The sequence below is a fragment of the Grus americana genome, chromosome 15, assembly GCF_028858705.1.
Source record: "Grus americana isolate bGruAme1 chromosome 15, bGruAme1.mat, whole genome shotgun sequence".
In the NCBI taxonomy this organism is placed as follows: Eukaryota; Metazoa; Chordata; class Aves; order Gruiformes; family Gruidae; genus Grus; species Grus americana.
Window position 1 is genome coordinate 14,891,040 of NC_072866.1, and position 288,358 is coordinate 15,179,397.

At 39.6% G+C, this 288,358-nt stretch overlaps 2 protein-coding genes and 1 long non-coding RNA gene across 9 annotated transcripts; 1 reads left to right on the plus strand and 2 right to left on the minus strand.

The window, feature by feature from the left end:
- Window positions 1–113,648: 113,648 nt before the first annotated feature.
- Window positions 113,649–212,621, minus strand: TRRAP (transformation/transcription domain associated protein). Of its 7 annotated transcripts, none has more exons than XM_054843172.1 (72): window positions 212,571–212,621; window positions 211,039–211,132; window positions 210,168–210,318; window positions 209,769–209,818; window positions 205,612–205,722; window positions 204,929–205,033; window positions 204,625–204,708; window positions 203,866–203,922; window positions 203,078–203,203; window positions 202,660–202,737; window positions 202,345–202,433; window positions 201,336–201,432; window positions 200,839–200,977; window positions 198,536–198,614; window positions 197,269–197,503; window positions 195,019–195,346; window positions 194,799–194,896; window positions 194,191–194,385; window positions 193,479–193,670; window positions 191,581–191,746; window positions 190,120–190,376; window positions 189,044–189,244; window positions 186,908–187,059; window positions 185,591–185,790; window positions 184,620–184,837; window positions 184,297–184,494; window positions 183,383–183,643; window positions 182,224–182,385; window positions 180,925–181,021; window positions 180,357–180,478; window positions 178,783–178,953; window positions 177,972–178,040; window positions 173,994–174,113; window positions 173,545–173,664; window positions 173,011–173,175; window positions 172,421–172,602; window positions 171,938–172,136; window positions 171,388–171,516; window positions 169,428–169,694; window positions 168,664–168,870; window positions 167,609–167,767; window positions 167,391–167,525; window positions 167,081–167,191; window positions 165,649–165,795; window positions 163,397–163,610; window positions 162,590–162,715; window positions 161,071–161,217; window positions 159,735–159,949; window positions 158,927–159,048; window positions 157,827–158,040; window positions 156,671–156,850; window positions 156,199–156,345; window positions 155,375–155,494; window positions 154,789–155,076; window positions 153,229–153,366; window positions 152,726–152,838; window positions 152,088–152,223; window positions 146,793–146,984; window positions 142,258–142,486; window positions 141,769–142,034; window positions 140,982–141,082; window positions 137,963–138,164; window positions 136,790–136,954; window positions 134,445–134,535; window positions 132,631–132,830; window positions 131,606–131,867; window positions 123,729–123,954; window positions 122,944–123,161; window positions 120,087–120,271; window positions 118,176–118,379; window positions 117,005–117,199; window positions 113,649–114,863 (listed from the first exon to the last, which is right to left on the minus strand). In XM_054843172.1, the coding sequence occupies exons 3-72, from the start codon at window positions 210,265–210,267 to the stop codon at window positions 114,579–114,581; spliced, it is 11,559 nt and encodes a 3,852-aa protein (XP_054699147.1). In that variant the 5' UTR covers window positions 210,268–210,318; window positions 211,039–211,132; window positions 212,571–212,621; the 3' UTR covers window positions 113,649–114,578. The 7 variants fall into 7 exon arrangements, with proteins under 7 accessions (XP_054699147.1, XP_054699146.1, XP_054699151.1 ...); XM_054843171.1 differs by lacking the exon at window positions 212,571–212,621 and adding an exon at window positions 211,396–211,427; XM_054843176.1 differs by lacking the exon at window positions 212,571–212,621 and adding an exon at window positions 211,396–211,426 and having other exon boundaries at window positions 159,747–159,949.
- TMEM130 (transmembrane protein 130) lies at window positions 212,161–223,585 on the plus strand. Its single transcript, XM_054843183.1, has 8 exons — window positions 212,161–212,611; window positions 214,750–215,040; window positions 216,876–217,044; window positions 218,109–218,278; window positions 218,846–218,930; window positions 220,845–221,047; window positions 222,099–222,211; window positions 222,952–223,585. Exons 1-8 carry the CDS (start codon window positions 212,536–212,538, stop codon window positions 223,126–223,128), a joined length of 1,284 nt encoding a protein of 427 aa, XP_054699158.1. The 5' UTR covers window positions 212,161–212,535; the 3' UTR covers window positions 223,129–223,585.
- Window positions 223,586–223,925: 340 nt separating this feature from the next.
- LOC129213328 (uncharacterized) lies at window positions 223,926–242,926 on the minus strand. The gene is made up of 3 exons (XR_008579420.1): window positions 242,857–242,926; window positions 227,674–227,854; window positions 223,926–224,311 (listed from the first exon to the last, which is right to left on the minus strand). It is a non-coding gene; the product is annotated as an uncharacterized LOC129213328 (long non-coding RNA).
- Window positions 242,927–288,358: the final 45,432 nt, after the last annotated feature.

Consider the following 288,358-nt stretch of genomic DNA (forward strand, 5'->3'; position numbering starts at 1 on the left):
GTGCTTTTTATGATAGATTTCTGAGGAATACAGGAAAGCTTTGCAATTTTTCTAGATGTTAAATTTGGAAAAAATGTTGAAAATAGTACGTGCTGTGCTTTTCCCCTTTATTTTTCCCTTAAAGTGTTAGAATTCCAAGCACAGTTTTGTTTTTTTCTGTTTTTTTCCTGCAACTACTTAATATGCAGGATAGCTGCATTAATTACAGAATATTGTATGCCTCCTCGTCAGGAACATCAATTTCCTTTACCTCAGTCTTGCTATTAAATGCCAGAGATGGATGGAAAAGTATCTTGAGAAAGGAACTGGGATGCTGAAATCAGAGTTATGTCTGAATAATCTGCCACTTCTACTGTTGTATCCACCCTGATTACCTTCCTTCCTATTTCCTACCTGTCTGGCACAGCCAATCCCCGTACAATGTCTGTAGGCCAACAGAACTTTCTTGGGGACCAGATTTCTAACTGAACTTTCTCAGAAGCTAAGAGTCTTCATCAATTTCTCCAACTGCAAAACACACCTTCAGCCTGCTCATAGGAGGACAAAGCAACATGTATACAAAATGCTGCTCCAACAACATGACCACCATAAGGCAGTCATAATTTGCTTCCTAAAGAAAGGATGAAAAAGCACCTGACAGGTGATAGTTGCATTGCCTAAATGCACTATTGGAAGGCATCTGATTCTGCAGTACAATATCCTATATAGAAATAGCGTAGAAAAGTCAATGGAAACCTTTCATTAACCTTAGTGAACTCTGAATAAAGCTTTAAATGTTTTCTTCTGGGAACAGTAGTTCTGTTCCAACATAAAAGCTGGTTTTCTCTCTGCTCAGAGACCTGAACAGTGTTTCAACTCTCAGTGTCTGTATTTGCATTCCCTGACTACGTAGGTATAATCCATTGGAGGTCCAAAGAGCAAGATGTTATTTCCAAAGCAGAAGACACCCAACTTAGCTGATTTATACCTTTCCCAGCTGCAATGCATGGGCTGGTAGCTCATCACAGTTAAAGGATTTAAAGGATTTTGAGTGCTGAAGACTCAAGTCCTCATCAATAACAGAGAAGCAGCAGTTCAGATAAGCTGAATTTCACACTTTGCCCCAAATAATTTCATGAATTATCATTTCTTCCTTGTCACCTTTTCTATTGCTGCCAGCAAGCACAACCAATTAGTAAGTAAGTAAGGAAGGTGTTCCTGTATTAGGAGATGAAGTGAGAAGTCCATACTGGTAGGTCATAGTATAGCAAGCTGGAGGAATTTCTTTGGTCACTACACAACAAGCCTGGCAATCTGGGTACAGAAGATCGTGTATTCCTCCAACAGCACCTTGGGTTTCTTAGGATCTCAAGCCTTGCGGATTGATACAACAGCACTGATGACATGGTGCTGGACTGGTTTCTTTTCACTGAAGGCCTGGCTCTTAGGCTCCAAATAATGACACTTTTATCAGCTGAAATGCAAAATGCCCTGATTTTACTGGAGAGAGGTATACTTATTAAAATTCTACATAATTTTAACAAATTTGGCCCTCCTCACATAAAATTTCTGTGGTTCAGTCATTGATAGTCCCCTCTGTACTGACATGCACCAAATCCCTCTGCGATTCATTTACCACTTTCCCAAAGCATGGCTGACACCCAGCTGTTCTCAAAGAACTGATGTCCTACAAGATTTTCATAAAGAATCTGAAGCAAATGGAACTATAAACTTCCTTCACCAAGATAAAAGAAACAGTTTTAACTTTCTGTGAAAAGCAACAGGTCTCATGTACTTGAAAAATTCTTGGGGTACGTAGCATGAATTCCAGCCAACATCACACAGCTGCTACAAAAATGTATTTCTATGACCAGCACTAAATGTATGATCCAGTAAAACATAAGGACATATTCTTAGGTTGAGGCACATTAAGTCACGATGAGTTTAATGAAACTGATATATACTTAACTTGAGCAACAATTCAAGTATTTTCTTCTAAGTCAGGATCTAATTCTCAGTGAGAGAGGTTTACAGTCCCCTTTGTGCCATTGGAATAGCACAAGGGCAACAACAAGAATCTCAATTCTTTTTAAGTTGCAATTTAAGCCATTTGAAATATAAACAGTTGAGTGCAAGTTTATGAATAAAACAATGTTGCAGGCCATAAGAATGAGGGCAATGGGTATGCTGGTAACCTCTAAGCTACATGACCATGCTGAATGCCAGGAGAGGTTCTTTAGGACAGCAGAACTTAACAAAATGTCTTTTGTTTTTCAAGCTGAGAACAAACAAACAAACAAAAATAAATTGACAAAGTGTATAAAATAAATTAATTGTGTACAATTTTTCAGGAAACAGCAAAACCTACAGATATACAGATTTATTCCAAACCTCATCAATCATCACAGCTTTGTGCCTCCATTCCTCTAAACAAGGCCACTGCCTGTAAATATAAAATTCTATGCATTCAGGAAAAGATCAACACAGGATGAAATATTTCCCAGCACATTTTGTTGTCCAAAGTCAAGACACAATTTTTAATGTTTACATGTTTGGTTAGCCTTACTGGAAAATATCCTGGTTTTCGAAGGTTTTGTTTCTTCTGTAACTGCAACATGTTCCTGTGAAATTTTTAGCAGAGTTTCTATGGTTGTATAATAGGAAAAAAAATTTAATTGCTTGGGAATTGTAGTTACTGAGCACAAGAAAAAAGAAATCACTTTCCAATAACAATTCCCACGTGTAAGTTCAGTATGAACTTTTCAATTAAAGAGGCGGAAATGTAATAAGAGAGCATTCCATGTTTACACAGCACACACAAGGGTAGAAAGTGAAATGAATTCCTGTATTGGGCTTCTCACAGACTGAAAAAAACTAGTTTCATTTTAGCATTTTACAACATATCTATTTCCAGAGCACACTAAACCCAAAGAGAAGGATAACTATCACATCATCATAGGTTTAAAGTGTGAATTTAGCTCTTTCAGGGGAAAACTCAGCAGGAACATACGAAGAACCTACAATCTGATGATAAGATTATACAGTAAAGGGCAGGGCTATACAGAGCTCGGCATTATGTTATGACAGTAACACAGTCCAACTGATATAACCTGCCTCTCAACATTGTACCATGGATACATACAGAAGTTGCATCTTCATAGTGTTTCACGGCACTGGGAGCTGTGAAGTCCCAGGTAGCCCAGCAGCTTTTTTGGTTTTTTACTTTTTGCTGAATGTTTAATACAGTTTTAAATCATTCACTTAGAGATTTTGCCATTGGTACAGCTGTAAAACCTCATATGTTTGGCCTTTCCACTGGTAGAAAAGAGAGGTAAGGTCAACCACTTCCATAAAAGATGGAAGTGCCACGTGTGCTTTTTGGTCTAGTTAATGCAGCACACTCGGTAGACTCAGCACACGTATACTATAAAGTCAGTGGGTGCATGTGCTGTGGAAGGAACAGAAGATCCCCAAACCATAACCTCTGCAGGTCAGGTTGAATTCAGATTCAGACACTGTATTATTTACAATGGGGTAGACAAGTACGTGTGGTGTCACAGAAAAGAGGACATACTGTAGGGAAGCCTGGATTGATATAGTCTATTTCTAACAGATGGTGCTTTATTTTCCTGTAGTATTCAATGAATTCTCAACAGTAATAGAGCAACAGTAATGAGGTAAACATTTCACAGCTCTTATTAAGAGCAAATCAGTGCTCTCAAAGCACTTTATGAACATTGCATCCCTTTTCTACCTTGATTTGGAAAAAAATAATCCCTTGTTTGTCAATTTGAAACACTAAAGCACTTACTTACCTGGCATTAAGCTTAACTGCTAGATATGGAACCACTGTTTCAGCAAGTGTGAGATTACATGTGTAGCACAAGGATAGCTGCTTTGAGAAATAGTCCACATTGCTTTGCTTTCATATAGCAAAGGTTTTGTGCATCTCCTTCACGATGTACACTAAAATATTTTATAAAAAACTTCCTGGAAAACACATAAAAGTCATTAACCATCAAATTGAATAAAAATATAATGAATTTCCAACCTAAAATCCTGCACAGAGGACTCACACACCATAAATCCTCATCAATGAATGACTATCATTTTCCATTCTCTCTAATGAAGTTCATATTAAAATCACAAGATTTTGCAACCTTAACGTAGCAAAGGTTGCACATCTGCCATAAGTCCATAGAGGGACAAGACTGAGATTTACAAGTAAAAGCAAAAATCAGGCTGAAATTCAGACTCAAATGAGCCTGGTCCTGTTATCAAAGAAATGGGACTGGAAGAGCTTGGGCTACATTAGAAAGTAAAATTTCTTAGAACCTCTTCCTAAATAATTTTCTCAATTGCTGTGAGGCCCTTGATCTAGTCCCATTGTTCCATTTTGGTGTTCATCACAAATTACTATAATAATTATAGCTAGGATTTTCAAAGGCATACAATGTTACAGTAAACACTGAAATCCATTGTTACTGAAGTCTATTTGTCTTACGCCAGATCTTAAGATCTTTGTCTATTTTTGACAGACAAGACTGGAATGATGCTGTGCAGAGGCAGAGCAGCTCCTATGATCAGAAGTACACAAGACAAGACAGAGGTAGGTCATTATTTAAGGAAAATGCAATGTCTTGCCTAAGCTCACATAAGCCTAGGTTATTAAGAAGAACTTGATACTCAGGTCTCTCGCATCCCAGTGTATTATCTTAACTATAAACTCTGTAACTTGTAAAAACTGGCAACTGTAATCTGTGAAAAACAGATAAATCTATATTATTTTGTTGTATCTGTATAGGAAAAAAGTGATCTATGGACTGTACTGCTAAGGAAAATAAATGAGTAACAAACCAGTATTAGCCCGGTCTGAAAAAACCAAACAAAACCAAAATAACTCCAAAGGTTTCTGGACACAAGATAAGGCATTGCTTTAAAAAGGAACCTTTGAGCCACTGTATTTGGCATTCAATAACACGATAATTGACGAATTTTCCTCCACTGAGGAATTCTAACAATAAAAAGCTGTATGTGATGAATTAGTGTGATATGGCTGCCAGCATGACTAGCAAGGTTAAGGGCTGAAGGAGTAAAGTTCTTTCTTGTTTTTCAGATGACAAGTGTGGTTAGGTAAGAAAAAACTGAAGGTGACAATGTACAGTGGAGGTATCCTTCAAGAAAATGCTGACAGCTAATAGCAGTGCCATGAAGAGACGTATGAATGGCTGTACTCATTGCTAGTGTCTTAATCCAATCTCAAAGATAAATATAGATAGGCTTTCTCTTTTAACATACTACTCCAGAAGCACAGTGATATTTACCATTGCTAGAGAAAGAATTCTGTTCTGTGCAACATTTAAGAATGCAAAATAAAAAGAGAAATAATCATTCAAGAGAAACTCAAATTTACTTTGGAAATAGACCATTTCATTATAAAACTGGACCTCAGAGAATCCACATGGTGCCAACAGTCCTGGGATGGCTAAGCTACGGTTTGGGGGTTTACCTCAGACCAAGGTAGGTGAGGACTAGAATCCCTGGATCTGGTGATCACTTGCTTGAGACTTGGTCTTCTGAATTCATTGTCCACGATGGGAAGTTTTATACACCTGACTGGACTCTGCCTGGCAAAGTTGCCCCAGAAGTAGAGCCCAACAGTCAGTAAACTCTCAGGAAATCAGGAAGCCTGCTAACTAAAAACTTTATGGGCTGGTCAGAAAGTGTTTGATGTTTGTTTTCATCAGAACAGAAGGAGCTCCATAAAACATTTTGATTTCCACATGACGGAGGAACAGAAAGCCCTCAAGGGAATCAAAATGGCTATGAGCCACTAAGTCGTGGCATCCCTGCCTCAAAGAAAAGACAAATTAAGGCCTAGGAAGAATTGACAAAGTAATTTACAGAAATTAGAGAGACATATTAACAGGGTTTATAAGACATTTTTGTAGCATTATTGGTAATACTGAGATACAGTTTTCTTCATTCTTGTTCCAGATAGCTGAGGACAAACTGGAGCTGGTGAAGGAATGGTCTGTAAGGATGATGGGAACACAGACCTCAAGCTTGTTTAGCTTAGCAGATGGAAGGCTGAGAGAGAATGTAATAATTGCCTTCCATAAATGTTCCCAGGGGAGTAAGCATTATGGAGGCAAAAGAATTATTTAAACTAAAGGACAATGTTGGCATAAGAACAAACTAGTATACTATTTAGGCTGAAAATTAAAGAGGAGTATCCAGAAGGAAGATTCAGAATAACCAGTACCAGCAATTGGAGGCAAGCAATCTCACTACAGACCTGTGTGAAAAAAAAAGTTTTAGACCTTTGTTTCAACAAATATTGCAATTTTAGCCATGTCTCAATAAGATGTTCATAGCTTCACAAAACTGAAGTGCTACTTTTAATGAAAAGCCTTAAAGCTTTTAAAACTGTTTTCCCCCATACAACTCAGTCAAAAGCATTTCTAAATAATTTTTTCCCCCAAGCTGCAGTTTTTGATGAATAAATAATAAAATACGAGGGAAAGGAACAGATATACCTATAAAGCAGGCATGTTAGCTTCAATGCAACTGAAAGATCTTTGTTCTTGGTGAATTCTCAAAAAAACTGTTACAGACAATAGCCTCTGTCTGGACTTCATGTGCAATACAAAGAGATAAAAATAAAAATTAAGGGGGGGTCAGAGGAGAGGGAAAAAAAATGACCACCCTGTCTATTTACAAAACTTGCATAACAATAAATTTACAAGCACTTGTTTAATAACATTACAAATTCCAGTTGAAAACACACATTTTATCAAATTTCTGAAGTACCGTCTTTTCAAATTATTCTTTTTTGTGTACGAGTTCTGTCCTTGGTGAGTGAAAATTGTTTCCTGCATCAAATACTGGCTAATGCCCTTACATTTCATGGTGAATGTGACCTATTTCAAAACTGTATTCATCTTGTCCTTTAACACAGAACTAAGTATGTGGTTTAACGGAAGAAAAGGCCTGACTGACTTAGATCTGAGTCCCTATAGTCTCCCAGTACGATTCAGAGCCATCCATCATCCAAGGGAGGCAGAGGAGAGAAGGGATTCCAGTTAATATTTAAATCCAAATCCTCTCCTTCCTTCCTCATGGCCTACATTTGAGATGAGGGGAAGTACATTCGGTCACCTCTGAATAGATAACTAAACAAATTGCTTATATTTTAGCCCTAGCTTGATCCAGGGTCCCCTTTTAAATTCAGGTAACCAACACTTTCAACACACTTTTTTAGACAATACGGTATCTGACACGATGACAGCATGTATCTGGCTGCAGGACTAGGCCTCAGCAGGTCATGCTTGGAGAAGACAGAGCAGGGAAATGCTTTAGGAAACAAGCTGCTAAGGGAATGACAGAAGACCTGCCTTTAAGGATTCTGAAGGTGGCTGCTGCTGGGGAAGAGCTGTCACCACTCTCCCTAGCAGTGCTCTCCAGAGCTCTTCCTCTGACAAAACGCTGACTCTCCTGAGCCGGGCTGTCCCATTTCTGGAGCCAGCCCAGCAACCACAGCAGTGGTAGCAAAGCTCTGATTTACACTCTGCTAAGAATCCCTAAAGAGGCTAGTCACTCCTACTATGAACTTTCCATAACATAAATAACTGGCCAAAGTGCAAGTTCTCTGTAGGATGACATGTAGGGCACATACCATTATATTTTAACATCCATCAAACTTTCAGAGAGTTATTTGCTTTCCACTTATTAATGTTAACATTGGTTTTATTTATTTAATCCCGAAAATGTTTACGCTCCTGTGAAAGCAAATTATACTATCATGAGGCCAGTACACAGAGTGACACACCTAGGGAAACAAAGCAGGCCCTGCTGAGCTCATTTTTGTTCTTGTGTTTTTGTTTCAGTTGTAATTCAGTGAATAAAATGTTGTAGGCCACATTGACTAATGCACAAAGAATATGTTAACCACCTCACCAATAATGAACAATTCACCTCCCAGCCTTTGCAAATGACCTTCATAATCTATCTTGAGAGGAGCCAACAGCCCACAGCTAGAACAGAAGTTGCAGCAAAGTCCCATGGCAGACAACATGGGATGAGATTGTTTCAGATCATACGAGATCAGCCCAAACTATTTGGCATTAATGACCAATGTGGCACCATTTCACTCACTACATGAACCTTACTGAACAGTTCTGGCCTCTGGAAAGCTTTAATGACCTTTTAAGAAAAAAGGCTTTGCTTTAAGGTTTATTGTCAGTGTACTGAACCTGAAGAATACATGAATATTGCACAGGCTGTGCCATGTGTATGTATATGAGACTGCTAAACTGTCAACAGGTGTATGTCCCTCAGAGCATTGAGCATAAGGACACAAGTAACAGTTCCAGTTCTCAAAAAATTGATATTAATATTTAAAAATTCACCTCTGTCATTTTAAAAAGTAGGTGTGTTTGGATCAACCTCTGATTTTGATTGATCACTTGTGGTCAAGCTAAAGAAGTGCAGGAAAGGCAAATTATCTCCCCAGCTCTTTCCCCTAACCAAAAAAAAACCAACCCACTGTGTGAATTTGGGCTATTTACCAAGAAGATAAGAAGTATACACGTGTAAGATACACAAGCAAGTATTTTCTGGGTGGCATTGTAATTACATGAGACAGACCTAGCTTTCAGAGGAATTTGATGCAGAGTTGTTTTGTATTCCAATTGCAATAGCTGAGTGCCATCCAAAACGCGACTAAGCTGAAAGAGGCAGAAAAACAAAAGCATCTCTTTTGTCTCCCAAATGAATTCAACTTCGTTAGTTTTGGCAGCTTTTCAAAGATCAGAAAAAAATATTTGTTTGATCTTTCCCTTCTTTCTACTTAAGGTCAATGATTAAAACAGGATCAGCTCAGTGACTACACCTCCAGTTCACAGTCTGTTGGATAAACCTACTAAGTACAATTTTGACAGCTGTGGAAAAAAAAAAGATACCAAGACTTTTTACAACAGCTTTACAGAATGGGGAAGATTGTTGCTTTCTCAGGTAGTTAAAAGCCCGGACCATGAGGAAGAACAATTCTGTTCTAATCTTCTCTCTGCAATAGACCTACTTGTTGTCACCCAGCAAGTCATTCACACTAGAAGTTTTAAAAATGTATGTCACAAGCTTGACACACAAACCAAATTCAGTCCCCAATAAGTAAAACCATCTGCAGAATAGCTTGGGATCAGTAGGTTTCCCTGGTGGCAGGAATGCATGGAAATATGAAAAAGGGGTTCTTCATGAAGTATGCAACCAGTCTCCTCTAAAAAGTCACATCTGACATGCCTTATCCTGCCATTACTTAAGGTGGGGATTTTCAAAGAGTCCAGATAGATACATCAATCCTTGAAATGCACTGGGTTTTGAATTTCTCTCTGCATACTGCTGCTAAAAACAAAAACCAAAAAACACTAAATCCTAAAAAAGACGTATGTTTAGATAATGTGAAGCTTGAAGAGAATATTCACCTGCTTCAAACCCTATTTGTATAATTCTCTAGAAACACTTAAGTAGGCAGCACTGGGGACTGGGAAAAACATCCTATTACCAACTTCAGAGATTTAAGGATTAGACTGAATCCTCTAAGACTATTTAAAAAAAACAAAAACAACTTTCCCTGTGCTTTTGTAATGGACTAATTCCATTTAGAAAATCTTCCTCAAAAGAAACATAATCTTTCTTTCAGGGGAAAAGAAAATAATTCATAACAAAGCAGGACAGCAATGGGAAATATGGTCCAGGAGGACCTTAGAGTGGTAATGTTTCACTGGGTTCCTTACAGAGCCTTTCAATGTTTCAGGGGGGAAAAAATACAGTCTCTTGTTCAAATATTGAACAATAATGAGCAATTCATTCAGTCTTATTAGGATTTCAAATACTCATCCCAGACCATCATCACCTGCTGATAGAGAACCAATGTCTGTTTAATAAAAGGCATTCTGCTGTCTGATAGAATTAAAAGCGCTGAATTTTCAGTTCCAGTCACAGAGTACACAGTAAAACTGCGAGTCTGTTGGACAAAGGTATTTCTAAGCCATTTTTATGTCTTCTCATTGTTAGGCTGTCTGAAAACCAAACTTTTTCCCCTAGGATAAGGTTGGAATAATTGGAGATATGCCTTAAAATGGTTCAATCCATTGAAAAGGTCCATGTGGAAACCTAACTCAGATATCTGCAATGTGGTGAAAGCACAATACTGCTCCATGTTCCTCCTTGTATCCACTACATGTTGTTATGAAGATCACCCAAACGAAACCCTAAAGATTATGGAACTTGGGCAGTCCTTTACCAATCATTATCCACACTTTCAGACTCTACCATGAACACACTTGCACATTAGTACTTGTCTGGATTAAGCTAGTTGTAGTTCACTAAGGATGAAACAAAGGATAACAGAGTTCATTGTCAAAGAGTTAATGAAAATATGGGACCATGAGTCTTATAACAAGGAAGAAATATACATTATATATGTGTATGTGTATATAAACAGACATATGATCATTACCATCTTGCAGCTTGGAACATGAATCTCTGTTCTGTAGCCTAGGAAACTTCAGCATCAAGAAGTCTCCCAAACTGTAGTATCGATGTTCATTCCCCAAAAATACAATTTTATCATCTCATGTGCTATGAAGATAGAAAGCTATAACTTTCACAGACACATATCCATAATTAAATATAAAAGGAGGAATTATAGCAAAGAGCTTTAAGACAGTGTTGTGGTTTAACCCAGCCAGTTTAACGTTGTTTGCTCAAATTGCTGATGACTACATGAACACTGACTTCAGCCTGCTGAAGCTAATGCTGGAGCATTTTGTTGAATTTTGCTTTAGTCACAGAGTGTGCTTTGAATCTAAACTGACCAACCATAAAAGTGCTGAACTTGATTTATTTAATCAGATTTCTCTTTTACTGATACAAAATTTGATGCCTGCTTTTAATCTGAACTGACAAATTTGAAGGGGAAAGACTGATTATTAAAACGAGTGGGGAGGTAAATCTAGGTGAACCTAGGGAGAATTGCTCCTTTCTGGCATGTCAGTTCTTCACTCCTGTTTTTGCCAAGTAAACTTTGGGAAGTTTTATGACTGTAAAGAAAAGAGCCAAATCAATTCTATTTTTCCCTTCTTTAAATAACAGAAAATAAACTTCCTCCCCTCCCAAGAAGCACGAAACAACAGAAGAGAATCCACCTGTTACACTGTGCATACAACAGAAAGAAGTAGCACAAATTACGGAAAGCTTGGAGAAAGAATGGCATGCTTGAGATTACTTTGTACAAAGACTTAAACCCACGAGAAATGCCCCTCTATAAAAATGCATTTTAAGAATTATAAAGAACAAAGCTCTAACACAAAGTTGAAAACATTTAATTAAAAATATTGCAATAACAATGTCAACCAAACAATTAGAATAACTTGTTGTACTCGCAGTTCCTCTGGATTAATTGTGTGCAAACTTACTATAAAAAACTCTAGCTATTAGTCCAATCCTATTCCCATTTAAAAGAATGGAAAAAAATGCTAAAAACTTTTTTTTTAATCAAAAGTCAGATCAAACACAAATAAAAATAACATGAAAATTATTACTGATGAGCTTAGTTCTTGGTGGGAAAAAACCTGCTGAATACCATGTTTTAGTTTTAGTTTGGCTTAGTTTAGGTGTTAGGATTCAGAATAAAGCCTGGTTTTTGAAGTCAGTTATACCTATCACAATATGTTAGATTGATCCCCATATGTTATTTGCACGTTTGCTTGATGACATTATAGATAATAACTTTCAAGCAGTTCGAGAATGTCAAATACGTATCCAAGAAACACACCATACATAGAACTTCATGTTCCTAGGTATTGCAAAGAGTCACTGGAACTTCTAAAAAAATCTTCTCCAGGAGAATAAAAAGAGGAAATAGTTCTTTTGATTCCAATAGACATTTTAGTAAATAAAGAAAAATGGGACAAAATATTAAAAGAAAAAAACCCCCAAATATTAGAGACACCAAAATATTAAGCTGCTATAAGTAAGTTCTTGAGAACCCAAGCTAAAAGAAGTTCTAATAATCAAAAGCAAGTCTGTTATAGCAAAAAGTGTTATGGTAGCAATAACTGTTAATGAACAACTTCAGCAGCTACTTGCAGAAAAAAAAATAATCATCTGTCACTTTCAGAGAACTGTGGTTCAAAGCTATCTGAAAAGTAGCGTAAGATTATAGGAAAGCTAACTGAATCGCTAACAAAACCTTGTCCACCAGCTTACTAATGGAATACTTTGAGGTAATCGGGGGTTCATTACCCAAAATAGGTCCCATGCTCATACTGGGTTTTGCAGTTGCTGACAAACATCATGGCTAGAGCATCGAATCTTGTTCACCAAATTAAGAGGAACAGCAACTCTAAAGTCAGCACATAAAAAAAGATATGTGGGATCTGGCCTCAAGAGAGGAACAGGATCTGACCTAATTAGTGCTTATCTAGGATAGATTTAGATTTAACTTGGTCAAAAATGGAGTCAGCTCATTTACTTCCAGCTGAAATTTACTTTCAACTCATTTTGTGTTAATACATTTATATTCTGCTAGCAGGACGTGCAAATAAAGTATTTTCTAAATACTAAAGCAGTAGAATATTGCCTGTGCAAAAGATAAAGCCCTGGCACAACCCTGCACCTCCCCCCCCCCCCATCACTCAGCTTTAGTACTGTGTCTTGCATTTTTGCTGTCCTTTCCCTACATTTGGAACAGCAAAAATCTCAAGGTCATCCTGGGGAAAGAGAGAGATGCACTTTCATAGGTCTTTCTAGTTTAGTGCTGACCTCCAGCCACCACTATTGCAAGCCTGTTGTTCGTATCTGAGTGGTCAGTACCTCTTCTTGCAGAGCATCTCTTTTGGAAGTGTGGCTATTCCTTCCAGTCCACAGGAGGTATCTTTGGTAACTCGGTCTCTTTACGCAAGTGGAAGTGGTGAGTTTAAGGGAGTGCTGTTGTAAAACTATTTCCCTGTGACCTATTTATGTAATCAAACCACTGCCAATAACAGTGAACATAACACTGAAGAGAGACAGTGGAAGAGAGAAAGAGTAGAAACACAAAGAGAACACTTTAGAAAAACATATCAAGAAAATATCCTAATTCCAACACACTTACAGTCTCACTGGGTCTTAGCAAGGAATTTTATAGCTATTACATTACATATAATTGAGAGTACTACAAAGCATTTGAAACAAAGTTCAAGTGTGGAAATATCTCCACAGAGGCAATGTTGCATTACACTTGTACAGAAATATGACTGGAAGAGACTTCTTGGATCACAAGGCCCATTTTGGACAACTGGTGGCAATCAAGTCTTTGGAAAGAAAATGCCAATTTTCTACAGTGAATTCCCTAACATAGCTCAAGTCTGGAATGTGTTCCTACACGACAGTGGTTATGGAGTTTTCCTTCCACTAAGAGACCAAGCTAATGCTGAAGGAGCCTGTAAAAGCATTCAACTGAGTCAGTGTTAATAATTTTTCTTTTGAGATCTGTCTATTTGTTACAACAGCAGGATTTCAGCAACATTCAACAACAACTAATTCAGCAAACCTGATGTTAAAGAGCTCCTCCAGGTAGAAAATGAAGAGGCTGCACCTGCAAGTCATTGTATTTTTTGCTCTTCAAGACTTCTGACCCAAGAAAAGCAGATTATTAGTCACTGGAAAATATCCAAGGATATGATATATCTCATTTTGTTTGGGTTCTGTTGGCTTTCATAGAATTCTCTGTTCAAACAGTCAGCTTATATTAATTTAAATGATCTGAAGTACTGACTGTAGATTTGAGAAAACAATGTCATAGCCTCAGAAGAGCTGTGTTATGTTTGATGCACAGCAGAACAGTAACCTTTTATATAGTTTTGCAAAAGTGAGAGTTAGAATGTATGAAGCATCAGTCCCATTTTCAAATTAGTGCCTCTAGCATGTAGTAAAGGTAGTTGAAATCTTTGGGGATATCTGGCAATGCTTCCAGAAATTGTTCCTGCTGTTTCTAATGCAGTGCCAATATGATGTAGCAGTTTTCTATTTTTCTCCTGTATTGAGTGCACTGTAGGACTTATTAGCATTACTGATACATTGTAAAAGAATTATTTGCCAATTAGCACTACATTATGAAAAAACTTTTTTTACATATCACAACAGTATCCCTTTCCTCGATCCCAAAGTTGTCTACTTTCTGAGCACAGGAAAATCCAGTTCATTCCCCGTCTACAAAGAACTCCATGGGTTGGATTTAATTTCAAAATGCAGGGAATTGGAATTTTCCATGGATTAATAGAGAAGAGCCAGAGGGTTGTCTCAGGTCAGTTTAAAACAATGAAGTTCTGCATTCTTACTGTATTTGCATACATTACAGTGATGCCTGGTTTTCACCAAGAACAGAGAGAATATGGAAGTCACAGTGGCATATCTGAGTTTGCCCCTCTCTATGAAGGACTAATGTGAAAACACAGATGTTTGTCCTACTAATTTAATAATGCTGACAGAAATAAACACCAACAAAAAACAGATACTCTCCAAAACAGATACTGTACTTAACCTTTTTGTTCAGAAGAGAAAATGGGGAAAAAAAAATCAATGTAGAGAGCCTTTAATTAATTTTTTCCTGTTCTTAGGAAAATAGAGGTTAACACAGTAGCCAAGCAGATCTCAAATTTCTAAGTACTTCTGTTTCCAAAGAGAAAATACAAACATTTATAAAGTAGCAATCTCAGTGAAAACCCTTACATTATTTGGAGGATTTTAGAAGAGTGCATTCTGCAGTATAATACAGACAGACAAATTAGTGAAAATATATGCAAATAATATTACTGTCCCCTGAAGATATTTTAAATTTTGGCATTGATTACATTTGTATATCTTTATGGCTTCTTATATACTATGCGATTTCACTGAGATAAAACTAATTTCCTATCCAACTGATTTTTTTAATCATAGGAAGTTATTAGTATTTGTAATTTTTAATCTTTATGGCTCACAATCTTTAAATGACCATTTTAAAATTGCTGATTAGATGAAGACTACAGAATCCATCATGATGTGTCAAGAAAATCTAATTGTTAAAAATAGATAAAATAACTCTCATTCTTTGTGACTAAGTATCCCATTTAGAGTATGAAAAGAATCTTTACTCTTCAGTTTAACAGCTACTAGAGCACAGGCTGAGAGATGAACTGTACATGAATTATATCCTTGACATGGCTGCTGTAGCCTTACTAGGCTTGCCTGAGCTCACCTAGATCAAAATCTTCAAGATTAGCCACAAATTTTGTCATTTATGCTTTCTTGAATGAAGACCAGTGGCAAGTTAACAAAGAAATAGTCAACAGCACTGCCCCACCTTTATATTAGTATAACGTCAGCTCTGCATGAATCAGTGAGATTACCAGTGAGCACTGTGATACAAACTGCAGGGCCACACTCAGATTTCATTAGTGTCTTGTTTCCATCACTGGAGTGGAACAAATACATATCCTTGGGCAAGCTTAGGTTTTATGTCCCTGAACAAAGTATTTGGTGGTATTGGAATAAAGGATGGCACAGGTAAGGAGAGACTCCAGTTTCATGCCCCTTCTATGTCCTTGGTTTATTGCACAATCGGTTGGAGATTGTAGGAGCTTTTCTTTTGCTGGATAAATGGAAGCTATTAACAAGGTCCTTGTAGTGGAACATTTAGGAAACATCGTGCACTCTTCATTAGCATAAATGCCAATATATAGCACAGTCACTAATGTAAAAGAGCCAAAAACTTTTAGTAAGAAGGATGGAGGGAAAGGAGAGAATCAATTTTTTTTTATTTCTGCTTCATTTAATTTAAATATTTTACATCTCTCATTTGTGAAGTGAATACTAAGTGAAAAACCTCAGCATTAAACTGTACACATAGATCAATCAAGTAAACTGCATGCTCATTTACACTTTGTTTATAAGTTCTTTCCTGAAGTCAGAACTACACAGATGTCTCTGAATAAGCCATTTGGGGTAAGCCTACACTCAGTCTACCCTAGCTGTGAATCACACACACAGTTTCTTCTTTCACCCACAGGAACGTAAATGCAGAGTAAAACTAGCAAGGTCAAAGAAAATTTTAGTCATAGTCTGCATATTTGGGTTCAGCTTTCTGATAGCTGGCACTACTGCAGGGCACAGCAGAAATTACTCAGGAATCAAGCAGTGCTTGTTAAGATTGACCAAATTCCCTCTTTTGTTCCCTCAATGAAAATTATGGATGGCAGAGAGCTTTTCATCTCATCTAAAGACACCATTACAGTGTCAAGCCCTTTGAGGGCAAAGCTAGCTAGAGAATATAGATGATGAACAAAGATTTAACATCTTCCCAGGTGCTGAACGTTCAAGGGGGCTTATACTTTGAGTTGGCCCCCTTGTGAGCAATACAGATCATTTTAATAAATACGTGGTGCCTATACAATTGAACTGCACTTGCCTTTTCATTTCTTCATCAGTCTTTTCTTGGAGGAAATTGCTTCCCAGATTTTTAACCTTGCAGGTTTCTTTGGGCCAAATTGTAGTCACATCAGTAACATGACCAGTATCATTCATGTCTTCTATAATCGAATTCTCCTGTTTGCAGACAGCTGGCAAAAGTCAAGACAACCCCTTGAGTTTAGTTAAGTAAAATATTTTTCTTAAACAGTTGTCTATTTTTCTTTATGCTGTATTTTAAATTGGGAGGGAGTGGGATTTGTATTTACCTAGGAACCACGTAGAAAATCTGAAAAATAGGGATATAAATTAAGTACTTTTCCCTAAGAAAAACAATATCCATGTAAAACATCCCTTATGTTCCCTTTTACTTGTCTTCCAGTGCAGCGGTTCAGCAAGTTTATTCCATGGCATGAATACAGAACTAATGCCAAAATATTTATATGGCCCATAACTCACAGACCCATTCAGCAGCTAATTGTAATCATTATTTTTGGATTGCTTTGACAACAAGTTTGACAACAGCACTGTGGAGCTTAAGAAAAAGAAATATTTTGCACATTCCTTGTTGGCTCAACTTCATTTTTCAAAAAACAAACAAATGAAAAATTTACATTGAGTGCTCTGTCCTGAATCTCTGTCCACATGACACTAGTTTTCCCCCTTTTGTTAAGAATGAGATTGGTGCTTTTAATCAGGGGAGAGTTTTAACATTGTAAGACATTGAAGAAAAAGTTGTATTAGGAAACAGTTAGAAAAACTGCTGCTTAGTTTGGAACACACAAACAAAGCCCAAGCAAGTATTAATTTTTGTAAACCAGAATTAGTAGACTGATTATTTTGTAGTTTTACTATTAATCTAGTTAAATACAGCAAAATACTAGAAACAATTCTAAAGAGCTGTAAATACCTCTAAAATTAATTTTGCTGTTATAATGTCACTTATTTTAATGTAACTTAAAGAAAAATCTGTGCAACTCCGAGCACAGCTGAACCTCTGAATTAGGACAAATATCACTACCCTCTTTTCACACCTCACATGATTCTAAGAAGTTACATGGGCCAACAAAAAAATCCTTTCCATTTAGAATTTTGAGTTTCAGTAATTTTGTTCTGTTGTAGAACTTTTTATGAAACAATTGAGAAATAACACAGAACTTCACCCATCATAAACAGAGGGACCCTCCATATAGCTAATAGACCAACATGCTCACTGGAACTGAAGACGACCCCAGGTTCAAATCTTTGTCTTGCTTCATTCTGACTTAGATCAGAGGCTTAGGTCTGTGCCATTCTGCTCCTCAGAATAGAGAGATTCCCTTCTAGCATTATCTGACTTTGTGAAATATTAACTGATTCAGCTCACTGGACTAATCCTAGTCCAGCAGTCAGGGAATTCCCATGGGACATAGGATACACAAAACAAGTGCAGCTCTGCCCTTTGCACTTTCTTTCCAGCAAATTCTCCAAAGTGCTTTTTGTTGTTGTTGCTGTTAGCTTGCTTTGGATTAGAACTTGATCCCACATACTGGGTGCCCTTAGAAGAGATTTCTGAAGATGAGGGAATATTTTGAGACCTTTCCCCAACCACTGAAAGACGTTGCCTAGAATGAGCATCTTGTTACTAGGAAACATTTAAAGAGACATTATCAAAGTTACAGGTCCTAACCTTAAGAGAAAGGAAACAAAGAAATGAGAGACATAGCTAAAGAAGATTTTCTTAACCTTGAAATTTCCCTCACCAAGCCATATGCTGCAGCTTCTCGAAGGGTATTGTTGCAGCATAGGGAGAACAATGAGTATTAGTTGAATAATCAGGATAGATTATCAAAATATATAAAATCAAAGTCTGTACCCTACAGCAAGTCACAAAAGAAAAGCAGCCATCTGGAGCTTAAGAAATGTTTCTAGCTTTGTGACTAAGACTTTATTATAAACACACAATATAGGCTGCTAATTAAAAAAGCTACAACTAAGCATTCCTCCCTCTCTCCAGGGATATATTTTTTTTTCCATACATGCTTTAACATTCAGAATTGTGATTTTCATAAAAAGATTTTTAAGCCTCTGGGGCTCCAGGAGACTGACTACAGGGTCTTTGATTTCCCTTATTCACATCCAGTATCTAGAACAAGTCGGACCAATAAGCACTAAAAAGTGTATCTGCAGTCCTTGCCCGGTTCTTGTTTTCTTGCTGATTTCAAGAACCTTCTATATGACATTATGAAAACTAACAAAGACAGAAAGTCAACTGGAACTTCTGACGAGGAGCATGACTGCAGGTTTTGGAACCACACGTGTTTTTGTGAGGTTCTCAATCCCTATGATTTCTAAGTAACGCAACAGCAAAAGCAAAGGAGCTCACTGATATCTACATAAAGGATAGCCAGAGAGAAAGGTACTGAAGGGAAAAAAATAATATAACATAACATAACATAAAAAATAAAATAAAATAAAATAAAATAAAATAAAATAAAATAAAATAAAATAAATCTGTCAAATTATTTTCCATTTTCATTTAGAAAGGAAGGAAAAAGGCATGCTTTTTTTACCTGAGTGGGAAATTTTGCTTCTGCTTTTACTGATGCTGCTGAAGCTTTACATTTAACTTCTGGTCAGGAATATACTTTCAAGAACCACATAATCCTGCATAATACATGCTTTTTGTGTTGCATTAAGACCTTTCAGTATGAGCAATCATCTTCATAAAAATGTACAGAAAGAATCAGGCTAGTAGCCTTGCTCTTGTGACTGATATTAAGCTTATGAGCACCTAGCATGCTCTTCCAGACAAGCTTCTTTTCATTACTTACCTAGACAAACGTTTTATTTCTTCACATAAAACTTCACATTAATGTTTGCTTTCCAGCCAGTTTCCTACTCTCCTTTACAAATGTATGTACCTCCAAGAGTCTCCAAGTTCTCTACTTCTTCAGCTGCAGCATTTTTAAAGCAGCTTGTGCTAGAATAACCATTTAGTCATGTCACAAAGCAGGCACTGGGTAAGCCAAGATCTGAACTCAAAAGGCCTGAATAATAAATCTGTATTTAGCCTGTGTCTTTCATCGGCAGGTTCTCCAGCCTGAAAAGATAATACAGGCGCAAGTAGTCATCCTGAAACTGACTGCACTGGAAGACCACAAATCTGTATTCCATACTGATATGGGAGATTATTACTGAAAATACAGTTCTTCAAAGTCACTGATTTTAAAAGCTAGCTTTTGTTTGCTTTCTCTTTCAAATATCAAAAGACACTCTTCCTAAACTCAATAGGAGTGGAAGAGATTTGATCATGGTAGCAAATTGGACTATATATTCTTTCTAAATTAAAAAATTGACAATGTTGCTGAAGGCATTTGAGTCTTTATTACTCCTTAGGCTCTGTTTATAGACACATGCTCAAGGAAACCTGCATGTACATCCCCCACACAGCTTGCATTCACATCACATTATTTTTCAGTGTAAAAGCACCCTGGAAGACATTACAGAGCAGTGTTGCTCTCCAAAGCCATGGTCCAGCTTTAAAAAGGACAAACCATGGTGAGATGAACATGGTGTGGACCCAGAGACACCTTTGTTCCCTCTTCTAGATGCAACAGATAGCATTATAAAAGAGGTAGTTGCAGCAGAGATGGATCTGGGATAGATCTTAAAGATGGCTTGCAGAGTTTTCCACCCCTTCTACCAAGAGAGTTCAGCAGTGGCCAGCAGAGGAATTTTGAAGGGCCAGACCCGTATTTCCCAGTGTGCACACAGAAGAGGAAGTACGTAATTGTATGCTACAGTCATATATTAATTTATCCATACATATGTATAGGTTGTTCTAACCCAGAAGGGGCACCCTCAATCCTCCTGTCTAGTATACCAGCCAGCCCCACCAGAACAAGACATAACACAAATAGTGGCCCTTCTCGCAGTTAGGTGTGGTAAACATTAGGTGCAATAAGAAGGGCTGCTCACACAGCTTTCTGCAGATAAAGGTTCTTCATGATGTAGTCAAGTTTCCAGTTCGGGCTCTAGTTTTAAAAGAAAAAAAAAAACAAACCTACTTTGTTTCACATGATGAAAGGTGCCCTACTTACTGAGAAGACAAGTTACTTTTTGCTCCTTTGATTTCCTGCTGGCCAGGATGTACAGATGGCTTTTTGAGAAAAAAAAGAAAAAAAAAGGAAAAAAAAAAAGAGATGACGCTGAAGTACAGAAGAGATTATCAGGGTCACTAGCTTGCACTCCTGGGGTCTGGTTGAAGGATTCCTGCTTCTTAAAACTGTGAGTAGCGAGAGATGACGGACTCATCACTCAATGAGAAGTGAGTTACGACTTTGCAGCATGAACTTACTTGGCTGCTTTCCATTGCCTTGGCTCGTCAGGATGTGAAGGCTCATGGGAAAGCGCTACTTTGATGTTTTGCTGAATTTTTCTGTGGAACATATTAGACATGAGGCATATCAGACACAAGTTCAAAGCATCTGGGTTAAATTCACAGTTGCTATTGATGATTTTCTGCACTGCTTCAGGTGGCATTTTAAGCAGGTTATTTAATGTGCTAATAAGCATATAACCAAGACTATCTAACTAGGAACAATAGGTCTTTTGTAAAAAGATGTAGAACATGGAGTCACACTAAACTTGACAGATATTAGGCTAAGATACACACAGAATTATCTAAGGACAGTTGAGTAGTGTGCTAGCATCTTCATTATGCCAAGAAGACGACAGAAGTTGTGCTAACAATACAGAAATGTAGCAAAAGCTGCCAAAACATGTGTCATGTGAGATGCAGGACATCTGACATCTGGCATGAAACTGGTTCTTGAACAGAGTAACTACAATGCAATGAGAAAAAACCCTTTACCAAACTGGCATGGAAAGGCACCACATTCATAGGAATGAATCCAGGCTGCCATCCATGTCGGGCTCTCCCCTGCCAACTGTTATGCAGGAACGCTCACAGAATCCTTTGCTTTGGACACAGGTACCTTGGATGGTTAAGACAGGAAAGAAGCATCCTGGTTTGGTTACAGTTGTTTGCAGTTTGGCTATTTGCTTTATGCTCTGTGCTATGCTGCTGCTGCTACCACAGAAACATGACCTTCGTCAATTAAACATTCTATATCTTAAAAATTGCCACCTTGCAGGAAAAGCCAATGAGAGTCAGTTAGTAAATCTGGTGAGAGATGAGCAAGGAAAGAAGAAACCGGACTGTTCTGAACTTTAATGGCTGCAAAGGGCTAAGAAGGTCAGGAGGAGTATGGTCTGAGCATTAAAATAATCCTGCCTGATTCCCAAAAAATAGCAAATCTGTTGAGTAAAGGAGCTATCATTTTTAACTCTAATTTCTCCTACCATAACCATATTTTAACAGCCAGCACAGCAGGCTTAACCATGAGGTCTGACAGAGATTTCCATTTTTTGAAATCACAAGTTCCATTTTTAAAGCTTATATGTTTCTTCACATTCAATGCCTGCTCTGAAAGTTCTATCACTGATATAGACGGCAGCTATATTGAATGGATTCAGGAGAGGTCTGTGATACTGGAAACAGCTCAGCCCCATCATGTTCTTTGGCATACCTGCTCTTCTGGGAGGAAAGCTCTGGAATATTTTGTGCGGTGTAGGTCTTCCAAAGTTTTTTGCTATCATTCCTTTTACTGAAGCTAGAGCATCAACTGCATGCACTGGAGCAAATTTGCTGGCTCCATTTCCACGGATTGCTGAGGGTTATTTTACTTCATTGGATACTAAGCCTTTCTACCACATGATTCATGTAATAAAAGAACATTGAAACACATCACAGTTTACAAAAGACAAAAAAAACCCTAGAAAATGAAGCAAATTTCTCTCCCATTCACTTCAAAATGAGAAAGACTGCTTTTAGGGGGTTGACACAGTTTGAAGCATACCTTATGACTGAGACTATACCCGGAAGGCTGTGGCAGTCACAGTCATGCAGTAGTAGTTAATATAGGCTAACACAGACAACTAAGACAAACTAAGTTGGTGCTTCAAACTGGCACATTTAGAGTGAAGTATTCTGTACTTCAAAGAATAAGTTAAAATGTCCATTTTGTGATCTCATTAACTTTGAAAATAAAAGCTAACTTTTTCAGAAGTGTATAAAAAGTATATTATTGTCTTTAGGGTCAGAAGTTCTCTTCTGAGCTGCACATAAACTCAGGGTAAATAGAAAGTCTCTGACTCACTCAGGTGATGGACAAGAACTTTGTCATGAGCATTAGCAAAACCAGCAAGAAACAAGCCATTGTCCTAGTAAGCAGTTGATGATCTCTGGCCCAAACATTGTAATTAAACATATGAGTATGTCTCATTTTGCTGATTTTGTTGTAAATTAATTCAATGGGACTCCACGGACCTGTCTATGTGAAGCCACCAACAAAATGAATGTCAGCACAGGTCATAAACACCTAGCACAAAATACCCCAAAATAGCCCAAAGAAACATATGAATTCAATGTCATTAAAAGACTGTATATCAAACACATCAGCAGGCATCCTGCTGCTGCAGCTTACCAACTAACCCTTCTCTTCTGAACTGTAGTTTCATTAAAATACATACTTCCTCATTTTTTTTTCTGTACCACGGAAACACGAGCCTGAAAGAGAACTTCATGTGGAACACTATGGGCCAAGTTCTGCTGACAGCGTCAAAGTCAGTGATAACCCTCCCTTTGGCTTAGAGATGGAGAATTAGAAGCCCTAAAATAATATGAAGTAGTAACAGATCTCTTTAAAAACAATAGTGTAACTTTCACTTGCAAAGCAGACAACTTCCAAGAGCTTGGTTGATGTTGAAGTCAGAATATAGCATTTAAACATTTCTCTGTGTAACTGAAGCCTTAGACAGAACTGCTACATCTCTCAAGAATGGGGGGTTATAGTTCTTCCTTCATCTGAAAGGTGATTTCATGTTTCAGGAAGTAAAGAAAGTTTGTGCATTGACAATATAAATGCAGATGCCTCCCATAATGATTGACACCAGAGGTCATGCAAGTGGAGCTTCATTTCTACTCCCAGTAGATCATGCAGCCAAGCGAATTAACGTCTCTTTAGGAATTAGAAAGTCAAAGTTTTGACAGCTCTGCCTTCCCCCCTTCAGTTCAGAAGGCCTCCTTGAGGTCTGATCCGCTCCTCACAATTATCTTTTTTAATAGACAATATGAAATCCAGTGACACTCAAAGTGTACTGTCATATAGAGGCAAATTTCCTTCTCTGCAAAGGACATAAGTGGCAATGAAAGAAACTGACTATTACGTACAGCAAGCAGCAAAACACTCTGTCATAAAGAAGTATTAATTTCATAGAGCTGTCAGAAAACTGTCTCTGTCCCAATCCTAAATGTACATCTCAAAATGAGAGACCTTTTCCAGCTTATATCTGGAAGAATAATGCTGTTCATGTAGAAGATAAGTAAAGTATATTCGTAACAAGTTGCTTTAGCAATTTGTGCTCTCTTACCAGAGAAGGAATTTTCCAGTACAATAGAAAAGCTATTGAGCTACAACCCAAATATTGTGACAAACGGTAAAAACTGCAGCTCAGCATTTTCCCCTGCTGTGTATATTCAGTTACCTAACTTCTTCTTGAATAAAGGTATACAAAATATGACACAGTATTGGAATATCAATAGGGTAACAATAATCCTTCTGTTCTTTTTTGCGTGATGGCAGGTTGATTTGGCCCTTGCAGTCAAGTCTGTAAAATTTGAAGTAGAACACCTTTATGCTCACTTCTAGCCACCCCACGCCCAGCTGTGTCTCTGCTAGAACACTACTCAGTCAAGCCCATTACTTGATCAATGGATTTTGTACCATAGCATATGCAGGTTCCAGTGTGAAGTCCCCACATATGTTCACTGACCTACCAGACAAATGGCTTAGTTTGCAAACCATTTTTTACAAAAGCCATCAGAGGCCCATTTGGCAGAATTCTCAGGAATCACTCTCTGCTACGCAAAATAGGAAAACTTTTCTTAAGGCACCACAATAAAACCTGATGCCTTTACTTGTTATTCATCTGCTTTCTTCAGTTCCTCAACTGTACAAATGCATTGCTTCTAACAAGGGGTGCCTTACCAGCTCTATGTTAAAGACAACACTTTGGTGCAACTGCTGCTGTACAAAACCAGAAGCATGTTCAACACAGCTATTTGATTTACCACTTTTCTAAACTGAGCACCTCTGTATCATGTAGGAACGATTTGTCTTTTCTTTTCTTCATTATAGTTCTTGTTTAAGTGAGAATGCAGACAAATCCATCCAATTTATAGCCTTTCTCTTCACTTTTTATTTGCACAGTCACAAACTTCTGTGCATTTTCCAACCCAGGGAATATCAATGATAAGTTTATGAAGTTATCACTGGTTAAATGATGGCAGTGCCTTAGTGTATATAACAGAAACTTATTCTTTGACAAGCAGCTGGTGATTGGGAAGAAAATATCAAAATAGTAATACCATCAACCAAGAAGAGTGTGGTATCTGGGAGAGAGACAGAGAAAGAAGGAATATCAACAGGAAGTCTAAAAGCCTATAGCTTTCTGGTTGACAACAGAGAAGTGGCAGCATACCATCCAAAAAAACTACAAGAAGAGCATAAGCATTCAGGCTTCAGTGCCAAATATTAACTGACATGAGCTAGAAAGCCTCCCTGTAAGGTTATTATAGTACTGTCCGTCTTCTCTGCAGCATCTGGTCCCTGGCACTATCAGAGACAAGATAGTAGACTTGCTGTTTCTCTGAGCTGATCTGGAATTTTGGTGCCTTTTTCCTATATTCCTCATTATTCAGCCAGCTTCATTAAAAAATAATAAAAAAAAATTACTTAACCTTGACCAACATGCGATGCTGGTTACAAAGAGAAAGTCTACACAGAGAAAAAGGAGAGTTACTTAGAAAGAGCATTCAAGTAACCAGACACTTAGCTAATACACAATCCCCCATCTTACTCCACAGCTTAATTCACTGCTACTTCCTGACTATCACTGTTCCGGAGCTATGCAATGCAAAACAGAAAACAAGATACGACTGAATTTTGCTTGTGTCTTTCTACATAATTTTCAGGATTATATATTACACCATGGCAGGTAATGCTGACTGCTTTCAAAGGTAATTTCTTGATGGTGACGTTTGAGGAAACTCAGACTTTGACAGCAGGAAACCACCACAGCAAATATACATAAAGTATTCTCCAGCAGAAATTGTAAGCATTTAGCATTGCTGACTTGCATAACTTCTTACCTAGTCTAATACTTGTTACGTCATCGGCTCCAAAGTATTTTAGCAAATAGGATTGAGACTCTTGCTACAGTTGAGCTGTAGTGACCTACCCCAGCTGAGGATCTGATCCTTTTTGCCTCTTGGACAGTGTCCAAGAGTTCCAGTAGCCTATCTGGGAACTATCCAAACATTTCTGTTCTTGGATAGAATATAAATAGACAAGAAGGAACATAAAAACATTCTCCCAAAGCCAATTTGGAAATACTTCTTAAGAAACTCTTGAAGCATTGATCATTGTCCAGCTGACCTAGACAACAGACTTCAAGGTTAACACTTCCCTTGACCTACTGTCATTCTCTCAAAGATAAAAATATCTTCAATTTCACACTGACCAGGACTCTTCGTTAGTGAGATGATAGATAATGATTTAACATATCTCTCTTTTTATTGCATCTCTTCCCTTCTCCTGTAACTTTTTCTCATGCTCTTTTTCAATCTGATGTTAGTTTAAGTCTGTATGTGCCACATTAAGTAGGACATCCATCTTTCAGCTGATGAAGAAGTGCATATGTTGAATGGAGCAGTGCTAGTCTGAGAATTCAACCAAATACCTGCAGAGGCAGTTCATGGGGGATAGAGCTTCTCTTCCAACTTCTCTGAACTTTTTAATGACCTCTCTTTGTAGCAGTGATTTTCCACATGAAAGGCACATTTGGTACTGTGTCCCTTGAAGCTTACCAAAGAAAACAAAATATTCACACAAACATCACACCTGAAAAAAGAAAAACAGGATTCCATAAAAATGAGCCATCCTGTTTTTCATGCCTCGTTACCTTTTCCTTCCATTCTTGAGTACAGCTTTGTTAAAGCATTTAAAAAATAATGAAGTCTGATAAATGGAGCTGTTGTTAGGATAGGACCACTGCAGCATCTTTTGATAGTAACAAGCTTTTAACACTTGTCAGAATATGTTACATTTAATTACTGTATACTTCAGACGGCTGAGCTCTAAATAGACCATAGGAGAATAGCAATACCATCAATACTATACTTGTACTGTAACTTAGACCAAAAAGGTTTCTATGACTAGGAATAACACAGTACAGTTCATCTTCCTCTCATTCCTTCACTTTCAAGGCAATAAAATTCATGAACTTCCAAACAGAACCGCTCTATCCTCACAAAGGCTCATATGAAACAACAAAGTCAGTCCTGTCTAGCTATGAGTATGTGAAATAAAGTTTAAAAACTCACTACATGACTAGGCAATCGCAGCAACAGAAGTCTCAGAGGTGTCTCCAATGCCCTAATATCATAAGCTGCAAGAATACAGTGAGAACGGGCTGAGATCAGTCATAGCTACAAGGATGATTAATACCAGGTCTCAGTAGTCGCCTGGAGTTCAGAGTGCTCCTGAGCACTCTCTGGGGTACAGCATGGACAGAGCCATCCAAAGAAACATGAGATTACAAGATTCCAAGTTGAGGAAATTGAGTGTGGAATCTGTTCTATACTTCAGACTCTCTAGATTTTATTTTTACTATTTCAACCTAACTAGAAAGTACAGAAAGTTTGGATGGTACATCACAAGCATCAAGTAGTGTATGTCCAGATAAATCCATTCATGTACACATTCCAGAATAAGACAATTACATAACTACACAGTACCACCACTAATGAAAAATACCACACTCCCTTTTCATATCTTTCTGGCCTCTTTCTTTTGATTCAAGGAAATAATACCATCATTGCACTGATGCTGTTAAAAAGATAAGTGAAAATATATTTGAAAACTGTGAAGGTTTGCATTTGATTCTGCTGTCAATAATTTGCTGCAACTTTTTGGGAGACAGCCTGGGCATGAAGTTCAGGCAAACTCTCTTTGCAGCCTTAGAAAGCCCAAAGCATTCCTACACTACAGCTGTAAAAATTTCCTTTAGCAAAAAGATGTTCACCAAGCCTTACAGGCTCAAGACTTTCAAATCAGAAATCAAACAATGTAGGTGTAAGCTATTTGGTACTTCTAGCACTGATCAAAGGAAATGACTTACAAACAGTCCAGGTACAGTACTTATAGCCATGGCTAAGGGAAGTATTTTCAGTAACACTGTGCAAGCCACAAAGAGCCAATCCAAAACCAGAGACAATCAGATCTTTATTCAGAGACCAATTGACAAGCCCTGCTCAGGTTCCCAGACTTTCACAACAGAATCCAAATTGGCTCTTTCTTTAGGGTATCAAATAGTTACTCAGGGCTTCTACTTACATAGACAAACGAAGAGATGTTGTATGTATATCTTCTACACTTTTGTGTTCAGGAAGGATGGTGGGGAATGAGAGGAACAAAGCACAAATACAAGGAAACAAAATGACTCTATAAAACATCTTACAGGGGGAAAAAAATAATCGACCGGGATTAACCTCACCAAATCATCAGCCTACATTGCGGCTGAAAACCCTGTGTCTGAACAATAAAAACAGTAAATATTATTTATGTGTACAATATTGATCCTTTCATCCTCTAAAATCCTAAAGCACCTCACAAGCACTAGGCACAGAAATTCATGGATCAAAACAGCCATTGAAACAAAGCAATAATTCTTAATAGCTTAAGGCATTACTAAAACAAGAAAATACCAAATTATCAATTTTAGGAAATTGACAAAAGCACCAAGAGAAGGATTTGGTAGAAATCAGCTAAAAACTTTATAACAGTGATAGCTTTTTTTTTTTTTTTTTTTCCTTCTTTCATGTTTCTCTTTTTTGTTACTCATTAATAGTCTTTGGTAAGATTGAAAATCAGACTCTGCTCCTTTGGTTTTCCCAGGGCACAAATAGAGAACATGATTGATGTCCTGATCATTTGCTTATAGCAAAATACTAACCTTCAGTATTGCTAATTTTGATCTGAGATGGAAAAGCTCAAAATTATTAACTCTTTCCTTTCCTTTTTCTTCTTGTCATATTAAAGATATCTCAGGATCCATGTCACAGGGAGGAAGAAAGGACACATGAAAGAGAGTAGTAGTTCATTAAAAAACCCTATCCTAAGGCATGTTCTTCCTATAGTTCAGGAAAGGTGAACTTCTGCCAATCACTAGAGGGAACTACAGGAGGGGAAAAAAAAAAAAAAAAGAAGAAAGAAAGAAAAACCCCAGAAGAGCTAGATATGAAGGAGTGCACCATAGTGTCATTCCTGTCAGTGCTCCCCTTTCCTTTCCTTTCCTTTCCTTTCCTTTCCTTTCCTTTCCTTTCCTTTCCTTTCCTTTCCTTTCCTTTCCTTTCCTTTCCTTTCCTTTCCTTTCCTTTCCTTTCCTTTCCTTTCCTTTCCTTTCCTTTCCTTTCCTTTCCTTTCCTTTCCTTTCCTTTCCTTTCCTTTCCTTTCCTTTCCTTCTACTTACTCTGTGTTTTACATTTTCATGGCAACCAGGAGGAAGGCAGGTCTTAAGGGGGCTGGTGGAGTAGTTCAGCAGACTGAAACAGAAACTCAGGTCCCTGCTGCCAGCTCCTACCCAAAACTGTATTTACCCCTGTGAGAAAAGATTCAGCAAAACAGGGAAGGAAAAAAGGATAATTAAAAATTTAAGTGATGCAACAAAACAAAAAGAAGAAACAGAGGTGGATCTTGCTCTTCCTCATACTAAAATGAGAAATACAGGTGTTCAAACAAGTTGGCCTTTCAAACCTTCTAAATAGCTTAAACTTGCAAGTTAGCTAGCTATTGTTAAAACCAGCAACAAGGTTGAGGAAAGGTGGTTCAACAGGTAATAGGGCTTCTGCAAAAAAGCCCACACCGACTGCAAAGTCTGAAGGGGCAATACCACGTTCACCAGGCTATCAGCTACCTAGCTTTGCACAGAAGCATTTAGGCAGGTCCTTCCAGGCAAAAACATCCTCCAGGTAATTGTACAGATTTCCTTCCTAACTCTGTAGAAGCCCCTCATTTGAAAATGAAAATGTTTTGGAGTTGTAAAATACTTTAAGCTTTGACAGGGAAAATCAGCCTAGAAGAGTATGCCAGCATCTGTCACTCATTCCGTGCCATAGGCTAAAGGAGGACAGCAAAGCTATAGATTCATGCAGGAGACATTAAGAAAAAAAGGAGCTCATGAGAGCAGGAACCTGTGTTGATAATTAGGTTGTCTCATTCCTGTGCTCAAAGGCATGGAAGACATTTTGTTTTTCTTGTAAGAGAAAAGTTGCATTTTCTGTACAATTTCTATACCCCAAAGCTTTCACAGCCTAGGGCAGATCAGGTTTAAGACACTGAAAATCCTGTTTTTCCAACAAGCCCATCATACATGAAAGACAAGACTCTGTACATATATGAGAGTTTAGACACAGAGGTCGACTCTTGACCCAGACTTACGCTGGGTTCAGGAAGACATATATTTAGTCAATTTACTTTCTGTGCTCTCATCTTGCACATACACAGAAATTAATTAATTCAGCAAGAAAATAGGTTTGGTAGTGGGTACTGTCCCAGTGCCTGTACATATCTGAACTACACTGAATCAGAGTGATTCAATGCATCTTCAGTCTTCCATATGCTAAGCAGTGAGCTTTACAATTAGGGTACTCTGGGAGGTAACTGTCTGTTCCTCCTGCTGGAGATGACCCAACATGGTACAGAATACAGAAACATTCACTCAGGCAGAGCACAAAATGTTTCTCCAGATGAGTAGATAGCCTGTGCTCCCAGGAGAGGAGAGACATACATTCAAGCCTCATAGACAAAAGAAAGGGGTTAAAATCTAAGGCCTGCATCAGAAAGTGCTATGACCCCTTAGCTAGAAAGGGGCTCCATTACCTTCTCTGAAAAACTACTGCAAATTTAGTTACAACATAATATATTTACTCCCTGATTACAGTGCTGGCTAGTGCGTAGCCTTGGGATGATCAAAATCACATCATCAACAAAGTCCAGGCCATTTTGCTTGTCTCTGTAATTGTCCACATTTGACAGGCATTCATTTTTCAATATGATGGGATTCTCCTCAAAGACTAAAGAAGTGAATGGAAGAAGAAAAACCCTTCCAACTGTTTAATCCTTCAATTTTATTTTCTTTTTTTTTTCTTTTTTTTCCCTCAAATAATCTTTAGGAAAGAGCACAGACTAAAGAGGAAAGCAGCAATAGCCACAGGCAAATACATGTCTCCATATTTTTGCAGGATGGAACATGATTAGGGGACTGTAGAAGTTAGATATGGAATATATCCACCTTCCAAAATCCAGGTCAACTCCTTCTCCCTGAATAGTTTTGCAGTCTGCACTTAGAAAGCTTTTAGCTGAGCTTCATTCATGTTTTGTGCATTTCCAACCTCACATACCCACCATCTGGAGAGGCAAGTCTAAGGGTGGGAATGCCATCACAAGAAACTAGTCCCTTTTTTTCTTTTATATGACTGAAATGCTGAGAATCTGAAACACGCTTTTATTGCAGCACAGTGAAACCTAGTGACAGATGGTAATAATCACTTAAAAATAAATCTCCTTTATGCAACCAGCTTTTACATTCATTGAACAAATCATTAAATCTACAATATATCTGTGTGTGTTGTGCATTGCAGAAGCAGCACTGCAGGGCATTTTTCTTAAAAAGCTAATGTTCACTTACCTATCATTACCACTAGATATAATGGGCAAAGTCTTAGTCCTTACAAAGTCAATGACAAAACTCCACTCCTTCTTCAGTGAGGACTGGGATTTCACCCAAAAAACCCACCCAGCTAGATAATATTAAATTAAATTAATATAGATGTTATATTAAAAGTATACATTAAAATACCTCAAACTGAAGAGGTGCAGCTCATGAACTAGTCGTTGTGACTACAGCTGTAAAATGGACCAACACAGACAAATGTAAACCTATTAAGTTATACTCTTTGTATCACCTGTGACTACCTATGATGTTGCATATGCATCTTAGTATGACAGGCCTTCTTGCAACATATTCAGCACAAGGTGGGTTGGGAGGAAGTCAGTGTATTTGAATTCATTTATCCAGTCCAGACTTGGGAATCAGCAATCTTAAGTGAAGAATCCTTATAGATGAATTAATGGAATAAGCCTGAAGATACACACACTTCTCTGGAAACTAGGTCTGGCTAAAATATAGCACATTTCATCAACCAATCATAAATCGCTCTACAAAGAGGGAATAATTTTCTTTATTTTGCAGGTGGCAACACTGGGTCTTACAAAGGCAGCTGCAGAGAAGCAATAGGGCAAACACCTTTTCTGACTCCCTCTCTGCTGGGCCAAATGATGTTTGATAATCATATAATTCTAGAAGTGGATATTTACAGCCCTTTGTCTCTGGCAGGACTGTCATGGACTGAGGCAATCTTCTCCTTCCTTTACACACAATAAAAACAAGTTAACAGGAGCAGAAATAGACTAAAGAAAAGGCATCTAATCAAGATGCTTCTGTAATTAATGTTTTTCATATCCTCCTCTCAGTCCCTACACAATTTCCTGGAGGTTAGGGAAAGTGACAGAGGTTAGAAAATGTTCCATCTTAAAATATTAGTAATTAAGGTCATTATTACCTCATTATTTAAAAACCAAGTTATACTGGGACTTCTTGAAGTAGAAAAGTTGCATGATCTTATCCTACAGAGGGAACCCTCACTTAAAGCTGAAAAAAATAGTACTATTATTACCACTGTTAATTTCCACCACAAATACTGACAGAGTCTGATATCATGAGGACTTACCTGATGATTCAGTTTCCTAAATAAGCTCCTGCTAAAGTTGTACTTTACTAGCCCACTCTCAGGAGCAAATACCTGTAACTAAGCACTGTAAAGATATCACTATGGGTAGTACTTCTGAGGCAAAGAGTAAAGTGTCTTTAGACTCCAAGTTTTTGGGACAAGGACTATCTTGTTTGTTTCAGTGTTCAATTCCTCAACAGGGAAGTCTGCTAGGTGCCTCTGTCAGTGTATAATGTCACAACAACAATCAATAAAGAAGCAAAAGGAGAAGATAATGAAATATTTCAATAAGTGCAAGAAAACCTTTGTGTAGTATGATCCCTTACATTGCTTTTTATCCTCTCAGAAGAAGAGATGAAAGGCCCAGTACCTGAGACATTTCAAGGTAGCCTACATAAAGCACGAGAAAGGTACAGGGCAGGGAACAAGTCAGTGTGGAAGGGATTTAGTCCACCCTGCTAGATACACATTTCTATTAATTCAAAGTTGCTATGATCATTATATATGTTAAAAAGTAAGAAATTAAAATAAGTAAAAAAATCCTGATTTCCAAATTATATTTTAGTTTTAACATTGGGCCCACCAGTACAGTACCTTTATTCTCCTTTCATCTGTGTTCAACACACAACTGCTAAGTATTCCTAAAAAGGGTGTACTGTGAAAACAGCCAAGAGGCTGTGGTTGACTGAAGAACCAGAACATAAGCATAACACTTGTGGGAGGGAAGAAGGGGGAAGAAAGCAAAATAACAAAATATAAAGCCTTGGTCTAGTTCATTTTGACAGAGTGTTGTGGTTTAACTCCAGCCAGCAACTAAGCATCACGCAGCCACTCACTCAGCCCCCACCGGTGGGATGGGGGAGAAAACCAGAAGGGTAAAAGTGAGAAAACTCATGGGTTGAGATAAAGACAATTTCACAGGTAAAGCAAAAGCCATGTGCACAAGCAAAGCAAACCAAGGAATTAATTCCCCACTTCCCATGGGCAGGCAGGTGTTCAGCCATCCCCAGGAAAGCAGGGCTCCAGCACGCATAATGGTAACTTGGGAAGATGAATGTTGTCACTCCAAACATCCTCCCCTTCCTTCTTCTTCCTCCAGCTTTCTATGCTGAGCGTGATGTCATATGGTATGGAATATCCCTTTGGTCCACTGGGGTCAGCTGTCCTGGCCGTGTCCCCTCCCAACTCCTTGTGCACCCCCAGTTACTCGCTGGTGGGGTGGGGTGAGGAGCAGCAAAGGCCTTGGCTCTGTGTAAGCACTGCTCAGCAGTTAGGAACACACCCCCGTGTTATCAGCACTGTTTCCAGCACGAATCCAAAACACAGCCCCATACCAGCTACTGTGGAGAAAACTAACTCTACCCCAGCCAAAACCAGCACATTGAGGTAAGGAATCAAAACAATAAAGACTTAATCCAAACCTCTTTAAACAAAAAACAGCATTGGAAATCCCTGTAAAAGTAATTTGAGTCAAATGAGTATTGCTTTAAAAATTCATTTCCTGCATCGTAAATCCTGCTAGAAGTAAAAGTGAATAGGTAATTCCAAATTTATTTTTAACGTCAGAAAGTTTCAGCTCATATCCATTTTGGAGACTGGAGACTCCAGTTTTACAACTAGAGTTGGATCTGTTTCTCATTTTGTCCTTCCCCACCCAAGCTCAACTATAACAAGAAATGTCCAGACCAGATCACGTCCCAGATTTTGTGCACATCTTCCACAGCAAAATGTTTTTCAAAGCAAAGCTTCCTCCTCATTCTGGAGGTACAATTAGATGTACAGCTCTGGAAGTATTGTGTTCACAAGGTCAGATGATGAGCACAAGACTGGAATGAAACTGTGATTACACTAAGCAACTCACTGCACATCAGAAGAGGAGGACAGCTATCCCCTGCCCACAGTGATTGCAAGTAAAGAGCTTTTGAAGGTAATTTTCCTTCTTATTAGCCACAAAACTGATACCAAGGCCACATATATGCTAACATAATCTTCAGAAACAGAATACAAACGTCATACCTCCTTATCCAAGATGATGGAAATGCTCATTTTCTCATGAATGAGACCTGTAAATTACCCTGATTGCTGGTACCACAGTCACTCCTGACAATATTTAAAAAAAAACCAAAGCAAACCAACCAACCAAAAAACAACAAAACAAAACAAAAAACCCCCACCCAAAGTCTAAGGAAAAGGTGAAAGTGAAAAGGAAACAGTCTGTTCCCACAGACCAGAGCCCAGCAAGAAGATGATGAAGCCAACTGAAACACACAAAGAAAATAAACTTAGCAAAACTGACGAAGCAAAAGCCAGGGTAAAGCAGTTTTTGTAACAACAAACAGTGTGTTCTCCTTCCCTCTGTGAAACTTAAAAGCCTGTCAATCTCTAATGATATACGTATGTGCAAGCATTTACGCACACTTCACATATTCCTACATGTATACAGCAACGATTGCAACACAAGCAACATGCATCTCAGACCACCAATGAACAACTAAAGGAAGATAGCACCAACCCTGGTGATACACGCAGGTTTTCTTCCCTTCCTGAAGCCTTCCTTCCCCTTTGCTTTTGCTAACCCTGCTGTGGTGTACGTCACTCATTTAATCAGGCAATAGGGCTCAAATGTATAGGGCAATGTACCTTTACCATCAAAACAGGTGAAGAAAACAAAAGGTATAATATTCTGGAAGAAAAATCTCCAAACACTGTTCCTTTGAAAACAGAAGCAGGGGGAAAATATCTTTAAAAACATGGCAGATAAAATTGCTAGGTAGTAAGTTTCCCTTAATTCCTCACATCTATGGCTCTCTAGTACTGTGTTTGAAACAGTTCATTGGCAAGAGGGTCACAATACTCTGTCAAAGGTGACTCTCCCTTCACAAAGTTTCCTGCGTATTTTACAAAGAAGATATACGCTGCTGTTTCCAGGGGCCTGCAGGAACCTCGTAGTCGCTTCAAAAAATGTTTTGAAAACAATTATATCCTGTAAGCACCCAGTAGCTAAATTTCTAACTCAGCCTCCTGCCACTATTATGTACTATTGTGGGGTCTTTTTTAAAAAAACAAAAATAAAAAATCAGTAGGGCATATTCTAAGGAGGCACATATTCTGTTGCAAGATCGAGTTTATTTCAAAGTCTCCAGTATGAGATCAAAACAGCAAACAGTATATAAAAGAAAAAGAATGATAGATAGGGCTCTGGACTAGACCATGAGACTGTCAATTCTGCTGTCCCGCCTCTGGCATTAACCAACTCACAGTACTCCATATGGATCCACTCCGTATGGAAAAAATACCCAAACCACCTTGTAAAGCACCTATAGAATAGCATAATGAATGACGTGCAAAGAGGAAAAATTCTTTCTTTGCCTTTGCGGCAAGCAGCTTATATTCTCAACTATTACATTCGATAGACCTTTTTTAGCTTGCATAACCACAAATTGCATTGTTGTCCATAAAAGTATCCTGAATGTATAATGCAAAATCCTATAGCAATTCCTAAAATGATGGGGGTTCAGCAGAGGCTTAATGGTATTTCAAAAGCATTTCTATGTAAATAGAGATGAGATGAAAGTACGTTATATTTAACGAGCTTCCTGCACTGCTTGTTGGTTGTATTTTTTTCTTAATTAAAGGTACGATCCTGCTAAGTGCTACACACTGACCTCAGACTAGCAAAACCTGTTCAGCCCATTCTTAATCCTAGCTAGTTAACAAATTCTTATGTATGTTTAGTGCAGCCAGGCCAGAAGGATCAGCACCATGCAGGATTGAACCGTAAGAAACTGGATTGGCCTATTATGTTTGTTTCTGCACAGCTTAAAACAAAACCTTGCAAGAAAACACCCAATTCATAGGGGATAGACCAAATGCCTATGGAAATATAAATAAAAGGACAGGATCATGCCACGTTGGTGGCTTCTAAGTATATATCGCATCAAAAGGGATGATCTCCTCCAAAAATCCGTCAGACAAAATTGCCACAACTGAAGAAGGCTCACAAGAGTCTTTGAGGCAAGGAGTTCATCAGGGTGCACAAGAGCCTAAGGTACTGGTTAGCAGTTACTCAAATGTAGCTAATAAAAGATTAGGCATGTATATGAATTCAGCTACACTAAAGGTACCCTCGTCCAAATCTGTAGCATAAAACTCAGCCGAGCTGCTCCTTAAACCTGACAGCTATTCTTTCTTACTTCAGATCTGCCCAGATGGAGGTCAGCTTCCATGTAAGCAGAAAAGAGCACTTGAGTACCCATTATACAGATCACACCAGACAATCATCAGATGAACAGTTTGGAGACTACACCATAGGATTTCTTTTGCCCCCCTGAATACTTTTTAACTATGAAGCTACAGAAGCACATTCTCCTTTGTGCTTCTTCCTTTCCTACTGTTCTTCTTCATCTAGAGGGTGAAGAACACCTTTTTCCACCTCAGCAGAAAAAGCCTCATTTGAAGGAGCTTCCCTAAGGGTGAAAGAAGGGTTTAAGCTCTGCGAGGCTGTTATGGGCAGTAAGTATGGGTAGCTCTTTCCTTAAATTTACAGTGTGACAGCAATTGGGATTTAAAAGGCAAGAGTAAGTCCTGCTCAGTTGTCTGAAAGGTTTGTTCTTCAGACATGAGATAAAGAAAAGGTTTCAGATGACGAACCCCGGGTGGACAGCAATGCCATCCTGCAGAGCAAGGCTCACCAAGTACCGAGTACTCATCTTTAGGATGTCACAGGGAGGGTCTAATGTTCCTCGGCACCATGAAGGGAACCTCTAACATGTCCAAAGGTCAGGCACCTTGAGTGATCTGACTCAAAGGTAGGAACTTAAAGACTTCCTTTTTCTTCTTTAAATGCTAATTGTTGGGAACATTTACAGTGGGCTCTAACTAAGCACAGAAGGCAAATGGCATTGCAAGCTCTGTGTGTGTGTGTGTTTGCACTGCAGAGGAGCAATGAGCAGATTGGCAAGGTTTTCCTGTATGATCTTGAAATGGAGTAACATTGATGCCACATGCATTATGCAAAAGTGGAGGGATTGATTAGTGAGTCACACAATTCCAAAGACCTATTATACAGTTTCCTTTAAATAATTAAGCACAGGAAAATGTACTACTCCTGCAAAACTAACCAGGATCTTCTCACTACTTAGAAGATTCACTGTGTACTTCATTGCTAAAGAAAAAGCTAAGCAGGTTCTCACTGACTCGGGGCATTGCCCTGAGTTTCATGGGCACTGTCACATTCCTTCAGACACATCCTCACAGAGCATTGACAAACGCTGGCTTCCCAGTGCTGTGACTTTATTCACTAGGGCCCCTCTACTTTCTCACAGATTTGGCAGCTATTCATTTGCTAGTCTGAGCAGGGAGTGCAACTGATTTGTTTTTCTAAGCATTTCCCAAAGATTCAGGGTTAGGTTTTATGCTTTATTCTTGGCAATAGCACTCCACATCCAAAAAAAGCCAAACAATTGACATCAGAGACAATATTTCAGTTTGATATATTTTTTTTTAACCAGAACTGACCATCAAGCCATGAGGAGTTATGTTCAAATTCAGCTATTTAGATAGTGTCCTTTTCATATCAGGTTTGCTAGAAGGTTCAAGTGTTGCCAAGTTTTAAGAAGGGTACAGATTAACCCAAGGAATTGCATTATTTAAAGCTTAAAAGACAGAGCTATTAACCAGCACCTTTCTGATGCCAGAGGTTTAAGGAAGGCAGTACACATGAAAGAGTGACCCTGCTTGTCACTTCAGCAACATTTTTGTGAAGGCACAAAAATGAATGGCACATTCTGTATCTTCCTAAAAGCTATTTAGAGGTAGACTAAATGAGTATTGCCATTTTTAAAGATAATTCCTTTAGAAACACAGACTGTATTTTGAAAGAATTCATCTAGCTATAAAAGCACAAGAACAATGAATCACCTGCACTTCACTATCCAACAAGGCCTTTAACAATCTCAAAGTACAACAGAAAAAAAATTACATGGGTACACCTTACATCTAAAGTGACTAATGTGACCTCTGTTAGCTAACAAGATTTGGAGGGATTTAAAAGATTTTCTGTATTTTAGAAGATATATGTCAATGTTGAGAAGAGTTGGCTTCTGTCTTTCACTTTTGTGTCTCAATTAGCTTTTTTTTGAATTTATTGTATATAAATGTATTTCAGTTTCTCATCACCTCCTAATTAGATTGCTATCTTATCACCTGATACAGAAATAAAATACCAGGAGAAATCAATAGTCAGAGCAAAGGCTCAGGTAGGGGTCAGCCCTGGATAAGTGACAAGTCTGTCTTACTCATATCATGGCATGAGATCAACTTCAAGCAACGAATCTGAAGAGCCAAAAAATGGACTCATAAGGGAAAAAGGATTTGATTTAATTCATCCAAGCAAGTTGCATTAATTGCTTAAATAACTACAACTGGCTAAAGTTTGCAATTTCCCATCACTATTTTGAAATTCAAGGAAAAAAGGCCAAATAAATTGGTTTGATGGTTTTGGACAACATTCTATTTTTCATCCAGCTCTGCAGAACATAATATTTAAATGCCAGCTGCTCTTTTTCCTTTCTTCTAACAAACCAAGTGCAAAGATATACATGGCTGGAGTCTGTATGGGTCACCCTTTCCTCTGGGGATTTTTATAACCTTTTATTTAATAACCTGCAAGTAAACCATTTCCCGTGGTTGGGGAGCATACAAAGGATACTTCTAAGGTTTCACCCTTCCATCAGCATCTATTTTCATGAAGCATGTATGAACTTAAATACCTTGGACACATCCACCTCTCCATCAAATGTGGCTGAAATCAATCCCTAGGTTCAAAAGTTACGAGGCAAGGTGTTAGTCTCACGCATGCACTCAGAACGTGATGTAATCTCATTTCCTTAAGGATACACCAAAGACCGAACTTACATCCCATGTATAACACCTGTGTACATCAGCCCTAGGAGACTCCTGAGACTTGAAAGGCGTTTTCTGTAGCACATTGAAACAGCTTTTCCCAAACACAATGCATGTTCATTACTAACCCAGAGCACTCTGTTGTTAATATGCACTGCTGCAAGGAGACAACTTCCTAAGGGATTGAATTTAACTGTAACGGCAACACACCCGTGAGAGAGCAAGCTGAACGCTATCTCACAAGTTGCTTCACTGAATCATTTCCAGGATGCTTTTTTAATCCAGTTTTGGTGTCTTTTCTGAAGGAGAAAGCCCTTTTCAACACAAAGAATATAAATATAACCCCACCTCTCTGCCTTCTTGCTTTGCCTCACCAGTGACAACAAAACAGAGCAGCCACAGGCCATCACTGTGTTATATTTACTTTTACAGAACGACATCACTGCAAACTGTGGACACACAGCACTGAATCAATATCTCCTCTTTTCTTTTTTAAAATTTTGTCTCACATTTGCACACATATTACACCATCCACTTTACCAGATGTTTTGCTCCTGTAAGCCGTGTGAGTTCTCATTGTTCGGCAGGAGAACAAGAGACAGAGCACCCTCACCGTGTCACAGCGGGATCAGGTTCAGAGTGGAATTAAATTTGCCTGTTATCCTCCCGTTCCCTCCTGTGCTATGAGGCATGTGCTCATTTCCTCCATGCAAAAGGCAGTTCTCTCTGCATGACAATCAATTTGATTGTAGGACTTTACAGACCTGTGCTGGAGGACTTAAACTTTTTACAGATTTTTTTACTCCAGAAGCATGAGCCAAGTCAAAACTCCCTTCTGTTTCCCTTCTACTTAACCCTTGGTGTCTGCCGGCATACAGATGTGCCCATTTCCAGGTGAAGAAACTTCAGCTCAAGACTGCTCATGCTGCCAGAGGTTCAGTATGTGACAGCGATAATTCTGACATATTTGAAAGATTTTTTCATTTCAAAATGAATTTTTATTTAGAAAATTGTTAATTATAGGGAAAAAAAAAGAAAAAAATCAAGACTTAACAATAAAATCTTGGAATGGAAACAAAACATTCAGTTGACCAGAAGCAATTGCTTTATTACTATTTCCAGTTTAAGAACAACAACAACTAAACCTCCAGTTGTTTGGGGTTTTTTTTTGTCTGTTTACAGACAGAATTTTTTTCAGGATGCCAGCATTTTTCCTGGAACATGAAAATGGTTTCCCATCCTCTCTGAAACACCACCTCTCCTGTATGTTTAAAATTAAGCAGGTGCATAAAACTCATTGATTTCCACATGACCTGAGCAGAGGTAAAATGCCTTGATGAAATGCACCCAAAATGCTTTCTTACGAGAATCCCATGATTATGGAGTACACAGGCTAAATCACAATGAAACGACTGATGAACAAGTTAGCCACTAGCTTTACAAAGAAAAACAAAAGGTCAGTGTAAATTCCAGAGGTCTTTTATAAGCTGCAATTAATTATGTGTTATTTGATTCTGGTTACTTTCAGGAAACTGAAACCTTTTAATTAAACTGGTCCTCTTGCAAGGGTACTATTTTTTCTGCCGTCTGCTCTCAGCTTCTCTACTCTCAAACTGGCAGTCTCGTGTGTTGCTTTGTTCAGCTATACGTAGGGAAAAAGATGATGCCACTTTGCAAAGCATATTTGGTATTTTGACATTGGATAAAAACCCAGTGTTTGGAAACTCCGTCTCGGAGGGGAGTCCCGGGTGTGGACAACTTCAACTGAAGTTTTTCAGCCAATGCTAATATAAAATGCAGCTGGACTTCTCCTTTGCTGTCAGCAGGAAGTGATAAAATCTGAGCTGACAGAAACCTGTCAGGCAAATGAAAGAGAAAGGTGGGAAGTTTAAGCCCATTAACCTCAGTGGTTCATGGAATACATTTGGATAAGACAACACAACTAGCAACTTGTCGCGACTAGTCAGCTTTTGAAATCACTGTAGGCAGTCATATCCATAGCTGGTTCGCAGCCTAAAAACTCAAGCTCTCAGTAAGATATTGCTATCCTACTTTATCCATCACAATTGTTATTTGGGTTGCCAGCAATTGAAATGAGAGTGATTCAGCTCAACCATTGTGGTGTTTGTCATCAGACTATCATCTCAATGACACCAAATAACCTGATTTAAGAGTGCAAGTCTTTTCTTTCATTACATGTTTGAATAAAGAAAAGTCCCCACTGGAGAGCAGGAGGATGATGAAAATGTGGGAGAGTTGAATGATCGCTTATACATACAAAGAAGTGTTCAAAATCAAGGTGTTAGATATGGGAGGCTTGATTTTCATTTTATACTAGTAAAGGACATTGTTTCATGTTTTAAACAGCAGTGATCTTTAATATTAGCAGGGAGTTTCCAGGCAGATAACAGATGGAATAAATCTGTGCAGTGAGGTGCTACCTAGAATTTGGGGAGAGCGTGGCATGTCCAACAATCACCAAAATCCACATGCTTTATTTCCTGCTGCAAACTGGCCTCACAGGTGAACAGATCACTTTTCTCTGCAAGACCCCTTGGCAGCACCGATAGGTCATGTAGTGCTGAAGTCTGCGCAGCTCAGGCCTAGTTACAATTTTGAGACACTTTATTCAGCTGTGTCAAGTGCTCACGCTAGAGGAGAAAATCCACTTTGCTGATAGAGGCCCATTATAGTTAAGGAGAAAAATAGCATTGTGGGAACGGTGCCAGAAGAGGAGATTGGTGCTCATACAGATTTGGCCTGAGAATGTCAAGTAGCTTCTCTCACCTCCCCATCTATAATGCCAAAATAAGTGTTATCAGAATTAAAGGGATGCTGTGAAGCTAAATCCGCACAGGTTCTAAAGCACTTTGAGGACTTCAGCTGGAAGGCATGACAGAAATGAAACACTTTTTTATTATTTTTCTCACTCACTCAAAGAAATATCTGAGAGAAAAGTCAACATTTTATAGAACTTATAAAAATATGAGAAACCTGACTCATTTCCCATTCAGGTCAAAAGGAGTGTTTTCCACTGGCTGCCATGTGAGCAAGATTTGGACTAAAAGGCCTGTAACAATTCTTTATAAACAGGGTCCTTAAAGCAACTTACAAATAGATGGCTGCTATTTGCTTTGGCTTTCACCCATCGTTCACCATGGAGACAAGAAGAGGAAGAAGATAATGCATCTGTCCAGAGATAAATGTCTGCATACTAATTTATTTTCCTCTGTTAACACTGAGAGCAAGAACGATTGGTAATTTTGTGGACTGAATTTTGTGGGTTCCTCAAATAGAATCAGAAAGACAACACACAGAGGCCCATCTCTGTCTACAAAGAAGCTCCTCAGCTCCAGAGAGATGAACACTTCAAATCAATTCTCTACAGTATCTTCAAGTACCATACTTCCACCTCATGGTACTTACTTAATTGTTTTAACTCACTTTAGCTGATTTCAGAAATCTGGTGAACTAGAGGATATGTTTACATTTCAGATGCAAGTTTATTTCCCAAATATTGTTCTGCCAGCACTGGAAACAGAAGCCCGGCTTTCTGGAAGTAGGCCAGCCTCTCAGTGCTTGAACTCCATTCACAAAGTGCTAAAGGAAGTTCAGCCACTGCATATATTTGCTTTGAATAGCTTTGCTGCTGTTTCAGCTGGGAAACTCTACACGATTTGAGTGTATATCAAATTAACATACTCTGCATTGTCCTGAAAAGATAGCACTGCCCTGTCACACGCATTGTTCTGTTGCATTATCAAGGGAGTTTTTCTGCCTGAAGAAATATTTGTGCCTCCTACTTAACTTCTACTTTAGCTAAAGCTAAAAATACCACTAGTTGTTATAATGGTATTAATTATTCCTTCTTCGCCTCCATCATTCACCTACTAACACGACAAAGCAGCATCTCAGCATGGAACGCACATTGCCTATGCAGAATGGGATCCTCGAGGGTCCTCAAACACCTCCCAACATAAAAATGTCAGAACAGCTACCCTGGATCTCACCCAAAGCCCACCTGGCTCAGTTCCCCAAGTCAGTGTCAGGGAAAGGTGACAGGCAGCACTCAGGGAAGGCCCAGCCAGGGGCTACCGCCTGTCAGAAAAGCACTCACAGAGAATAGGCAGCTGGCACCAGTCATCTCTGGGAGAAGCAGCAAAGCCAAGGCTGGAGAGGGAGGGGAATGAGTTGGGACATTTACACGCTGCAGGACGAGGACCCCACACCAACATGCTGCCACTTAGTGGGAATAGTCTGGAGAAGTGCTCCTTGTCCCAAAAAACACCACCATCACTGGGATACTGACCCAGCAGGTACAGGCAACATGGCAGGGGAGAAGCACAGCTTCTACCTCCTGGGTGAAGACAAGCAGAACTAGCCCTCCACAGAAATCGTGGAGGTGATCAGGACTAGGGCCAGCTTATCAAACCCAAAGACTTTCCACCACTTTACCTCCCCTCCTTTCCTCTCCCTTTACCTTGCTTAGATGTAACCATATCACTCAGTGTTGCTCACATAATATTTTTGCTAAATAATCACAGTTTTTAAAAAAGTCACTAATAGCAGGCAGCTTAGAAAGACAATAACAACAGGGTGAACATGTGATGGTGTTTCCATGGAATACTGCCCAGCCTTGAATAAGCAGCAGCTCAGCAGCAGAATCTCTGAGCTTAGGAGCCCTTGATGGATATGCTTCCTTTCACGAATTTACCTAGTCTCTTCTCAGTCCCATGCGGGTATCTAAATACATTTTAGAATAAGTCTGTGTGACTAGTCATGATACATGGAGGCTAAGTAACAGGTTTTTTAAAAAAAAATTCCTCTCTGCACCCTGAACTAGGCAAAATGTCCCACTCAGGTCTCCCTTCATCAGAGTAAACCACATGGAGATCTCTACTATCAGAGCAGGCAGAGCAACTCACTGGGATATCACTACCCCACGCAATGTGGCTATACCCACAGGTTGGTTCCCTTCTCCAGCTTCTATGATCCTCTGCAGTAACCTAATTTTTACTTCAATTTGAGATAAGACATACGGGAATGCTTTCACTGTTAAGAAAAACGTGCTCTGAAACAAACCCAAAATATCTTATTAAAAATGTTTAAAGATTTCTGACCTGCATTCAGGTTTTCCTATACTTAGCTATAAATTAAGTCTGCCTGTGAATTTTGTTACTTTAATGATTCATGACTACAGAATGTGTGTCTTGAATGTAGGTGAGAGAAAAGGATTAGTGATGAAAAGGAAAAAACACATAACATTTTTCAGTGTCTTAAGTTTTAATCACCAGGAAACAAAAAATAAATGAGCTATGGGCATTGTATAATTGCAATAAATTTTGAGAAATGAGTAGTGTCCAGAGAAACCCAATTAAGTTTAATAATTTTGTGCATCAGAGACTGAGAAGATGGGGGGAGAGGAATAAAGCTAACAAGTTACTGATGAATATAAAGTTTTCAACTGCAGAAAGCCATGTTTAAATTAATATGACACACGGTGATACTTCTGGCTGCCTTTCTAATTGATTCTTCTTGTTAAATCAAGAGGAACTTGTGCACAATAAGCAGATTGCTGAGAGGCCATCCCCTACACAGAGATAACAGTTAACTTTAGCCAGGCACACAGTGGCTTATTCATAAAAGAACAGCCTCTTTTTTAATTTAGTGGGGCTTTGCTTGTGGGTTTTCTAGTTTAAGGCCCAAGGCAAGCACAGACCAAGGGATCACAGTACTCTCCAAAACTGAGAGAAAAAATTTAACCACTGTTTGGCTCACATGCATTACTTTTCCCTGTAAGTGAAGCCAGGAGCAACTGCAATAAAAGGAGAAAGTCAGGTACTTTTTTTCTATTTGCTGATTAATTCTTATACACATCACAGTAAGTATCAAGCCAACAAAAAGAGTGGCTTACATTAAAGCATTATCCAAGCCAAGGAATTCTTGAAATACCCATTGCCAAATGCGAAGCATTTTATTTCATTAGGTTCCACATCAGAGCCTTGATTTTCAAATCACTTCTGAACTCAAAACCCAACTAAGAAGGCATGAGAGGCGTCTAGATATATAAAACAATACGATTCCCCTCCACAGGGATAGATAAGGAACTTCTGGCCTCCATTCTACAAAACTTGTCTTTAGTATTAAAATGAGCAAATCCAGTTTGCTAATTCTTTTAGCTAGTCTCCTGGCTCCCCAGAGCTTAATTTTTAGTATTAAAAAAAAAGAGTAAATTTCTATCATTTGGAATTCCAATGAACGTAAACGAAAGCAGAGTGTAACAATTCAGAGGTGTCACGAACACATCTGGAATATCACTCAGAAACAAACGGCCCTGTTCAACTCAGTGAGGTATCCAATGATGATAAATTATATGTCAGCACCCGTGATCATTTCATCCTTTGTACAGCAAAGGGAAAGAAACTCAGATATCATGAGACCAGAACTGACAATCAGGAAATCTTGTCAAGTTTTATCATTCTAACTGCCCCATTTACTGTCCCTAGTAACACAAATTGGCACTGAATACAAAATGTAAGATCATTTGCTGTAACATTATTTGGGAAATTAACATCAACATTTAATGTTACCCTGATCAAGCTCAGGAGCTTGGCAGAGTTCAAGGATATGGCACCTTCACAGAAGAGAACCATGTTTGTGGGCACAGAAAACTACACAAAGATATTTTGAAGCTCTGTAGCATCCAGCAGGTGCTATGTCTCATTTCAGCAACTCAGGCAGAAATTCTTGGTGTAGGAGAATAAACCTTGAAAAGCATTCCTCTCCTCCCCTTGGTCAACTTGTAAAGAATTTCACATCTAGAGAATGCATTTGGTCCTTCTTGAATACTCAACTTTTTTCCTAACATGTTCGTTTGAAGATAACACCACATGCACTAGTGAATTATGATCAAAAGTATACAAAGTAAATTGGCTTTATTTTTCCCACTTTACAGAAGAAACAGCTGAGACCATCCTTTCAGGATATAGTGCAACACACTACTCACCTTGCAGCTTGTAGGACCTTGTATAGATCACTTTTTAGCAGAATTTCACCAATAAATCACTGCAAATCATTGAGTTAATTACTCTTCTAAAGAGAGATTAATGAGAAAGTTACTAGACCAAACCTGTAATTCAAACTGGCCTACTTCAAGAGTTATCAACAAGAGCAAAAAAACCCAACACACGTATGGCAATAAAGAGAAATCTAGAATTAAACAATTTCTGTCACAGTGAGAAATTGGAAAGCTGAAGGACCAGGAAGTAGAACTCTTTCTCAGTGGTAAACCATTACATTTGGGTGCATCCTAGAGGCCTCCCAAGCCACAGTCTCAGCCCACATTGAGTGTTCTCCCCTGACATCAGATTTGCAGAAGAAATGAGCTCAACGCTTCAAAACCTGGAAAGGTCGCTCTCTTAACAAAGCAAGAGAGGCTCATTCTTTTAGCCACGATTGTTCAAAGTTCCATCCCTGTCAACCCTGTAATAAACTGAATTTCATCAGTTCAGATCCTTGCATACTCCTACTGCTTCTTGATTCAAAAGCTTGTCAAAAGTTTTTGAAATTAATTTTTCTTGTAAAAACTGTTAAAAGGGGTGTAAGACAGGTTGTGAGAAGGTGCAGCTGCTCCAAGCACTGGAAAAGAGGTCACGAATTTTTCCTGATCTATGTGGGAAATATCTCTAGACCAGAAGGGTGACAGTAATTAAAATAGGACAGAGAATGTGTCTTTTAAAGATGAAGAGTCCTCTTCACATCTCAGAGAAAACAATGCTTTCTTTCTACTTACCTGTTTATGAAATGCTCCAGGCGAAGCAACTATCATTAAAAAAAAAATTAAAAATCAAAAAAAAAGTATGGTGATAGTGGTATGCAAACAAAACATTCATTAACTTAGAAGAAATAAACTAGAATCTTTCTTTACAAGAAAAATCAAGTGTTATTTTTATCCTTCCACTGAATTGCGCTTTACATGTAATGTTGGCAATGGAGTCCACATTACTCCTCTATATCAGGTCATGTCCTTTTTCCACATTTACATCAGAGAAACAAAAATTGTTAAGTGTCTTAGTAGCTAGGTATTCAAGATCTGTGAGTTCAGACTGCATTTAGGTGCTATTTTAAGCAAAATTGTATATTAGGAGCCTTTATACCATTACAGCTAATTAAAAATAAGATTTTTGAAAAACTATAGGGTTCTCTTCATGTGTGGGAGGGTCCAGACCTGAGAAGAAGGAGGATGTCTGGATGCTAACAATGGTAAGATGACACAAGAGGAGCCCATTTCTTCATGGTGGAGCATGGACAACGTATGCTGTATTTATTCTCAGCTAAAATTAGAGACATTACCTTAACTATTCTTTTCTTTACTTTTATGGTCTGTGGTAATTATTTAGCATATAGGACAAACTTCGTGTTTGCATGCAGGTTCAAACGCATGACAACAAGAGGAGAAGTTCCCCATTGTTCAGCAAATTCTCTGCTTCCTATTGTTGTTCAGTGCTGGATTTTAATTGTGCAAGTTGCAGTATATCTTAACCATTTTTCACTTCACCTTTTATTTTATAGCTTCTGTTATGTTTTAAGGAAAATGTTCCTTTCACTGAAGTAGCAGCATACCAGCAGCTCCTGAAACTGCAAGATAAGAATTCTCACCTGACTACTCATAACAAATGAGACATGCCTTGCAGAATTCACCCATTTTATTCCAGGAAGAGAAAATGTGTGCACTGGGAGACAGAAACACAAATGAATGCTGGGTGACCTTGGGCAAGTCACTTCACTTCTTTGTTTCTCTTTGCTAACTTTGGTCTGTCTTATGCAATTAAAGAAATCTGAAGCAGGAGTGCTCTTTGCATTGTCAGCATATCTAGCCAACAAGGTGCTGACCTCACTTGGATACAATAGTAATAAGTAATAACCATGACAACAATTTACAAGTGATGCCCTGCATTTCTAATACTCTAAGAAGCATTTCAATAACTTACTAAAGCACATGTGTAAGTTCACCTTTACAATGGGATGCTGCTCTTAACTCTTGTCAGCTTTAATAGAACTTAAAGACTTAGATTTTCACCCTGACGATTTCTCCTGGAAGGCTGTTACAGAAGTCTACTGCTCCACTGGTCTGAGAAAAACTTCTAATTACAAACCCAAATGCCCTCTTGGACAACTCTCACTCTCTGCTCTTACGCGAGCAAGTTCTCCGCTAGTGTTCGTGCCTGTGCTACGCTTAGAGAGACAAATCACAGCTCTTCCAGACCTATGTTCTACTAGGTGAGACAGGCCAAACTCTCCTCCGAGTTACATGTTAAGCCTCCATTAGAACCTCTGCTTTGAGCTCCAATCCATCACCCATGCAATCATTATAACCTAATTCTGGACTTAAGCTCCAATTAAACTAAGTCAAAAATCTTTCATTTTTCTACCACCAGACTGGCAGGGTGACCAGCCCCGGGTGTCCTTACACTTCTCCACAAAATAGAAGAAAGGGAACTGTGTCCTTGCTCCTGAAATCCATTGCTCAGTGCTGTCCTTACCTGCCAGCACTCAGCATCCAACCCAGGAAGGGAGGAGAGAGAACAAGCTCTCCTTTCAGGATATGCTCTCTTCCTTCCAGCCTGGGATTGTCTGCATATATCTGCACAACTATGTTTAACTGGGTCCAGGGTACAGAAGTTGTTGGGACTAATGACATTAAAAAAAAGTACAAAGAGCCAATTGGAAGGAAATGTATAATAAGATCTTTTCTTTCTCTATCCTTTCGATTGACAGCATATCACTTTCAAACATCCTAATTTTGCTGGGTGAAAATGTATGCCCTCTTTAATAGAGATAAGTCATTTGCCATACATCAGCCTTGTTAATTTAGGATTAACGTTGCTGAAGTAATTAAAGTGACCTTATGCAAAACACATGACTATAGCTTCGTACTGAAGTCCTACTGGTTATCTGTAGGGCTAACTTCAGTCCAGTAGTATTAACAGTTGGGTTGGCTTTAGCTTTACAGCTTCAGAGGTCTCCAAAACCCACTTTAAAATAAAAGTCTTCCGTTAAATCTTCCAAAGACAAATGAATGTCAGTCGGTTGTTCCCAGGCACTAACTGTGAGAAATGCAAACTCTTCAGTAAGGCTTGAAGAGTCAAAGATCACAGACAGAAACCAAGGATGCAGAAATCGTGGTATGTTCCCCTCTAATTTCAACAGCCACCAAAAAAAGGTAAACAGAAATGAGTCAGTGGGTGGAGGTGGCATTTAAATTGCTATCAGATAGGTATTGTCACATGCATTAACTTTGAATTTGGCGTTAACTTCTTTGTCTCTAAACAAAAGCTCAAAATAACTCTCCACTATACTGCAGAACAGCACTTTCAGTATGAGAGAGAATTGTTTAGCAAGCAACTGCTGCCAGATTAATAATTTATCAAGTACAAACAATGGTTATTTTCATACGGTTTCTCTAGTAAAAAAAAAAAAAATCTGCTGGAAAATGTACATAAAAAGAAACTTCTTAAGAACCCAAATGCTACTGTATGGGCAAGGATATAAAATATAAAAGGTTAGTTTGTTCCATAATACTTTGGGTTGGTGGTCATTTAAAATGCTTTTCATGCACACAGTCAAAGATCAAAGTATTAACAGAGACAATTACAGAGGACAACTTGAGAGCACCATAGCAATCAGTTGCTAAGGCTAGAAAGTTTACTGTAAAAGAGTGTTTACACCGATAAAGGCCTACTGATTTTCATATTGCAAATGATTTTGACCTCCCAGGATACTACCTAGGATTACTTTACCTTCCCCTAGGAACAGAATCACTGTTTCAAAGAATTTCCTCTTGAAGATACAAACATCAGCTTCGTCCACTTTTGCAGCTACATAAAGAAATTCATTCAATAAAATAGTTCTTTATTTGCATATGGGTTCCAAGGACTTTGTTCAAAAACAGCTCACAGTATAATAAGTGTCACCTCCTTCTCTCCTGTTCATTAAATCTGTATTCATTCACTGCATACAGCACCTTTGTTCACCTTCTTGATGTCAACAAAGGTAAAGAGGGATGGACCGACCTCAAAAGGAGGCTACATTATTATAAATTTCAAAGCAGGGGTATTTCAAAGACTATTGCCTAGGGTCACTTCTGATACAAATTCCAGACATTCGCGTTGAATTTTGTAAGACACTGTTATTCAGCCAAAGCCAAGTTCAAAAGAAGCATCCCGTTATGTGATATGTATGCTATTTCTGATACAGAAGTCATTATTAAAAGAAACGTACCCAGCAATGCACCACAGAACAAGAACCAGCATTGTATAGTTTTGCAATTAAAAGGAAAAGGGGTTTCATCTTTTCTAGCAGTTGCCTGTATAGATCAAGGGAAACAGGTATCTGAGTTATGGGATACTGAGTATCTAGCACCTGGCAGGCTGACTGGCTGCGGAAATGGAGATGAAACCAGAATAAATCCTAGCTGCACAGAGTTCACTGCTTAGAAGAATGACATCTGTGAAAAGCACATTTTTGAATATACACAATGCAGCGTCTATCAAACTAGTGCTGCTAAAGTAGAGATATCCTCTCGATGCACGCACACATACACCCTCCGCACAATCCAGAGCCCCTGCTTATGGCACTTAACCAACTGCTGCCCCAGGCCCAGAGCAAGACAAAACAACCTTGCTCCAGTGAGCCATTTCTGATCTGTACTTAAAATTCTCTGGCCAGGTTTTACAGCCATCCATTGCACTGCGCTAACACAATCCATGAGTAGATCCTTAAACTGTATCAATCATTCCTAGACACCTTCAAATTCTTTATTAATACGGACATAATTAAACTGCTATAACATAAAGACACAGGCTTCTTTCTCACTTACAAACTCCCCTGAAGTATCTTGCAAAAATTTGCTGCCCACAGAGAACACTACACTTGCTTTTCTTTTCTTTTTTGTTCTTCCCCTCCACCATCTCACTTTAACACACAGGACATGTAACAATGCCTGGGGCATCATCCCTGACTCCGGGAGTCTCCAGGCAATCTGCAGCCTCTGTGGTTGTGTTACAGGTGAGAGAGGAGCAATAATAAAGGAACATTACAGTGTAGAACCTATAGGGATTTTGCAAAGAGATCAAGTAAATAACTTTCTTCAGGAGCTTTAGAAGGAAAAAAAAAAACCAACACCTCCCTACTAAGCTTCATCTCGTCAGATTTCAGGCTTGAATAAAACGTTGATAGTGAAACCAAAGCCTCCCCAAAGCTCATCTGGGTTTGTAGTTTTGATAGAAAGTCCTAAGTCAGCCAAGACTGGTTGAAAGCCCAAAACATATTTGAAAACACTTGGACACACTTTCAAAGGATCCTGAGCTGATGGATGAGTTTGTGTCTAAATTTTGGTGAAACTTAGTTATGCATGGTTTCAACTGTTCAAAGATGGTAGTGAAATTACCTGATTTACACTTGCACATCACTGTACCAAATATATTTATACAGCTGTAAGGCTTAAAGGTGGATATTGCTGGTAACATGAGGGCAAATTCCTTGCAATGAATATTTCTTCATATTTTCCTGTTAAGCATATTATTTTTTTATCTCTATTGCGGTGTCATAGAAGATGTAACAGGTCAGGATGCCATTATTTTAGGCACTGCAAAAGCACCAATATGAGCTCCTGCCTCACATAATTTATAATTTAAGTTGTGGAAGAACAGGATGTCTTTTGGAATGAGTGATGCTGAATAAATGGGCATTTCAATAATTCTCCATTAGGTCAGAAACTGCTATTGCAAACCTGCTCAAAATGGATCAGTGTCTTATAAATGAGTGGTTTTTTAATTTGCATTGGAAAGGTTACAGTGTAAATAGATATCTTGGTATGTTTTGCTCTTTACTCCTTACAAAGCTTTGTTAAATATTGTTCTGATTGCCCAATGCAAAAAGAGTTTTTAAAATATGTAAATAAGTAGAATTCATTTTGAAAAAGAAGTAGGGAGTGTTTGGGGTTTTTTCCCCCCTGTTTTGCTTATCTGCCTTATGATTTTTAAGGAGTTTGATTTCAAACTTCAACATACCACATTGCCTGGTGAATACAGGCTCATCTTTCATGAGATGAATGTGCTGACAACAACATAACTTCCCTCGACAGAAATAGATGTGCAACAAATCCCTAGAAATCATACTGCAAATATATCCCTAAGAATCCTTCAGATTTCCTAAAGCAGAGTGGAAACTAGAGATATGCTTAAAATCCCAAAAGTAATGTGTCTTGTCAGCAAACAGGCTAAACTGCTGCTTCATAGGTAATACAGGTAAAGTGCCCTCAAAATGACTGCACCAGCAGCAAAAAAAAGTAGTAATTTTTATGACTTATGTCACATCACATCAAAACAGGTCAGATGATGCATTTTGTGGGGTTGTTTCACATATGACCCTAAAAAAAAAATCACTTGTCAAATGATGGATAAGATCATTTCTCAGGAAGCAGTATGCTCCAGGTAAAGCCAGGATTAAAGTGAAGGGCCATCTTCAACAAAGTAAGAAATATGTGACAGGATGAGATACCTTTTTCATTCCTCAGTCAAGCATGCCACTATGTCGATAAATGGTCAAAAATGATACAAAATAACAGGAGTAATCAGAAGAGTTATCAACACAGAAGATACCTGTCCTTTTTCCTCAGTTTGGCTTGTAGTGGAAACAAGACCAAACGAAAGAATATTTTGTCTAAATATTGCTGAGCCGTTGTAGGTTGTAGATGTAGATCTAGAACAGCCCATGTTTATACCCTTTACACCAAAGACAAACTGCAACAGGAGTAGGGCAAAGTTTGTAGGAAGTTGGTCCACTTTCATTACACAAATACAGTTTGTAAACAACAGACAAGTTCCAGGATACAAGCCTTCTCCAGTGATTCAGACCTCCACCCAACTTTCTCTCCCTTTTAGGCCCTAGAGCATCATGCCCTTCAAAAGTACACTGCAGACTGAGCCAGTAAAGTTGAGAGGCTTATAAAACCTTTAAGTTTAAGACACTGAACAAGACATGGTGACCTTTTTTTTTTTTCAGGCTTTGACCTAACAACAAACACCTGGGCTGTTTTAACTATCAAAGCCATGCAAATTAATTATTGTTCTAAAAATTAGCATCTCTCTCCATTTCAGCACACAAGGGTAATATCCTCTTCTAGTTCTGTGAACCAACAGCTAATTATCTCCCTGAAGTGGCAACAACAAACTGTTTTAGTTGGATAAAATTGTGTTTTCATACAAGGGAATGCAAGCATAAATCTAACGTCTGAGAAAAGCAGATTCAACCTAATAAAACAATGAAGGAACAAGGGCTGCAGTTTAAATCAGTGCTCCTCTCTCAGTCATTGCGATATACTCTGTCATCATTCACTCTAACACGATGATGTTGCCAAGATGAAGCACCATCTTACCAGCAATTACCTCAGTTATAGGGTCAAACCATTTAGAACTTCTTACAGTTTCTCATTTTTAAGGTACCACATTTTAAGATTAGATTCTTAACACGGATAACAGACCTGCAGAGGAGCCGAGAGCCTGAAATTCCTCCTTCACATCCCTTCCACGGGTCAGCAGCTGAGGAGGAGAAGTTGACAGAGGCAGGGGAAAGGCAGACCCTGGATTATATATATCCTTTCACTAGACATGAAGGGGCACATTCACATTTGGGGCTGTGACAGGACATTCATCATCCTGCTCCTTCTCCTGGAGAGAAAGGAGAGCCAATAATTGCAAGTAAAAGGGTAACTTAGAGCACAAGGAGCTACCGCTCAAGGTGCTGGTGACAGGTGTCCTCTTATTCAAGGCGTGATCTAACGCACAGTATTCACTCTCGTCCTATTTACCTTCCAGAATGACACAGGTGATTCTTGCCCAAGTTTGCAGAAAACTACATGCCATACCACCAATGCTAATGTTGGCAACGGTATCAGTTGAGGGATGCTTGTAAACACAACGCTGGTTATCAACTCAGAGTAAGCAAAAACAAATTAATCATACATAACACACACGCACACAGAGTCCTGTGATTACAATGACATACATGTTGGACAGATGTGTTTGTTTCCCCAAAGGAGACAGTAACCCAAGAAAATTATTAAAAACACAGAAGAGCCAATTATCTTTTTATTGCTTTCTATACTAAGGCCTTTTCCATTGTTCTGCCAGGTCTGTTTCATCTAAATGCACAAGGAAACTGAAAATACTTACCTGCTTCTCAATGCCAAAGTGAATTTAATCAGAAAACTAATTGCTTTCACTTTCCTGTTATAAACTCTTCAATTTGCTGTAGAGATTACCAGGGTGAAAATTTTCTGCCAGCAATGAAGTCCAAAAGGAAATGGTCTGTGTTGTTTCTTGGAAGAAAATTGCCTTTAGAAAAATCCCGTTTCTTTGCTAGAGTACCAAGGAGAGATGTGATTGAGGAAAGAGATGTATAGTTTTTGAGATTAATCATTATGATGAATGAAAGAAAAGCTGAAGGCTATAAAAAATCTCCACAGTCTATCACCACTTAGTATCCAATAATTACCCCAGTAGCTGCCATCTTCACTGTTTCTATGTAGATTCTCTCCCTGCCAACCTTGGCCCCCAAAGAACTGACATATAACCACCAGCTCTCTGCTCACAGGTCTTAAACTGCTGGTAGCTGCAAGAAACATGAATTACAACCAAAATACCATATTAAACTATTTTCAAACACCTTAGCCACCCATAGAATATTCACTGTTTAACAAATAAGTAAGAATTACTGAAAACAAATCTTTGAAGTGAAATACTGATTTTTTTTTTTTTTTTTAACCATAGAGTCAGCATTTGATACAGCCGTAGAAAAATGCACTCGTGTCATGGTATCTCATTATTTCTTTTGATGTGTTATCACATCTTTATGGAGTGGTGCTGGTTTCAGTCAAGAAATGCAGATTTGGAACAGTGTTGTGTCTGCTTAAATAGAAGCTAAGCATATATAGCACATATAAATAATTCTAGTGCTAGCACCTTGGGAAAGCATTTGAGATTATGTTTGAAGAAAAGCACAGAAGTCTATAATGCTGCATTCAAACATATGATTTTCACAGCTCTATAATTTTGCTGAAGTATTTTTTTCCTAAAATATTTTGTTACATACCATGTGGAAGATGGTGATCATTAAACTGTGTGTTAAGGAAACCCACACAGCTCACGGAGCCCGTCAACACACGTCTCTGGAAGTTAGGAGCCCCAGACGTCATGTCAGCAGTTTCACTAGGCGCTGAACAAGAGCATGTCTCACAGTGCATCTAGCATACCAGTGATTCAGGAGGAACAATCACACCACTTAGACCGACATTTCGTAAAACAAACAACACTGGACTTCACCCAGAGAAGCCACTGTTAAACCCCCTGATTCATGTTTAGTTTCTGGGAGGAGGATTCCCATCACCTTCTGCAGCAGCACGCTCTAATGGTTAATCACTTTCGCTGTTAAATAAAACCTGTATCTTGTTTGTAACAAATCTGGACTTAACATCAGTTCAAAGAAAGGGAAATGGGAGACAGTGCCAAGATACCTGTGAGGAAAGCAAACAAGCAAGAGGCACTCTGGCTGCCTCAGCAGAATCTAATTTTCTTATATTAAAAACAGAGAATTAGAGGTAATTCAGCTGCAGCATTATCTAACTGCAACAGCAAGATGAGGATGGTTTACGAACATCGGTTGTACCAGATCTAAGTGGTCATGCTGTTCAAGGAGAAATGAAAATGTGAATTGAGTAGGGTCCAGGAAGTCAAGTGCAGGAGTAAGTAGAACTGAGAGTTAATTTAATGCAAGCTCCAATCTAATGAAAAGACAGATAATTGGAGGGAATGAAGAGCCTATCAGCAGTAGGAACAGAAGGTTACAGGCACGTAAAAGCACTGCTTGTGTACTTTGTTGAATGAGGGTTCCATGGTGCTCAAAAACACTGGCAGCAACAAGGTAAATCACAACCTGACGCCCAAGGAGCTCCCAGACCTGTACGTCACGCACACTGACTGTCACACACAGATTTTAAATGGCTCCAGCTGACTTGCAGAAAAAGCAACAATGAAAGCAGCAACAGCACATTGTCAACAGACTGCAGGAGGACTATTTTTGGTATCAGTAATCCCTACTGACCACCGGCCTACACGTTGTCAGCTCACAATGTTCCCTTGCCTCCACAGAAGCAGAGTGTCCTGCAGGGAGAAGAGAGAAACAAATACTGGGAACGAATAAACAAACAAACAGACAGATAGGAAAGCTGATAAAACACAGAAACAGCATGCATGCATGCAACAGACAAGGAAGAGAAAACATGAACAGAGGAAAGAATTAATGCAGAAGCATTTTCCAGCACAGAGAAAGCAAAATCAGCCAGAAAGACAGAAACAATGTTGCAAAAGCAGAAAAACCAGAAGTTATAAATGATGCCAAAGTAGAGGCTCTGTTAAAGCCAAAGTGGAGCTGTTAAACGAACAGTCTCTACCTACATCCTTGCACAGCGATAGCCACTGACCAAGCTGTGAGCAGCAAAGGGTTTCAGGACCCTTGAAATAGTTCTACAAGGATAAAGCCTCCTATAATCCTGAAAGAAGTGGAATTATCCATTCCGTTTGTTGACAGAAGAAAAGGAGTTCTCTAACAATGAGAGGGGCTTAGGAGATGCATCATGGAACCACCTGGAAACTCAAAGGAAAGCTTGTTTTGTTACCAAAATAGAGACCTCATTGCCATCTCATCTGAGGAAATTACTGTGAATGACAGGCTAGAGGGTCACATATAAAGACATCTTTTAGTTACAAAGGGCTTATGAGACTATATTTAGACCCCAATTTTAAGCATCTCCCAGAAAGCTACTGTTAGAAATGGTCTCGTTATGCCACTGCCAAACAGGAGCACAATAGGAGAGTTACTACCCAGAGTCTAAAACTTAGAGAGGTGCAGAAGACAGCAGGTCTTCAGAGAACAGATGGGGGCAAAATGACAGGAACAGGAGCACAATTTAGAGTTTAAGTCCCTGTGAAGCTAAGAGAAAGACTATTCATTTATTTCAATGGACTTGGGATCAGGCCCCTCACTTCTGAAGAGCTTTGAAGTTGAAAAGCGTTAGATGAGCACTCAAAATTCTTATCAACAGGAAAATGTGGCTAAAGAGATGTATATGAGTGTCTTTTTAATTTGCTTGAAAAGGTCAGAAGATCGAGAAGAATGTCAGCACATAGGAGGTAATTTAATGGGATTTGAGGGGAACACTTCAGACACAAAGTGTGGATAACACATGAAAAAGGACTTGAACATCTCTTAGAAGAGTTTGTGCACTATAGACTCAACAGGACTATCTAAGAACAGGTCAAAAAGCAGACAAAGTTAAATCCGGGTGTTTTTCTAACTTATGAATGCCCTGAATGTTTGCTACCTTACCATAAATCAGGGTAAAATACTTTATGTAATTTCTTTGGCAGAAATGCTGGTTTAACAAACTTTTACTACTGTATCTGCCCCAGCAGTTCCTTGATCAGCCCAACATCAGTCATATGCTATGCAAACAATTTTTTCCCATGTGGGGTAGAAGCTACTGCCTGAGGTTTACAGCCATTAATATCAGGAAGGTCTCCCTGTAATCCTTTAGCACCATCCTTCATGCCTTACGACGAGTGGAATAATGTACACTCCAATTAGGTTAGTTATTAAAGAAATACAACAACAGAATTTGCAGCTGAAGAGTAGATTAGCATCTTTCAAACTGTAGATGCAGTAGGAAGAAGTAGGTATAAATAAATGCAGATATCTAAATAGCGAACAGCAGTGAACATCTCATGCTATGGAAAATATATTTCTCACCTCAGTGAAAGGATATTTATACTTTTATTCTCCAGGAAAACTTTAGTCATACCTCTATTATACCTATGCTACCTTTAAAAAAGTAAATAAAAATCACCAAGTCTCTGGATTAAATAAACCAAATTAGAACAGAAGGTCACTCCTACTATCTCACCTACCCCAAACTGGTACCCTGTTGATGTCAGCTAATGCATCGTACTTCTCACTTTCAACCAGCAAGGACTTCAGACACAAGTCATGTCAGCTGGCAAGCAGTAACTTCTTGAGCTAAGGCAAGGCAATCACTTGTGACTGTGCATTCCCTTACAATAAGATGCATTTTACTATCATAGATAAACCTTCAAACACAGAAACACTATTCTCCAAATACGCCTATCTTTCAGCATTTATTATTCCTCTAAGGAATGCCGAAGCTTTCAAGAAATCTAGGATGTTTGCAAGAACTGGCGCACGGCTGTGTTTCAGTTATACCACAAATCATGCTGTAGGCAGACTGAAACTTAACAAAAGTTAACCAGGTAGGTCTTCTGACGTAGTAGCTGCATTATAACAGACTCCAGTGGGGAAAGGCAACTCAGTGTGGAGCTCACTTTATCTCCCCATTCCACAAAACTCAAATATTCAGCAAGGCAAATCAAGATGGGTAGAAGGCTAAATACATAGGAAGGTTTTCAGATTGAAATACAGCTCTACAGGCAAATCTAAGCATTACTGCCTGTCAAACCTTGCTCCATGGGTGAGCTGCTGCAAAAAGATGATGTTTACCTCTACACAAATCTCTGCTGAATGTTCCCATATGGTACATACTGAGTGAGAAGTGACAAAAGCAATGGGTAACTCACACAGCACCTTCTTCAAGGGTCTCTCTGCAGCCTGGAGCTAATTGCCTGTCCTGCAGATACACTTCATGGGTTTAGAACTTGTTTTTGCCTTGTTATTTTGAATAAAAAGAAAGCAATTAGGGCCGCAGTCACACTATGTTTTCATTTCAGCTAATTTATCTAAGTTAAATTAGCTGCTATGCAGTTGAATAAGAAATAACGTTGACACTGTAAAAAGTGCAAAATAACTGCAGAATGTGGGATGATAATGGTAGAAAGCAGTTTCTGTAGGTCTGGAATTTATAGTCACTAACACAGAGGGAAATGGCAACTGACTAACTAAAATCTGTCAGCAAATCACCGACTAGGTAACTTCCCATTGTTTTATTTACCATGTCCGAGTGGAATTTACTGTGGTGGCACTATTCATTTATAATCAGCATGCCATATTTATTATACCTACAGCTTTGCCAAACATTCTGCCTTGCAAAAGCAGAACAGTTGCTCTTTGAGGCAAAAAAAGAAAAGATAGGAAAACCAATCTTTTCCTAGAGATGACATGTGGTTAGCTGTGGGTCTGACATTACAGAATAAATATTTTTGATACGTGGGTTTTTTTTTAATATACTTATTTTAATACTCGTAGACACAGTATCCAGAAAGAGTTTAAGTTCAAACAGAGCTCTTAGCCTCAAAAAAACCCCCAACAACAAACAAAGAAACAAAAAAACCCCAAACCAAAACCCCAAACTCCATGAATACCATTCTGTCTCATTAGGCTGTAAATATAGCACAAGGTGCCAAGTACACTTGCAGAGTGCTAGAATAACTCTTGACAAACCACATTGCTGGGCCTCTTTGATGTCACCTTTCCAGAGATTTCTGCTCCTTCCAGTTTCTCCCTACTCTTCAGTGCTGTTTATCCTCCTCCTGGGCTCATGCTCCAACATATATTCAGCAGTCCTAGACAGATGGGGAGAATGACAGCCAGAAGTGCTATAAACCAGTTTCTCTTATAGCAAAGAAGCCAAGACAGTACAGATGAGCCAGTAATAGAGTATTTCTGTGCCTTATCATAATAAGAGACCTTACAAGATTTTAACTGTAGTCAAAGAAAGCTATAAAAGATGGAGGCTATCACACACCTTTGGAGGTAAATTTCTTGCTGTGGAGTTATTCTAACCACAACAGCACTTCCCTACATATCGGCAACTCTTTCCTCCCATGGTGTCTGGTCCCTTCAAGTGCTCTCTTGCAGCTTTCTCTGCTGACATGGGTGTAACTGAAGAAGCCAGTAGATGAACAAATTCTGCAGGTAGCATTATTCAATTACAAAAGGAGAGAACATGGCTTCCTCAAATAAGCAAGAATATGTCCAATAAGAAAACTTCATTTGCTGTGAAGGCTGACAACAGAGGAGAATACTGTTTAAGGAAAGGGAGAAAGGACCAAATCAGCTCTTGTGTAGTCAATTGTAAATCTCTCATTTGCACAGCCAAATCATTTCCATTGCAAAAAAAGATTTGTTTCAGGAAGACCAAACCTGGACATAGCACCATATTTGCAGTACCTTTTCTTGTGAGTGGGTGTAAGAGTGCCTGTAACATCTGTGCTTTTACTAGCATGTGAATAGGAGTGCTTTAGAGCAAGCGGACAATGGAGTTTGGCCACCAAACACCCATAAATATGTCAAACAACAGGATGAGACCTTGCTCGCCCTCTGCTTCTCAGTCAGAATTGGAGGGTGGACTGGCAGGAGCTGACTTCTTAAATTTTCAAAACAGTATCTCCATACTTCCTCCTACATTTGCTCCTGCTGGAAGTGCTCCCTGTAAGATGGTACCAGGCCTTCTCACTGATCTGAGTCTGATGAAGTGATTAGAATAGTCTCTTCAAACCTTTAATGGCAGGAAGGGAATGAATTCAAGAGATGCTCAGGTCCCTCATCAGCCCTCCCATGTGGATGCCAGATGCACATAAGGAAACTTCCAGGCATTGTGCAAAACTGAGGCTACGATGTCACAGCTGAAACAAAGCTGGTTTCCTTCATAATTGGCATATATTTTAAATAAATAGTGACTGCAGCCTAGAGGGAAGGTGGTAAATGGAAGACACTGGGAACTATTTACAACAGGCGTCCCCCACACAGCCCCATCTCCTGGAGCTGAGAGGGTAAGAAGTTCAGGCTCAATAACCAGGCTTTTCCAGCCCTCACTGCTGAGGGAGTCGACAAGGTTTCCTCCCGGTCAGTGCCAATGAGGGTTAGAGAACGTACACAGCTGAAATATTTCGAAATATTTCCCCTGCACATAAACTCAAAGCCACAAAAAAGTTTCTAAGCACACACCAGGGTGTTCATTCCTAATAGTACTTGCCTTCTGATAAACTAAATATCCTAACCACAGCACTGGGCCTTATCACATCCATGGTATATGGACGTGAGCTGGGGACCATATACCCTGTTCCAAGTTATTATCTCCTCACCTAAAAGTTGAAAACAAGCTAGAGAAATGCCTTTTACACCCCTAACCTCACCACAGCAGTGGACTCCCACTGTTTACTTCAGACAGAGTTTGGATGAGTCTCAGTGGGCTTACTGTTTACAGGGAAAATGGAAAAGTTCAGAAGGTTCCTCATCCCACACACACCTACAATTATCCTGTTTTCTGCAGTTTGGTCAGATGAGAGATGGATGTTAGTTCTTTCCAGTAGTTCTATTTTCATCCTAGCATCATTTTTTGGCAGTAAAAGATGTCAAAATTGGAAACCATCCTGTGTCAAATGACATCTAATTTGCCCTAAACAGAGGAGAAGAGAAGTCGTTCACCTTTCCCACTTGCTTCTGCACATCTTGTCCTTACAAAGGGTCAAGAGCACAGAGCTGTGCTCACTTGTATTAGCTGAGGATCCAGCCCAAAGATATACCTTGCTACCTCCCATTTCACCTGAGCATTCAGCCAAACCTGAGCTGTCACTCACATCTGAAAGAGAAACAGATGCTAGAGACAAGGCACTTTTTAATGCAATCCTGCCTTTTTTTTTATTTTTAATAAGGAAGGAATAACACCTCATTTTCTTGCAAGAAGAAAGTCTTCCATCTTATTTCTCAAAGGCATATTCCCAATGGTGGTAATGCTTGTTCTGACCATCTCCTCAGCCTTTCTGGTCCTGCTTCCTTCTCTCAAAATATGCTCCTCGTCTCCAGCACACCCAATCTCTCAGTTTGCTCTATTAATCCAAGGAAATGCTTCAATCCCACCAGAGTAACTTCTTTGCTGTGCTTTACCATTTTATGCTTTTGGCAGCAGCCTCTATTGTTTCAGCCCTCACTAAATAAAGATGTTTTTAACTGCTCCCTCATTTAGCTTGAATGGAATTTCAGTTGTTATGCCCACCAGTTTGAAAGAGGCTCACAGCAATATTCACATTTATTAGCTAGAACCAATAACAAACGAAACACTTGTCATTTTGCATTGCAGCTCTGATCCTATTTTCTTTCTTCCTCAAAGAAGCTATTAAAAAAAATAATCAGATGTTAGACAGAAAAGTTCAGTAATGGCTCATGAATAATGATGTTTTTATTATAGGAGAGGTTTGAGGTGTGTTTTTTGTTTTGTTCTTCCCCCTCCCCTTTTCTTATTGTCACTGAAATGGTTGACTGCTTTTTCCGTTGTATTAATTTATTTTTTATTCTCAGATGTCTATCAGAAGCTATCTGGGATGCTGCCAAACCACCAAAGAAAATTGGCCAAGAAAGAATAACAAGAAAAGAAGAGGAAAAAAAAAAAAAGGTAAGATCCCCAGAAAAGGCCACCAAATATTGGAGCTCACAAGATCCAAAACAATTCCCTACTCTACCACAGACCTCTTCATTGACTATGGGCAAGTCACATCAATCTACTAATTTCATCATTCCATGGATATCACTCATTCCGTTTTACCTCACAATTTGTCTTCCACAAGAAAGAAACCAAAATTCTTGGGGAAAGAAGAGTAAAGAGCTTACCCATAGCCAGGGTTCAGTAGGAAATACCATATATCTTTCTTGTGAGTCTGTCCCACAGATCACTACATCAAGATGGAAAAGTTTGGCATTTGTATGCTGATTTTGATAACTAATTTTGCCTTTCTATAATAATTCCATGCTGCTGGACAAGCAGAGGCAGGGTGAGAGGGGGAACACATCTTCCTGGAACTTCAAAACTGGAACTAGAACTCAAAGCAAAGTGAAAAACTCAAAATAACTAACGTAAAGGTGAATTTTTAAAATTCTTCATTGATCTCAGACATTCCAGCCAAAGTAGTTTTTCTTTACTTGACAGCATTTTCTTTCTTTCTTTTTTCTTTCTCTTTCTTTTCACCTATGAAGTTGGCAGAACTGGGAATACTTCTCCTGAATGACTGTCCAAATCTCTCCCAGAAGTATTTACAGCAAGAAATACTATACATTAATTAGTTTTGTTTAGTTAGGCATGAGAGGAATATTCCTAGTTTGACGTATTATATTTATTCTCAGTGGAAAAGAGGCTGCTCCTGGAAATGGTAAACAAAATGTTTGTTTTCTTAGGAACTAAAGCCACATATACCCCTACTAATCTGCTGGAAGTACATATTGTGCCCCAGCTGTTACTTGATGGCTCCTGAGGAAACAAGCAGCATACTAGGAAATGAAATAGCAGTCAAAATAAAAAATAAATGTTCTTCCTGAGGTATACAGTGCATTTAGGTAACATATGTAATTATACAAATGTGAAGATGGGGAAAGCCCAGGGATAAGAATAGGCCAACAGCACAGGATAATTCATAGGCAGTGGCCTGAGGGATGTGAGAGACATAGAAAAAGAGTTCAATAAAAATATGATTTACAGACCTCATCTTTCAAATGCTAGCATTCCCTTTTGACCATGAAAAGCTGTGCATGTACGCTCTCCCACACACGGAAAGAGCCTATGCTTGCACGTATTAGCATCTGTGCATGAACTAGCACTTGTTCCTTAAAATAGGATTAGACCTAGCGCCATCAGAATTTACAGGTCCCAACACATTGCTTTGATCCAAATCACATTCACATCACGCGTGCACAATAGACTGTGGAAAACAACTACTTTGTTCCAGCAAAGACAAGACAAAAATACAGGTTCTTCTGTAGGTATACCTATGTGGACTCTTACATAGAGCTTTAAAAGAGGGCTGGGTAAAAGTTTACCAGCAAATATGTGAAGTTATAACTTATTTAAGCATAAGCATTTTCAGTCCATGCTGAAAAATGACAATGGAAGTGTTAATACTACCCTGTCTATAGCTAAGTCTCACTGTCTTAGGTTTTTCTAAGGGACCTATTACACTGGTACCTAAGTACCAGCAATGAAAACACCATTCTCAAATAATTTGAACAATTCTAAAGCCAATTTTCTTGTCAGTTCTATACTGAATGACTGTTCTTGTATAGAGCCCATAGAAAAAGAAGGTTTTAAAAAAGCATGGAATTTATACTGTGCAAAAGAACTCTTACCTCCTGCACACAAAAGGAGGCCAGCTCATATCTCAATGGCCAGTAAGCAAGCCTAGAAGGAGAAAAAAAATGAAATTAAAAAAATCTCAATTCATATCTGCTGCATTTATGTAGAAGGTGAGGAATTTATCTCAAGTAATAGATAGTTCTGTCCACTGTCCTTGCCTGACTGACAAGAATAAGGTCCCAAATAGAAAGTACCACTAAAAGCACATGTTCCAGTCAACTCCCCAGTTCACCACATGTCAACAGAAGACATTCAGAGCATCTCTAAAAAGCCAGACTAAACCTGTAGCAAATTCTCTGTTGCTCCCTGAGGAAAACAACACAGTCCTTCAAGCAACACTATGTTCTGACCATCAGGTTACAGTACATAAATTGCTGCATTTATAAGATTACCACTCAAACATGTGGTCATTCCAAATTTCAACCCTGGACTGCCTTGCAAAGGATAAACTATTGGCCAGACATGAAGTGAAAGAAGAGGCAAGAGGTCCTCGCAGGAAAATACAGGCTCAAAAAACCTTATCAGAGTCAGGCTGAGCTGGCTCTCACATTAAAATTGCCAATTCTGCAACTTTCAAGCTTTACTTTGTCTCCAATAAAAACTGAACTGGATGTCTTTACAAGTAGTATTCACTTTGGTCCCCACTAGGGCATCTTGAGGACTTTTCTCTGATCGTTCCAACCGCAGTTCTCTCTAACCTGTCACAGATTTTAATTTAAAGGAATATATTTTGAACTCATCGTGTCTGGAAACATCTGACATAGATTAAGCCATAACACAGTCTGCCAGCTGGCTGGAAAAGATCAAACCGACCCGCTGCCTCAGCCACGGCTCCCGTGGATGACATGATCTTAGCACCTGTTGCCATGGGACTCCAGTCACAAAAAAGGATAAGAGACATCACTCAACATGCTTCATATCTCTGAACTGGCACTCTGGCAAGAGGCAGCTAAATCACATGCTGGGAATCTGATCAGTCACCCTCCAGACCCGGGCAGAGCCCCACAGAAGTCAGCAAGACACTGCTCAGGCCCTCAGGCCCTGCCTTTCAAACTGAACAGGCTGCAGGATGAAGGCAGGCATCCTACTGTTTACAATAATACCATCTAGGCTTCAAAAGAACGATGGTCTGACGTTAGCAGGTTCTGGAAACATGAACTCATCTATTATTACGGCCATTAGGCTGAAGACACCTGGCTGAGAGGCAGCGGGGGAAAGGAGGCAAACACAAAAAGAGGGAAAAAATTGCATGGAGATTATCATTAGTACACGGAGGAACCAATATTGTAAGGTGTTTTGTCATGTGTCTGAGGTATAGAACAGCTGCTTAGCTAATAGCATTATACAGGATCATGACAGAAAAGAGCATTAGCAATATTATAGTGTAGGAAAGAAAAGAATTATGGGCTGCATATTTTTTCCCAAAGACTAATATAATGAAAAGGGTTCTGCTGAAGCCACTAAGGCACCCTTCAAATCACATATATTATAAATCAGCAAAGCCCTGAGGCATCATGTTTATATAGACACTTAAATTTAAAATAAAAATACTCAATCTTCGTTTCTGAGTAGAGATTCAATTACTTTGAGCTTTAGAGTCTGAATAATATGAAGCATAAAACTAAGTTTTGTCCCCAAGGTATCTCTCACTTGTGCACCATTTAAATCACCTAGTTGCATGAAGCAGACAAAACAAATTAAGCCAAAAAAGCAACAAAATTAGTCTTTTATCTGTGAAATCTGATACAAACTGTGAAATAGAGAAACACGCAAAAAGCGCTTGGGGTATGAAGCATTGTGAAGCCCTCATCAGCTGTACTTCTACCTTTTCCCTAATTCTATAAAGCTCTCCACAGAAAGGCAGGAAATATTTTATTACTGCAACTATTTGACAAGCTAGTCTTAATAACCTCTCACTGTCTAGGTGAATAAGTGCCAGACCAGAGCATAATGAAATTTCAAACATAATGCAATAGAGGTTATTACGATGACAGCTAGAAAGTTCATTGAGACTGTTCTGTAACTGCAAGTTCTTTTTTTCCTTTTCTTTTTTTCTTCTTTTCCTTTTTTTAATCAAATTCGAAATTGGCCACTAAAGCCTTGATTCTATAGCTGAGAAGAGGAGCGCACAGTGCTCCTACTACCTCAGATTAGCTCAGCTGAGTTCAGCAGAGTCCAGCAAGAAAAGTGCTCCACCAGCAAGTTAAAGGACAGAAGCCACACAATCTGAACTTCCCTGAAAGTCTAGGTTTGCAGAGCTGAGGGTTCCTCCGGTCCCTGTCATATGCTGCTATATCAGCATGGTATAAATCCAATTGCTTCCTTACCCAGCTCTTTTACAGCAAATGTTTAACTACTGCACTAATTCTGCTACACTTGCATGAGTAACTTTTGTAGCTGTGATTGGAGGGAGAGGGAAATGATAGAATTTTTTTCATGAGTAACACTGAACCACACAAAATCCAGTACTTGGGCTCCTAAATTTCAACAAGGCTTGTACAAACATTAAAATAAAGACAGATCATCACAGGAGCAGCTGAAGTTAATGGGTTTGAAAGGGTTCTCAGACTGGTACCTGCCTGCTCTGCAACCAAATGCGGATTCACTTACCTGAGTACAACAGCATCCAATGTCACTTTACGCATCTCTGTCAACTACATTAGATCCCCCCCCAGATTGTTGAAGTCTTATTTTTCTTGGCCAGCCAATTCCCTTTCATTCTGCAACTACTTTTTAAAGCTTTTCTATTTCTACATTATCAAAATAACCTCCTCACTGGAACTTACAGAAATAAAAATCCTGAAAGCCTTTTCATCAAACCACACAAGACTGTTAATTGCAAAAGCCCAAGTTTCCAGCAAGATAGATATTCAACCCATAGAGGCTGCAGGGTTGAGCAATGCAGTTGTTCTGAGAACTACTCAAGTTTTGCAAGCATGGGGCAAACCTGTGTACAACATTACCTCTGCATGTCTGCACACCCATGTGCTCTTTCCAGAAACATTACAAAATCCAAGTCTGGTCTGGCATATGCTGAAGTCAAAAACCCACACCACCACCAGAGAATGCTGGACAGGGCCCAACACTTATAAACAAACATATTACCCTCTAGGTAAAATGAGCTCCTGGAGATTTAGGGTAGGGCAAAGTAATAAAAAGCAATGGACAGTTCAGCCAGGACAGACTTGCAGGCGCTGCCCAAGACTCAGGTCTGGTCATTCCAGGAGTTGGCAAGCAGGGCGCAGGCATGTTATACTTAGACCAAACTGCAACGTGTCCCTGTGATGTGGCCAGTACCCACTAGACTCAGATAAATCCACACAAATATTGATTGCCAGTGACCTGAAGCAGGAAATCAGCGCAAGACACTATTCTTAGGCATGTCAAGAGTTTTCCAACCAACTTTTTGCACTATACCAGTACACTGCAATGATTGGAGAGGAACTCTCTGTGCAGTGCTCTCAAGCTATAAAGGATTCTGCTAACAGTCCTCTAAGGCTAGCTGAATGTCACTTTATACTGCTTCAGAGGTGCAAAGCAGCCTTATCTAGACCAAAAGCATGGCCTTCAGGTCTCCAGAGATAAAAGGCCAGAGCACTAAACCTCTCTGTCTTCCCAGCGACTACGAAGAGTCATTTAATTTAACCAAACTCATTTAAAATAGAGCTTGATCAAGAACAGGACTGGATTATTTAATAACAAATATGAAACTATTCCTCTGGGTTGGATGACACACCAACATTCTTGCAAGAAAGAGTAAAATGTTTAATAAAATTTACAGCACTTCATTCAGATAAAAGTTAGAGGATGCTCAGTTTATGGGTGATGTTTGGCTCAGAGCAGCAATAAAAATCAGGTCAGTAAGTGATTTTTTTTCCTAACTTGAAAAAATATTCTGACTAAATGAAGAATCATATAGGCAGAAAAAGGAATTCCCTGAGAGAAAGGCACTCACTGAAAAAAATAGCAAAAGGTGGCTTTCTTTAGATAACTAGAAAATGTCAAAGTAAAGCAAATTACTTATGCGGTATCTGTAAATAAAATATTGTCTTGGAAAATATGAAGACTGAGTTGAAAATAAGTCAGGAAGTCATTCCCTGAAAAAGAAACTGGTCTTTTTAATTAAACACACTTAGCACTGTCATCAGCCAGCATGCAAGTCTAATTCGATTAAAGGGAATGAATGCTTCAAACTTAAGAAAATCCTGGAAGAAGGAAATAGCAAAAAAAGTAAAGGAGCTATAGAAAAGTGTTGAGAGTTTGTTGCAGAGTAGCCATGAAGATTTGTCTGTCTAATGGGGAAGAAAGGAGGTGTAGAGGGTTTTAATGCAGAACTCATCACTGGAGCATGCTCATCTTTTATGCTTCTCAAGCACTTTCTAACAAGGCACAGGAAAAGCCTAAGTGAACTGTAGTCAATACTTCAATTAATATGGAAGAAAAACTTCTGCAAACTTAAATAGCAGCAAAATGCACCCCAAGTCCTTTGGATTCTGTGTAATGGTTTGCTCTTTATCCTGCTAGCAGCAGATTACATTTAGGTCCCACACTGTATGAGGAACTGAACGTACCCACAGTAAGAAACAGTCCTCCGGCCTGCAGAGGTGACACACTAGAGCTAGAGGGGAAAAAGCTGTGTGAAAGATAGGATTTGCCCTATTTTACAACTGAAAACCATGGCACAAACAGATCAAATGAGTTGCCCAGGGTCACATGCAGTCTGTGGTATAGCCAGAAATGAAATCCCAGTCTCCTCAGTTTCATGCCAGTGCTTTAGCCTTAGACTATCATTTCACTGTTAAAAAATACAGAAGAATCAAGCCCTGTCATACCCCAGCAGTGAGCTAAAACATCCCATTCACGTGACAGACAAACTGAGGGAAAGGAGAATTAAAGGTAATGAAATCTGTCAGAGGCTCATTTGTTTTGAAAGGCAGGTCACTGATTTAAGTGCTCAACTCAGGAACTCACTCAAAAACTCTTAATCCCAGAACTCACTTTCATTGCACTCATTACTGCAGTGTTTTGCACTGCTGCTGTACAACCTCACTGTATTTTTTTTAATTACACCATCACTCTCTGCAGACATTCCCCTGGTTCCTAGGGTGGAATTACTTGAAACTTATTTAGTAAATACCCAATGCCAAGGAGTAATCTATTCCATTTGAGCTGGAAGCAGAATAGCCAAATAGGAACATGACTCAAGCCTCCTCTGACTAGAGAGAAAGAGAACAAGGAAATGGAGAAAACCACAAAGGGAAACCTTCTGGTTCACCTGTACCAAACACAAACTTATTTATGAAACAGGTTGTTTGTAAAGATTTCATGCCAAGTGCTGGCAGGCAGCTGCCTTGTATTAGTGTCCAACTGCAAGTGCAGTTATAATGAAGATAGGGAATGGTCCACACAAGCATTTAGATAGCTGGGAAGTTACTGCTTTCCCTTCTGCCTGGAACACAGATATAATTGTCCTGAAATGCACATGTGTGGAGGCACAGGTCCAAAGTCATGTGTTCTTCCTCCCTGAGGTCATAATCATGCCAGACACCACATCCCTTGAACTACTGCATTTATCAAAAACATTCTTCCATAACAAAAAAAGTCAGTTAAGTTTTTGGGCTTGGTTTTTTGGGGGTTTTTTTTGTTTTTTTTTTTTTTAAGCACCACAGAGTAAACAATAACAGGATTGAACAGAGTATAAACACTGAGGTGGACAGACCATTGCCTGGCAGTAATCACAGTATGGGAAGCCTCCCTGGCTCTCTGGGAACCACCCTGAGGTTTGTTTGTTGAATTTTTGTACACATGCTCCAAGTCCTGCAGTTCTCAAGGTAATTGCTGATAATTGCCAGTGATAATTGCTGATTTATGATCATAGCCTTTGCTGAACAGGTTCACTAGGCAAAGAAGATTTACTGTATGTTTCCCACTTAGGGTATTTTTATTTTTAAGAAATCAAAGTAAAAGGGGGATATGGATGGATTACGATCAGCCACCGTACAGAACAAAACCATTGTCTATCTGGTTTGCCTCATGCTGTTATCCATTGGACATCACAGCATACTGAACAGTCCCTCAATATCATTAGGGTAAGTTGTGGTAGAAATCGGATACTTAAAGCGTTAGCCTTCAACTTGCGCTGCACTTTGGCAGGTGAAATACTGAGATTCCTAAAGAAAACAATGCAGCAGAACTGGGACACTAAATACAAACTGCCATCTGAGGTACAGACAATGTAAAGTCTGCCAGTTACAGCCGAGACATAAGTTGCTTTATGAAAAGTCTGAACTCACATTGGTTTGTCTTAGGATGATGATGCGTGGGTTTTTATTTTAGTGATGCCATTAAATACAATACCAAAGCAACACACCAGAATACAGCAAGCAATCAGTTCACAGGTATCAGCTCTGTCTCTCTGTGTCCTAAAATGTCAGGAATCAAAAAAGGATATTAACTTTGGTTTAATCAGGATCCCAGACATGACACAGTGAAGCTGTTGCTTGCAGATGTGTTTTCTGAAGAGAAACAACAGAAAAGTTTTATATAAAACAACCCTATTCACTATTAATCCCCTTGCATTCACAAAATGAGGCTGAGTCTGCCAAAAACTGGAAGATGCCTCACTTAGCCTAAATTTGAACCTAAAGCAAGCAGGATGTTTCAACTCAATACAGCCACCACCTCTGAAAACTTTCCAACTCACCGATTACATTTGTACTCTGGGAACAGCAAAGGGACAAACAACAATAGGCAGCTAGGCTAGAGAAAAATTACCAGTGATAAAATAGGACAGGTGATCACTCTAATGGTCCAGGCTGTCTTGGCTACCACTTCTCTCTCATTGTTCAAAACCACAGGAAGATTTATTAAGGAGGAAAGGAAGCTGTAACACCAAGTCCTTGAAAGACCAAGATGAGCCAGTGGAAGAGATTTGGTGCAATAATCAAAAAGAACGGGAAACAAAAATATCTAGGTGGGGAAAAGAGAGCAATTTTCACTTGAGTATCAACTTTTTCATTTAACAACACTAGAATTTAGAGGTGCAAAAATCATTGATTTCTTAAAAATTGTCCACAGCTTGAGTGTCCCATGTCCAATGTAACAGTTGTTTCCTGCATAGAGAGTCTGTGACGGTGACATCACTCCATAGTTACTCCGAGTCAAGGTATCAGAGACTGCTGCTTTGTTCCATGCGTGTGCATTGTGCACTCTACAAACTGGCTCCAAATGGTTCAGACCTGAGTTAAATAAGAGACATTTCCCAAAAGTGGAAAAGAAAGAACCACTTCTATACACTCGACACCTAAATAACCTCAAGGTCAAGCAAACCATCTCATCTGGATTCAAGGACACTGGTTTAGAATGAAGCTTTCTACAGTCCTCATATTCTATTTATAAAGAAGGGAGCTTGTGAAGTTAGCTTTCACTGAGATATAGGTTAAGAGTTGAATATAAATTCAAAACTACTCATTTTTTTACTACCCTTTTTTGGTGCAAGGCTATCAAAGCATCTACACTTCAGTATTGAAAATCTGTTTAATTTTGATATAATTCAGTACAGATTCAGAAATCAATATTTAAGCATAGAGGTTAAACAACAAAAAATCACAAATTCAAAACTAGTTAAAATCAGTATTTCGATTAAAGCTATTTTATTTGAATTACTATTCTGGTACTGTCATAATAAGAAGTGGTAGAACTGATCTGACACTTATTTTTTTAATTTCCAAACAGCAGGAAGTGTTGATATTTCAGCTTTTCATTTCAGATTGGAATTTTTTTCTGAAATAACAGCAGTTCCAATAAAAGAGAAGCTCTTATTCCTGAATAGACTGGATTCACTTTTTCTTGGGTAAGCAACATGTGCATGACAATTACGTTGTTCTGCTTTTCCAAAGACCATTTCTAACATCAGGTGTACATTATTATACAGTCACCCTCAGGACTTTGTCCTGACACAGAGGGAACCCTGAGCTAACTCAATTAGCACAAACTTGTGAAAAAGTACTCAATACTTATAACAAGACTAATATAGGCAGCAGAACTTTGCAAACAGTCCTTACCCACCCTCAGACATGGAACAGACCAGAAATATCCATAATGAAAGAGAAGACACTGAGAATAAGGTTAGACTTGTATATACATGTGCCATTCTTGCATATAAGAGCTCCACTGTAAATACAGAACTCAAAGCTATGTAGGTGGTTAGTGTTTTTCTGGTAAGTTGACTCACTCTTGTGTCAACATTTCCAGAAAAGACCTCAACTCTAGCTCAATAAACCGCCACTGTCTATGAAGACATGCATTGCATCAATTCCACAAAAAGCTAATTTCATTAAAGAACACACTGAGACACAAATCTAAACGATCAAGCATTTTCTAGTAGTTATAACCCATAGAAAACATGTATCAGGTTTTATTATCTGGAGATTATTTATTTAATTTAGTCATTTGATGGCTGGATTTTCACTACCATCTATTATGTAGTATATTCCTTTGTGATAAGCTTCTAATAGGTTATTTACAGTCAGAAAAGAACTCGCAGCCCTGGAATTTCAGAAAGCTGTCTTGATCCTTTAATCCAGCTGACATCTCCATGTTGCAAAGTTCTCTGTACCAGATGGACTCTGACAACACTCCCTATGGATTTTATTTATTCCTTTCTGCTAGGGAAAGGGTGACCCAAGCAAGACCCTCCGCTTACTCCTCATGATGTACAGGGAAGAAGAGGAGGTTCTGGGATACCAGGGAATGCAATGGCCAAACCCCAGAGTAGGAGATTTCCACAAAGCTTTACAAAATACGTGACCAATGACTTTTCTTACCCTGCCGCTCTTACACACAACAAATAATACCTTATTGAGTAGTGCTATCTATTTCACGGTTCCACATGTAAAATAAAGCACTGTGCAGGCAGGTAGTGGCTCTTCAGCACAGAGCAACCTGACATTTTAGGAGCAGATTTCTAAAGAGAAGCAGAAAGATCAATCTCCAGAAGGCAACTCGTCTTTATGATTAAAACCAAACCTTGGTCAGTATTTGTGTCTATACTATATCAACTATAAGAATTGTGTCTGTGTCGAGAACTGCCTACAAGCGCTGCAGTTTAATCATCTCAAAAAAACCCACAGGTCAAAACATGCCTGGTTAAGTAAAGTGGGGTAAAACATCAAATATCCCTCACCCATTTCCTTTGGTCAGTCCCAGAAACAAACCAGCAGCAAGAGCTGTAACATCCACAGGCCACTTCCTCTCTCCCAGGTTTCACTGTTAGCTCCCCTGACCACACAAAGAGCCACCACATTATGTGCATACATCTACTTAAGTCTATCTTTGGAAATAATAAACTAGAAGTCAGTTGATTAGTTGGTTCCTCACAAACACCATAATTAGGTTAAGACATATTTCCTGGCTTTGACAGATGAACTACATGGCATGTCTGAAAGCAATAGCTACAAAACAATCATGGTCACAGTTTACAGGAAGTACCTTAGAGGAAAATGACATTGACGGCTACCAAATGAAAATGATACAGGCCTGATTTGTCTCTCAGCTGGAAACATTTAACAGGAGAAGTGAGTGGATTTTTAACTAGAGTCTCCATTTGTGGCAAACAGGAGGCAGAAGTGGGAATATAACACTAGTTCATGGAGACAACATACCAAAAGCTACAGAGATACAGTAACAAAAAACCAACCAAACAACAAAATCCAGAAGAGTAACAAGCAACCCCTCCCCACAGATGATACATTAAGAGTGTGATAGGTTTGAAGTTCCTTTATAGAATTTATAAAAATAAATCCTTTCAAGAAAACTTGCCCACCGTTTTCCATATTTCCATGAGGGAGTAGTCTCTTTGTGCATATGGGTTTGGAATGGAGACAGAATTACTTCATTACTTTGAGATTAAGAAAACAAAAGGGTCAATTTATAAATTTTGTGGAATAATTAAGAGAAGCTTGCTAAGTAGGTTTGTCTCATTGGAAATACTACTACCCAGTGATTTTTTCTCTCTAGTTTTGCCAAGACAGCACAAGAATATCTAGGAGTCAAATACTGAAGATTTCCACTGGAAGCCAGTGAGCCTTGGACCAGGTAACTCCATCACCCCCATGGGCAGACCTTGGCCCCATGCAGAGGGAGCAGAAGACAGCACTGCTGTGCTGTACCTACCCGACAAGGTACATACACGTCTCGCTCGGGACAAACACCAATGGCTCTACAGGAAAACATACATAGTAATGTGTGTTCAAAGAACAGCTTAAACGGATTATGGACTTCAGGACAAGAGTCTCATATTGACTTCTCTCTAACACAAAAGTGGTGCTTCTCTGCCCGATTGCTTTATCCTCTGGTGTTCACAGGATTGGTCCCTCTTTCTAGTGACTACACAGTTAGTAAGTCAATAGGCTGATGTGCTGAAGGGAAATTAAGTAAAGTAGCATAAGCAGGAATAATTTGGAAGGAAAAAAATTCATCTTCCAAAACAATGTCAGTGCTTCAGCTAACCATGTGAGATACGAATGACAAAGGGCAAAACCACCCAAAGAAAAGTTGTGCGTGCACAAGATGTCATTCTGCAGAACACCCACTCATCATTTTTATTTAAGAAGCTCAGAGAATCTATTGGTTATGTATGTATGAAAAGCATTTTCATTACATTCAAAAATCAAATGAAAATCAGGCCTAAAACACCAAGCCTTCCAGATTGCAGGCCGCCATTCTCACGCTCTTGCTTCCAAAGACCATTACTCTCAGCTAAATATTAAATTATTGGGATTTAAGTATAAAGCCAAGCCACAAAATATAAGTGCTAAAAGCAGTGAGCTGAAAGCCTCTTCTCTTCTCCTGAAGGATTAGAAAATGTTTTTGCATGCCATTTCAAGCCATTTCCCAGAGATGTGTCGTAATATTGTCCACTGGATCCCTTCTCTTCCACAACTTTTTCTCTTTCATACAACTGCTAAGCCTTCTAGCATGCTTTTTGACAGTACTTTTTTGTTATTTTTAAACACACATTTCATTTATCATCCTTAGTGTTATACCCTGCTTAGATGGGTAGACTTGTAAAACTTTCATAGGCATCAGAGCATGTGGCCTTGGCTCCCTTGGAAGCCTAGCTAAATTGAGCTAAGCCCCAGGGAATTTCAAGGAGTTCAAGGAAACACGGCTCTTAAGCAATTAAAATCTAGATTCACAAAGGTATTTAAGTGCATGCTAGAATTATTAAAAGCACCTTGTCTCCTATGTAAAGTTCAGTGACTGCTCGGACAGTTCTTGTTAATCATACAGCATACCTCAGTGAGGCAATTTCCTCCCTACAGGTCCAGAAGCAGAAAGCACCCTGGTGCCAAGCACAGCTATGCTGGAGTGAGGTTCAATGTCCAGCCAGACACATCTGTGAGAAATGCCCTTACTCACCTCGAGGAGTGATTGCTCATGGATACAGTCCTGGTGCCAGTACGTGAGCAAGATGCTTGACAGTGTAAGACATGCACAGCCTCGTGCCTGGCGCTGGCTGCAGAGCCCCGGGAGACTGGCTGAGGTCACCAGCACGTATGGAGTGTCAGACCAAGGTCAGCATTGCGGGAGACTTGACTCAGCCTTTGGTGAAAGAGCAGCCTGTTAATTCGTGTTGAAGGCTGCTAAAGGTCACCGACATAAGACTTCTGCTTTAAACATCTCACAGAGCAAAGGGTATCTTGTTCCCTCGCTCAGTGCCCACAAGGCCCAGGGATCACAGCGAACGAAGCCGACATGCAAACAAGCAGGCAGCTGGTTTCCACTTTACACTAACTGTGGGGACCATCACTAGCGATTAAATGGCATAGCTTCATTTCCTAGGATGACTAAGGGCTGGACACCAAATTTTTAGTTGGGAAACACTGACCAGTACTAAAGAAGTCTGAAAAAGAAGCATTTGCAATAACAAAAATGAGGCAAAGAGACAAGCATTCTCAACCTGGGAAGGCAGAGACTTTACCAATCTGACAGAAAAACACAGTCACTGCTTCCTTCTCTCAGTAGGAAAATAATATTCCTTTTGAATATGCCCCAGAATTGCTGCTCTAAAATCCTCAAATAACCATAGTTAAAATGTTCCTTTCCCCAGATCTGACACTGAGCAAGGCAAAATTGTTCTTGTTCAGGTTAGGAGAAAAGAAAAAAGAAAAAAAGAAAGAAAAAGAGAAATTGCCAAAAGAGGAAGTTAGCTTTTCAGATTAGATACAAATCTAGCCAAAAGCCCATTTATACCAGAGAGCAGATGTGTAGGGGGGAAAAGGTAAGCATGGAGTGAAGCAGCCCCACAGGAAAACCCTCACTCAACTTGCAGCCTGCACATAATACAGATAGAAATACAACCCTGGAAACATCTAGATATTTGCTTTTGCCATTAAGAAAATCTTATGGACCATTTTTTAGTCAGTCTACAGATATAAGGAGAACTCATAATACTGGTTATCTTCATATTACATATAATCTTTATTGTATATAAACATTTGATCAAAATCAGGAAGAAAAACAAACAGCAGAGCCAGGCAGTAACTGACAGCAATAGTATGTCAGCGCTGGCAGAGTCCCAAGCCTAGCCCACCTGACTCACATCTAAGCGATGTACCTGGGCAGTGCCAAACAGGCCTGGGATTTAGGATTGCTGCAGGTCTAGAAGGAAAGTGAGGAAAAAGGGAAGTGCAAGGAATGCTCCCAGACCACTAATATCCTGCATGAGATTTAACAGCAAATAGTAAGCCTTCATCTCAAGGGAAAAGCAACCAAACTTATGCTCCTGTCATCTTTCATGCACTCACATCATACAGACACATTTGTGAGACTGAGTCTGTAAGTTACACGGTAGCCAGGAGCATCCTTCCTATCTTCTTAAGGCTGGGCCACAAAAGAAAAGCTTGGCCTCAGAGCACCACCATTGACTGCAGTGCTTTGAAGAGAGGCCAGTCTGACAGTCAAGGGACTGACACTTCTGCTATGCACGTACTCCCCGAAATCACATTAAGTCAACTTCAGGTGTAGTGGTTTGCACCTTCGGAGACTGGAAAACTCTTAGAAATTCAGACTATCACCATTGCAATCTAAAGGCACAACCCATCACGCTTATTCACATAAGCAAACCCTTACACCCACAGCTTGCCCCAAAGGAGTAAAGGGAGCTGTATGACAGAAAATGACAGGCCCGAGACTTCCATCACGTACAGCCCTAGCTGAGACAGCTGTTAATTTCTCAAGTGTCACAAGGGTGAAAAGAAACATCCCTTTCATGCAGACAAGAAGCAGAAGGTTATAAACTGTTCTGTTATACAACTACAATCAACACGCATCAGATGTGTGAAGCAGAGTGGCACTTCTCATAACAATTAGCCCAATGGTGATTGCAAATACTGCGATTGCCAGAAACAGGAACAATAGTGAGTCAGAGCTTCTACTGGTGTGTACTGGCAGTTGGCACTCCCAGTGCAAACTGACAGACGTAATGACATGCTCTCAAACTTTTAGCTGTGTGTGGCAGTCACTCCTACCTCCTTTAGGGCTTTTACCTACTCAGGGCCGTGGAGTTGCTAGCTTGTCCATACACGTAGCACTAAGCTCTGCTGACAGACAGGAAGGATATCCAGGTACGTGATGCTACCTGGATCTCCCACAGGGCAAGCCAGAATCCCACCAGAGTGAATTTAAGAGTATAAGGACTGTTTTTAAGTGGGATGTGACTGCCGTAGGACAGACAAGAGAAACATGCTATGGAATAAATCCTGCCACTGTTCCTAGCACCAGCACTAAATACATGCTCCACTGGGGACACGGCTAACCTTCAGGCCTTTTTTAATCTCTTCCAGGTCTCTGCCTGCCAAAGAGGAAAATTCTCTCTCCTGCTAGGAGATTATATTCAGGAAAAGATTCCCTCTAGTATCTTCCTTTGCCCCCTGCACAACAGTGGGATGGAGAAGAAGGCTGAGGCAGAGATCAGGAACTCTTTGGTCTATTACTGCTTTCCATTTTATAAGTTCCTCCTGTTGCAGTTATTTTTCAGTTCTCTAAATTGGTGAATAGCCCCATATTAAGGCCTGGAATTTCAGAAGCGCTGAGCATCCACAACTTGGGTCAGATATTTGAAAACAATAGTTTTGATAGCCTTGTCAAAACATTGCAGCCCATTACCAAATTTCATTAATGAGCTAAGTCTGGAGGTTCTCACGTCTTACATTCTGCTTCAGTTGAACCAATGATTTTACCTCCCAAACAAAATTCCTCTTCCTCGTCCTACCCTCTCCATCTAAGAGATTCCCTACTGAAAGGAACTTTGAACATCAAGACTTCACACTAAGCCCTCAACCCGAATCTGCAGGTGAACTGTTTGGACCCAGACACTTTGCAGAATGGTATGGAAGTGGTCACCAAGAAACAGGTGGTGTTACCAAGAGAGTGCTGGCCCATTTGCTCCTTCTCATTCTTTCTACCCTTCAGCCTCAACATGAAATTTTTCATTTCTTTCCTCTCCTTCCACTTCCCCACATTAGCAGAGAACTACACATTTCAAGACCAGATGGGCATTTAGTGCAACCATTGATTTCAAAGAAGCTAGTGTGACTTGCTAGCTGCTACAACATGTTTTACACCTCTTTTTAAGTATCTAGCACACCAGGGAGTGCTCAGTGCTGGGAGTCTGATTCACTAAGACACTGCTTCTGATTTGAGAGAAAGGAACAATTACAACCTTGTGAGAAGATTTGGTTTCTTTATCTTCTATTTATGTGCTTTCCACAAAGGGAAGAGCCTTGCATTCTCAGACAGTACAAGGCTAATGACTGCTACTGCCTTGCATTATTCAACAGGAAGTACACAATTAGATTCATATGTTCAATTTGGTGTTTGCATTAGCATCAGTTTATCGTAAAATATAATTATGTGAAGTTGTAAATATGTGCTCATCTTTTCTGAAAACTGAGGGCAACACTAGCATTTCAGAAGAAGGGTCACAGCTCTCTAACAAAGCACAGCAAAAGAACTGCTTAAGCAAGTTCCCAGGGCATATTCCCATGTAGGGGGAGCTGAACAAATATCTGTAAAACCTGGTACAAAAGGACTGCGAAAGGCTACCTTTGAGCATTGAGGAACAGCAGAGTACCACACAATATGACAAACGTTGCAACAATACATCTGTATTACCGTTGTATTTCCTAGCAAGTGAGTGCGAGGACAAGAAGAGGAAGGAGCCTTTGCCTTTTATAGGCCACCCTGGGCCAGAGACAGGCATCCAGTGCCTTGTCACCCAGCTCCTCTCAGTAATCCTTGTCAGCTCACATCATAGTTTTGTAACGCAGGTTGTCCACCTGTGAAATGGGTGACACAGTGACACTGCTCCTGTTTGAATACACTGTGAATCTGACTACTGAAAAGTGAAGATGAGAGCGAAGATCATCACAGGTCTGGGTTTTATGGGCCTCCCTGCCCTCACGTACTACTCACATTGCATCTCCTTGCTGTATGCTATCCTCCCTGATATAAAGCAGCATCTACCTCCCCCTTGTGGTCCCCTGCAAAGAGCATCCCAGCAACACGGGTCACTTGGACAATCCGGTCCTCTTCAGTCTCATTCTTTACCAAAGGCCACCTAATCATATCAGCATTGCCATAAACTGGTTAGGCTCCAAAGAACTGTGCTCGCAAGAGTACATTTCCCTTTGGCTCACTGTCTCCTTGTCATGCGTTACCCTGCTGAAGTGGTATGAAGGGGCAGATATAGCTGTGCCATGTAATGTTGATGGCTTTAACACAGCATAGTCCTATGTTAATGACTTCCTATAGGTCTAATTCATTAAAATAAATTGGCACACGAAATCTTTAGTATGAAGCTCCTATCCCAGAATAAATGAAGTGAATTTCAAACTAAGAGAGTGGAGGTTCAGGGAGCAAGCCTCTCCACAGGGAAATCACACCCGAGGTCCAACAAGAGGCCCTACTGATTTTCTCAGAGTACTCAGGCAGTGACTGCAGACCCAGCCATCGGTGCAGACTGAATTGCTCATCATCCCAGCCTTCACATCAGGACACCCTGCAAAGCCTGCAGGAAGCTGTTGATTGCTATGAAACCATTGGGACTTTTGTCAATTTGCAGCAAAGCTTTCTGCTTATCGATTGCAGAAACAAGACAGGGACAAGAAGGGAAAGACAAGACGACTGGAGATGTGTTATGTCCTTCAACTCCATTGCTAGAAAATAGCCCTATTCAGGAATTATTAGAGGGACTATTACAGGACTGAGAGGGCTCATTAACCAAAGGTGCATAGGTCTGAGTCTCCTTTCTCCTCAGACCTCCTTTCCAAGTTATTCTGTTTGTCCGCTTGTTGAAAAGCAACACAGCTCTCTCTTCATCCCCTGCTAATGGTAGTGTCCACGTTCCCCTTAGAGACTGCCGTCACTCAAAAAGAAAAGGAAAAAGCTTCAGGAATGCTCCTGTCCGTATTCTAGTGCTGGCCTTATTGAATTAAAAATTAAGGGGTTTCCCCCACCTCCATCCCAAAGAGCCTTTTAAAGGTAGTCCCACAAAGGCAGATGGATAATGTGGAAGTGTATTTTCCTTTCTGTGCTGTCTGGAGCATTATGTTTCATAAAGTAGTAAAGAAAGGGTCTTTTTTTGAAGGACCGTAAAGAATTCTGTTGCTACTGTTTTACCTTGCTTTTCAGATGGCTTTTTAGCCTATAACTACCCCTGTACTGCTGGCACTATACTTTTCTAGATACGTAAGCTAGTTTAAAGGCAGCTTAGACAACATCTACACTACTGTAGCCATATTATTGCAAGACACAGAAGACATTTTTAAATTACCTCCATGTGTTCCCATACTAGGGCAGCTCTTTATAGACAGACCCTGAAATTAAATCAGTCCAAGGATCTCCCAAACAAAAGGCTTCAGAAAAGAAAGTAGCAGTAAATACATTTCCTCTTTTCAGTGCAAATGGCTGCTGTTATGGATAAAGCATCATCTCACACCCAGAACTACACTACAACTGTCCTTGCTTTCTTTCATTTACAGACGCAGATATTCTTGTAATACAAAGGTACAGATGCTCCTAGAAGCATGTGATCTTCATGCAGATGATGTCCCTCAAATAAACAAAGATGTCTTCTCCAAAAGACACCTGAAATAAAACCTAAGAGGAACGTATATTATATTGTAAATACATTTTGTTTTAGGTACACAATGGCTAAAGGCCTCCCAGAAGAGACCTGCATTTCATCTAGTCTGCCAGCCAACTTTTTACATCCAAGAACATGACTCCATATCTGGGACCAAACCATTTCCATTTTGGCTTTGATAAATTCCTTCTGCCTTTAACCAGGATGGAAATTAAGCACAGGAATAATTACAGCCACACATGATTATTCTCATAATTACTAACAAGTAGACAGTGAAACCAGCCCATGGTTTATTAAAGCCAAAGAAAAAAAAAAATCTGTGTTCATTTCAGTGAAATCAGAACTAGCTTTCAAATTTACGAGACAAAAAAACTGCTGCTTATTTTCTATCAGTTCCCAAATCATCTCCAATGTTAGTCTATGGACGGCAAATCAAAATAGATACTATGAAAGTTTACATTTTAAGTGCTTTTACAGAAGAGGCTGGAATCTTCCCTCTAATACATTCACAACAGATAGAACAGGTTTGTCCCTGCCCATGGCAGGGAGGTTGGAACTAGATGATCTCTGAGGTCCCTTCCAACCCAAACCACTCTATGATTCTAACAGTCACTGGTGTTCAGGGGCACATGGAAACACATCATCAGCTGCTCTGAGACCTAGAAAGGCTTAGCTCAGGGATACGACAAATCCTAGAGAGGGTCTTAAGGTTTATAAGCAATTTGTCCAACTTGCTATATTACATGCCAAGAACAGAAAGTAACAAAACATGGAATAGAAACACTGCCCCTTGGGATTCGGAACACATTTACCACAATTACTCCATGATTTTGAGATGTAAGCGAATGAGCACAGCTAATAAGAGAATATAAGCAAGGAATCTTCCTCTACATATGCATCATTTACGCAGCATGTTCCCACCAATGTGTCACTCTGCGGATTCTATACAGTCAGAGCTTGTAAGCATCTCCTCACGAAAGACTCCATCTCCTAATAATAACTAATAAAGCTCCTGAAGGCCATCTCCCATCACCAAATTCAAGCCTGCTAAATCCAAACCTGACTACAGCATTTAAGTGCTTTCCACCTGAATAGCAATAGCAGAGACCCAATGAGATGCATCTCCAGCCTTTCTTTTTTTTGAGGATAAAAACTTTGTGGGAATGAAATCTTAGCAAAACCTAGTACAAAATCCTGCCCCTAATGAGGCAATGGGAGTTTTGCCATCAGCTTGCACTGGAAAACTGCCAGGATCTCATTTCCACTGCCTGACTCCAAGCACACTGAAATCTGTGGGAGCCCTCCTGCTTATTCCAGTGTGTACAGCCTGAAGTCCCTAACAATTTGCTTTGTATTAATTGCCTTGTAGAGGCATGTTTGAGTTCACCTCTGAACAGCATGCAATAAATTGCAGAAGTCCCATTTTTCTAGCAAATTTCTCCAAGGCTATTTAAAGAATGTTCTCTGATTTTCTTTGTTGTTGCAAATTCCAGAAAAGAAGAGAACCTAATAAATACTATATTTTAAATCCATACTTGCTCTTCACTATAAGAAACACTGAAAAACAGTAAGAGTTCTTCAACATCTTTGGTTAAGAAAAATGAGACTTTTTTCCTTTTTACCCAGGTTATTAAAGTATATTAAACTGATTTTATTTGTTGGGACAAATTCCAGAAAGGACTTATTATTTAGGTTGTTTTAAAATCTTCTCAGGCTTTGAATATTTAATGTAGTTGAAAATACTATTTTTTGTGACCCATACTGCTCTCTTGCTGCTTTCAGTGTAAGTTTACTAATCATTTTATAACTAAGACATTAGGCATTTGTGGATTCTGCAAGCTTAATGCACCAAAGTCTTGATTCAGAAAATCTCTAAGTAAACAACTGCAAGCAAACCCTTATATTAAACTATACACTTACAGAGCATAGAGAAGAAAATTATTTTCTTACTTAGCTCTTCATGAGATGAAGCCTTGCTGTAGATAGCAACGGATATTTTGAGAACACTGCAGTAAGCATCCATCTTTCACTCACAGTGTTGGTATCTAAGTGAAAATTGAAAAAAAGTTGAGATAATAGTTAGGCAGAAGACTATTGACCACCTAGAACATTGCCTACAGACCCACTAACAGGAAGAAACCCCAGTAGTATTTTAATCAGTTATATGATTAAATATGCAAAGCAGACATTCTCATCAATTCAGTAATGAATAGCAAAATGGATTATAAGAGAGCATAGACACCAGCCTATTTTCCTATTACTCCAGCTTTTCTTTTTAAAACAGATAGGACAGACCAACTGATTAAAATCCCTTTAATTTCCTCTTCTTTTAATGTCAATTAAACTTCTCTAACATGAAGGGAACATAGGGAAAGGCACAAAGCAACAATGCAATACTAATTACCTAGCAAGGGAACAAGATGATAATGATTAACCATGAAATTTTTTATCTAGAATAAAAGGATTTTGAATGAAGGAGAATCTTGATTGGCCTCTGTGTGTGTGGCTTATTGATACAGACTGAAGGAGTCCTGCCCGAGCCACCCTGGGTGCAGAGATGCTGTCGTGGTACTGTTGCACAATTATAGCTTTTCACAAAACAGAATTCCTATTTTCTGGTTGGTTGTGCATTTGATCTGCATAATCGCCCCACAGCTATGCAAAGCTCCATGCTCTGAGCAGCTGACAGCAACATTTAATCCAAGGTCAGTGATTTCCTTTAATTATTGTAATTTTATTTTCTTTTTTTCAATCAGCCATACACTCTGTATGGTTCTCTGCTCTCCCTGCTGGAACAGATATGTTTCCCCAGCTTACTTAAAATCTAAAAACCCTACAACAGCCCTGGGCAAATACTCTTCAGCAAATGACCCTAACTGTTTAAAAGGTGCACAGGAGAAATAAATGCACATAGAAAGGAGAAGACTTTGGCCAAACAGTTTTCACATGATCATCCTTCCTGCCTGGCTACCAGCATCCCCCATTTACAGGCCTTATGCAGTTGACTCAGAGCACTGAGGGCCAGGCTGCCAGTGCTGTAGAAGTTGCTGAAACAAAGAAGAACCCTCTAAGGTTTCCCTCTCATTCTTCCCTCTAAAGCAGTCCTTAATGGAGAAAAGCACTTGAGTGTTGCTATTCTAGAAGCTCTGCTTCTCTTAAACTCACAGATTCTAGAGTTCTCCCTTGAAAGCCATTCTCCTCCCATAGCAGCCAGAAGCCTTCCCACAGCAAACAGAAAATCTCATCATACCTTCCCCATTGCTGTGGTATCATGCCCACTTTATCACGGGCAGGGTTCCCACCTGAGAGGTGACAGCAGATGGGACCTAAAGGGAGGTAAATGCATTTCCCAGCTCTACTGCCTCCCATGTAGGTTCCCATTTGGAGACCCAGCACAGCCGGAGATGGGTGCTGTGAGAAGCAGCTCCCTTGTGCTCTACTAGAAATCATCAGGGCTCCTGCGGAGGGGCACCATGCTGGGACAGGCAGAAGGAGAGAGTTCTCTCTCTTGGAGTTTATTCAACCCAGCATACACTTATTATTTCCTCAACAGGAAGCCCCTTCCAGTTATCATTATAATAATGCATGTCTCCATGGATACATAGTTTCCTTTATAATAATTCACGCATGAAAAGGCAAGAAAAACAGACAGTAGAGAAAGCCGAGCTCTCTCCTCTTATTTTTGTTTCAGTCTCAGTGAATAGGAATTCACTTCATGTTTTAGGAGTCATTAGGAGCCTAAAGACTGTAGCAGCTTTTAAAAAATTGGCCACTTAAATCTGAGTTGCAGTGACGTTACTGGTGAGACTGAGTAAAGATGGCCCTGCATAAGAATGAGCAAGTCCCTTCACAGAGTTAACCATGCAGCAAGCACAATGAGACAAACCAAAAAGGTCCACCATGCAATCATAGCTCATGGGGCAATGCACTCAGTCTGTCCACATACCCCCCCGTTTCTCCAGCTGGCAGAGATCCCAGTGCTGGAAGCAGATGGTGTTTCAGAACTCCACAGGGCAGCAAACGCATGTTCAGCTGAGACAGGTAGCTGAAGTGGCCTGGTGCCAATCTTCCTTCTTTCCCCCAAATCCAAAGCCAGAGAAGAAACAACCAAGTATAACAAACGAACTCAAAATCACTTAAATTTGCACTAGCTGCTACAGAGTCAGAAGGCTGACCAGCCAGTAAACCTGCTAGAGAAAGCAAGCCAATAGTCCAGGAGAATCCATGCCTCCAGGTGATGGATTTTTAAAATGCCTCCAGAACCCTCATTCCCTGACTCTGACCCTGCAATACACTCTAGATTTCTTGACTTGAGAGAGAAGATCCAATCCTTTTTTAAACTTTAATTAACCAAGCCCATATTCTAATGCACAAGAAATACTCTCTCACCGCAGCTCTTCTAACCAGATGTTACAGCACAAGCACTCTGAAGTGGGAACCCTGTGAAGAACTAAAGGAGCAGGATGTGAAATAACATTATTTTATGCGGGGCAGTAGTTTCACATACACTTTGGCTTAAGCTAGGACAGGCACCGGAAGAGGCAGTCCTGCCCTCCCCCCAGGTTCCAGTTGTTTGTTCCCAGCTCCACTCCTTCATCCCCGCTGACAAGTATCTGTGTGGCCATGTGAGGAAGTGGATCAGGGAACTTATCTGAATGAAAACAATGTAGTTCACTGAAGAGGGCAAGTCTGGAATGGGAAAATGTAGCCAGGGGCATAGGGAGGGTTGAACTGCTATTGGCAGTAATGTCTGCTTATGCTGGCTCAAAGTGCATGTGAAATTACACTATCATTTAGACAATTAATGGCATTGTTACAGAAATGCTAGCTCTTGGGCAAAACTCCTCTGTCCCACCGTTCCCCCATTGAATTAGTGCTATTCTGAAATATGCAGGTTCTTGAATGGTGCAAACCTTATGGTGAATTCAGGACGAGAAAGCAATGACAAGAAGGAAGGCACAGTATCATAAGGATAATTCTTTAATTAGGGTCAATAAAAAACTTCTAGCGGAAGGAGACAGACGAGCTTTGTTTCTACATGTGTATGTAGGACTGGGTGCAATCCATGCAGCTGGGTGGGCTGCAAAGTCCCTTCTGTGTCACAAGAGCAGGAATTAACATGGTGGTTACAGCCTCTCTGCTCAGCCTGTTTGCAAATTCACGTGATCTAGCTACACACTCCCACAGTGCTAAAGCAAAGATCTGTGCAAATGAAAGATCAGCTTCCAAGAAGAGCTTGGGCAGAGCTAATGAGGGCTTTGATCCTACAGTCGGATCCATGCAAACATGCTCCATCCATGCCCAGAGGCCTGTTCGGCACAAAAGCAGTTGGACTTTCACCACAGGCAACCACTACAAGAGCTTGGGCTCCGTCCAAATGGCCATCAGGAATATCCATGGGTGTATGCTAGGGAAAGAGTGTTTCTCATCTTAATTGATATATTAAGGTTAGTTTCTCAAACTGGGCAGACAAGGCAGGAATCAAAATACCAAGTTTTCCAATCCCAGTGAAGAAGGGAATGTGTATTACTGAAAACAACCTGCGCAGAACTGGACAAAGGAGACACGGCAAGGAGGGAGACTTGTTTTCTGTTGACGTGGCACAATTTTATTTTATTTAGCTAAATCAATATTGTGTTGTACAGTTGCTATCCATTCCCTTTGAATTTCAAATTCAAATATTTCCAGAAGTCAGGTTTAACAGATTTCAGAGGATCCTATTTGGATATGGACGTGTCAAATTAAACAAATTTAGAAAATAACTTTATCTGAATCTGTCTATCTTTGAACATGAAGACTAACTTTCAAAAAAAAAAAAATCACAGGACAGAGCTTTCTGGGGCTATATGCAGCTCAAACACACACAAGGCAGCAGTAGGAATGGATGGAAAAAATATCGATTGGGCAAGGAAAATTACTTAAGTACCACCTTTAAATTTCATGAGCATGAATGGTATGATGCCCACAAATAACATAGCTGGGTTTCTTTAATGCTACTTTGGACCTGTCTACAGTGTCTCTGGAATTTGAATGACATGATATAAGCAAAGCACTCCAATTTCTTCCTTGCTCAGTTGCTTTAGAACATGCAGGACATAAAATATTTACCTGCAAAATGGCCAAAGTAGACAGCTTGCTTAACTCAGCCTTGTTTATCTTTTAATTCATTCTGAGGAAAAATTGTTTGTTGGTTTTCATTTCAGTTATTAAGATTTTTATTGTCAAAAAGTTCTTTTATGAATATGCAAATATACCTGGACATTTTATCTAGTATATTGTTATAATATTCAAATTAATAATAAAGTAAACATTATAATAAAAGCAAGATAATTTAGTGCCTGGAAAATCTTATCCTTTGTTTTTGACAGAGTTTAAGCAGTGATAACAACTAACATTGTTTCTAATTCACCTGACAATATTTTGTATATTGTCAAAGACCTATAACAAGCCTAAGGAAAGGGAAGGAAAAATATGACCTGAATATACCCTCCATTTAAAAATGCAGATAAATAACTGGAAACTTAAATATATTTTTCTGAAGTAACAGACAAAATAAAACCCAGTTGTGCAGAGCACAACATTGCTTGTATTTAAAAAAACCCAAACCAAACAACAACAAATCACTCCAACTAAAACCAAAAAGCAGAAAAATCAGCCCTGTTTCAAGGAGACTGGCTACAGTTTACAGTTTGATGCCCAACATTTTATTTTGCCACTATTTCTTAGATTTAGGGATTGAAATACCTATTTTGCTGATCAAGTTTGTAAGACAACAAGCAAAAAACCATGGAGATTTTCACTTCCAAATCTCTGACCCGAATCACAGCCAGTTACAATGACAAATGGACACTTTCGAATATCTGTATAGAAACATCCATAAAATAAGCTAGCAGTTTTATTTCTGTTCCTCGTTTAGAAGTCTCCACATCATCAAAGCCATCCACTGTTACTGGCATTAATTGGCATCTGTCTCAACAGAGAAGATGAGGATTGAAGAGGTCCAAGACTGAACAGCCCTAACCGTTCTTTTGAGTTGATTTTACTGCTTCAGAGCCAAGGCACGTTGACAGCATCACCAGCACCATTACCTGCTGTACCACATTCTGTGGTTAAATGGAGGAGAACATAATTTTTCAGCTTGGTCCTCTTCATAACTCATAGCTAGAGAAGAAAAGGGAGAGGAAATACAAGAGAGAAAGAGCTTTTTCAAATCAAGTGACTCCTGAAATCGTGGTAGGCGGCTTGCTAACAACCAATGTTTCTGCGCTCAGTATCTCAACACTGGATGCTTTTTGCCCCTCTGATGGTCCTGCAGCAGCAATTAGCTAGCAAGCATTTCTGAGCAGTACCAGCATCACTGCTAAAAAATGTAAAAACAAAAGACTGGACAGAAAAAGCTACGTATGTTTTAAGTTCAGTTAGATATCTGAAGAAGGTCTTTACCAAAGAGCAAAATGTACTAGGAGAAACATTAATTTTAGGTGTATCAAAAGCATTTTATCAACTAAGGGAAGTTGGAAGTACATTCTAGTAACATGATACAGACATAGTATTTTACAGAGTGCTGTTTACCAAACACACTCTCTTATATAAGAGAGGCTGATACAGTCTGAGACTGCTACATGATAGAGTCTCTTATGCAAGATGCTGATGGTCTAAGTAAATTATTCAGGTTAGAAGCTAAACTCTGGAATCTAGCAAGGTATCTAAACAGCTACTGGCTCCCTGAGTGACTGGAACACTAATGGGAAAAAAAGAACAAAAAGTCAGGAACCTAAGAGAAATCAGTATCAACCAGGAGTGAAAAGCCAAAAAAAAGCCAAAAACCCACCCCAAAAAACTTATGGAACTCTGAAACCATCTCTCCCTCACAAAAAGAACCATTTCCCATGGACATCTTGTAACAGCCCTAATACAGTTGGAGATTATTGGCACCACAGTAATAACACTCTACCTACAGCTGCTATCCTTCATTCCCAACGACCTAAAGCAGCTTCATTTATTACAGAATTTTCACAGAAATAAGAATAGATCCAAGCCTGCTGCAATCAATGGAAATACTTCCAGGAGCTCGAGACGGCTTTGAATCAGGCTCATATTTCACAGTAAGTACAGGCCTTTGCTTTATCAGATTGACAAATACAGTTTCTGATTTACAAAACATTCCTCTAGAGCAAACCGAAACTCACCTAAATTAAAAGACAATGAAAACTCAGCAAATATGAAGTTGTTCTATTACTGTGTGCCATTTACCAAGGGAAATCACCACTGCAGGATGTAACTGGCTTTATACCTACTGCCCCAGGGAGAGACGGGGCAGGGGCACAGCACTCGCACGTGGGCTGGCACTGCTCTTGCACTTGCAGTCTCATGATTGGAGCATAAAGGTCTGGTGTCGGGGCTTCCCTTGGCCGTGCAGACACAGCCGCTGAGGTAAGAATTTATATTAAAGAGTTGAACTGCGTATAGTACTACTTTGAAAACCTCTTACACGGTTTATTGCCACACCAAATATTGGTCACTACAGAGCAACCTCCTGCAAAACCAACCAACACACACAAACAGCAGGCTCCTTTTGGTACACTGCAAACACAAATCTGTGCTTGGGTAACAGCAATTCTCATCCTTCTAAGGTCTGCACAGCTGTAGTTATTTTCACTGTTTTTCTCTGTCATATGAATTGTTTTTTCTTTTTTACAACATTAAAACATATTAGTCTTCCAACCCAAGAAACACAAGAATGAACACAACTCTTATTTCCAAAGACAGGAGGTTTCCAAAGTCAGCACCCTGGTTGTCATTTTGGGTGCTATCTTTTGCATTTCATAATTACACAGTAAACAAACTTCTGCTGAGCTTAAATGACCTGTTTTCAACCACTCCAATATGTAGGACAAAGGAGCATAATCTCTTATTACTATGCAGACATGTCCAATGCTTTTAAGAGAAAGATCCCTCTCATAAATTGAATTACAGCAAAATGTTTACGAAAAACAAAGTCATGGTATAGTTTAGCTATCAATATCTTTGCACTTAAGAAAAACAATCCTTTACAACATCAGTAATAAGCTCAAAGCTTCACTCTGCAGTGACCTTATTTCTTTCTAGTCAATACAATCAATGTAAAATTTTGTGTGCAAGAATAATGCAAGATGGGCAAGCATTTGAGCTCCAAAGTTGTATGTTCTGATAGCAAACCTACAGTTTGTTGGAAAAAATTCTGTGAACAACTGTGTTTTCCTCCTCATTACTCAAAAACTATGACACTTTCTTACACACTCTATATGCATGGATATACAGCATAGGTAGAGTGATCGTCTTACCCAAAGAACAGAAAAAGCTACAGGAAAGAAGAAATGCTATAATCTGCAACTAATCTGTAGTCTTTTCATAGGCCCAGTGCAAAACTTTGCTCGTAACCATTATTCACAATCTCTTCTGGAGGAGTGTATTCTTCCCTTTCCCTTATAAGTTGCATTACAAAGGAAATATAGTTCTTTGATGGCATTAATGATAACGAAATGCCAGCCTGATGTTATATACGGGGTGAAAAGAATAGGCCAGCTTTTGTGGGGGCTGACACAGTATTTGCGAATGTTTTTGGGCCACTTCAAAATGGGCCAGTTAGGGCCAACTTAAATGTATTCACAAAACAAAACTTTACTTTCAGTTTGTATCCTTTCCTCTCAAATGTCTTCATTCACTGCTTGGCTTGGAACACCAGCAATGCAGGGCAGGACTGCGTGAAAAACGCATTTATAAACCAAAACTTATTAGAAGTGATAACCAAGGGGTACAATTTTATGCTGGACAGGGCTGTGCAAACTGTATTATAAAGCACTGCTTTAAGAGGTAAGAGACAAGTCATGGCTGTCCCTCTCTTACTGCGTGGGCTGATGGCATCTGGAGACCACCACAGACTTTTAGATCCCTTTGGTTTATACACACCACTATTTTTTTTAATCAATCTTTAATATTTCTGAGAGCAAATAAGCTTTTTGCAACAGATCAAAATGTCTTGGTGCCTTCTAGAATCTGAAAGCATGGTGAAGAGCAAAGAGCTAGATGGAAACAGCAGGCAGGTGAAGAAACTAAGGGATTTCAGCTTTTCTGCACCCTAGAAACAAGTTCTATCATGCACAGCTCTTCCTAGTTCCCTGCTGCTCTGTGTGTTGTCTTCCTCCAAGAATGACAACCTTATAACCACACGAGCAGACAACACATGGCTTGTCCAGATAGGTTCTCATCTCTACTCACAGGAATTCCCCCAACATAGACTAAGGGTCATGTTCAACATTTATTCACATCAGTGAAACTCCATTGATTTTGGGTGAGTGGAGAAATTTGTTCATATAACAACTTTACACCCAAGATCAAGGCAACTATAAATAGACTGCCTGGCTATCTGATTAATGGTAGGCACCATCTGATCTTAATTAAGAGTCAATCTGTTAACTCTATGTATTGAGAGGCTTACCTCCTTCCCTTGGTTTGACATATGCACCATATGGTTCATTTTCCAACTGGGAAACCTGCTCTATAATCCAATAGCAGCTCTCCCCGGTGAAATGCTGTGTTTACAATTCTATGACATAACATTGCTAAATTACTTACATAATCAAAAACTGAATATGGAGAAAGCTTTCCATCTATTTTCAGGTAGACAACAGCCTATTTTATCAATTTTGCATTATCTTTTTCAGCAGGCATTTGAATCTGTTAACCAGCTGACCAATGTTCATCAGAGACAGAATGAGAAGTTTCCCCATGCCCTTCTTTTCTAAATACTAAAACACAGGTAAAAAAGCTCAGGATTGAATTAAGTCTTGAAAGTCATTGTATTGCAAAGTTTTCATTGCTGTAGATGTAAACAGAAGGTTTATGAAACATCCCCATCATTTTTCTTGCTGAATACAAAGCACTGTCTCATTTTAGGCATCCATATTTAGTCTCTCTATCAGCACAGGAGACAGGTTGTTTCCTCTAAAGAACAGCCTGGAACTAACCTCTATCCATTGACTTTACCGTACTCAAATTAAATGACTAAAGTTAGATTGCTACCTGAGTCACTCCTTCTCTCACCAAATAAATTACATCTGTGTGAACTCTCTGTATGTTTCTTTAATAACTGAACTTATTTAAAAGTACAAATGATTTTCAAAGGGATCAAGATCGCTGAAGTAGCTGTCCAGTGATTTAAAAAGTGTCAATGCCACTCCAAACATGAATGCAGCCTGGCTTTCTGGTTAGAGCTGCTCAATGTTTGAAATTCAAAATGTTAACACATTTTAAAAGTTTACAAAATGACAAAACTCTCTTACCATCCCCCCATTAAAAAAGTGTGTATTTGTGTATACATACACATATGAAAGAATGAACTTTAACATATTTCAACATTGTGAATTCTACACATTGAAAGGAGAAATGGAAACATTGCTTCCAGAACAATGTACTTGTCTGTCCTTCTGATCACTGCTACCATGATTCCTGCACTAGAAATATCCATTCTGGCTAAGACAGAAATAAGTTCTGTTTTCATCTCTATACTAGTACTGTTACTGAGACTGTTAATTAGTGATTAACTTGCAACATGGATGTTTCTCTCCAGAAACTGCATGGAAACAATAAAACATTTAATTCAAGCTAATGAGCACCTGTCAGAGTACAATAATTTTGGCTACTTACAGAAGTATTACTCCTTGATGTAAGGAAGAGCAGCGGGATCTCTCTCTAAAGCACCCATCCTTTCACATAGAGTGAAACGTTAAACCTCGAGGTGAATTTGTCAAACAGGCTAGAAGGGAGTAAAACTGGCATTCCTGGCTACCATATAGATATTTAGTATATTTAGGGATCTCCTATCTCAGGTGACAGAGACAAATGATCAGCACACTCCCCTCTCCCCTGTCTAACATGCGGGCAGAGAGACTGCAGCCAGCATTTGCCAGATGAACTGTGTTATTTTGCATTACTGAGGGGTTTTGTGTTCAAATGATAAACTGTGCTTAGTGACATTTTCTGTCATGGTCTTTTACACTAAACTGAGCTCTGAAGAAATCAGCTCAGCAGTAGAATTTGGAAGAGGGTAAGTTGCACAGAGAACGAAGACACAAATTACAGCTGAAAAGCTTTTATCTGTAAGTACCTGTCTATATCTGCAAAGCTGCAGAAAAGTTGACCAAGAGCAGCAAGAACTCTTTCACCAGCTGCCTGAAAAGAGGAGACACCAGGATGTCTCACCTATAAACCACAGTGTTATGGGGGTATGCAAATGAGGGAGTACTGAGAAGGAAAAAAATATTTTTAAAGTTCTGCCTCTCACACAAGCTTCCTGCACTACCTGTAGTTTCATCACGTGTGTTTTTCTAACCATCTTTTGGTGATATTCCTTAATTACACAGCACAGTAATGAAATACACTCAAAATCAGTCGGAAATCTGCAAAGCAAATAGACTGTGTACAGCACATGGGGAGAAGGGAATCGGCTCAGCTCGTGATATTCAAACAAAAAAACCATGCATTTCCAAGAGCTCTACCACTACCAGGCTGCAGCACGGCAAGGTTTTCAAGTTAAATCATTGCATAATATGATGGTAATGAGTTTCTCAGCAATCATTATGTCTCTGTCAGATGGTAATAAAATGGAGTATTTGTCTCTCTTCTTGGTGTGCTCAGAGAATATGCAGATATGCCAGTCCTCATTATATCTTGATAGAAACAAAACCCATTAGCACAGGTGCTATACGTTTTAATGAGGGAGACATGTAGAAACTAATCCAGGTCAATTATAATGAAATGGTTACACCTAGCTGAAACTGATAAAAATCTAATTATGTCCATATCAATGGACTGTTTCATAGATGCATGGTGTTGATCTACTCATGGTAGGAGTGTATAATCAGCTTTCAACTAAATGACTCCAGGTAATCCGTGGGTAAGCAATGATGTTTGTATGGTAGATGCTGTTTTTTAAGTGTATATCAATACATAATGGTAGATTAATCCTTTAGGAAAAAATATTTTTAAACGGTTTTGTTTCTTACAGTCAAAAAGGAGAGGCTTACAAGAAAAAGACAAATCTTATTCTGGTGGTAAGTTATAATGGAAACAGTTTGCAGCTTTATACAGAGCACTGATCCTAAAATGTAGGAGTCATAACTGAAATCATAATTACCATTTTCAGGACTAGATCAGAGAAACCCAGAGATACCCAGACTTCAACATACTCACTGTTTCCAGCTGTACTACAAACAATTTAGCAAGTGGCCACATTTGGCTCACTGTTTCAAACCATCCTGCCACACCAAGCTTACCCAGGGCTTGTCCATCCCAAGCCACATCTGGGACAGAGTGGAGGGTGGTTAGCTGTTAAATACAAGACAGGGAAAGCGTGCTCACCCCAGGCAGGGAGGATACAGGACAACAAGTTTCTAAACTAGCATCAACCCATGCATGACACTCTCCATGTGGTCAGGAAGCCCAAATTTAAACTTCAAGAAGAGATTCAGTCTGCCCTCAGTAGACGTCACTGTCATTAGCATGAGGCTTGCCTGGCTATATTTTCCTAGCTCTGTCTTAGCGGGCCCTGCAATCTGCTGAAGCCATCATCTGCTTAAGACTACAAGGCTGGGAAGATAAATGTCTCCAGGCTAAGCAATGGTCTGCTTGATGTTAGCCTCCATGAGCAGTAATCAGACTATGTTTTGTCTTGAATAGGCCATGTGGAGGGGTGAAATGCTGCCTAATTTTTTCTTTTTTTACGACTTATATCCTGAAAGGAAATACAAGCTCTATGAGACTGCTCCAAATGAACTCCAGATGAAATCTCCAAATGGCCCAAATTCCCACTGACTTCAGTGGATGCTTTGAATAGGCACAAAGAATGAGTCTGGTAGCTCAAAGCTTGAAAACGTATTCACATACATTCACATATGGCTGCCCCATTTGTTCCTAACTTACTGAAAGCAATGGAATTACTTCCATGTTATACATGTGTATAAGCGTTTTTCCAGATCACAGCCATGAAGAACTAGATAAAAATAGTTGTAGAGCCTCATATCTTTGACAGTTGCCTGCACTAGAAGATTCACAGGATTACTTTCCTCCAGTTAGCCATTTATGTACTTCTTTTACCTGCTTTAATCCTTCTTTCGTTCTGTTTTCCTAAAGAGAAGTTGCTTTAAATTTGTATTTTCAGCTCTTTTACCTGCTATGCTTCAGAGAGTTGCAATATTAAAAAAAATATGTACTCTTTCCATTTAGCCTACAAACCTATGCCTGATATGAAACGGCACCAGATTTATTTCTGCTGTTTATATAGCATCTAAATAGATCCCCTTTCCTTCTGCAGCATAACTGGCAGTTTACTAAGAGGGCCTTCAGGTTTCTCCAGGCATGCTATGTACTATTTCCCTAAAGGATAATGATGAGGAAAAGAATTGCAATCAAGTTTACATATTTCTTTGGAAATGGATTATTTAAAATTCAAATTCACATTAAATAATAATAATTGTTGAAGTAATAAAAATTCTCTTTTGCATAAGGGAATTTGCTAAACAGGAATTTAAAAGTCATTTTTCAAAGTGGCTACAAATAATAGTTTCAAGGAAGCATGTTTATTGTCTCATATACTTGGATTCACGTTTTCTCACACTGAAATCTTACAGCTTTTTATTGGAAAATCTGTCTTCATCTCAGAAGACCTGTCCTCTTTTCGCTCAGCAGGTGTGCCCACAACTTAGCATGGGACCAACTTATGGATCCCAAAGCAGCTGCACACCAGCTGTGCGTCCAAACAGAGCAGTGGGTCACAATTATCATGTCCAGAATAGGAAACAGCCTGGGCATGCTATGTTTAGCCCTTTCCATCATTATGAGTGCAAGTCTCGCTTCAGGTGGCTCTGCTGCTCTGAAGTCTAATTCATGGGATGACATGGTAATGCTGAATACGTGGTCTGCTTTATGGTCAAGGAGACACAAAGTTATCGGGGAGGCTATGGAGGCTTTAGCTGCACTCATTTCACAGCCCCCTGACACAGTCCCAGCAATTTGCACAGTCTCAGCAACTGAGTTGGCCTCAGCGTGTCAAATGTGAAAACTGCCGAGAAGCTGAGCTACTGCGGTGGGGAATCTACCCTGAGCCTTTTCACGTGATGCAACAAGAGACCAAGAACGAAGAAGTGGAAAGATTAAGAGGAATAACCACAGAGATGAAGACAAGTCCAACACTACTGAGTGATTCAATAGTAGAGCCAGCATTTAAAAGGTTGCTCTATTTGCAACCAAAGACAACACTCAGGCGTTCCTCAGACTGTGGGCAGTTCTAATCCCACTCTCATAGAAACCAACTGCTTGGCCAAGAACTTGTCATGTAACATCTCTGACCCATATTCTTCTTGCTTTCAAGTGTTATAGAGTGGCCATATTACAGGGGCAACAGGGTAATTAAATCTTAGTTGTGCTGAACATGAACAAGTTGCCATTTGTGTGTCCATCAAACCACCATCATATGTCAACGGAAAAGTAAGAAAATCACAACACACCTTAAACAAATTCCTCTCTCTCCCCTGTAATATTAACCTTCATTTGCTCAGCAGTAATCACAGTTGTAACAACCATCTTTCTGTGTCTCTGTCTTTCAATCTCCTAAAACTGCCAGAAGAAGACAAAAGCAGGCTTTTTGCATCAGTTGAACAGGTAGCCAAATTCCCACCACAATATGAACATGAAAAAAGTTACTGTGTAGGACTCCATGTTGTCTATAGCAGAGAGAGCTATAGGTGAGACAAAAGTGAAGCCATGTTTGCTGCTTATACGTGCTCTCATTTCCTGCTTATATATTCTCTCAAATTAACAAGAGATAATCTGTAGAGGGTCTACTGCCTATTATATTGGTTTGCAATTTAAAGTCAGATCTGGGGCTTTGCATGTCACTGACTGAAATTAGATCATGTCATTACCTAATATGTGATAGCCTTTGCAGAGCCAGACCTGTAGTGGCAAGCTTAGTGCAAAACTGATAAAAAAATCTTTTATAGATTTCAACAATCAGTAAATAGCCTTACAGATTTACTCAATACCTTATTTTCCCGTCAACCCATATATAAATTACGAGAGGCTCTTTGTCTTTTCAGTATTATTATTTATTTTAAAAGAGCTTATTTAGAAGTTATCAAGAATCCATACACACTTATTCACCAGTGTAATTGCCTGGAAACTTTTCAGCCTTTCTGGTGTGACATTTCTCACCTTGAAAGGGACATTTGCATTGAGAGTTGAAAACAATTTTAAAACTCAAGGCTGAGAACACCTAGGATTGCTATTACTCATCTTTACCAGGCACTGACAGTTTTAAACCTCCTGAGTACTGAGATAGCTGTGTAATTTCCTAAGGGAGTCAACTATTGTGCGACACCATTGTTTTCATGTGATAGCACTTTCAAATCATTAGTCCACAGAATTCTATACATATCTGTAAACAGGTATGATTTATAGCTTGTAGGATGGAAAAATCAGACTTAAAATATTACATTTTAACAAACAAACAAAAAAATTGTACTAAAAAGCCCCTCTGGATTTCTGAGGAAAATGCATCATCACTTTATTATTTATATTGGGATAGCACAGAGGAGGGATGAATAAAAAACCCATTGTGGTGGCCACTACATAAATACAGAAAACTACAGCTCTTTCACAAACATCCTAGGCTCTACACTTAAAAAATACCTATTTGGGACATCACAAGGGACTGATAATGCAAAAATGAAAGTATAATTAATAATTATATAAAAAATAAAATTGCATCCACAACCTTTTTTTTTTTTTTAAAGAAAAATAAATGGAAATAATCTGCTCTATCACATTTCAAGAAAAAGGATATTACAAACAACCTACAATTTAAATAAGCTTTCTGTAGCCACCAAGGCTGGATCCCTGTGTGATGTGGGATAATGTTTTCCAAACTTTGGAAAAGGACAACAAGTTTGGGTGCAAAACCCAGAAAGAAAGAAATCAGGCACAGACATTGGACAATAACATTTGTTTTAAGGGGCCCAATAGCCTTTCTAATAAAATAGGCTAAACCAAATAAACATGAGACTTCAGAACTGCATCACTGTAATTAATAAGGGATAACCAATAAACAGAAGTTCTTAAGGAGCCACACTGCAAACAAAAAACAGAGATGCCAAGAGGTAATTCTGAAGGACAAACTAAACTCAACACTCCCCACATCCTGCCAATATTTACTCAGGAGATGTTCAAAGGCCTGCCCCATTTAAATCTCAATTAATTTAACTAGATTATTATAATTCATCCTGCTTAAGTTCTCCTTCACTTTTAAGCCATCAGCTCTATCCCTAGAGTTCTCAAAGGCCCAATCCTGTATGGCACCCAGTGGAAGGCAGCTCTGCCGTACGAACTCCAAATAGTGTTACCATTGATGATCAACAGCAAGTACTAAGAAGCTTAGAATGAACCATCACAACTTTCCTCATCTCTTTCATCTTTATATATATGTACCACACAAATACTCCCACACAGTGTAGGAACACAACTAATTTAGTTAATGCTACTTTGTCTACTTCGCACTGCACTCAGTATGTGTAAGGACTCATCATTTCCTGGATGAATCTTTTCAAATTCTGTCTATCTGTCTTTGGTAAATGCATCTCAGTCCAAAAATATTTTATCTACAGCAAATTCATACTCTCAGAATAACTCGCTATCTTTAATTTTAACATCACTGTGATCTGCTCTCCCATCATTGTAGCAGAATCACAATTATTGGGTAGCTGCAAGGGAACGCAACTCCAAAGCATAACATAGTTCAGTGGCGTGCAGTAACAACTTGAGGTTCCTTAAGATACCATCTGCAAATCAGCTGCAACTATAAGCTATCAATAGCATAGTAAGAAAAAACAACTGTTCTCTGTGCTTGCTGTTTTCAAAAATAAAAATATATGGTTTGGTATTAGGCTGACATGAAACAAAACACTTGTAAAGTCAAGAACACCCCAACTGCACCCACCAAAAAAGTTGCAATTCACTTTGTTTCTGGTTGGATTAAAAAAAAACCAAAAACAAACCACCAAACCAAAAAAACAACCAACAACCAAAACAGTAAAATCATTTAGATTTTTACTGGTTTTAAAAGTTTAAAAATAAAATTTTCAAAATAAAAAGCCTTTCTGAATTAAAAAAATCAAAATGCATTTCATTTGAAAATGGTTTAAAAAGAGCAACCATTATATTATTTTCTGAAAACAAAACAATTTAATAAAATTTGAATGAACTAATGAAATGCCTTGATGTTGCTGGCGCTGTATGTCTCACCAGTTTCTGCTGACATTTTGACCTGTTTTTACCTTGCGTGGTAGAACTTTATGCCCACGTATTTTAACATTTACCATAAATACTTGGAGTGGGTGAACTCATACAGGGCACAGTGGTGTTGTGTTACCACATCTGAAGCCAGACTGAGACAAATACTTGAAACGTACACGATCATGACCTTAAAGTTATCAAGCGGACATCCACAGACCACTTTCAAGAGTAGAGCTTCAGAAAAATACTACATTATCCCATATCAGTAACAAAACTCTTCTAGAAGAATACTTATGATACTCAAGAGATCGGTGATAAGAAATTGAGCCATGGTGTAGTCTGCTAATAACACTGCCCTTATCCAAAGACAGTTTGTCTAAAGGACAAGAAGAGAGTATATTTCTAAGGCTTATTCTGTCAAACCTCCACCAGTCTTTTTCCTGTTTATCCTACATAATGCAACAGAAGAAAAAATATTCCCCTCTGCTTCTGTAATCAAACTGATTGTGTTTCACATCAAAACCATTTATTTATTGCATGGATTAAAGGATTAAATCATATAGGAGTACTTTGTCCACCGTTTTGTGTTTGTGCTAAAATTCAGTTGCCCTTAATCTCCATACCATTGACACAGAATATTGATAAAATGGTTTTCCCGTTATGCCTTGTTTGTTTGTGATGTATACAGAATTAAAGTAACAAAAATAAGATTCCTAGGTCTTTTTCTCCAATGAGGTTAACTCCTCAGCCAGCTGTATTAACATGCCATGTATCTTCTGCCCAAAAATTGCTCCTTTCTTGCAGGGAAGATAATGGGAATGTGTTCCTATCGAATGGGTATGTTTGTAGGACACTAAAAGGCGGTCATACAGAAGGGAGGAGCAAGGGCTATGCCTGTTCCCAGCTGTGGTACACTGAGTTGAAACAGTCATTAATGTCTTGACCAGCAATCTATAGTTAAATCAACTTCTGTATGTTTACTCTCTGCCCTTTTGAGACATCCAGCGAGACCTAGGGGTGCTTGCAGTGCACGGTGGAAACCCTCACCCACTAGCTGCATTCACACACCACAGGGAAGCTATGGCTGCGTTAACGCATCCACATATCTCGGAGCAGGGCAACATGGCAATACCAGCTTCAGTTCTGAAAGCATTATGGCCAAATTGCCCTGTTGCTCTGCCTTAGCCGATAAGCCCAACCCTTTGTCAGGATGAATTAGGTTGGGCAGATCATGCAGTTGACAATGTTACATTACTTCTGAGTCTGGAGGTGGCTCAGGGATCTCCTACTGTGTTGTTTAGGGCAAAACAGATGTGCTGTAGTTTATAGACAACAAGGTGGTTCATCCCAGTATGAATGGCAGTTATCTAGAAGTCCAGGGGAAAATGAGTAAACGGTCAAAATCACTGATGAACGAGCAAAAAGCCACTGGGAAAAAACTGCCATGACAAACCTCAAAATGTCTCCTTACCTAGCCTAGCAGCTACAGATTAAGATATACTGCTTCTAACCTCCTGCAAAAGACTCACTTTTCTGCCACACCTATTGACACACTAAATTTCTGCACTCCCATGGCTACACTTTTTTTTTTTCCCCTCCTGTATTTGGCTTCAAGGTAGTCCTGGCAGTCCGGCGAAGTTCCTGCCGACTGGAAGAGGGGAAACATAACCCCCATTTTTAAAAAGGGTAAAAAGGAAGACCCAGGGAACTACAGGCTGGTCAGTCTCACCTCCATGCCTGGCAAGATTATGGAGCAGACCCTCCTGGAGACTATGCTCAGGCACATGGAAAATAAGGACGTGACTGGTGACAGCCAACACGGCTTCACTAAGGGCAAATTGTGCCTGACAAATTTGGTGGCCTTCTACGATGGGGTTACAGTGTTGGTGGATAAGGGAAGGGCAACCGACATCATCTACCTGGACTTGTGCAAGGCATTTGACGCTGTCCCGCACAACATCCTTGTCTCTAAATTGGAGAGACATGGATTCGATGGATGGACCACTCGGTGGATAAAGAATTGGCTGGATGGTTGCACTCAAAGAGTTGTGGTCAACGGCTCAATGTTCAAGTGGAGAATGGTGACGAGTGGCGTTCCTCAGGGTTCGGTACTGGGACCGGCACTGTTCGACATCTTTGTCAGCGACATGGACAATGGGATCGAGTGCACCCTCAGCAAGTTTGCCGACAACACCAAGCTGTGTGGTGGTGTCGACACGCTGGAGGGAAGGGATGCCGTCCAGAGGGACCTTGACAGGCTGGAGAGGTGGGCCCATGCGAATCACATGAAGTTCAACAAGGCCAAGTGCAAGGTCCTGCACGTGGGTCAGCGCAATCCCAAGCACAACTATAGGCTGGGCGAGGACTGGATTGAAAGCAGCCCTGAGGAGAAGGACTTGGGGGTATTGATTGATGGGAAGCTCAACATGAGCTGGCAGTGTGTGCTTGCAGCTCAGAAAGCCAACTGTGTCCTGGGCTGCATCAAAAGAAGTGTGACCAGCAGGTCAAGGGAGGTGATCCTGCCCCTGTACTCCGCTCTCGTGAGACCCCACCTGCAGTACTGCGTCCAGCTCTGGGGGCCCCAGTACAGGAGAGACATGGAGCTGTCGGAGCGGGTCCAGAGGAGGCCACGAAGCTGATCGGAGGGATGGAGCACCTCTGCTATGAGGACAGGCTGAGAGAGTTGGGGTTGTTCAGCCTGGAGAAAAGCAGGCTCCGGGGAGATCTAATTGCGGCTTACCAGTACCTGAAGGGGCCTACAGGAAAGATGGAGAGGGACTGGTTATCAGGGAGTGTAGTGACAGGACAAGGGGGAATGGGTTCAAGCTGAAGGAGGGTCGATTTAGATTAGATGTTAGAAAGAAATTCTTTACTGTTAGGGTGGTGAGGCACTGGAACAGGTTGCCCAGAGAGGTTGTGGAAGCCCCATCCCTGGAAGTGTTTAAGACCAGGTTGGATGAGGCTTTGGGCAACGTGGTCTGGTGGAGGGTGTCCCTGCCCACAGCAGGGGGGTTGGAACTAGATGATCTTTATTGTCCCCTTCCAACCCAAGCCATTCTATGATTCTATGAATATACCTAAAAGGAAAAGGATTAGAGATAGCCACTTATAGGCAAGAATGAATTTAATTTTGATTGTTCATTGACTACAAAAATAAATTCTTCTGTCATGTTGTTCAGGAATCCATTTCTGAATGGAGCTTGAGTGAAATGAATCTACAATGGGAGTCAGTAAACTAGGTTCAGAGTACTTGTACTGATCAACAAGACTACTGTGACAATTTCCATGAGATCACAATACTTTCTAAGCTAAATGACCAAATGTTTTCCGTGCAACGGGATCCAGGCACATCCCATGCAATGACCTATTATTCCTGCAGCCCATCCTGTATTAAAAATAAAGGCAACTATAACCAAACATACTGTATGCTCTGTTAGTGAAAGTACTGCTCCTTTGTTGGAAAAAGTTTGTGCACAGCCATGACAGGGTTTAGAATAGAGTTTCCAAATTGAAGAAGGCTGAGCTGAGCTGCCCTTGAGGAAGGCACAAAATTCCACTACTGTTGTGGAACTTTTTTGTGCCCCATCTCCCATAACAAGCCCTGGGATACATTCCGTTTGTGGGAAATGCAAATAAGATTTTAATGCTATCGACCAGCCATTATCACTACACTCATTACCCCCAATACACACCCATACATCTGTGTTTACAACAAAATCTACAGCCTAGATAAACTGTCCATGGATGACAACAATTGAACGCATGACTCTTGCTCTTCTTTCATAAACAGGGACACAGTTCACAATGCTGACACCTAAAAATCCACGACTAACACTGGTGTTAGCGACTGCTACCACTTACAGAAGATGAAGCACTTTTCACCTCAGATCTATTATTTCAGGGTCTCTGCAAATTCAGGCAGACATCACTGCATCAGGTTATATCTATCACACAATGACAGTTCCCAAAGAAAATACAGATAAAAATCCCCCCCCTTTTGTTATCCTCTAATAAGAGGAGGTACATCCACATATGTCCTGTTCCCAATAACTTTCCAGTTCTCTGCAGCTTGTGCTTCAAGAATTGTTGACAGTGTGAGCAAATATGGTAAGCTAATTTATTATTATTGCCTAATGATCATGAAAGAGGAAAATAAATTAAGAAGTGTCCCCATCACTCTTTTATTAATCTTTTTATATTTTACAGGGCACGTGTTGGTGTGTTGCTGCTGTTTAGGATTATGATGCCTTTAAGGTTTATTTTGTATCTTCATGCTTCTGTTCTTTTGTGATTAAATGCATAAAAGCAAGTGGAATAATAATTATGTAATTTATGTTCATACGCTTCCTCCCACTGGCATGCTGCTTCTTGACTGAAATTGTATTTGATTCATGAACAGCTACCTATTAAAGATGGCGGGGACAGATACTGCAAATCCCTAAGAGCAATCATGAAATAATCTTTCAGCTACACCACTGATGTCAGGTCCATTTGCACATTTTTATCACTGATTCATGTTCTGTAATCTACCGCTTCAACTGACAGCGTTTATCCCTGCTACTTTTGAATAATATTAAAAGTATGTATAGAGGTGAATCATACAACTCTAAGTGTGCGGTTCTTACCATTGATTCAGGCAAAATAGGAATATAATTGTTAACCAAATCTACAAATACAGAGAGAAAAAATTTGCAAGTAAGACAATTAACTTGTGTGTTTGTGTTGTCTTCCACTCTAGAAAAAGCATTATAACTCAAAAGTGCTAAACTAACATGTATAAATTAAATGGGAAGAATTCTGCTAAAGGTAAAAGGGGCAACATTTCTATATCTGCATCTACCTCCTGGGTGATGAAACTAACCATAGCTGAATAGCAACATGTTATTTACAAAGCAAGGACACCTAAAGCCATGGTCCTGCGTTGGACCTCCCATCGTGCCAAGCACTGTTCAAGCTTTTCCCTTTATGGAAAAGGCAAAAGAGTAACAGGGAAATCAAAAGCAGACAGGAGTGAAGTAACTTGACCAACAAGACAAAGCGAGTCAATGGCAGGATAAGAAATAGAAACCAGATCTTGAAATTTTCCAGCCTGTGCCCTAGCTAGTGGGCATCAGAGTTTCTCTGAAGTCCTCAGATGTAGGCATTGTAAACTGAGTTACAATTCATTCAGCTGCATTCCTCCAGGAATGACCTGCAGTCGATGGATAATACCAATTCTTCATTTAGACCTAATTCTGCCTAAATTAAAGGGAGATTTTTAAGGCTGCAACCTGACAAAGCTACTTTGTTCTTTAGCAAATTCATGACAATTCTTTGACTAAATGACATTTCGCTCCAAATTAATGCTTATTTTCTTGCAAAGCTGTGAAAGGCTCAGGAAGACTGAGTCTTTCCAAAAATCACCAGATCAAAACCAGGTAGCAGATGGTCAGAGGAAGGGTCCCCACTACTTCAGTTCCCTAGTGTCTCTGTTTAATAAGTCTTTGATTTTAGATCTATTTCCAGAATACCAAAGATCACAACACCTATTTTGACAAGCCTATTAAGATGTTTCACTGAAAGAACTGAACTGTCACATCTGTGGAAGACTGGACTAGTCTACATGGTAACTCTTGTGCTATACTGTCTTTAATTCACAGGTTAAGGATTAAATTATTGTCCCACTGCAGTCAGTTAAGGACCTCTCATGAACAGTATGTAACGTCTTGAAGGTTTTCCATGTAGCATCTATAGCTACACTAAACAAGACTACATCTCTGCAGTAGGGTTGGGTTTAAGTTACCTATTGTCAGATTGGTTCCTCCAAAACTAGTCTAGTTTGTCTGAATGCCAGGTAATTCTGAAGCAGGGCTGTGGGATTCTGTGTGCGAGTGAAACTCTATGCCAACGGACACCCTAGAAATAGCTACCTTGAATTGAAAGTGCCACCACAAGAGGAAGGTGTGGTTCCTTAAAGGAGAATCCTGATTCTGGGCAACACTCAAATTCAAGTTAAAGAGCACTAAAGATAAGCTATTTGTATAGAGAAACAGGTAAATCCTTTACCAAGGTATCATTCATACATTTCTCTGTGCATTCTTGCCTATGGAGAAAACCACTGCAGTTACAAACCACACCCAGCAATATGCAGTAACTGCTTTCCAGACAGAATCCCATTCACCCACCCAACACTCCCACCAAGAGTTTATATGCAATACTAAAAGAAAAAAATACTATTTTCTCTCCAGAAGTTTCCAAAGGCTAAAGCAAGAGCAACGCCCCTCACACAGGATGCATCTAGCTCCACATCTGGAAACCAGATACAGCCTGCAAGGCAAATTCATCTGATCCCACTTTTTTTATTGTGATCTTGCCATCTCCTGTGTATCTGTGCACATCCATACATTCAGTCTCTGCTAGTTGTTGCCAAGCATGTGTAGCAAAAGGGACAAGAGGAGGGTAAAGGGGCTACAGGAGATCACAGAATTTTGGACACTGTCCCACAAAACTATCTCAAAACTCATTTAATTCCAACAAAATTAAATTTGGACCACCCAGATTGCAGTACCTTAACAAGAAAGATAAGAAGATTATTTTAACTGAGAGCAGCATTTTTCACCCACGGACTACAAAACAAATATGTTTTACAACACCCTCCCTTTAAGTAGCAAATCTTCATTTCCCCCCTGCTTACTTCATACTGGAGAGCGTGCATCACTCGCAGAGTTAGACAAGGAATCCTGAAGTCCTGACCCCCAGTCCTCTACAGAATCTCACAAAGATGGAGAGTTGTCCCTTCACATGCTCAAGCTTAAAAAAAAAAAAAAAAAAAAAAAAAAAAAAAAGACAGCATAGAGTTTATTCTATGAGATGTTAAAAAATAGCCTTTACAAAAATGCATGCACTTAATTTACAGAATTTTTAATATGGCATCTCTCTCTACTTGAAAATTGCTATTTTTTTATTACAGAAAGGAATGGGGACAGCTATTACACAATGAAACAACATTTCAGTGACACCACCAGACCTCAATTAAAAGTTCTGTGCCACTTGTATTGCTTCAAGGGATGGTTAAGCAATACTGACCCACTGTAAAGTGGTTTATGAATTGCTACTCATGAGAACTCTTGCTGAATAAGCAGAACAGATTCTTTAATGCCAATTTCTTACAAACAGCAGCAAGGAGTGGAGAGAGACAATAATTAATGTGTTAGTATCAAGAGAAACAAAGACCCTGCAGAGGTCTCTGTCCTTTCCCAGATAACAGACTGAGAAAGCTTCTTTAATATAGCTGGCACTGTAATGGTTCATGGAGGCTGGACTGAGGGTAAGCAGGGGTTGATTGATTAAGGTACAATCCTGACATCTTAGAGCCTGGATAAATAACCTTTCCTAAAAAAAAAATAAAAAGTGATGCTGCAGGCAGCAAGTGAGGCCTGGTATTAGGACATAGGGCACATGAATTTTAAAAGCCAAAGCTAATATCACTTCTAAATATAATAAATGTCTATATCATGTTCAGGAGCACAAGAATCAGGTGGATTGGAAAAGGGATATTATCGGCACTTCATTATGACAGCTGATTTCTGGGACAGTTAAGAGTTTTCTTCTGAGAAATACAACCGGCACTGATTACATGGCAAGATATGTATTCGTAGAAAGTGCTAAAGAGGTTCACACTGTTGAACACAAAAAGAAATAAACTACTTCTCCCCTTGTAAATCCAGAAGACTACCCTGTCAAAACACGGGATGGAAGAAAGCACCCACACCAGTTATTGCTTCTCCCTTGGAAACAGGGACATAGCAGAACACTGCAAACCACCTGAAACTTTGCCATGACAGAAGGGTTTGCACCTCATTTCTTATGAGAAGCACAATACAATCTTTCAGGACTAGACAAGATCAGTACAAGTTTTATAGCTCACTTAAAAAAAGATTTTTCCAAGAGCATATCAACCACATATAGTGTTTCAGTGGAGTCAGAGGGAAAAGCATCACCTAAGGAAAAAAAGTTAAAAAAAAAAAAATAATGAAGTAACTGCTTTTTGCAGCACCAAAATCTCCCTTAATGAGCTTCCATGACAATGTGTTCAAAGTCCTGGCTGCTGTACAAGATCCAGCTAAACAAAGTTACCACAGCTAAAAACATTTGCCAGGCTGCTTAGTGTCTTCAGCAGAACAGTCTGGAGTGGGGGAATTTCACTCAATTTAATTTACTGCCAATTAACATAAAACTTTAATTACTGACTCAGTTATTGAGGGGAAAAAAAAAAATCAAACAATGAAACAAACCCTTAGGGAAGCACCTTTCTTGCCGTTTCACCAGGCTCGGCTTCAGTCTGCCACCTCTTCTCCCACTTTTGCAGTGGATTTCACTCAGCCCCTGCCAGCCCCCAGGTCGGGCTGGGGGCAGCACAAAATGGCGCCTTTCAGCCACCCCTGCTCCTTTCCCTTCTCCTGCACAGGTCTTCACTTAGTACTGCTCCTTTCCCTGCTCCTGCACAGGTCGTCGCTTCGTACTGCTCCTCTGCCCTGCACGGATCGCCTGCGGCTGGGGTCCCTCCCAAGCACACTCCTCAAGTGGCTGAGCTTCCCACCAGCTTCCCCAACCGGCTGGGACCAGCTGGAACCGGCTGGAACCAGCTGTGACCAGCTGGAACCGGCTGTGACCAGCTGGAACCGGCACAGGGCGGTTTGCAGCCTCCTCCCCACAGGGCGCTGCTGCAGCCCCTGACATTTATGGCCAGTACACTCAAATACATGGTGTTTTCTGTGGGGCAACTGAAAGAAATAAATGATTTCTTCAAGAAAAACAGTAGATTATAACAGCGAAGGGAGAAGTTTGAAAGCAGAGAGGGGACGCAACATGGCCGACACAGAAACAGCATTTCCTCTGCTCTTTTCTTGAAACTCAGGGAAAGGCAACGCTAATTTAGAGTGAATGAAAAGGCCACAGTCAAGAGATTAAATTCTCGGTTAACAATTTTGCAAACTTTTTTTTTTTTGCCCCCTGCATTTCAGGAAATCTTCCTTTAAAAGAAATCCCATGCAGCACTACCATTTAATGCCCTCAAGTGCCAGCACACGTGGATGCCAAGGACCCTGACACGTCCAACGAACGATGTTTCACGTCTGCTCTCTTGAACCTCTTAAATGTGAAATGCACCCACACTGAGCTGATTAAAAGTTCCTGCGAGCATGAATTCTTCTCCCTGAATAGGTTTCTACACCACAAAAGAACATTTCATATATCGTATTTGAAACGGATCGGAGCCTTAAAAGCAACTTTATTCTACTGCTATTACAAAACAGAGCTTTCATTGTCTGCTGCTGAAATGCTTTGAGTCATCTTCTTCCAGTAATAACTAATCTCTCGCTTGCTCTCTTTGTATCTGACAATTCACGGACAGCCCAATTACAGGAGAGGAAAGTGGCATCCGAGTTTCAGAGGGTGGACTCAAACACCCAACTAACGTTAAATGGTTTTGTTTTAGAGTATAATTCACACAAGCAAATGAATTCTGATAATCTACTTTGAGAGCATACTGTAATAATAAATGGTTAAATTGCAGCAGCATCGTCTAATAAACACAGAGCCAAACATGATTACAAAAATCAGGAGATTGAAATAATACAGTATGATTTGAGAAACCTGACAACTATTTATTCTCCAAGTAAAATCCACAGCTCACATTTTTTTCTACAGTTTTTCATGCCAAATCTGCTTCTTAGTTACTAATATTTCTGTCACTCAAGCAGCCTACCATACAGCCCACTTCACACCAATACAGGTATGTATGCAAAAGTCTACCGACATGTATATCTCTATGCATTTCATACAGGCTTAAAATATGGCTGGCACAACTTTGGTGTCAAGGACTTGTCACCAGTTACCCTCATGAAGATCCAGCCAAATCTGTCCAAGATTCCTCTACAGGGGAAAAAAAACCAAAAACACAACAGGAGGAATTTTGAGAATGCATAAGGCCCATGCACACAATTTCAGAGACAATTTTGTTTGATCTCTCTTAATTCTCAAGCGTTTGATTTTACAGAGCTTTTTTTGGTGTAATATCTAATCTGAGGGAAGAAACCTTAAAGGGAATACTTAGAGTGAATTGACAATTAATGTATTTCACTTTCAAGTATCTGCTCAGCAAGATGCATATTGAGCATATATGTGAACTAATGAGACAGAGGGAACCCTTATCTGCCATCATAAAAAATTAAATGTAGCTAAAGATACATGCCGTGTGTTCTTGAAGATAATCAGGAACTTCACATACTGTACTGTGTCAAATCACTTACCTGCTAATGGACCGTTGCTGATCATACAAGATACTGCAGGAGATTTCCTCCAGACTCTGAAGAATGCTCATGTATAACTAAAATCTTTCAAGATTTACCACCTTGGAGCCAGTGGTAAAGCTCTGGAGTAAGACTGTGTAAGCTTTCTCACAAAGTAAGGTAAATCCATAGCATATATTCATGAAAGAAGGGAAACAAGTATTAACATTTGCACATTAACACCGTCAGAGACCTCATTAAAATAACTCTTTTCCCTATTAGCGCTGCTCCCTCACACCCTAAATTGTCTTTTAGGAGTATATTTGAATAAACAAGACAGATGTCATAAATCTAAAAACAACAAAGTTTTTGTCTCTTTTAACTTACATGCTCATTTCTCCATGATGATTTCTATCCTGAACAGAAAAGTGGCTGAATTATCTGATAGTTTCCTTTCAGGGAATGCTGTCATCTCTCAGAGTTGGACATATCTAAGACATGCAAATGATTAAGGAAAAAATACTGCAACTCCTGTGATGCAGAGCGTGCCATATTTCACAGCTACAAATGTTACAATCTTCAATAACAGGAAGCCAACAATTCCCTTCAAAGTCATGAAAGCACTAAGCTTAGTTGTGAATGACTGCCTATAGAGTATGTTGTGACACATGCAGGAAGTGTTATGTTTTATAAGAAGGTGGTTCAGATTCTTCTTGCCAACATGATTTGATAAGGAAGCAAGACTTTGCCAAGAAAAGATATGTTTGTTTTCCAAATCCTTATATAGTCTTTATCACTCATGTATTTGTGCTTCCACTTGTATATACTGGCATGCAGCATGACTCAATCTATCATCTTCTCTTCCCTATATAAGGAGCACACAAACCAAGCGTGGGAATAAAGGGGCCACGCTTTATTCCTCATACAAGGAAACAGAATAAGAATCTAAACCAAAAAGTATCCTGTGAGAAGTAATAAACTGTTCCTCCCAGCCAAATCCCACAGCAAATTATAGAATCATAGAATGGTTTGGGTTGGAAGGGACCTTAAAGATCATCTAGTTCCAACCCCCTGCTGCGGGGAGGGACACCCTCCACTAGACCACGTTGCCCAAAGCCTCATCCAACCTGGTCTTAAACACTTGCAGGGATGGGGCATGCAATCAAATCCTTTGATCCACCTAAGAACTATGTCAAGCAGAAAGGCTGATCCCCTTGATCTAAACGCCTGCACCTCAAGTCCACAATCTGACCAGCCTTACCTGTCATCACGTGGCTATGGTTCAGGTCAAGCATTCTTTTCTAAACTTTGGAGGGCTGAATGCTTACCATCTGTTTCTGCTGGACCTCACCTGCTACTGGCTCTTCTGGACACAGGGGAGAAGTAGACACCTCGGAAAGTCATGGCTTGCTTGGTGAGAGTCCCTTTGCTCTTGCTAAGGTCTTAAACCAACTAATGGGAAAGGCAGAAGTGATCCAGGTGGGAAAAGCTCTGGTCCATCTCACCTAAGAAAGAATTGAAAAGAAACTTGCATGGGAAATTCTCCAAGTGAAATAATTTCAGAGAAACATATAATGCATTACTGCAGTTGCAGTTTAAGCTAGCGAAAAAGTATTTCCAATTCACTTTTTATTCCAAAACTTCTAGGATTAGATTATTACAACTCCTACACAGAATAAGCTAAATTTATCACTGTTCCTTAATATTGTGTTGTATTTTACAACAAAAATGGAATGTTCATTTATTTTCCAGGCTTTTTTTCTAAAAATATGACATTTTTCCATAAATACATTACTGCAAATGTGCTTTTCATTTACAAGAGCTAAGGGTAAAGCTTTCCTTTTCATTTACAAGTCAATAATATCTTAATTTTTATTTTCAAAATCGCATTTTATTTTTCCTGCTATATTATAGGTATATCCCAAGGGGGGAGAAAAATGCATTTAAGTTGGAGTGCAAGGTATCTTCATTTCTAATACTAGATGTACTTATTACTGGTCAAAGAGCAGGTGCAAATTCATAAGTTAACCTAGCAAAACCAGACATTCCCCTATATACTATGTTTAATTGGCACACACTGTAACATTTATGCACTGCTAACATATAGCAAAATATTCTGTACTAACCCCCAAAGGCTTCATGCCCAGTACAACACTGGAATATCCCACCTGAAAGGTAATGAAGACTGAGCAAATTACCGATACCCGAGGTCTGACATGACAAAGCGATGCCTCCCAGCCAAACATACAGTAAAAACCTGTTTAACACTTAGACTGCAAATGGGTTTAAATTCATCAACTTAACTAAGCAATTTTGAGTTCATATTACAGTCATGGCTGCAAACTCTGTCTGTGTATTTCTATATACTTGTATATGCATACATACATAGCCCTTTCTGTCCATCAACATCGCTTCTCTCTATGCGAGGTTCAGTGCTGCTGGTGTTAGCAGAACTGCGGTAGAAGACGAACAGCCAAGAGGGACACGTACCCCTGCAGAATGCTGACACTCAAGTCCGTATCGATTGACTGGTCCCGCTAATGGCTGTGAAGATGAACGTAACAGGTCTTTTTGCAACTTTAAGAGACCTATGGAAAGCACACATTGCTTTGTTTTTAAATAATGACTCGACTACAGTCATACCTACCGCAAGCCTTGATCTGCAGGTAACCAATGAGTTGGGTTCATCTGTTAAGTTGCAGGTGAGCTCACCCACCCAGGAAAAGTCATCAGACTGGCTTTTAGAAACTCCCCCAGTCTCACAAACAGCACACTACTGAACGGTGCTGATTAACTTCAATTGTGCCTCTCACGTTATTCTGAAATCTCTAAAGAACCTTGTGACTGTTTATTTAAAAGAAAAAAAAAAAACAAAAACAAAACCAGACTGACTGACCGACCCATCCTTTTGCTATGGCAATCAAGATCATCTTTGTTTCTGTGGGAACAGCAGAAATCCCCTAATAGGGTTCATCTGCAGATAAAATCTTGGTCTCTGAACAATTATTTAAAAGGTGAATTTCTTGTAGACACAAAACAGACTATTCCATTTAAAGAAACATTTAGAAAACGGATGGTTAACACATTAATTGATTGGCTAGGAAGAACAACTGTACACCCCATGAAGATGTTCTTGTCATATACATACTTCCTATTTGCAGCTCTTCTGTAAACAAATTCAACACCATACATGAGAACATCACACCCACATCTCATTAATACAGCCCTCACCCTTAAACATACAGGCTGGCTTCATTTATTAAAGATTACACCTGCTTTTGTGTCTATTTAGTCCATAGTATTATATTAAAAATAGTCTAAATAAAATGAATACCACAGAGAATTTTACAAAATATTTATTTTGAAAAAAATCACTCTGTACAAATTTAACATTGTCAACACCGAAGTTTTATAAAAAAATGCTAACACAACAGAAGGATGATCTGATCAGATTAAACTGATCTTTTCTTAAATTACAAAGAAACAGATTCATTCTAAGAAGCTATTGTAATTCTAAACATTAAAAAAAAGAGAGAGAACTTTGTAAGATTTTACTTTTTTAATCTATTACAGCCAAATACATGTATCAAAGGATGACTTTTTCCATCCTTTTTATAAACTTCCCTCCCCCCGCCCCTCCCAACACTGTCCACAACTAAACCAAATAGCCTAAGTGGTTTACACTTTTACTGTACATAGCCTGTGCTCCAAGAAAAGCTAGCACAATTTGATCATCATTTTCTCAGTGCCTAACGAGAAGTCACCTCTATACATTTGGTACAAAATTCTCTGTACAAACCAACTTTATTCATGTAAATTTGAACCAAAGTTGAATGAGAAGTATTTATTTGTGCCTTCAATTTGGTATAGTGAAGGGACAGTGATTAAGTAAAATTCGGTAACTGGGAATACTGTCTTTTTTTTTTTAATTACTATTGTATAAAAAAATTAATATACTGCAGGTCATTAGGAATGGCAGACCCTAAATCTAACAGTGCTAGTTTTATAGTCCTCATCATAAAATAAGATTTTTCTGTACATTATTTAAGTTTCCTCTCTTCATTTTAAGCTATTTGTGAAAGCTGTTGTTGCATATTAAACAACCTTTTCTGAACAGGAGGAAATGTCCTCTCAAGAAATTAAAAACAGTAAAATTGTCCTATTCCTTTAAACACGATTAAAATGAAGACTGACAAAATGCAGTGTGACAGGTAAGTCATGGTCTGGAAAGCTTTTTTCACATTTTCTTAACACAATATATGGCTCACACCACAAACAGCAGCAGAAAAAGCTATTGAAAATTTCAAGTTACAGCCAGGGGTGCCAGGCAGGATCCATACGACAGAGATTATCCAAGCTATTTGCAGCTGCTACCAGAGTGTTGACTTTGCTTTCTCCTCCTTCAAACTGAGCAAGATTATGAAGTCGAGTCATGATAGCAGTAACAGCTTTTTGAACTAGGGAAACCAGCTGCTGGCTGTCCATATTTTCGGGTTGCCCAGCTGCTGAGAGTGGAGAGGAAGTATCCTCTTGCGTTTTTTTGTGCCATGCAATTATTTCATCCCGTAGCACAGTTTTTAGGATGCCATCAACCTATGTGAAGGAGAAAAATCAGACTATTATATTTAATCCAAAGAACCATCAGGGATTATAGAATTGTAACGAGACTTGTCAATGGCATTTTGACACTTTTGGTCCCGCTTTACAATCTCAGTCTTTTCAAGATGAGTGTGGCTTCCAACTGCCTTTACTATTTCCTCTCAAGGGTTTTCTTTTCATAAAAAGCTTTCATTATGAAAGCACAACACAGTGACTCCTACAGAAATGAAAAATCACATAAATTTTAACATATAGTAAGAGCTTCATGCACAAATACAGTTATTTTATGACTTTTCCCACACACAAACACACCAGTCTTGTGCAAAGATTAAGAGAGCTTTGCAAAGTTGGGGGTTTTTTTTTTTTTGCAATGATTACACTCTCAGGGAATGCTGTGTTCTGCCAAATAGGGAAAGAACGCTGACTGCAACATACATACATATATATGTATATACATATGTATATATAGGTCAGTTCTAGTCTTGGATGAAAAAGAAATGCCTGCAACAAATAGCTTCCTGTTTTGTCTCATCACTGAGTCAAGTTACTGACATTAATCTGTTAACTCCAACAGTTTTGAGCTTCTAAAACAAACTTCTAGGTATCCAGTCAGTCAAATTCACTGTTTGCACATAACAAATAAAACATTTTGTAACACATAAAGGTATTAGGCCAACATATATTAAACATATTAAATATATTTTATGCACATTTGTAACAAAAATAAATGCAGAAAACGTTAAAAGCATTCCTCTTAAGTCTGAAAAAGAAAAGGACAGATAATCTAAAGCATTAATCACTACATGCCTGAACTGAGCTAGGCACCCATTGCTCCAAAAAGAATAAATGGGCACCTGTGCTCTGATCTTCAGGAAATCATAGAATATCTCAGGTTGGAAGGGACCCATAAGGATCATCGAGTCCAGGTCCCTGCTCCTCGCAGGACTACCTAAAACTAAAACGTAAGACTAAGAGCGTCATGCAGGAGCTCCTTGAACTCTGGAAGGCTTGGTGCCATGACTACTTCCTTGGGGACCCTGTTCCAGGGACCCACCACCCTCTCAGAGAAGAGCCTTTTCCTAATGTCCAATCTGAACTTCCCCTGATGCAGCTTCATCCCACTTCCTCGTGTCCACGATCAGCGCCTCCCCCTCCGCTCCCCACTTGAGGAAGTTGAGGACTGTGGTGAGGTCCCCCTCAGCCTTCCCATCTCCAAGCTGAACAAGCCAAGTGTCCTGCCCTCGAGACCTTTCACCACCTTCGTCGCCCTCCTCTGGACACACTCTAAGAGTCTGATGTCCTCCTCCTACTGAGGCACCCAGAACTGCACACAGTACTCGAGGTGGGGCCAAACCAAATTGATGCGGCAAGTCTAATTGGGTACACATCATTCAGATGTTGAAATTACAGGCTATGTCTGCAAATTTGTTTGCACGTATAGACAAGGCTTTGTAAGGTAGGATGATGAATTATTAAAAAAAAATTCTAACACAGCTTTCTGTATTATAAAGAAAAAAATCACTTTAGGATATTTTCCATCTTTTAAAGAGTAACTAGCTCACACCATAGCTACAGTACGTTCTGTGCAATGTCTTTCTGGTGCAAATTGCTTGCCTAAGTGCAAGATGGCTCATTTTTGGAAAGCATTAGAATTTAAAAGGAAGTTAGACAATTTCTTTAGAAAACTACACCCTGCTAAGAGCTAGAATCCATCAAAGTAACAGTATATCTTTAGCATTCTATTCCCCTAACAAAGGGCCAAGATGCAATTCTGTTCACAGATTATTATGAAAATTCTAAATGATACTGCATTTGTCATTTTACTATCTACCACTGCCAGAATTTGTAAGTATTTATGAAGCTAGAGCACTGAAACAATCATCCTGAATTAACATGCTTGGACAAAAATTTAAATTAAGAGCAGAATCACACCTATCTTCCTCCTATTCTTTTCCAAAAAGCCAAATTGCAAACATTTCAGCTGGCCTTTGTGATGACCTTAGGGTAAGATTTAAAAACAAATACAGACTGTTCTGTTTCTATCTTAGCCAAGAAAGTGCTGTTCAGTTTATATATTGCCAAATATGACACGCCTGCAAACAACCTTTCAGAAGGGATACAAAAGGTATACGAACCTTAAAGTTTGGCTGTGCAAAGCAGCGAGCTACTGCAATCATAGATGCAGTGAGTGGACCAGACACCCCAATGGTGGTAAGAAATTCAGAAATGTTTGGTGTAAGCCGGAACGGAACTGGACGATTGGCATCCAAATCTCCAGTAGCATCGTTAATGTCAAAGCGAAAGTAAGCTACATTTAGCTTGCCAGTATCCTGGATTTAAAAGCAAGATACGCAAAAGTAATTAAAGGAACAGATTTTCATTAATGAAACCAAAAGAAGTTGGATTTTTGTTTACTGTTAATACTCAGAGTACAAATAGCATTCCCATAGCTTTTCACACTTTCAGTCAAACAGTTTTTCATCAAAAAAGTTAAAGGCATGCACAAAATCAGGTACATATTTCTCTCAAAATGTGTGTCCAAAACCCCTTACTAAATACACGTTATTGTAATATAAAACTTAAGGAATAGATTCTTCTGTAGCATGGTCTATAAGGAGTCATGCTGACAGACAGATCTCTAGTCTCTATGCATCCCAGCTCCAGGTAAGCGTTCTCTAGGCATTGTTCACTCCAGGTAAACATCTGGATGCTTATTTAGAGGGATTAAAGAACCTTAATTGCTATACAGAGTATAGCCCTCCACATATTAAAACAGCATTAAGACTTTAATATATACCACCTTTGCCCTACCAAGGTGGCAAGCCTCATTTTAAATGTTGGGTTAAAAGAGAAAAATCACTATTAATAGGAGTTGTAGCTTGACATGATGGCAATGCTGAAATGAGAATAGTATTTGAAAAAGGGTATTCCCCTTTAAGAAAATGAAGCTCTACATTTTTTAAATTTTTTTTTAATCTGTTTGACACAGAGATATGTTCAAAGCAATATATCTGAAGGAGGACTAAAAAGAGAGACTTATCAGTCATTTACATGAACAGTTCCAGTATCTAAAAACTGTTTTACAAAGTTCTAAATTCTCACCACAGAGGTAGAGCTGATGTCCACGGGGACTGCAGTTTAAATTACTACCTGCATGATGGGCAGTCACATATAAATGAAAAGCCTACTGAAATGCACTGTTAATTATATAGATCGAATTGCCGTTTTGACTCATTTCAAAAGTATAGTCCAAATTTCCATTTGATCAAAGACGACAGCATGCATCTAGAACAAACTAAAGCATACCTGGGCAATCTGCAGCATTTCAGGGTTGAGTCTATTTAAATGAAAGATGAATTCTGCAAAGCCAATTAGGGCTAACTGAATAGTGAACATCTTCCGAAAAGTCCAGTAATCCGTAGCGTTGGGGAATGTATGTAAAGCCCACTCCTTAAGCATACTGCGTGGCACCATGTTACTCTGTACTTCTTTAAGTATATCTCTCAGAACCTACATATGAAAAGTATTACTTGAAAGAGATCATTTTTAATACACTTCTTAGCAACAGACAAATATGCCAAAAGCAACTACCAAACAACTTCTCTCAACTGCTGTATCCCATTTTGGGAAAAACATCCTGAACTCAGACGCTTTCAATCCAACACTGTTTCCTGACTTCTTTCTCAAAATACATCTAATACTTTGTTAGCCCACCCTTTGCAAAGCTAGAAAATATTCTTTATCTGAAAAGACTAAGTTTTTAATGAAGCCATATAAGCATGAGAACTGCAAAGAGGCATCTCAAAAAACCTGAGACTGAAAAGTTACATAACCTGATTTGAAATACCTTCTATTCGAGACTTTCGAGAAACTCAGAAGTGAGTGAAAGAGACGTTCAAGTCACGATGCTGTACTTCCTTATGGGAAACTAACGGAACATACTTCACTATTTTCTAGCTTCAGTGCAAGCTGGATGTGCATTTTGCAGCAATAAAATAATTGTCAGCAATAAATCCTTTATTTTTGCAAAATGACAAGCTTTGATATTATACACAGGACCTACAAAGCATGCAACCTAAGGATGGCTCTCTGCATCGTTAATTCAGATACAGGGTAAAAGGTAAAGGATTTTTATTACAGAAGATAGGCAAAGACACTGGGTAAAGTAATTTGTATCATGTATTATATTACAGCAAAATTACCTCAAATACACAAAAAGATAAAAGCTGAGATCTGTATTCAACTGGATCTGTAAGTGAACATTATGCAATATTTTTTTCCCTAGATGTAAACATTTGCAGTCTACCAGAATATTTAATTACTGTAGCACATACTAGTCTAATCAATTAGAAAGAGAAATAAAGTTAGGATCTGTTCCATTACACCAGAAAGCATGATAGTCACACTGACTTCAATTAAATGGCTGTTAAAGAGTTTCATAACCTGAAGAAAAAATTCTCAAAATAGAAACAGATGTTACATAACACTTCATTTTATTTTGTAACAAAGAAAGTCTGGAAAGATAGTTTCTCTAAATGATGTCTGTGATACATGTGTACCATGTATTTTCTAATAGCTATACTGGAAATGGGACTGGCATTTTATGTAAGAATTTGCACTAACCTTAAGATAAAAAACATAAAATAACCTTATTTGTCACAATTGGATGTTTGATGGAGGTTACAGAGAGAGGTAGCTTTGTTCTTTCCGAGTACCATCATTTATTAGGGTGAGATTACTCAACTGTTTCTATTTGATTTCGATGAAATGAATCCACTGGCAATTTCAGGAGATACATTAGAACAGCACAGAGAAGCCTGCATCACCATACCATGCTGTAACTGCTTATGGAAATTAGGAATGCCATTTCCCATGTTATCAATTAATTATTTTCAAAGTGCTACATGAAAGGGCCAAAAAGCAATCAATGCCTTGTCTGGTTTTGGTTGCAGTTAACCAAAACAACTTAAGAGTAAAACAAATGCAGCTTTTTTGAAGCTTTCAAAGATAATACAAAACACCAAAGAGATGTAAGGAGTTCCCAAGAATACATTAAGCAAAACCAAAACAAAACCCCCAAAAATCAAAGCACCAGCTCTGCAAAATGTATCTGTCTCACATCTAATGAGAAGTGAAGGGTCGGGGTTTTGGGGAGATTGGACACCGTAGAGTCTGCAAGAAAAGCCCTTGATTAAAATTCCTTATATATTCTAATACCTGATGGCTAGCTTGAGTCCCCCGTGCTTGGACCGTTGCCAGTCTGTCATAGTAACGAGAAATAGGGTTGTCATGCTCAATGCCTTTCTTGGCACAGCGTTGCTTATAGATCTCCACCAGGGAAAGAGAAGAGGGATTGTCTTCGACCAAACGCATCTGTGGAGAAACTGCTACAACACGAGGGACTAGGAGTCATGTGAGAAACATGAGAGAAGATGGGACAGGGTGCAGAGAGAGCAAAACAAAAACAGTTAATCCATAACCCAAATACTAAAAGAAGAATTAGCACGCATGTATCAGCCCTTAAAACATGGCTGTGATAATCAACTGAAGTGTATCAAGAGAAATTTTTTGTTACTACACTCATAACTAATTCACAAGCTCAGTTAAAAAGAAAGCAAGTAGGATAGCAGATTTTTATCTTAACAGAAGCATCTCAACTATATTATAAAAAAAATTATTCTTCCTACTTTTCTTTATCTGCAGAAGAGAAGATAATATTTTGTTCAGATGCAAACGGGTTTGTAGTATCTGATTACATGATACTGGCATTATGTCAATAAAAATGACTCTGAAGAACAAAACTACTAAACTCAACAGGGTATTTAAAGTGATTCAGAAAAACCAGAGGAAAAAAATCTGAACATAGTTGAGGAACAGATGTTTAAACGACACTATGTGAAAATAACATAGGGAAGATGCAGCAAAATATTCACTAAGTAGTAAACTGAAGCCACTGAGCTCTTCCCTGATGAGCAGTAAACTTGCAAAAACCCGACTGGCACTTCCATGGTGCTCGACAGATGTATCATCCTGCGGAGGCTGATGTGCACCCCACCGACACCACGACAGACAAGCCTCTTCCCTGGCTAGCCTGTCCACTGACACTGTGTGTGCTGTCTGACAGCGACCTCCAGTTACCACCAAATCTGTTCTCTCAGCACTTCCCTCAGCAGCTATAATAATTAACCTCAGAAATATAGGGAAAACTTGTTTAAATGCATTTAAATTGTTTGATGTAATTTCTTCAATCATAAAGAAGAAAACGCATTCTGCAGAAGGAAGGGGTGTTAATGAGCTGTTTCTTCTGGTCTGCTTCCATTAACCTCTGGCAGCAGAGAAATGAATGTTCTTTAGGTTCTTTCACATAGTATCAAACCACAAGTACGGAATTATTTCCAAAACCACTGTAGTGTAAAAACAGCTCTTTGAAGGAAAACACGTTACTTTACTAATCATGTTATATAGAGGAGGTATTTCTGTATCAGTAGCCTTCTTTATCGTATCTTTCAAGGCTTTATCTACTGCATTTCTGCTATTTTGGCCTCAGAGTGATGCAAAACTGTCTTCACATATGTAGAGATACTATATTTACCTTTTCTGATAACAAATCCTTTGGCTTGTACATTTTGGTCTTTTTAAAGTTAGAGCTGAAATACACATTTCTAGTTCTGTAAGAGCAACTTGCATCATCTGGCCACCTAAGCTCATGACAGCAACTCCATGGCAACAGAAACTATTAGCCCAAAAAGGAGGACTGATAAAATCACGCTTTTTAAAAATCAGATTCCAGCACTTTTAAAAAGGACAACAGCAAAGCAGCAGCTTTGTCTTAGTGTCTTTGATTAAAGTTTCCCTTGTCCATAATATATTTCCTGCTCACCAACCAAGGATTATTAGAACTGACTAATGCAATGTACAGAACTCATTTATATCAAGTTAGTAAGTGATTCATTGACCTTCTGAAATGGAAAGTATTTATATATTACTAGGAAGTAACTACACAGCTGTAAGCTGAATTCGCCAACAGCCTCAGTATCTGGGAAACACAAGAGTTTAACTATTTTAAAGCATTTACATCTGTAATTGTATCTGAATCACAAGCAGATCAAGTATGTTGCCAGGTGAGACACTGATATTCTCTGTTTCTCATTTCAAGAATAAATTATTTATAATCAACACATGAAAAAGACAAGATACACAAGGAAAGAGAAAGAATTAAGACTGCGTGTTTGGCCTTCATTCAGTTCCTGTTTTGAAATGCCTAAATACCTGACCATTTTATTACATGAGTATTTTGGCAATTTATCCACATAAACCACAAAGGAACCCTCCTCATTAAGGCCTCCCTATCATTATGTTTGGTAATTCTCTAATGTTTAAGCATTGCCTGGCAATGCTGTTGGCAAAGTGCACTCTCCAAACCAAGTAACCTTCTATAAGATGACAGAGGTACAGCCAACAGAAGTCCTGCATCCAAAATCTAGATTATGAATGAATTTATTTGGCAACAGCTAGCCAGTCAGTACAAATTCCTGAAAGTTAACATCACCATGGATATATAAAGTTACTTCAAAAATTACAAAGATATGGTCTCATATCAGAGAATTAAAAACTAGGTATCAAATTCCAAGCTCTATTAAAAAATTCTTTCTTCTTCTGTGTTATGTTTAAGAGGTAAATGAAATTCAGTATTCGTATATTGCAACTTGGGTAGAAAAAGTTTTGTTCTGTCCCTCCCCAGTTGTCTCTGAATGCTTGTTCTGAAGTACATGTATCCATTTCCATAGCAACAGATCCAATGGGCATGCCTCTGCCTTATATATGTTATTCACAACTACTTTATACTATAAATGATGCGTGTAAACTCTTCTAAAAACACCCTAGATCACATGCAATCAACTTAACCTCTTCAGAGTCGTGCTACAATGCCAGAAGACTAAATCACCTAGACAGATGTGAATTTACCTTAAAAACCTCACTTATCAGTGATTAGTTGCAGTCAAAAACTTTAGCAGCTATAAACTTTGAGTATAACATATATTTAAAAATAATACAAAATATCTCTTTTCAGTACCTGTAAAAAACAAATGTCTTTTTGTGGTTTCCTTCCTTTTCTCTAAGCACGGGTTCAAAAGGCGAAGAAGTTGTAATACCCGCTCTTCTCTGCGAGACTCTGTCAGGCAAGCATCATTCATGACCAGATAGGGGTAAATCTTTCCATTATGGCCTCGGATATAGAGTCTTCTAGCTGCAGTGTTGTGTTTCTGAACTATCTCCACTCTGGGCATAAACCTGTCAGGAAGAAAGGGGTATTAAAGCACCTCAGCTAATCTCCTCTGATATTAAATCCTGATGTAAATAACCAAGCCAAACAAAAAACAAAACAAAACAAACAAAACCCCAACCAAAACCACCAGAGAAGTAAGGCAGTGCAACTGTATTATAAGGTACAATGCTACTATCCAGCTAGCCCATGGTTTCTATTTTGTAGTCAAAATGCTCTTCTGTTTGAATTTGTTTATTTAAGAAAACACAATTCTTGAGCAAAATTGATCATCAGATCAGACTTTTATCACTATTTTGAAGAATACCTCCTCTATGGACTACAATAGAACTAATCTCAACTTATGTCAACATAAAAGAAAACCAAATATACTCTTCACGTAACAGTACAGTTGCTTAGTGAGGCAATGTAAGATTACCAAAGGAGGAAAAAAGAAAGGTGGTATACCAAAGTATGACTCTATATATGTCATTTAAATATATGAAGTGTACATGACATCTACTTTTGCAGAGTGGACGGATGGAAGAGGTTTTCTCTGTTTTCATAATTACAACTACCAAAGGGGTTTAGGTTACCTTGCTATCTTGATGTAGTAATGTGTTGGCTTTGGCATAAGGAATTCTCCAGGTATCTCTACTTCTGCAGTTTGAGCTGAAAAATTACTTAGAAAGCGGCACTTTTCCTCTATGAGAAAGAACTTCGGAAGCTGTTTAGTTTTTGCCTCCAGAATTTTGATCCATTTCTTCAGTTTAGAGATAAGATTGTGAAGTTTCATTGACCCTGGCACACTGAAGTCAAAATCTAAAAGACAAAAAAAAAAATTAAAAAAAATATATACATACATTCTCAGCATTTCAAACTCTATATAGGTATTTAACTATCAAGTGTTTGAAGTCTGCATTTTCAAAGAGGTACTTTCAGCCATATGCCCTCAAGCAAAATACTTTAAGGAGTCCCACATACAGCACACAGACCTGTTAAAAAAAAGCATCACACTGGTCTCCAATACTACAGTCAAATGGAAAGCTGCTACAATCAGCAGCTCACACAAAAAAAGGAAAGCAAATCCAAAGAAACATGGCTACCTATGAACCCTAAACACTAAGAAAAACTAGCCCGTTCAGACAAACACAGAAGAGACACAAGAATCATTAAGGCAGAGTCAGGGTACAATTGGTATAGGATCATACAACAGCAAGAACACTACAACTGGATGTCGGAGGAGAACAAATCATCCAATCCAGTAGTGCAAACCGAACGCACACGCAGAGCTGTACTGCTTTTACAAGACAGGCTCTGTTGAATATTTCATCTCTCTATAGAAAATCTTTTTAGTAAAGTCCTAAAATTATACTTAATTCAAACCTCTCAGAATTTCCTACTCTGCTACACAGCTCTAAGATATTCTCTATTATTTAGTACATGATTAAATTCCCAAGATTTTCCTGTTTTACAGTCATGCAAACATCAGAAAAACATACTGTGAAAATTTTAAATTCTATTACTGTATTTAACTGTCTATATACTTCAACCAGACAGACTGCATAGAAAGCAAGCAGTAATAAACCAATTGATTAGATTAGATCAGATCATCTAGTGAAAGAGGAAAAGAGGAAAAGTAAGCTTATTTTACAGTCTAGCACTATAATTTTCTGCCTGCTTCATTAAAAGTGATTTATTTAAAATCAGCAGTGGCTTTTTACTTTTAAAAGGGATGGAAGAGCTTCAACTGACAATACAACGTAGAATCTGAGCAACTTCAGGACAAGTAGTAAAATTGTTGTTACTAATATTCTCCTATTGTGAGCTGCCAGAAAATTCTCTTTATTCTTTCGTGGCTTAGATAACAATTGCATGCCACCATGGGAAGAACAGGTATGACAGCCTAAGCAAAAAATGACAATATTATGCAAACAGCCTACTCTTTCCTTTGCAACATAGCAGTATTGCAGCGTGCAACTTTCTTCTCTAGCCCACATGAAAGTGAAGAACTTTCTCAAGGTCAATACGTGGTCTTCAATACACTATGCAGATAACTCTGTAACAGAAATCACTGCGGTATCAATCGTTTTCTGGGCCAACAAAAATGCCATCTTCTCAACACTGCTTTCACTACAGTTTCAGAACACAGCAAATAAATAAATAATGTGTTTGAATTTCCCAAAAGAGGGAAAATGAATAAACCACATTCACAAAATTATGGTTCAATACTTCAGTACCACAACAATGAGAGATTAAAACGCAATCGGTAAGAAGATAAAAAATTTGGTAGTTATGGCATCCCAAACTGTGCAAGTTAACTAACAGACTTGAATTTTTAAAAAGCATCGCTATAACAGAGTCTAAAAGATGCTGGTTTAAGTTCAACATGGTACAAGTGAAAAAGCAACAGCAAGAAAGAAAGAGAGAATGTTTCAGTATTTCTGAGATTTACAGCTAGAGCAGAACAAACAGAATCTTCATTATGGTTCAATACCACAGAAAATTAACACCGTCTCAAAAATAACTTTGAATCTTAATGCAGAAGCTATGTTTCAGCACATTACATACACACAGTACTTTCCTAAGTTGACGAAAAACAAAACCCAAACCAAACCAATCATGAGTGCTGCTCAGAGGGAAATCAATTTGACCACATAAATATACAACAAGCATCTATCTGCAAGTATGCTAACAGTGAATTAAGTACATGCGCACAGCCACTACTGCATATAAGAGTTTTTTTCAACCCCAATTAAAACCACTCAAAACTCTGATTATCCACAAGACTTACTGCTACAAGCAAGCTTAGAACATTTGTTCTCTTAGCCAGAAGGGTTCATACAATTCTATACACAGATTCTTGTTCTCCAAGTTCTCTTCTTTACATGTAGAGGATACTATAACCAAACAAAATAATGCAACCTAGGATTCCTTTCATTTTGGTGTTCTGTTACTTAAACAAAACATCAGAGAACACGTAACCCAACATATTGTGTATCCATAGCATTCTGATACGCTAAAAGCTTTCAGTTTAAGTCTTAAGTCTACTAACCCAAAACAGAGCAAAAAAACCCAGCACATAAAAAATCCTTTCCACTTCTAGAAGTAAAAAAATCTATAATGAAAAATACAGGTTCATATTTCTGGATGTTAGAAATTAGTGTAACTCTGTAACATTCCCTTTTCTTTTTCTACCTGGTATGGGCAGTGCATCTATTACAGATCACTGTAAAACACTCTTATTATAATCCCAAGCCTACCCTCTAGTGAGCAGTGGCAGTAAATCATTTCAGGGATGTGACAAAATTATTGAATCATTTATCTCCTGAATCCCTGAAGTGCAGGGAAGTATCACCAAACTGCAACTAGTTTTTGTGCTAATGAGAATCACTAAAGTAGTAAAACTATTCATCAATATCTATTCCTTGTAAAAAAAGTCATTCAGTTCACCACGAGAATAGCTCTAGTTTGTTCAAATGCCTATTTTCGGATTTTTGTTGTTGTTTTGTTTCCCAGTGGCAGATGGGAAAAACAGAGAGTTCAATTAGTTTTTTTGCTCATGTCACAGAGAGCCCATGTGAGAAGAAAAATCACTTTGGCTGGAAGAAAGGGAAATACAAAGCCAAACATTATTTGTGTACAAAGTCTCTCTGCTTTGCAGACATTTAATCTATATAAATAGTATTTTTGTTTCAAACACATCCAATTTTTCAGTACTTACTACTGAAGAACATCTTTCTCAAGTTAACACATGCTGATCTAAAATACCTTACTACTTACACCATCTTTTTGTAAACGGAATAGGAAGTTGACCCCCTCATCTTTAATAGAGATATTCACAGAAGATCATGATACAGACTGCAATTGAAGAAGCTTGCTCTCTGTTCTGAACACTCCTGAAGATTTTCCAGTGTGATATATGTATTTCAAACAAACATATTCTTTCAAAGTCTTGAATGCCTCAAAAATTGCTACCTGAATCCATCCAACCCAGCACGATTGGGAAGTTCACAGAATCCCAGACTGGTTTGGGTTGGAAGGGACCTTAAAGATCATCTAGTTCCACCCCCTGCCATGGGCAGGGACACCCTCCACCAGACCAGGTTGCCCAAAGCCCCATCCAACCTGGCCTTGGACACTTCCAGGGATGGGGCATCCACAACTTCTCTGCGAAACCTGGGCCAGTGCCTCAGCACCCTCACAGGGAAGAATTTCTTTCTAACATTTAGCCTAAATCTCCCCTTCTTCAGCTTAAGGCCATTCCCCTTGTCCTGTCACTCCCTGCCCTTGTAAACAGTTCTGGCCACTCTCAAAGAAAGGACAAACAGGGGCATAATCTTCCTGCCAGTGCAACAGACCTAAAAAATCCTGATGGTTCTTAACACAACTAGACAAAGCTCAGTACTTTTTGAATAAGGGCTGTACCACCACTTCTCATAAAGCAACACAAAAAAAGAACACACTTGAGTTAGCAAAATTAGAGTACCAAACCCCATGTCCACCCAAACCCTTTGACCTACAGAACATGAACATAGCATTAGAAAACAAAGAAAACCCCTCCAAATTAGGACAACAACTAAAAACTCCCTTCTGCTACACTGGCAGAAACCAGCTCTAATCAGTTAAAAGTAACAAGCAATTAATGCTTTTGGAGCAAGCAACAGTCCATTTGCAAGACTTTAAAGATTGCTCTGACCATAGACAAAGCCTGATTACACTAGAAGTTCATGACCGAAAGATCTTCAACTAAAAAGCTACGACACTCATCATGTAAGGTGCCACTTCGGACTGAAATGCAAGTTCAGCTTTGCAGAGGAGTTCAAATCCTTTATACATCTAATACTGCAGAAGGTCCAAGCATTCTCCAAGAGAGAAGAGATGTCTTGCTTTTGGAGTTATTATTCAGACATTTATATACTCTGTACTTTCCCAAATGTTCTTTTTAACCTCACAAGAGCTTTTGGAAAGCACCAACAAACATGAAAAGTCTCAGGCAGAGGTAAGCAGAAATACAAAGCAGGACTTCTGGTTTATCACTCAGCTCCAGCAAAACCAAGACTGCAAAGACCAGACCAAGGTCAAACATGATGCTAACTCCAATCTCTTGATCTGGATTTTCTGGATAACATCCTGTTACCTCAAACTTTGAATGGAAGTAAAGAAAGAGCTACCCAAGTGATGTTATGTTCACTCTCGAGACAAGAAAGAAGAAAAAAAAAATCCTTAAAAAAGCTGAAAATTAGTAGCAGAGCTCTTCCTCCTGCCCTCTGCCCACACTTCAGAGAAACAGTAGGACTTCAAGAAGTTTCCTTCTGATTACAGAGTTTCCACTTGCAGTACAGAATTCATTGTGCTGGGTGCCAAAACTCTCAAGAAAATTATCTTAGCCTTTAAGGGTATATTTTGGAATTTTCCATTTGTATTCGGCTTCAGTGGTGAGATGGTTGCAGCAAGAAGCACGATCCAAACTCTGAACTATCATCTGCCCACAAAAGAACAATTGAGGCAGTTTTTCTCCTTCTTTCACTGCTGAGAGAGCTCTCAAAGGGAGCATTTCTCAGCATTTGCCTGTTCTTTGATGTCAAAGGTTTAGCAGAAAAGGAGAAAAGGAACAAAGAACAGATGGTCAAAGAACTATGCATTTGAAGTTCCAGGGAAAAAAAAAGTCAAAGAAAAATTTAGTTTTAAAATACATAATATTATGATGGAAAAAGATGATCTATCAAAGCTCCAGCAGTCCAGGCAGTTGCAGACAAAGCATTTAGAATGTAAGAAATGGTGTGAGGGTCCCCAGTGGCTCCAAACAGGAATCAAGATGCAACTCAAGATGTTGGTGGAAGAGATTATGCAACCAAAGTTGAAAAGTGTCTATAAAACATAGCTGTCAACATTAATATGGAAATAACTGAAGAAAACAGTTTACTCCAAGGCACCTCCTCAGCTTGGATACTTTTGAAATGGAAGGCAACCACTGTAATTATCTGTCCATCATCTAAATGCAACTGGTACTGAGAATCAGAAAAACAAACATGAACATTCTAGTGTGACAAAAGGACACAGTAGGCATGATTTACAAATGGTTTCTCAGACGTTAAAACAGCCTTTGCTATCTTTAGTACACTAATCACAATCCTATTCATTTGTGTACATTTTACTGTTATTGCAAAATTAATAAAAAACTTTTCATTTTCTGCATAATGAATTAAGTGACAAAAATGCATAAGTATATCGATCAGTTTAATTTCTTCTGTTTTCCCACCCTTTGTGAATTAAAAGACTGAATTTATTAGATTAAAATAAAATCGAATCTAGCGCTAAGCAAAATGATTATTTTAATCCTGTTGACATTCATGTTTAATCATATTGAAAACATGAACCCTGCAACAAAAAAAATACAGAAAGCAATTACTTATTATTAAACTGAAGTTTACTAAGAAACACTTCATTTTATGACTTTACCTGACTTTTATGTCCAGGCCTATAGTGGTGTTCGTTATTTTATATGTTTATAAATGCTATGATTAGATAGCAAAACTGAAAACCTTAAATGTCATTTATAAAAAGACACGCAAAAAATACGCAACAGCATATAAAAACTGAAAATCTTCTCCATTTTTTATTTTAACTAAAAACTGCAACTGAATCAGATTAAACTTTCTTAATTGTTTCTCTCAAAACGTGCTGAAACATTAGTTTAGATGTTGCAGACTTAAGCCTAGCATTGTATTTAGTTTTCCTTTACACCTTGTGAAAACCCAGATCTCTCTAATGCTCAGAGAAAAGAAACTACGAGGTACTATGACAGACTAAAAATAACTCAAAACCAACAAAACCTGAGCATATCAACAACACTAAAAGCAATAAAAAAAAATGATTGTACTACTAATGTAAAGACATGTAAATCATTATTAAAAATGAAAAACAAGTCTAAACTTGTATTAAATGTGTTTTTTCCCCGTAAGCTTACGTCAAAGACACAAAACGTTTCTACTTCCATTACCCTCCCTAGTACACTTCATCCATTAAAAATTTAATCATATGGATCAGGACTTTCATTATCTGCTGTCATGCAAGTGTTGTGCCTCAAAAAGGACATCATGCAACACATAGCGTGCCCAAGATATATAGGTCGTATCTACAACTGAGTTCCCTTTGCAAGATTTCCATCAGTTCACTTATTTTCACAACATTATCAGTAAAATGCTTGAAAAAACACCCCAAGTCTACTTGTCAGACTCTGTAACTGCTCAGTATCTGTGCTGACCTCAAATAATTTTAAGTTAAGGCAACTTTATGTGACTTAGAATTCTAATAAGAGTAACTTTTCAACACAAGATTCACTTCTGCAGAGGAACCAGCTTGATGTGGAAAGGGAGGGTTTTTAAAAACCATTATAAAAGCTAAGATAAGAGTTTTAACTCGTGCCAGAACCATCTAAGTCAGAGTCCCAGTAGGGTAAAGAGAGAAGCAGGTTCAGAAAAAGATGAAAACCCAGGTCTTCACAAAGATACTCTCTTTACAGTTTTGAACAACTACTAAGTTTGAATTCTGTTAAAAAAAAAACCCAAACAACAACTACATTTAACTATTCATTTTCATCTAATCCTACAGTTATCTTTAAGGAAAAGCTGATGTAGTTTAGATTGGACTTATACAAAACTTAAAATCCTGGCAATCCACAACGGTGAGGCCAACCAGTGTCACCTTCTGCGACATAAAGCTGCATGGCTGCAACACCCTTCACCAAATATATCAAACCCACACTCTACCGTACACAAGCTTTTCCTAGAATTTTAATTCAACGTCAGATACTCAACTCCACTGATAAAGAGAAAACAAATGAAGCAAAAAAGCTACTTCCCTAAGTATCTTTTTTATTAGATCTGATTAAAGTTATTGATTCAATTTACCTAACAATGACGTAAATTTGTGTAATTGGATTTCTATAATGTAGTTAGCCAAAACACTAATCTTCCTCATCAGAAATAGGCTGTTTTGAAAGACTTCACACGATATTGTCAGTTTGGAGTTCTGGGGTGAACATTTCATTAAATTCTGGCACAGCCATAAAACAGAGGTCATTATTGTCCCTCATTTATAGCAGGCAGCTCTATGGAAATTGCAAAAATATTATACTGAAGTAATCTAATCTATCTTTAAACACGTATGTAATCCTGACCACAGTTTTAGCTAATAAAAATATAACGATATACTCATTCTCTTTGTTGAGGTTTGTTTTTCAATTGAATTATCTTTATTACTGCACAGAAGACTAGAACAGACAAACTACTTTAGGTCTGTTGAATGACAAAAAAGTGCTGTTTTCTGTATTTTCTCTCAGGAAAATACTGGAAGAAGAATAAAGAAGCAGAATACCTTCACAGTTGAACTATGGTGAGGAAATTTCTCTGGAGATTAAAAGTAACATTTAAAAAAACAAAAAAACACCACTCCAAACCCAAACATTTACCTGTTGTAAATTGTCCTTTTAACTTCTGGAACACGGGATCTTGAGCTGTTGCCTGTGCTCTCCTAGCTAGTGACTCTGAGGCTGCACTCGAAAACATGGTGGACACATTAGAGACATTCTCAAGACCTACTCCAAAAGTGCTGACTAACTTCTTCACAAAATTTAGTGTATGAGGAGTGATTTTGGCATCTGAAACGGCTCCACTTTTCTCAAAGGCAACTGAATAGCACTTCGCCAGGCCCTGCTGCAGTTGTCTAAGGACCTAAGGATTAAAAAAAAAAAAAACACAAACCAAAACCAAAAACAAAAAGACAAAATAGTCAGGAAGATTAGGCCTTCTGATTTAACACCGTTTATATAGGAAACTTATCCTCTCAGAAACATTTATTTAAAACTATTTTTAAAGTGCATCAGAGGGTCAATCAGAATGGCAGCTCTGATTCTTATTAGTACACAACTGACTGAACTGAGCAGTGGAAATGCTGCATCACACCGTAAACCCTGCTCTTTCAACAGCAGCTAAGTTTTAGATTTCGTATTTTGTGATACATTAGAAAATGATGTGATATGAGGAATCCTTCTTCAAACACACACTGTGCTAAGTAGATAGAACAGAATAGCCTGACGCTTTGAGAGGCAAATAATAAGAAAATGGAGTGGCACGTCCATCTGCTCTCTGTTATAATTCAAACTTCAGAAAATAATCACCACCTGTCACAGACCACCAGATCCAAGAGGAAACTGGTATCTGTGAAACTCAGTGTAAGAATATACATTTTCAGTTAGTACAAGCAACAGCTTAAATCCTAGAGGCACTCATCAAGGTAATAAAGTTGGGAAATCTCTGTATTGTTTCCAGAAATAACCAAGCTCCTTTAAACTCCAATCGGAACCATCAGTTCTACAAATACATAAGTTTACAAACAGTTATGTTTTAATGTTTAAAAATAATTCTAGATAAATATTTTGCAGTGAACTTTTCCTTAGACAATACATACATATGAAAGTGTATTAAAGCCAAATACCTCTTCGTGCCAATTCTCTCTGAACCAGACCATCTGATCCACAATGCCTTCCAGAGAAGACAAAAGTGTTGGATGTAATTCTCGCTGCATGTGCATAATTCTGCTGCATCGCCACATTGGTGCCGTGGCTCTGATTGGCCCAGGATCTGAGGCAGAGTGGGACTGACTTCCAACTGAACTTGGCTGCTGTTGCCCAGAATCTGGAAAGTTTAAAAATAAAATTAAAAAAAAAAAAAAAATTACCTTTCATAAACTTGATACATGACCGCATGAAATAAAATAAATTGTTCCAAGAATTTGCTTTAGATTTGCATGAAGTATTAATCATGTATTACCTACTGAATTTCAGAAAATTTGAGAAAATTCAGTTTTAGAAAGAAAATTTGCGTTTTTAGAAAAAAAACTCTGCTCCAAATGCTCTTCAGTGGTGCAGACTTCCCAAAGTTACAACAATACACTCTTCAAAAATGCAAGGAGGCGTAGCCTTAGCTTTTACACTACCAAACCATGCTCTGGAAGTAACTGACATTGATTCATATAGGATCAAATTATATAAATTATGGGGTTTTCCTTCCCTCCCTTTTCAGGGGATCTTTCACACATAACTGACGAATAAACATGCTGGTACCAACAACACACAACTTGTCCTCGAGCGTCTCTTTTAGTACAACTGATCTCTTGCATCACAACTACATCAGACAGTGACTAAGCAGAGTTTTGCTTTATCAGATGACCCCCACTGCTCCACACCATCCACCAACACAGCAGCAGCCGGTGGCAGAACCTACAGGAAGGTATTTTACTGGTTATTACTGAATGTGCATGTGGCAATACCAAGAATTTGGCACAGAAACCCGTGTCGCTGGATACAAATGTACTGAAGTATTGTGGTATGTGGGCATCTCCTCCTCCTCCAAAGGAGCACCCAAAGAAAAATAAGACATTATTTAATTAGTGCCCTTCAAAATTTTATGCAGAAATTTAGTGAACCAATTCCCAAGTGAAAAGGGCAATTAAATAAACAATGCACTTGTAACAAGAATACAGAACAGAGGGAGTGTTCTTCAAGTAGCTCTCCTGGGATTTCCAGGAGATTACATGAGACAAAAGAACAACCACATTCTGTGGAATTGTTTGACATAGCAATTCTAAATAGGATTTGTTCTTGGAAAAAAAGGTGTTGTGCAAGTTGCTTAATGTTCTCCCCGCATCACAAGCATTTGTTCAAAGCCAAAGTTGATTTTACTTTGTGTAAACTTAGATGCTCGTTTTACTTGAAAATTCACCAGTTATTATGGAGATGTTAAAGTATAGATTTTTCAAAGAGAACAGTTTACCTCACTTGAGTTACATGAACTCATCTTTGGTTAAATTATTTTTAAAAGTTTGACTCATTTGAAAAGAAGTTGAATGCTGCATGGTTCATGCCTCCAATCTAAGTTAAACATCTTAGAAAACTATGATGCTCTTTTGTATTTGTAATCCAAGAACTTTCTACCTCTCCACTAATTTTTAAAGATAAAAATCCAGTAAAGAATGATTCTCAAAATTAAGGTGACATGACAATGAAGGAGATGAAACTCTTCTTGGTGAATATTTTATTCAAGAAAATTCAAGACAGCTCAAGCCATCTGTAGATTTAACTTCACAGAAACAAATGAATGCAAGCAAAGTTTATCAAGAATTTTTTTCCTTAGACTCGATAAGTGGGTATGTGTTTTCTAGAGAATCTATTTTCCAGTAAAATCAGGTGAAACTCAAAATAATACCTAAGTTATAAAAAGCCCAAGCAATTTGATCATTATCAAGCTCACCGCTTTTGTAGCGCTCTCGTTGTTCTATCTTCAAGGTCAAATAGAGGGTCCTGATAGGGAAGTAGACAGCTTGGGGATAGACTCTTCCCACCTATTTGGAGAAACACATAGACATATTTCTCAGTTAAGGAAAACTGACTACAGATCAGATCAACGCATACAGATTCTCTTTGTAAACAAGTGCAATTCAGTAATAATCAGCTCCTTGGTTTAAGTAACAGCTTATGGAAAACCAGGAAATTAAAGACTCTTTCAGTAACAGAAACCCAAAAAGGACGAAATGGTAACTCCCTACGCACACTGTTAAGGCATTACCTAAATAGGGCTTCCAGATCATATTGCCTAGTAAACCTGGAAACAGCATAATGCCAGAGTACCAGCTGGGCCAGCTCACAGATCTTACTCGTGTACATAATGGAAGAAAAACAGACATAATGACAGCGGTTAGTCTTTAAATTAGGCCACAATTCCCAGCGAGCCCCATGATACTTGATAAGAAGGCCCATTAGAGAGTAACTTTACTCCACCTAATTGTGGCACTTAATGTAAGAGGATACCAACTTCACCCAAAAATAAAAAAGATTTTATGGCTTCCATAAAAAAAAAAAAGCTGAAGAGGTATTAACATTCAGCATCCCCTTTAAAATCTGTAAATCTTAGTATCTATTAAAGGAAAGAAATGACGTGTCTAAGTACTACCCACAATACAGCACATCTGGAGACATGATTAGAGGCTTCTCCAGCCACAATTTTACTAAATCATGAATTCTTTCTCCATCTAAAAGGGTATGGTAAGTAATAGAAATTTTGCAGTGGCATTTAACTGCTCAGTAACATGAAATTTATGACAGACTACTAACCTAACACATATATGCTTCATGCTGAAACTCACTGAAATCAGTTTTTTCTGTCTGCTGGCAGAAGACAGCTGAGCACACTGATGTTGCAAGACAATACTAAGCCATACGCATCAGAAATTTTGACTTAGCTACTTTGCTTTCTTAAGCTATTTGGGTACCTAGCCTTTTCAAAGTTTCGTTTTAATTTTATGAAGAGAGAGGGAAAGAAACATATGGAGACATATGCACAGACATACTTACCTAGATTTATGTACACAAGTATCAATGCACATGCAAACACACATGGACATACTCTCTCCCTACAAAAATACACATTCTCAGAGCTTTGAAAGATCAAACACAAGGCATAGCATAAAAGGAGCTGGATATCATAGAATCATAGAAGATCCTGAGTTGGAAGGGACCCACATGAATCATCAAGTCCGTATCTCAAAAATCAAGAGTGGAGGGAAGGAAAGCAGAAGAATACTGGAGGAATTCAGCACAACAGCTGTCCTTTGCCAGCGTTCAGGAAACAGCGGAGCACTGCAGACAGAAGTGGCCTGGGGTACAGGCTAACGTGGAGCTTCCTGTCTTCACCCGTACGTTACAGGGCTTCACAATTGTTTTACATTAACCTGAATGAACAAACATCAAAATGCTTCCAGGTTCTAAACAGAGCTGAAGTTAGACCATGAACAGTTAACATCTTCGAAAACATGATGTTGAACTCTGTTCACACTAAGCCATAACAAAACAGTATCTAAAACCACGTTAACAGAAAGAAGTCTCTTATTCTCCTTTAGTCTACAGACATGTTTAAACCAACTTTATATTAAGTTGCAGGTATATGTTCTATTCTTAGATTCTGCTTCACAGCAGACAGCCATAGGCAGTAAAATCTTAAAATCCCAAAGCAAGATTAATCAAAATTCCTGTCTGTCAGTTCAGAGGTACAAATCCAGGAAGTCCATGAAGTTTCTTCATCTAACTCCCTAAACCTTACCCTTATTTGTCTAATACTTTGTCATGCTAAACTGCAAGTGAATATTTACACAGCCCCAGTAAAGATTTCTGACTGTGACAGACAGACCCTTTTGTTTTTAAAATCAAGTCTAATAAAAACCAAAGCACTAATGAAATAGCTTTAGTGACTACAGGGCAAACTAATAATTCTTTATCCCTGCTCCTACGTTACAAGCATTTAACTATATATTTCTAAATGTGTTCTGTAACGTTCACAAAAATGTAATAAATAGAACTCCAGAGGGAAAGCTATAACGCCTCATGCACGTATGGCATAGAATTTCACTGGATTTAATCTCATTAAGTAACCCTTTGAAATTTAAAATATTCTGCTTATAGCATTTTTTAAATCATCAACAGTTGCCAGCAACAGTATTTTTTAAAGTCTGGCATTTTCTTAATTTGGTCTGAAAAATATTTGTATCTCATCTTGAAAACAAAGATTACAGACCATAAAGACTTAGTGAGTCTCTTCTGTACCTGACTAATGAGGTTCAGGAGGAGTTTGCCCTCTGAGCCAACGAGGCACGTCAACAGCTGTGGAATCCAGGCCAACCACTGAATGGGTGGGACACCGATACAGTACTTGTCTACTGCATCTGCTAACGTGTTCTTATCATCATCGAAACTCAGTAGCCAAAGAACCTAAAAGAGAATTTCAAGAGGTCATCTCAGGGCTTGAATTCAAGACATGTCAATCACTATGATGCACAAAACCCCACAGATATTTTATTAATATGATAGTGGAGTCCTTGTAAGTGTTAAAGTTGCCTCAGACACAAGAACTTACATTCATTCTGTCTGGCCAATGTCATTTTTTCCCCTTAGAAATAATATTTAAAGGATGTAAAAAATAAATCTAAGTGTACTACTTGCTGTGAAACAAGACAGAAAAAAAACCCCAAACAATGAACATGACTGTACTCCACAAATTCCTTGAGTTTTTGGTTGGGGGGAGTGTGGAAAATGAGGCATGTTTATAGAACCTAAAATATGCTATTCAGATAAATTAACTGTGATGCAAGAACTTGAGTATTTCTTTGGGTGTTTTTAATTATTTTAACTGTCCACCCCTAATGATACTTTTTCTACAATTTAATTTAAATGCAAATATATTAAGCACTGACTAAAAATCACTAACAGATATGCAACCCGATAGGGAGAATAATAAACTTCGTAGTGCTATGGAGGCCACTTTTAATAGAAACAAAATAATATTTTCTGTGTTTGTTTCACGTTCAAAATAGATTGTCTTTCACGGTCTGCTATCATTTTTTAAATTTTCTTCATGACAGAGATTAAATATCCGCAAACTGAGAAATACATAATACAAAGAGCTTTGGCTGAAATTCTGTTGAATTAGAGTAAAAATTTACAGAAAAGGCCTATTTAGAATAAAATGCAATACTGAGGTAAAAGGTAAGATGAATTATCAATAGTGATGATAAACAGACATGAAATTAGGTTACTTTTTAAAGTACATGAGTTACATGCAGTGACCCAACACAACCAGATGCAGACTGTCTGCCTAAATGAAAGCTTTCCATCATTAATTGATATTTCTCCAGTTGCACAAATTTGGGCATTGAACATTATCCCAGCCTTTTCTGAAGTGGTAACGCTCCAATTCTTTTTTAAACATCTAGATCTTACCTTTGCTAAGTATTTTCTTGACTTGCTCTCATTCTGATGACGACACGCATGCAGGTAGCAAGTAATAGCAGACACACCCAGGTGAAGCTGACGTTCTTTCACAAAGATATTCTCCAGGTAATCCCCCCACATTGCCCATGCTTTCACTAGCACATCATGCATTTGCACAGCTGCAGAAAAAGCTTTATTTGCTTCTTCAGACCTGCATTGTCACAAGAAAGAGTATTAGTTTTATACTTACAAAAAGTTACTAAATTATGTACCAGCCAGATTGCCGATAGGGTACTCAATTACTTTCTTAATACTCAATGCTATTTTTTCATCAAGTTCTTTCGTAAGTTCTTATGACTGTTTTGTCTTAGCTTTCCTTAAAGTTCAGCACCTGGGAAAGTAAATGCTTCATAATGGCAACAATTATGTAAATGTCTAAGATCTCTGGATACTCCCTGGAAAAAAAACCTAAAAAACTTTCAGTGCACTGCAATTGCAACCCAAGCAATAGAGTATGATACTGTGAGACAGAAGAACAAATGGTAACACAAGAAAAGCAAAAGCAAATGCATTAAAAAGTGCTTCTCTGCTGAGCAAAAAAAGGAGTAAGAAAAAGCAACGTTGGGAAGATGTTATACTAACTATCTTTTGGAGGACTAGGTCTTACCTACCTGTTCTCCCACCAAAGTTATGAAAAAATTTACCATCCATATTATCTGGAAAAAGTTCCTCATCCCCGCAGCTTTAAAAGTTTATTTTTCAACAGGAAAGGTGAAGGAATATGAAGATTAATCACACAGTTCTTGGTAATCAAAAGATTAGTTGTTTGATACTTTGGAAGTCTTCCCTAGATTTCCTCAAGTGTTCCTAGTTCAAGCTTTAGCATGATTCATTCATTCATTCATATATATATATCTCTCTCTCTCTCAATACAGATATATATACACACACACACACACACAGAGCCCTTGAATCTGTGTAACTTTTCGGGCTTAAAAACAAAGGATGAGAAAACTCACATACACCTTACTGAAATGAAGAAACTTTTAAAGCATTCCAAGATTCTTTATTAATAGAAAGTACTTCACTTCTCCCTTATAGAATAAGCATTGAAATAAACCATACGAAAGAAACGTAACACTTGACTAATTTTTTTAAATTAACTGTATTTTTATATAAAAATATTAGTTTGGTGGATTATAGTCATAAATTAAAATGATCAGCTATTGAGGCAAAACTATAAAAAGGAAAACAAATTTGTCTGTCAAAGTACATATTAGTTTCTATGTTACCTGAATATGTTACTTGCTTTCAGAGGCTTTCTGCACCTTAGATCGAGGTTTTGAAGTGAGCTACCACAGCAGCAGCCTGATAGATGACTTTGTATGGCTACTTCCCCTTTATAAAAAAGGGGACTTTTCACTCGGTTTTCTTTTCTCCTTCTCTACAATCCATCATTCTTGACACCAGAGATGACTTTTTTAAAATGGTTTCTATCACCTTGCTCAGCAAATGGGCAGCACAGGGAGATGCAAGCAGAGGTGACCTTTAACTTCCAGTTCAGTTGACACACAGGTAACCAGTAGTCACCCAGGTTCAACACCACCATTGTTCTTAACTGTGACATTCCTACGCTCCTGACCTCAACTGCGGTGCGAAAACACGCCTGTATGGTTTGGGTAAGATTATGAAACTGTAAGTACATCAGAGTCATGTTTTAAAGCAGAAACCTTTATCCATTCCACCTTGAAAGAACACATAGAGAGAGTTTTGCTGCCTTTATCTGCATGAATTAAAAAAAAAATTTAAAAAAGCAGGGGGAGGTACACTTTCTTCTCTTTACACCTCAACTGAAACTAAGCTCGCTTATGGCCATAAAAAAAGCCCACTGCACTTTCCATCAAAGTAATTACATTCTGCCTATTTAAAATTCTCTCTTGTATCCACAGAAGATGATATTCATCATGTCCTGACTTAAATTGCTGTGAGGTTGCAGCGTACAGCTTAAGACCTGATGGATTTCATTCCGTAAGTGTCCACAATATAGTGGTAAAGGAATTATTCTACCCCTATGTAACATGTAGCAATACTGCCATAAAATACCGTACATACTAAAAGCTGCTGAAATCTGAAGGAGTTTTTTGGCATCACTGAACAAAATTTGACTGCTAAGATTCTTTTTTTACTGAATTCAAGAGATCTTCCTCAAAATAGTAAGATGTCTGTCAGCATAAAGCAAAAATATTACAAAAGTAGTTGTGTGAAAGCAAGGCTTGCACCTAGGTGTTTAATTGCTGCAATGCAAGATGTCTCCGACGCACACCACATTAGTCTTTTCAATTCAATTATCTGAAGTGAGTGTTGCATTTCCATAGCGTATGACACACAGATTTGTCTAAGCGCTCTGAACTATACCACCACACATTTCCCTATGCCATGACCAGTTGCCGCTATTACTGGGACACATACAAGGAACAACGAAACAGAAATGAGAGAAACAAAGAGGTGGGTTAATTTTGTTTAAGTAGCTGTAAACTTAGAGACTGAACTTTTTCCCCCCCCTTGGTTTTAAATGTGATATTGACATTAAGAATGTAATTAAAGAAATCTCCTTTTGCCAACTACACCAAGATGTCAGTTAGACATCAGTTTGTCTAAGTAGGTACTCGCAGAACCAGGAGGGGGGGAAATGGGGAAAAAGTATCTTAAGCTGCAAAGCTTTGGACAAATCTATTCTCTCTGCCTCTTCCCATCTCAGCCCTTGAAATATAAAACTGTTTTAGAAAGAACTGGTGCAATGTTTGTTTAACTAGTGCCTTCCTACAGTGCTTAGAAATATGACCAACCATTACATCTTCAAACTGCAAAGGAACTCTCACATATACTTTTACTTTCTTATACAGTTGTGACAAATTTCAGGCTGCTATAAACATACAGAACAACTTTCCTGCTCAAATACTGTGCTGAAATACTTCAGCTGCATTTTGCTCAGATGTGTGCTAGTGCCTCTTCCAGCCAACACACTTACTTGTTAATCTGTGCCAAGAACATTCCCTTCAATGCATAAAACTCAGCAGTCATCTCCTTGGTGAAGTACTTCAGATTGGTTGATTCAATAACTTCAAGACCCTGTCAAATAAGCCTTAGTGAGAAAAGCCTTCTAAAACGGTAGGTTTTATTAAAATGAAAGTGCCACCAAAAAAACCAGCCAAAATATTCTCTTGAAATTTACATAGTATGAGTTTCTAGTATTTAACTTTCATCTTAAAAAATCTGAACTGACAATAATTTTAAGTTTCCACTGGCCTATATAAAACTATTAGATACTATAGACAACATTCATCAGGTGATGGGTTATCTTTACGACCTTGTTTTTTATGTAATATTATTATTTATATTAGATTAGATTATTATTATAAAGTCCCAGTTTGCTGACCACATAATGTCAGTCGGTTTTACCTACAATCACATTTTCTTTTAACACATACGATTTCACTTTAGTATGCCAGCATCCATCACTTGTGAGCCAGACACTCAAAACTGACTTAGAGCTTCAGTTAGTCTTGCAATAGCGTTGTTTCTTCCTATTGCAAACAATATAATTTTCAAAGTCCCTTCCATTTTTCTGTCTTTAAGATTTCAAAAAAAACCTTATTTCCACTTTACTTTTTACTCGGCTAACATATGGTATAACGTGGCCAACAAAATTCAGACCCTGTTCTGTATACAGGCAGTTGATTTAAATCAACATATCTGATGGCCCTTGTAACCCTCCAAGTTCAACAACAACAACTTCGGAGATAAAGCTGCCCTACCTGCATACATTCATTTTTGCCCATGACTCCAGCCAGCTGAAGATAACATTTAACTTGCTGGCGAATCTTCTGAAAGCAGTCCACAATGGGCACGGTTGGAATTGTATGAATGCGACTCAGTATGTCCAGAGCTACGTTGACCAGCCCTTGTTTTCGAGCTATCTTTCCATATTGGATAATTGCTGATGCAGAAGCATGAACTCCCAACATAGCGTTATTGGAACTAGGATCATGCTGAGAACTATTTTCATAAGCAGTTACAATGGCTAGAAATAAAACATGAAATGTTTGTCATTATAAGTGAAATTACATATACAGCAATATCTTAAACAGCAATACGTATGAAATGATGACTTAAGATAATGAAACACAAATGGAAACTGAATAAAAACAAACATTTGTCAAAATCAACAACATTCCCATAGATTTAAATACAAAAAAAAATACAAAAAGAACTTATTTCAAACTATGTGTTGTCTGGAAAATTACATGATGAATGCATGCTGGACCAGGCAGTTTTACCCTGGTAATGATGTTGCCTCCACATGAAAATGCTGCTCCAGTGGGATAAATCATCTGACACAATAGGTAACCTGTTCCTCCACGTCTTCACAACAGTCTTCATATCATGTAAGCTGTTGTTCCTCCCCAGATTGGTTGGTTGCAATCCTGCATTTATTTGGGCTGCTTCTTGAAGTTCAATTATTTGCTGTGCTGCCTAGAAAACATTAAACAATATAAATATCATAAATGATAGCGCAATAAGCTGGCCGATTTCATTGTTAGAAAAAGGTCTCTATGAATGATGCCACCTTTAAGTGATCAGGTAAAGATGAATCTATTTTTGCTGGTTTAGGGACCTGTCTATTAGCTGCGTAAATGACCTTTAATCAATCTAATCAGTAACAAAATAGAAAAAAAAAATATAATCCATGAGATCGATTCAACACTTTAGTCACTGACTGCAGTGTTGAATTCATCCACTAAATCACCAGCACAGAATTTATACTTTTATGAATTAAACCCCACAACTTTTAACAGAACTTACTAGTATAAATTCCCTGGTCATGATCTGCTTCTTGATAGAAATTTGAATGTACAGAAATACTATCTACGTGCTCCTGAAGGTGGTACTTTAACATATTCTGCAAAGACCTTAGCTTTGAGAAGTTACTTAAGTGAAGAATGGTTTTTTCACTGACATCTCCTACCCTCAGATTAATGAGAGGAACAAACAGAAAATGGCAGTAGTCTCAAACCTACTAAAGGCAGCAGACATTTTCTTAAAACTTCAACAACCTGAAGAAAAGGCCCACAAACTTTAATGGAATTTAATTACCTGTAGTACAATAAAACCAATGTAGTATTCTCTAAGCTACCGCTTGGCAGATAACAGTTGTATTCATTGTTAATCAACCAAATAAGATAACTATTTAAAAAAAAAAAAAGGCAGTCCAAATTTAGAGTGAAATCTCTTGAAACAAAATAAATTAAACAAAGTAATATTTTCCTACAATCATCTCAGTATCAGCTCTCACAATAGCTTAACCTTCATCCTACACCCATTCATCACATAAATTTAATTTTCTCACAGGTATTTAATCACATACTATCTGATATTAAAAAAAAAAAAGTAATTACTGCAGTGCAAATTCATGGCTGCATTTGTACCTCTGTCCGTCAGTGACTAATTTATCATTTCTTCATGAGGGATATATACATGTTAGATTATTTTAAAAGCTTGTTTTAATTGATATCTGAAAGCATTTAAATACTTTATTTAGCAATACTAATTCTTTCATGCTGCAGATATTGCCATTCTTAGGGGAGGAAAAGCTTGAAATACCAGTGAAAGCTTACCAGGAAGAAATTAATTTCATCAAGAAGCCTTCTAGTGGTCTTGTATCAGCTCAAACAAATGAAACATTGGATCTATTTACCTGACAACTTCCTCTCAATGGAGAGAACTTCCATATTCATTCACTTTATCTGATGCATCAACTTATATTATAAAAATTCGAAGGTATGGGCTGCTGTGTAAGCTCTACCCACAAGTACAGTCATTTTAGTAGAGGTACCTTAGATCATGCAGGTTTAGTTACTTATGAATCACACCGGGTATGATACACAGGGTGAAACTACTCGTCTTAAACAGAATTGCAGAAGCCACTACATCAAACAGAATTCGGAAAGCCAGCTCCTCTGCATTTGTACAAGTGCGGTTCATTCCTAGTTCTCTGAGCAATAGTTCATCAAGAAACGCATCCCCGTTACGCCATTTCCAGTTGTGTTGCACTGAGATATTCCAGAATTTCTCTCCTGGACATCAAAGGTTCTCTCCACAGTAACAAGAGCTAATCTTTGCCAGGTACACGTTTATCAGGACACCTAACCAGGGAGCTAGTCAGCCTAACTGACAAACGAACGGCATGTTTCATCCAGATCACATTCTGCGTGACAAACTGCACTCAGTCCTGCCCAGCACCACTTCTGCGCTCTGGCTGTAGTCGTACAATACAATTCAGAGGACACGAGGTTCATTCTCAAGAAGCTTCCGGAAGCATCTCAAGGCCAAATCCCATTTTTTAAAGATGAGTTTAGGCACCTAGTTCCATTCGATTATACTTGGCAATAACATCTACTGTCAAAAATTCTTCTCTTCTCTGGAGATCTGAAAAAAATGGTTCTTACATTTCATTACAGGTTCTTACAAGCTCTTCCTGACAGGACAAGAAACAAGTGCTTTTCCCTAATTTTCTAAGGGGACTGTTTGCAAGGAACATCTATGCCACAGAGAAAGACTAAAAGCACCAGATAAAAGCATCTTGTCTTGAAATTGAATTATCAATGTTGTGTGAACAAAATAAAAGATTTCTCACAGCAAAAATAAAGATGAACCTGGTGTACAGCATCTTAAAACCAGTTTACATTTAAATACATGCTGGAAAACAGTACATTCTTTGCCTTGCAATATTTAATGATTTGAGGGCTAAAATATGGCACACTTAAATAAGCACTAAGAACCTGTTTAGCAAGGGTGAAAGAAAAGTAATCTTTTCCTTATTCCAAGCATGCTCCTTCACAGAAACAGAAAATAGCGTGCCCCCTTTTGAGAGCAAAATGCTTTTATGATTCAGAAGCAGACAATGAGCTCTACCTTCTCCTACAAATGGATGACAGAGTTAAGAAAAAAGTAACTAAGTAGAAAAACGGCACAAAAAATGTTAGCTTTGCCCATCCTCTGTGTCTGTACTGGGGTATCCAACTGGAAAGTTACTCATCCTTTATAAGTCAAGGATTCACGCATGGACGCGAGAGTTTATTTGAACATCAGAGCTGTTAAATCATGTGCAATATACTGCAGTAATTTTACCAGACAGTACGAAATTCAAGTTAAAAATTTCTTCCCCTGTTTTAAAAGATCTTGACACACAATTAAGCTACTTAAGATTAGATAATACTCAACTTTTGGCAGGCTTTTTTTAATTTGTTTTCAGGGGAGGTGTTGGGGGTTTTGTTTGTTTTTAAGGTTCTTGTAACCCCAAATCCCATAGCTGTCCCTCATTTCATTCTGGACAGGACAGCTCACTGCTTCACTGCCAGAATTCTGCCCCTACTTCAGGAGTAAGCTTCTGTCAAAACTTTACGCTTGCTTTGTCCATTTTTGTCCAGAAAGCATACAGATCTCTTTCAGATCACAAACTCGTAAGGCCACAGGGCTTCATCCCCATCTGATCCAAGCAGGCCATTCCTTCTCAGTTCAGCAAAGGCCCCTGACAGAGGTTATCACCGACTCACATCTTCCAGCTGATCTACTCACATGAGTGGTCCACAACAGACTGGAATTAAATTAACCAATTAGTTGGAAGCAGTAACCTCTTCAATCAGCAGAGCTAAATTTGGACAATACGGACCCACACGCAGACAAGGAGCATTACTGAAACATGGCCTTCCACTCAGACCAACGAAATTTTCTTTCCTGGCATCAGATTAGAGGAGGGGAGCAGAGATCACTCTTCACCAACCCATATCTCTCAGTCTGTGAAGCAATGTGTTTCAACACAGGAATTCTTTTTACAACATTACTACAAGACGTTAATGCAGTGTTGAACAGAACCTGCCAAATGAGCCGGCTGGACAACTAATAAAGCTGAAGATCATGCCTGAAGCTTTGAGGCACACACATTAGTTTAATAAAACCCACTCTCCTTTGCAGCAGAACCTATATACAATTAACCCCCTGTCCAATGAGAAATATCAGACACTTAAAGACTAGATTCCTTCCTACTTCCTTCCCAATGCAAATCAGAACATTTAGCAATATAATGTAGAAATGACAAGGAAAAGGTAAGGCTCACACTGACCAGTACCTACAGTATTTTTCCTAAAGGTAGTAGTGCTCACCTGAAAAGTCCTTCACTAACAACAAACTTTTACAGTTTTTGGTTCTTTGACCTTAATTCTTAAGCCACGGGGATGAAACACCAGCATTTCTAAAGACACTTTTCCCTTACAGAGCTAACTGTTAATGCTCTGATTTAAAAAAAAAAAAATATTAAAACAAAAAAAAATAGGAGTACATTAGAGTTGACAAGATTCAATACCTCATTTAACATGTTTAACTGAAAAGCACACTTAGGAGGATATTTCAACATTTCTGCAAATAACATAATGCAATAATACACCCACCCAGAACTGACCTCACTTCAAAACCCACCCAATGTTCAAGATCTCCAAATACTGTGGTGCATTATGCATTAGCCCACAAAAATAGGTGAGCCATCTGATCGATTTTTAAAGTTACCTCTCTGTATGCTGCAAACAGAATGGATTCAGGTAAGCTATAAAAACTTTTAAAAGGAATCCGAATCAAAACGCACATTCTGCAACTTTAACAACAAAAAAATACCATTATGAAAAACCAATCAGTACTATACAGTAAAATATTTTATGCTCATAGTTACTAAAAGTTCTGAAAGCTGCTACAAGAAAATAACAGGCAATAAAAAACCTTTCATTCGTACCTGAAGAAGGGGAGTATGAACATGCGAGACTACGTGAGGAAGCCTTCGCCATTCCCGAATAGCTAAACTACTCGCCATCTCCACCAGACGCTCAATGAAGTTAAGCTGTTGCTCTTCCGGATGGCAGATTGCCAAGTACCCCCTGTACATGTTCACTTTCCATGCCATCTCTTTTGGACAACTCAACTCCACCTGGTAACGAAATGGAAAGAAGTCTAGTAAAAGATCATTCATACTCAAATGCAGACTTTTAAAATTATTTTTTTAAAAGCCTTCTTAAGCAAACACTCAGTGGTGTTTTTTTATAAGAATTAGCTCATTTTCTAAAAATATCAGACTAAAACACTAAAATTTTTGTCATTAGAGGAGTCTCAGCTCTCTTAAGGCTATTGGCAAGGGCAGGCTAGCAAATAAATTGCAAATTCAGCACAAGAGCAGAGCCTGCCCACAACCTGCCGTTAGGGTATTTTCACACTGACAACTGCCGTGTAGCTCAGAGACAGCTGAGCAAGCTGAAAGCAGTCTTCCAACAGGAGCACGAAGCTTAATGCAAACCAGTTCACCCTGTATAAAGAAAAAAGATGCTTCTCAGCAGATAACGCACACTACCTCTGAAATGCTTCAGGGCCTCCAGAACAAGTAATGTCAACTTCTCACTTAAAAGGATCCCGTCCCTAGATGTCAGCACATTATGCCAGCATTATACTTCCTAATTGCCTGCTCTAGGACACTACTAAGTTTATGAAAATAAACAGTTAATAATATTTTAAGTCATCCACAACTAACCTTCCCACTTACGTCAAAGTGATTCCTGAGCACAGGTGCACAGTCAGGTCATAGTGCTAAAATAATTTAAAAATCATTTTAAACCATTTTCTTAAAATCCTAGAACAGTAAAAATATAGCAACTAAAAGCAGGAAAGTACTTACATTGTCTAGCAACTAAATTCTGTGAGTATTTTACAGCAAACTTGCACTTAACCCATGCTCACTAGCTGACACTGCTGGCCTTAAATCTAGAACTTTTTGACTTCTCTTCCTTCCATTTTACATCAAACCCTTTATGGTTTGATATGCAACACAGAAATCCCTCAACGTTACCTTCTTGTTGATATACTGTATCTTAACCATTACAATTGTTATTCCTGTTATCCTCAACTGACTTTTACGCCTGAGCCACCAAAGAGAAACTGCCAGGTAGCAACCTTACACTTACACAGGGAAAATAATCTCTTCCTTTATTACATTATCTACTGGATCATTAAACACAATGGCAATGTGAGCAAATGGAAATGAGTCTTGGGTCCTATCAAAGGCCACTTGCTATCTTAATAGCTCAACTTTAATAGGCAGATTATTAAAAATGTTTCACAAAGATTTACAAAAACTGATACATATTTGCCATCCTTTCTGACCTCTCTTGTGAATCAACCATGGAACTTGATAAAAAACAGCCACATTAAAGAACAGCAATAAAATTGGAGTAGTGAGTAAAGCAGCATAGACTCAATTATTCTTTCACATCCTAATATTTATGCAAACGTGTCCTGACACTTTTAAAAGACTGCGGGTAGAGCCACAAAAGCTCCATTTATGGCTTCTCCTTAGTCGCTCAGTAAATGTCTCATTACTGAAAATATCTCACTTAATATAACTGCAGCTAAAGCATATCGGCAGTTATTTGTGATTGTCACTTCTACTCAACTTGCAAATCTCCAAAACCAGAACCTGTCAGACACCATCTATTTCATTCTATTCGAACTCAAGGCTTATAATATACTGTACAATACAGTTCTTATTTGTAGCTTTAAAGGCTTCTCAAATAATATTATCTCTATAATTAGCTACTGAAGTTGCATGCTTAAATAGCACACAAAATACCAATTGTTGTAAGAACAAAAGTAGTTAATTAAAATGTAAGCATAACCCGTAAGATAATTTTGGTAGCATATGCAGCTTGCTACTTACAGATTTGGCTTCACATGGGTTGATAAATGATAAAAATACATCTTTAGAGACTCTTACTTAATTTGAACCATCAGTACGACAAATATTGAAAAATTCCATTTCAAATGCTGCAATGGTTGGACACCCTTAATTTGGGCTCCATCAAAAGACGACACTACCTTTAATTAATTAAACAGCTTTTGCTTCAAAGGCTAAACTATGAAGACAGTAAAACATACTGATTGCATCCACCTATTTTCCCTTCTGACAAAGGAAAGTGTTACAGAAGAATAAATATACTACATTTAAAAAAATGTAATATTCAGTCTGATTTTGAAGAAAGTAAGAGAGATGCACAACTCGGCATATTTATCATGCGAGACTAAGTTGTCAGAATGAAGCATGCTGTTTGGGTATTTTGTATACAGGAATTTAATCCTGCAAGATACTGGAATTTAAGGATGCTTAGCATTTTCATAATCATGTTTTATCTTTTGCAAATGTTATGAAACTAGACAGTCAACTGTCAGTTTGACATGTAATAGTATTAACTGGTTGGTATTAGTTCAACACTTAAACAGTCCTGATGAAACGAGAAATCCCAATTAAGTGAGGGACTAATTCTTCTGGTGCTTTCTCTGCAATATGAAGAAACCACTGCCTAAGGCTCTGCTCAGAGCTTTGTCAGTAAAGTTTTATTTTAAATATGCAATTGTCCCTCCAATTCCAAGCTCTGGCATCTTTAGCAGAGTAATTCCAGTAATGTCACACCATATAGCAACAGTGCAACGAAGATCAGCAAGCTCTTTTCCACTTGTGATTTAATGCGGTATTCTCACCTTTCAGATTTCAGTTCTACATCTGGTTTATGTTTCTACCTTAACTAATCACAGATGAACAACTCTACCTGCCATGAAAAGAGGGTATATTTCCTTGAAATTACAAAAACCCCAAGGTTTTCAATCTTCTATAGAACCACATACAAAGTTAAAAAAATCCCAGATAGGATGGTTCTTAAACAGTTGGGAAGAAGATGCCTAAGAGAGGATAAGGAGGACGTTACTTAAATACGGCCAGCTTTCTGCATGTGGAAGAATTCATCAAAATTTGCTCTCAGATAAAAATATCTACCTACATATTTTCTGTCGCATCTTTAAGAAAACGGGAGGGTCATTTACTGCACGTTTCCCATGCCATTTAAACTTTATTTAAAAAAAAAAAAAAGTTCATGAAACTTGGAAAGAAGAAAGATCTCCCAGATTTAAATCTTTCCAAGTGTTGTTTTCTGTTTGTAGTGTGCCCCCTGCCTGCAAACTCTTCTGTAACAGCCAAAACTTTACGGAGCGTTCATTCATCAAGCGCAGGGATAGCACAGAATACATAGTCTCATGAGTGAAACCCAGGAAAGGACAAAGGGAAGGTTAAATGTTTTACAAGTGCATGCTGTTCAGCAAAATGAATTACAAGCAGAACACAATAATGAACTCCATAATGAATCAGGAAGGTCAATAGCAGGAAAGTACAAACAATACGTATTATCCGTTACCAAATGAAGATGATAACTACCTCCCTCGCCATAGACAAGTTCTTTAGTTTCTAACAAAAGAAGCTAAGTACTGTGCTGGTTTCTAAAACAGCATATTAGAGGCAGGGCATATCTATGCTCCTTCAGATGAAGAATATGTCCAGAAAGGCTGTGGCATCTCAATTCTTAGAGATACTAAATCTCTACTAGACAAGGCAACCTGATCTACTTGGGCCCTGCTCTGAAGGGACCATCGGACCAGATGACCTCCAGAAGTCCCTTCCAACTCAAAGTATTTTATGGTCCTGTAAACTTTACATTAAACTGTAAGTATAATCATCGATGCATTAAGCTTTTGAGGAAACTTTGGAACATCAGAAAATTCCAAACTCAAGTTTTCCAATTCCACAGAACATCGAATGAAATAACAGAAACAACTCCTACTAGCAGTGCTATCTCAAAGCCTCAGCACTTTGTCATAAACCTGTATCTAGAAGTCTGTACAATCATTATGATATTTACTTCCAGCACAAAACTTACCACAAATTGTCACAATTTGAGAGGAGATAAAAATACTTTTAAGCTTTATTTCTTTTTTTCAGTCAAGACTGTACATTTAAACAGTATCACTTCATAAAAGCCTACTCTTTCTTATAAGCGGTCTTGGTATTTTCACTTGTACGCCTGCTAGTATAAAGATTACACACACAAAAAATTGTTTGGGGAACACATTTGAAAGTCAATCATCTAAAAGCTAAGCATGCCTTTGTGCTTATGCATTATGATTCTATTTACTTTATGAACCTACTTTGGCAGAATCAAAGTATTTTTCCACCAGAAGTAACCTATCCTTTTCTTTAATCCTGGTGATCTTGTCCAAGCCCAATCCCCATCTCTCCCCCTGTCAATCAGACCGAACCCTGCCTCCTGCAGAGCCAGTCTCATTGACGCACCCTGCAACATTTAATTCAATGGCTCTCTTCTCTCTGCTAGTTTTATCAAGTCCTTTACACTTTCTCAAAGGAAATCACTTTCTTCAACTTCTTGCTTCAGTCTATTTACCCAGTTACCCCATCACTTCCCAGTCTAATTTGTACTCCTCCAACTTCCTTCATCCTCACCTCACGTTCCTCTCATTGCTTCCCAATCCCAGGCTCATTGCCTGAGGATCATTACCTGCTCTGCTTGCCCCTCATCTCTCATTAGATCTCCACTTTCCACTCCTGACCACACTGGCTCCAGCCTCTGGTGCTCCCGATACCATTTTAAAATACATGTAATGGATACAGTGCAAAATCAAATGAGCCTTATTTTAAATGGAACTAAAGTAGACTCAAAGAATAAAGATAGAAATCTAGCACTTAATTTGCAGTAATAAAGTATTTGAGTGAATATTTGTTCCTGTAAAGGTGTAAAATACAAAAAATGTCCCTCCCCAATATTGTACTATTTTAAATAACATCATATACTTGCAAGGGTTCCATTTCACATTTCTCCACACGCCCCTGCTGGCACATGCTTCAGTGGCAAGCATTTGTTGCTTTTTAATGACTCATTACCATGTACTGTATCTTTCACCTGCCCTGGCTAAATCTTTTACACAGTACAGCTTTATAATCAGGTAGAAAAGAGAACCATGTTTCTCTGTTGAAATGGCATGTTTCAATTGCCAAAATACCCAGCTGTGTGCTGGGACATCAAAGAAAATTTCCAAGGAGAAGTTCACGATGCCTGTGAAATGAAGTGTAACGCTGAGTTGTGAGAAGGGTAATCAGTAAACCAAACAAAGAAACTAAACGTTAGCGTAAAAAGCCCTCACTCACCTGCACCAGAGCCTCCTTCATAGCAGTCCAGTTTGAGACCCTCCATGCACATTCCAGTACTAGGTAAGGATTTATATGACCTTTTGATTGGCCATATTCTGTCAAAGGTTCCCACTGGTTCAATTCTTTTGAGCAACTAAGAAAAAATCAAAACTATTCTCAATTTGCTTACCAAAAAAATAAAATTTCAATAAAAGTGACTATAAATGCTGTATATCAGAATCTTATCTGCATATTTGTTTGTCTGTGAACAGCTTTGCAAGCACTGGAAGAGTTTTATACAGAAGGGAAGATTTATTTATTTATTTATTACCAGTTATAATACAGAAATCTGTGAACAGGGAAGAGCTGCATTTTGTGTCTCCCCGAACAACCATTTTAAATAGGAAAAACAAATTTTAGCTCAAGTCTGTTTCCACCAATAGCAAATTACATTTTTACAACACTTCAGGCACACCACTTCTGAGGGTCTGTTAAGGGAGTGAAAAATAACTTTTTTTATTCCCTTAAGTTTCCCCTGTATCTGAGCTAAATCCTGAGCTAAGTTTATTCTCATAACTAATGCTGTAAACCAGCTGGGTATTTTACTTCTATTGCAAGGTGAAAATACCTGTTCTACATCAGATTTAAAGTCTTACCGAATCCAATGGTCTTCCCAGAGCTGATACTCAGGAAAGATCGAAGGGGAAGCATTGTTCCGTTCATGCTCTTTTTTAGCCTTTTCCATCGCTTTTTCGTAAGTTTCTTGTGCCTAAATAAAATTCAAATCATTTTTATTTTTCCATCTTCCATCTACATACTAACTTGATATTTTCTTTTTAAAAAAAGTGATATGAAAACTTTTATAAATTCTAAATTAAAGGAAAAAAAAGGTTTAAGTGTGTTAACTCATTGCTGAATATATTCATTATTTGGCAGCATTACTGATGTCATGAAAAACGGATGGATGTACTCAAAAACCTCACCTTATCTAGGTATTGCATGGCCTTAAACTACTACTTCAGCCAGTTGAGAAGCTGTGGCACTTTCTATTTTAAAAGACTGAAGTTGTTTATTGATATTCAGAATATTCTCTTGCTGACCAGAATATTCATCCTGACAGTAGAACTACTCAAAATCATTTCTAATACCAAGAGGGTACCTGTTCAAAAAAGCCGTGTTGTTCATAGGCAATAGCTGTTGCTGTCTCCGGGAATTTACAGCGTTTCTGCCACAGTCCAGCCCACATATCTTCTTCTTGTAACAAAGAGTAGAGCTCAGCAAGGGAATCCAGTATTTCCTACAATGTTAAGCACACATATTTCTCCGCACTCAAGCTGTCATTATAAAATGCAGTAGATAGCAAAACCACATGTTCTACTCTGAGGCAAATTGAGAAAGACATGGAAATAGAGAAGTGTTTATATACAAACTCTTTTTAAAACTCTAGAAGGCAAGCAATTAGTAACAACCAAGTACTGAGAAGAACAACACTGCATTACATGACAAAACAACCCCTATGGCTTGTACATTGATTCGTGCTTGTCTTCCCTAATATATCAGACCAAATCATAGAAAACAAAATTGTTTAACAAGCCAACAACTCGGTCTCTAATGTAGAAGAATGTGTAATATTTGGCTTCCTCAGCTGGTCACAAGCATGCCAAGGTAGGTTGTAACAACCTGACAGACTACTAAACACAACATCACCTGTTTACAGGGAACTCAATTTTGTTTAGCCAGTAATTCTTTAAGGTCATATACCAACAGACTTGATTAGGGAAAGCAAACTCCCTTTGAGAGAGACAGAGACAATACAGACTTCTACTCAAGATTTAAAATTAGGGGCAGAGATGGTTTCATCTAGTTCTACAGTGCTGCAGAGAATTAGTGTCAAAAGCAGATGGAAAAGAGGGAGAAAGAAAAATATGAAAATATCAATGACAGATGAAAGAAAAGCATGAGAAGTACGTAAGAGACAGAGCAGTCAACGTTGCCAGTGTCAGTATTCACAAATGCACAAGGACAAGAATTGCTTCACTGAAAAAAAATAAAAATCCATGCTACTTTAAAAAGCTTCTAAATACAACGATTTAAAAGGGATTGTCCCCCCGTACTCTGCACTGCTGAGGCCGCACTTCGAGTACTGTGTTCAGTTTTGGGCGCCTCACTATAAGAAGGACACTGAGGTGCCAGAGCGTGTTCAAAGATGGGCAATGAAGCTGGTGAAAGGTATGGAGCACAAGTCTTATGAGGAATGGCTGAGGGAACTGGGGTTGTTTAGTCTGGAGAAAAGGAGGCTCAGAGGAGACCTAATCGCTTTCTACAACTACCTGAACAGAGGTTGTAGAGTGGTGGGGGTCGGTCTCTTCTCCCAAGTAACAAGCGATAGGACAAGAGGAAATGGCCTCAAGTCGTGCTAGGGGAGGTTTAGATTGGATATTAGGAAAAATGTCTTCACCAAAAGGGTTGTCAATCATTGGAACAGGCTGCTCAGGGAAGTGGTGGAGTCACCATCCCTGGAGGGATTTAGAAGTTGTTGTAGACAGGGCACTTAGGGACATGATTTAGAGGTGGACTTGGCCGTGTTAGGTTCAGAGTTGGACTCACTGATCTTAAGGGTCTTTTCCAACCTAACTGATTCTATGATACTATTGTACTACACTGTCACTGTGTTATTCTCTTCACGTTTCATAAGGTATTTCAATTAATAGAACACTACCTGTTGAGGAGGAGTTATGCTTTCCTGCTCATAAAATTCTGTTGTCTGTTTAGGCTTAATTTGTAGACTCAGTCCTTTTTCAAAGGCTTGATGTTCCAGCATCAGTGTAGAACGAAACCAGAGATTGTGAGTTTTACCCAGGTATTTCAGGACACAAGGTCTGATGGGAATGGGAGGAACACACTGTGACATTGCTTCCACAAAGCAATTCAGCGCACTCGGCTGGCAATCTCGCTGTACTTGATGGCTACCACTGCACAAGAAAGGGCTGATTTCACCTGCCAGAGCCTAGAAGAAAAAACATAAAGGAGAGTTACTCGTTCATTCAGATTTTTCAATTAGAGAATTTAGATTAGAAATCCTGTTAATACAGGGAGTAATCATTTGGTAAGTGTATTTCTCTTTGCAAACTGAAGAGCCCTATTTATTTCAAAAGATGCATTGATAGAAGTATACAGCATTCACCAGTCACAAAGAATGGCAAACTTCTCAAAGCAAGTGAACAAGTCATTTATCACACAAATACATTTTCCTGAAACACCAGTCATTTACAAAGAGGAATTGGTATGCGAGGAGAGATTCTCACATGTTGTTGTCTGTCAGACAAGATTTTCCAAAGTCGTGAAAAGAGCTGTATCCAAGTCTTCTCTGCTAATGGTGTAGAAATATGACATAACTGAACAAAGGCACTCAGCAACGCTCCAGTCTAGAAACAAAATGGAAGAGATGTATGTAAGTGGGAAAAATACAAATAATACTATGGAAAACCAGTTCACAGTTAGACAGTTGTTTAAGCAGTAATGCAAATGCCTTTTCCAACCAACATATCAAAAAAAAAATTTCCTTTAGCAATACAGACTACTGTAACAAGAATTTATTTTTCATTAAATCTTATTTTCATGTTGATTGAGACTGATTCATTACTGTAATCACTTAAAAAAAGGAAAAAGGAAAGAAGTTGATGACTTGGGTAATAGCAATGATCAAGTTAATTGGATAGAGCTGTTACTACTGTGAGAATTATTTCAACTTAGCTTTCAGCTAAGATTACATTTAAATAATTCCTGAGAAGATAAGATGCCAATACACTTTTTTGATCCTATACTCTGTCTTTGCCTTCACTATTTTTTTAACTGAACAGTTAAAATACACTTGCAGGTGGAGGAGGATGAAATTTAACTTTGTAGGAAAGGGATACAGTAACAGCTAGCAATTAAGTGAAGGTTTAAGAATTTTTTACCATATGCAACTGAGAAATTAAATCAGATAAGAGATGTCTACAGAAAAAAACAGCTACAAAAAATCAGAAGTGTGAGACAAGAGAAAGAGAAAAAAAAAGAAAGGTGTCAGGTCAGTTTGAAGATTTCAGTATTAAAATGATTTGTCAGGAACCCAACAACCTGTACCAACCTTCACTTCTCGAAGAGAGTCAAGAAATTTGTCATGCCGGTTGGTCAACATGTGCAGCTGATTGCCAATGTCCTTCTCAGAGAGCTCCTTAGTTTTAGGTGTACTGGTCTGATCTCCCGGAGCCAATTCAATGTCTATTTCAACATCCTATAGAGAAGGAAACAACTCAAAGCATGCAGATATTTTCTAAGTTCTTTTGCTTTTATTCCAAACAAATACAAAATACCCTTCCGGTCAACTTATTTCAGGTCTCACTATTTATTTCTGCTAGTTCTTCAGGTTCAGATATAGAACTGCTATAGTAAAGAAAAGGCTAAATGAAAGAAAGTTCTGAGAACCCCAGGCATGGTTAAACACAAGATATACTGAACAATCTGTGCAGATCATTGTCCAAACTTATTCAATGAGAAAAAAGGAAGAGCTATATTCCATCAAAAAGATTTGGTTTTCTACAGTACTTTCTGTAAGTTACCTCTTCTTTGGATTCACTGTTTTCCCTTTCACGAGGTTCTTGTTTGACGTGGGTTACCATAGCGAACGCCGCTCTATCGTGACTGTCAGCAAGGTTGATAACATTGGTGATAGAGGGCAGCATAGCACCCTGGCAGCTTGTCCCAATTGTAGTATTTCTCTCGCACACTGCCAGCAGGAGCTGAGACATTAAAAAGCAAGGAGAGTTTTTAAATATACATTTCACTAGTATTTCAAGGAAAACGTCACTATGGTTTAATATTTGTCAGCAAGATAAAAGTTGCAATAATATGTTTAAGGTCTATCACCTTTAGTCAATAAATACAATAATAAATTATTATCTTAATCTGATCACATTTTGTCACCATTTTGAAGTTTATGACTATACTTTTAAGATTGTTTTTCAAGCCTCATCAGAAAGTGCTGAGAAATAGGAACCTTCTATGACTAAATTCTGTATTTTGCACTTTTTAACACATGTATTTAGTGCCTTCAATCAGCTAATGTATACAGACTCTCCTTGTTTACAGTGAAAGTCCAGCCAAAAAGGATGTGGGAAAAAGAAACCCACAGTGCTGGTTTTTATCTCCCTGGAGGGCATTTTAATACTTTTAACAACGCAAAGTTATCCTCACAGTCACTTTAAACCCATGTTTTAATACGCAAATTGTTTAAAAAAAGAAAGAAAAAAGAATTGGTCCCATAAATAAACCAACCAAAAGTGCAATTTCATTTCAACGCAATCCCACTTAACAGTTGTCGTACCACCAGAGCAGACACTCTAGTCTTAACGGCCTTCTGGAAATCATCTACCATAACAATTCTTGTATTTTTTATAATCACCATCACTCGTAAGAGATGGATTTTCTTAAGAAGTATTAACCTGGTCATTAAGCTCTTCGCAGAGAAAATAGATTTTAAAGGTTGATATTAAAGCCACTTTCCAAGCATCAGCATTTCATGGTTTAGATACTATATTAACTTTTAAGCACCACTGGAAGTATTTGAGGCAGCAGACTTGGTATTTTTAGCTTTGATACAGATAAACATACTACAAGACACACTGCATAACGCTTTTACAGACAGCCAAGAAAAATGGGGAATAAAACGTATTTCTTGAATTATAATTGTATTTCTGATACAAATAATTTCCCTACCTCGATGCACTGTTTTATCCAGAAGTGATTTCCCATTGCTTCCCAGTTTTGCGAACAGGTCACATAAAGTAGGCGCTCATAAACACGACGTTTCATAGAATTGTCAAAGACCTCAAAAAACTTGGCTCGGATGAGTGGTTGGGCACAACGCAAACCCGAAAGAAATGCTGGCTCAAGTTTAGCAGTAAGTTCACTACCAGAAAGATTCTCATCCCTAAAATGAAGATGAAATGACAGAGACGTCGGAAAAAGAAGTCTTCCGGGTTTTGTATATAAAATACTAAAAATCAAGAGGTGACATTGTGTAGAAGCCCACATGGTGTGGTATGCAGCCAGGTGCAGCATTTTGAGAGAAACAGCACAGAAAATATTGCTGCTTGTTAGAAAACTGCCCCAGAACTATAGCAAAAACTCTTTCAGGATAAAATCTTATTGTAACTGTGAAACAATGTCAGCCACATCTGTATTTTGTTTGAAATGCCAAGTGATATTCATTGCTAAAAACTTCTGATCACCATGTCCACACCAGGGCTTTGCACGGTTAACCAGAAGACAGAACAGCAGCAAACAGTAACTCAAAATAACATGAATCATTAGCACAAAATTAAATACCTGGCATTTTTTGATAAGGTAACTATTTTAATTATTTCATCACACTACAAAACCTGCCTGTTTAGCTAGCAAAGTAACTCTCCTAAAAGTATAATTTACAATAAATTTCCAAGGGGGGGGGGGGGGGGGGGAATCTTTATACCCTATGGATGTGAAAAGACAGACAGATTTCAGCTGTCACCACAGTGTCTAGAATACAACCAGCTACAAGGATGCCCTGGTGTCTTAGGAAGGGAAGAAGTTGGGACAGTGGAGACGTTTTAGTGGTGTCAAAAAGAAAATCCTTTCTAAGGAGCTCCTATTTTCAAATTGTCTTCTATAAATAAGTATTTTGGTCTCAGTGATATTAATGGATTTTGCATTTGCGGGGGAGGGGGGGGGAATCACTTAATTCAGACCTAAAAAGATTGATAGCCTGTTATAAAGGTCATATATGGTACAAATTATGAACCAATAGGCTGCAATAAATGATTAATTGCTATAATTACCTATAGACATAGTTAACAAGGTCTAAGAACTGGGCATTTAATTCAAGGTCTTCTGGAAAACGCTTTTCAATATAAGTCATCATTTTCACTAGTAAAATGGACTTCTCCCGGAGAGTAGGTGTCTGTGTTAAAAGAAGACATGATTAATTTTGTCAATTCATCTTAAAACACATAGAGAACTGGTACGTTCAAAGTACACCTCAGCCATCCTTTATATCACTCTTTCACTTCTAAAGTACTGAAAAAATAGCTTGGTAGAAGGTCATAGTTCGTAAAAAGAAAAATAACTCAAGCATTTATCCTAATATATGCTAGAGAATTTCAAAATCATGACTAAAAACAGGTTTAAGTTGTTCAATGATTACAAAAATCTAACATACTTTTAGAAGTGCGGGTTCTTTCACACAGTACTAGTTTGTCAACTACTCAACAGAAAATGTGGCAAATGGAGGAGGCCACAAAATGGTACAGGAATAACACAGTTTAAACCAGCATTAGTCATCCTCCTCCTGAAGAATCTCTCTACCCAAGCTAATGTGAAACAGATTTTAAAACTTCTACTTTAAAATGAGTTCTCAGCAAAACAGCGTTTGAGATCCAACATCTAATAAAAGCCTATAAAACACTAAGCATCTTTAACTCCAGTTATTTTCACAGGGGATGCAAAATACTCCAAACCTCATCAAGGGCATCTAAATACATATAACAGATCCTTACAATCCTCAATGTCAAAACCAGACGAATTATAACACTGACTTACAGTTATTTAGTATTTGAAAGAAATAATGATTTTATCTTCTCCATTTACCTGATTATTTACCTGATTAGCCGCCATTGGGGAATTGTTTTTCACCCACTCTTCCACTATTTTTACCACTGCACGAAGAATTTTGGCATCGGTAGATTTTTCAATGAGAGATGTTAGAATAGCTTGTATAAAGTTTTTCCTCATTTCCATGCTCATCACAGCCAGGCGAGTTTTCACAAGATCCAGGCTTAGCATTACCAGTTCACTTGTACCTGCTACGGATGCAAAAAAAGGATTAGAATTGTGTAAACAGCTACAAAACACCTAGTAAAGAAATCTGCAAGAGAAGCTACTGTAACTTTAAAAATAGCAATATCTGTTACCTGTAAACATATCCCTAAAAATAATCTTTTCAGAATTACTATTTTCCATTCCTGAACAACTGAGACAGACTCCTTCCAAAAAAAAAAAAAAAAAAACCCAAAACAAAACAAAAAAACCCCACCAAACCAAAAAAAACCCCCAAATCCATTCAAAATCCTAAAGGCATGCCTGTGGGGTTTCATTTCAGTAAATCTTTGGTAAAACGTATTAAAGAACCCCAGTACTGAAAAACTGCAATTAAAGAAATGCTCTATGATGCAGCACACCTATTCTGTTCTGCTAATTTCCTGACTTGCTTATCTGACAAGTTTAATAATTTTCCAATTGTTTCTCAGTGTTAATAAAATTTGCAAGGTTCTCATTTACCTAATTAAAATATGGGCTGGGAATCTAACAGCAGCAATTCTTTCAAAGTATTTTCTTCAGTAGCTTTTTCATTAATAAATTACAGTGCTCTTTACTAGCACTGGATTTTCCGCTACAAGAACATCTGATTTTTTTTTCAATGACTCATGACCTAATTCATGTGACACAGACAGAATTGTACAGACTGAAAAAGATGCTCTTTTAAGATAAAAACAAAAGCATCAGCTCCAACAAGTTAATTTCACAATCTCCAATATCATCAAATAGGAAGGAGTAAAAAAAAAAAAAAAAAAAAGTAAAAGCATAGAACAATCAAAAAAAGTCAGCCCCTCTCTCCTCAATGTTATAAACTCTTGAAGAATTTCAGTATTTCTATATATGCTGTAGCTCAACAAATACTCACTAACCATTCACTGAAATGTTTGGGTTAATACCTAAATTCATATATTAAGCAGGTAACAGGAAATCAAAGTGCATTTTTATCCTTCAATACATCAGTAATATTTCTCACTAATGCTGAAGTATTTTTCAACACCTAATAATGCACACAAAACTCTACCAAAATCATTTAAATCCCTTTAGGATGAGGAGATTTTAATACTTTATACCACTTCTAATCATTAACTTTTATATATATATGAAATACCTGTATTTGCTTCTGCTGTTCCTGCTGTAGCCTGTGGGTTTAAGTGTTCCCTGACCATCTTCTGCAGAGATCGCATAAAAACTGAAATCAATCTGTCAATATAGCTGGGATTGTTACTGCACGCAGACTTCAGAATCATTAGAGTACCTATAGATAAAAACAATACTTAAGGAAGTAAAACTTAGACTGAGCATGACCTGAGTAAGGTTTTCAATCCGGATGTTCTCTTTTCACAGAAGTATTTTGTCCTGCCATGAAAGAAGCATGGGACTACAAGTTACAAAAATTCAGACAGATTTGAAGAAAAGTTTCAGTCTCAAGTTTAGTCTTTAGTCTAAGACTAAAAAGTCATTTTTGCATTAATCTAAATATTTGAAAGTTCTGTATGTAAGTGCCTGATGGAGGGCAAGGGGGAGAAAGGGAGGACAGAAAGAGAGGGACTGAGAGCAGATACTTCTCCAAGCCTTTAACATAAAAAAAAAAAAAAGTAGTTAATCAGGCAACACAAAATTTGGCACACAAAGTTCAGCCTCAAACACAGAATTAATAAGATTTGCACCACATGATGGTAAGATTGCAGTGTTGCTTTTAAGTGAGCTCTGGACACAGAGTAAGAAACATCTTCCTTGGTTAGTTTGTCATAAAGTACGTCCTGACCATCTGACAAATAGGCAATTCCCAAAGCAAAATTACAACTATCTACCCACATCACAGAGTCGAATCGTGAAGGACATTTGCCATTCAAATCAGCAAGTTTTCCAAAATTGTGCAATTTCAGGTCTGTGTTACCAACACAACCAGTTCTCGGCCAAACTGGATAATTCCTATGTATCTTTGTCATCATATTATGTAGCTGAGCTCTCTACCAGTTAAATAAGTACAAATCACAAGAAAAGAAGGACATTTCTGCTCTTCAGAATGGTATATGCTAAAAATTCAGATTTGCTCACTCAAGAAAAAATTGTATTTTTGTAATTTCTTACCTAGTGAGAATTCAAGATCTATAAATAAATCTTCCTACACTATTTAAATCAGCCGATAAACGAGGCTTTAAAAACAACAGAAAAAGAAAGTATAAGGCAATAACATGCAAGAATGTTTACACTGTTTCTTTGAAATATTCCATTCTATCTCAGAGAAGTACCCGGGGGATTTTGGTTTTTCCACGTAACAAGTTTCCACTAACTTTTACTTTATATTTTGGTTAATCTGAATGCTACGTCTTTTTCCTATGCACTTTGAATAGAGAAGGCTTCCATCTAGCACTGCTGCAGCTCCCCACTTCCAATAATTGTTCCCAAGTCAGCTACCGGGAGAAGACAGAATGCAAAGAACCTCCCAGTCCCTTTCTTCACAAATGACAGACATCCCCAGCTCGTCTCTCAAGTCAGCTCCAAATGCTTCCCACAGCTTCCTCCGCGTGACACCAGATTTCTATTTCCTTATGGAAAATAAAAGCTCATGACAAAGATAAAAATGGGCACTCAACCTACGTCTACTAGAGATGCGGGAAACTTACCAAAGAGCTGAGAAGGGTTAGCATTAGTGGCTTTTTCATAATTAGTAAGGCCTTCATAAATAACCTTTCCAACTGCAGCATAAAGGCACTCCAGCTCTTCATACTTTGAAGCTACACTTGAGGTACCTGCAGCGTTTAGAGAGTTGTGTTTACTTTTGGTAGCATCAGCCACAGAACAGGGAAAGAACAGTTACAACGTGAACATACAGTCATCTATACCATCACGGAACATAATTCTGCTGATAAACCAAGGCAACACAAGCAGATCCCTCCTTTATATAAACTTCTTTATTATCCAACCTGTATGTCTTCTACAATACTGTACCACTACTAAATAATTGATTTTGATGAGAAGTTTTAATTATTTTTTTTAAGAAAAGATTATCTAAACTAGTTTATAATAAGACATGGCATATTACCTACTGTCTATCTTTTTACACTTTATCTCTCTTCCTTGTTTTAGCAAAACAGCAAAGCTTAACAACTAAAAAATTGCACTTCTGAAGCTGAAAAATTATAACTGCAAAAATACATTAAATTTACAGCGTGCATTTCTTGAACCAAAGTTATGACAGCCACAGGTTATTAAGTTTTTATGTCAATGGATAATGATGTATTCCACACGATTACTTATTTCGGCTTTTCTTTTTTTAAACAGAGGTTGAAAGTGCAAGCTAAAATGGACCATTAAATGCAGGAATCATAAAACAGAATATTAGCACATTCCAAAGAGTGTCTTCAACCCACCCTTAATCACTTAAATTGTGCAGCAATAAAGGATAAAAAGAGGAAGAAAATACCACATACTTGGTTCGGTAGGAAAAATGCCCATCAAGCGCGAAAGCAAACTGTGGACTGCTCTCAAAACCTTGGTGTTTCCACAAGTCATACAAGCTGCTACACCTCGTTGCAGGGGTTTGAAGCTGCTAAGGATAGCAGGGGGCTGCAGAACAGTTAACAGGAAACTTAAGACCTCTAAGCCAGTGCAAATGTTGGCAAAGTTGGCCTGATTGGGTTGCTCCTAAAGAGAACACATACAAAAAGGCAGTGAGTGGGGGAAATCACACAAGTATTACACAGATTATTCAATCCAGATCAAATCTGTTGAAACCCTGTAATAAGGTTGAGGTTTCTACACCAGCGATGTTTCACGTCAATCTCTTGGATAAGTCATACAATATAAAACTGTAAAATACAACGTGCTATAAAATCTTTAACCATAAAAATGTTACTTAAGCATTTACAGTATGTTCCTTCTGATGTTTTTTGTGGTCCTCAGTTTTGAAAGCTGCCCGCAAACTTGCTGGATAGAAATGCTTTTGAGAGAAGATAATGTTTTATGTCTTTGTCGACATCTTTCAGAGACAGGCCTTAAGTGAAGAGCTAAGACAGCATACTCTATGGTAAGTTATAGCTTAAAGGTTAGAAAAAGGGATATTTAGAAGGAAAAAAAATAATAATTAAAATGAAATATTCCTAGACATATCTTTGTAAACCTACAAAATGATCGTTAAGACAGTAAATGTGTCTGTCTGCTGCAGAAACTTTATTCTTTTTTCTGAACCTCCTGTATAACTGATGCCACTCAGCAGAAAATTAAGATATAAAATTCCTGTTCCAGAGGGCTCATAACCTTGTATTAAGTAAACATCAACTACGGCCACCTTCCTCAGGGCTGAGGGGTGGTACGGTGTGTTTGCTTTGAGCTGGAGCAAGGAGAAGCGCAGCGGGCTAGGTTTTGATTTTGGCTCGCTCTTAGACGTGGTGCACTATGTCCACCTCCTCCAAGTCCAGGCAGAGGAAAAAGATGGCAGTTCACGTTCTGGAAGCACATGTGCTCTCTGAATTGCACTCTCTAATGTTACTTTTACACCTCCACCACCTCCCCCTCTGTTCCAGAAAGGGAGGGCGATGTTGGTCTGTACATAACATGCAGCTCTTCCTCAGCAGCCAGCACGCAGATACGCACAACTTTGTCCTCAGTGCAGACAAATCACTCAAAGTCATGATTTTCCGCAAGTCATGCTGCTGTTAGTGCACAGCCTCCATCACCTGGCACTTAAATAGCTTTGCAACTGTGTAAGTAAGGAAGATGAGTAGGAGGTAATCCTTGTGAAGAGTGGTCGGAACTGACTACAGTTCTTCCTGTTGTAGGCTATCTAATGCCATCAACAGGAAAAAAAATTATGAATTTTAATGGCAATTTTCACACAGGTTGCACACTACTTAGGAAAAGATGAGTAAAGCAGCAAATATGAGCTCCCTGGGGCACTATCAATGCTTGTAAATGCAAAACAAATGGAGGCACATCAAAAACTCTTCTGACAGAGGGAGAACAGGATGAAAGTAGATACTTGCCCTTTCAAGGACTATCTCCATAAAGACAACAGCATTATGAAAGCAGAGAACATGTAGATCAACATTTGGAAAAAAAAGACCACTGCAAATTTTCATGCAATCTTAGACGTTTTAAAGTTTCCAGAAGTATTCAAAAAAAAAAAAAACAGAAAAGTGACATCAAGAGACCTCCTAAAAATTGAACACAGTAAGAGTTGCTAGCCTATTAAATAGCATGATACAAATAAAACAGGTGTAGAAAAACATTATATGGCAAAAAGCACATAAACAGCATACAGATGACAAACAAAATATGTTGATCATCAAATACAGGAAGCTAGCCTTTCAGTGAATGTCATATTACCATAATGTAGTCAGAAAACTAGGAACCAATAAAACCAATCTTAATTTGTAAAACTTCCTACCAACAAAAAAACCTACCACCACCAAGTAGGCCATCCAAACAAGCCAACTACAACCTATTTCAAAAGGAAAGTAATACAGAAGTTACTCCACCTGCTCCTACATCTATTTCAATATTTGTAAGTACTTCAGCTATACAGATTCTAATCACTGATGCAATTCACATCTTTAACTTATGTGTTTCATTATGAATAAGAAAAGATTAAGACTGTAAAAATTAGTACCCGGATATCCCTAGTATTCAATCAACATATGTGCTAGCGAAACCTAAAGACCTGCAGGACTAGAACGTTACCTACCACAGTCATTAGCAGCTTATCAAACCACTGCAACTTCAGTTCTGACTTTGGCCACATGTCTGGTCGTAAAGCTGTTTTCAGAAGGTTGACACAGCGTCGAGACAGCAATTCCCCAGGAGATCCAGCAGTGTTTGAGTTGTCATTTACCTGGCAATTAATCAGAGTTAACAAAATGACACCCTTTTCTAACCAACTCATTAATTTATTATACATTCCAAGCAAGCATACAATTTCTTATTTCTGAAATGGATAAGCTTAAGTAGTTTTATCAGTATAGTCACAGAGTATTTAACTGCATAAAAAGCTGACAACTAACAGTAAACACAAGAATTGGTGTCTAAACTGCTAGCTAATTACCCCAAACCACCCATCAAAGGTATATTAAAAAAAGTTTAATCCCATGCGTTACTACTACAACTCTGAACACGCTCAAGATGGTTAATCTTTTCTGTTTGCAAGGTATCCATAAACATACGCAGCTCTCTATTCATCTTTATACTTCAAGAGCACGTCTATTCTGTGCAATGGACTGTGGTGTATAAAATCCCATGTTGCCTGCCAGCTGAGTCTTCTGCAGAAGCACAAGTCATAAAATTCGTCAGCTTTGAGCTACACCCAGCTAATATTCCCCACTCCAAAAAAGTTAATTCTTAACAAAATTTGGTGAAAGCCTTACATCCACATGCTGCGTGAAAAGAAGTAATTCCATGTATTTGATTTTGAAAATACAATTACAATCGTTATCCTTAGATACATAATTGTCATCACCTTTCCCTATTAAACTCTCTGAATATTCTTTGGGTTTTGGGTAAAATACTCTTGCTATTACATCTAGGCAACAGAACAAGCACTCTTTGCAGCATCAGGCAAATACATAGATGAATTAAGAAAAAACACTTATGTGAACTTTTTAAAGTCTTTGCCTGGCTCCTGCCAAATTCTACAGTCACGTTTATTTCAATCATGTCACTCCTGATATAGCACTTGCTTGAAAAGAGAAAGTAAAGAACAAACAAAATGCTACAAGTGATCAACAGTACAGTAAAACGGAGACTCTTTCAATTTCAAAATCTGGATTGGAACTGTTCACATTTAAAGCTTTAATTTCAAAGCACACGCTCCCTGCATCAAGCTATAAGTGTACAATGCCAACAATAAGATGCTAAAGCACGCCTCTCATGAATAATATCCATCATTTGTGAAATGGAAAATGTACAGAAACTGGTTACCAAATTCAACTTCTTTCCTCCTTAAAATAAAAACATTTTACTTTTTGTACACTTTCACATTAAAGTTTCTTAACCTTTCAGTAAAATGAAGTTTACAAACACTACAATAATCCAAGCATAAAAGGACTCTTATGAAAAGAGGGGTTTATGGTTTTGGCTACTAATGCCACATTGGTATTTGCATATCAGAATAAACACACTACCTGGCAAGCAATTCTAATCAAAAAATTCACGACTGTATCTGTATGCTGCTTGTCAATCGGCTTGGAAAGAAGTGCATCAGCTCCTGGCAAGGACTGGCTACGTCCAAACACCTGCATGTATACAAAACACAAAAACCATAAGCAACACTGAAGGAGGGTAACAACAAGCAGAACAGACTCAAAATATTTTCTAAAAGTATAACCTTCAATTCAGGGAGTTTTGAGTTATATGGAAAAAAACAAGTACACTAAATTGCTTAGTGCAGGTTACAATTTCAGAGTATCTGAACAAATCCTGAATTTTTCTTACAGCACTTATTGCTCCTGTAGCGGTCCTGAATCGTTTTACTTCTTGGCCAGAATCAACAGACAATCCTCTTTTAACAGCAGATGATGCAGAACTTGCTCCTTCTCCACTTGCACTTGAATCCATATCTGAATCTGGCTGAAATATCAGCAATGTGCATGTTAAAAAAGCATTTAACTGTCTAACAGTTCAATCTTTACCAGTTCATTTAGACTTCCTACCTGCTGGTCTTTAATTCTTTGCAATTCCCATTTAATAACTACTTCAGCAAGATCCACAGCTAATTTTCTTTGCTCTATCGTAACACTGGGAGTGAAGCCCAGTCTCTGCATGGCACTAACCATATGCTGAACCAAGTGATGTCTCACTGGATAATAAACCTGAAAAGATGGTTTCACAGTCATGTTAGCCATTAACCAATAAAATTCTACACAAAAACTACAAAGTCAAAATAAACCAAAATGGTAAGTCTTTAATCCCAAAGTTCGCTAAATGTGCACCATGTTCAAATTTTGCAATTCAGAAAAGTAACCGGTGCTTTGAAAATAAAAGTTTTGGCCACAACTTTCAGTAGTGACTACTGATTTCATGTACCCAAATGAAGATGTTCTTTTGAAGATACCTGATTTCTCTCAAGGACCAATCATTCCAATTTTTTTGCCAATCCTTTTAGAGAGCTACACCTCATGTTTGGACACACTCGGATATTTTTTCAAAATGCACTTAGGTATAGATTCCTGAAAAGTGACTTAAATCCATGTTAGCTAGCTGTCACTTTGGGTCATATTTTAACATGCATTTTCAAAACTGCTCCTATATTGATGTTCTGCAGCATTCCCTCACGCATTTAATGTTTCCCAACATACATTAGCTGGAAATAAAAGTTACCTAGTTAACCCCACAGAATATATAAAGTTAAACAAACAAGGATTACTGGAAGATGGAAAAGAATATGGTTCTGCACTCTTTTTAAACAACTCTTAAAGAATCCCCCCAGCTCTGTTAAAGGGCACTGCTAATGCATGTGCAATGAATTCATCTGGCAGATTTTCACCTAATGTTTTGAGTTCTAACTTCAATCCCGATAAAGATTAATAAGTGGTTTGCTATTTAATTGTAATCGATGTTTCAGTGTTAAATAAATATCTTTGCAGACAGTGATACCTTTTGAAGCCAAACCATATAAATCAGATTTTTTTTTTTTTCTAATCAAACTGCCATTTTACCTCCTTGATATCTGAAATACAGCAACTACCAGAGAAAGTGGTGCAAGTACCTTGAAATGTTGTACTATCAAGTGCAAAATATGGACTAGTTGGGGAACCGTATGACCCTCTTCCACAATGATTTTTCGTGTCCAGTGAGTCAGCATCTGATGTCCATCCTCCATTCGAGCAGGCACAGCTGGAGTCAGAATCGCCATCGCTTGCCTGACAATAGCTCGGGCCTCCATCGCATGAGCTTTTAAAAGACTATGAAAAACCTAAACAGCAAAGTTTCTGATCAACATTAACATTACACATATTTACAAAAATAAAACGTTTGTAATGAAAGAGAAACTACAACATATGTTTTCTAAACAACACTTTTTTTTTTCCTAAAAGCCCATAATTTGGTAACTATATGATGTATAATTCTGTCTCCCTTAAGTTCCCTTTTTCTTCCTCCCCCTCCACTGTCCAATTTGAAGTCTTCCTTTGGTCTCCACATTCTGTCTCAACTGAAATGCCTGTCTCTTAAATGAGGGAACATTACCAGTTTTGTTAATTCAACCAAAAGGACTTCTTATTGCCCCATTTACTCTCTCTCTTTACACTTATCTTCAAACTTCTTTCTATACTCTCCTATCCCCAAATAAATACGTATTAATATTTGCTGTGCTGCTTCTGTATTTGTTTGTTGCACATGACTTTAACTGTTACTTGTATACTAAGCACCCAAAACTACTGTGCACCCTCTACTCTGCATTTTAAAATAAAGCACACTACAGAACTTATCAACATCCCTTTAAATGTGTGAATACAAGCCTGTAGTCAATACCTGCAGAACTATCTTCTTATGTATGGCAAATTTTGCAATGATGTGTGCCAAAAGCAAATGTCCACTGTATTTGCACGCTGGGTCCACACATGCCTTGGACAGGAGGCAAGGCCAAGCAAATGTCATTAGGCGTCGGAGTTTGCTGTTCCGGTTTTTGTTATTGTCATGAATGTGATGTGGAGCATGCTCAACCAGAAGCGTAGCAAACTGCAAGAGGTATATCCTGAGAGAATCCAGCATATCAGCCTGTTTTTCCGGATCAAGTACCTAGTCCCAGGGATGATCAAACAGGAGAGGAGGAAGGTGAGAAAAAACAAAACAAAAAAACCCAACCCAACTTTAATATCTACAGGAGCAAAGTCGAAGTTTTTTGCTTTTTGAGTGGTTTTTAAGACAACTAATAACTATAACCACTTTTTTGGTTCAGTTTAATACCCACGAAACAACCTCTTGAGGTGACAGCTTTTAAATAATGACCACATCTAGAAATTTCCAGAGTGCTAATCTATATTAAGGGAAAAACAAACTAACACAGGAGAGGGAAAAAAAAAAAAACCACACCCCACACACCACCACCCAACCCTCATTTTCGACATCATCTATTCTATAACTGCTAAGCTAATTGGTTCAATGAAGTCGACGTGAATTACAAAGATACTGATGTTCAGTTGTGGAAAGCTTTGCTTATGAAAAATACTGGGATTACAGCCATATAAGCCCCATTTCTAAAGACAGACATTCAAGTCCTAAAGACATCATAAAGTGAAAATTCTTGTCCAATCCTACTGACGGATCTCACAACAGTTCAAAGTTACAATGTGATTTGATATAACTGATCGTAGTATTTAGAAACAGCACCACTAATTCAAATCAGGATTGAAAAATGAGAGGATGTATTGGGTTTGCCTGGCAAGGTTTTGGTAATGGGAGGGCTACAGGGGTGGCTTGTGTGAGAAGCTGCTAGAAGCTTCCCCTATGTCCGATGGAGCCAATGCCAACCGGCTCCAAGACAGACCTGCCACTGGCCAGGGCTGAGCCCATCAGTGATGGTGGTAGCACCTCTGGGATAATGTATTTAAGAAGGGGAAAAAAAAAACCCAACCACACCAAGAGCAATTGTAGCCAGAGAAAGGAGTGAGAAGATGTGCAAAGAACAATTCTGCAGACACTGAGGTCAGTGCAGAAGGAGGGACAGGAGGCACTCCAGGCACCCAAGCAGAGATTCCCCTTCAGCCCATGGAGGACCCCATGCCAGAGCAGGTGGATGCCTGAAGGAGGCTGTGACCCTGTGGGAAGCCCACACTGGAGCAGGCTCCCGGCAGGACCTGTGGCCCTGTGGAGAGAGGAGCCTACACCAGAGCAGGTTTGCTGGTAGGACTTGTGACCCCGTGGGGGACCCATGCTGGAGCAGTTCATGAAGAACTGCAGCCCATGGGAAGGACTCACGCTGGAGAAGTTCATGGAGGACTGTCTCCCGTGGGAGGGACCCCACAATGGAGCAGAGGAAGAGTGTGAGGAGCCCTCCCCTGAGGAGGAAGGAGCAGCAGAGACAACGTGTGATGAACTGACCACAGCCCCCACTCCCCATCCCCCTGTGCTGCTGGCGGGGAGGAGGGAGAGAAAACTGGGACTAAAGTTAAGCCCAGGAAGAAGGGAGGGGTGGGGGAAAAGTGTTTTTAAGATTTGGGCTTATTTTCTCATTAGTCTACTCTGATTTGATTGGCAATAAATTAATTTTTCCCCAAGTCAAGTGTGTTTTGCCCATGATGGTAATTGCTGAGTGATCTCCCTGTCCTGACCCCAACCCACATGCCATTCATCATATTTTCTCTCCCCTGTCCAGCTAAAGGGTGATAGAGCGGCTTTGGGGGGCACCAGGCCTCCAGCCAGGGTCAACTCACCACAGAGGAACAACTTTTTGTTTTAATTTTCAAACACTAACATAAACAAGGGTTGTTACCTTTGTTATAAAAACACTAGTGATGCTTTCTGGATTATCTCCCTCTGGGTTTGGAGGTCCCAACAGCTGTTCACCTTCTCCCTTTTCAAAGCTGTACAAGAAAGCAGGATTCAGGATATGTTGCAGCACCTACAGAATATAAACAAAAACTCAGTTATATTCAACCACCAGATTCTTCTAATGGCAGTCAACATTTGAGTAATGTCATATGCAAACCTACGTGTTAGACACACTCACTGTGTTACAAAAGGAAACTATAAATAAAACCTTAAGAAATAGACAGGCTACACACAGATTTTTTTCACCTCTTTCCCCCTTCCAAGGGCAAAGATTCTTAGAAAGTGTAAACTCAAGTAGTCAGCACTGAAAGCAAGATGAATTGCTGTCTCTGTTTATTATCACTCTGCTTCAGGTATGATATTTTCACCTAAATGGCTCTGCCAATTATCAAACTCATTGACATTTAAGTAAGCAAGTTTTGTTGCCCTAGTTCCCAAGAAGAAAATTAAACCTAAATACCAGGCTTCTTTGATTTAATTGCTTTAGTTACCTTGGCTTTGAGCTCATCTCCAAAGTTTGGGTCATTGAAGTCTACAAACCGGAAGAACAAAGCCCGTTTTTGGGGAATACTGTAGTTTTTAGGGATCTCTTCTTCCATGTATTCCTTTAGGAAAGTCATATTGCAGAGAAATCGACCCGTAAAAGCCCGAAGCAACTGGAAGAGCAACTCTATATCACCATAATTCCTTCTGTAAAAACACACAAAATAAAAAGCTTCTGTGAAAAAATACCCAACCAAACTACTATGCTGATGACTTCATGAAGAAACTAATCTTGGTTTTAAATGAGCAGAGAGCCAAGAGCAGGCAGTACCAGAGACACGGGTTTAGAGCTAATAGCAGTATTATGAAATATATTAAGCTTTCTCTTCAATAACTGCAAACCATTTTTAGTGCCCCGTATACCTTTACAGTATTTTTGAAATTAAAAAAAAAATGTACACAAGCTATAGGAAATAAATGTTTTTACGTACTTGCAGTAATTTAATAAGCAATACGCTAATAGCTTAGGTTCTTTCCAATTTGTCGCAGCCATATTCTCCTTACGATGTCTCTCCTGAAAAGCTTCACTCACCCATACACGTTTCAGCTGATTCACCAAGGAATGTTGATTTGCTAACCAACATTCTTCATTCTTAACAATAATACTTATGATCTGTCAAAAGCAAAACAAGACAAACGCACAGTCAACACGCAACAGATCTGTCAGTAGAAACAATGATATAAAAACACTTCTTTAAGGTCAACTAAGGGTTCTAAAATATTTTTAAAAAGAGTCAAATAAAAACTAGTTTAGATCAATTTTTAAAGGAACTTTTTTTTAATTTCTGTTGCCGTATTTTCCTCTTTTATCTTAGTTGATTAAAAATGCATAGTTCATTTGAGTCTCTTGTCACTTCCTAGAGTGACTCTGACTACAAACACTTTATATTTTTTACAAGTGTTTTTCTACGAGCTACATATAATACATACACACACACACACGAAAGCCTGTACATAACAGGCCTGTAGCTGAAGAGGTTTTAACTATCCAGTGCAGAGACAAAGAAGAAGAAATTAGTACCTTGATAGCCTGAAACTGAAGATCAAGACGCATTGTGGTAGTGCTTGGAGAGCCAGGTCTAACAGCTGCTGGGGTACCAATAGGTAACAGCAGAGTGATAAATCGGTTTGGATTAGCTGCCAGTACATCTCGTAAAGGTTTGGCATCTTTATGTTTCAAGAAACTCTGGAGAAGGGGAAGAAATAATTTTAATAACAACTGTTAAAAGCAAAAATAGCAAAAGGCTATATCATCCTGTAGTATTTATATTCCTCACTAAAGTTGCAGAGGTTGTATTTCACATATATCAAAATAACCTCTACAACTTCAGTAATAATCTTACACGATCTGGAAAGGTATAAAATCAACATATCAGGACAAACAATTACAAAACAGAGAATGCACACCCTACAGTCAGAGTAAGACCATGATTAAGGACTACAAGGTCATACGGGGGGGGGGGCGGGGGGGGAAGATGGAAAAGATGAAAAACTCCTCATTCCTCAGATTTGTGAAGATGAGGGCTTTTTCCTGCTCCCTCCCCACACAGCTTACCATAAACATTCTGCTCCACTGTGGATCATTTAAAGTGGCTTCCATCATGAACAGCTCCACGGTCTGGGATGGATGACGTGTCAAAAATTTTATCAGTGGTTCCCTGAATGGACTGCCAGCCTGAAAGATTCATAAAGCTTAAATTAAAAATGCAGAGTGCAGAGTATTTTCTACTAATTTACTAGCACTCAGAAAAATACATTTGACTTGGCATTTATGCAGATACAAAATGTTCAGAACTTCTGAAACTGTCAATAAATTCTCATCATAGAACTTCACTTAAAAGAGTCTAAGACAAATGTTAACAGAACTTAAAAGGCTTGAAAAGCATATTTATTTATTACATCAAATGCTCCCACACCATGTTTAAAGTACTATAATTATTATACACTAGTGTTTAAAAATACAATAAAAGGAAAAATATCAGCAATGTTAACTTCCACTGTTACCTCAATTAACATCGCTCGTTCTGTTTTCATAACAACTTCCAGCAGAGGTTTAACCAAAGTCTGAGGGGCTGCTGGGATCAGATGGAATAGATTTATAATTGCTGAACAAATCTTCATTTCCTACAGGTAAAAAGAAACATGATTAAATTAATATTATCACTTAAATATATAAAAACAGTATCACATATCCTACCTTTTTTTTTTTTCCCTCTCTACATTAGCATAGCAAGCAACAAAATGTGAAGGGTTAACATATATACAGCACCTACTTACCATGATGTATGGAGAAAATTGCTCTTGTGGAAGCCTGCCCTTCCCCCCTTGTAATATCATGGCTTAATTTTATTTTCTTTGTCAGTATGGTGGTGTTTTACAGGTAAGAGCTAAACACTGTGTGATGATAATGGTGACGGGGGAGTTACGGAGTGCTCACTGCACTACCCCAAGTGGCTCATACATCAAAAAGGCAGACCTTTCTAAATAATTTCTCATATATACCCCACAACCCCAGACTAGACATGAAGAAAAAGACAGCTTTGTCACAGCACGGTTCAGTATATTTTGCAAACAGCTAGTTACTTCAAAGAAGTCAGCTCTGTTCTCCCACTAGATATTAAATTCTTCTGAAGTCCAAAATAATTTTGTGTTTTTCTTTCATTATGTAATTTAAATGGGGACTACATTTCACTTAACCAGAATGTGGATTTTCTTCAGTGAGAAAAGGGAAAGGAAAAAACCAAAACACAACAAAACATCCACCCTCATCATCCCTCTAAAACCAATTTCTAGTATGCAGTATACAAAAGCATATTATCAAGTGCATTGCATTTCCTCAATTGAACTTAAACACAAATTATTAGGTCCCACTCCTTTAACACGATCTGCCTAGACAGACCCCCATAGGACTACTCTCATGGATTGAAGTGCAGGACTGAGAACACATATAAAATCTTTTGAAAGCGCTTATGCCTTCACAGAAACTAAAAATCCTGCTCTTCCTAGTACAAACATGCTTAACATCCTTAACAGCAACGTTATCAAAACAACTCTGCCACAGACAAACAGAAGACAATTCACAGCACTGCACTCAAAGGCACAATGCACTCTGCCCAAAACACAACGATAAAACTAACAAATCACAGTTGAAAAGAAAGGAAAAAAAAATAAAAACAAACAAAAAAACCACAACAACAAAGAACTTCCTGGTGCCTCCACTGAGTTTCTCACCTCTACCCCTTCCGCGGCAGGCTGAACCAAAACAGAAGTCACAGCATGAAAAGAAAAAGCCCACAAAAATATCAAATAAATGAACAAATCAGTATATGCTATTCTTCAGGTTGCAGTCAGAAACTGACTTCGGTAGGGTTATTTTCTCATCTCAAACTGAAAGAATGGAGAGAATGAGTATCTCCCATGCTCTGAATTGCTCTGCTAAGAATTAGGATGAAAAGCATCCTTTTTTTCCTACTTGTACATTGTTTAGACATACCTTCTGAAATATTTGTACTGAATAAAAAGGTATTAGAGATTATTAAGTCAGGGGGAAAATATTTTAGCATCTGCAAAGACAAATTTGTCCAGCATCAGTTATGAAACCACTTTCAATACTTGAACTACCAAACTATAAAGTCCCTCTAATAGGCTGTAATGCAGAATTTCCACCATGGTGCCATTGTTCATGAGAGGGACCGTCAGAGGCAGCCATCTGTTCAAAAACTGTTTTTTCAATTACTGGACATGACCTAAAAACCACACCTTTCCTTGGTGAGGCAGGGAAGAGGGGAAGAATGGATTTAAATCAAAAAGAGTTCGCTCATTGGGCCAACGAATTAGATCTTAATTGCTACTTAAAATGCAATGTTTTAATTTGTTCATTTATCTAAACAGCCAAGTCACAGTTCAGGAACACAGCAGGATTGTCATAAAATTATTTAGGTGAATAAAGAGCCTAGTTATTCTGCCATCAATAGTTGTTAATTATTATGCAGCATTTTTAACTGAGATGTCTGAAGTTTTTAGTTCGCCTAGAATTTCCATTTACACATGAAAACTCATTCCATAGACTTTTGGACTGTTTCATTACGAAGCCTCGCTGACTAGCCACTACCTGCACCATGCTGGAGAGCTGCATGACACCACCAGCACCACCATCATATGGCACCTTCAAAATGTGCTGCTGGAAAAGATGAAAACTCTTTAGGTCAAAAAAGTTTTTTAACAGTGCCCTGTACTGTTTCAGCTAGCTAACATAGGGCTTTCCTGACCAATGCCATTCTCCACTGTGTGTTTATCACCTCCTGGATCTAACCACTCAGTTTGAATGCTGCAACCTACTCCAATAACACTCCCCAACATTGCTTTTAAGCGAGGATCTCAGATTGGGGAATCTCACTATGGTCAAGAAGAAATCAGAGTAAGTGAAAGGCCAGCTACAGTAACTCTGACCATCAGTTTCCCCATCCTAGTTTTCCCACATTTAGAAGATACAATTACAGCAACAATGCACTGTACATACGAACACATGAACACAAACTGTCATAGCAACCGTATAAAGACCATACTGTCTGTGCCCTCCTTCAGTTTCCTAGAGCTTTTATTTTTAAGGAAACTTTACAACAACAACTAGGGGGAAAGAAAGTACTGTTTCAATCAGCTTTGCAGTCACACAATTCTATTTGAAAGTGTTTCCATAGACATCTCTCCTCCCTCAAGATGTAACAGTAGATTCCTTCAAGTGTTCGGTGTATACCTCCCCCTCAACATATATAGGTTTTAAACCAACACTAAAAAAAATTACAGGTTTAGGAGACTAAACACACAATTACATAGAAAACATCAACAGAAGACATTAAAAGCAGAAGAATTTGCAATTAAAAGTGATTTAGCAACAACTAAAACCTGTTCTAGGGGTGCAACGTTGTTTGAAAGACCATTGCTATAAAAAGATCTGCAAGATATCTGTAATCATCACATTTGAGGACAAGTGAATCCCAAAAGAATACAAAGGCCTTACAACTACTCTGACCTGAATAATATGTGAAGTGTTTAACTGAAAAATGCACAGTTTTTAAATTCAAACAAAAAAACCCCCAAATTCTACTCCATCAGAGAACTTCTAGGTCAAATACAAAGCAATGACTAAATTCAGATTTAAAAGCTCTCTTTGTAGTGACAGAAAAGAGTAATGAAAAGCTGTTAAGCCATTTCCATGTTTTGAGGGAAATAAAAAGCCAATCTAATTTCAGTTGAATTTGAAAAACAAATAAATTATTAACTTTTTTTTCCTAGATGCAATAACAAATCTCAACACTTTTATATAAAGTATTAATAAAATCTTAATGGAATTATGGGACTTTGGTAATCCACATGGAACAACATTGAAGCAGGAATTCCCTACAGTGCTGTATTCCTAAGAGCACACAGTGTTGGCGTTACGCTGTGGAATTTTCCATTTATAAAAAAATTGATCAGCTTCCCATAGTTCAACATTGAGGCCATTAGTTTGGGATTGTACTGTGATCTCAACTGGTAAGCACTGAACTTGTTTTTCATAAATTAGATTTTAAATTAACTGGGATTATATTATTATTCGATATAATTTTCAAAGGACTATGTTATGAACATCAAACATATTAGTGAAAAAAGAGGGATTATACTGCTGAGCTCATCAGCCATTCCAATGAAGAACAGATTTCTAAGCAGAAACTCCTGAGGGGAAAAAAAATAAAAATCAATGAGCTGTTCCCACACCAACCTGTATAGAACAGGCTTTAAAGTAACCGTTGTCAGCAGATAAGAAGCTCCTCTCACTAAGTTTTGTAACAAATATTCGATATACCTATAAGCTCATTAGCTTGTAATAAAGCATCAGCATGTAATCAGTTACAGAACTCATTCTGTTGTAAATGTTGCTGTAATTCAAAAACATGAATACTTTTTATTTCTTGTCTTCCCACATAAAAGCATTCATTAACTTACATTTCCATCACTCCGTTGTCCACCTTTGTGTGTAATAACCACAACTTCCATCCATTTACGCAGGTGTTGCTATAAAGAGAAGATAATTAGTGTTATTCTTCTAATTATACTGTTCCATTTTACCAAGGGACAACACACGCTACAAGAAAAGGAGTAGAGGCAGAAATGATTGTTCAAAGGAAACAAAGGAAAAAATTCTTAGATATTTTCATTCCCAGATTGAGACGTTTACTATTGTTAAAAGTCCTCTCCATATTCAAGAAAGCAGGGGTTAGAAGAGTACATACATTAAAACACACAAAAACCTGAAGTCTGATATACAATGATGATGGGCTTACACTTGTCCAATGATTTGCTTGATATGTATGCATTTAAATATTTAAATACTCATGGCAAAAGGATAAAGAATTTACACACACGGTTTAAAAACTGCAAATAAGAAGGGCAATACCTTCCACCATTTTATAAATCAAGAACACACCAAAACAGATTTAGCCCACTAGGAAGTAAAACATATTTTCAAGGGTTTCCTTAGCATATTATGCTGCTGGCACCTCACTTAAAAGATAAATTTGTCGAGGCAGACCTTAGCATAACTAGGTATGTCTTCACTTAAAGAGAACATCTCTTAACTTTCTAGTTTACTATCTCTTTAGAAATTAACTAAAAATGTTTACAGATTTTTTTTTTTTCTATTAATTGTGAAACAAAAATCTTTTACTTTCAATATATACACTGAGTCACTATTAAAGTGTTCTTTGACTTTTCAACAATAATAATATTAGCCAAAAGAAAACTTGAATGGGCTTACCATCATCTGATCGCAGAATTTATCATTAAAGGAGTTTGGAAAAAGTCGAGTGACAGATGTCAGACGGTTCACAACATTCAGTGTCAGACTTCGATAGTCTCCCAACATCATAAGCAATGGTCTCATGTGTGTATGAATTTGATCAACTTCTATGGTAGCTCCTTCCAAGAACTGCAAGATAGTACAGGATTAAGAATCAGATGGAGAGGGGGGCGACTTTTGTGCAAGCAAGCATTTTAAAATAAACTCTGTTGACTAGGTTTTTCTTCTTTTATTTTATACTTTCAGAATGCAATAGCTTAATATTTATTGCTGGAAATATATATAGTGACAAGATGGATTTGGGAAGCACTTAAGTATTTCTGACACACAGTAGGATATTCCATAAAATAATCGAGTAGGAGATCTTAATTACAGATGGATTGAAAAACCTGCCATAGCTATAAATTAAATATAAAGCTATGGACAAACTACTTAGACATCACTTTATTAAGAACTGCTTGTGAATCTGGCCGAAGGCAATAAAGCAAATTTCAGTGTTACAATCTGCATGCATCCTGAGTAACATAAAAGGTCAAGAGAACCTGGCTGCAAGCAGCCGGAGAGAGTATTTCCTGTCATAATCAAACATCCTGTGGGCATGGATTTATCACAGGGAAAAAATGATCAAAAAATCTTACATCAAATGCATAGGTCAGAACAACCTTTATTTGCTCTGTCTTACCTCTCAACCCAACTGTATTGCCAGCAAGCCATAAATAAAAAGTACGTTCTCTTTCATGACCAGAGTGACATGAAAAGACAATGTGTGACCTCTAATCAATCAATGGCCTAAACAAATGTAAACCACCAGTATTACTACAGTTATATTCCCTGTTGCATGCCAGACAATCTACACATCATTACAAAGAGACTATAAATATTTTTATTATCATTTTCTATATTTAGAAGAATGGTATTAAAAATCTTGCTGAATCAGAATTAGGCATATCTACTGGGCAACAAATCATGAGAGAATATCCTTTTCCAGCTTCTTTACACTGTAACCTAGCATCCACAGAACAGAGTGTAGTGTAGCACCATGTAAGGATAGTAATTCTGACCGTAAACTGCCATACCGTGATGCAGAGTCTAACTGCTGCAGTCCTTACTTTTCCAAAACCAACTATGATGTCTCTACCACTTCTTTCAGGAACAAAGAAACACGAAAAAAGCTTTTACAATAAAGCCAGGCATGCACGTTGGTGAAACTGCTGGGACAGACTGACACTGTTTATTTAGAAAAGAAGATACATTTATGAAGATGAGACAAACAGAAAGACTGAAAGACTTACCATGGTCCTTGTCCGAGAGCTTATAGTGCTTAATTTCAACCAGAAGAAATTTTTATGGCTGTGTTCAAACCCAAAGCCACCCCACATCTCACAGAAACCTAATTATATTCGTGTGACTAACAATGGCTGCTCTGTTGGGTTTTTATTTCCTGTAGAGAACTTTCCCAAGAAGCTTTGTAACAAGGAAGTAAAGCAGAGAGAACAATGGCCTCAAAAGCAACATTGTTTTAATACACTAACCTTTCTCATGCATGCTTCTCCTGCCTCCTGTAGTTCATTATTTGTCGAATTGAGTGCCTTGAAAAGTGCAGCAATGATTTTTTCTCTTGATTGAGGCAAGTAATTGCAGGCGGCTAGAGCATCTGCAAATATCAAAGTAAATTTGTTCTCTTTGTTAACTCAATTTCAAAAGAGAGGGGAAAAAACCCTAATTCTACATTACTTCTCTTCAGGTTTCTTTTATTTCATCTTAAATTACAGACAGCTAAAGCATAGCATGCTTTGCCAAAGGTAACAGGCATCATAAAACAGTAAAAGAATGGAAATTCTATTAATAGCATTCTAAAGTTCTCCTAATGCTATATAACATAACTAGTCTAAAAATATTTTGGGTTCATTTCAGAAACTAAATGCTGGTCAGTAAGAAGGCAGCAATATTTTCCCATTACTCTCCATTAAACTGTGACCTCTAGAGAGCAGTCGTCAGTCTTCAGGCGCTCTAGTTTTCTGCTGATCTTGGGAAGAAAACTGCCCATTGCTCACAAGGACACTTATCTACAGCAAATTTTGTTTAGGAAGTTTTGCTTACTTAAGGCTGCAATCCGAAGAGGTACAAGTGATGGCAGACTTTTGTAACAAGGTAGTTTCATTAAGGCAGCATCTTCAGCCTCACACAAATTCAGTAACTAGGGAAAAAAAAAACCCCATCATTTCAGCATAGCACTGTGAATCATGTTTGAAACACTATTATCAGTTATGTTTTGAGTTTTATTTCCTCAAAGAGCCAAGTTTATGCACTAATCAACCTCCAAATTTCACCAACAGGTAAAATTCTACTTAAAATTAGGGTATAAGTTCCCATGAAAACCAGTGGTTAGCCAGAGGCAGGGGAGCCCATTGGCACTGCCACCAGAGAAGAGTCAGGCAAAAATTATCCATTTTGCATTTTGTTGGCCAATACCGAGCTGGTCTATTTGCAAACAGACTGTTTATATGATAAAAGAATAGGTCTACAGAAAAGCTTCCCTCCTCAATGGCAGTAATAGTACTGAAAATACTGAGGAGAGGGGGAAGAGAACAGAAGGAGATTAACAGGAAAAAAAAAAAATGTGCTGAAAATGTCTTCAGTAATTCTAGTGGTGATGGATCGCTGCCCAGAGGGACAATTCTTTCCTACAGAGGTCTCCTCTTTGCACGCGAGTATTTTCAACATATGCACATGGGTTTTGTTAGAAAACACTGAACAGGTTGCAACAGAGGTATGCAAGTTAACAATGCACAGGTTGCACCTATATCCAAGGCTGCTGTTAGGATTCAGACCTTCACAATAGCAATATAACACTCTCACCTTTACAGACATTGTATTAATCTACAGCACTTTGGGTTTGTCTTAAAGAAAAAAAATAGAGGATCCTCTGCATTGACAACTACACCCCATTCCTGTCTTGCTAGTTGCAATTACTGTTGGTACCAAAGACCTTCTGAACTTATGTTTGGACAAGACAGCCAGAAAACCAAGGGATTAGACAGTTTCTCTAAGTTAAATCTACACACTGGTTTTGTATCAAACTGTTAGGGACTCAAAAACCTTAACAATATCTGTGTTTTGGTGGTACAACAATTATTTACTAGATATACTGTGCATAAATATTGAAGTTACCACACCACCAAAGTTAATTTAATATATTTCACTCACATTAGAATATTCTGCTTAGCTCAGAGATGTTATGTTGTAGGTAAAGGCAGTTCACATTTCAGAAGGTAAAATCTTACATTTCACTAAGTTTAGAATGCACAGAGAAAAATATGTATTTTTAACAATGAAAGTTCTAATACCATCACTACTTAAGTATCTACATTCAAACATGAGAACATAAAAAGAAAGTACCTCTGTGTAAAAAACCTTGTGTTCCACAACATTTAGATCCATTGTAAACAATCGGGGCTGCAGGGTTGTGCAAAATGTATTTCCCTCCATCAGCCCAATCTGGGCATTTGCAGGTTGATGCCTAAGTAAATGCTTTTTAGGAGGAACCATGTCTTGGAGAACCTACACAATGTAATTTAGATTTCTGAATTAGCAGCTTATTCAAATGACCCCACAGACCCAGCCATAAGACGACACCATTAGTCACGGCTCCATTTGCTATCACGGCTCCAGATGTACCTCTTTAGAAATCACTGAGCAAGAAGAAGAGTATTTCTCTGAACTAATTTAATTCACAGTCAATAGCGAAACAACTCAGTATCTGTAATTATCATATATTCTGTGACCAGATCTATGATATTTAGTAACTTCACATAACATTATAAACAACAAATAAATTCATAGTTAAGCATTTGAAGTGTTCAAGTCAAGACACAAGAATATTTGAAGCTCCTAAAACATCACAAAACCAAAAACATTTATGTAAATTATTTTCCATATACACCAACTTCTCACTCTCCTCCATACCCACCCTTTAGGAAACTAAGGTATCAATTAGCGAGCTTCTCTGTATGTTCCCAAACTGCTATAACGACATCTATCATTTCATACGTTGTGGTGACCCTTAGCGGGCTTACGTTCGTTTACTTATCTTTCAAGAAAATGAATGCAATTAGCTTTAAGGAATATCTAGCAAAAAGAGGTTTCAAACCAGCTTTGACCTTTATTGTCTCTTTCTGGATAGGGAAAGGCATAGCAATATGCCTCATGCTTAGAGAAAAAGACAAAATTGAGGTTCAAAGAATGCAATATCTACCTGGCCTAGCCTATGTCTGATTGGTGGTAGGACGAGCAGTCCATAATTTCAGGAAGTAAATCAACCTGAAGACACAATAAATAGCGGCTCAGTAATCAGGCACAGCTTGTATGAATGTCTATCGTACTCCAGCCACAGTGTATTTTAGAACAATAGATCTAGCAAATGACAAACATATGCTATCAAAGCACTAAGAACTTAATTCACTAATGTAGGAAAATGTACTCAGAAAAGTATTTTGCAAATCCAAACAGGTAGACAACTTTAAACCCACTTGGACTGTCAGTAAGTATTTCTGCTTACCTCTTTATGTGGCTCCATAATCACCGTGACACTTTTTCCAGTGACCTGTGCGAGTACCTGCAACGAATGCATGGCCTGTTTTCTCACAGTAGAGTTTGGAGAGGTTACTTCTCGAACGAGGTCATGTGTAACATGATGGAAAGACTTTTCCTGTGCTGCTAGGATTTCTTCTGTTTTTTCTTCATCTTTTAAAGGAGTTGCACATCTAATCAGAAGCTGTTCTAATGTGGTCTTTGCCATAGCAACTGCTCCATTGGAAACCTAAAGTATGATTGTTTATTTTTAAGTCCAGAACACAGATGACAAATCTACACACTACTCATCAACGAACTTAGCATTTGATTTTGATGAATCCTCTGCAAACAGCTAAAAACATATAGAGGTTAAACAGAACGCATATTCAACTAGTCTTCCCACCAATCATTCCAAAACTGCAAGTTGCAATGCAATGCGATTTTACAAGCAAACTCTTAGCAATGTTGTCACCACATGATCCACAACAGAGAAAAGGTCAAGCAGCATTCTCTAGGTACCCATAACTACATACAGCTTTTTGATAAGATGAACACCTTGCAAAATAAGCACAGGAGTAAGAAAAAACCCAGCATGTTTCACACAAGTGACAGCGAATCTAGCGTTCTCTCACTGAGCCGAATGCGACCTGTATGTTTCTACTCTGAAAGAAGCAAGCATAACTCCAGTGTCTTTGGCAGTTAGGTGGAAAAAACAGACCTCATTCCTAACTTCAGGTCTTGGTTTAAGTTAACGTGACTAAAATTCACTCATAACTATGACAGATACGAGACATTCCAACGTTAAGTAAAATCAAGATTAGCAAGAGTTCAATCTGTGTGAATTTAAGAACAAAAGTGTGTTTCCCCCATACTATTTGATATAATTAATTCATTAAATACCTCTCCAGTTAGATCCATCATAACAAACAGAAGTGCCTTCAGGAAAGTCTGCTGGTTCTGGAGGACCCAAATTAGTGGCAGTCGTTCCATAAGAAATTTAATTGACACAACACCTCCTAGTTTAGCATACCAAGCTTGTTCATAACAGCAAGCGCATAAACGTTCCACAATGTACGAAAACAAGGGAAGCTGACAAGCCTGAAAATAAAGAAATGTATCAGTTTGCTTTTTCAGCTCGCTGGTAGCATCCAAAATTTTAGAAGCAAAATTGCATTGGCTGAAACTAGATTATTTGAACACATTTTTTAAAATATATATATTACCCTTTCTTTTGAACCCAAGATAATGCTTGCAACATCAAAAATCACTGCTAGAGCCACTTCTCCTATTTTGCAGAGTTCCTTCTCCTCATATGCCATGCAGATGGCTATGGCATCAATGAGCACCAAGGGATCCATGCCTTTTGAACCATTTTCTTCACTATGAAACATGGCTGTGCTTGGCTGGCTTCCAACCTGATAGCACTGCAGCAGAAAAGGACCTGTAATTTGTATTGGGGAAGAAGAGAGAGAGGAAGAAAAAAAAAAAATATAAAACAATGGATATTCTAATAGGAATAGTCTTTCGATTAGATTTCACAACTCCTCACGCTAGCTGATGGCAAACTCAGTAAGCACTGTGTCTATTTGCATATAAATGATTGTAAGGCATTCTTCACTCTTAGAAGAAAAAAGATTACATCTACTTGAGTATTTTCTTCTATGCACTAGACTATGCACTGCAAGAAGGTTTCATTAAAATGAAGAATCATAAAAATTCAAGTACATCAATGTGTAAACAAAAATTGATATAGTATGTCTTTTCCCAAATTACTTGTCATACAGTCCAACTCCAAACAAGAAGTTTTCTCCATAGATACAAACACTGCAGTGCTCTAACGTTTACTTAGTTCCTCTGACGGTCCTTCAAAATCACAAGTAGAAACAACCCATTAAAGACCATCCGCAAAAATAATTGTGTTTATCAAGTTACACAAATGCTCTGGAAATATAAACTGTTCCAAGCTGTAATTATTTCATTGGCTGTAGCATTTTAAAAATAATATTAGGTGATCATCTTTTAAAACTTCATAATTTTTCACTGCTCAGAAGAATTAAAATGTAATCCAGTCATCAAACAAAAACCAACATACCTACCCAGAAGCAACTGCAATATCATGACTGTCCTACATTAGAAAAAGTATAAACTTCTCCACCCCTCTCATGACAATCCACATGCTCGCTATTCCACTTACCACATTGCTGAGCGACTGCCACCATGGTGTAATGGCGGATTAAGCTGGCAACAAAAGGCAGAGCACTAGGCCTCAGATCTTTGATGACTGCTGACATGAATGCCCCTGTCAATGCCTGTTCAAACGTTTTACGAGCTGGAGTATCCTGAGCTTTGTATCGATGCGAAATAATCACACTGGGTATGGACTTCTCTGTGAAGCTGAAAGACATAACGTTAAGTTCATTGTAATCCCAAACTGCAGTACTGGCAGCTCAACCATGAGCATTGTCAAGTACTTGATTTAAAATTTGATCTCAATATCTGACTCCTTCTCCGCCTCCCATTTTCCCCTCATTTTGACAGAGCTAGGCCAGTTCACTCAGTCCATATTAATTTTGTCAACCACTGGTCTCAAACATGATGGATAGCTCAATTTCATCCGGAACATTTAAAGCCAGTAGTTCAGAAGAAGCCACGTATATTACAAATAACAGGTATACAGGCATCATACTGCAACTCAATTACAGAATGTCATTTTCAGTATTTTGACATTTTTCCCTTTTTTAAAGTGACATTTGATTTTAATCTTGAAAGATTGAAACATTATTTATCAAATCACTGCCCAACAAAACCTATTCATTGCAAAGTTATATTTAGGTCAAGTCTAACAAGTCCAAATTATAAAAGCTACTATACTCTTGAGCTGCATTTACCATACTGCGAGACTCGAAGTCAGCACACACTTTGTGGGCAAAGATGTCAAAGTTGTCTAAAAGCAATAAGCTGATTAAGTATCAATGACTAAAATTGTAAAAGATGTAAAAAAAAATATTCAATAAAAAGCTCCCACACTAAGACAAACATAGGTTATGTGAGTGAATATGCTATCTATTGTTTGGTCACTAAAAGAAACTTAAACTGTGTATCTCTCTCACTTTAGTGAAAAGTTAGATGTACTTACAAAACATCACAATCTAAGTTAATCTTTAAAACACAATTAATCACCAGAATATTCCAACTATTTAAATACACTAAGCTAAAATTGTTTTTTTAAAATAATTATCTGATCATATGTAACATATTATACATTGGACTGTGATTAGGGAAGAAAATTGCACTATGAAACATTAACACATGCCATTGGCATTAAATAACATGCTGACAAAATTCCTCTTACTGGAACATCCTGCACTGATTTAAAAGGAAGCAGGATAAACCAGTAGGTAAAAATCCCAGGAAGAATACATTGCCTAGACTAACCGTTGTCTCTAAATTAGGTTATTCTAAAGACACTATAAATTTTACATACACATTTACGTTTAAAGAATTGTCATACTTGGGATGTGCAAGAAGTTGGTATAATGCATGTTTATTATCATCCAGGCTCATCATAGCTACTAAAAAACACTTGATTACTTCCCACGCTTGCCTCCGATAATACGGTTCTGTGTTAGCACTCTTCAAACAGTCCAGAGCAGTCTCAATTGCCTGTAATGAAAAAAAGATAGATAGCAACCAAACACTTCTTGTTCTTAATATTTACATTAAGGTCTTTAATCAAGGGAATGGTATCTTTAATACATATTAAAAGTAACTTTTAAAGTATGTACAATTTGGACTGCCTAAGTTAAGAAATGCAGAGAATGCCTGAGAGAGCAGACTTGAAACTATTATGGTACTTTTACATATATATAAAACTCACAGCTAGATACTTTCTATCCTTCCCCCAAAAAAGAAAAGAAGGAATAAAAAACGAAGGAGACAGGCATTAAGTAAAAAAAACAAAACAAAACACCAAAGAACACCCACATAAAAGTTGTTTTGGAGTGCACAAAATAAGGAATTTCAATATCTGATCAATTGTAAATAAAATCTAACCATCCATGCTTGAACAGGATTATGCAGAAAAAGGCTCCGCTACAAAGAAGTGGGCATTTTCCTTCTTTGAGAGGAAAACCATCTTTCCACTTACTGACTTAACTAGCTGTCGTCCCATCACTGCTTGAATAACATTATCAGCATCTCAATGAAAAGAACAATGAGTTTTACACACACCACACAAGAGCACCAAAGCACTAAAAGAAAGCATGGATTTCTCATTTTCAGTGTATTTTACTTTTTCTTTTTAATTTGACATTTCCTTTTTATAGATACAAAGTATTCAGCAAATAACATTGTATCTTGGTCAACATCAAGAAGCTGAAGATCATTCCGTATCATTAACTAACACATTACATGCATAAATACTCTGGAAAAGTTGGTTTGAATTAAACCTAGTGGGATAGGAAAATGTCAGCAATTATACTGTTTATATGTATTCAACTCATCAGTTTCAGTACAGGAGAGAAATCAGTAAAGCTATCTGCATTTTAAGAATCATTTTTCCAAGCTATTTTTAAGCCTGTTGGCTGTAGGGAGCCAAAGAGCCAGCTGCCTGCAAAGAAAGTTGTTTACCACATTCAGATCATACCTACTTCTGAAAACTGTAATTGAAAAGTTAAGTATTAAAACTCTACAGGCCAAATTAACTCAGAATCTAGCTTCACTCTCAGATCCCAAGACATAGACACAGATTAGATTGCTGTAATTAGTGAGAACTAAGCATTTGTGCTACATTGCGATTGTGGATGAAAGCTGCTACAAGTACAAAGTGGTTTTGCAGCTATGAGTACTATACCCAGAGACAACAAACAAAACCAAATCATTGGAGGCATTACAATAATCATCACTGAAGAGTTTCTACAAGTTTCCTTATACACTTCAAATAGAAAATAGGAAAGTTTTAGAGTAGATGCCCACTCCTAACCTAAGCAGTACACCAAAAGTTAGGAAGGGGAAAAAAAAAAATGCACAGAAAGCATTGATTTGTGCCAGTTTAGCTCCCTATCTTATCACTTTGTAAAAGCAGAACAGCACGTTTAAATCTATTATTTTGGGGTGAAATATAAAACAGTTTAAAGGGAAAATAAAGAAAGAACAAAGCAAACTTCTGGTAATTTTGTACGTCAAAATGAAGCAAGAAGTTAGTGTAGGTCTACCTTCCTTACACGGAGACTCTCAACTGATTGCTACATAGTAAAAAAAGAAAAAAAAAAAAACGCTCTTCACAGTGATTTCTGAAACAACTTTTTGTACTTTACCTGCCAAGTCTGGCAACTCAAAAATTACTTGAAACAAAAGCAAACAAGAAAACCATAAATGGGTTTAGATTCTGTTTCTTCATTACAATATAAATTATTTAGAAATCTCTTTGTCTAACTGGAGGGATATAAAAAAAAAAAGTCAGGTATGCATGAGATCCTAAAACCTTCTTTTAATTATGTAAATTCTATATTGTTAGATATTCATTAACTCATATCTGGAACTGGCAGACATACCACATATTTTATCAAGGTTTTACAAGCAAAAAAACTTCCAAAAAATCTGTAATAAAGGAAAATTGAGTAAGATGGTTTCTCAGCACAGCTCTTACCTTTTCCATTGGGAGCTGAATGGATGCTTTACAGTCTGAAAATTCAATTGTAATACTGGGTCCTTGGATTTCTGTGACTACATATTGTAGCTTCTGTGATTCCTTTAACATCTTCCTGTTACTTCCACCAAATTTACCAAGCACACGATAAGCCACATGGGAAATGCTGTCTGCAGGATTGCGCAGTGTACGCCACAAAGCCTGTAAGTATTTTAAATGTTAAATGGTCAGACCAGTCACACTTCAAAATTTTTCAAGTGTTAATGTAAAAAAAAAAAAGTCAACTGAAACACTTATTCTTGTATCTGGGTAATTGATCCTGCATAACTTCCAAAAAATACTTATCTATATTGAATAAAAGCCATCTCACTTCACAACAGCTCAAGTGCTTTGTGACAAGGTGGTCCTAAGTGCAGTTTGAGATTAATGTGACCAGCTGCAAAACCTCTGTCACACTGAAATGTAATTTCATGTTTATGGCTAATATTAGGTGAATAACATTGTGAATTTAAAAAAAAAAAAAAAAAAAAGTAGGCCAGTTAAGACTGAAGTGAATTAGTCTTCAAGAGCTGGTTTTGAAATATAAAAAACAAATAAAGTAAATATTTTAATTATAAGATAAAGTATATGCAAGCACTGCACTGGGGGAAATAGCCACATTTAAAACATTGTTCCAGATTTCAGCCACATGTGCATACATAAGACTTCATATTGCTATCAATCACGATATGCTGAAAGTAATTAGCTTTTCTTGTTTTATTGTTAAAAAGTTAACACATTTTAATCACTTTCTGTACCAATTCATCTTAAACATAGTAACATTTTTGCTATTGAGTCCCAAGTCTTAACCTTAACCCTTTAACAGGGGGTACAGAAAAAGCAATTAATTCACTTTTAAATTTTTCAGAGTTTTCACTTTAACAGCACAACACCAACTGGCCCTTTACACACAAATCACTGGTATGGTTCTCGTGACAGATTGTTCAAGTTTTTATAACCCAAGGTTCACACAAATTTCTAATAATATTTAGGGAATCAGTGACCTCTTGTGGTCTAACAGGAAACAACATGTTTACCTGCATTAGCTCAGCTCGAACTGGCTGAATGTGATCATACAGAAAGTCTGGCTGCAAGTTATCCACGCACAATTCAAGGGTTCTTAAGCCTTGGCTAACCAGGGTCTGAGATCCATTGAGAGCTGACACCAAGGGATCCATCAGCATTGGCAGGTATGGCAGTAAGGAGCTCAAGCGAACCGGCACAGTGAGACAGAGCTCTACAAACAAGTCTTTCATGTGCTGTTTGTGAAGGCCACTTTGCAACATATTAAGTCCTGAAAATCATTGATAAGTTATACACTCAAAAGACAGCCCACAGTCTATTGTTAAAAATTGCTATTTCCTAAATTCAGAATAACCTGATATTTTTAAATTCTGTAAAGCTTTTATCTCTGTAAATAACATATTTACAAAACAAAATACCGTTCATAACAACTTACATCTGAGGATTTTATGCACTTAATGTTTTTGTAGGTACATGCATATTCAAAAAAAAAAGAATATCTATGCATATTCTAAAATTTAATATTAGACTCAATAAAGTAGCATGTGAATACAGCAGAAGAAAACCAGAAAAAGACATATTAACTCAATCCCCAGCCTGGTATCAATAACAAAAAATCCACACAGAACAAATTGTTTTTAAATTATGTGGACTCCTGAAAAGAAACATTAAAACGAGTTCAAGTACATTCACTGTCCCATCAAGATTTCGTATATTCCACAAACTAGCTAGCACTTCTATACTGACATGTATTTTACATAATGATTTACAGGTAACACACATATTTGCTAACTACAATAAAAATTGCCCCTACAGCTGTAGATGGGAACCACAGGATTTCACATTCCTGGAATTGTTCTAATTAGCCTGTCCTCAGGTTTAAGTAGCTCTCCACGTTTCCTTGCTCATCCTCAGTATGTCTGGAACACAAATGCTCCTTGCAAGCACAAATGCTCCGTTAATCAAACTAATTGTCATTTCCATTTCTTTTTGCAAACCAACACTACTTGCATTTGTATTTATCATGCACTTGCCGGTGCACACACATGCCCTCAACTAGAGAACAACCAGAGCTTCTCTGCTATGTCCTTCCCACAAAACTCGTGATGGCCTGGCAACATTGCTCAATACTTTATGCTAACAAAGTTATCCATAGTAAAAAAAAAAAAAACCCACGAATGAAAGAAACAAACAGAAACAAACAAACAGAACCTCAACAGCCCCATAGTGGAAAGCAGAACAACAAGCAGCAGAAATTGTGAAGCAGCCAAAACTATGGAGCCTGAAGCAGCTGATAGTAAATGAAAATAAGCCATATTCAAGATATTTAATCAACTGCTAAGCTCAAAATCAGAAGCAACTTATCAGGGTTAGGGCTTTAGTTTTGGGTTTTTAAATTATGTAACATAACTTTATTACTACTATTTACATAAAAAGATCAGAAACTGGGGTGGGGAAAGAAGGTATTGTTCTACCTTGCAGTAAGTTTGGTAACAGCGGCAAGAATTCTTGATATAACAGATCATGACTGCCTCCTCCAATAGATCTGAACAGTGCTCTGAGCAGCAGGAAATAGTTATAGGGCTCTTTGGCAGTCTGTGCAAGTTCCATAGAGCTGTTCACAATCTTGTGCAAATGTGGCTATAAAAAAAATAAAGCTTGAAGATTAATATCAACTTTATCATCATTGTACTGTACAAGAGTTTAGCATGAGACAAGTTTTTCAGATCAAAAACCTTCAGCTATTCCATGTACTCCGATACCATGCTAATTTTATACCGCTGTTGAAGAATTGTTAAAAAGTCAATCTGTATTTGAATAGTATCAAGAACCCAGAGCATTCTTTAATTAAGCCCTGCTTTCATTATTTGCCTACTGACTGAGTCTGCTTGCTACTCCAAGCAGTAACTGTATTAAAAAAAAAAACAAACAAAAAACCCAAAAACTGCAAATCTGACACAATGAAAAATGTTTGCTCCACAGAACCTAGGGATGTGTAGCAGAAATCAGAAGTGTCAGAATGACAAGAGAAGACATTTCACAAGATTAATTTACTCCTGATCTAACTTCATCACTAATTCTTAATTTTTGTGAATGCTAAAGTTTCACTTTCAAAGCAAACTTTTACAAGTAAAAAAAAAAGGTCATGGAACTGGTGGCCTTTCCAGAGCAGAGGACATTAACAATTTGCAAGAACCATTACAAATAGTTGATAAATACAAGGATTCTCATAGATCAGGGACAAACAGTGACACAATTCTGGATTTTATTAACACCTAAAAGCTTTCTACATTGCTATGCAAATGCTGAAAATAGCCTTCATCGTTCAAGTAAATTGTCTACCCAAGGCCCATATCATCAATCCTGCTGAAACAACAAAAAAAAAAAGTAACAGAAGCATGAAACTGCGAAGGTAGTAAAAATCACACTCTTTAAATTGGATTTCCAGCTTATAAAATCCAAATGGCCTTGATTCTGATGACAAATTAGAAGAATTTGAGCAACATTATATGAATATTTCTTCAAATTACTTTTATCTTTCAAAGAATCTGGAAAAGTAGCAGGCCCTACTCTGTTCTACCCAGAAAACTGAACTAATCCTGTTGTAACAAATCACTAAGCACAGAAACCATTATCACAGTTATCTGTATCAGAAATTTTGTTTCTTCTAAGGTAGAAGGAAAAGAAATGGAGAGAAATCATGAGAGAAGGAGCAGCGTTCAATTAATATCTTAATGTTTTTTCTGGATATGGGCAGCTGTTACTTTTATGAGGAAAGCACACTCTTGCCTCAAGCTCAGTATTTCTAAACTCAATGAATAATGAAATGATCTCATCAACATAAAAGAGATCCTTGGAATACATAGACAATACGTTGTGGATAGAAAAAAAATTAACATTCCTTAATCCAGACTTCTCAAGAGCACAGAAACGTCTAACTCAAGAGGCGCTGAATAGGACATGAATGAACAACATTCACCAACACAAAAAAGTGATTCCAGTCTAAGCAAAAGTCTTAAATTAAAATGAAAACAAAGGGGAAAAAATATGCAACAAGATACGCATATCCTGACCATGAAGTTACACGGGTTTATGGCAAACCTAATCAGGCCACAAGCACGTATCAGTCATTTATACTCAGAATTAGTACATCACTTGAGAGTTTAAAATACGAAGCAAACATTCACAGAAAGCATCTCTTAGAAATAAGGCAGCGTACTTGGCATTTGGAAAAAATGGAGGTATCACTAATAGCGGTTCAAACATGAAAAGACGATCAAATGTCAGACAGCGTAAAACTCCACATTTCTTCAGACATCCGAAGAACGCATTAAGAGTCAAAACAGATTTTTTTAACACAAACGACCTTTACCTTCAGCATTTGTTCATTTTCAGCTGCAAATAATGAAACTGAGCCAAAGACTAACTTGAACAGCTTGAGATACAGATTGGAGAGCTCCACGTTAGAGCCCATTTCTGGCAGCCGATCCAGAAGATACTCAACCAAAATCGTTGCAAAGAGGGCAGAGGTAGTAGGGTTTGCCAAGAAGGAATTGGCAACAATCTGTAAGAGGAAACCACAAAGGAGTTACTGTTGAAGAAAAGAACAGAGGGATAAAAGCACTACACATTTAAACAAAAAACAAAAGACAAATTTCTTTCCCCATCTCCACTGCTACCCAAGTGATTCAGGTTATCCTCAGTGGAAAACAGTCACGCATATAACTTAAGTACTCAAAGTTTAATTTTAATAATAGGACTTGTGTTCTGTAGAACAGTAGGTCAGAACATTAACACAACAGCCTGAACAAAACAAGAACTCCACAGTGCTCAATACTTTTCAAGAATAAAGTCCATTCATATCTCCTAAACTGAAGCGCTCATGTTTGCATTGCATCACTTAGTCTGGAAAGCTTTTGAAAATCCGTCTGTACAAAGTAGTTTTATAGACTGATTCAAATCTTGCATGCTAATTTCAACTTTATTATTTATAATTCCACTTCAGCCTGATGTACTTCAAGGCATAAGCTATTTTCTACAGGCTGTTTATTATCAGTTGAAAAAAATAAACAAAAACATAATACCTGAAGAGCATAGTTTTTTGAGATTCTCTCCACCATGTAAGGAACAGTAGTTTGAAAGATTTCTTTAAAAGTTAAAGGGTTCATCATTGTGAACACGCCAGCAAAATGCTCCAGAACTTCCTTTTCCTCTTTCATTCTCACTGTCTGACAGTTTGCTACTCGAACATATGTCTGTCCATTTCCTGCTATTTGGACCTAAGGCAATTTAGAAAACGCACGTATTGGTTACAGAATTTGAGCAACTTTTCCCCCACTACTCTTGAAGTACCTTTAGAAAAATACCTGAGGTTTCACAGATTACACATGCAAGCCCCAGGCAACTAGAAGTTGGGCACAATGGCCAACAGTGACAATAAAAATATTAAAATAGAATGTTTTCAGCACAGATTTTAAAACCATGAAATCAGGAGTGGAAAAAGACAACAGCAGGAGATATCATAGCATATTTGTAAAGTTACTTAATTCCAAATCACGTACACTTACACATCATCAGTACTTTGTGCAACTACAGAAGATTAAACATAGCCGTGTCCATGCTTCCACTGACAGTTAAACTATTTGAAGAAAAGATTTAATAAATAAAAGTGCTATGCAGCCAGGTTACATACCTGATAAATATCTAAAGCTTGCATTGCGTATTTTACCAGTTTTATATAGATTTGAGTCTCCTTAGGTTGCAACTGCTTATTGGGAATGAATTGCGCTTCTGAAAGAAGATAAAGAATAAGACAGTAGTTAACCATTTAAAATACTATTTCCTTCCATGCTAGAGAGTTTTAATTGTACATTTACAAAACATAAATATAATTAAATATTATGCAGTTTTACCACCAGGAGCTTTGCATGATGTTATGCCCCACGTGATTGTCTTGACACCACAGACCAAAGTTTTTACTAAGCTTCGGCAATCTGTGACCTGAAATGTCTGTTTATCTTCTTTTTCTTTCTCCCCTTGTTTTTCAAATACAGGTACTGGTGCAGGGGCCACTGGAGTGGCTGGGGCAGGGGACGGAACAGGAACAGGCGCTGCATTTGCTGCTGTCGGTACTCCAGGTAATGCGGCTTCAACAGCCCCAAGTTCAGACTGTGGCTTGCATTTTTTAAAAATTACAGAAAGCTGGTATCGTGCTATAGTGTGAAATTTCAGAACAAAAACCTAAGGCACAAAGAGGAAAGGCAAATGAAAGAGCAGGGAGGGGGAAGAAAAAAGATAGTAAGTTTCGCCTTCAAAAATCATTCTAAATTGAATAAGACTTCAAGTCAGCATACTGAGATGAATAAAATTTACAACTAAGTATTTCTGAAGTCATTGAAATGACAGCAAACATTTTTAACTGTATCAAAGTAGTTTGCTTATTTTTAACAAGTTCTGAAAGTAAAAATATTTGCTGAAAACTAGTAAAATCAACTAAAAAGCTGAGATCTCTACAATTCTACTGAATTTTAAATGAAAAGCTATTTGATTTTATTTCTTAAAATAAGACTTATTATTTCAATCTATAAATATTTACTATTAAGCATAAAAAGCTCAAATTTTTCAGATGTTTATATAATGCACGTCAGAAGAATTAAAACATGTATACATTATAGATTTAAGTTTTTCTTTTATGCGGCATATCAGATTTAGAAAGTAATAATCAATCCTGCAGAACAGTGGCCCCCAACACTTCTGCCTCTTGGCTGATACTAAACACAAGGTTACAGTTTAAAGTTCTCTGTACTTTCCAGATTTTAAAGTCTGTGTCTACTTGGCTTGCTCAGGTATTTCCCCACTACCACCACAGTTCTGTACGCTCCCTTCTTCCCTAGATGTATCTTCTCTAAATTCGCATATTATTACAAATTTTAATTTGATAAACAAATGGACCAGACAACTGTGCTACATTACAGATTTTTTTAAAAAAGCATGAAAAAAGCTGAAGCTTATTTGGAAGACAAACCCTACTAGAAAGTTACTTCAGTTTGAGAAATCTGGAATAAAGCACCCATTCGAATGCATCGCATCAAGATTTTTCACTTGCACGTCACTTGTATTTTGAATTTAGAATGAATTCCCTAAACTGCTGCTACATTAAGGGAAAAAAAAAAAAGTTCAGGGGTAATGCCAAATAATCTGGAGATGACTAAAATGACTAAATCCCCTGGTGCGCTCAGAACCATGACAGTCTGTCAGTGACAGAGAAGAGTCAAAGATGGAGGGGATCCACTACATCCAGTCTTCGTCAATCTCCCTTTCCAAAACAAGAGCCATACAGCTTCCTCTGTTATCTTAAAGTGTTAACACCACTTTCATTTAGATTTCAAGACATGCTCTCAAAAATGAGATTATTAAGTCCATATTTACCCTACAAGTGTTTTATTCTACAATTGAGCGCATCTTCATGTTGTGGCAGGAGAAACACTAGGCAACCTTTTCCATTAACAACTTGGCTACAGCAAGCAGGTAGTGTTTCACTTGTACTACACCATGAATGACAAAAAAAAGCCCTCAAAAAATCCTCTATATAAAGAGGATCCTTAAAAATGATCAGCAGATCTTGAAAATGTGAGTATTTCACATTTTACAGATTGTACTGGGCTATGCCAAGGACCTGCGAGATAATCCTCTTTCAGAATTTAAAAAACAAAAACAAACCCACCACCATGAAAAACCACACACACACACTCATAACCAGAAGGCATTAAAAAATACCATTCTTACATACCCTTAAGAGGGGAAAAAAGGAGATTACAACTAAAATTTAAAAAGAAAATTAAAAAAACCCACACACCAAAAAAACCACCAAACAAACAACAACAGTTAAGCTATCCTCAGCATCACAGACATCCAGTTTCCTGCTTTGAAACAAGTCACTGAATGACTGAGCTGAGTTGGCAAAGCATCTCCACCGTACTTGAAATATTACTGCAGCTGCACAGCATTTTAAGAAGCCCTTCTCTGAAGTATTACAACGAAATACAGTATACAGCCTGTTTCTACATATTCTCATTTCTGAAGAAAGGACAAAGTAAAATGTGATTGACAACGTATTATAAAATAGGATAGTCAACTGATTATCGAATGCTTTAAATTAATACCTCCAGCATTCTCATAAGAATATCTCTACCATTTCCATTTTCCTGTTCACTTTTAGACCGGATACAGTCTACCAAATTTAGCAGAAGCTTGCAAGACATTGTCTGGATACTGCTGGGCAGCGACTCATCATCAATGTTCTTGGCAAATAACTGGACAGCAAGGGAGAGATCATTGAGTGGTAAATGCTGACGGACATGATGTACCAGGTCTGCCAGTGTACTATATGCAAGCGGTCTATCAGTAAAAACAAGAAATGAAGAAAACACATTGAGGACAATTAAAAACATTGTTAATTGGACTTAACCACTAGTTACTGCCTAGAGCTGTTTCCAAGATTTTTAAATCCACATTTTCTATTTTTATATGCAAATCCAGAGTTCACAAGGCTTTTTCAATTACACAAGCAAATTATAGCCTGTACAATCTAACCAAAGATGCATTAATCTGTCCCACAACACTACAATTACCCCTCTGGTCTTTCTTCCCCCCCACTGAACTTTCCCAGCACACATTTTCATCTAATACAGTTAAAAGCAAATTAGCATGTTTTAAGCCACATTTTACACAGTGTTGGTAGTCTGTTTCACAATTAATCATTGATGATTCATGATTTCAAAATTAGTCATGAAAATTATTAAAATTTAAAAATCATTTCTTTTCAAATACGAGGTTTAAGCATCTAGTAGAGCAAATACTTCTAAATCTAAAACACGTCAATAAGGTCCACTTGATCCTTACGCAAGAGGAAATAATTCTCCTAGTTGACATATTTTGTCAGCAAAAGCACCTAAAAACCAGCAGACTACTGAAGACACAGAAAGTAAGTATTGTCCTCATTTATTTTCTTCAATTGTGAATGAGAAAGTTTTAAGGTATTTATTGACAAAACAGTTTAATCTCATTCAGATTTTATAGTTCTCGCAAGATTTAGGCTGTTTCATGAAATATTGGGAAGATACTGAGATGATTTCACTATGACCACTGTTTTGGTTATGCTCTGCAATTCAAAAAAAGGAAATAATTTTCATTCAGCTGTTTATCTAATTTTGCCCTACATTCACGCTACTATGCTGTGTCATCAAAGTGTTAAACAACAACCACTCTTTACAGCAGCAGAGGCCTTTCCAACATTAGAATCTAATAAAATCAGTTATTTAAAGCAAAGATTTAGGACCCTACACAGACATTGTTGTAAATATTAATAAACCTTGAAAGAAACCAGCCCTGGTAGGCACTCAGATAGCTATTCCAAACTTTCTGTCATACCTCAGTGTCTCTCGGGCAGTGTATCCAGAGCCAATCAGTATAGATTCATCAAACAGCTTGTCCATACATGGAATAAATTCTATAAGTTAAAAAAAAAAAGACAGAAAAGAAAAAGCTATACAAAGTGATTGGCAAAGGAAATAAAGTGGTTTAATGCTTAACTATCTTAAGTCAGAAAATGGTTTTATTATAAAATTTATTCCTGAAATTTATAAAAGGCAGCGTCACGTACAAGGAAACTTCCACTTAACCTCTTGCGACCATGAATTCCACTGACACTTGCCCTTTGAGTAACACTACAGTACACAGTCAAAGCCACAGCACTGATACAACAAAACCAGTTACAGCTGGAAAGAGAAAAAGCCAAGTCAAAAAGATGGTTGGAAAGGAACCGACTTTGATCATCAAACCACTCTGGAAAGAGGAATTAGTCTTAGATGAACTAGTGTTAGCAAAACAAAGAGATTAAGACACAAATCCTGACAATGAAAAAAAGCAAAGGAAATGCAAATTGAAAAGCAGTAATGAAGTTGTGTGTATTGAACACACTTAACATCATATTCCTGTGTTGTGCTATTACTCTTAATGTGAACTAGTAAGAGAAATTAAAGCAAAGCAAGCAATAATAAATTGTTTACACTGGATGACTGATTGAACTCTCACATTGTTAAACTTCATAACGTAAGAATATTTTACCCTGAAATTAAGAAACGTTCACAATATTCAGTCATTAGAATTTCAGAAATGCCATATAAACCATTCCAGCTTTTTGAAATGGACATACATCTCAGTTTAAATTCTCAAAAGAAATGGCTTAATAGGGATGAAAATAGGTAAGTTTCTAAATTTGATTTGAATTCTATTTTCTAAGCCAGGTTTGAAAACCTCTATCTAACAGTTATGTGCATATCACATTTTGCTGATATGAAGTATTCTTAGACAGGGGCCATCTTTACAGTGATAACAGTTTCACGCCTACCCTCTCTTTTGGGAATCAGAAACAAAGCTCCACACAGACAAAATGCATCACAGTAAGACATTTGGCATTATTTGCCAACTCTCAATCAACACGGAAGACTCAGTTTGAAAAGTTATTTCACTGAGAAAAATAATGCCAATGGCAAGACCCACAAACATGAAACACTTCCTTCAACTCTCATTTTTCCAAATAAGTTGAGCTGCACCAGCAGAATGACCAAAACCTTATCTTCTACAGATGTCCGCGTACTTTATATCCCACTTCTCTTCCTCACACTCTTTATTCCTCCTCTGATACCAAGCTCCCTCTTCTCCTTAACGTTTCTAAGCATTTCCTCCTCTGCATGCCCTTGGAGGCTGCCAGGTAGCCCAGAGCAGGGCTGGAGGGATGCATTGGCAGTGTCTAGGCTAAAATGTCAGCCCATTGACCAAGGGCAACGAATTGCTACGCTCACCCTGCTGTTCATCCCTCCCATGGGGACACTAACTGGGGTACTCTCCACTACCCAAACACTGAAGTTCACAAAGGATGTAGAAAATCTTATCTTTAAGATCTTGCTCCTCCGCTGAATTTTGCTGAAACCGGTCAAGTTCAGAAGTTATTAAGGAGAGGTAGAGAAACACAGGACAATTAAGCTAATTCCTTTAGAAAAACGGCCAAAGAAACAGCTTTCCACGTGACCACATTACTAAATTCCAGAACTAAGATGGATGCTATTTTTTCTGGCAAGCTAACAATACCTTCAAGACACCACACTGCCCCATAATTGTTGTTAGCAGAAGGAAAACAAAGGGCACCACACAGTAAAGATGAAAAGATTGAAGGTAGTATTTTACAAAGCACACTGATCTCCAATTCTGTGATTCTGCCAGATCAGAACATATTCACCAAGTCTAGTTAATTCAGGCAGACCAAAAATGGCTTTCCTATGCTAGAGGCAAATACTATGAGCTCAATCAAACATATGGCACCAGGTTTTGACAGAACTACTTCCACTCAGGTTAACAGATCGATATTTTAAAGTATCCATACAATTGTAGGCGCAATTACAAACCAACACAAATGTTTGTCATCAAATGGTAATTACTTGGAACAACAGATACGTGGACAGCTAGAAGCCACTTGTTCAATACACCACCTTATTCAGGTGACTATTTTTTTTAAGGAAAAAGAAAAAAGGCAAAACAAAAATCACACGCACTCCCAAAATAATCAGAAGTACGTAATAGTCCAAAACAAATAGTAAGCCATACGCCTTTTAAATACACAGAAATAGCTGAAATCTTTCCAGTTTATAGATACATTTTTTAAAAGTACTACGTACGGCTCCTCAAGTCTGTTGTCAAGATGTGCTTAGCAGCAATCAGAAGCTCCTTCCGGAGGTGCGCTGTTTCAGCTGGACAGTTGGAGAGCAACTGCAACATTCCTTTTACCATTTGCTGAGAATATTTACCCACTAATTCCTATAACAAAAATTAACATGGGTACAATTATTATGACGTTCTATTTCAAAGCTTTACTTTACCTTTGCAAAATAATATTTAATTAAAACTCAATTGTTTCTCTTTAAGAAGTCTACTTGTAAAAATAAAACACAATAGCCATTCCATAAATGCCTATGGTGAGGTAAACGGCACATTTTTACTTTGCACTCACACGAGAACACTCCTGAAAGGACAGCCAAGTACAGCCCCATCTTCAGATCCGCTACACACACACACTCTTCTCTCCAGTACCCGATGCACTGCGGTCGTGCTGATCATTTCCCTGCCACAGTCACTACAGATCTCTTGCACTACGAGTAACAAAAATGCAACCTACCTGATAAATTCTTATGATGTAAGCCAAAAAAGACAATGTTTTAATTTGAGCAGCGATAAAATCAGCATACAATTCCTTGTTATAAAGTTTATGTTGCCTGAAATTAAATTGAAGAGTGGTTACGATTTTGTTCCTCCTTTTTAATACCTTCGTTCAGAAAATTCACAGAAGTTTCAAATTACATCATCTTGTAGTGAGGTTCTGGCTTCATAAGGGAATAACACCATCACGGGAAAGCCCCTTTTTCAGTAAGCTCTCTGCCATTCAAGTTCCCAGCACCTTATGCTCTAAGCACAAACACGCAGCCCTGAGGCAGCCATACAATTTTCATCTTTCTGCAGAAAGCCAAGCCACTCCATTAGCACCAAACATTTGACTCCGTTCCCCTAACTGGAGCAATTTTTTTCTCCAAGCAATATTCCCTCCCACAGACTTGTCTGTGTCTCTCAAGCTTCAACCACTGATTCAGACCATCTGGGCAGACAGGGAAAGACAGAGATCTTGCTCTGCTGCCCTGCTCAGCACCACAGCCTGCTCCCTAGAAACATCTCTCCGAAGCAGGAAAAGCGGTGCCTGTATCACAACATCACAAGGCTTCACCCAAGCTGTAACTTGGAAGAGCAAAAATGTATCACTAAAGATCAAACTTTAGCAGGTGTCCTAGATAAGGTACTCTCCATCACAGACTACCTGTGGTAACGCAAATTTCTGTCAGAAACTATTTAAAAAAATGCATTATCAAATAATAAATTGGGATCTACTGTACAACCATGGATTTTATCAGAGACATATAATGGAAATATTCAGATATGCCAATTACTTCACCTACAGAATTTTGACAATTTCAAGTCAAATAATCATCGCTACTTTGGAGATTAAAAGCAGTAAGACTGGAAGCAAAAAAAAAAAAATCACAGGATATAAGACAAAAATATTTTGGGCAATACTGAATGGCAGGCTTAAGTAGTTTATTCCAAACATCATCAAAATACTGTTAAAATGCTCTTACCTTGCTTGAGCAGAAACTTGTATTATAATAGTGTTCATAATCAAGGGCACAAATTCAGCTACTACATTATGAATGTTCAGTTTGTAGAGCTTAAAAAAATAAAGTATTATTAGAGAAATGCACAAGTCACACTCATAGTCAACTTATTTGAGAGCTAATCAGAAAAAGTGAAGAAAACTCAGCAGCTTATTTTTAGACCATATTTTAATCTCGAAAATACGTTACACTCATTTTTATTAATGTTAGCCAGCAGAAGTTACACAAGCCATTCAGTAATAAAAAGTATTTATATGCAAAATAATGGATTATACTAACCTGATACATTAGAACAACAATAATAGGTAGCTCAGCCAAGACCTTTAGAGATAAAGATCCTCTGGGAATTATAGAATGCTGAAAGAAAGAAAGAAAGAATACATGCTTTATTAACAGTTTAATTATTAATTCAAAACAGTATCTGAAATATATTTTTAAAGAAACTGCTCATTTTAATAGCACTATATTTAGTGATAATAACATTTAAAAAGCACAAAACCATTTGGTATTATATGAAATAAAAATCCTGTAATTACTGGTGCATAGAAAATATCAGAGAAGTTTCAATCACCTTCTACAAATAAATCATGATACGAAAAACAAGCAAAAAGAAAGCCTGTTACCTTTACTTGACCTTATGATTTGGGGTACTGTGATACAGACAGTCTCGTAGTAAAATAGCAGTTAAAATACTCACTGTTCTCGTTTCACTGTCTTCTCGCTCAGGGTTTACTTTCACCACAATTGTTGTAATCATGCCAACCATTTCAGGAGTAGGAACGGTGTTTTCTGGAATCACCTGAGGATTCTCAAAATACCGATTCTACAAGCAAAGAGCAGAAGAAAAATATAATAATGCCAGTAACAGTCAAAAGGTCATTTATCTCATTAGAATTCCTCCATATAATTTTTCCCCACAACTTATCACAGACAGTTTTTCCTTCTCTGCACAACATTTATACTGCAGGATCTACTAGTACTACAGACATATCCTGCCATCTTTCACTCCTACTACAGCAAGAAGTGGAAAAGCATCCCCAGCCAAGGTGGCTCTCCGGCTAAAGAAAAACATCCAGCCAGGTACTCTGTATCAGGTAAGAAGAGCAGGCAACGGCGTCCGCAGAGATCAAGCACACTAAAGAACTCTAGCTGCTGGAAAGTACATCACCTCACCCTTCCCGAAAAAGAAACCACATTTGGCTGCGCAGGTATCTCTGTAGTCAACTGATAAGTGCTTTGTAACAAAAGTGTAACTCAGTTATCTCATAGAAGTAATACTGTGCTAGAAACAGAAGGTTTTCTAATTCAAAATCTAAATTTCTCTGGTTTTAGACGTATTTTTGTTAAATATTTTTATTAAAACTATATTTACTTTGTATCACTAGATACAAAACTAATTACGTCAATATCTTTTAGAGATAAAATTAGAAATAAAAACTAGTTTTCTGACTATAGCAAGGGCAATTTAAGAAACAGAAAGCTTACCACTACTTTTGGAAGTTCCTTGTAAATCTGTTTCACAAAGTCCAAAAAATGATGTATCTAGGAAGGAAAAAGTCAGTTTACCATAAAGGGGAAAAAAAAAAAAAATCATAATTTTAGAATCTCTGTAGTCACCAGTAGAGTGTAATTTTCATGATATTTATGAAGAATCTGAAAGCATTCTCCTACTTCCTTCTGTTCTGCCAATATTAATTAGAATTGCACTTGGAAAGAATCCGATTTACCTATCATCTCAACATAGTTCCAATACAGTATTATTAGAAATAATTACTGTAAACCAACTAAGTTTTCAGAGGAGAAAATCAAGGAAAGAATAAAATAAAAATGCAAACTTCAAGTACTCCTTCATGAGTCACAGGAGAGAAACAAGGGAATGGGGGAAAAAACAATCATAATATTCCTTTTCCCAGATTTTCCTTTGACAAACTGAAAAGGCAATAATTCTCTTTCATTCAGTGGGAATTTTATTCCTTAGCCTAATCATATGGCCCATGAATACTTAAAGCAAAACCAACTAGGCTTTAACAGTTTGGTTTTTCCCAGGCGTGCTAGCACTATGCAATCCTCTCTTAAAAATTACTTTAAGGTAAAAAAAAAATAAATATATGGTTACCACAACAAGTCAGCCAACATAAAAGGACAGCAGGAAAAAACAAAAAAACCAAACAAACCCACTTGAACAAAATAACAATTCTGAAGAGCATAGCAGTAAGTTCTATACCGTATAGCAAGATTACTTACTTCTTGAGTGATTGCTGGTCGGAACTGTTTGTGCAATTCAATAATTATTCTTAAGCAAATCAGTACATTTTCTTCATTCTCCGTCTGAAAAAAAAAAAAAAAAAGAGACTCTTTAGTGAGCCTACTGCTGCGGTCTTCAACTACTCCACAAGTACTTCAAAACCCTATAAAATTATACTCATCTCACCAACATCCAAGTGCCCCATCAATATGAATTTGCATGAGCAAGATGCCTTTCCTTTGATATAACTTTACCTTACAGCCTTAGAGCATGGCTAAAATTTTAAGAAGAAAAAAAAAATACCTCTAGAAATCTAAACATCACAGACAGGATATTTTTGGTATGAAGACGAAGATGTTCATTTGTTGGTATTCTGTGGATTATTTCAAGCACTAGCTTTCGAAGTTGCTGTAGAAAAAAAAGAAAAAAGAAAGATATGATAGAACTTTTTAAAAGCCCACAAGAAACAATAATTTGTTGCAACATCTTTTCAGCTTAATACTTCTGCATGCTTAAAAAGAAAAAAAAGCCTTTTTTATTTCATGTAGACGTATGTTTATATACAAACACATAATGCTTCCTACTACCCACATATGTGAATAAGGCAAATTTAACAAATTTACAGTTGAAAAATGCAAGTTACCAGACTTTAAGGAACTCCATTTTAAGTATTTAATGACATATATTCAACTTTTGCCCTTAATTCCACAGTAAAGTCAGTAATTTCTAACGTGTCGTATTTCAGTGAGAAAGTCAATTCTGTTGCACCTAGTTTATCCTCATTTTTCATAGAAGTCCAGATTTACAAAGTTTATAAGTAACTTATTTAGAAACTGGACTTTTTCAATTTCGCTCCAAATGACAGACCTATTTTTAACAAGAAAGCCTGTACATAAATCAGTTTATTAGGTTAATCAAGTATTTCACTGAACAAGTCGTTTGCTGCACACATTGCAAAAAGGTAAGAGATGCTCCGCAGAGTCTACCTGTGCTGGCTTCTCCTGCAGAAACTGAACTTCTCCATCCTGTAGAAAGGTGAGAAACCTAGGGATGATGTGTTCCAGGAACGTAGAATATTGAGGGGATGATGTCACATTCTAATTAAGAACAAAAAACAAAAACCACCAAAAAATGGGGAGACATATAATAGACATTACACAGATGACATCAAGTTCCATTCAAAGTCACTATTAAACATTTTCAGCGACTTTTTAATAGATTCAGAGATTACACATCTGCACGCTACAGAGCGCTATTAGTGAAACACACAGAAGTGAATACAAATAAATTTCTTTCCTCCAATCCCAGCAGATTTCAGTATGATTTTTTTTCTATTTTAACACTGTCACCTCACATAGAAAATAAAATTGGCATAATACAGCTATTTTAAATGGGGAAATAAACCACACTAGATGTTCTTGAACAACAAAGATTGACAAGCACACTCACATTTCATTGCTCTAGGATGCCAGTGACTTTTCAGCCACTGTTAAATTGAGATTTTAGTTATTTCTGAAAATATTTGTACACACATATATCACCCAAACTGAGCATTACTTTTCACTGTGAAAATGATCCTGCACTACTGTCCACTTGTGAAGTCAGAAGAAATATTAGATGAGCAAGCTGCTTCTATCTGCAACTGCTGGATCTACCTTAAAAAAATAAATCTAGCTTGGCCACTCCAAGGTTTATTTGGAAACTCAGCTGTAGTTTATGTATGTGCTGTTAGGCAATTCTCTGAAGTATCTGTGATACGGAAGCATACTAGTCAGTTAATAAAGGTACAAATAAGAACTCAACATTTTTTTGAAAAAAATCTATGTAGGTATTTCAGGGGTTTATTCACATTATTTCTTGAATAACATAGAAGTCTTATAAAGCCATCTCCTTTTATAGATTTCCACTACTATTCTCTACTTCACAGTAAGATTTCGTTACACACAACCATAAATCGTATTACACTAGGCACTATGCAAACAAAGTTGGTTTTTTATCTCGAGGGCTTTCAGGAAAGCAGGCAGGTATCATAAGGGCACAAAGACATTTTAAATGCACATGCTGGTTTTGGCTGGGGTAGAGTTCATTTTCTCCACAGTAGCTGGTATGGGACTCTGGTTTGGATTCGTGCTGGAAACAGTGCTGATAACACGGGGGTGTGTTCCTAACTGCTGAGCAGTGCTTACACAGAGCCAAGGCCTTTGCTGCTCCTCACCCCACCCCACCCCACCAGCGAGTAACTGGGGGTGCACAAGGAGTTGGGAGGGGACACGGCCAGGACAGCTGACCCCAGTGGACCAAAGGGATATTCCATACCATATGACATCATGCTCAGCATAGAAAGCTGGAGGAAGAAGAAGGAAGGGGAGGATGTTTGGAGTGACAGCATTCATCTTCCCAAGTTACCATTACGCGTGCTGGAGCCCTGCTTTCCTGGGGATGGCTGAACACCTGCCTGCCCATGGGAAGTGGGGAATTAATTCCTTGGTTTGCTTTGCTTGTGCACATGGCTTTTGCTTCACCTGTGAAATTGTCTTTATCTCAACCCATGAGTTTTCTCACTTTTACCCTTCTGGTTCTCTCCCCCATCCCACCAGTGGGGGGTGAGCAAACAGCTGTGGGGGGTTAGTTGCCAGCTGGGGTTAAACCACAACAATGCAATATTATCAACAGCAGATTAGCCTGTGTCTTCACCTCAAAGGTCTTCTAAAGAAAGTCTGTCTGTGTCTTCTCCTCCTCCGCCTCCTCTATAGTCTTTCCAATTTTGAAACACTCCTAACCTTCCCAACTTTATGCCATAAGAATAGTCCTACTTTGGAGGAAGGAATAAAGAAAAGTTTCTAACAAGAAATGAAACGGGTATTCCACATTCTTGGAAAGTGGCTCACAAATCTGTTCAAGGAAAAGTACACCTTCACAAACCCAGCTTAAATTTCTGAAAGCACCATCTCTGCTAAACAGCAGAGAGCAGAAAATTAGCAGCACTCTTGCTCTCTATGAATTGATGTCTGAACCATACAAGAAACTAAAAACCCCACTACTCTAACCAAGTTTAGACTTATGCTGCAAACACAAATCAGAAGCAGCAATGGAGGTTGATTTGGGAAGCTTTCTCTCCTCCAAAACAGAGACTGGAAAGACAATGAATACACTCCTCTCTCCCCATGTGGAATCCAGAATCTCCAAGAAGAAATGGAGAAGGAAAAAATTCCCCCTCAAACAAATAATTTCTGAGAAACAAGATTCAAAACTACCAAATGTTTCCATCCAGAAATTGGTTTAGAACAGCAATATCCTCTCTGGCCCAGAACAAGGCCCTAACACACCTAGCCCAACAACTGGCACTGTCAAGCGGGTAACATCATGGTGAAGCACCTCAGTTTTAACCCTCATTTCAACAAGTCCTCCAGAATCACCAATCCATGTTCAGTCCTAATGCCAGCTAGAGACACATCCAGATCAATAATGCAGCCAACAGAATTGGAATGCTGCAACTTTCAACAAATAGCTAATTTTTGGGGGGAAATTAAAAAAAAAAAATCACTTGAAGTGAAAAAAAAAAACCCTACTGAACTTTATAGCTATTGGAAGCTGAAGTAGGTGATAGAGAAGAGTTAATAAGGAGACTATGGAAATAAGATGAAAAGAAACCATCGAGTATAAAAACATGCAACAATACTGTCCGCAACCTCCAAAGGAAAAAAGGAAACTAGAACTGTATTAGTGGTTCCTCTTGCTCCCTCATTTTCCAACAAATAGAACTGTACTTCAGCGTAAGTCATTTCATCATCTCTTTATGTAGGATCATGCTATAGAACCAAGTGAGTTCCAAGAGGAGAAACATACTCCATCTGGAACACTATCAAAACAAACACTGAAGAAGTTCTTCCCTACTGAAAACAAGAGCAAAGAGAATCAGCTAAGCCTTCAGATTTTAAACAGATCACTAGACTAAGTAAAAACTATTCTTTTACTCAGATAAATTGTTTCAGAGATAGGAGGTCAGCTTGAACAGATACAAAATGCCACAAGAATATTTTTCGATAGTTACTTATGGTAATACAAAGCTCTGCTCAGTCCGTGTGCATATAGATGCAGAACTGTCACAGACATCTACTTATTCACATATAGACACTCAGCAAGGATTAAATCTTTTACATTTTTTATAATGCAGTTACACCAGCTTTTAATGTATTATTCCACTACGCTAACCTGAACTAAACAAAAAAAAAATTCACTGGAAAGGAAATTCCACTGATAACTCAGAAACAATTAAAACTGGCACAGCTTTCAGCATCCAGCATCTGCTGGATCTAACTTTGCCTAAAGCTTACTCAAAAACATCCAAAGACATTAAAAAGGACTAGAACATGTATTTGTGTGTCCATATCACAGACTGAGATCACTTCAAATAAAGCAGGTAAGGACAGAATATGTTGTAGCGGTAGCACTTTTTCATTGCAACACGACTAAAAAACTAGATGCAGAGAGAATTACAGTGATTTTAAAATCTTGAACTTATTCTACAAAACAATAAATTCTCTATAATTTCAGAACAGACACATAATAACTAAGTATTCAACTAAAGTACAATTTCTGCTAACACAGGGTTGTTTTAACTCGTGTCTCCCCTTTTTTGTGCTGCTTCTCTAAACTTGATGGTCCATCACTATGCAAAAAATGTCACTGGAGCTACCTCTACTCCTGATGTCAGATTCTGCATCTGACAACTCCTCCCTCACTCCTATACTATGGGGCCTCTGCTTCATGAGGGCACCATACACATTTGAACTAAATAAAATACAGCTTTAAACAGATTTTATATCATTCAACAAAATTAAAGAAAAATCTATTAATTTACCTTTTTTAAATGCTTACTGAATAAAGATTAGAGAATGAAAGAGATCTCCAAGTCCAAATTTTGTAATTCTTCAGTAACCTAGCTAATTCCCAAATACAAGCCTAAAAACAATGACTTATAAGAATATAAATCATAAGTCACAAGATACTAATATATTAATATTTTAACCACATAACATCAGAAATCAAACCAACATGCACAACATCACTTCTTAAGCACAGGAAGACTGCCATTTCAGAAGGTTGGGGGGGTTTTGGGGGGGGGTGAGTTTTGTTAATTTACCTCAAAATTCTCGCTGACTTCTTGCATCATTTTCAATTTTGTTTCATCAGCTGAAAATGGAAATTTGAGCAAAAAAATTAAATGTAGAACTATATTATGAAAGAAAACATCAGAGTCATTGATCAAAGAAGCAATCAGATCTTATCAGTTTAGCTATCACCGCCCAGTTTTAAGGCACACAATCCTCACAACCAACCATCACACAACTGCACACACACACAGCTTGCTCACTTTGGCTCATGCAAGTATTATTCATCACTTTGCTTCTTCAAAAATCAATACTCAAATGAAATTCAAAGTGAATTTAACACACATTTATCAACTGTCTAAACAATGCTGCAATGTTTGTGAAACAAACTATCGAAGAACTGCAACTTTCAATAGAAAAAAGTATCTTACGTGTATTGACATCTGTAAGAGCAGCCACAAACTGAAGGTATTTTTTCATCAAAGTGGTTTGGTCCACCACCGTAGGCCCTTGTGCTGAAACGAATGCCATCTTGGAGGAGGAAGGCTCAGCTTTCAGTACGTAAAATCACGACCAACACACCTACAAAAAATTTTTTAAGTATTTCTTAGTTTACGCGGCTGGTTAATAGCAGCCATCACATCACCTACATCCATTCTTTTGACCTATTGAAGAGAACACATCTTTTCCAAAAACCACAACTGTCACATTTAGCTCGGCTTACAAATATAACCGCTAGCATGTGGTGCACTCAATACCATAGGAACACACTTCTAGATACAAGTTGGTTACCGGGCTCCTCACGCATTTAACCCTAAATTACACAGTGTCTAGGCACTAACCCGAACACGCTTCTGTCCCTGTAAAGTGGAATATCAACGGCACAAACATTCACGCGGTGTTTGGTTCGTCTCCCCCAGGAGCGGCCGCGGGCTCGGGGACGCAGCGGGCGCCTCACGCCTGTCACCCTGCCCGCGCCCCGGCCGGCCCCGAACGGACAGGTACCCCTGGCCGCAGCCCGACCCGCTGCCCAGGTGCCAGAGGCTGTCCTGCCGCCACGAGCTGCCGTTCTCGCTTGTAAAGAAACCCGAGATCAAATTTAGCTGCAAAGACCGGCGAACCTCTCTCCTCACCTCGGCGCTTTCCTGTCAGCTCTCCTGCACAGCCCGCTTCGGCCGAGCCGCCCTTCACGGCGCCCGCCGCGACCAAGAGCTGGGGCTGCCCCGCAAACACCCCCGCCCAGGTCCCCCCGCGGCTGCCCCAGGGCCGGGGCGCTGCCCGCAGGGCCCCGCGTCCCCTTACCTTCCCTTCCCCGCCGCAGGGCTAGCTGCCGCCGGGTCGCTCCCCGCTGCCAGGGCGCCATCACGCCGACTCCATCCCCGCCGAGGCGCCCGCCCTGTGAACACGGGCAACCCGTGAACGACCACAGTGACGCTTCCTCCCGCCCCTCAGCCCTCTCGGTTCCCGGCCGCGGCCCGAGGCCTCCGAGCGCCGTGCTGCTGGAGCTCCGGCCCCTTCCTCCTCCCCGCCGCGCGCCGGTTCACGCCCCACAGGCTGCGCTGCGCCAGGCCGGGCCGGGCCTCGCCTCCCGCCGTGCCGCTTCAGCTTCCGCCCGGGCCCCACTGAGGCGCTGCCGCCGCTGCCCCCAACGCTCCTCACCCCGCGGCTCCCCCAGCTCAGCCGGCCCCGGCCCCCCAGCTCCCTCCTTTGTTGCTCCCGGAGGCCGGCGGCAGCGCATGGGCGCAACGGAAGCGCCCGAGCCCAGTTCCGGCCGCCGCCTCCTCCCGCGCATCTCCCCGGGCGCAGGCGGGCCCTGAGAGGCATAGCACCGCCCGCTCCTCTCACCGCGCCCCGACGCGAAGGGACCCGTAACCCCCGGCCACTTTCTGCCCTGCCCCACCGCGGCAGCCTCGCCCCAGCCGGGAAGGGCGCCTGCCAGCTCCCGCCGCCGCCGCCGGGCAGCGCCGCCTGAGGCAAGGCCGGCCAGCCTCGTCCTTCCCCTCAGCCTCGGGCTCGCCGCTAACGCAGCGGGCGCGATGCCGCTAACAGCGGGCGAGGAGTTACCCCGGACAGACGCGGCCGCTGTCGGTGCCCCCGGCGGGCCAGGGTCCCTCCCGCCGAGGGCCCGCCCCGCCGCTGAAGCGCCGGCCCGAGGGAAACGGCGGCAGAAGCGGCTCCGCCGCGCCGGGGAACTGGGAGCAAAGCTGGGGGTGACGCTGATTCATTAAAAAAAAAAAAATGCAGGCAGGAGTAAGAAAGGGCTTCCCATAAGTACCTAAAAACCCAAGCCCTGCACTGCGTTTGTGAGAGCTCTGTGGCTCTCTCTAGAGCTCCCATCGCACACTTTGCCTTACGGGCTCCTCTCCAGGAGCCGCCAGCCTGGACGCTGAGCGACCGGGTAACCGCAGCCAAACTGCCCGCGGCTGAGCCGCCCTCGCCCCACCGGAGCCTGAACAAGGCTTTATCTTTGCTGTGTCGGCCACCGAACCAAAATACAAACTCTCCCGAACGCTCACCCGCTCAGAACTGTGCCCACCCTCTCTGCGGCTGGGCGGCATTTGTGCACGTTATTTATTTATTTTCTAAAATCCCCGGCGGTTTTGCAGCAGCCCGTTCCGTCGGCAAGACAAGCCCCCAGGAACTGCCCCCGGGAGAGGCTGGTTGGGCGCTGCCGCGGGGGAGCGGCCCGGGGGCGCGGACACGGACCCGGACGGAGGTGCCGCAGTACCGCGGGCGGCCTTGGGGGCAGCGCCCAGCCCCAGCGCGGCGAGACCGGCCGCGGCCCGGCGGTGCCTGGCCATGGCCCCCGCCGCCCCAAGCATGCTGCGGCTGACCTGCGTGGTGATGCTGCTCGGCCGCGCCGCCCCGGCGGCAGGTAAGGGGCCGCCCGTCTGCGCTGTCATCGCCGCCGGGGAGCGGTTCCTGGGAAGCGGGTGAGGGGGGTGAGGGAGGCTGCGGCGGCGGGGCGAGGGGGACGGCCCTCAGGCGTGAGCTGCTTTACTTGTGGGGATGGTGGTGGTTCCCCGCCCCGGCTTGCTAGCCATGACAGGGGATGGAGGCAGCTCCGGGCACCCTCTCGCCTCCCCAGGCTTTGGTCTCGGGCGCTGCGACCTTGGTGCTTGCGGTGAAGCTGGGGCGTCCCGAGGAGCCAGGGTTCTGCTTTGCACTTCCTAACCCAAAAGCTGCACTTCTGCTTCCTCCGTTTCCCAGCGCAGTGGGTCACAAGGCACCTGGGCAGCCTCTCTCTCTGGCTTTGGTAGCCTCGCAGTGCTGCATTTTGCACAGAGAGGTCGAAAGGGTAGAAGAAATCCCTGAATTGGATGAACTGTCTTGCTGTACTGGTGACTCACTGGGTGACCTTGGGTTAGTCACTTAATCTCCAACTATGGCAGCTATTGGGCTTCAGCATGGCCCTGGTCTGTAAAGCACCATGATAACCTCCAAGGAGACGTGCTAGATAAGCGTGAGGTAGCTGGCTATTTTTTTCCCAAGTTTTGCTAAAACAAAGTGGAGGATGGCCTGAATCTTCTAGAGACCTGAAACCTCTCTGTGCCAGATTTGATCAAATCACAAGCATTGCTCTGTTAACTCAAAAACCTGAACTCAGGGCTATTGCTTGCATTGTGAAATGGGAACAGTGGAATTGTTGCTCAGACAGTAATGACACAGTTACTCCTCACAGTCCTTTTGCATCCAGATTTGCTCAGCGCCTGCGATCTGTGGAATAAAATGTGGGCACTAAGTAGATGCCTCGGGTTCTCCTTCCCCCCCATCCCAAGCTGACGGGTGCAGGAAAGGCAGTACAGACGGGGGTTAGCTGACCCCAGTGCTCCCTCCACATTACAGGTCATGGATGAGTGAGAAATGCAGCTTCTGAAGCTCAAAGATCCAGGTCCCAGTTAGCAATCTGGTAGCTGCTGAGAGGAGAAGGGAAGTTCCCAGCATGAGAACCCCCACAGCTCTGCTGCTCTGCCCAGCGTTGCCCCATTGCTTGCCATGCAGAGCACTGATGCAGGGAGGGAACGTGCTCCATGTTGGAGGCAACCAACCAGATCCTGTTCCCAGCTCTGCCCCAATTCACAGCTTTCAGTGGTTGTTGCATTTCCTTTTGTTTGGGGGTTTGGGTTGTGGGGGTTTTTTAACACATACAAGTCATTTAATCTTGTTGCACTGCTATTTTTTGGAAAAACTGTATGTCCTTTCCATAAAACCCAACCTCACTCGTGCTCTGCCCATTGCAGTAGTTGTAAGAGCTGAAGTGAGTAGCTTGTGTAAACGTGGCAGGGAAGATAACAGTGAGCGATCCAAAGCAGCAGGGATGGTTCACTATCAGCGGTCCTGCGCTTGTCACGCCTTGCTGTTCCCAGGCATGAAAGTCAGAAAGCAAGAACCCTGGTTTTGCCCTTCTGGAGTACACTGATCTGCCACTGAGGCATGGTACGAGTTTCAGTTACAGTGGGATTTTTGGTCCTTCCCTGGAAAAGGAAGTCAATGGTGGACCATAGAGACGAAGCAGCTGGCACTGAGGCTTTTTTGTTCAGTTAGGAGGAAGGTGGGGGAGACTTGTGGGTCAACAGAGCTGCCAAAGGAATCTACTGGATGAAATCATCCCTGAGTTTGAAAGTTCATGAGATTAGAGCTGAGCTTGACTTTCTTCCAGTAGCTGGAAGTTTAGTGACGCTGAACCTACAGCCAGCGCCCAGCTCTGCCTATAAAACCTCATCAAAGTTTTTGTAATGTTCTAGTCTGAAGCTCCCTTCTACTATTAACATTTCTAGGACCCATTCTAACATGTTATTTAATGCTACTTGTTCGAACTCAGATATACAAGCAACAGTTTCTGTTCCAGGTTTCTGAATGGCGGTTTAAAAAAAAGGTGGTGAAGTCTGCTGGGATGAGTGTCGTTGTGAATCACATAACTACAGCTGACTAATTAAACCATGTAAATAAATAAATATAATAAAAAATATGGTACAACAAGGTTTGGCGTTTTTTTTCTTCTGATTTCCACAGAGGAGTATGGTCTGGAAATAACCAACAATGGTCCCATCACAACGGGAGCTCAAGCTACTGTTCACGCCAGTCTAAGTATAAAGAATGACAGTGTTGCATCAAACTTTTATCACTTCAACTGGATTTATGCTCCTCTGATTCTGATAGAGAAATCTGAGCAGCGGTTTAACTCCGTAATTAATGTGACCGGTGAATTTCCTGGGACTTTTCCTGTATCTGTCTGGGTGACTCATCGAAACTGTTGGTTATGTCGGCCGGTTGCTAGAAATGTCACCGTGCTTCAGATTACAGGTAAAGTAGCTTTACAGTGTCTACGTCTTCAGGAATTCAGTATACTTCAGGATGCTCACTGCCTTTGCTACCATCAGAAAAATGAAAGCCAGGTGTAAATATGGCTTCTGCCAACAGAGTTTGATTTGTGTAGCCCTTTGATCGAAGGTGGGTTTGGATGGACTAACTGGGTCATGATGTAGTTTACCTACATCCAGGAACCAGGTGTGATCCTGCCCGTGTTTTCCTGCCTCTGTCACTTAGAGAAACTGAAGCAGAAACCAGATACTTCAGCAGCTGCAGTTCGTGCGTCAGCATTGTTCAGTGATGTCCAGGCTCCTAAACCAGTGCTTCCCATACTGCTTCCCAGCATTTCTAGTCCTAAAGTTAGGGAGACTAGCAGCAGTGACAACCTACTGATTTTCCCTGTTGCATGACAAAAACTGAGGCCATCAGCACAACAGAGCCATGACATTTTCTTTTAACGCTCTGACAGACTGTATTGAAATTGGATGGGAAGCCGTGGCTGCATTTCCAAATACTGCTAAGTGCAAATTCAGCTCACTGGGAATATTCATATCCATAAATAGGCTTTTTTTGACAAATTGACCAATAGTGCGGTATGGTTAACCTAATCTCTGATACAGGGATTGACATGAAATATCACCTGACTACCTCCCGCAATCCCTTCTTTCAGAGACTAGTAACCACGTCCCTCCGACCACAGGTCCCAGCACTCTACTTACACGCTCCAAAACAGACCCAGCTCCCAGCCGAAGATAAGGACATGTATGAGGACAAAAGAGCTGACCATAGGGCGTAGCTGACATTTTGGGGAATAGCTATTGAGATTTTTCTCTGAGAAACACCAAGCTTTATAAAAGTATCTTTTCTCTCCTAAGAACTGCTGCCTTGCTGAATATTTACTTATTCCTTTCTCGCTTTGCACTTACATTCTCATGCCACAAGCAAAAGGGATAGAAGCTTTCTATAGCTGTGAAAGGTAAGATCCCGGTGTACCCTTCTGCCTTCCCCAAGCAAGAGCAGCCACAGGGGCTTCACTGCCAATAACTCTCAGAAATTACAACCCCCATTAGTTCTGCATTACCAGCCCCGTTCTGAAGCAGTAATTGTGATTCTTACTTGTGCATCATCAAGAGAACAGTTAACCAGATTTAATGAATTGTTAACAGGGTACAAGTCTGTTACTGGTAATTAATATCCCATTAATTTTGTAATGAGTTGATAAGTGTGTCATCATCATACTTATTTATTCATAGGTTAGAGAGGTCTTTTTAGATCAGCTTTTGCCAGTCCTTGTAAACAATCTTGAGCATAGGATCTCTTGCAGACAGCAAAATCAAAATTTCACCTTTTCTGTATTCACAATATATAGCGCATCTGTTATTCATTTCTGTGGAAGCAGCTAAAACTAAAACCCAAAAACCAGCAACATAAAAACCCCATAAAACAAACAAAACCCCCACCCCAAACATGAAGGGTGTATATACTGGTTTGATTCTGAGTCCTTTGATCTAGATACTTGAAGTTAATCTCAGTTCTTTTTAAATCAATACAAAAAACTGATATTGACCTCAATCAGTCCAAGATTATTTCTCTTAGTTCCATTAGAAGCTTTATCATGACCCATTGTATAACCCTAAATAAGTAATTTAAGCTCTCTGCCTCACTAAGACATGTAACAACACTAATAGATATAAAATGCACTGAACCACTTGGACTAGGAAGCAGAAAGACTTACGCAGTGCATTTTCAATACTGCTTTGATACTCACGCAGAGCATGCTGTAAAAGCGATCTATGCTGTCATTCTTTCTCCACCTTATTATTCTGCAGAATTTATCACAGGGAATCTTACCATTGCCCAGATAGAAGACAGTAGATTTATCACGCGTGGTTCTAGTTCCTCCATGAGTGCCGTGACCCGGATTTCTTTCTGTCTTCATGACCCAAGCCATTACTTCAAGTCAGCATCATTTGTCTACAACTGGGATTTTGGAGATGGGTAGGTGTGGTTACTTTGTTTGCTTTAATGAATATTCAAGATGGCTCTGATTCAGATGCTCATCTAGAGAAAATCCTGATTAAATCAGAGTCAGTTGGTACATTCTTAGCATGTCGACCAGGTGAATTACGGAAACTTTGGCACAGACGTCACTGCATATTCACAAAAAGGTGATGTTTTGAAGACCTACATTTCTTGTTGAAATATATGCTTAGGTGTATTACTGTGTGTGCAATGAGCTGAACTGATCTGAATGAATTGGAAAAAGTAACTTATTGTAAATTGTTATTTTAAAACATCATTATGCCTGCAGATCTCCATTAGCAGGTTGTTGGTTTTGAATACAAGAATAATTTGTCCACTTAAGGAAAATGGAAGCAGCATACTGTCTTGCGGTTGGGCAGTCAGTAAGTAGCTGTTACTATGACCAGCTACTCGTAAATATACGACAGCTTGGGTGAGGAGCTTTTGAAAGTGGCTAGGTCTCTCCAATAATATGGATGTGCACGTTAACACACACCTGATAACAAAATGGAGGGGAAAAAACCCCAACATAGCTCATAACCGTCAGAAATAAACCCGTGAGTAGTATCTAGCCCTTAAGCCACTCTGCAGTAGGGAGGAAAAAAGACCTGCAGTTATTTTCCTTCTCTGAGGATGAATATATGTCCAATACAAATAAGTTTGTGCAAATAGAAATGTAAGCTTTAGTCTCTGAATACGAAAGTTTTTTGTTCTTTGTTACCCGCCTTAGTGCTTCGGGTAGCTTATAGTCCGCTTGCTATAATGGTAGTTTCCATACTTTACTGACTATTCTTATTCCATTTTGTGAATTTTTTTAGCATTATCTTTAGTTTCTTTGAATAAAAATGCATAAATATACTCTAGGTCTTATACTGATTGTAGTTTTATTGGTAATGCCATGGACATTAATCCTCACTGATACCAGCTGTAGCATTGTCTATAAAGAAAATATATTTGAACTTGTTCCTTTTTAAATCAGAAACATGCAAGGACTTGGTAAAAGGCAATTTTGATCCTAAATCTTTTCATGTTATACACAGAGTTTATCAGATTACCAAGGAACCCTTTGTCTACTATAACTGCTCTACCATGGGCAATCGCACGGTACATCTGAAAGTCATAGCTGAATGGGAGCAAATTGGAAGCATCATACATGAAAGAGAAACGGTGCAGAAAACTGGTGATTTTACCACTGCCCTGGAGCTGTTAGGTAATTATAAAACATTTTGCATATTCAAAACAGAACTTGCTATATATGTACAGATACAATCTAGCTTTAATGTGATAATACAACTTCAGCATTTTCACGTGCAAGAACTGGTCAACATTATTCAACGAAGAGTTTCCATTGCAAAATGGACTTTGCGCTGTTCTAGTGCAGAAAAAATGGGGGGACATATGTAAGATCTTCCTCACATACACTTAAAACTTACAATAAAATGCTTACGGTAAGTTATGAAGGATCTGTCTGTTCAATTTATGCTGGCTATCTCTAAAAAATAAGCATTAGGAAAGTCTCATTGATTTGATCAGCTTCTGGAGCAAATAAACACATAAGTAAAAATTTAAAGGAATAATAAGGTAGTTGATTATATACTAAAAAAAATCATAAAACATTCAGAAAACTTACAACTCTACTAGTAGGATTCCTTTTTGGGTGTGTGACAAGTATTATTATTTGTGTGATGATGCAACTAAAATCTGCAGTCTACAAAAACAAACCAGTTAATTTCAAGTTTACATGTGGAGTGTGACGTGCTTTTTTGCTTCCTCTCAGATGCTGTTAAAAGTATTAATGTAGTGGGCTCCAGAGAGACTCATGTGATGGAAAACTTGAGTTTATCTCTTCATATCAACGGCACGTAAGTAGCAAACACAACTTCCCCCCAAAAGCATTGTCTATTTAAGTGTTTTTCCCCACTGTTTCCTTAAAGTAGTGAGTTGCACCCCACAGAATTGTTTCTTAAAACAAAAAGAAATTTCGTTTGAACAAAATACTGTTGAATATTGCTTTTTCCTGACTTGAAATACCATGAACTCTAAGAGCCTGAAAGAGCCTGCATCTTTACAGAAAAGTAGAATCCTCCTATGTAAAGCAAATGTTAGTTTTATATCTTTGTCAAGAGCATATTAAAAGAGAACTAGCCATAGAAATATAGTTGAAATAATTACATCTTAAAACTTCCTTTTGAATGTTTCTCCTTGACCAATTTCCCTAGCACTAAATTAAACCGTAAGCTAAGGGACAGGATGTCCTGTTCAATAGCAGCCACCTGTGACTGGCACACGGGAGTAGGGGTTTTAGGAAGAATTTTGGCAAAGGTAAGATTGCCACAAGATGAGTAAGATGGAGAGGCTTCATGCAGTGAGGATCATAGGAACGTTGGAGAGTCACGAGCACGTTGATCCTAGCACAAGCTTTCTCAAGCTGCAGTATTTAGAACACATGAGGTTTTTTGGTATGGCAGAAGCATTTTAAATACCACTGAAACAGTCGGGAAAGCTCCTTCACCATAACAACTTCATGACTGCAGAAGTGACTTATTCTCCAGAAGAGTGACACTTTCACGTTCTGCTGCTGGGAGCTGTTTAGCCTAATGCCGCATTTAAAAAAACCAAACCCACCGCCAACCCAAAATAGATCAGTGCTGTAGGACCAGTGAGCAGCACCCAACGCAGAGTCATTTGCCAAAGGCATAAATAGTCCCAATAGACAAAGCAGCAGAGTTTGCGTTCAGAAGGTGAACGGCACATTGGCAGGCGTGGAAACTGGAGATGGCAAGTACATACAAACAGCCAAAACCCATTGCAGGCAAACTTGAGATCCCTAAAAGCAGGCTTGGTTTTAGGGTGGACAATGTTTGGCAGACCTAGCCTCCTAGCCGCAGGACTGGGACTGATGCAATAGGAGTTTATGATACAAAAGCAACAACAAAGGCTTGAGAGATGGGTTATCAAAAACAAGGCTAGAAAATGAGCTAAACGCATAAGCACGCTGCTTGCTTTAGCAGAGAATGTCCTAAAGAGATAAGGAACAAAACACTAGTAAGACAGGGTGAAGAAAAGCTCTATCTGTTGTCAGAATCAAAGTCCATAGCACATAAGGTGAATCCAAGCAGAATCAGTCGGAACGAGGGTCTGAAAATGTAAATAAAAGGCATCAACTAGACATGGTGAGAAGACACATGGCCATAAAATGGATAGCACCTAGATTGCCTGAGAGCAAATAAAAACCTTTTTGTTATTGTAAGGGGTACTGTGATGCTTGCAATTTATTTACCTTTTCCAGCTATTAGTCCATTGTACGGAGCTCATCTTACATTCTTTCCAGTTTTGGTTGTTGGGGTTTTTTTAATCAGAAAGGTCTTGGATGTGCTTCAGTAGCACAGACAGTGATTTCTTCTGGTGAGAAGAATAAAGAAAAAACAACCTATACTCCCTTGGAAGTGCAGGGAAAAAAAATTCCTTTTATCTTTATCGGAGAAGGACTACGGGGTTTTCCACACACAATGGCCTTCCTATGACCCACGCAGGTATTTAGCTCCCAGCTGAAAGGCTTGCTTTTATAGAAGCATCACAAAGAACTTTTTCAGTTGACAAATGCTATAAACCAAACGATTGTGCAGCTAATTACTTCTCTATTTGTATTTAGATTAAGTTCATTATTTGCAAAATTATTATGCTATTTTAACCAAGTGATTCATCAGCTCTTAGCTGAAATTTTTGCAAAGTTTTCACCTCTTTTTTTTTTTTCCTTTTTGCCTTTGTCATTTCAGCCCGCCGCTAGCATTATGCTGGCTTATAAAGGCCGAGTGCATTCCACTGGAAGGTGAAAAATGCCATCTGGTGGTGATTAATGGCTCCTGCTACAATCTCAGCCATACCTTCAGCGACGCTGGACAGTATTGCCTCAGCGTCAGAGTGGAGAACGGCGTGACGATGCTGCAGACATACCATGAAATAAAAGTGTGGCCAACAGGTGAGGAGCAGCTGGTCTGAGCAGCATGGACATTCCCAGCTGTCAGGGAACGGACAGTCTCAGACATGTCAGGGACAGTTATGGATTAACCAGCCTGCAGATGAGGTTTCTGGAAGCTGGTATATGTCCCTAAAAGCATAGGAAGGATGAAGAGAAAGGAGAGCCTATAATGTGCCTACTGTAATTGCTCTGAGGTTCTTGCATCCTGTTGAACCCTTAGTCTCAAGAGTGTCTTGAAGCTAATGAGTTCCCTGGGAAGGCTGAGTTACTTAAATTACATATTTTTCAGTTTAAATAATCTGGCTTTTGTAGTTAGAGAGGATAACTAGGAAAACATATATGTCTGTAACACTCCCTTCATTAAGCAGTCTCAAGTCTCCTTTTTTTTTTTAGTTGAGTTATGGTTTATTTAAGGGTAAATTTTCTAGGCTTCCATTTCATTACAGGTTTCTGTCCCCCCAGCCAGCAATCCCTGCTGGCTCCCCCATGCCTGCTCACACACATGCCCTGAATTGGGTCCCCGAATCCTCTGAGAAAGTGGTTAGGTGGCCAAGAGGACCAGACCAGGAGACAGCCCAGCTGTGACACAGAATATTGTACCATCTCACCGTGGGCCAGCACGCGTATACAGCCAGGGCAGCCCACTCCAGACGGCACCAGTGTGTGTTCAGGGCTAAGGGTGCAAATCCTCTTTGCTGGAGGTTGCCAGCTGCTCTGAAGATGAGGTTCCTTCCTATCCTCTTGTAGAGGTACCAACACCCTGCGGAGTTTGGGCTAACGTGTGTAACTGGGTGGGGTTTTTTTAGGCTGTTCAAGGGAAAAGAGGGGTAAAAAGGGAAAGACCATTACAGCCTCACAACCTCACATTCCCACTTCTGAGATTTCAGAAAGACCTGAAGTGGTCTGGGCTGAAAACTTTATTCCCTGTTACACAGATGTCCTTTGTTCTAAAAATAGGAAAACTTCTCCTAAAACATCGTCTCCTTCTCCCTGTTGCCTCTTCCCAGTGTATTGTATCACTCCAGGAATGTGCCCTTGTGCTCTTTCCTAGGGATCCACCCGGCTTTCTTCGTCCTGCTCTGCATCGCTCTGGCTTCAGTGATGCTAGGACTGGTGCTGTACACAACCTTTCGAAGTAACACACAACAAAAAGATCTCGTGGAGGTATTCAGTTACTCTTACTTTGAGCTGGGATAGAAATTAGATACCTTTCGGCCATGTCCCTTCTTTAATCCCCAGACAAACAGAGCAGGAGGGAGCATTTCCCTGGTATGTCTGATCCGTTCCATGGAAAAATCGGAACAGTGCAGGCAAACACTGTAGGCAACAGGCATGGTTCTGGCTTGTTGCAGAGAGCTGTAACTATAATTCAAGTTGCCAGGGCTATCACAGGCAGTTTGTTAATATTCCCAAGCAGGTGCTTGCATTGAAGTGTCCCTTCCAGAGGATCTCCATCAGAGTGGTTACGTGAAGAAAGCGGGGATGGTGAGAGAGGATACAGGATAGTAAAAAAGGGTATGTTACCTAAAGCGGCACTAAATGGCCACCTGACCCTAGTGTGTGACCTTTATCTTCCCAGCTCCCTTCCATCTCTGGTGCAGCTTTCACTTGCTACATTATCATATTTGTAAGAAGCACGAGCTCCTAAATCAAAGGTAGCTTTCTTGGCCCTTTGGAAAGTATCCAATACACTTTACATCACGCCACAATATGAATAATATACCTCTAGAGAGACTGCCTGTGAGCCAGGTGTGCAGCAGGTATAAATCAGAAATCTCTTTGAAGTTGGTGACTGAAACTGGTTGAGGACCAAGTGCCATTTCTGGCCCAAAGTATTCTTGCTGGACTCACTTGAGCCAGTAGGACCCAAATTAAAAATGATCTCTTTGATGTTCCTTTTCCAGGTAGCTGACTTCGACTTTTCTCCACTGTCTGATAAAAACCTGTCTTCTCATTCAGAGTCAGGCTGTGGCCAAATATGTTGCAGATCATGTTTTCCTCATTCATCTCAAGAAGCTGCCAGGGAGAGTCATGAACTTCTACATTCTTTTTACAAGCCAGTCAAAACATACACAGTGTGAAGAACACAATTGCACTTTGGTTACACTAACTGCTGAGTTTAACTTTCTCACTTACGACGAGTTAAAAGCCCAGTGCTGCATGGATGGTTTGGTTTTGCCAATGCAATGAAGTTAACCACTTTAAGTCCAGCACTTGAGTGTTTCACTCTCTGAACTAAAAAAAAGCAAACCCTGAAACACAGTAAAAGTAGCTTTGTATTTTTAAATTATACGGGTGTATACATTTACAGCTGTAAATACAGCATTTTATTCTTATGAAAGATTGTTTTATGTGCAGGCTTGCTACACTCACTACCTCTTGTAATTTCTCTGTTCCTTCTGCTGTCTGTTTCAAAGAGAATGCTTAAGACAAACACACCTCTCTCTCCTGTGTTACAACAATATTACTGGAAATGGAAGTCACACAAAATGTTGTTGAATGTGTATTTGTTCTAGGAAGGAACTGACTTACCCAGGTTGAGAAAGGCCTAGGTGCTTCCAATGAACCATACTACCTAATTATGTTGTCTTTTTGCCTCCTGTCTTAAAAGACCCTTTTTTAAGTTCATGGGCTTCTGTGGGACGGTAGTGGCTGGTGACCTGCCCACGGAGAGCTAGCTGCTAGCAGTAGTTTGGTAGGATTGCAGCATCTGCTGTAGAACACTCCACATCTCCAACACTTCGTGAAGTACTACACCACTCTAATCTGTGTAAGTAGCTTTTTTTTTTCCAGGCTATTCATGCTTTTCTTTCATATATACTACCCAGCTAGTCACCAAAACTCCTCTTCCAAAAAATGCAACAACCAGTGGCTCAAAGCTGCTCAGCAAACATTAAATTCAAATTCATAGTCAATGTTCAAGGCTGGACAAACTCCATGCCTGTTGCAGACTGTCATCTACTATCAGCTTCCTGCTCACCCAGGCTTCACCCCCTGCTACGACGCATTTCAGAGTACCTGGGAGGCTTTAAACAAAAGTGCTTTTGTGGCCATTTCTTTTTTTAAATGTGACACACCTTCCCCACCTCTGATTTAAATCTTATGGGTGTCGCAGGCTTGGGGGTTTTCAAACATGTCATAATTTCTCAAATGCACTGATTGCGACATAATTGTCTGAGGGGATTTACCATGAGGTTTTTGGGATGCTCAGCTCACACATTCAGCTTCTACGTCTCTTCAGAGAAGCCCAGAGCTTCAGTTCATCTGTGAATGAAATTACATTACCTCAGAATGGCTTTGTTAATTAACTTGATACATTCAAGATAGAGTAGGATCATCTAAGATAACAAATGATCCAGTAAAACCAAGTTTTTGTCAAAAAGTACTTTCCAAGGCAGAACTTCTTTTGGCTTTTTTCCTAAAGAGAAACTGTATTTATAAGCAAGCTTCTTGATTAGGAGTGGTGTCCTTTGTATTCCTTCTCAGTGCCCTGGTGTCAAACCCTTATCTTCAGTCATATCCAGTCACTGTTAAAAACGTGCCTCTCCTTAGGCTAGCAAAGCAGCTATTGTTCTCGACAGCTTCAGTTTTATTGCTTATTCCTGAGATCCCAGACATCAGTGCCCCTGCCAAAGCTACGTGACTTGTTCTGGGATGTCAGTGTGTTCTGTAAATGGCTACACAGTCCTTGGGCACTGGAAATAACAGATTTCTGATGTGAAAAATGCACCTCGGAGTGACAGTGGCCCTAGACAGACTGCACAGTGGCGCTCTGCAGCCAGAAGTTTAGTTTGGGCTTCTTCTTTTATTACATTTGTGACAGACGTGCGAGCCTTGCTACCCTAACACACCTAAAGACAACCCCTTGGCACGCTGACGAATATGTAAAAAGACCTTTTTCTTCTCCATATCGCACTCGTAGTAAAGACAGTAACGATGAGAGAGCAGACTCAGTTATAGGTACCTGAAACAGGGGTCACTGGGGTTGGAGGAAGATCATATCAAAGCAGTAAGACCTATGCTCTGCCCCGCTTTCATTAACAGCCAGCTGACTGAAAGGGTATCATGGGGTGTCAGGCCATGAACATCGCTGCTTTGGTTTTGTGCCTCCGTGCTCTTCCCCAGTCCGTCCAAGCTGAGATACGACTGATCGTGGAGGGTGTCCCTGCCCATGGCAGGGGGGTTGGAACTAGATGGTCTTTAAGGTCCCCTCCAACCCAAACCATTCTATGACTCTATGATTCTATAAACCTGGCTGAAGTGGATATCAACCCCCAGTCAAAAAAAAAGAGGGACATGGAGTTAGTGATATGAAAGACAGGCCTAAGAAAATCCCCGATTTCCTATCAAGGAGAACAGAGCCAATGTCCTTCAGAAGACTATTGGCTCTTATTCTCTTCCTAAAATGAACAAAGGATGGCAATGGAGTCAAATGATTCAGAAAGGTAGAAAAGATAAAGTGCTGCAAAGTGGAAAGTCAACACTATCAAATAGTGGAAGATATTATTCAAGAGCCAATGGAAAAGAACAGAGGTTAGAAAGACAGACATCTCCTGCAAAAAATAAGCAGTGGAGAAAGTACACTTAAAAGAGCATGTCAAGAAGCAAATTAACCAAGGAAATTTAAACAACCTTAACAAATTGAGGTATAAGTATGAGAAATATTCACACGAACATGTTCCTGAATCCAATATGAAACTGCTTCCTGCACAAAAGACTGATCTGTGGGTTCAATAAATGCCTCCGAAATTGAAGGCAAAAGGTAATTGAGCGGTTCAGGATATAGCAAGGAGATTAGTGGGACGTAACAGGGATCAGCAGGAGGATTCATTTTGTTAACCTTAGAAACCGATGACCTGGAAAAAGGAATGTTCAGCAAAATGATGAAACTCACTGATTCAAAACAAGAGTCCAGTGAGTGCAAAACCAAAGGGCGATTAAATTCAGGTGATAAGCAAGAGTGTGAGCAGCTAAGTTTATGCAATGAGAATTAACTACAAGGAAATGCATTGGAGGACAAAAACGTTCTGGAAAGGCACAGTATAAAAACACACGGTAAAGCCAAAGAACTTCTGTTATTCTGTAATTTGTCACATAAACAACGGTACCAGTTTGTGCAGTAGATGTGGGGACAAATTAGCCCTTGATCTTCACAGCAGAGCATAAGGCTCCATGGCTGAACGGGTCAAGGCTGAATTCTGTCTTTCACCTCTGGAAAGCAGAGGGGACAGCCCACACTGTGACAACGGTCTGAATTCGCAAGCCCTCTATTGCATTTGCTGGATGCTGTAGGAACGGAAATTGTTTCAGCAAGAGGAAGGTGAAGACCTTCATATTTAAATGCTCAGCATTACTGTTAGATAATCAGCCGCCACTTCACCTTGATTTGGGAAAGCCAGTGCCAGTTTCCGTGGAAACTGAAGTGCTGTCCTGCGGCCATCACAACATTGGTTCAGTCCTGCAGCTCTCGGTTTGACAGCTCACCGAGTGCTACAAACGGGGATTTGTAAAATTGCAGCCACCGCCGCGGGGAACACAGAAGTTCCAGAAACTTCTCGGGCCTCACCTTTCAGAGCTGGGTATGCTCATCGCCAGCGTGCGTAATCCCTACAGCAGCGTGCGTAAGGAGAGCAGTCGCAGTGTATCGTGCGTTTTGTACAAAATACCACACTTGCACAACAACTGACACAACTACAAGAGCAAATTATACTAGAGCACTAGTGAAAGACTGCTCTGGTCCCACGACTATCCCAGCCAAAGAAATTTCTAATGCATTTACTCCCAGCAGCCCTGGGAGGCAGGGAAATGATATTATCCCTATTCGCAAGAGGAAAAAGGGAGCCCCACAGAGATACGGAGCTTGCTTGTGCAGAGGCAGGTGTAGATTCCTGCATAAAATTCAAGATTAACAAGATTCAGGAACCGTGCAGGCCATCTACCTAATCTTGGTTCTTTCTACAGCCCGTGGAGCGAGGTGGGCACTACATTCAGGCTGCCTTTTGCAGACACCAACGTAGGCATCAGGCCTCCGTACTGTAGCTGTAACAAGGAGCCTGGGCACATACAGGCAGCGTGGAGTTGCGATTTGTGGACTGCACAGCAGGTGTCTCCCAATGCACAAGAATATTTCCAGTGAATTCACACCCCCACGATGGCAGGCATGAGCTGCTGGTAAGACTTCCAGTGAATATTTTTATGCACGCCTCGCTGTGGCATGTAAGCTAAAAGCACAGCCAGACTCAGTAAAAGATGCCTATTATTCACAATACAAGTACTGCAGTTTTGGGCGCCACCCCAAGCAGCTATGAGAAATTAATGACTCAGTGTGGATCGCTACGCAGAGAAACGCTCGCCCCGTGTGGGCTGAGCCCTGCGTCTCTTACTGGAAGGTGATGGATGGACAGACTGAGCAAGTTGTGCAGGCAGTAACGCTCCTGGGACAGAGCTTTCTGTACTTTATTCAGTGCACTTGACACGCCAACACCCCGTTCCACCGTCCCTTACGTCAGTGGGACGCAGGCCGCGTGATCAGAAGCTGGTGGGACTCGGCCCGTTCCTGTGAGTGAAAGCAGTATCATTTCCCATAAGGGAGAGTAACTGTGAAGTTTCAATCTACAATGACTTACCTTAAATTAAGGAAAATGAAGAAGAAAGCAGCCCACCGTATAAAACACAGCTGAGTGTAAACGTTTCTTGAAATCACGTGGAGGTCCCCGTTGCTTCAATGGAAGGTCCCAGAAACAGGGAAGCAGAAGAAGCAACAAGCAGGCACATTCTGGTTTGATAGCTCTATAAGCTCACTCCTTCCTGGTAATATAAATTAGGACTCTGTCATTCAAAGCATCTTTTCAGCTACAATTTAGATATACAAAATGAGAACAGACCACAGCAATAAAAGCTCTCTTATCTGATCAACGCCTTGTACTTAATAGCAAAAAAATATTATGCCATAGGTTTTTAATGTCTTTTCTGTTTCCTGCCCTTAGTCTATTCTTCTTTCATTAAATGCAAAATACTTATAATATTTTGAATTATATCAAAAAAGAAAAAATCATCTAAAAAATCCAAATGCACTCGCTAATTAAATAGCAATGCCCTTACTTTCATTCAGGCAATCTTGATAAATTACAGTCATCCCATACTAATTAACTTCAAGCTTAATGGATTTCTCTCACCACCCCAAGCTATGTAACAAAACACAACACGCTCAATTTAGCAAAAACAAGCCAATATTGAAACTGGCCGGTTTGATTCTGCTGCAGCAAAGCACTCAATCACGGGCTTAAGTGCAAACGCAGGAGCAGACCTGGAGGAGCAGCTCCTCGGGGTGGTGCAAAGCGTCCGGAGGAAAGGAAAGCAGCCTTGCTTTGGTGGGAGCGCCCAGTTCTCGGGATTACGTCTAACAGCCTACAGCGAGCGCCTGGAGAGCCGGCGTCTAATGCAAAACCCATTTCTTAGCCCACTATCGGATTTTTTCCAGGTGCAATGAATTCACTTGCGGTTCACACTTGCGATGAATCCTGAGCATTTTCACGGGTCACAGGGGACAAACAGGGCTGGTTTATGACAGGCGGCGTGGCGCGTTCTCTGCCGCCCCAGGCGAGTGCCCCGTGCCGTAAAGGCAGACATCCGCGCTCCTCAACTGACCCCCAACAGCAGCCAGAGCAGTTCCTGGGAGGCTCTGCGTTACCGTGTTACTTAATCAGACCATTAAAGTAAGGTATTTCTGTTATTAAACAATCTATATGCTTGTGGAGTTGACCAAGGTTATAAGAAAGTAAATTTGAGTGAAAGCATAGTGGGAAAATAGGAGAGCTGGTAACCAAGGCGGTGTCAGAAAGCGAATGGCAGCCCCTGATCCTGGGGCACGGAGATAGGTCAATAAATCCCTGAGCCACCGGGGAAGGGCTTGGGGTTCCTTACAGCTTGAGCTGCGAGGCCGAAATTATTCCAGGTAGATCTACTTGTGATATTTTGAGTTCTTTCTCGCAATTTTGTTCTCCCTCTAACAGTGGTAGGAGAGTCATGCCCCAGCCTGTCAAACAACTGCGAGATTTCACTTATGGATAAAATGATTCATACTCGGTAAGATGAGTGTTTCACATCACAGGTCCAGCTCCACAGAAGGAGCGAGGCATCCATGCCCGGAAATATCTCACCGCACATCGGACTTGCACTCTGAAGTATCCTTAAGGCCAATCCAGGCCATGCAGCTTGGATGGGGAGGGGGGAAACTTTCAGAGGCAAGTGGATTTGCAAGTAACCATTATTTTATTTGGATTTTATTCTGTTTTCTCTGTTTTGTTCTTTCCTTCCCTTTGGCTTGGTACTAAGTAGTGGGGAAAACCTGTTTGCAGACAGGAAGACACCGTATAATTAAAGGTAAAGTATTCTATTTAGTTCTGTAGGAATGAGATCCTTTTGCATAATACAGTATGAAAAATCAGGTAAGCAGTGCATACATTTTTTATGAACAGGAGGACCCTCAACTGTTACTAATGATGTACAGAAAGAAAAGACAGGACTCTCGGTAGGGAAATATCATCCATTAAATGCCTCCCTGGGGATCAAATGACACTTACAATTGAGAGACGCTAACTGCCTCCTACATTTCAATTGGTTCCAGCAGGACGCCTATTTGTAAAGATTTGTGCTGCCTGTACTCTGTTAGTGTAAGATGCCACATAAATATTTTCTGACCTTTGCAGTAGATATTACCCTTTTTTTTTTTCCCCACAGACCAGCAGCCTGATTTTACTTTTTAAAACCGTTGATCCTGCTGAAGAATGAGACAAGAACAACCCTGTGAGTGTGCGGATGCCCACTGAAGTGTGTGGACCTGCTGAACACGTGTTTGTTTTCTCATCAGGGCTTTATCCACATCACCCTTTACAACAAGACTTCCATGGTTCTTTTTGTAAAAGCGTACCTGCCTTTTCCTAAATACCTATCACCAAAGATCAAAAGGCTTTTGAAATATGTCCCCTAAGAAAAGCAAAAACCGAGAACTTAGAAATTCATTCATTTCCAAACTGATTAATCAAAGGCAGCTCTTTGATCAGTAAAGAAAGCCCTCGGTTCCAAACCAATGAGCACTTTAACAGGGAACGATGACATTTCTCCGGGTGTACTGACCGTGAGGTACGTATTGGGCTCCCATGGGTGTCACCGTCAGGGCTGCCCAGGACTCCGAGGCACAGCTACTTTTCATTATTGTGAAAAGCCAACAGCTCCATCCCATGTACTGGCTGCTGCCTCCCTTTGGCTTTCCAGAGTATGCACTAGAGCTCCTTGTGGTTTTATTTTTATATGCATACGGGGGTGTGTGTGTGTTTGTGTATTTGTGCAATATCCTCTGCCATTCAAATGAGAAATGCGCAGTGCTTCCTTCCTGCAGAGGATTCTGCATGACTCCCATAAAAACCCAAAACTGTAGTCACAAATAGCAGAGATTAAACAGCAATGTCGAGGTCTGAGAGATTACAGATCCCATATCTGCAGGTGTTTGCAGCCGCTGACATTCCTGTGTTTTAAAGAGCTGTTCTCCCACGGCATTACAGGACAGGCAAACGTCTGCCAGAAATAATCATCAACGGATCCTACCCTTCTCTGGAGAGCTTAGTTTGGATCAAACGGAGCCTGTTCAAAACTTGCCGTGCCCGTTGCAGGGGTGGCCACAGTTCAGCGACAGGTGAACTGAAACCGTCCTCCCGTGTCAAGAACTCGTCAGGGTGTAAGATGCAATGAGGACACTTAATAGCCACGCTAAGCCAGCAGGAATTCACCCCTCGCGCGCTGCTCATTTTGACTTGCTACGAGATGATGAATTGTCAATGACTTTGGGAGGGTCACAGTGGCAATAGGAAAGCAACGGATATAGAGTTTTTATTATTAACAACCAGCATTCTGCTGGTTTTCACACCACAGACAGAACACAGATGTGCAAATTATATAAAACTAAAATAATTCTTGGGGACCGACTGTCATGGAAGGAGAAACAACTCCAAAGCAAGCTTTTAAATTAAAAAAAAAAAGAAAAAAAAATCAGCAATATCATGACATTACAAAGAGACTTTCTGTCCAGAAAGAGATGGAAGAAGGCATAAGCATCCTTTGGGGAAATATCAAAGTGAAGCAAAAAGCATACAAAGTATGAGGCAATTCCATGGTTCTGGAATTTTCTGGGTAACGTCTGTGCTTCTGTAAAACCTGCTCCTGAGAGCCAAGGGGAAAGGATGGTAATCAAGGCCTGCGTACAACATTACAGAGAGTTTTCAGAAAAAGTGGGTACCCTCGTTCGCTGGCAGTAACACACAGCAATCTCATCACCCTCCTAAAGGGAGAAAGCTAATGCACAGCGAGACGGGTGTGAATTCACAGCTTGCTACTTCCCCCGCCCTCGTTTTTCAGGCAGATGCTCTGCCATGCACGGTGCCGTTAGCCTCAGCGCGCTGCCCTCTCCCCCCAGCTGTGTGGGGAGCACTCGCTAGCGCTTGTCCCTGTCCCTGCACTGGGTCTGCCACACTGAGCAAACCATGGGACCGTTCCCTAATTCACATCGGTCAAATCCCTGGGCCAGCTCTCACCAACCACTTGGCCAGCCTGCGCTAGCCCTGCTGGTGTTGCCCGAACCAGAGGCGTACGCGCTCCTGCACACCCCTTCTGCCAGCAAACAGAACAGGCAGCAACCTCTGGCAGAGCGGCGCTGAGGAGCATCTGGATCGACAGCATCTTCCGTTGGCTCAGCTGGACGCGCACAAGGGCATCTGCCCGGGGCCTCGCTGCGCTTTCTGAGCAAAGTAAGCTGCTTCACACAAAGGAATTCAGGGCGTTAGCTTATATGCTCACACCCTGGTTTACTTGCTATTAATTATTTACGTAAGCTTTGAGACAACCTTTCAGTTTTCTGCCCTCTCTCCCTAGAACAGCGACTTTACTATCAGCAATTCAGGCAATATAGTGTCTCCTGCGTACAATGAACATGCAGAAGTCCCCCTGCAAGCCACAGATGTGTGGCCGCTGTTCTGCTGTTTATTACAGTAACATGTTGCAGCATTTGAGCCAGCAGAGAAACTTGAAAGCAAACAGAGCTGAGCAGCCCTGTTAGACTCAGTCAACAAATGGACGACAAGTTTGTCACTTCACAGAGCTGCATCTCTCTCCTGTTCTGTCCCAGACTCTTCAGGAGACTTGAAATACCAAATCCCTTGTTAATATACGTTGGTCTGACTTTGCTGTGGTCAACTCCGGTTTACACCACCCATGAGTCTAAAAAAATGTTCAACCCAAACATGTTAAACTCTTAGAGGATCAGAGAGTCACAGGATAGATCAGGCTGGAGGGGAGCCCAGGAGGTTTCTCAGGTTTTTAATCCATTGAGTTGTCTCTCCGTCCGTAGTGTAATATCCCACACTAGATAGTAGGGTATTCTGGGAGGCTGTTGAAAGCCTCGCTGAAGTCAAGGTAAATGACACACACTGTTCTTCCCCCATCCACAAAGCCTGTTGTTTTACCATTGAAGGCAATCGGATCAGTCAGGCTTGTTTACTCTTGGTCAACCTGTGCTGACTGCTCCCGATGACCTTCTCCTCCCTGTGCTCACAAGAGTGTCCCAAGAGGAACTGTTACTTGATGCAAAGGCTATGGAAAATTCAGACGTCATCAGACATTCCTAATTCAGCGGCACCAACCACAACCACGTTTAGAAGCATCTACAGCCAAAGCATCTTTGTTTTAAAGATAGATATTATGCAGCATACAGGCCTTGGGTTGGCTGGAGCCAGTGAGCCCTCTCCTAGCTGAGCAGGCCCCTCCAACTAATACGGTTCAGTCTTAAGATGTGAAGAAACACATCCATCAGAAAATACAACTTGAACATAGTTCATGATCAGCGCTACAAACAGCAGATTAGGCAAGGAGTGCATTTAGCCAACTGCTTCAAGAAGAGACATACAAAATAATTTTTTTTAAATCTTCCTGTTTCCCTAGGAGTTGCTGTTTCTTATACAACATCCCAAATTTTGATGTATACTGGGGCACGTTCTTAGTCCTGTATAATTTTTAAAACAGATGGGGCTTGTTTAGTTCCAAAGCTCTTGAGTATGTCATTTTCAAATACAAATCTGGAAAATTTCCACCTAATTTATGCCTCGAAGTTAGCATGATTTCACAGCAGCTGGATCTGTTGCGCTAACTCGTACACTCCGCAAACACAGCCTGTACCTACATGCTCACATCTGTCTTCAAGAGGGATGCAGACCCATGGAATGCAAATGTTTCATCAACGCGCATGTGGGACAGCATTACTACTTGCATGAGATTTTACTTGGGGTTTAAGGCAGGTTACGCCATTATGGTTCACATTCCATTCTTTATCTGTGCTGCACATGCCACGCTTCTGTAAAACTGTTGTAGAATTTTTTGAGAATTTACTTTCTTATTTTAAGCAAGACTATTTTTTATGTTCCTTTAGCATAATAACCAAGTGCCTTAGTACCATCTGTTGAATTACTCACATGGAGCCATAAAAACATTCTAAAATAATCTAATACGCCTTTTATTTGCTGGTGAGTGCCACAATTTAAAACATTTCTAATTCAGCTTTGACATGGCTACTAATCAGCGCTCAATATCAGCGGAAAAATAAGTATTTTTTTCCTTTCTAATGATATGCAGCACTGTAACTTTTCAAAAAAATGCAATGTATATGTTACCAGCCCAGCACTGAATCTCAGAAGTCATGAAGTTTTGGAGCATGACATTGCATTGTTCGGATGTGGCAGAGCCTGCAGAGCCACAGCCACGACATTTTAAATGTGATATATTTTTTAGCCTAGAAATACTGGAGATATATGTGGCTATATATTTTTTAAAATTGCTTCCTTTCTGCTGAAAGGGAAGAAAGATTGTTAAGTGGTTTTATTGTGGCGCAGAGGGAATCACATTGGCTCTGAGAGGAAATGACATTGCAATCAAAAAGCCTTCAAGAGTGCATCAAGGATCCAGTAAACTGCACTGAAACTACTCGGCTTCCCTCCGCGGATTCGAGGAGGACGAGCTTTGGTGCTCTGGAGGAGTTGGAGACACCACGAGGGGAGGGAGGAAAACAAGGGTCCTCCCATTTCAACACCGTGCAGCCGGTTTGCCTGCAAACCCACAAAACATTCTGAAAGCCAAAGCATCGATAGCTACAGGTTATAGCATCGTCCTCTCTCTAATACCTTAATACAGCATTTAACGCCACCTTCACTGTCACAACCTAAAAGACAACTGCCACACAGACAATCTGTCAAGAAAACAAATAGGCGGCTTTATTTTAGGTGGCTTAAGAGGAAAATGCAAATAATACAGCATTTCAAAATTTCCTCGCAAAACTGTGCCAATAGTGCCTGAACATTTTCAGAAGCCCAGAGAGCAAGGAGGCCATGGGTGCTACTGCAAGGCAATGAAGCAGGAGAGGTCCTGCTAGGAACAATCCGAGCTCTGCTTCTGAAAGTTGTCCTTCCAGGTTCCTGCTTATCAAGATGGCTTTTATGAAGTGAGTAACCCGGGAGTGCACCACTGCCAGAATTGCACTTATCTTTAATGCACCTCTGCAGTACCTTGTCCTTGTTGGGACTTTTATAACAACTCTGTTATAAAAAACGGTTGCCAGAACACCGTGCTAGCTGTATCTTTTCAGGCGTTTGGAAGCCCTGCAGGTCTGCCGGTAACTCAGGACAAGCAGCACTGTTGCTACTCCAGAAATCCAGCGTTGCCAGGCTCTGCGTGGCTTGCTCTCTCTCACACACAAAAAAAAGGGCATTTCTTTCGAGTAGAAGGTCCCTACTGAAACTTCATCTGTTATGGAAACCTGCCGTCGCTCCTAAGGGTGCTGCCTTATGGAAAGCCACGGCCCAGGACTGTACGTGACCAGGTCGCACCACACAGGGATACGTGCACCACATCCAAGCGGTGCTGATGGGAGCTGGCTACAGATCGCTGCCCGGGAAGAGGGACCTGCCTGTTTCTCAGTCCGCGTAAAAGGACTGAGCCCTGGGGCTCTGTGTGTAAAAGGATCTGCCTGCGCTATTTGAGCTACAAGAGGAATCCCAGCAGCTCAGACGTGGGACCGTGTTTTGCCTTTGCGTTCAGGTGATGACAGTGGGCTGGGCCGTGTTAACCTGTCCTGCCCTGGGCAGGATATTTCATAAGACGACGAACATTGAGTAAATAGGGACAGGTTGCAGAGCCCTCCCCTCTTTGTTATCTAGAGGCTCCCCGCTCTCCATACATTAAACAAAGATGAGATTTCCCATTGTTTGAAACCAGTCACAAAGGTGCTCCTCCACCCTAAATCTCTGCCTGTTTCCACTACACCACCAACTTTTGTTTTTAAGCTTGAAACGGTGTGAGTTTTGTGTGCCTTTGCAGTTCTGTTCTCCAGTGGGAACCTGAGAAGTTGAAATACTGCCGAGAAGTGTGTCCTCGCAGGGGTTTCAGCCCAGGTTTGAGGACTCGTGACATTCAAATGGATGAGAGAAGCTTTCAAGAAGTGTCTGAAATTCGGGTTACTCTTCGGAACTGCACTCAGACGCCAGCCCCGAAGGAGTTCACCCATCATTTTTAGAACCTTATTAACTAGAGCTTAAGGGAAATAGCTATAGATTTTATTCAGCAGGGACATTCAGCCGTGTGCAGCAATGCTCTCTGCATTCATTTCCTTTTCTGCAGTGTTTCAGTATCGCACATTATTTAGGCATCAGATCTGAACACAAATAATTGTATAATGAAAAACAGTGACTCAACAGGTTATTGCCACAATAACTCCTACATCTCCACTGCGTGCAGAGTTAGCTTGGTTACCCCACTTTGGAAGCAGATGTAGGTAGTGCCATTCCCAGTCCCTGCTAGTCACCGTGCGCCATTCGTCACCCACTAGACAGAAGCGCTCGTCGCTCAGTCAGTGTGTTTTGAGACCGTAGGGCATACTCTAAACCGGAGGGGAGAGGGTAAGCAGACCTCTGCTTGTAACTATGAGCAAAGCCTTCATACGCTTCTCTTTAAGGTTGCTTCCCTCGTTCTTTAGTTTGCAATTAAATGCTGAGTTTATGCAGGGAAGGTAGAGCAGGTGGAAGCACTTCCATCCCGTCACGCCCTTCACTGTTGTGTTATCTCCTGCAACGCCCTCTTCCATTTGCCTTGGTATCCCACAGCCAGAGGGATGGCCCATCATTTCCTGGTCTTCCTTACTAATTTCAGGAAGATTCATGAAACTAAACACGGGAAAAGGGAGAAGGAAACCATGGATTCATTGATACAAACACATTACACCTACAAGTTTGCCATCATACATGTGGGAGAACACAGACCCCAAACTCCACAAAGAGATTGCGCTTTTAAAAGTTTGCGTAATTACGGAGCCCGACAACCCCACCAAATTCATGCAACGTGATGGAAAATCCCGTATCTCTGCATTACAGCTTCAGCCGTATTTACAGCAGACTGGAAAAAACTGCTTAAGACTAGAAAATAACCTAACAGCTTTTCAGTAGAGTACAGTCACCTAACTCTCCTGTTACAGTATCAAAGTCTCCGCAGTTTACATTTCAAAGACGAAGAAGGAAAAAACAAACAGCGAGCTAAGGAGGTGGCCAGCCTGCAGAGCAAACCTATGCAGCGCGGCAGTGCCCCCTCCCTCCCCAGAGCCCTCCAGGTCCCCCCCCAGGGAACTTCACAGCCGTGAAAGGGGCAGGACTGAACGCACCACGCGTACAGGCAGCACAGGCATCGCCGAAATCACTCTGCACACAGCCATTTCGGTTCATTTGACTTTTTAGCGCTTGTGACTCCCCTTATAGGAACTCATTACAGCTCATTGCAACAGCAGCCGCTCACCCTGTCACATCTCATCGCGCGCCAGAGGAGGCTGCCCTTTCATCTCTGCGCTTTTTTAAGCTAAGCTTTAGCACATCAGGGGGAACATCTTTGAAATCCTCACCGATTCCCACTGGAAATGGTGCCAAGCGAAAGAATCATTTCCCACGGACATTTTCCTTCCCCGGGGCCACAAACAGGCTCAGCTCAGCCCTGCTCACCATGTCATTTGGAAACAAAACAAGCCCAAACCCCAGCTCTCCCTCTCCTCCAGCAATATTTTCTGGGCCTTTCCAGAGCCAGAAAGCTCTCCCATCCCAGCCCCAGCTGAAGGCATTGGTGGTGGCAGAGGGCAGCAGCAGAGCTCCCAAGGCAGCTCTGACAGCTTTTCGAAGCCCATTGAGCCTCAGCTTGGACATTTTAGCCCAAATCCTGTGCCAGAGCTGGGCAGGAGAGGTTTACGGTTTGGTACTTTGGGCTGGAGCATCCCTGGAGTAGGGCGACAAATGGTGCCTCCAGACACGGGCGCTGCTCTGCGCACTGCTCGCTCCCGGGACGCACCGGGCCCCGGTGCTGGAGCAAGTCTTCCCTTCGCCTGTCATCTCCGTAATTTTCATTTTGAAGCAGCATTGGGAAGAAATATTTAGCTACAGCGAGGAGCCCTGTCTCATTATTTGTGTGGCCTTTTTGATGAATTATACAGAGCTCATGCTGCTTGCTAAGCATGTTACAGATGCCATGCCACCGGCAGAATTTTTTTGTATTTTTAAGTGAAAGAAATTTTTTCCAGAGGTTTGCTGTAAATTATAGAATGATCTTTGTGCAATGTGGAGACCGGGCGCTCTTGCCAGCTTGGAAACACTTGTACAACACTCATGCCAAGCATGTCCTCCAGATTTTGTTTTAGGGAATGCATGACCATTCTCTCTATCAAGACTACATAGTCTCATAGTCAAACATTTTATTTTTTTCACAATCTTTAATTTCTCCTCAAAGCATCCCTGTGAGACAAGACATTTTATGATCCCCTTTTTTCAAAGAGAAAATTTAAGATTTGTATGGATCACACAGAGATTTAGGTACTTAAGTAGAAAGTGGAAGCCTAAATCCCACTGAAATGAACCAGAGATAAGCCCTCAATAGGACTGAAATGCTCTAATACTTCACTAAATTTCTGCCTAAGTGATTTGCCCAAGGTCATGCAGGACATTTGGAAAAACAGCTCCAAACTCCACAGCTTGCTCAATAATTACACTCCCTGTGAAAGATGGAAATTTAGTAATTTTGCAAGGTGGTTTGGGAAAACAAGACACACCTATTGTGTTAGCTAACCCCGATGGGCAGCAGGTATCTTTGCCTGGACGTAACATATCAATGCAGCTATTCTGCTTCCCAGCTTGTTTGGAGGTAGCCTGGAAATCTCAGCACAGGACTGCATTGTACCCGGCCGACGTCGCCTAGAGCAGGGCAGAGACTTGAGCCAAAATCCCAGGAGTTCCACCCAGTTCCTTAACCACAAGGGCAGTCCTCCCCACGTCATCCCGCTCCCCTCGGGGAGGGTCAGGATGAATGAACGGTGCCTTTTCCAACACTGCAAAGAGTGTTTGATGTGGTGGGGCCTGAATTGACCCTTTCAGAGTCCCTGAACCTCTTCCATCCTCATAGAAAAATAAAAATCTTCAGATTTTTTGTTTTAAATTCAGATCTAGTTACTGCTGAGCTCTAGAAGCAGCATGTACACACAGGAAGCTTTATGCCTCCCTGACTGGTGTCAGGCAGAAAGTAAATTATTTATGAAAGTGCTCCATGTGATATTTTATTTTGGATTTAAAGAGGCAGGAGTGATGGGAAGGATAGGTTTGGGGTTTTTAAAAAAAACAAAGTTAAAAATGCATTCAAACCTGAGTCTTAGTTTTGCTCAGGATCCACTCCCTGCTAAGACTGGTTGCAAAGAAGCATAAATATAATCTCATCTCTATTTACATGGATAATCCCATCCACTTCAGTGGAATTGCTCCTAATTGCCACTGATTTATAAAGGATAAGAATCAGGAATTGTAAAAAAAAACATCTTTGGTGCCAGCGCTTCGGGGCTGAGTGGGTGTTTGCATATGCAAACCCACTTTTCCTCCCACCGTCTGATCCACTTGTAGCTTTTTCATTTTCCATGCACAAAATTCCTCAATCCATTTCTTAAATTAGCAGTAGCCAGACATCCCCAACCAGCCATCGCTACACAAAATAAAATTACCTGAAATACTACGGTGCTGCAGAAGGACTAAGATCCCAAATGCTGGAATAAAACTGACAGTAATATCCCAAAGTTTGCTAGGTGTCACTTCAAATCAATTATTTCTAAGTGCTTGTGACTTAGAACAAAGCCCATCACCTTCATCACCACCAAAGGTTTAACCTCTAAAAGCACATTAAAGGCAGGGGTTTGAAAAGGACAGAGCAGAAGTCATTCCTTCAGATCAAGCCCTCTACCTGCCTGGTACTTGCACGTATAGTAGGTCTGGCTGCAGTTTCACAGAGGAGTTAAATGCTAAAATACCTCAACAGCTTTTTAGCATATCGGGGTCAGGCCACTGAGCCAAGGCATGAGCACGAGCCTTACGTGATACACGACATGAAGTTGTGCGTCAAGTTGCGCACCATTTCAGGAGACCACTCCAGGGAGCAGACTCCAGTTTGCCTCTCCCCCCGTTGACATGATAAATCTGTATTTCAGACTTGGGTTTAGATCCTTTAGCCACGTGCTTCTGCAGGATTCTCCCCCAAGTCCATGGCTAAGCAGCAGGACTGTGCTCCCAATGACCACAGAGTCACAGCTGCCCTCAGTTCTCATGAGATTATCGTGTCTTCCATAACGTCTTCCTCTCCTTTCATTGTCTTAATCCAAAAATATTATTAAAATGTAAGGAAAGAAAAGAAGTTGAACTGTGTATCATTATACGTGCTACACGACAGGCTTTACACACGCACAGCAGCATTCCAAGTAATACACAGCCTGGAGACACACTGAAAGTGTTTCATCTGGTCTCAAACTCTGGACCAGTTCAAGATCGGTAACACCTGAATAAAGGCTCCTGGGTTGGTATCACATGCAACGTTCGGGCTGGCCTCAACTTTGGGTTTTAAACCTCAGAGTCTGGGACATTTCACCTTGCTCAGACACACAGGCTTGTTTCGAGGCTTTCCTGCAACACAATTAATATATAATTGATCAAGTGTCCTGGGAAAAACCTAGGAGACTGGCACCTTCTTTTGCTCATAAGCACCAGCATCAGCAATCACTGTGCTAAAAAGAGCTCCTGCCCTTGACTTGGATTTGACTTTCATTTCAGAATGAGTGGTGCAAACCACCGTGCAGAGCTTGCAATGTACCCAGCAAAGTTATTTCTTTTATTACAAAGCTTCTCCAATCTCAGATGGAAAAACAGCTCTATATTTCTCAAGCTGCTTTGATAACTGAGCTGGTGCTGAATTTTTCCCAAGTCCAGAGGACGTACACAAGTGCAGAGTCTGTTTCACAGCAGATAAATGAATTATTGGCCTGGCAAGGGCTCTTTCAACCCTGCAATAAGATGAGCTGCCGGGGCTGGAGTATCTATCCGTGATGGACAGTCCAGCTGGATTCTGAGGACACTGACAAAAAAGCCGTATTTCCTGCCCACACGCTTCTTTGTGTCCACCTACGCTGTCAACCACAGCGGCTCTTCAGTGTCCTGATCATTTACACCCTAGAACTGAACAAGAAAACTCTTTCTTCCCCCTTAAGAAAGGCTGCAATAAACTTTTATTAACTTTAATTTTGAATTTCCACACTTTCACATCCTTTAGTGTCCACTGTGATAACTGAACTGAGACTTCTACACTCAGAGGCCCAGAGCTTACTTTCCTGCTGTGTTTTGTGTGCTTGAGCAGACATTTACACTTTTGATAATTTAGGGCCATTTATTCCATCAAGGTGGGTACGACACTTCGTGCCAAATCACCCCCAGGGCGGGCAGGCAGAGAGTTCAGCTCTTCCTTCTCTACAACTTACCTGACTACCATAAGGCAGATTTGGGCATGCTGGCAGAAATATGACATTTCTACCGTAAAGGCAATTTTTTTGTAACACAATAGCAGCTCATAACTGTAGAATTGTGATATAAATCCAGTATGAAATAATATTTTAATTCAAAAAATCACTAGCATTTAAAATAAGATTCCTCCAGCTGATGTGCATGGATTTTTCTTCCGAGCTTCTTAATTTATTTCAGTAAGATGGTGTTTATTTCCACTACCGTGCTCAGATCCCGAGTACGAAGATTTTGACATGCTTGCTCCTTTCTCTTTTTTTAAGCGGCATAACGAATATTACTGACATGGTCATGCCACCATCTCAGCAGCAAGGCTACATGATTTCATGTCAGCATAAAAACAAAAAAGGAAAAGTAGAGAGAAACTTTTCTGTAACATTTCAGCAGCTGTTACCATAGTAATAATTCGTTTCACCAAGCCACCAAACATCATTTCAAGGATTTTTCCAAATGCCCATAGAAGAAGTAGCAGCCATCAATAACCTTTTTCTATAAAGCCTCCCAAAATTGTCACAGACCTTTCTCTTACATTATTTGCTGAAAGCAGAAACAAAACAATGAGGGCTAGAAATAACTTCTCTATTAAGATGGATGGAAGCGAGGAGAGGCAGACATGAAAGAAAAGAGTGCCGCATCTTTGTGTGCCCAGGGCCTAAGCTCCCCAAACAGTCAATGACGCCGACTGTCAACTTGAGAGATGTCAGCGCTGAGGCATCCAGGATCCTAAACAGGAAAAGCTGTATAGATCAAAGCTGGCTCTTTTAATTGTCTGAAGGGTCTCACCTGCAGGGCAGTATGTTGTAAACCCAAGCAATGTAATAAAACAATAGCGTTTTTCACTGCTGGAAGTTTCTGGGCAGGTTTTGGGGCACGTTGCTAAGCGGAGCACAGGGTAGAGGAGATCTGCCACTCACCTTGGTTTCTAGTGCTGCAGAGGCGCAGATGTAATTGCAAATAGAAACACAGTCCTGGTGGCAGAAGGACTGAGATCCAGTTATGCCACTCACCCGCAGCCACAGAAAACTGAACCGTCTACCCGATGGTTTTTTTCTAAGTTCGCCGGGATTGCAGGGTTAGAGAAACAGTGGGGTGGGCAGCAGGCGGATCCACAGCACCTAGCAATACTTGGGGAATACATAGGAAAAAGTCTTTCCCAGTTCTGAAAGTGGTGATTGCTTTAACTTTGCACGTCTGCAAGAATGACCATAGTTTACCGATCTGTCTCTCCAGCACACCAACAACCATCACTGAAGTCCCAGCATCTAAGTCTGGGTTTGCTGAACCCCTGTAATACAGCTCCTCCTGGGATGAATAATTACAAAGGGGAGTTGCGCCTCCTTAGATTAAAAAAATGCCATACATGCACACTCCTTCTCAAATATTTGTTTTGTAATGTTCAGAAAAGTTGTTTTCCCATAAAAGTTTACTTCATGCAAGTTCCAGGGCAGAGATATGTAGAGTTAAGTACATTCCTAATACATTCCTCAAACATAAAGCACTCTCATTTTTCTCTTATGCTGAAACACCACCAGCACAATAGATCCTGGACTACAACTGGAGTACCTAGCAACTAGCAAGGTACAAATAATAAATAGAATTATTCAGCAAAGCTCTGACCTTAGCAAGAACTTAAAGATGCTTAAGGAAAAACACTGCTGAATCCAAACCACACTCAGAACCAATATCCTTCTGACCTGTTGTCAGAAAGTATTTTTTTTAAGCATTCCTGATACCACAGGAGTTTGTAATCTGGAATTTGCAGCATTACTCATTTTTCTCCATCATTTGAGGCACAGCATAAAGCAAGCCGTCTCAGTGATCTTCATCTGACTGCCCAAGTCTTCTTTTTCCTCACTTCAGACTCACCCTTCTGAAAGTGTGGGAGTGCAGGGGGTCGCAGTCACCGAGATCGTGCACGCGGAGAAGGTCAGCAGTGCAAGCAAATGGCTAATTCCACCATATGCGCCTGGAGTTACCTGCTGGGAATGAGCAATCCCGGAAATGGAATGCACAATTAGACCTCCTGTTGCACGTCAGCCTCTGCTGAAAATCTATAATTAAACCGATACAATGATAATGAATAGGAGATTTAAAAAGCAGATTCAGGAACTGCAGAGACATAGAGACGTGCTTAATTACGTGAGTTTTCCCACTGGGTATTACAAAGCAGCTTCCCGCGGCTTTGTCTAAAATGACAGAGCTGAGAAGGCTTCCAAATCTGCATGGCGGGGGGCTCGTCCTGGCCACAACCCAGCCTCGTAGTATGGGACCGGGCTCTGCTGCCTTCCTACCCTCTGCTTTGCTCTGTGCAGAAAGGAAAAGCAGGCTCCTGGGGGCTGCACGGCGCAGCCGTAATAAACCCTCAGCTTGTGCCGAACTTTCTGTAGGATCAGAGGTTTCCCGTTTTCTGTATCCTCACAGTGGGGCTGCTTGCATGGTCAAAACCTGAGCCTTAAAAGGGGTCATGAAAACTGTCAATGAAACAGAAAAATAGACAATTTCATTTTAGATAGACTAAGTATTTGTGCAATTGATAGTAAAATATTCTTTTTGCATCTGGGCAGGTTTTACATTTTGCACTGACCTAACTTTCTAAAAGGAAGCATGATTTCAAAGCAGGAAACAAAAATGTTTCACGTAAAAACACATCAAAATTACTCAGTTCTCAGGCAGCAGGTAGAAGGCTGAATTTGCTTCAAACAACTTTTTATTCAGCTCAAAACTTAATTTTCTGTCAAACAAATTATTAGCAAAAATGATTATTGCCCAGATAATTAAACCCCGGCAAGAGTCTCCAAAGCTACAAGCATAAGCAGCAACAGCCAGGCTGTGCCGCTGCAGGCTGGAACAGACTCATGGTCTCTGCAGAAAAATGCAGATAGGAAATCTAAAATCCATTTCAACCAGTGGGCCACACACACATCCAGCACTAAATCAAGTGCAGATTAATTATTCACAGGCACTTCAGTGTCCATATAACATTAATACTGTGAGATATGACTGATTTTGTGTTACTTTAAAGATATCACATTAGACAGCAAGAAATAGTATTTGTAAACTTCAAGACAGCTTGTATGCAATACTATTCTGTCAAAAGATCTTTTTCCATGTCAATCATACAGCATGAGGATAAGGGATAAGAAAGTTTTCTACATATTCATTAATTAGTGCTTAGCTTTATTTGAAAAATGCATCCTTCACAGTTTGTCATGTTAATATGCCGTAGCATTTTGAACATTATTGTTTTTATGCTTATTAGGCATATCCTGCTAGAAGAAAGCGTTTTAAATTAGATTAAATCTTATACATGTTTAATGCGGTGTTCTCACAATTTAAAATGCTACTCTATTAAAATAGCAGAGAGAGAAATTGACTCACAGAATAAGAATGTGAAAAGAATAGATCATGAGTGAAATGAATAATAGATTAACTGAATAATCATATTACTACCTATATGAAGAGTATAAATCACAACAATCTAATGCTGTCACAGCAGAAAAAGGGAGAGCAGGCTTTCCAGTACATAACTACGTTCATTATCTAATATGAAAAGTAAGAGGTAAGTGTGATTAGCGTTAATGAGAGGCCGTTTCATTGCAGCTGATGCCAGGTATCAATCCCAAAGCATACTGGACAAAAACACTCTTCTGGAGATCCTCTTTCCAACCTGTGGAAAGTCATTCCACCCTCATTCAACCTTAAACAGCCCTGACTCTGCCCTTCAGCAAGACTGGAAGAACAATCTCACGCACCTTTCTGCATCACTAACAGACGTTAACTTTCAGTACCGTCATTCAGATGGAGCATCCACCAGGACCTGGCAGCCCTGAACCCTTCATAGGAAGATGCACTCTCTGTGTGTCTCGGTAATGAAAACAAATCATTAAGAAGCCAAACCAAAGGCTACTGACAGCAGTGGGAGGATTCCCAATGATTCAAAAGGGATTTGATCCAAGGAATTCAAGGGATTTGCAAGTCTCTATATACATCTCCACAATACAGTTTTAAATCACCATATTTATATATCTTATACCTATATTTGAATCATTCACTTATATAATTGCTGTGCGTGCATATCTGAATCCATGCCTGCAGCACTGGGTTAGAGATTACAGTGATAATTAGATGAGAAGAGTCATCATTCAAGTCATGGTAAAGCAGGGCTCTTACTTCAGCCTATTATCCAAAACCAATACACCAAGGAGTTCATTTTCCTCATGTGCAGGATACACAACTTTCAGATACTCAGCTGAGTCCCCAGCAAACTTCAGTGGCCCTCAGCCAAGGGAGGATCAGTGGAGGATGCTGAAGGTGCAGTATAGGAAAATTGGAATTACGGAACCAGGACTCCTCCACATGGAAGAAGTTTCCCTTTATCAGCACAGCTCTGTGGACCAGCTGCAACCGTTCATGATGCTCTCCATCCATCCATCCATCCATCTCCTGATGTCCCCTGCTCTGTTACCTCATCCCTCCCTCCTCAAAGAGCAGAGAACAGTCAGGGTCACTTGGAAAATGGCATTCAAATACTAATTGCTATAAAAAATACGAAGAGCTAAACGACATGTGCAGAGAGACCTGCTGGCTCTTACGCCATCCGGCACTCTGGCATTACCAGCTATTCAGATACGAAGCTTACAGAAGAGAGAGCTGATTAAAATGGCAACTGGCATATACAAAACAGGAGTTGCCACCCAACTGGCTGTCTGTTAATGAGAAAGTAACATTTGTTAGAAGTTTCTAAACTTGACCTTGTCGACATCAGATTGAAGGAAGAGGATACAAAACAGGAATAGCTGCTGGCATTAGGAGCTGATTGTCAGCTGAATTCAGCATCAGAAGGGCTCGCAGTCAATCTGCTCCGTGCTCGCTGAGCGCTCTTGGTAGGACGTGTTTAGATATCTAGGGACATGCGTTTTGAGAGAGGCAAGAACACAGGGAGAGATATTGCACAAATGCCAAGTAGAAGACACTATCAGCACAGACAAATAGGGCCAGATTCTGCCTTTCCAGCTACGGCTGCATGGTAGGAAGGGGGAAGCAGACAAGCTCATTGGCAGCAGACCTTGTTTATGCTGTTTGTGCTTCAGGGTCCCCTGTGGGTAGGTTTAGACCTCATGCAACGCAGCACAATGACCTCGTTCATATCTAGAGAGCTACTAGATGTTCTCTGTCACATGAAAAACCATGGTGCCCTCTCAAATCCCAGAGAAGATGCTCAAGAGAGATACTTCAGGGGGGCTGCTGCATGAAATTATGATCATGGTGTTCAATTTGACCACACTCAGCCGCTAAAGCATCCTTTACAGTGCATGGCCAGGTGCAGTAGGGAGGAAGTAAGGTTGTCTCTGTGTAGATCAGTTTGACTTGAAGAACCTTCCCAGTCAGTCACTTGGAGTCCAGGATCACTCACCAGGCCCCTGAACGAGGCCTGACATCTGTTGCATTAAAAAAAAATGTTTCCATCAATTAAGTGTCAGTGATTCAAAGCCATGACAAGGCAAAGTGACTCAGTAAGAGACTGATGAGGAATGCAAACTCAAACTGCCATGTTCTTGCAATACTGAATTTTTAGCTTTATAGCTTGCTGCATAGCTCGCTGGACACCCATGCAATAAGAACAAGATCATTCTGGCAGCTTGAGCTGCCAAGTACTACCCAAAATTGCTGCCACAGCAGGAGTAAATTATTTCATAGCAATTGGTGCAGCAGTGGCTTTGGATGCAGATCTAGGAGCATATGCTAGTCGTATGCCAGCTCTCAGCATCTCCCAGCAACAGGTCTCATCACTCAGCAGCCCAAACGAGAAGTTTTATCCCTGTGGTAGTCTCTTCCACATATAAAATTGCCATTGCACAAGTATATTCCTACTGTCAGGAGACCTTGTTTAGTGTAGTCTCCTAAAAAGGATTATAACCAAATCCTATTTTCCAACAGTGTAGCTGTAGGAATCTAAGGATGCAAGCAAGGTTTGTAGAAGGAGGAATATCCTTTATTATGCCAATTAATTTATGTAGAAAAAAACACACAGATACAGCCTGAAGAATATGGGTACTTCTTCAGGGCTGAAATGGAAACATCATCAGAACAAATTGCTCAGAGTTGAACTTTGTTGTGTTAATTGAGAAAAGGATAGAACAGAGAATGGTCTCTGCAAACAGTCTGGACCACAAAGATACAGGACATGATTTTCCAAGTGCTATTCAAACATATTGGTAAGACTGTTGCTGATCCAGATATTGCAGTTTAATATAATACTATGCAAAACATAATAAAAAAGATATTAAAAAGCAAGGACAGAACAGAAAGCAGAAGAGTAAATGTGACACATGTAATTTTATACCTGAGGCTTCAAAGGGACTGTTGCCCAAAAACTTGAGAACATAAAATGCCCAAAAACTGACTGAAAAGAAAAAGTAGACAGGATGAGAATTGGGAGTTCTTGGGGAAAAAATCATGAGATGGCCAAGAGCCACAATACAACAATTAAAAAAAAGAACAAGTTTGGCTAAAAGCACATTTGCATTTGGTGCAAAGTGAAAGAGGCAATTAGGAACAAAATGCCAATATAAAATGACTAAAAAGGAGGAAATCAATAGGAATTACTGTAAACAAAATTAGAAAAGATGAAATATTTATGAGGAAAGCTGAAAAGGACAGAGAAAAAGCAATCGCAGGCCTGGCTGAGGACAAAGAGTTTAAACAGAGCAAAAGAACCTCAGCAGCACAGCAGCTATACAGCTGGCAAAGTTTTCAATAATAATAATGCAAAGAGGTAAAATTGTTCAATACATATTTCCATTCCATATACGAAAAAGGTAGCAGGAAAATTAAACCTCTTCCAATCCTTGAGTAACTAAAGAGGATGTTAAAGATCTAGGAATAAACATTTTAAGGCAGTTAAGGAGAGCCTGCACAGAGGAGCTGGAGCAGAGTTAGATGAGATCTTTTTAATTTTTAATAAACCTTGATATCTCAGGGAAATCCATTCATTTTCACCAGGTTCATTTAAAGCTAAATTTGTGGTTATTTATCTAGGAACAAGAAGTGTACCTAGGCACAGCTACAGAATAAGGGACGATAACCTAGAAAACGATCCTTCGATGTATAAACAAGTAAACAACAAATAGGGAGTTAAACGTACTGCCATTTGCAGCACTTGTGAGACCGATGATGGAATATTCTATAATCCCCTGGTACCTCAATTTTAAAAAATAACATTGAAAACCAGGAAAGGTGCGAATCCACATAATTTCTTAGAGGATCAGAGAACGTGCCTGGTTTTGTAAGACAAAGACCCCAAAACGGAGACCAAGAGCTGCCGGTTTACAATGCATGGAGACCTCGGAGAGGGCAAGGGCAAGGCAGAAGGAGAACAATTGTTAATAAAAGGTTCTGTAATCTCAATGAGTCTAGGCAAATTCAAAACGGTGCCCTGCAAGACATGTAATATAATGATGAAATGTTTGAGCAAACACCGGCGAAGAGCAGTAGATTGTCTCGGGGTGATACAATCTCCCTCCCTCACGTGATGGAGAGGCACCGAAGGCACCAACCCTGCAGCTGGGCACAAGTGCTCGCTGCGGCCATCTGTGGGTGGAGAAGGAGGAGACAAGCCCCGCAGGGCTGAAATGAAATGGGCTGCTGCCATAAAGGTTGCCTGAGTATGGCAAAGCCTTTGGGCAGCCCTTTTCTCATTCAGCAGGGCCTCATTTTAACAGTTAGGAAGATTTTGTCAAGGGCAGTACCAAAGCACGATGAAGTCCACCGATATCTACGTACCTGCAATCAGCAACGTGTCTCTAAACAAAATAAAGCTTGGAAACTCCCTGAGCCCAAGACTGCCTTTTGGTTTTGTGTTTGCAGAGCAGGGAATCCTGGCCCCTAACAGTGGCATTCCTATCGCAAATGCCCAAACCAGAAACTAAAGGGAGGAGAACTACAGATGTTCTTCAGAAGAGGATGAGCCACGAGTCCATTTGTGCATCTCTGTCAAACTCAACCCAAGAAAGCAGCTGGAGGCAGATGATTTCAATACAGGAAAACAAATCAAAATGGATTGAAGCCACAGAAAGACCAATTTGCTATCTCCTGAACAATAACTTAGCGGAGCAGGACACAAACGACTCCTCCCCGAGTGCCAGCGCAGCAGCGTGCTGCTCATTTATTCGTTTGTAGGCACTGGGGGCTCAGCCTTCACGTAGGTCTCTGCCTCCTGAAGCACCTCTCTGCTCCTCACCGGCACTGGGCCGTAATATTGCTCTTTCTTACAGCGGGGTCATGTTGAAGCAACTGCATTAAGTCTAGTGCTGCTTTCTGTGAGACAGGCAATAAAAAGCCACCTGAGTTACACAAGCTTAACAACACGTGGAATTGGTCACAGGAAGGCAAAGGACCGCAATCGGTTGCCCTTACAAATGGGAAAACAACTAGGCTTGGCTGAGGTTCTCAGGTTAGCACGTAAGCGCTTGATTCGGGGAAGAGGATACGCAGCCTGATGGCGTAATGATGGAGCCCAGGCAGCACCGCTGAGTATTGGGCTGCCTGTGATGAAACAATAAAAAGCAAGGAGAAAGCATGTCCTTTGTGCATTGAAAATTATATTTCATGTTTCATTATTTATAGCAAAACTTTCTCACATCCTGACAAATCTGCAGGGCATTTCTTAGTGCAATTTTTTGCATGAGTTGGCAGGGTTCTGCTGTATTAACATTAATACAATTACCCTTACATGGACATCTCCCCGACAAACTCGGTCCAAGGATGAAAGACACGGCAGCTTTCAAATGTTCTACCTTGTAAAATTAAAGTTATTAGAAAATGTAATCACCCTCTATCTAGTCTGTGTCTACTGGATATACTTACGGTCCCAAGAGGGGTTAAAACAACATTTTTAGCAGCTGCCTCAAAACGCAAATCAAATCTTTGTGAGATGCTACACTGATTTGCATACGATTAAGCATGATCCTTCCCCTCCGCTGCAGTTTTGCTTCATAGTTTTGTTCCTGCGTGAAGGTTGCCACTAGCTGCACGTGTGACACTTTCCCCTGCGGCTGCCTACCGCTGGCAGAAACGACGCCGGCGCCATGCTAATGAGTCCCAGGGAGACGGTAATGGGGCTGGAGTTGCCATTTTAGCTTTGGCAGAAAGGGAAAGCATTAGAATGCTTCTGGCAACTTTTGGATCTGCTGAAATTTAGTCAGTTGGAGAGTGTTTACACAATGTTAACATTGAACTGGGCGATTTCTGGCCCCAACATGTTACATTTTTATTTAATCAGTTTTGCAGCATACAGCGTCTGACAAAGCAACGCAGCGGGCCAGGTTTTAGGTGTTTGCTAAACAGGGCACTGGGCAGTTTGTCTACCTCGTCCTCCCTCCCACCCCTTTGCAAAGAGATGCTGCAGAATTTACCCGTAAGACTCAGATGGGTCTAAACAACGGCCGGCATAGCCCTCGGCCGTCAGATTGCAGCTTGGAGGCGAGCTGTCGGACAGAGCATTCACCCTTAGGAGGAGAAGCTCTGGACAAGGACATGTGACAGCTACAAGCCCGGAGCATTTTTTCCTCCTGCTAGGAAACTAAGAGCACAGAAGGAAGAACACAAAGGGCTGACAAGCTGCGCACAGACTGCTAATGATTCACCAACGGGTGAATGAAATGAAGGCTCACGCCAGACCAGAGGGCACGCGGCTGCTGCTCGGCGAGCTTTGCAGAGAGCAAGCCCACACAACGTGGCGCTGCCACAGCTGAGGCACAAGGTCACACTTCTGGAACGAGTAAAAGCTGCATGTTAAGTGGGAACAAGAGGAGCTGTTATGTATATCAAAAGCTGGATTCTAGTCTCATTTGGGGGGAAATCCAAAATAACTCCTTGGCAGACAGACCATCGTGCTATTCCAGTCTATGGAGCAATTCTATTACTATAGTTAGTTTTCCTGCTGCAATAATAGCAGAAGTCCCAGCTGTGATGTAGGTCCCAATTTGCTAGCACAAAAGGCCACGCAGAAATTGAAGACTGGCTTCCTCCAGCGCAAATCTGGCCCCAGACACTGGGCTACCCTCCCAACAGGTCTCCTCTCGCACCCTGATACGCTTCCACAGGAGAGGCAGACCTCTGCCTTAGCTGGAATGTCTGTTAACAGTATTTACCTACCTTACAAAGCTGCTGTAAAGCTTAATTAACATTTGTACTGCAAAATGCTTCAGGACTGTCAGATGCCAGGCACCGCAGAAAGCAAAGTGTTCCTATTGCAGACAGCACGGCTTAGCTTTGGCAGGCTGCGCTGCTGCAGACTGAACATTGACTAGTACAATTTTGTTGCAAGTAGGAACAACGAGATCCGTAGTTTAGATGCACATATTACAGGACTACAAACTCAATTTTTCTTCGCTGCTTGCAGGCTGGTGCCAGTGCCCTGTCCTTTGTACATCTGCAAGTACTTTTATGATACGGCTTCCTAAATAATGACTTTCAGTCCCTGCACTACCTAGCACAAAGCCTTGAGTTGAATGGTGTGTGTATAGCTGGAGCCTTCCGCTGCCCATAACTCCCAAGACTGTAACGGCAACAAAAGGTAAAAGCTGCTTAACGGAGACTGGAGAGTCACAAAATTGATTCAGAGTTGGAAAATTGTATAGTTCACCCCCCCCAACACTGCAAAGGATGGTGTCAAATATTGTAAAGCGCCTCTAGATGCCATTTAAGTGGCCAGTATAAACCTCCACGGAAATAATATCTCAGAGCACAGAAATGGAGACTTCATATAGATTTCTCTTTTTTCCCATCAAACTAGCAAAGGGGACCGCTTTCAGCAGGAGTCCCTTCTACGCCATCACGTAACATTTTACCTGATAAAAGCAAGTATTAGCATAGGCCTGAACCTGGAATCTCTACAAAGTCTGACATGTTTACAGTTCAAACAAAAAGCCAGCTTAAAACCACAGAGATGGATTCTGGTGAATCATCCATCTGTACACAGCGCTGACGTGCAAAGTCAAATTTTTTTTCATGTTGGAGCTTTTTATTATCTTTTTTTCCTATCAGTCTTTTGAGAGGAAAAATGAGGAGCTGAGAGAGAGAAATGTGATTCATTTTTACTAGCGTGAAGCAATAAAGCTCCTGTAAAGTGTGGTCACCCCTGTGCTCCATTTCAATAACAGCAATAACATCTAACCTGCTGCTCCTGCTGCCGTGCTCTTACCCTTCACATGCTAAGCTCCTTATTTTTAATCGCAGGCTCCTATTGCATTTATAAAGCCGTGGAAATTTTATTTTTTCCCTTTTTTTTTTTTTTTTTTGATCATTTGCTATGATAAAGTGAAAAGCATTCAGTGAGTCACTGATAGATCATCGTCTCCTCCATATGCAATAGGAAGCTGCCGCTGGGAGATGTACCCCTGCAGGAACAGCACTCTGTCAATTCTGCTTTGGAAAGCCTATTGCACGCTTGTCTTTTTCCTATCAACTTCTCATTTGCAGTACGTAAAAAGGAAGCGTTATAACAATGCAATCACTAGATAAGATAAGTCAGCGATAATGTTGTTTCAGTGCTGCAGGTTATATACAGCGGTGATAAATAACTGCACCAGACCTACACCTGAGTCCTTGTCCTCATCCAGCTGCCAAAAAAAAGTCAAATAAATAAAGAGCTCTGGCCATGGGCTCGCTGCAGGGCAGCCCTTGTCGGCCCAGGTCCCTGGGGGAATGGCAAGTCTCTCCCCACCACAGCCAGGCTCCTACAGACCACTTTCACCACGGGGTTTAGCCATGTCTCATCCCAAAAGAGCTGACGGGGACAAGATGTAGGCTGAGAGTCTTTTAGATCACTGCCTCTACTCCACCTACACACATCACAAGTGGAAACGCCCTACAAACCCAGATCACTCCAGATCACCACCAGCAGCTGGCTGTGCAACTTTGTCGTCCTTGCTGGAAACCACAGGTACCCCAAGACCAATCTCAGCAGCGTCGCTGAAGCTGGGAGAAACCTGGAACGCTGAGAACCCACTGCTGGAGACTGGTTTTACCCATTCTTTTTGCTTTCCTCTCCAGCATTTCAGGCAGAGACATCACTTCTGTTTCCAGAGCTGTTTATCAAAGGGTCTGAAGTATTTCTGTGGCTAACGCTGATGTTCCAAGGCGCTATATTGCTCCTCTGGAAAACCCCTTTCTCAGCATTGCTCAAGCTCATGCAGTCTGGCACTGCACACTTTGTCAAAAACATTGTGCAAAAGTATTAATCCTCGAGCTGATTCACTTTGAGCCAGTGCCTGGAGGAAAGGCAGTGGTTATGGGAAGGAAAGCTGAGTTTCGTGTTTTAAAAGCAGCTGTTTTTCAAGCCATGGGACATCAAACAACCATTCTCTCTCAACGGTTTCTAGGCCATTGCACTTTTGTTTCAATTCCTCGTATGACTTTACATACTTCTCGTATATATTTTGGTTTTAAGCTGTCTAGAGATTAATATTTACAGTATGAAAAACATCTCAATCTTGTGAAAATTTTCAATTACATCTTGGTTTATGAGTATTAAACACTAACGATAACATGATCTGATTTCTGGTAATAAACATTACCTTTTGAAAGTTAATTGCCAGGGCTTTTTATCAGCGCCTACTTTGTTTCTGTGGGGTCAGTCCACTGGTTTAAAAGCCTGAGAACTCAGCAGTTCCCATTCTCCTTTGGCAAAACCAGTGGACCCTCAAAGTAAATGCCATCAATCTAGCCTTCTTAAATCTATTCTCCCACTATTCTCTCACAGCCTGTATCTTACTGGGAATAATATCTTCACTTCTTCAGCTCTGGAATACAGACTTTCCCACAGCACGCGTGCTACAGACATCTCTCAGACTCCCTCTTGCGTTAATGTATGCTGCAGTAACTCAGACTTCTTGGCAGGCTCTCACCTACCAGAGGGTCTGTATTCGAGCTTTCTCCCTCGCTGAGCACAGGACTTTGTGCGCTTGGAAATCTACCGAGAATTTAAAGAAATGATTGCTGACCAACGGCATTTATTTTAACCTTGAACTCTGAATTTATTCTAGTGCTACCCAAAGATTTGCCTTCCAAGATGAAAAGCGATTGAGTCATTTCTATGCAAACACGAACACACGTATCTATAACCAACGAGGTGATGAAGCTCCTCCAATGCCTCTCACCACAAAAACTCTCCATTTTTTGCACTGTGTTGAGTTTCCTTACTTGGGAGGTGTTTAGGAGCAGTCATAGGAGACCATTAGGCGTTTTGAGTTCCACTTTAGGGATTCTTTGTGAAGACACAAAAGAAAAAGTATGTTTCTTATTCCTGTTAGTTTACCTTATATTGCAGTTTCTGCTAATTTGTTGGGGGGGGGTTAATATTAGCTAATCAATTTCTTACATAACTGATATTTATGCATTTTTCAACCAGCTCTAGTTCTGTGTATCCTGTTATCAATTCTACACAACCCTGGAGAGATTTCCTCCCCACTGCCACCACCACCTGTCCCCTCCAATTAGTGTCAATTGCAGTGAAAATCTTTGTGATATTGAAACTATATTAAGACACATGTACGTCTGTTTAGAAAGGCGGATTTTCTTTCCGCAGGAAAAGCTGCCATTTCAAAATCTGTTTTTATTTTGAATTGGAACAGAAAGTCAAAATTTTTATTTACCTGCAGAATGAGAATTCTGATAATTTGTTACCAATATAGAAATATTTTAAAAGTGTCAAAACTTTAAAAAAATAACATTACTATTATTAAAGGTTCAAAGTAGATGTTATTTAAAATATAAATTGGGATAAAATGCATGAAAGCAAGAAAATAAAAAAAATATTTGTTCTGGTTTTTTCCTTATCAGACTTCTTGGTCAAATATCAACATGTTCTAATTAATACTGAATCCCCATCCCCACCCCTCAAGCTATATTTCTTAGAAGAAAATCTGTTCCACTAAAGCATTTCCAACCAGCTCTAGTTTGGGTGTCCTGTTATCAGGTCCTTGTGTTCTCCACTCTCCCCGTTACAACCTATCGAAAGGACAAGCTATATTTCAGATCTTTCAGAAATATTACTGGAACTAAAGGTTAAAATAAAAAATGAAGGAATTGGATTCTAGTTACAGCTCAGAGTCTGAGCAGTTTCATTCACCTATAGTCCTCCACAACAGCTATAGATGCTCCAAGCACTTGAATACACATGCCACGTGTAGTAATACCTGTAGCATCTCTTAGTAACTTATTAACCCCTACGTAACTTCTGTGAAATGTTAATAAAAACATGAGGAAATGATCTTCAGGTAAACTTTTTGACTGCTTCCATATTAGGTTTGATTCTGCTGATCAGGAATTAATTTGGTTCTTCAGGGTCTGAACGGGCAAGTTACTTGATGGTGATCTAAGGAATAGACATCACGGTATTTTTCAATTATAAGAAACGTGTCATATTTCACTCTTCTAAAGAGCAAGATCAACTAGAAATTCCGCACATCGCACTGTGCGTCACCCGTTTTCCTAATCACAAATAACTTGCTTAAGAAACAGAGTGGCCATTAATATTTTATCCACTGCATATTGCTTTCTGGATTTTCTGCAGTATTTTTAGCACCCAAAAATTCAGGTGAATGAATTTCTGTCTCTTAAGATTTATTCCTTCACTAAGAAATTAAAGTAATGTAATTAGAGGAAGTGAGAAGGCTTTTAAAAAATGGTTAATTGAAAAGCTAGTCACCACCACAATGAATTGCCTAATTAAAATATTATCATGCACAGAACTAAGGAAACCAGTTCATGCCAGCCTACAAAGAAACTTTCATCTTTGCTAGCTATGCCTGCTGAGAAGAAGGAAGAGACTGCCACTATTATCAATGTGACACGAGAAGCATCAATCTCTTTTTAAAAGCAGTAAGCCTGGGGAAGCCTTGTTCTCATACACAAATTCTTACCCATATAGCCCCCGTTAATATTTAGACTGTGTCCATATTCTGTCAATATTTTCCTTCATCCACATAAACAACTAATTTAAGGTATTATTTTCAGTAGTGCATTTCTTAAGGGCCCCAGTTACTCAGTAATGGGAAATCTAATCAAGAGGCAACTTCAGAAATATTTGCAAACTCTGCAAATTAATGTAATGTGAAATCTCTTGGTTTGCTTAGTGACACCAGGGGACACACACATCCTACCTGTGTTATTGAGGTGGGTTTTTTTCCTTCTACAAATCAGAACAAACACAGGAGCAATCTGGAGCTCAGAAACAAAACTGAAACACTTTTTCCTCTCTTTCAAATTTTCATGCATTGCTTAGATTTTAAAAACTCATGTTTCAAGAAGAAGTGTTTTAAATACTTGCCACTCAATTTAAGCTTCCTCCTAAAGCTGACAAAACTTCTGTTTAGGAAAACTGAAGCCAGACTTTGCCTATACACAGAGCAAGAAGTGGTCCAGAGCTGGTTAACTAGAAGATATGTCTATTCATAAGTGTATATCAGAGTGGGAAATTACTAGAATTTTTTACCAGATACATGTCATACAACCAGCTATTTTCAAGCCCCCTGTTCTTCCCTCCCAAACCTGAGCGAGGCTTACAGCTGTTAACCACGACTGATGTACTCAACAAACTTCTTTTCCACCACCAAGACCACTTAGAACTCTTGATGAGTGTTTCAAAGAATACTGGAAATAGAGAAGTATTATCTGCATTACCCACAAGGAAAGCTGAGCTGTAAAATCGGAGAAAAAAAAATTAACTACAAAAGAAAAGTTCAAAAAGCGCAAGATGTCCAGATGCAGCCAGTTGTTTAAGTCTTACTATCAAAGGAGTCTGAGGCAAAGAAATCATGTTGGTAAGTCAGCTTGTTATTAAACACATTAAATGCTACGGCAGTCATGGTTCGATTTGCTCTAGCCTGAGTTAATTTTTTTTTTATATGCATCTGCCCTATTTTACGATTTTATGCAGCCTCCTGTGATTTCCTCTGTTGTCAATTAATGCTTATTCTTCCAGGCACTCTGACTGGGAGAGAACAGATCCACCACAGTGTTGTATCATTTGTGTCTGGATGTTTGTAGTCAGAATTAGCAGGTTAGTTAAACTGCCGAAACCGTACGACTGAAATCGTTGCTTTCAGCAGCTGTGCTTCTCGGCCGCAGAGCTCCTGCTCAGGGGCTGGACTTGGGCTGGGGCAGCTCCGAGTGCTTCCAGCAAACACTCTCCACTCCTGCTGATGTCTACTCAAGCAACATTTACTTTGTTTTGGCTGTTAATTGAGTTTTTCTAAGCTTGGGCCCATCATCAAGCTACGCTGCTTGTAAATTACAAAGCATCTCTGTTCTGAACTCTTCCACTGATTTGTTCGAGGTGGTAGAAGATCCAAGAGGAGAAGTAAGTAAAAGCAGTGCAGAAAGGAGGACGCACACAGACCGCGCAATTACAATTAAACTGCAAAACACGTATTTTGCAAAGGTTAAATAGAAAACAATGGAAATACAAAGAGGAAGAGAATACCTTGCTTAAAGGAGAACATTTCTGCAGCTGAATAACACACATAAAATCCCTAGGCCTTCATCTCATTATGGATCGCAGGAAATAAGATCAGACCGAAAAGCAAAAAAAAAAAAAAAAAGCCTTTATGCTGCAACGCAGCGGAGACTTGCATCTGAAGAGGAGCTTGTAAATGAGTAACAGGAACCATCGGCTGGTCTTGGCCTTCCAGTGCAAACAGATGCATTGCTACTTGAAAAGCTTCACTACGCTGTACCTCAAACACAGGTCACCTCTTTCACATAAAAGATCACCAGTCCTTCAGCACCCAGAGATTCCAATTATCACCTAGCGTTCTAGTGCACAGCAATATGACAGAAGGAAATGACTGACCCCTCTATTCTGAAGTGACAGAAAATACTTATTCTCAGTGCTGATGACTGCAGACCTGCTGTGCAAACTGGTGTAGTGTCCATATTATTCTTGCACTAGCCAAGAAGTCAACATCTCAGCTGTTACATGAATCTCTGCCAAGTACTTCATCCAATCTCCTATAGTAATTCATGAATATGCAGCAGCCAAATCTCTTTTCCCTTTGACATTATGAGGTGACAACAAAGGAAAACAAGGTTTTGCTCTTATCATAAGACTCTTCACGGAAAAATAGAACAAAACTAGAGATGTCCTTGGACTGGGTTGAAAATTTCATGAAATTTTGTTTCTATTACAATTCAGCTACTACTAAATGAAAAAAGAAGTTCCACTTCTGTTAAAATGGACTTAAAAATATTCTAGTGTGATGTGTGCAAAGACATACAGAAAAAGAATGATCTTATGGTGAAGGCACTAGACTGCATCTGCAGAAAGCAGAATTAATTCTCTGCCTTGTAGAATACTACATACATCATGCTGGGTCTGATCCAGAAACCTTTGAGAGTAGAAGGAACCTGTATATCTAGCAGAAAAGAATATAACTTTGGATTTCACCATTCCTCATCTCCTTGCCCTGGTGCAAGTTCTTTTATTAGGAGGAAATGAAAGCATTAAAATGTTAAAAAAATACAGTACAAATAAAATTATGCTCTTTTTTTTCCTGAGTAATTCTAAGTAAATGATGAGATCGTTCTCACTTGCTAATTGGTTTTTTTAAAAAAAAATATCTAATTACAATGGACCCTCACTAATTCACATAATGTTCAGGATAACCATTACAAATTACTTGCTAATTTGCAAAATTCAGCAAGGAAACTCACAGAAAAAAGCATCAGAAAATGTACTTGCTTCATTTAGACTGTCAACTGTAGTTTATGGTTTCTTCAATTATTTACAGCATGATAATACTTCCTATTATACAAAGTAATGTATCACATTACATTTTACAAGAATAATGAAATCTTAATTTTCTAAGAAATTTCTACTAGAAAGGTACTGTTAATAGGTAAAAGAAAAAGAATTATGTGTCTATCACAGAGTTTATGGGTGGATATCATGTAGCACATCTTCAGATGGGAACTGGAAGAATAAATTCAGAATCCAGCACAGCAGCCAAATTTCCAGGTATCCTTATGCTGAAGAGAGGTCATCAACATTCTTGTACAGGCTCATTTTCGCTTCTGTCCTGCTTTCGGCTGGGATAAAGTTAATTTTCTTTCTAGTAGCTGATGTAGTGCTGTGGTTTGGATGTAGGATGAGAATAATGTTGATAACACACTGATGGTTTAGTTGTTGATAAGTAGTTGTAGGGCTTACACTAAGTCAAGGACTTTTCAGCTCCCCAGGCCCTGCCAGGTGCAGAAGCCAGGAGAGCGCAGCCAGGACAGCTGACCCAGCCTGGCCAGAGGGATGTTCCCTCCACAGAACATCATGCTCCAGATAGAACTGGGGAAGTGAGGTGGGATCACTGCTCGGAGACAGACTGGGCATCGGGGGTTTTTTTTCCTTCCGCACGTGGTGAGCAATTGCATTTGTGCATCACTTGTTTATATACATATGTTACTGTCATTCTCCTCCTTTGTTATCTTATTAAACTGTCTTTATCTCAACCAAGTTTTTTTCACACTGTCCTCCCCATCCCCTATATGGGGTAGGGGAGAGTGAGCATCTGCGTGGTGCTCAGTTACCAGCTGGGCTTAAACCACGACAGCTACATGAAAAAGTAACTAAGGCCAGTAAAAATCGTAAGATCCAACAAAGAGGAACTTTAGGTCATAGTTTGAAGTTCAAAGACATATCTTATTTATGTTGAGGATTTTTAGGAAGTTTTTGTAAGTGGAATGTATTTGTAGATCCTTATCATCCAAGACACAGCATGAAATCTGACTTGAACCTGAAAAATTTAATTATTGGGAAGTAAGAAAAGCACAAGACTCTGGAGAGAGCTGTTAACTTATGAATCTACTCTGGCTGAGACTGGTGGGAATTTTTTTTTTTTTTTTTTTTACACTGTACTCTTCTTATACAGAAAAAAAACCCCAAATACTTCTTGGAAAGACCCAGTGGAGACTGAAGTTGTTCATACTCAAGTTGCTTAGAAACTTCATTCATCCTGAGAACTAATTATACAAGTATAGCTGGGACCATCAAGGCAAATTAAATCTCTGAAGGGTAATGGACATATTCCCTTTATAATATCCCCCATAAAAACTACCCAGAGCAAACCCAAGATAAAGAAACAGCTGTTCAGTCTTCAGTTACAGAAATTCATATTTATTTCAGCTGCTCCACAGTTCTCACACAGATTTCATTGGAGACATTTCTTTTACAGCTAAAGTCCTTCACCTCTAATCACTTGTTTACCCAGAAGGAAATAAAACCAGCATTTTGAAATATCAAAAGAAAACATTTAGTCTTTTCCCCTCTTTTTGTCTGGCAAAAACTATTTCCAAATAATTTTAGTAGCCCAGATCCCACATTTTGCAGGAAAAATAATATTGGTAGCTGACATTTTACCAAAAAGGCTTCTGAAGTTATTTTATATTCACCTCCTCTACTAGCCTTGTGAGGACAATGAAGGTGGGAAAGCCAGGCCCTTCTTGGCCACCACAGCAGTACAGTGACGGTACAATGACATAGAGAGAAAATGTGACCCAACGTTGGTGTTCTTACAAGGGTTAGGACATAAAGATGGAAATTATGCAAAACAGCAGAACTATATTCCTTTCATTTTTCAAGCCTTGATTTGCATTAAGCGATGACAGCTTGAGAAATGCACACAGCAAATGTCTCACTAACCACATTTAACCAGTGAGCAACAGTGCGATGGCTCAGTAAGAAAAGACTTAACTAGAAGTTATAGCGTAGTAGAATTGTCATTTGCTTCCCTGGAGTAAGAACAGAGAATTTCAGATCCATAATATTGGAATAAAAATAACAGACCAGACAGAAACACAGTTACATCTGATTTACTGACAAAAATGGTGCTGTAACAACAGGACTAGTTTGATTCTCCTATTGCTCCAATGCAGTCCAAGATACAGACAGTTATTTTGGAAAGTAAGTGGTTAGCTTTTAATTTATATTAGTAAAAAATACATTAGTTAAATCCAAATATTAAACCTTTGCTCAGAAAATATATACATTATGACTCGCACCAAAACAACAACAGAAAACCCTCTGAAAGTGCTTTGGTGCAAACACCTGGGCGCAAGTGTTGGAGGACTGTGCTGAATCAGGAGGACTCAGCAGCCCCCAGGGGGAAGCATGGAAACACAGATTTGTAGTGGAGCATCAAGTCAAATGAGTCTCCGGATGGTCAAGAGCAGATCTGTCAAGTTCAATGCAGTTTCAGTACAGCCAAGAGCAATTCCTAAAGGTTAGCACCAGATCTCCCTCTACGAGCTTCCTCCATTGCCAAGGACACTCCTCAGGTCACAGTGTTTACAGAGCCTTGGGACAAGGAGTAAACTCATCCCTAACGACCTCATCTGCTAGTGAGGGATTTTGCATGGGAGGGGAAAAAAAATAAAAATAAATAAATCAAAATGGAGAGGAGTCAGCAAGAGCTGATCAGATTAGGATTGAGCTGTGGTGCCTGGACCATGAACCAAACCCATTCTAAATGATGGGAAAAGTGGAGACCATTCTCTGTCATTCACAGCCAGAGCATCTGATTTCGTAGCTTTGGCAACAGAGTTGGGGAACAACACTGCACTCCGGCAGCCTGCGCGTTAATGAGGGGTGGCGGCACTTCATGGGGAAGACTTGATAGAGACATAGAAAAAAGTTTATCTCACTCCAGCTGGCTTTTCGTTCTACTGCTCCTTCCTGATAAGGCTTATTCATTTCTACCGATTCCAGACAGCAGCTGAAACAAAAGCTGATGCTGCATAATTGACAACGACCGGCACATATGGATGAGAGCAGCCTGCTGGGTCACTCTAGAGATGCTGCACCCCTACATGCACAAAGCAAAGGCACACGCCTACCCAAAAGTCTTCTACCTATGGCTGCTTTCTTCTGGAAAAGTAACCACAGCTGAGAAATTGAAAAGTAAAGGTTAGCAGAGGTTTATTAGATATCCATTTAAAGAAGAGAGGGCAAAAGGTTCATCTGTAAGTACCTGTCATTTGATTTCTGCCCCAATTTCTTTCAATATTGTCATGTTCTTTTGATGTAAATGCTTCATAAAAGATTAAATAACCTATATAAGGGCCAAATTAAGGGCAGACTGTGCACAGAAGTCTGGAGTACTCATATAAAGTAACTATACTTCACAGTACTTCCTACAAGACATTTCTACCCACAATTCTTGCTGCACCTGTGTCCTTGACCCATCACAACAATCTTACCATGGAAGCACCTACCTACCCATCTTCCCTTACTGTAGAGACTAATCACCTATCACTTATTCATCGTCACAGATGCCTATGACAGACAAAGAAAAATATTCCTGTCTCTAAGAGCTAGAAAAGACAGACCAAACCTCAGATGCTTAAGTACTTAAACATGTCTCTTTGCAAATCAAAAAGCAGAAAAGGTTCAGAGGCGTGCACAAGCAGATGGGTAGGAACCTCGTGTGCGGAGGTACGACTCCCAGCTCGACATTACATGGACACTCACACAGCATTGACTGAACCGGGCACTGCATCCAGGTTAACACACACATCTATGGGGTTTCCACATGGGGGCTGTGAAGGCTCCTTGGTGCCCCTCATCTCTCCTTTTTTTGTTTTTTTGTTACTTGGGGGGCGGGGGGGTTTCAGTTCCACACACCTATCCCCCCAACTTTTGTAAAGTTGAGTAAAAACAATGCTCACTTTCATTAAACTCTATTTTCAGGCACTTCCCTGTTGCAAGTTTGCAGCATGTTTCTTACTCTTTTTTCTCTCGTATAAATCTTCCAGAAACAGCAGAAGATTGTTGAGTGTGACAAATATTACTGTCCAGTCTCTTTGTTCTTTGTAGATTTTTTTAATCACTTATTTCATTTTGCTGCAAACAGCGCCTTTGTACCTTGGACAAATTCAATAACCGTGACTCAATCTACAACCCATACTGAGCTGTCTTCTGTTTCATCTTGCCTATTAAAATCAGCAGATAGCGTTTGATGAGCGGAGAGGGGCCTGATTCCAGCGACAGAAACTCTAACCAAGTGGAGGGGTGCGCAAGAGCCACCAACGAGCTGCTGTGTCACGTAGGGCTGAGCACGTCAGTCTGCGCACCTTTCAACACGAGCACTTTCTTTGTCACTCTTTCCACCTCTGGTCTCCGAGAAGCCTCTTTCCGTAATTATGCATCCCCTTTTAACTTTTCTTTCATCAGTTGGGAAGGATGACTCTTCCCGCCTGGTGCCTTCACAGCCCGCTGTCCCCCAGCGCCGGTCATGTCACTTGCCTAAGTGACAGGAGTGATATTTCACCACGGCACAGGTCCTGTTCTGTGCATGAAATGTCAGCAGTGGGGTGACAACAGGAGGGGGGAAGAGCACTGCGGTTTTTATTACCTAAAGCCATCATCCTTTCAACAGCAGTCAAAGGGGTACCCGAGGGCTCTCATTTTCATGGAGGTGATTATTTCTGCTGGATTCAGTCCCAGATCTTTTTTTCTTCTTTTTTTTTTTTTTCCTTTCTTTTTTGGGGGAGAGGGGGCTGGGGAGTAGGGGTCAAATCCCCCAGCCCAAACCGTGCAGGTGCTGGGGACAAGCCCTCCCCGCAGACCTGCGCAGGTGCTTGCAAAGAGGCTTGTAGGCAATAATGCCACATACCCACATGCTTAGCAAACATCGCCGGCTCTTCCCAAAAGCAATTCTTTGCAGACACCGCTACATTGGAGTTTAGCATTTTTAACCATATGGATATTAGCAGGTCTTACAGGGCTTTTCCAAAACCCTCCTCTTTTTTAGTTGCTGTTTCTCATCTGAGGGTCCCAGGAGGCTGTGGGGAGAGTCAGACGGCCACGGGGCTCACAGGCACTGACCGACATTTACTACTCAGCCACGTGCTTGCACAGACAGTGCCGTGGAAGGAGGCCACTAGTGAGCACAGTCCTTGGAGGAAGAAGTGCAGCAGCCCAGATCCGGTGCCCACAACACACACGTTTACAGCGACACCCTACATGCCACCGCGCCGCTGTAGCCAACCCCCAAGTTTCAGCAGCAATGACACAGTCACATACCTCATATCTTAGGCCAATGCCAATGCTAATTTAAATTGATTAGTCATCCTTCCTGTTTGAATAGCACAATTCAGTCTTCAGTATGCACAAAGACTAACCACGCACTTACAGGAAAAAAATAGATGTTATTTTGGTTCTTGTGTAATGATAATAGAGCAAGTCTAAACTTCACATCAGTTCCATCTGCACGTAACACCTTTACATTTTAAAAGCCCACAGAAGATTTAAATATGAAAATGTGGTGTTAGAGCACCATAGAGAAGCTGAAAATACACTGTTGAAGGAAGCTGCATTTAAATAAACAATAAATAAATAAGCATTTTATATACTAATAACCTTACTATAAACTTTCCATCTACAGGACAGATACATATAATAGCAAACAAGTATGGGATGAGTTCGGGTGTTTGGAGTCCCTGGCTGGGCAGGGAAAGGTGAGTAAAGTCTTCAAAACCTGATTCAGGAACAGGTAAATATAATTTCATTATACCCTCACCAATATTTCTGCTTAGGAGGAAGAGATTTTCATTACCATAAGGGAATGTCAGATGAGTTTCAGTAGGATTTGGGCACTAACTCCTAGTACCGCTTTTGACTTTCAATGGCCATATAAATCGTGCATTCAGCTTTAAAAAACCCAACTGATCAGTTTTTAAAAAGAATCTCTCATTGCAGGCAGCCCAACACAAAAAAGGTACGCCTTTAATTTCCACGTGCCCATTGGGTTGTAGAGACTTTCTGCTAGTCATAGTTATACAGCATTTGGTTCTCCAGTTGACAATAATCAAATAATGCAGATGGTGTCACCAGGGGGAAGAGGCCAGAACTGTTGAGAGCACGCATCTGTTGTCAGCAGTCAAAATCTGACAGTTTGGAACTTCCAACACCTTTGCTTTGGGCAGGAGAAAGGTAAGGCAATGGCAACCTGGCTGCTAGAGCACAGCACTGTCTCTCCGAGTCCCAGTTAAGTTACCATGACATTTAGGGAAAGAATTTTTAATGTTTGTAAGTACACAGTATCAATTATTTCTGCTGTATTAACACTGTAGCTTTGCGGCTTTACAGTCCTTACTATAAAAACAAAATAATGGTGCTAAACAACATTTGAAGAAGCTTTTTCAAGCACAGCACTAATGAAAGGATAAAGAAAGGATAAAAATTGGACAAAAAAAACCCCCACAATGTTTTCAAAAAGACCTCCCAAACAGTTAAGCCTGTCGTAAAAAAGGTCTACTAGCTAGGATATATATTTTTTTTTAGGTAAGCCTAATATATATTCAGATATATTAGGTATCTCTCTCAAATTATAAATACTGTTTAGAAATCCAGGAAAGGGTATGTCCTTTAGCGGGCTAGCAAGTTATTGTTATGGTACCCTAAACATTACAGTAAATATTCCACAAAAGAGTAATCAAATGCTACTTGATCCTCTGATTCTTATTCCTTCTAAATGTTAATGCATAAGATTTTACAGCAGACTACAGCTAACACTGCAGCTGGCGTATTTCTGGAGTTCTGCAAAGACTTTGAGTCCTTTCAAGAGGCATCAGAAAACATACAATTTACTCATCTAATTTCTAAGAGTGTGTCCAAGAACTGCTGCAGCGTGTAAAGAAGAGACCCAAAAAAAAAAAAAGACAAAGGCGCAGCTAACAAGACACAAAATGAAACAAGAAAACAGGGTATATTAGTAGAAGGGGAAGGTCAAAGAAAGTCAGTCAGCTACTCGACAGGGAAGAATGTCTCAATAAGTGATGCTGAGCAGACCAAAGCATTTACTTGCTCTTCTGCCTCAGTCCTCACTAAAAAGGTTAATTGTGATCAGATGGATAACAAATTTGATGCTGGCACAGAGAGATGAGTGTATGAACTATGACAAAAATCAGAAGAGATGGAAGAATACTTGGCTAAGTTGGAGGTTTTTATATCTGTTGGTCAGGAAAAAAGAAAAATAATCAAAGGACTATTGAGGGAACTGGTGGTACAGGTTTTGGAGCTGAAGTTGAGATAGGTGAGAATCTAGATTGCTAGAAGGGAGGATCCAGGGATTAATACATCATTCAGTACACAGAGAAATACTGAAATAAATAACCTGTAGGAAAGCAGAAGATGACGTAAAGATGAGTAATAGCCAACATGGACTTGTGAAGAACAACTACATGAAGCAAATGTAATTTCCTTTTCTCTGACATTTCTTAATGTTGTTTTACTTGACAGTTCATAAGCAACCCTGGGAAATACAGTCTAGATATACTTCCTGTAGCCTGGTCAAGAAAACAGACTGTGAACAACATACAATTGACCTGGGAGGATGCACTGAGCAGCTCTTTAGCAGATGCTGCCATTCGGGGCTTTTGTTGCAAATGGATACCTCGGAGCAAGAAATACTTCCCAGCATAGATTCCTTGTCAGCACTCAAGAACTCAGGAACACTTCATTAACTGGTAAATGTGCTTTCACATTAATTGGCTGTCTTATTTTAGTTCTTTGGCTTCTCTCAAGACCTGCATTTATGTCTTCATTTGTGAGTTTATTAGACACATGGCGAAGAGTTACAGGGAGATCTCCCAGCACAAAAGCTCAGTTCATACAGGGAGATAATGTTCATCATCTTTAAAAAAACATGGAGTGTTTCAAAGTCACGGGCATGAATGTTTTCAAACACGTGATGTCACATGACGTCATCTGTTTTGACGAAGGTTTCCTAACAGCAGTCATTAGGGAATGCAGAGAAGGCAATGAAAGTCAGCAAGCTATCAGGGAAGTTTGCCGTGCAGTTGCTTCTCCAAAATAAATTCCTGTGATACCATCCTGATACAATCTCTGGGGTGGTTGAGACCCTCAATTCCTAATAAATTTAGGATCAGCTTAGGCCGCTTGGCAGCTCCCAGACCTCAGGGTGTGTGACTCGTGAAACACAGTGAATGAGTTTTCCAGTTCAGCAACTGCATTAATACTTCGTGCAGTGTTGGCGAGTTACCTGCAAAGCGTATCATCCTACCCGAAACAGAGTATGTAAAAATGAGACCAAGCATGCCATGACTTGATGTGGTTGCTTGCATTTTATAAAATACGTTCACTTGAAGGCCTGCGCTCACAGCCAAGTTGCCACGTGGGATCGCCCCTCCAGAGGATGCGGACCTGCTCCCGGCATCGGCAACACCTTCCATAAACATTCCCTAAGCGGGGAGGCAGCGTTGCAAGTCTGCTCAAGCCCTGCTCTCGGAGGTCTCTGCCCGCTGCCCTCTGGCAACGTTGGTTAAAAGCCCTTTTGAATATTAAGCTCCATTCACTTTTCTATTTAGGTATTTAGGATTACCAACACTTTACAGGCTTTCAAAACATCTCATCCTCTCGATAGAGTTGTCAGAGTGGAAACTGCTCATCTCTGAGGGCTGGCTATTTTTGTTGTTTCATTTTTTTTTTTAAATCCAACTTCTTAGATGGAATTTCTTTTCTCCATTAAGAAAAATAATTGAATACAGTTTAAAATAAATTTGGAATATTTATACTTCAGTTTGCCTATAGTATAATTTAACATACATGCCCAAAATTTAGCCACCCTCTAGACCCATTTTAAAAAGTTTTTTCTATTCACTATGTAACATTTTACAGCCCTTGATACATTTTCTATTTTTATAATGGTACTTAATTATTTTTTTTTTCCCTCAGAAGGAAAATGATAACTCAAGGTGGCTTTTCATCACTTCGCTGTGCTTCTTTAGGCTAAATGCACTCAATTCTTTCAGTCTGTATTTGCGAATTCTAGCCCTAACTGTGTGCTTCAAGATTGATGCAATTACTTCTCCTGAACTTTTGAAGACCAATTTTATCTGTCCTCAAAGTCTCAGACTCCTTTTCTTTTTCACAGGTTTTCACATAAAATGACTCAGAAACATGGAACAAACAGAACTTCCAGGTTTCGTTATAACACCTTAGAAAATATGAACAAGTTGCCTCCAAAACATTACTAGGAGTAGAGAAACAGCTAAAGACTGTAAGGCAAATGAAGCTTTATGGATGGTAAAAGTAAACTGTAATGGTTACCAAGCAGCTTGAAAGCAAAAAGTATTTTCAATAAATATTAAAATAAATTCAAACATGTTTCTGAATACTGATCTCTTGCATTTGTAGTAAAACATGCAGAAACCATTTCTATTTTACTACACAGCAAGGATTTTCACATAATTAGATTAGGTTTTTTCTGTATTCAAACTTCCTACTAATTGCTAGTGCTGGATATTCCTAAATGAATAGCATCAATTTTCTTTATATTTATCAGGAGACACGATCATATGTTTTATGCTGGGAACATTCCTTTTGCAAAATAAATGAACTCCCAGGCACAGGTTAATGGAAGCTTCGCCACTGACTTCAAAGGAACCAGAATTTTAGCCACAGATCTAATGCAAAATCCTCAGAGGTTAATGAGAGTCTTTCCAGTGACATCAGTGTGGTTTGAACAAGGGTAAGAGTTGCTCTAATTCACTACTTTAGATCCTGATGAAAACACTTAAGCATTCCTCTAAGTGCGCGCTTCAATGCTTTCCTAATGTGCTCCGTATTTATCAGTGATAGGGAAGGGAACCAGATCTTTTCTCTCACCCATCTTTACTTTGCTCTACAGGCTGAACGTGAGTGATTCTGGTCATATTATATTTTTGAAAGGTTATTTAACAGACATCTGGGAACTTTTATTCACAAGTGCTTTAATCTTATAAGAAATTCCTCTCAACTTAGCTATCTAGTTTCCAACACCCTAATTCCTGGAATACATCATTATATATGCTAAAATAATAACTTATCCCTTGATTATTTCTTTTAGAAGGAATTCTTGCAGAACTGTCAAGGCCATGTAAGAATTAGCATTAATTACCCCAAGGCATTTCAGACCAACACTTGTTAAGCAGATCTATGAAAACCAATGATGAGTTTTGAGTAAAACCTATAAGACTTATACATGATCCATTAAGTATAAAAGTTTTAAATTCATCTTTCTCCCCCTCCCACCCAGCTCCCAATTAACATAGTGTTTCCAAGATTAAAGTAGGACAGCACTGACTAGGAAACATTATCATGCTTTATGACTAGCATGCAAAAAAAATAGAACTGAACCCCAAAATATTGTCTTGTGAAAATTACATTTTGGATCTCATTATAGCCATGGAAGAGAAATTGCCATCCTGTTTTCATTTGTAGGACAGTAGAAGTCCCAATCATAACTAGGAAATCTGCATTACCAAGTATTTACATACGTAAATCCAAGTCCTTATTGTTTATGATCTATATAGACAAGATAATTATGTTTTCTACAAAGGTGACTCAAGGCATAGAGAGATCAAGTGACCCTCTGTAGTCTGCACAGGAAGACCCTGGCTGAATGAAAATGCAAATCTTCAAACCTTGTCCTAAATCCTCTTAATCATAATAGTGTCCATCTTCAACCATTTTGTTCCCAAAAGCTTGCAAGAATGAGCCTGCCCAGTAGCTGGAAAAGACCAAATATTTGAAATACTGCTGAAGGAGCAGAGCCAAGTCATGAAATCCGCAGAGAATGGTGCACACTCACTCTCCGGGGCAGCAGCAGCAGTGTTTGCTCTGATGGCAGGCTCAATCTCTTCCTATAATTTCTACTTATGCCTCTCCAGGGTTCTAGGTATCCTTTACAAGCACGTTGCTTGGGCACAGCAGATCATCAATAGAGTTTTATTAAACCACACAGAAGCGGGGAGCTTTGCAAAGGCACGTGGCACACAATGTTTGTTCTTTCCCAAATCAAGGCAGTAAGGGCACCGAGAGAAACTCAGCAGGGCCTGGAGATGAAGCTTCCGTGAATGAAAAGCCTCCACTCAGCCAGGCGATGTTATTTCATCCCAGCGCGAGGCAACAACTCCCAGCTCCAGCTGAGGTCACAAACCCGCAGAGACGGTGCCTTTCCCAAGGCAACAAGGCCCCGGTTCTGCCCTGCTATTCAAACCCTTCCCACATGCCGTCTGCCAGCAGCTGCTGAATCCCGAGGTATTATTTTTCTGCCAATGATACGGCAGTGTTATTGCAATTGTCCTTTTAATTCCCAGCAGCAAAAGAATTAAAATGGCAGTAGCGGCAGTCTCTATATAGAGCATTTCTGAAGCTTACAAGACTTCTCAATGTAAGACTAGAGCAAAGAAATGTCTGTAAAGAGAAAAACAATGCAAAAAATTTACTGTAAACATCACCCTTATCTCCCTGGTTCTGCCACCCAGTGTGGCAGATGAGGCGCTGGCAGCCATTGGAGATGGCTACTAGAGAAGATAAGAGAATTCCATCCCAGGCAACAGCAACATGTACTGAAAACTCAACGTTGAATTTCAAGAAGAGTTGCGATGACTGGTCTCCATCTTACAAGGTCACATCTCATGGTGTGCACTGAGACATCTGCCCCTTGATGGGAGCTTCTAGACACGCCCGAACCACAGAGACAGAAACACAAGTCATAGTCGGTGACTGCACAACATAGTGAAGTCAATGAAGCAACTACTCCACTGGCATATCTTATAAGTCATTTGGGTTACATTGCATTAGTCACGCTTCTGAGTGTAAGTTGTTTTTGTTTTAATTTAGAAAAACTATCACACTTATTCCGTTGAGCAGGAGGGGGAAGCGTTTCTGCCCTACTCTAACCTTATATAGTGATAGGCAAAAAACACAGCCATATGTCTGGGGGAGGCAGTTGGTAGCACGTGGGCTGTGCTGAGTGAGTATTTTACTGGATTTGTGAAGTCCTCGGGACACTAGGCTCTTTGGGTCCCATCCAGTAAGAAATAATTGGAGAAGAACTCAAGTGCAGCTCAGAAACTATTTTTTTTGGAGCTTCGGAGATACAGAAGTGATATTTGGGGATTTTTATTCATTTTTCTAGATCCAGGTCTTTCCAGGAATCTGTGCAATATTCCAAAGGAGTTAAAGACAAACAGTTCAAAATGCTAGAACATGACAACCCAGTTTCTAAATATAATGCCAATTATGATAAATGTAGCAACATTTGGAACAGAGATATGGTCACGGAATTATTTTCCAGAAGCTGGAGAAAATGTGAGCTTCAGAGTAGTGGTATTTATCTCTGTGCAACCAAAAATAATCTCTTGCAGTTATTGGCCTCCAGCTAGAAACTGGATACTTTTGAGTACCTGAGCCTCAGCCCTGGCTAAATGAAGCCTAGAGTAAGGTGGCACAGGGTTGACCGTGGTGCCACCATGGGTACTACTACACCAGCCACATGCGCCGAGTGAGGTGGTGCTGGTGGTGGTGGTTCCCAAGCAAACCAAGCTGGGAAGCCCAGACGTAGGAAATCAAACGCTGAGTACTTCACACATTGGCAGGAGAGAGCTACTAAGCATGCTAATAAACACATTTCCATTCTGAACCGCTGGGATTTTTTTGCTTTGCAAGCACAGATTACACATATGGGGAAAGCATTATTCTTCTGTTCAAAGTTATTTTTCAATAATTAATGAATAAAGCTAAATTCTCTGTGTATAATGAAATGGAAGTGTCATTTAAGCAGACAGCTAATTGTTTTATGGTGTCACTAGCCAGCTCTTTGTGCCCATCACACCCTGATTTTAGGTATATTTTCTGGTCAGTCCATTTATTTATTTTTCTGATAATACAGCTCTGCAAAGATTTACATAATAGCATGAATGTTTGCTGGTAACATAAGCCCTGTGTTTCACTGCAATACCTCAAGCAATTTGCTGACAATATTTTTCTGCAAAATTAGATATGGAATTTGAAGCAAAAACCTGCTGCCTTGACAGACACCAATTCCCTTGTTACTGAACAAAGGGTTCCTCTTTATTTTGTGGGAATAATGAACCGAGAAGCTTTAAGGGAGGGAAATAACACTGGAAGATTAACGATGATGAACCAATTTGGGAAAACTCCAGCAGAACTGAAGCTTCCTTCCCCTCCTTCCCCAACCACTTCCAGTATTATTAATGCAAAACAAAATGAAAAAAAAAAAAAAATCTACAGAAAAAGGCTAAGAACTCCCCCAGGAAGATCTGAAACAATGAGACCAAAACAGAGGATGTGAGGACGCACAGCTCCGAGCAGGAGGAAAATGCCCAGGTGGATTTCAAAGCTGAGAGTGATCTTCACACAGCGAGAGAACATTTCAAGCAGACGAGGCAGAGACCTCAGCTGGAAGAGCTCAGTGTGCCACAAAGCGCCTTTGTTTCCTTTAGACAATCCGGAGGATCCGTGCGAAGGTAGTGGAGCAGGACGGGGACATGGGAGCCCAGCCCAGCTCTCTGGAGTATTGCAGCTGCTACTTACAAAAAGGAAAATGGGACTTTGGGAACAAAAAACCAACCAACCAACAAAAACCCCACAACTGGTCAACATTTCCCTTTTGAAGCTGAAATGTGCCAGCACAGTTTTCAATTTAAATTCACTGTAAAGATGCAAAGATTATTTTTTTATTATTATTTGGCACAAAGTTACCTGTATGTACTTCATACTTACTTTTACAGAAACACACACAAGATACACAGAAACATAATGGCCACATGTAAGAGTGATGCTACGGCACCGAAGTCTGAAGAGGAGGGATGGCAGAAGAGAGCCAGGGCTATGAAAATGAATGACAGACCTATCCCTTGTCCCTCTGCACTTCCCACAGGAAAAAAAAATTACCATGAAGAGGATCACTACAAGAGAAATTATAAAACAACTTTCTTTTCTTCTGTTTTTCCACCACAGCATACACTTCCCTGTGATTTACAGCCACCTTTTTGCTCTTTTTTCCCCCGTGTCTCTCCCACAGCCTGGTGATCCCCGTGTCTCCCTCTGAGCAAAGCCATCTCCTCTTGATAGACCCTCCAACTGCATCATGCAGTTTAACAATGAATCCTTTCTTCTTATCTGAGAAAACTAATTTGGGGCCCGTTTTCCTCCTCAGAGATGCTTTTTTAACAGAATTCAGAGCTATCTCATATCTACAGGATAGAAAGCAGGCTGAACTCTTCAAGCCAGAATTTAATGCTATTTCAAAGCAAGTATGTTCGGTTGGGATAATTCTCTCCCTCAGGAAAACATGTCAAAATAGTTAAACTCTTGAAGAAATCCCCACAACTTGAGTTTCGATAAAACAGTGTTTTTCCAGTCAGCTCTCCTGCCAAGACTATATTTACTCTGATCACATGCTCCTAATAATAAAGCAACTGAGCCTTCTGGAACAGACACTTTTCTTATTCCACATGAAATCTTAGATCAGACCTTTTAAACACAACTTGTTCTTATCTGCACTCCAAAGCTCCTCTCCTTACACCTGTAAAATCCTCAGATGGAGTTTTCTCAGGTAATGGAGAAATGGAAATCACAAGGTCAGACGGGTTTGGATACAACAAAATTTCATTCAAGGTGCTTGTCCATCAGTGCCCGCTCTCACTCATACCTTCACACATCTCTCACCAGAACAAACAAAAGCTGGAATAATTGTCCCTTCATTTAGCAAGGCTTGTACATCTTTTACGAGCTTTCCAAAACATAGATGCTACTCAAAAAGCAGTGATTGTTTGCATCCGAGGATGCTTTGGGATGCCTTCAAAGGCAACGGGAAACAGAAGACAGAGGGGAAACAAAAAAAAGCATAACCATTTCAAGATGTCTCGACAGACTGTCACTACAGTATCATTCTTCCATTGCCAGAATCGTACATTTGCTTTTCCAACTGCTGTTTCTATACATGGTTGTATCTGAAGGAATTATATCCTAATATTGGAGGGACTCTGCATCACCTGAGTACGCTCCTGCTATTTTTGGTTTCACCATGATCATTCATTTATGCTGTGACTTCAGCAAATGTACTTACCTTGTGTGGGGATATTAAAAATATCTGAAGCATATGATAATGGAACATTTCTATTAACAGAGATTTTCTCCTCAACATATGTTATAAATTGCAAGTATTTATTGCACTTGCTGTAAAATGCATTAGCTAAAAAGAACAAATAGACCAATTATTACACCAAATTTTCATTGCAAAATCACCTGCTAAGCTATTAATGTTAGTGATGGCAAATTGTTCTATGTAATTCCAAGAAGATCCTTCCACCCCCAGAGGTAATATCCTAATATTCTTATTTAACTACTTATTACTGTTGCTCATGGTCATGGATATTTAAACAAGATCATATCATTACATGGGTATATTCCCTTTTACTAAGACACGTATTACAGATACCAAGGTACGTAGCCAACTAGCCAAAGTCTAATTAAACACTTGCTATCCAATCATGTAACTGTTGTGGCGTAAGAAGCTGAATACGGCAAAGCATTTTGATGAACACACAATTGAAAGCAAAAGCTGCATCAACATGAAAAACACAGGATAAAACAGCAAATTGATACTACAGAGGACTGCACAAATCTGTCGCGTAGATGTGTGTAGAACTCAGAAAGATGCCCAACCCAATTGCTTACTAGAAAACAATGAGAAAAACAAGAAAGTGAGGGAAATGAGGACCTCTCCCACGCCTGCAGAAACTCTGAAAGAGCACCAGAAAAGAGAGGGCAATTTTCTATGCTCGTCTGTCTTTGCCATTCCTCATTTCAGAGCCCCGCTTCTTTCTGCGCCGTTCAGGGGATCAGGGAAAAGCCAAGAAAACATTCAGCGACGCAGATATCACAAAATACACCAACTCATCTGTTTTGGTTATCAGGGAAGTCTCAAAACAGTAGCAGAGTAGGATTAAGATAGGGAAAGGCTTGGCATAAACCACAGCTAATTAGACCCATGGCAGGGAGAGCTGGTCATACATAATTAACTTGCTGAAATTCATAGCGCCAGAGTGCTATGAGCCAGGAGTCTCGGTCCTCCAGCTCCTCAGTTTACACCGATCAAAGTGGGAGGGCATGATCCTACTACAGTTTCTTTCTCTCTTTACAGGAGAGAGCTGCAAAAAGTCAAACTGAATCAGATCTTGCAAGAGACTTTAAAACAAGTAACTAGAAGTCTTCTGGCATGCAGGTTAAAAGGTGAAGAAAGAAAAAAATCAAAACCTGCCATCACTGATGAAGTTTATGTCAGGAACGACACGTTCTGTGCAAGGTTGCCAGTCTAAGAATTACTCTCTGAGTGGTGTTACCCACCCAAATTAACAACAAAAGAAGTTAGAAGAGCTCCTGTAAAAAGGGCTGACATTTGAGAGGCATCAAGGTAGCAAAAGATTTTGAATTGTGACAATTTGGGGCAAAGACAAGGATGAATGAAAATTGTACTCTGAAGATACAGCTCTCAGCAGGTGAATTTTTGCTCATCCTCCACAACTTTTCCCCAATCTAGAAAGTTCAGCTTGAGCTCTTAGACTTTGTTCTTGGCTCAACTCCTATTGAGTTCTTAGGGTTAAGAGAGCACTTCCAAATTCCCTATTGAATAATCACATTTAAAAAGAAAAAGCATTTCGGGAACAGTTTAGTGCGTGCAGTGAATGGGAAAGAGAGACTCACCCAACCTAATGATGTCTTACAAGAGGTTAAGAAGTGTAGAGATACACAAGAGAACTGCAAAAAGTCAAGCTGAATCAGATCTTGCAAGAGACTTTAAAACAAGTAACTGGAATTCTTCTATCATGCGGGTTAAAAGGGTAAAATAAAAAAATTAAAAAACCCCAAACCCAAGGATGGTATGCAGCAGAGACAGGGATGGGAGCTAATCCACTGATAGCCACTCAGTCCCTCCGCCTGCCCAGCCCGGCCACTGAGGCGGCACGCGGACGGCCGCATTGCTCTGCCCAGCCCAAGCGACCACAACGCCACTGAGCTCAGGAACGGACCTGTCCCACACTGGGCTCCTTGGCAGTCAGTTCCACTGCGAGTTCTCTGGAAAGCAAGGAACACCTCGGATTTGAGGGCAACTTATACTCAGAGAAACGCAAAATAAACAGTGTGCGTGCTTGCACGAGCAGCACACCCAGCTCATTTACCCAGGGGTTCTTTCCAGCCTTGAGCTCCCAGCTTTGACGAGTGACACCTACAGTAAAGGCAAAGAAACTGAACCTCTGGACAGCTGAAGTTTTATCTAGACACAAAATTTATTTATTTAATGCAGATATGAGTCTACCATGTGTCAGGAGACAAACCGAACGTGACAGACCCTCCTCCAGACTGCAATTAAAAGCTTTTCATGCCTATAATGGTAAAAGCCATGCTGGTATCTACCATTCACATCTCAGTGCAGTTCACACACGGAGGCTTGCACCGCACAGACTAAGCAATGGCACAATAAAAGTATCTTGAGTCTCTTATGTAAAAAAGAGCTTCTCAACTACCCCTGGCTAAAGGCAGGGCAACAGCATTTTCGAATTTTCTGTTAGGCGCTGCCTTGAATTCTAGTCCTTCAGCAAATTTTCTTTAGTCGCATCCACTATAAAATGCATGGCATGTTCCTGAGAGTCTTTCAGCTCAGCTGTGCCGGCTCCTACTGCATCAAAAATAGAACCTGAAGTAACAGAACCTAAACCGATATAAACCTCCTTTATTGTGTCTGCTTGACTATATTAGCAGATGGCCATGCCTGAGACTATAAAATTCATAACAAATATTCTCTTTACAAGGAGGAGGAGTGCCTTTCAAGATCCACAGCATTAAAACAAATAGCTTCAGCGTCCCACCAGCACCAATGCCTTTGGTAGGAAAATTATCTCTGAGAGCTTTGAAGTGGCTGACTCCCCTGTGCCCCCCTCCTACCCCAGCCCGCAGCATGAGCGGGCTCAGCTATATCCTAGAGCATCATTTAACTTCTTACAGAAGAAACTCCTTCTCCCGTGCATGCATGCACGAGCTGCGTGCACGTGTGAGGAAGGAGCCACGTGGCTCTTTTTGCCTGTGAAAGCTGTGCATCCCCACCTTGCACACATATACACGCTCGTGCAGGAGACCGACCCTGCGACGTTGGTGCTAGCGGCTGAGTCACCAGCAGGAGGGAGGGGACATCTCTGGGACACAAGCTGGGAGTTTGCTTTCAACCGCTGTTCAGTTTATCACCAGCTCTTGCTGCGGCTGTGCAGGATACGCCCCCAAAGGGAAAAGGGGCAGCTGCTTCCGCATGAAAGCATGTTCCAAATCAGACACAAAATAAGTGTTTATAAAAATAGCACAGACTTCACCTAGCACACACCAGGCAGAGGCAGGATTCTCTTGGGACAAACTTCGGGTTTAATGCCTACAGTATCACACCTCTGGGCAATACTGGTAGCAGGTACAAAGTTTGAAACCATTATAACAAATGAGATGCTTTGCTAACAAAGGCCAAAGCAGGGCTGGGCACCGTCGGCAGCAGCAGAGGGAACAGGGAGGGTGAGGAGAGCAGCACAGCTTGGAAATAATTCACCTTTCTTAATAATGGCTTAGTGTGAGATAAGTGTAAACTGGGTTCCTCTTTCCCCAGCTACGTACAAAACACCGCTGAAAACCTTCTGTTTGATCTAGTGGCTATGCAATTATTTTGTCTATCAGAAATAAATTAATTTCGAAATACCGTTACTGCATTTAGTAGCTGTACTTTGAGCTTAACTCATTAACTCTACCCTAAATGCCACGTTCCTTCCTTGACTATGTTTCCCACAGTCCATCCCATTTCCATCAGCTGGAGGCAGAGCATGCAAAGGGAACAGGAGGAGTGGGGCAGGGCAGTAAAAAAAAAAATAAAAAATGCCCAAGCTGCAAGTCCTTTGAGGGATTTCAGGGTTTCACTGAGGGATTTCAGGGTTTTGCTGAGGGATTCTGGGAGGTAGAATCATAGAATATCTTGAGTTGGAAGGGACCCATAAGGATCATCGGGTCCAGCTCCCTGCTCCTCGCAGGACTACCCAAAACCAAACCGTATGACTAAGAGCATCATGCAGATGCTCCTTGAACTCGGACAGGCTTTGACGGTTGTTTGTGAACTTTCATTTTTTTTAAAATTGCATTTAAGTCAAAACACAATAACAACATTTTTTCCAGGGGAGAGGGGAAGCATTTCTAAAACGTAAGCAAACCCATTTCTGAGGAAAAACTACAATACTTACATGATCCTACAGACAGCAGGAGAGACAAGGCCAGACCTCCTCAACCCTCAAAGCAGACGATCCACCAGCAAGCTTTTCTCTACAAGGTTCTGCAGCACCGGCTTCATTTTATTATCAAAAACACAAATAGCAGCTTTGATGGATTATTTCTAACAGATATTCATGCCTACATACCTCTCTGTATATTGGCACTTCGCAAGAGCACAGCTTCCTCATCCAGCTGAGTAAGCCCTCAGGGCTATTATATTATGAATTGACCTTTGAGTGGCATGAGAAATGTTACCGTCATTCTTTTCAGGGGTGTTTGTTTTTTTCCAGGAGGGACAAGGGAGGGAGTAAAATCCATTCTGAAGCAGTAAGCGGTTTTCACAATATAAATGCATCTTGATGAATGGAATTTTCATTACGAATGTGTCTGACCTTTAGTAAATAGACCTGCTCCTTTAAAAGCCTGTTCTGATATCTATTAAAGACAAGGGAAAGACTTGCAGAGATTTCAGCTGTAGTTGCATCGGACACAAAAAAAAATTAGATAGCATTGGCTCTTCGGCTTGCTATTTAAGACATTTTCATTAAATTTTAATATATTCTTAAACTTTAATATCATACATTCAGTATGTAGTAATTCAATGTCTTTGAAAAAATTAAGTGTCAATAAAACCTATAGTAGGCAGATAATTTTCCAGATTAATTTTGTTCTTATCTTTTTCACAAGACTTTAATAAACTGTATTCCTCTCTTTTTGTTAGCTATTTTTATGGTAAGTGGGGCAAAAGAGAGCAGAGATACAAATCAGTTCTTGCAACTCTTGCAGATCCAAAATTTTTGCAGAAACACTTTCTTTTTTATCTGAGGTGTTTGCATGCAAAATGGATTTATGCATGCAAATCCACTGGGCAGCTGTCAGTCAGTAGGAAGGAAACGGGATCTTTTGCAAAGACATTTGTAATTGTAATTGTCAGATTTGGCAAATGAGGAAAGTTGAGCATCATCAGATCTCCACTTCATATATGATAGCAAGATAAGTAGTCTCTGTCTGGTTTTTATTCAGCTTGCATGCGCAAGTTCTGTTCCTTTAGCTGGAATTAAATGCACATGCTGAAGAAACATTAAACACCTAAATGCTTCATCTCAATAACCAGATATTCTCAATTGATGTGCCAATTTTCTAGACAAATTCTTTGTCACTACTGAAGTATCATTAACTAACACATTTTGCTCCCTCCCAAAGCACAGATTTGGCGAATGAGTAATTCTACCACTTTATGGCATCCACAGATTTTGTTCAAAACATTGACAGCTTTCACATAGTCATTCCCAGTGAATTGCAATGTATTGCTCTTTAAACAGCATTTCCTTAGCACTAGGAAATATTCACGAAGATATGCTACCTACATAAATATTTAAGTTGGTATTTTATATCTCCATCCCTGTATTAACGAACAGAAAAATGACGGTCATAAATTACAACTGTAAGTAGCACTAACGGTACCTGAAATCCTGGATCAACCTGCTATTGCTGACAATCAACCTCTACTTATAAAGGGGCAAGGCGTTGGCATCACTTTTCATTATAAATCCCAGAACAGCAGAAGTAAGCAAATATACATTTTATGTAGGGATAACAAACCACAGATGACAGAAGCTTTCTGATGAGGCTTTTTACCTCCATTAGACATGTCAGCTTGATAATAGCATTTTTTCAGTAGGACTGACTGCAGTTTTTATAAGTCTCCATTAGGAAATATTTATTTCATCCTGGATGAGTCAGTAATTCCAAGTGGGATGGTGAAGTCTGAGCAACCAACCCAGCAACAACAAATAGGCTTGAACACTGGAGGGGGGCAAGGCACAGATGTGGAGCAGGGTGTCTGAGCCTCACACCTGCCTTTTCCTGCTTGATGACATCTCCCCCTTCTGCCACTGCCCTCTAGTCCTCCCCACTGCTCCCAGAGAAGCCCTGGAAGAGCTGTAGTCAAAGAAGGATATTGGGAGAGGGAGAGAGGAATGAGGTTTTGGGACAGGAAAACTCTTTTCCACTCAGCTCCATATTAAGCTCTTAAAATTAAGTACTGCATCCAATAAGCTGTGCCATAGGTGGTAATAATGATGCTATTTTAGACCAAATTATTCTGCCAACTATGCTGGAGCAAATCCAAATTAATTCCACTAAACTCAGCTTGAGTTGTTGCAGAGCTACGACAGTGCAGTGAGAGTTTCACGGACCACATGGTACCAGCAGACCACGTACCAAGCACAACAGACCTAAGGCTCAGATTCAGCAGGTGGGGGACCACAGCAGAGCAGCCCTTGGAGCAACGTGTGCTCTCCCAGCCTTGCCACCTCTCCCTGGGGTAATCAAGGTACAATAATTAAAAAAAAAAAAAAAAAAAAAAAAAAGAGCAGTAAACCAAAACTAAACCCCACAGATTTTCCTTGCCAACTGTCAAAGCTGCCTCTTTACCTCTGCACAATCCCTTTGCCTACACACTGGGGCTAGGAACCGGCCATCGTTTGAGAGGAGTAGACCTTGCCAGACCTTCTCTACCTCCTATTTCCTGAGTCTCCAGATGGGGCTTACTGGGAACAGGACTGCAGGGGAGCCTGGTTTCAAAATTGGCTCATCTGAAGAGCAACAGCCTATTTATTGTTGACCTGTTACATGACACCCCAGAGAAGCATTTCATCTTGGAGACTGCAATCGCTCTCCTTGTGCAAGCCAATCAGCTCACCTCCTTAATGCCCATGCTGCCAAAGGAAGAGGAAAAATACCCCAAATCTCCTGCCAGAGCTCAAACTGCATCGGTGTAAAAGCCATTGGGAAATTCTCCAAGCCCTTAAAACTTTTTCTTGGTCTTCAACAATATATTTTCCTTTTGAGTATTTTCTGACTTGCCTGCTCCAGCCAAGCACCCACACAGAATGATAATAAGGGAGCACAAAGAGGAGAGTGCAGAACAGGGGCAAGTCTGTCCCAGCCTGGAAGGAGTGAGGAATGAACCGTGTAAGCTGGAGTCAAGCTGGATGTCACAGACACAACTTCCCTCATAACTTGTTTTTCTCAGACTGTGGTTCATCACATGAGATGAGGAACTCTTGCACCAAACCCCCTCCTCAGTCGTGAATATCCAGTGCAGATACCCGAGCCCCTCTGTGCAGGTGGGTATAATGCAGATGTTCCTTTGTCAAACAGGGACTTGTTTTCTGTGCAAGCTGAAGCGTAGTGTATCATGGAAACAGCTCGGATATTTTTAGATGTGAAAACGCATCAATACAGTAAACTGGGACACAGAAAAGAAAACTAAGCCAGCGTCCAGTGGCACTGCATTTTGAATGCACTGATTAAGGAATTGTATTAACTGAAGTGCCATTAACTCTGCTCTAGCTGACATTGGTAGATGTATTCCTGACAAGGCTCATCCTCTTTACAATGGCTCGGTGGTTTCACTATGCATCAGGCAGCCTCCTCAGGAAACGCAGCCTGGCTTCATTCAAATAAAAGGCAAAACTAAACCAGTATTGCCTATAAAGGTTGATTTTACTCCAGAGAAAAATCTAAGCTGCTTGAGTGTCAAACCAGACCAGGGTCACCCTCAAAATGGCACAGCAAAGGACAGCCATCAATCAGCAAAGCACTTGTATTTTTAAAGTGTACTTTAAAGTGTATAGAAGAAAAGCAATTAATGGTAAAGTACACATTTACTGCACCGTTTTTAACCAAAGTTATTACTGTATAGGGCAGCACTGCTATTTATTTGGATACAATTAAGTTTTGGCAAAGGATTGTTAAACACATTACAAACTTCTTTAAGCACCATCCAGCAGACGTTACAAACTGTACTTCAGAGTTAGGGACAAGCTCTGAGATTAATTTGGCTCCAGACACAAGGACTTCATTCAGCTCCTCCAAAGCCCAATGTGATGGGAGTTGGAGCCCACTGGGACAAGGGTGGTCAAGAAACAAAAAAACCCTCAAGTCACACAGAAAAATACCTGAAACTCAGTACTCAGTATTTTAGCGTCAGCTCTTACTGACGTGGCTGTGGTCAGTCAGAGCTGCCAGTATTACCAGTCAGAGGTTTAACTAATGTGCAGGATCCCAAAGGGCTGGGACTCCTTATTTCAAGGGTTCTCCACAGCCCAGAAGTTATCACCAGTTTAGGGAACAGCACAACGCTGATGGGATCAACAGTTGCTGGTGTAGCTTTCTCCTGGTGAAATTAAAGGCTGGGCCACTGAACTCCATGAGTACCCTGGTTTGATCTTAAAGCTGATGAGATTTTACCCTAGGGCCACTGAGCAAGCATGTTTGGCTACAGGTTACTAGACACACAGGAGATTCCCAATGTACAAGTAATACCAAAATAACTACACAGCTCATTTTAATTATGATGAGTACAGCATGAACAGAGCATGAAGAAACAAGCACAATACTATGCTATTAAAATATACAAAGGACAGACAAATAGAGAAAATGGAAGAGGAGCAATAGTGAAACAACCCAAACATCAGCCTTTTTGAGAAAACATGGTTTTAGACCTCTCTGAATTAAAAGGTGTAGAAGAAAACACAGACCTTTTCCCCTCTCAGTGTCACCTGCACTACAGTTACTGTGAAATCTCACCTCAGATAGAACTGGTATGTCTACTAAAAATAAGAGAATATAGACTGTAACACAATCACCCAGGAACAAGGCACTCAATATCTTCTGTTCCTTTTCCAAATGTACAAATTTTGCTCCCCAACTCATTCTTTTCAACCGTTAAAACCAGCAATCATATGATAGATTATTTGGATGACGGTTTGTTTTCTAATGGCTTTTAAAGCACTAAAACTTTTTAAAAGATCACAATCCCTTTGATAGTAAATGTTCACCTCTAAATTCCCTCAACTGTCTTCTACTCTTGAAACATCATTGGATCACTTGGGCATAGACCATTTTGACAACAATTTCATTGACTATGACAGCAATTCCACCAAGGAATTGTACCAATTGAGATACTTCTAATCAAGGAGCAGGAAATGGAGCTGAGGAGATGCCCTCGCCTCTTCCCAGTCTCTGTTCTGCACTTTGCTGTCGGTGTTGGGAGCAGGACTGGCAGCAGCTGCAGTGGCGCAGCCCTGGCTGCTGAGCTCTTGCTAGCCAAGGGCAGCAGTTTGCTCTGGAAAGCATCCGGGCAGTGCTCCTCACGTTGAAAGCTGTGCAATTTCCTCTAAAAAATGTCATTCAAGTCTGTGGCTTTCAACCCCATTTCAGACACACACATAAAACTGAAATGTGAAATTTCACTGAAATAAAACCTGGGGAGTTGGCCAGGCTTATCTAGGAGTTTTGTAGCCAACTAGGATGTCCTTGAAGCCCAGCAGCTCATTTTTGTCTGGAAGCTCAGGATTAAGCACACCAGATGCTCCAAGCAGCAGCTCTGGATTTCTTTGGCGCCAACACAAACTCAGATGCTATAGAAGCAACAAGCAATCACTTTCCCAAGTTACCAGCAATGCAGGGTTCGGATACCTCCACCCCATGTTTTCTGCTGCCGGCACAGGGCAGGGTCTCCCAGGTGCAGCCACATCCCCTTCACCCCAGCTGTGGTCCCCAGCCCTAACGCAAGCGCAGTGGTGCAGCAGCTGCTCACGGGGGATCTCCGCAGGCAGCACCCTCCCCACCACGCTCTCACCCCCCCAGTGGAAATCACAGACTGGACAACACTCGTTTCATACACAAACATCTGCAACCTACAGTAAAGACTACAGAGCTTCCTATCTGTATTCTTATTAAGCCCGTGCCTAGACTTTATTCAAACTGAATTGCAGTTTAAACTCTGCTATGTCTATAAATATCTCCTCGAGGCAGGCAAAGACAACTACTTTTATGTTCTCACAGCCCTTTTTTCTCTAGTTTGGTTCATGTTGAATATCATTGTAGATGTTGCTGTTTCTCTTTTTCCCAACTGTAAATATTTGGTTCCATTTTCATTGCTTCTTGTCCCTTATCTTTAATATCACATAAATAGAAACCTGCACAGTTTCTCCATTTACAAATACATCAAGATTAATTTGCATGTTGAAAGCTTAAATCAAATATTTTAAACCGGACATGGATAAAACAATAATCCACTGCTGGGCTAAATTCCAAACAAATAAATAAAATAGATTTCACATCAAAGCAATAAACAATAGCAACGCCAATTACTCATTAGAATTCCCGCTCTGCCAACATGACTGACAAATACTTTATAAAAGCAACAGAAATAACAACAAAAATCTCAAGCCCCCAAACTATCATTACTCTTCCTCCTCATCTAGACCACATCGGCGTGCGCTTCCCAAATACCTGGGGCTCCGAAGCACTTAGGGGTTACAGTTCATTTAAATACTGAAATCAGCCTATGTGACGGGAAAGGAATCAATGCATTTCCATTTAATTTCTAATTCACCTGTAAGACAGCAAAATGTCAGGGCTCATTCTTTTTCTGAGCCATCAATGGTATTGCTTTTAAAGCTGCCTCTCTATCTGCTGCAAATATCCCCCTTTCGGTGGGGACGGACCGTGAGATTTTAAGTGCTGCCCTAAGCAAGCTATTACCAACCCAAGAGTCACCGTGACTCACACACATCCCCACGGCTGAGTCACAGCTCCTCCTCTGCTCCACTACTCCCTTCCAAGATCCGAGGGAGGCAATTCACTCTCTAACAGTAATTACGCCCGCCCGGAAAACAGAGAGGCTGGGTATTGCCAATCTGTAGTATTCAAATATTATGAGTCAGCCCCCTCCCCAAAGTCATGTGGCTGGCTTAAAAAGTCACGTAGTTTTAAAAATATTAAGTTTGTGGGAATTTTTTTTTATTCACTTTCTGATTGTTATTTTTAGCTGGTTTAAAGCATGCTTTTCTCTCCCACCTCCTCTCTGCTCTCCTGCAAAATGAAAGGCGAGATTCTCACATATTGACTCGATTTCATGCTTCAGAAAAGACACTTCATAATACAGCAGGCAGGTTCAGATCACGTGAGGTGGCACCACTGGGAGCAGAGGGCCACCTTCCATCATCCAACGGACGCAGTTCAAGCTAGGACGCCAAAAATTCACTCCAAATTTAACATCTTTTTGTTCTTCACCCCTCTCAATGAGGGGAATAATATTTAGCTGTAATAGCAGGGAGCATCTCTATCTATATCAAGGTTTTGTGGAGGATGGGAGAACTTGTTTCAAGCCCCCAGAAGCAGCAATACATACTGAGCAACGGCTGTTACCTGTGAAATCTCACTCAAATCTTAGGGCTTGCACAGGTACAATTTAACTTTTCAGCAACAATTCCTCTCCTCATGCTTCCTGCTTGGGATGGCCACCACACAGCCAAATTCCGTTAAGACCAGTTTACCCCAGAAGCCCCACAGCCTCCCACGTGGTGACTTACACCACCGAGCAATGCTGTTAAACCGCAGATACAGGAGCAGAGATCAGGATCTGCTCCGCTTCCATGTAAAGCCCACCCAGCCTGCAGATCCTCACGGATCAGCCTTGCCAGCTCCTCGCTGCAGCCCAGTGAGGGCCGAGTGGCCAGATGGGATTTTTGGCCTACAGCCTCAACTTTGTCTCCAGCGTACTGAAGTCAGACCTAAAAATTATACAATGAGGGGGAGTTATTCAGAATTTATATGTGCAAGGGGAACGAGTACCCAAAAGAGCATCTCTGCAGTAGGTGACCGCCTTTTTGAGTGCCTGCCTTTAGGGCTTTTCTTCTTGAGGACACGCACAAGGCTTCTTGTAGCCCGGTAATGAAAATCCCTTCCCTCGCTGCTCTGTACTATTTCGCTACGTGGCAGAGCTCAAAGCAAACGAGCACTGCCCAGGGCTTCATGAATACTGTAGCCTTGATCTCCTCCTAGGTCAATGGTTGTGTCAGAGAAGCTGCATGCTCGTGTGAGGATCCATCCCTACCGCCTGCAGGATTGGCACACACGTGCTGGCTGTAGGGTTCAGGGAACGGAGCTGCGGTGTGACTTCATAAGGAAAATATAGGCAAATGCAAGCACAGAAAGGGAGGCAAGACATGCTGATGTTGTTTCCATTAAAAAGGAAGAAATCCAGTATTCTCTTGAAAAAGTATTTGTTTGCTTTTTAAACAAAGCCTGCAACTACAGAACCACTGCTCTTTTTCTTTCTTCTAGTTCCCACCACAATTCTGAATCAGTTTGTCCTGAAATCCTAGTGTGGAGGCGGATTGAAGCCTTTGGTCAGGTTAACTTTCAGCATTTAAACAAATAATACATACAAGGGCTATGTAAGCTGCTTGGCAGCAGTTTCTTGTCCTTTCCATTCACAAGGGTACAAAGAAGTACACAAGAAGCTTGTCCTATTCTGCAACCTCCTTCTCCTAGGGAAGGGGCAGTGCCTTCGAGTATAACACCGTTTTCCTTATTCTAAACAAAAATCGTTATCAGTTGTCAGACGAAAGCAGCTCTTTCTCTGTTTCATTATTGGGATCACAAGACAACATATTCTTCCAAGAGTTTTACCCCCAGGTTTAGGCACGTCTGGCTTATTCATCCTAAAGTTTTTGAGTCCTTCCACTACTAGTGGAAGAGAAATCATATAAATAGAAAATCATATGAATAGAAATCAAGAGAAATCATATGAATACGAAGGAAAAACTTGCCACAGTGCTCTGTATACCTATGTACTGTCACAGCTGAACTGAGCACCTGTATGTGGTGATACAACTAATACACCAGTCAAGACAGACCACTCTATAGAAAAAGCAAAATATTATACAGTTCTAAACATCCATTTTCCCCACCAGTGACATTTCTGAAGGAACAAACAAGAACAGCCTAGTACTTTCAAGTGCTTAACACTTCATAACAATGACTCCTATAAAAAATCTAAAAAATGATGTTGCAACATGAATATCAATAGATACAGCCACCAGCTCTTCCAACTGGACTTTTGTAGTCATTGTACCAGGTCACATCTGTGACTAGTTTGTAGTGAACAAGATGTTCTCAAATCCATGAGTAAAGAAGAAAATCTTACAATAGGGTAAACATTAAACCTATTTGGTGGGCAGTGATGTGTTGCTGTCTGAAAATGAATACTGTTCTCCAATGTTTAATCCCCGATGACTCACACACTCCAGTATTCTTTAACAAAGAGTACGTTGGCAATTTTTAGCCCACCTCCCCAAGGCATTTTCTTGTTGTCAGGAGGTTACTATAAATCCCAAGCGTCCAACTTGCTCTCATCAATGTCAGAAAAAGTCCTTTGAAACTTTTTTCCCCTGCAGGGAACCCTTTGCATCCTCATCCTAGAAATCCTTGCATCTATTTTTCAGCAGTATCAGTAAAATAATAACATTGAAATGCTATAGTACATCATTTTTAATGCGCCTACCGAGCCCTACATGAATCAAGCCACAGCTGCAGTCAGGCTCCACTCACAGTGCACCAGCGTTGCTTCTAACTACCGTAAATAATCTAAACGAGTAGTTTTCTCTGTAAGACTTTAAATCCAACTGTAAACACCCTCACCTTTGATGATCCCTCCTGATTCCCACCACGCCTATCATAGAAGCACGGTCTAGGTTGAGGCGTGGAAATACAAAGAAAAAAAAAAACAAAACAACAAAACATTCCACGTTTCAGAGTGTTGTGGCTTCCTCATCTCTCCAAGGGGTTGCACAATGAGGGGGGAGATCTAGTTAGTTCACTTGCTTCCCAATGGGAAGAAAATAAGCTGAGACTGCCTTCCTAGCGAGTGCTAGTCCCATTAAGAGCTCTTGCTCTTGGCTTTCTCCCAGGCTAAGCACTGCCTCTCTCCCCTTCTGCAGCGTTTTTCCTTAATTTTTACTTCTCAAAAGTATGGAAGGATATAGCATCAACCACTCAAACCAGAGTTTGCAATTAATCTGCAGGAAAACCCTTGTCCGTGCAGCTCAGTTGCTCATTAGTTTTGCGCAGCTCATTGCCTTGGGTACCAACTTGCTGTTGTTTCATCTATCACCACACAAAGGAGCACTTAATTGCTCTTTCTATTTACTGTAAATGAAAGAGGTTAGTATATCCATCAACTTTAACCAGTGTTGCAAATGAACAAAAAATACACCCTACGTAACAGCGGCCATTAGTACCTTCAAGCAAAGCGATATTAAGCCCTTTTTCATTTTGAAAGCATTAACAACACAATCACTAACTGATTTTTAGTTACTCATGTTTTGGTCTCACAAGACTGTCCCACAGGGG

Bases quoted from the DNA above. Each gene is read 5' to 3' on its own strand.
- TRRAP (XM_054843172.1), bottom strand. From the start codon at position 210,267: ATGGCATTCGTTTCAGCACAAGGGCCTACGGTGGTGGACCAAACCACT. The intron at 123,955-131,605 runs GTAAATGTTTGG...TTTGTCTTTTAG, and splicing joins AAAAGGACAATTTACAACAG to ATTTTGACTTCAGTGTGCCA. The intron at 120,272-122,943 runs GTACTGAAAAGA...CATGACTCCTAG, and splicing joins AAGACATTTGTTTTTTACAG to TCCCTCGTGTTGTAGCAGTT.
- TMEM130 (XM_054843183.1), top strand. From the start codon at position 212,536: ATGGCCCCCGCCGCCCCAAGCATGCTGCGGCTGACCTGCGTGGTGATG. The intron at 212,612-214,749 runs GTAAGGGGCCGC...TGATTTCCACAG, and splicing joins CCGCGCCGCCCCGGCGGCAG to AGGAGTATGGTCTGGAAATA. The intron at 217,045-218,108 runs GTAGGTGTGGTT...TGTTATACACAG, and splicing joins AACTGGGATTTTGGAGATGG to AGTTTATCAGATTACCAAGG.